Source organism: Lissotriton helveticus, chromosome 1_2 (genome assembly GCF_964261635.1).
Source record: "Lissotriton helveticus chromosome 1_2, aLisHel1.1, whole genome shotgun sequence".
NCBI classification, from domain to species: domain Eukaryota; kingdom Metazoa; phylum Chordata; class Amphibia; order Caudata; family Salamandridae; genus Lissotriton; species Lissotriton helveticus.
The window spans coordinates 79,881,350-80,169,707 of NC_136058.1; the positions used below are offsets into that span (position 1 = coordinate 79,881,350).

Genomic DNA, 288,358 nt, shown 5'->3' on the forward strand with positions numbered 1-288,358 from the left:
TATGAGCACAATATTTCAAAGGGTTAGAACATTTAGATAGTACTCAAAGTAAAAACGTAGAAAGAAAAAAACGTAGCTGATGAATAAGGCTCTTTTATTGACATTTTATTTTCTCCTTTAGTTGTGTAAAATTGAGAAACTGGCTACCACGATTAATGCAGCAGTGAAACATGGTGGCGCTGTTGTAATAACACTGAGCATATGAGCTTGAGCTTGAGGCTACATCAGTAGAAGAAGGACTTGCATGTTAGTCTGTCTCCATGGCGACCAAAAAGGACGCGGCTGGTCGCTCCGCAGCACATCTCCCCGCGGACAGCACTTGACAGTCACTCTGAGCAGCGAGGAAGTGTCGGCATCAGTCCCACGGGACCAATCCCTTGAGCCCCAGTGCCGGATGAATCACCTGCGCTGTTACAAGTATTTCACTCCACCTGGGAATACACAGCCTTCGTTGTAAGGATTTATGGGGTGTTTTGTTTCCTCATCCTCACCATGCTCGTCTATATCTTCTGTGTGTGTCTGAATTAAAGCAGGAAAGAGCGCGGGATGGGAAGGGCTTTGATATAGAAGTGGCGAAAGTGGATCAGCCGTGAGTGGTGGGTTGTTTTAGGATTGAGGTACATGGCGTATTGTGAAGAGTCCGTGTTAAGTTTTGACCTAGATAACTGGAAAGCCGCGGAATTAGTCGCAGCACCTATATGTAAGGTGTGCTGGGTGCTTTGGGACTGCTAGGGTGTGTTTTGCATTATTCGTATGTCCGAAATAGAATGGATCCTGTGAGACCTGAGAAGCGTTAAGTTGTCGCATCCTTGAACTGGAGATAAGGCAGAGATGGGTGAGGTGCAAAACTCAATGCAACCACTGTTCCTTTATAAACACAGCTGCTGCATTTCAACACTTTCCAACTATCAATGCATCCCATGCACCTTTATCAACAAGGGCTCTGCAGCTCAGCTCTTTCCAAGTATAAATGCGCCCATTCTACCATTATCAACAAGGGCAATTTACGTGCGTCGCCGTCTTCACTGACCTCCTTACTTCATTGCTTTTAGTGATGTGTGATTGTGCTTGTTCATTGAAGCTCTGTGGTATTATCATATGAATATTCAGCTTTCCGATATTTAACTTTATACTATGAAAAACTATCCTAATTCGTTTACTTTCCAGAATTCCTGTATAATTGTGTCTATTCCTCTTAAATAAAATGCACTGAAACGAAACGCAGTTGTATGAAATACTGAATCGCATTTGTTCATGTCATCTGAGTTTCGTTTAAAGCATTTGATTACATGATGCTAAGAGACGTATTAAAATGGCATGTGCTAAACAATAGATGCATTCACCCTTATAGCAGCTCTCGACCTCTGGCTCAGCTATTACTTTGATCTTTGGAAAGAGGTGATCTGTAGTGCCCTTGATACTGGTACAAGGGGCACATTTATATTTGGAAAGAGCTGAGCTGCAGTGCCCTTGTTGATAATGGTACAAGGGGTGCTCGTGTATTTGGAAAGAGCTGAGCTGCAGTACCCTTGTTATGATACCAGGGGTGCATGTATAATTGGAAAGAGCTGAGCAGAGCTGCAGTGCCCTTGTTATGATCCAAGGGGTGCATGTATACTTGGAAAGGGCTGAGCAGAGCTGCAGTGCCCTTGTTGATAATGGTACAAGGGGTGCACGTGTACTTGGAAAGAGCTAAGCAGAGCTGCAGTGCCCTTGTTATGATACACCAGGCTCATTTATATTTTGGCAGTGCTGAGATGCAGCACCCTTGTTGATAATGGCACAATGGAGGTGCATGCATACTTGGAAAGAGCTGAGCAGCAGTGCCCTGTTGATGGTAGAAGAGGTGCATGTGTACTTGGAAAGAGCTGAGCTGCAGTACACTTGTTGATAATGGTAGAAGGGGCACATTAATATTTGGAAGGAGTTGAGCTGCAAAACCGTCCTTGTTTGAGGTGCAGTGGGTGTACAAATCTATGTATGCATCTCTTATTTATGTAGCACAGACATTACCAAAAGGCAGCGGGCTGCTGATACTTGAGAAGAAGTGATCTGGAGCACCCTTGCCGATAAAGGTACAAATAAATGTTAGAATGAGAAGGTGTGAGCTGCAGCACTGTTAGAAATGGGGGTCTCTAGTTGGCATAGGTAGGTATCTTTGTCCAAATAGGGACCCTTTTTCCTAGTCAGGATAAGGGAGTTACACCCCTGCTCACCCCTTGGTAGCTTGGCACGAGCAGTCACGCGTATTCTAGAGGCAGTGTGTAAAGCATTTGCACATAACCAACAGTAATGCAGTGTAAGCACTACAAAAGGACACCAAACCAGTTAAGAAAAATATCCAATATTTTTATATACTCGAGACAAGACCAAAAACGATAAAAAAATTCACAACACAGTACTTAGAAATACTCTAAATGCAGCCCAGGTCTATTCAGCCCTTTCCTGAATGACCTAGACTATCCAGAGGCAATCCTGCTCCCCAGCCGGTGTCATCAAAACTCAGACAGTCAATCCACAAATCCAGCAGAGGCACACTGGATGGTTAGGCAAGAAAATAGCTACTTTCGAAAAGTGGTATTTTGAAACACAGAATGTCAAAATCACCGTCACTAATAGATGCATCTTTAGATTCTCAGTCCAGGCATACTCAATTGTATTTTCCTACCTCGTCCCCAAGGCCAGTTATGTTTATAAGATGTTAAAAACAAACTCCCCGTTCTATACTATGGGGAACAGGTAGCCTTGCAATAGTGAAAAACGAAATGGGCAGTGATTCACTATCAGGACATGCCACACACACCAGGACATGTCTTACCTTTCACATCCACTGCACCCTGCCCACAGTGGTACCTTGGGCCTACATTAGGGGTGCCTGACTGTAAGAAAAGGGAATGTTAGGGCCTGGCAAGTGGGTGCACTTGCAAAGTCGACATGGCAGTACCAGACTGCACACAGGCTCTGCAATGGCAGGCCAGAGTTACATTTATGGGCTGTTTGTGAGGGTGGCACAATCCAGTGCTGCAGCCCACTAACAACATTTGATTTATGGGCTCTGGCACACCCAGTGCACTTTACTAGGGACTGAAACATAAATCAAATAAGCCAATCATGGAAACACCAATCCATAACACATTTTACCCCAGGAGCACTTGCACTTTACCGCTGATCAGCAGTGCGAAAAGTGCGCAGAAACTAAGCCAGCAAAAACAGAGTCGAAACCACAAGGTCAGAAAGCAAAACCTCAGGGGAAACACGCCAAAAGATGCCAAGTCTAACAAGCACTCTTAGGATAATGTATGGGAGGTGTTTTTTAATTTGAATAGTGAAATGTGGCACCCTTAAGATACGTGTATAGGGTGTGCTTTGAAAGATGGGAGGGGCATTCTGAAGCAACTCAAGCCTAAGGGCATTGAAGTGATTGTTGAAGGACAGATGGAAGGATAAGATTTGGGATGAAACCTGTCAAAGTAGGATCCTAACAGTTCAGGTTTGGACTGATCTTTCTGGTTAGAACAAATATATAAACATATTTTCTGTTCAGGTCTGGATACATCTTTGTCCTTGTCAGAGAAAACTACAACTCTTTCGGATCTGATTTAATGAAAATATCAGTTACATGTCATTTCCATTAGATCTGGTTGCTTGCAGAAGGGATTTCAAACTTTCCAATGACCTGTGATCGAGAACATTTCAGTATAGGCTAGCTTAGGTTTGTAATCTGTTTATCAAAACAGACATGTACAACACGTTATTTGCTTTCCTTCAAACTAAAACAATAGGTAGTTCCAGTAGGGAATGTGATCTACATTAACCAAACAAAGGTTTATCCAACATAAACAAGTACACAATGTAGGTTCCCGTGGACAGAGATTCATACAGACCCAAACAGGCCAAAACAAATTAAAAGTTTTGGGGCAAAGGTATACAGTGGCAGCAGTGTACTAAATACATCTTGAATTGGTTATTTATGTTAATTGGTGTCTGTTTATTTCAGCTGGTTCTTCAATTTAGCAGTAAAATTGCCATTATTTTTTCACTCCTAGAGAAACCCATTTTAAGAATTAATGTGGATGGGTGACTACCCACTTTAAGGAATAATCATAACCCTTGTCAGGGGGAACCCTTAAAGTAATTAAATTAATTGGTAGCTATGGCACAGAACAGAAAGGAAAGTCAAAGGGAAATCCCTGGAAATACTACCTTTTTACTCACTCATGTATTGTAAATCACATGCATCCAATGAAGCCTGATTGTACATGCAAATATTTTAATCCCACACTAAAATATAAAGTTTACAATCTGTAAACGTTATATTTTAGTGTGGGATTTCAATATTTGCATGTACAATCAGGCTTCATTGGATGCATGTGATTTACAATACATGAGTGAGTAAAAAGGTAGTATTTCCAGGGATTTCCCTTTGACTTTGCTGTCCATTGTACCCTGTTTCCTGGAACAAGTGGGGTCGTCTCTCTTCACTTAACACAGAACAGAAAGGCACAACATTATGGCAATGTGTAAAGTATTTATGCAGTACCAAAATAGTAAGAAAGTCAAAATGCGAAAGAATGACGACCCCAAACCAAATAAACAAATTTAAAATGTAATTAACAAAATGGCATCAAAATGACCAGAGGTACTGGAGATATGAATTTTTAAAGTTTTAAGTTAGAATAGCACCAAGAAGCACAAAGTGCCAGTGATAGTCAATGGTCGTGGTAGGAAGGGACGTAGGCGTAACGTGAGGCTGGCTGTGAAGGAATGTGGGTTTATATACACCAACCAGGTTCATCCTCATCAACTATTTTACCTTCCTACTTAGTCCTTTAAGTCCTAATCCACCTCTAGAGTGCACTTCTAAAGCCCACAATGACCTCAGGGAAGGCACATAGAGACTCACAAGGTGTCAGGCAGAAATCTATAGAAGGGTGCAGTCCAGGTCCAGTTGCCACTGGTCAGCTGAGCTGGATAGCTTGTTGTATCCCTCTAGTTTGAACAGGAGGTCGACCTTATGATCCCTGGAGTTCACTTGTCCCGGGTACAAAAGGGGCAGGTCTAGTCCTTCAGAGTTCCTCTCAGTCCACAGACAGCAGGTCCAGTCCTCTTGTTCTTCCTCAGGTCCAGGAGCTTTTTGATCCTCCCCAGGTCCTAGAAGTGTTCTGAAGTGGGTGCCTGGAGTTGCCACATTTATGCCTGGAACTAGCTAGTGGGTGAGAATGACTCCTGGGCATGACTTAACCAATGAGGGAAAAGTACCAGGGCCAACCCTACTCACGTTGGGTATTTTCAGGATGGCAAGCGTCTTCAGCCACACTAAATCTGGGCTCTGAGGGCTTTGTGTGTGTTTGGGAAGTGCACTATGGTAATCGTAATGTCCTCCCTCATCTAACATAAAAACCAGTTTGAAGAAGCCACTGTAAGCCCAGTACCCAGAGACAGAAGTCTGGTATAACAAAAGGTGAGTTTCCCAGTAGCCATACAGTAGATACACAAGAATGTTCTTGCATCTCAATTCCCTTCCTTCAAACCCCCTGTGTCATATGTAAACCCAGCAGACCTGTCAATCAAGATTTGACACTGGTGTGTCTAAAAGGATGCCCACAGCACACACCCTGCATAATCTGTGAGGATCACATGAGTCATCACTGCCCACACAGGTTAGACTATTGTTTTACCTCAGAGACAAATCACGCCTTTTTTGCACCTATTCAAATGCTAATCTCTGGCTTGGAGAATTTGGAGAGCCAATGCAAATTAGCCTCCAGGAATTTCAAGCATGGAAAAGATAACTTTCTAAAAGTTATGTTTCCTTAATATTTATTAAAAATCTGAGTTCAGCATTGAATTGGATCTTTAATAACTATTAAAAATACTTGTTTATTTTTCTAGGTAGCCCCCTAGCTGAGAGACAATATTCAAATTGTAATCTGTACTCTGGTCTCTACATAGGACACCTAGGCCTGCCACCATGAAAAATTGCTTTTGAGTACTAGTCACTGTAAGGATATTTTATCATTAAATTTCTATATATCCTACTTTTAAACACCATGCGCCTTGCGGACTACAAGGCCTACTTAGGGGTGACTTATTAAAATTTAAAAGGAAGATTTTGACCTGTGAAAGTGGTTTATTTTGAAAGGGTGAATTGCAGTTGTAACATTGCTAAAGTCAAGCTACACTGGTAGGGCTGAAGTCATGTATACACTGCCATTGTTCTGGATGGCACAATAGGTGCTGCAGTCCACATGTTATATTTAACTTGCGGGCCATGAGTATACTGATAGTACCATGTACTTATATTCATGGTGTAGCAGGGTTTCTGTTCTCCCACAGAACTCTGCACAGAGGATTGGAACCTCAGCGAATTAGGGTGACCCAAAACTCACCTTAGTACCCAACAAACCCCTTACCGAGCTAGCTACAGTGTCTCATTGGTCATAACAAACTCCCAATGTTTAGACAAACCAGAACATGAGCTTATAATACCTCAGGTTACGTGGAACACATGAGCACTCTTTCGTTATACAATCATTTCAAACCAGAACGTGGAGTAAATGAGGACACGTGTACATTTGAAATATTTATTTACTAATGCCGTCTTCTCAGGCGCAGTATCTTAGATAATACAAGGAAACATATTATCAGAAGCAAAGTTATCAGCATAGTTACTAGTCCATAGAAAGCAAATGGTGACAGCATGTTAACATGCTGTAATCAATAAGAGTTAACAACACTTATTTCTCACCCTCCCTAACACACATATTATATTAATAGCTAAGAAGGTCTCTTTGGGTTGCAATTAGGGCGGGCCCATACCTCAGGATCCTAGAATGAAGAGATCACATCAGCATACACCAGCTCTCTCTGCATGCGAACAGCATCAAGTGTGTTTGTGTGCTTCGAGCAAAGCAATATAAAACCCGCCTAAAGGCTAAAGTTGGCAGAAGCTGCACTTATGTTATGTCTATAAAGGCGCGAAGATCAGACCTCATAACAATTCAGTATCGTGTTGTTCCTGAAGCTTCAGCACTCTCTGTACAGACATAGTTTATTAAGCAAAGCTGATATCAGAGTAATAACATATTATTCTCATGTAAACCACAACGAACTACTAGGTTGAAAGCTAAATCAACAATTAAGTGTCGTGTGCAGAAGCAGCAAAAGGAAAAATGGCGTTTAAACATGTAATGTGCCTATGCTAACTTAACGCATTATAAAGATATACAGTAGCTATATCACACCCCCCCATGATCCGAGGACGGATAAGATAAGATAAGATAAGGGCAACTTCATGAAAGCAGAGTTCAAGAACCATGAACAACCTTATAATTATAAAAAACTGCAGTAATCACATCAAAATATAAAAAATTCCACAGCACTCAAGGCAATAGGAATGGGAGGCGAAAAAAAATGCAAAAAAGTGGGGCATCATCATAAACCAATAAGGTTCTTCAAGGCAAGACCGAATATGCAAAATATGCAGCAACAGCCTCCAACAGGAAATCACCGTCTTCATCCGAAAACAGTTCAGCCAATACTGGAGCCTCTATTACCATCAGAGGACAACTCGGTGGGTTTTCAAGATAGCTCAGTGCCAAGAAATCTTGCGCTGCTGTAAGAATGTTCCAAGGACCCATTAGTCCATGCATCGCTGCTAAGGTCATAATCCTGTCGCCAGTACAAACCAACTTGTGAGTAACGATGGGACTCATCAGCTGATTAAAGTCGACTTCAGGAGAAACTGGTCCGCAGAGACACAAATCAATGGCCCAATCGAAGTCACAGCTTAGGCAGTGAAATACAGACTGGACTCAGGTGAAGTAGGAAAATCGAAACGATAATCCATATGCCGTGCTTAAAATCGCAAGTGGCAGCGTGCCATAATATTCAAGCATCCGGTTGCGAAACAGCGCCAGGAGGGGCTGGGCTGCTCCTTCCACATGTGGGGCATCCATATTTCAGGAAGCAAACAATCACTAGAACGGCTGCCGCTAGTGCCAGGATAACCGGGAATCCACCAAACAAACTCGAAAAAATGGAATGGAAGAAAGCAGGGATGACTCCAAAGATTTTTTCAAATGAAGTTACGAGACCACTGCTAACAGATTTTAAAAAATGTGCCAGGCCAGTTGTGGAGGACGCGTTAAAGATAGAATGCACCATCTCGCTGAAATGCAATGGTAAATCAGTATTTAAAAGGGCCTGAACCTCAGTCCGGGTGTTAGCTATGTGAAGAACGAAAGTCTCCCTAGCCGAACTCAAGGCCACTTCTTTCTGGGACAATAGAGCCCTTATTCTGCTCATGCCGCTGAATTCTGCTTTCAAGGTTGGGCTGCGTGGCCAAATGGAAACCTCCCTATTTTCATGTGTGGGTGGGTACAGGACATTTCTGCAGCAAACGACACGCTCAGTTACGGTTACCACATAAGCTACACCTTTAATCAACCCGCAACAATCTTCATTATTCAAAAGTAAATAGCTTCTGTTCCCCAGTAAGGTAAAAGTCGGGGTGATTGCTGGTACAGGAGTCCCTTTCAAAACACAGGCTAAGTTTGGTCGGTCCTGGTTGCAAGAACCGTGTAATTGTATGTGCCTACACATTAACGAATGGTCTGGTGTTTCTGTACACTCCTCCCCATTCAGATAAACCTCCTGTCCGTCTTTCAAACATCTATAAGTGAAAGGAAGGGACCAGACTTCATGGAGAAATGCACTACCTAAGGGTTCATATCGACCTATGGCAACATATCGCATACAATTTGTAAATTTATACAATGCAAACGGTAAAGTTATTAAACCGTGGATAAGCCACGTTGCAGCGTTGGCCTCTGCCACCGAAAAAGGCAAGGACTCCAATCTCTCAATATGTAACATAGAAAATGAAGCATCTCGCATAGAAAGCAAGCGCTGCTTGTCAGTCAAATTAAAGGGGGCAAAGAGAGAAGAAACATTCTTGTAGGTCCATGGCACCTTGCCAGCTTTCAACGTTTGAAGGATCCATGCAAATTGCATGATAGAACGTAATTGATTCTGACCATGGTACAATACAGACACTTCATCATGCACAATATCTACTACAGAAGACACAATATTATCTAAAGTGTAAATGTGGGAAGAAAGCATGTTAATACTATTATCTACCACAGCAAGCACCTTTTCTAGATTGGCTTGATCTATAGCTCTAAGGCGTGTCGCAGCCTCAATCTGTGATGTCTTCCAGATTTCATTGTAAACAGCATAAATCCATCTTTTTGATCTACCACTAGCCGGGCCCTTTATGAAGTCATTCAAATCTACATCATCATTCAGCTTTGCAAGATGTAATTTAACTGCAGACAATGTTGAATGTTTCAGCCAATTCTGACACAACTTGCCCACAGAGTAAGTCGTGACAGAATGCTCAGTATCAAAACGTGGATCCGGTCTAACCTGTGTAAAGCCATCAGATAAACCCAGAAAACGGTGCTGGCATGAATCTGCACTTCTGTGCCACACTAGCCAACCTTTTGAATCCATACTGGATATGTTAAAGGACGAATTCAGCAATAGGGATTGCAAGTCCCTAATCGAAAACTGAGTATAATTACTCCAGCCAGAATATTCTTCTAACTCTGGGATGGTTGGAGAGTTCAATTTTTTAGAAGTAGCCAATCCAAAGCACGTCGTTTGTGAAATAGAGGAATTCAAAAACAACATTTGATTGGGGATGAGACAAGCACGGTGCAAAGCCTCAGTGCCTTGTACCTGCCAAGTCTTAGAACCCCAACCAGAATTTAAGTCAATAGTTTCTTTCCATAATTCATAGCCGCCAATAGCCAGCTGATCAAGAAAGAACTTCGAATACAACAATTTGGTATCGGTAAGTCTAACCTTGGACATAGGCTTCTGTGTCATTTTGAAATAAAAGGACTCGGGATTAGACTGATTGAAATCAGTAAAATAAGTGTACTTTTTTTAAAAAGTACTCGAACTGCCTTGTTTAGGAGCTGGGCAATGCTCCCATTGTGTATAATTTACAGTATTCCTTCTGGATGCTGTTTTATGTAAGAAGTGATTGCCAAAATGTTGAAAGCAAAACAAATCACCATAATTAGCAGATTCTAAATACAAATCCTCAGCATCAAAGGCAGCATATTATTTCAAATCGGAAAACAAAGACTCTACGGCCTGAACATCCCAATCATCAGAACGTATGTTTTGTTTCACAACATCCCCCATGTTAACCCTAAGCACATTGGGGACATTAACAACCTCGGTAGGGCCATGAATTTGAAACCTAACGGCATCCCACACTATCCCATCAAGGACAGGCCAAGCAGTGATGTTAACAAATGTCAAGTCTCTTTTCAATCTGTGTGCAGAATGCAATGAGGAAAGGGGGGCCAAAGTTCCATTTAGATGTCGAATGCATGTTCTTTCTTCGACATAGTGTCCATTCATAAGACGGAAAAAATAAAACACAAACCCAATAGACATAAAAAGGTAAATTGAAAAAAGCACCAGCCAAATATATGTCCAAGGCGGAATTAAAAAATGTTTTTTAAACAAGCTGGCATAAACTGCAAAACGTGAGGGTTTCCTCGAGGCATTGGAAACAGTGTCAAATGAAAATCTGGATTCTGTGGCCAAACGGGCTTGCAGGTCAGGCATGGACAAGTCAGTGGGGTAAGTATAGTCTATTTCAGCAAGGTCTGTACCGGGCAAAGTACTTAATAAAGGACTGGAAATAGCAGGCAACTCGATTGCCACTTCAGTTTCATGATCAGAAGTAGTGGGCAAAACTGAATTTCTCACAATGGAAGGACAGGAAACAGCCGGTGTCATGCTAAGAAGAATCGGCCACTCTGTGTATCTTGACATTGTCAATGGAGATAAACCTGTTTTCCTTACGACCAGGAAGTGGTGGTAAAATGACTGTTCTTGTGCCCTTCACGCCAAGCACTGGAACCGGAGCTCGATAGGAAGGACCAAATTCTTTTTTGTTGTCGATCTTCTCTCGAACCAGTTCTCCAACTTGGGGTAGCCAGCCGACTACCGGGATCTGCAACGCAACATCCGACGTGGAGGGCAAATGTTCCTTCGCAAGACTGTCTCTGGTCTTTTGTAGATCCTGTAATACATTACAATGTTCATCTACGTCAAAGGTAGTGGCGCGAGCCACGCAATCTAGACCGTCAAGGTCAGGGACGAACATCTTGATGCCAAAGAGCATTTCGTATGGGGTCCGCCCACCCAGAGACCTTCTAGGGAGATTATTAAGAGCACGCTGCATGCCATAGAGGTGGGCTAGCCAGTTTCTGCCAGTGCCTATAACTCGAGCTGTCAAAGATTGCTTTAAATCACGGTTCATTCGCTCCACTACACTATTTCCCTCAGGTCTGTAGGGAGACAAAAACTTGACTTGGACCCCCATCGAATTCATGGCATCCTTATACGCCTTAGAGGCGAAAGCCGGACCCTGATCCGAATGGAAGGTACCACAGGCAAAAATCCCTACAAAGATGCGCAAATCTCTAATGACAGTCCGTGAATCAGCGCTGCGATGGGGCCAGACCCACACAAAGCGTGTGCATGAATCAACTGTAACTAAGATGTACTTATACGCAGTATCAGATGAAAAAGGACCGCAGTGATCTAAGTAAACACAACCTAGCGGTTTATTAGAAATGTACAACTGTGTCTGTGGCGGACGAGCAGCAGTCGAAGGTTTAATCTGCTGACAAATGTCACAAAGAAGGACATAATCACGCGTCTGTTTGTACAGTCCCCGCCACCAGAAACGTTGTTGTAATTGAGTTACAGTGGCTGAGACGCCCGCATGCGCAGACGCCACACCTTCATGAGCTGCTGTAATCAAGTCAGCCCTGCGATCCGAGTTGGGAATCAAACGTTCCCCAACATCAGGAATTTTCACAAAAGGAACCTTTTCGGGACTTAAGTGGTATGTGTACTTCGAAGGGAACCCCGCAGGATGTTTACCTCCCTTCTCAGTGGCAGCAACAGCCGCCAAGATGTCACTATCAATCTTACTTTTGGACCGTGTAACTGCTGCAACTAAGTATGTAGACACCGCTGATTTCGCCGCTTCATCAGCAAGCGAGTTACCGACAGCGTGGACTCCAACACGCTGGTGGCCAAGAGTATGAATTACAAAAACGAGCGGCAACGTAGCCTTAAGCTCTGCCACTCAAACCCAGATCATCTCATGTTTTATTGTGCTACCCTTGGAATCACGAAAGTCATTCTGAATCTAAAAGAACAAGTTTTCATTGTAAGACTGGACACAGTAGAAAGAATCACTTACAATAAGAGTAGTAACACTAGGATCTGCGTACTCCAACGTTAGTAAGAGAGCACGAAGCTCTGCCAATTGTGCGGTGCAATCTCCCAGTGGCAACGTGTGCACTTCCCTGGAGATGAACTCATCGTTCAACATAGCACCGACCACAATGGCGCATGCGGAAACGTAGGCATGTTTAGAGCCATGCGCAACCTGCGCCGAACCATCAGTGTAAATGATACAATGGAAGTCCTCCAATGGTCGCATAGCTAGAGGAGCAGGATGAACAAACTCATACTGCAAGTACCCTTGCGACCGCAACGAGTCGTCAAAAATAAACGTGACATCCGAGGACGTCAAGGACGCAGCCCACTGAATCCACCGAGGGTGCAAAGCTTTAGAATTTGGTACACTGGCTTTCGTGAGTGCCTCCAAATGAGGACAGGGTGTAACAACCAACATGCGTTTCCCCTGTGACGGAGCCCGTTCCTTAAGAATAGCCATCTGCACAGCTGTTAAAACCTTTTCCACAGTGGGAAACCGCATCTCAGCCGAAGTGTACAAGTGTGACTTGTAAGCAATAGGTACTGTGTCTCCTTCATTAAAAGTGAGGTACGTGAAACCCACTGTCCCCGGTATTATTCTTATCACCAGGTTGGTATAGTTATCACGAGTCAGTAAGAACTTAGAAGCGAGCAGATCAGCCTGCAAGGACTGCAAGATGGCTGAGTGCTCAGGCAGCCAGCATGATTTTGAAAAAGTTGGTTGTATCAAGCATACAAAGGCTTGATACGCTGGACATATTCCGGAATGTATGTCCTTCCGAAATTTAAAAAGCCCAGTAAAGACTGTAATTATTTCAGTGTAGTAGGAGCGCGCAACTGAGCGCATTTCTCCAAGAAGTGAGGTGCCAAACCTCTACCTTCATTGTTGAGCTCATAGCCCATAAACAACACTGTGTGCTCAGCGATGTGCGATTTTGCAAAGTTAAATTTGTAACCCATGTCTGCAAAGTTACAAATAATAGAATTTACATGACACAGATGCTCCCAAATTTCGTCGTCCGTGAGATATATGTCATCCACATACGAACAAGCATCCGGGTCGAGTGCCTCCAAAATAGAGACTATGCGTGCGGTAAATATACCAGGACTATTCTTATAGCCCATTGGGAGACGCCGGAATTGTTTTTGGACTCCAGCGCATGTAAAACTGGTCCATTGGGAGCTAAAGCTGTCCAATCTGTGGGCATAGAAACCGATGGATATGTCAAGCGTTGTCTTAAAACGCTTACGCACGAGACTATCCACCAGAGCAGAGCCGTGAGTATTCTGTACTGCACAGTTACGGCAATGCGAGTTCAAATGCCGGTAATCCAATACCAAACGATACGATCGTCAGGCTTGGTCACAGTAAAGAGAGGATTATTCATCGGTGACACACATGTCTCAATAACTCCCTGATATTCCAATTGTTCAAAGATTTCCGCAACGGAAGCCTTGGCTTCACGCCGAATGGGATATTGAGGTTGAGGCTGCGGCTGAGACCGCAACGGAATTTCGTGGCATGGGGATAACTTGTCCCAACCACATTGGTTACGGTACAGAGCCGGTGCGAGTGCCCGAGCCCACTCTTCTGCAAAATGCTGCGCATGCTCTTTCGAGACAGTGTTCGCGAAACTGGGGAGGATCACCTCCTCCCCTCGCGGCGCCGTGAGCACAAAAGGTGGGGGCCAGTCAGCCTCCGAATTCAAAATATCATACGTAGAAGACAGATTTTCCCAAAATACCCCTTTGACGGTACGCTGTATGTCACCTTCTATTAACAGGACAATTTCATAAAGTCTTTCAGGGGGAGCAAGTCTCGTATCGGCTGTTTCTATTACAACATAGACATCAGTCGCTGTCACCCTCAGTAGTGGACGCAGCGCCTCTCTCACTATGGTAATCTCCGCCGCGCTGTCCAGCAAGGTCAGAGCCCACATCAGATTCCGAAGCCGCGTTCTCACTATCTGTGTCATATCGATGCGCTGTTAAGGCCGCGACTTTCTTTTTCGCAAACTGCGGTCTCTTCGGCGTAGAATCTTCCTGCTTCGCTGCGCCGTCCGTCTGGCGGGACTGGCCACGTCCTTGTTGGCCACCACGTCCCCTACCGCCTCCTCCACCACCGGTCTTCGGGGCCGATGAGTCCTGAAAGGAATGAGGAGAGCGTTGTTCAGAAACCTGAAATCTATCAGGTGATTTAATCATCGCGCGATCGCGCAAATCATATACTCTCAGTTGGCGCAGGAACTTGTGGCGCAGGATATGAATCCTGAGTCTGCTGTTGTTGCTTCCCCTGTTTCTGTTTTTTAGGCCAATTCTGTTTATTGGACTTGGGTTGGACATCTGCCGTAGCAGACTGCCCCTGTGGTTGTTTTTTCTCCTTGACAGGAAAATATTTCAGACCTTTACTTGTGCGACCTATAGTTTTATATGCGGCCACAACAATCTTCGCTAACTGTCGGGGTTTGTCGGCATCGGGCAGAGCAGCCAAAGCATTCGACACCTGAAAGTTCACCGCATCTGCCTTTATATTGGAGAGGATGAGATCCCTAACAATCTCAAAAGAACCACACAGGCGCATACCCAATTCAACCGCTGCTTCCGGTCCGTGATCATCCTGAACACGCTTAACGATCGTAGGCAGTACGGACATAGACGGGGTGCCGAAACACCTCGTATAAACGGCCGCAAAAGTTTTCCCCCAAGTTTCACAGTCAACGAGTTCAGGAGTTAAATCCTTAGGCAAAGTAATCGTCAACATTCTATGTTTATCAGCAGGAGTAGAATTCGGAAACACAGCCTCCAGTTGGTCAAATTTCTCGGCAAGCCACAAAGGGAAATCATCTTTATCATCGGGTCGCTTACCAAAAACCGAATTGACCATAACAGGATTGAGTCTTAAACCGCCATGTTCCGTTTGAACGGCCGGAACCCCCGGGGGACCTCCCGGGAGATGACGACCTATGTAGTGCACTAATGCACGAATCACGGCAATCGAGACAATATGTAGTCTGCGAATATCCGCAAGGGAACAAGCGCCGTGATTCGGGTGCGGGGTGAATCCACCCAAAGCAGGCCAATTTGTTCCTGGAATGGACAAAGGACCCAACCTCGCAGCGGATAAAGAGTGGGGTAGGGCGCCATCAAACCAAACGCGATGCTGCCAATGATCAATAGGTATTTCCAGTGCCCTGTACGGTGTATATTCAGCCGGTACAGGTGAGGGTGTGTAGGTGTGGAACACGTTAGAATTAGCGTCCACTTCCGGAAACGATACCCACGAATAAAACAGTTCGAATGGGTACGCCGGATCTGCACACACCACCAAAATCACAGCCAAGCCATCTAACGGGACTTGGTAAGCCTGCAAATCGTTGCGCACCGCAATGCGACTATGCTGCGGGATGACCACAGCCTGCGCCATGATTGCACCGGAATAACAGAAAAAACAAAGGAAACTTTGTAGCACAACTGGGTAGTAATTCAAAAGAAACCGTTTTAGATAGAATCAAGCTTGAAAAAGACCTATTTAAAAAAATAGGTAGGTTTCACCGACAGCACCGTTTTCCGGAAACGACAGTGAAGGGGTTAAGGTTTGAACGATATACTACTCGAGTGTCATGATATAAGTCCACCAACGTATGGGCGCCATGTAGCAGGGTTTCTGTTCTCCCACAGAACTGTGCACAGAGGATTGGAACCTCAGCGAATTAGGGTGACCCAAAACTCACCTTAGTACCCAACAAACCCCTTACCGAGCTAGCTACAGTGTCTCATTGGTCATAAAAAACTCCCAATGTTTAGACAAACCAGAACATGAGCTTACAATACCTCAGGTTACGTTGAACACATGAGCACTCTTTCGTTATACAATCATTTCAAACCAGAACGTGGAGTAAATGAGGACACGTGTACATTTGAAATATTTATTTACTAATGCCGTCTTGTCAGGCGCAGTATCTTAGATAATACAAGGAAACATATTATCAGAAGCAAAGTTATCAGCATAGTTACTAGTCCATAGAAAGCAAATGGTGACAGCATGTTAACATGCTGTAATCAATAAGAGTTAACAACACTTATTTCTCACCCTCCCTAACACACATATTATATTAATAGCTAAGAAGGTCTCTTTGGGTTTGAATTAGGGCGGGCCCATACCTCAGGATCCTAGAATGAAGAGATCACATCAGCATACACCAGCTCTCTCTGCATGCGAACAGCATCAAGTGTGTTTGTGTGCTTCGAGCAAAGCAATATAAAACCCGCCTAAAGGCTAAAGTTGGCAGAAGCTGCACTTATGTTATATCTATAAAGGCGCGAAGATCAGACCTCATAACAATTCAGTATCGTGTTGTTCCTGAAGCTTCAGCACTCTCTGTACAGACATAGTTTATTAAGCAAAGCTGATATCAGAGTAATAACATATTATTCTCATGTAAACCACAACGAACTACTAGGTTGAAAGCTAAATCAACAATTAAGTGTCATGTGCAGAAGCAGCAAAAGGAAAAATGGCGTTTCAACATGTAATGTGCCTATGCTAACTTAACGCATTATAAAGATATACAGTAGCTATATGACAATGGTACCATATGTTCCATATACTTTAAACTTATAGGTAAGTTATATATGCCAATTAGGAGTATACCAATTTCATCATGTTGAAAGGAGGAGTATAGGCACCTTACCACTGGAAAGCAGGGGTGAAGTGCATAGAGTTCTAAAGGCAGCAAAGATTTTGGGTCCAGCAAAAGTAAAGAATTCTGGGATGACCACGCTGAAAAGGCAAATTTCCGACACCCATTTTCTTTGACTAGATTAATTTGAACCCACTTGCAACTGATCATATGAAATGTCTACTAAGGTATACAGCGTTTGCTTCTGGAGAACGAAAATGTGGTGTTGCTGTTTGAGTTGCAGCTCCTGCTGAGCCATTTTGAATAGTTGAGTTGCAACACAATTTGCAAAGATTTATATAGCTTGCTGTGAGAGGTAGGAAAGGAAGGAGTAAACTGGATCATTATTTTAATATAAATGTAGGGCGTACTGTGAGAGTTAGAAAGGGGTAAGCAGTACAAGTCAGCTAATGATAGTTGAGAAGGGGTAACATGCAGAACCTTTAGGGTATATGTACAGGCACTACTGTGGGACAAGGAGAATTAGAGCACCAAATGATAGGGATACAGAAGATGATTATAATTTATTATAGTACCTGACCGGCATAGAGGCAAAGCAGATGGGTAGCTATGTTATGTTAGTATCTGTATAATGCTCATCTCACCCAGGAGGGTATCTAGATGCTAGAAACATGAGGCTATGCCAGCTTTGACAGGAGCCTAGTGGAAAAGCTAGGCTCTGGCTCTTCAGATATGAGATACATGGGCGAGTAGTGGAAACTGATGCTGCTATTAAAGTATATGGGTTCCAGATTTTGTAGGGCGTTGTATGTGTGTGTGTGAGGAGCTTGACAAGTGCGCATTTGTAGATGAGGAGCTAGTAGAGGTCTTTGAGATGTATGGAGATATGTATTCCGGTTGGGATTTTAAGTGTGAATCTGGCTGCTGCGTTGTGGATGAACTGAAGCCTCTCTGTGAGCTTAACGGTGATACTGAGATAGAGTGAGGTGCTGGTTATAAAAGTGTAAAAATCACAGATTTCTAATTTCTTATATGCTGTGTCCCATGAGCCTGATGGTTTGGGATGTATTACTGTTTGCAGCTCTTTTAATGTTGTATAATACTGACAGACCTGGGGCGTGGTGCTTCCCATTTATAGTCTTGTGAATTAATCCCTCTGAATGCAGATTTCTCTACAGAAATGTATTAATTCAGTTTGCACATGTAGGACACAACTTTTGTTCGGAACGTGCACCTTGTTCAAAAGGTCCAATTCACATAAGTAAATAGAAGTAAAACACAGTCTAATTTCAAGATTCTTGCTATAAACGCAGGACCCAATTCATAAAGGTAAACTTAGACGTTTCGTCTAAAATTAGACCAAGCGTCTAAATTTACGACTATTTATGAGCACTTTCTTTATGTGTGCACTCGGGCGGATCGCCGCCCCGAGTCGGGCATAAAGATAGTACTCGTAAATGCCCCTTGTGAATTCCCAAAGTCGTAAATTAAGACATTTGGTCTAAAGTTAGACCAGATGACTAAGTTTAGCTTTGTGAATCTGGCCCCCAGCTTGCAGATTCCTTGCTATATGTATAACGTTGTAATACAAAATAAACTCACTTTCAATAGGGATGTGTGTTTTTTGGGAATGCAACATCTTGGCAGAGAATTGTGTGAGTTTTCAGGCAGCAGTGATCAATTTTTACAGTGTTAACTTTGATTTTTCCTGATAATCTTTTTGAAGAAGATGTGTATATGTCTGCCCATTCTCACACAACACTTCACAGTGTATACCCATTCCTTGTCACTGTTAATTTCTCTTTGCTTACCTCAGAATAGATTGACATTTCACCATTTCCGGGACACTCCACATATATATCTTTTTCTTCCGGGACACTCCATATATATTTTTTTCTTCCGGGACACTCCATATATATTTTTTGCGCTGGAAATAGGAACGGCGTTTCACCAGTGGATGAGGTTGGGGACCCAGATTCAGGATTACAACATTAGATTGGTGACTACTAGAACACACCACTTTAGCCAACTGCGCTTTGTTTAGAATTACCAACACTTCGCTATGCGTCTTTATGAGCAATGTGGGGTGGCGCCTTATCCCGCAATATTAATTATCGCCACCGGGCAGCTTTACAAGTTATCCCTTCAGTTTCTTTATACGGGCACACTTATCATTTAGCGACCTAGCTCCTGCGCGCAACTACAAGACGGACTATCCCTTCAAGTACATGCATGTGGGATGTCAATTTCAAAGACAGTGAGCCGGCAGTCATTAATAATTTTATTATGCAGACATTATATCCTGCGATCATCTGGCATAGAAAGTCTAGATTCTGTACATCAGCCTTGATATCATCGTTCTGCTCTAGTGTAAACAATATGCCAGAGTGCTAATGAAAAAGTATCTAGAGTATCCACAGTAGATTCAACCCACTCTACACCCAGAGCCCCACACACACCCAGAGCCCAACACACACCCAGAGCCCCACACACACCCAGCGCCCCACACACACCCAGAGCCACACACACACAGAGCCACACACACCCAGAGCCACACACACCCAGAGCCACACACACACACCCAGAGCGCCACACACACACCCACTCTCCCCGTGCCTAACAAAACAAGCCCCCGCCGCTTCGTGGCACTTTACACTCTCTCTCTTGTATCAACCGGTGGTGCACTTTGGCCATAGAGCCTACTGTTCAGTGGACCAAATTACTACCTTGTGTGGGCACAGGCCCAGTAACACATTGTCCACTGAGGCAAACACGTCTCTAACCCCAGCCAGGTTACGAACAAAGCAAACAAGATGATGGATGGAGCACTGAAACTTTTCAGACACTCACCCCCAGTCACAGAAGTGGGTTGAATCAATCATCGTTCTTTAGCTCACTTCGCCACCCCAGTTTAGACCCAGCCATATACAAATCAATCTTGACCCTGTTACGCATGGGAAGAGTTCAGTCCGAACTTCCAAGCCAAGTCTTACTAGAAACTAGAATCCTGGGACCTGGGTCAAGACAGATCTGCATATGGCTGGGTATGGGCTGGAGAACTGAGCTAAAGAATGAGGACTGATTTAACCCAGATCTGTGATATTGGGTGGGGGTTGAAAAGTTTCAGCACTCCCCACGTCATCTCCTTGTGTTTGCTCATAATTAGTTCCACCAGCTCAGCAAGAAGAAACTCTGCCAGGATTACTAAGGTTCTACATGAGGATAGGTCTCTGAAGCCCAGAACAAAAGGCTGATGAAAGTCCAGGTGAGCCGCACACATTCTCGCCAGAGAGTGCAAACACTAACCTCTGAGCACCTCGTGTAACCGCTTCACACAATCAGCCTAATGAAATATGGGGTTCACCTGAGAAAAATCAGCTGCGGGTCAACATTCTGTTCAGCTATCACAAAAGCAAATAGATATAGCTCCAGAATTCATTTGAAAACAAGCAATGCCCCCGGAGTCAAGACGCCCACACTCACCGGGTCTTCTGTGTCGGGGCTCTTCTCTGGTGCTGCGGCATGGAGCGGGGCTCTTCTTCACACAGGAGAGCCCTCGCTTGGTGCTGGCCTCTTGTCCAGTCCTCTCCTGGGACCGGAGCCGGGGAGGGCTGACGGCGAGATTGAAGACAGCTTCCTCCCACCTGGGGGAAGCAGAAACGGCGCAGGCTCACCTCTCTGCAGCACGGGGCTCTCCCTCACTCCTGGGAGCCCCGTGGAAGGCGCCGGCTGCAGGACTCTGCTACTACACCCCGGAGCTCTCCTCTCATCTTGGAGCCCGAGGAAGGGAGGTCAGTTCCGGGTGTCTTGTCGTCCCGCCCCCGGCCTGCCTGACTTCCGGAGTCGTGGCTGCGGCCAATAGCAGCGCGGCTCTGGGTTGGGGAGGCGGGACAGCGCCTCACAGGATCCCCAGGCTGGCGACGGTGATCTTAACGGCGGGAAAAAGACACGGCAGGGAACAAGATGCGGGAGTGGGGCGTAGCCCAGAAAGGCATGACGACAAAAGGGGCGGGACTTAAAAAAAGACCCAGAAACGCCCCCGAATCGCGTTGTGACAGGGAAAGAATGATTGACAAACAATCTCTTCCAATGGCTAGCCTCCATTTATGGAGCTAGCCAATGGAAGACAGAGGCGGGACAAAGCCCCATACTGTAGATCAACAGATTTCGCCTGCGCGAACGCTGCTGCGCAGCGGACGCAAGGCGAAACCTAAAAACTGACTTTATTGTTTTTCCAATGTCTAAATATGAATTGATATGTATGTATTCACTGTGATTCTGGACAACACATTACAACTGTTTTGTGTATACCCTTAATATATATTCCTGCTTTTTTATATATAAAAAAATTAAAGAAAAAATAATGTTGTATAAATACCAAACATAAGATAAAATTAACATTTATGTGTATCAATATGCATGTTTATTCGCGCACATGCTTTATGTTCTAGATTTTGTGGCCTGTGTTTAGTGTACCACTGCCCTGCCCAGGCCCGTTTCTTCCCTAATTATATTTTCCCTGTTATGGGCAAGTTTATCTTGTAAACAGGGTCCCCTATACTTCCAAAGTTTTAGTTTGACATTTTGTACATCTCTTACTCACGCCTAGCTCTGTTCTAACCTTTTGGGCCTGGTGACGAACCAGCTCTGGAACAGAATCTGAGCAAGGGCAATGAGCTGGTAGTTGATTCTTGGATATTGTGGGCACAACAAAACAGTTCTTTTTTTATGTCCTGGGCTGTGGAATGACCTTCTGGGTACCTCCGCCTTGCTCTTGCCCTTGCCCTACACTACTTCAGGAAGGATCACAAAACCCATCTCTTTTTTATTTTGCTTCTACTCAAGGTTTAACTACCCTCTCGTATGGCTACTGGGCACTCCAAGAAGTACACTTGCCCCATCCTATAAGAACATGCACAAACGACCTCCTTACTCCCACATTTGTAACATATTTACAGCTCTGGGAGATTGAAAAATGCAGTATGACGTGTAATATGAAAAAAGTATTTATTAATATAAATAAGCTCAATACATGTAAACCCAGATGCCTCATGTTACCAACTTCCCTAACTCTAATTCTGGATGCATTGTGCATGGTGAGTCGAAACATGAACTTACTATGAATGACAAATGCAATCTAAATATGTGTTCTACCATGAATTCTCTACATCTTTCAAAGTATTCTATTACATTTGCTAAGAAATCCAGATATGTAGCTGGTAGAATTCTGAGTGGAGTAGTTAGTGACTTCAGATATAATTGCTTAACATTCATTTAGTCAACTGTGGTTTTGGCCTCTAAATGTTTAATTCTTTTCATAAAGGATTGGTGTTGGAGGGTAGTTTTGACCACACAGAAACAAACACTGAATGTGTTATCTGAAATAACAAGACACACTTTTGAAAAGCAGGAAGTGAGTCAGGAGTGACACTATTTAATTAAACAACTAAACAATAATTGTCAAATACACATCACTAATCAAAAATTATACCATACAATCTAACGAGTAACAAGTGTTAAAGACACATCACTGATCAAGAGCAAAAACATGTAGTCTTAGCAAGTTTAAAATCAAGCAATTCAAAGAGAGGGTGAAAGGGGGAGAAATTGAATATCAAAGTACAATGAAGAAATATAACCTTATCAAACGCTAAATAAATTAATCAAACAGCTAACTGGCAGCACTTTACAGTGGAAAACATAGTGTGAGGTGATCAACGAGTAAGTACGTGAGTAGCCCTTTTATACACCTTTAATAAGGAATCGTTGACCGCAAAGTCTAACTTTAGCAGGTGTTTGACCGCAGAAAAGAGGTAAGGTGGCCAAGAAGAGAAAGCATCTTTCTGAGGATTAGGCACATGCTAAAAAGCAGAAGTCTGCGTTTGAAAGCCCATGGTGCTGGTGTAAGCTGGAGGCATAGTAGTGTTGAGGACACACACGGGGGCAGCATAGAGGCCCCACGAGTAAAAGAAAATTGAAAGTGATTGGTAAGAACCGTAAACATACGTGGGATTATGTAATAAATCTTTGGGTAGTGCAGAAGTGGAGATTAGTTGTTCATCACTTTTTGGAAATGATGATTCTGGTAGTGAGGATGACCATCAGGTGACAGAGAAAATGGAGAGATTTAAGGACACTGACATGGAGGTAATTAAGGATCCTGCTATGGATTCAATGTTTGACGCTTTTCTGGTCAGGCACCCTCTTTCTCAAGAGTGGTCGCATCTGAAGCATGTGGCAGATTACAGGCATTCATTGATAAGAAAATAAATCCCTAAAGTAGTAAGGTTCAGGAGATCGGATTGTCCTTGACAATCCTTGGAGGATCCAAAATATTGGCATTTACAGGGAAAGGGGGACGTGATCCCCGGAAGGATTTGGATAAGGGTTTACGTTTGTGCCAATATCTCCTTCTAGATGTTTCTGGGCCATTGACGAAGATTTATGATTTAGTAGAGGAGGCACATATGAACAAAGAAAATGTAGACCCAGACAAATGTGCGTCAGTGGGTCCAATGGGCAATTTGCCTGCTGGTCAATGCAAATACTGCTTTATATGTGGAGCGGAGAAAGAGCATTCTGCTAAACATTTACCAAAAGCTTGTGGATTTGGCCAAAAGTAAGGCTGGGCCAGCTGCGAAAGGTCTTCTCTTTGGAGACGACTTTATTAAGTCAATGTCAACATTTATGGGGACATATTCTTCAATACAAAAGTCCCAGCGAGATATTAATAGGGTCTTCAATGACCTTGTTTTTGGTTGGGCTGGAGATCAAGAGGGCGATTTCCCGGCTAAGGACAGGGAATTAAAATATCTTCTCTTTCCCGAGGATATGCCCCCTCACCAGGACAAGGCACATGGAAGTCCTCTGGCTTCTACCCTCAGAGACAGCGAGTTAGGGGTTGTGGAGGACTGAGTGATCGCCAGTTCAGAGGAACAGGTAAGATCAGGCCTTACTTCTGTCCCCGTAAAGTTGGGCTGCAGACTTGCCCAATTTTCCAACAATTGGTTTCAGGTAATAAGGGATCTTTGAATTTTGGAGATGGTGCAGGGTTATTGTATCAAATTCATAGAGGAGCTAGTTCAGAGTTGGGTGCCTGGTGTGGTACAATTCAGTATGGAACAAGCAAAACTTGTAGACAAAGACGTATTGAAGCTGAAAGAGAATGAAGCGATTGTGGAGGTGTGCCAAGAAAGAAGGGGGTTTGTAAGCAATATTTTCTTAGTAGAGGAAAAGGACAAAGGGATGAGACTTGTAATAAATTTGCGAAGTCTCAAGGAATGGGTGGTGTACCATCACTTCAAGATGGAATGGATGCACATGTTGGGAGATATCCTGCAAACAGGAGACTGGCTGACTCGATTAGATTTTAAGGATGCATTTCTGATGGTTCCAGTTTGGGGACCACATCAGAAGTATCTCATGTTCAGGTGGGGCGGAAAGACCTGGAAATTTGTATGTATTCTAGTTAGTCTTTTCTTGGCCACCTGCTGTTTTGCAAAGATATTAAGAACAGTATTGTCATTTCTGAGAGAAAGAGGGGTGAGACTAATATTCTTCCTAGACAACATTTTGATCATGGATTAGAGCATATTTCTTGTTTTAGAGTATACAGGGATGACAATCTGTTTCTTAGAGGCTTTGAGTTTTGTGATCAACAGACAGATATCTTGTTTAGAACCAAAGCAAGAGACTCAGTTTTTGGTTTTTCTAGTGAACACTGTAGAAGGGGTGTTAAAACTTCCAGAGGAAAAGTTAAAAAAAGATAAGGAAGGAATTGAAGAGGACGTTATTGCAAGGTCAGATTTCTTCGACAATGTTAGCTTGTGTAGTTAGTTTTGTATCTTCAATGATACAGGCTATTTTTCCTGGACCATTACATTATTGGGCGGCTTTACATAGGTTGAATGGTATGCATCTAAGAGGTGACGTGGTATTCACAGATGATTGTTCTAATGGAAGAGCCAAATGAGGAATTGAAATGGTGGTTGAAGAACATGGAAGCTTGGAATGGGAGAGCAATTTTTGGGGGCAGTCCAGATTTAGTAATAGAGTCAGATGCAATCTTAGATGGCTGAGGTGCACGGTGTGGTGCTGTTTCAAAAGGTGGTCATTGGATGGACGAGGAGAAGAAGATGCATATAAATTGTCTGAAGTTGCTGGCAGGATCATTTGAGATAAAATGTTTTGCACAGAATGAAGTTAAGTGTTCAGTGCTGTTACGCATGAGCAATGTGTCGGCCGTGCAATATGTGAACACATTTGGGGGAATGAGGTCAAAGAATTTAGTGGATTTGGCGAAGGTGTTTTGGGAGTACCGTCGGAAAAGGAGACTGTGTACAAGCAGAGCAATGTAGTGGCAGATTGGTTTTCACAGAACTACAGCGACTCAAGCGTTTGGATGTTGGATAGGACAGTGCTCTTGCAGTTCGGGGTCCATTTGGTGTGGACCTATTTGCCAACAGGCTGAATGCTCAGGTGACCAGGTTTTTTCAGTTGGCGTCCGGATTCAGAGTCAGCCGGGATAGACGCTTTTCGGCAGATTTGAATGGGTCTCAGTCCATATGCGTTCCCAACATTTTCTTTGATTGCTCGGGTAACCATGATGGTTTGCAGGTGGAAGGAGACAACAGTGGTGATTTCTCCACTTTGGAGGGCACAGGTGTGATATCCAGTTCTGTTGGGAATGTGAGTGGATTTTCCCATTCTGTTGCCGTGGTTACTGATACTCTTGAGGGGCCCAGTAGGATAGGTGCACGATTTAGTTATTTCAGACAGATGAGATTGGTGGCTTGCAACATTTCAGGAAAGTATGGGAAGTTCCAGGCCTTTCCTGAGCAACTTCGGATCACTTTAGAGAATCCTGGGTTCCAGGAAACAAGGACGATGTGTAGATTGGCTTGGCAAACATGGGTTTGCTGGTGCTTGGAGAGGGAGTTTGATCCAGTTTCAATGTCCACAGGGGAAGTGGTACATTATCTGTCAGAAAGATTTGAAGAAGGTTTGATTTATAGGGTAGTAAATGTGTATATATCAGCTACTGCGGCAGGTCATGAGCTGGTTAACAGACTATCGGCAGGACAGGATGTAGTGGTGCCTAGACTTATGCGTAGCATTAGAACTGTGAATCCCCTTGTGTGGTAGATAGAAATCGGTATGGCATGTTTCAAAGGTGTTGGCGTTTATGCTAAGATGTGAGGTAAATGACTTGTTGTCTATGAGAGATTTATTGTTGAAAGTGAATTTTTTGTGTGTTTGGTTTCATTGAGGAGGGTGTCAGATGTGACAGTTCTTGATGTAATCAGCAGAGTTTTTTCACATGAGGGTGTGTGTTTTTATGTAACAAAAATAATGAAGACTATTTCAATTTCAATTTTTATCCATAATTTGATGACAAAGGGGAATTGTATGTTGTGAGATGTACGAAGAAATATGTGAGGAGATCTGCAGAGGTAAGATCATGTGGGGTGAATCAGTTGCTTATTTCCTTTAAGAAACCATTTAAGGCAGTATCGTCACCAATGCCTGCAAGATGGGTGCAAGAAGTGATGTGTGGAGCAGATGTAGATGTGAGTATGTGTGGAGCTCACTCAGTGAGGGGGCAGCTGCGACTATGACGTACATAATGGGAGGATCTTTGTAAGATATTCTACGTTGTGCAGACTGATCGAACGATATGACTTTTCGAAGATTTTATTTTAAACCGCTAGAGAATATGGCAAGGTGTTTGTTGTAATGCTTTAAACTTGCATAATGTTAGCCTTCGAGTCCTGCCATAAAATGTAGATTTTCCACACCCTGGTGGGCAGAAAATCTGTATTTTATTAAAGACACAGGGGCTAATATTACCCCATTCCGTATACCTAATCGTGGTTAATTGTGGTTTTCCTAATGTATAGCTCGAGGACAAGTTTAATGGACTGCAGTCGCAAGCGCATTAAGGATTGATGTTCATGTTGTTGGAGATGGAGTAAGTTAAAATTCTGGGACTTTTTTAAAGACTGATGTAGAGTTAAATACAGTCAGTTCGTGGAAAAGGCTGTATGTTGGTGGTTCTGAGCTTTTATCAAAGTCAGAATTCTAAGATCTATATTCTTTAAAGGAGCTGCTGGAGGAGTGCTAATAAAGGATTAATGCATAATATTAGCCTCCATGTTTTAAATAAAATCAAGATTTTCTGTCCACCAGGCTGTGGAAATTCTACATTGTTGTGTGTTTCTTAGATTTAAAAAGGCATTACAAGAAAAGAGGATTTTGGTTCTTCAAGCCTCCATTTTGTGTTCCAAACAGTATTGTCTGTGTTGTCAGGTGAAATGCCAGAGGTGCTAAGATTGTTTAATGTTGTGAAAGATAACTGGCTACCTGTCCGTAAGATACGTTGCCTCTTTCCTGGTTCTCATGTGAAGGAAAAAGTGCCCATCTAAATACTACGAAGGAAGTGGTCTATCAATTTGTTAACCTCAAGTACTACTGATGTGGTACCTTATATGCAATAATATTTCTGAGGTCAAATTAGTTCTGGGCCAGGCAGTTGAGCAGACATTTATATTTAGGACATCTTCAACTCCAGTATATTTGGATAAGGTTGGTTTATTGAACCCTAATCTATCTTGGTCCTCTATGTAGATGGTGACATCACCGAGTGAAATTTTAAGCACTTTTTTGGCTTGTGTATTTGATAGAGGTAATCCAATATTGAGCTTGGTTTTAGCACAGTCACCATTGGCAATATATGTAATTCCAGTGTGTATCTTTGAAACCAAGTTTGTGGTTATATAGGAGATTCATGTTGACTAAAAGCTTTTTTTGCAGCAAATAAAACAACAATTGGTGAATTGTTATAAAAATGAACTCCTCTATCGAAGTATGAAAACGTTGTATTTGTTAGTAATGATTATAGGGGCTCTACGACAGGATCTGCGATGAGTTTGATAGTTGTACAGATAACATTGGTCCCAATGCAGTTGATGTTTTTTCAAACCGACTAGATTGTGATCTGGTTTTTATGATGTACTAATCAGTCATATCACAAAATGTGGATTTGCAGTTCACAAATCCTCTTGCCTAACAAATATTAACTAGGAAGGAGGTATTCTGTGACCCCATGCTCATGCCTGAAAATGGAGAAACGGAGGCTTGCAAGGGATTGCATACCTCCATCTGTGCTTTGGCATTCCCTGCATGAAAACATTTTATTTTTAAGCCCTATCTCCATAATACAACAAACACTCCTTTCAAAATATTTTCATCCAGGGAAGACATCTGGAGGAGCATGGAGTGGTCCATGAACCAATATCTGTTCCCCTTCTAACCCGCCCCCTGAGGTCATCCACAATGATTCCCAAAGGGGAAGCAGTTTCACAGCGATAACTTCCCATATCACCCTAACTCAAGGATCGGTAACAGGTCAATAGTATGTGACTGCAATTGTGGTTGTAAAACAGAAAGATCTCTATGCAACTCACAAAGAGGAGGAGGACACCTCATTCACATCCTTTCTCTGTGCGGTTTGAAAGGGATCACAAATGTTACTTTGTACGTTGGAAAGGTTTTTCTGACTCACAGAGCATCATGTTACGAATTGGCATTTAATAATTTAATTTTAATAAGCTTATAAATGTTTTGGGGGTATTTGATAATGCATGTGCATTCAGTGACTACAGTATGTACCTTTGGGAGGTTTATCTCATTGTATGATGCTTCATGGCACTTCGTAATAAATACATATGTATAGTTTTTGGAGTAAATTCTGGGATTCTTGTAGAAAATATCATCTTCTTAACTTATACTGCAAAGTTAGTATCAAATAAGTGTTTTGCCAAGTAGTTCAAAAACTGTGAATCCAAAGGCACCTGTTTTCCCAAAAAAAAAAAAAATGAAAACTATCTATTTTCTACAGCAACAGATATTTTAGTTAGATAGGTAAACAATAGAATTAAACTATATTTTTCTCTGAATAGAAAACACTGAAAATGACGCAGAGGTTGCTTTCGGAATTTGCAGTTTTTGACAAGTACTCGCAGTCAATATTGACTAAACATTCACAGGTTGGTAATATCTTAGATCAAAAAAAATCGAATGAATTTAATATATAAAAATGATATGTTTGGGTGCAGATTTATCTTTAAAGTCACAGTGAATGATTAATTATTTTTCTTCCTCTCCGAATCATCAACATATTTTAGGATCCCAAAATCTTCTTTGAATTAGTCATTGCAGAGGATTGAAGGTTGTAAAGGGTATGACACTGTCTTGGTAAAGGCTAGCGTTTCAGAAGGATGCATTTCATGAAACACCTGATTAAAGACAACAAGGACTACATGACCCATGAGCCCACATAACTCTCATGAGAATTGCTGAAGGTAGCAGCCCTCTTGAAAGCATATAAGCTCATCGTAGTCCATAGCATCCCTGCAAAGCAAGTGTGATACATAGTTATTACAGCCAGGATTTTTTGTTGCAATCCTGTTGTCTGTTCTTCTGTAAAGTTCATTAAAGATGTCTTTGAGCCCGAGAAGAATCTTGCCGGTAATAGACTTGCATTTGTTCTTTTCACTAGAAGACAACCTTAGGTACTACAAAGTCTATAGCACTTCTTTGTTTCACAAGAGTCATTCATTAGGATTACAAATGTATTGCACTTGTTAGTTTCACCAAGAGTTATTCATAGGGTTATGAACTCTGTTGCACTGCACAAGGGAATTACCCGTGTAGGTTATGAACTATTTGTGAACTTCGATGGAAGTGTTATAGCACAGAAGTATTGTGGTATGCTATGTTGACATCAAAAATACTAAATACATATATGACCATGATAGAACTGCACATGCACTACTAATGAATGCTTTTCATGTTACAGTTATCCACTTGTAACCCATTTTATTGTTTTTTGAGAAAATGTACAACATACATTGGACTTAGTACGTAAACCTTGACATCCCGGTTGCACATCCTTATCTGGAGGCAGATCCTTATCTAGAGCCTGTCACCCTCCCCACCCAACATACTGTTGTACAACACACTAGGCACGACCACAGCTTGTTGATCCAGACCTTCCCCATACATTGCACACCAGGGCCACCTGCCACCAGTTCCTTGTAAGTCCTCCAGATCCCTCTCCGCTTTCCATGGACCCCACATTTTGCCAAATATCCTTGGCCATCCTCATGCTTGGTAATTCATTTTCTCTGCTTGCATACACCAGTCCATATTACCGGCCAATTGCTCTGTATGGGGTAGTGTCCCAGTGCCCCACAGCTGTATAATATCCCTCCTAGCCACCATCAATGGTTTATCACAAAATATAGGGGGATATCATGGTGCATTACTGGCACTGTAAGATAAACCTGCTGCCTCGTAATTCGTTCCATATAGCCTTGTATGTCTTACCAGTGGGCCTGCAATATGGGGCATTCCCACCAAGTATGGACTAGCATGCTTATGTGATTGCGACCTCTGAAGCATTTATCTGTAGGGATCCTACCAACTATCCACTCTCAAGACCTATGTAATGGGTTATCTGACTTTTTCCATGATAACATTTTAGATATTTACTCGACGTTCACCTCGCCCCCCTACTACCATGCTTCCGATGACGTGATGACTAACTGTGAGGCCATGACCTCCTTCCGTCCTATCTCCCTTGATTCGTCACTTCAGAAATTACTATCCGGCTCTCCTAAGGATCCCTGCCCGGCCCAGTTCCTGAGCACTCTGGCTCCTCTCATTAATTCTCCGTTAAATAAGGTCTGGAACTCCTCTCTGTCCACTGGCATTTTCTCCACTAACTGGAAACAGACTCTTATAGTGCCTATCTTGAAAAAAACGGATGTAGACCCTGTGGTCTATAAAATATGATTGCTCCATCTCCCTCCTCCCAGCCCCAGCTAAAATCCTGGCAACATTTGTCCAGGAACAACTTTCACGCTATCTGGAATCTCATAATCGCCTCCACGATTCCCAGTCCGGGTTCAGATCCGGATATAGCACCAAGACCGCCCTACTAAAGGTTACAGAGACCATCTGGGAATTTGTGGATGCAGGCAAAGCAGCCATGTTGGTGCTTTTGGACTTGTCCGCGGCATTCAACACGGTCTCTCATTCCATCCTTCTTGAGAGACTTTCCAACCTTGGGATCCAGGGCATTCCACTGTCCTGGACTTGATCTTACCTTAGCTGTTGGACCCAACAAGTATTACTCCACCCTTTTATCTCTGACGAGAAACCACTGAGTTGCGGGGTCCCCCAGGGCTCAGCACTTAGCCCCCTCTTTTTTAACGTCTACCTCTCCCTGCTCACGATGCTGGTTGAATCTCATGGGGTGAGAGTAATCTCGTATGCCGATGACACCTAATTGGTGTTTTCATTTGAAGATCACTCTGAAGCTACATTCACTAAGTTCAGACAATGCCTGTGTAGTATCTCTTCCTGGATGTCACTTAACACCCTGAAGCTCAACTCGGATAAAGCTGAGGCTCTCTTTTTTAATCAAACCTGCCCTCCCCCCTCATTACTGTGGTGGCTTCCTGAATTGAATCCCCCTCCTAAACATGTGGACTCGGCAAGGAATCTCGGCTTTCGGTTGGACAGTGATTTGTCCTGTAAATCTCAAATTAGCCAGGTATCCTCTTAGTGTTTTGGTAAGCTTCATATGCTTCGCAAATTTCTGCATCTCTTCCCCTTAGAGTCACGCAAAACCATTGTACATGCCTTGATCACCTCCAATCTTGACAATGTTGATAGTGTCTACTTTGGAGCACCTGCCTTCCTGACCAGGCACCTGCAGATCGTCCAAAACACGGCGGCCAGGCTGATATGTAAAATCCCTTTTCGCCATTCAATCACCCCCCATCTTAAGAAGCTCCATTGGCTGCAAGTGACCAAGCGCATCCTGTTCAAAGCTCTCATACTGCCCGTACGAGCTTTTCAAGGACGGGGCCCTGCTTATCTTCGGGCTTGCCTTAACCACTCCCAACTCAGTCGAGACCTGAGATCCAATCACCGTTGCCTCCTGACAATCCCCCGCTTTAAAAGCTCTAGAACGGGTGGGAGAGCCTTTGGAGTGGTTAGTGCCAAAATGTGGAATGGCTTGCCTCTCTCTCTCTTCGTACAACTGAATCTGAAGTCATTTTGTGACGTGCCTTGAAGACATGACTTTTTTCCAGCCTCTATACCTCTGTTGGCCCTTCGGTTGCTGTCTACTTCAGCGCCGGGACACCCCCACTGGGGGTAGCTGTTGTGCTATATAAACTTTAAATAAATAAATAAATAAAAACTGTACAATCTAGTTTGCATGAAATATGCCCTGTAAAGTATTTTAAGCTGAATGAGCCTGAAACCCACTCGGATTGCCACCTCTCTTGTGTATCTGTAATGTTTATTACTTAATTGCAGATCAGCCAGTAAACTGCTTTGCTGGAGCAGCTGTGCGCGTAATAAATCTTCATAACATAACATAACATAACATAACAAACACGCCTCCGATATCTTTGACCTAATCCAACACAATGATCTAGACCTCCTAGTACCTCCCACTCATGACATAATGAAGCTAGACAGAACTCTGAAGTTGGGTGGTGGCCTAGCCTGTATTCATAGGAACACACTCGCCTTCCTCCTATGAATACCTCTGTCTCAGCATCTCAAGTAAGAACCTGCCGGTTTGCAGACTTCACACCATTTACCACCCCCTGGAAATAATTTCCCCTTCATTGAACAATTAATGGAAATCATCACTAGCAATGTTGACTCAGCAGTGCCCCAAATCTACCTTGGGAATTTCAACCTTCACTGGTCTAACCCCAATAACCCCGCTGTATCTTGCCTGAAATCATTCTTAAATGATCAAGATCTGACTCAGCACTGTGACCGACCAACTCACATTAAAGGAGAAACTCTAGATCTCATCATCTCTAAAGGGCAGATTATCACACTTGACTCCATTATCCGTATGACCGGTCTGACTGATACAGCATCCTCTTTTACATTAACAGGGAAGTGTTGTTAAGAAAAGCTCAGCCAATGAAATCAAAGATATGGAAAAGGGACCTCAGATCAATAAACTCTGACGAACTAGCTGCCCACTGTAAATCTGCCCTCTCCTCCCAAGCTAACCTGGTTGACGTGCAATCACTCACCGATGATTACAATTCGACCATCTCCAACATCATGGATAACATTGCTCCACTCCAACAAAAGAATGCTTCAACAAAAATGGTGAAAATAAAATATCAACCTACACTAATATCGAGGTGACAATATCGAAGGGACAGAATATCAATGTTAAGTACATCGTTGGACAGAATATCGACCCTATGGTAAGTAATATAGATTTTTTTTATATCCATGTAAGTAATATCGAAGTTAGTAATATCGACATCAAATATATCGATGTTACTAATATCGATGTTACTAATATCGATATTTATATTATTCTTATGTATTTTATTATGTATTTATTATAGATGTGTTATATGTGTTTTGTTAAGTGTTCTACTGGTTTAAAAATATATGTATACACTTTTTATATGTAAATAATGTTTTTTTAAGTTAATTTTGTGTTTTAGTACTGTAGCCGGTTGTGGGTTCATAGTGGAAAAGGGTGGGAAGTAATTTAATTATACTAAATTAACTATACATTTTTAGGAATTATAAATTAATTTTAATTAATTTTTGCATTGAAGTTCTGTAGAGGGTTGCGGGTTTATAGCGGAATAGGGTGGGAAGTAATTTAATTGTAATTAAGTAATAATTTATGTTCATTAATTGGTATTGACAACTATATTATTGTTAATTAATTATTAATTGGTAATTCATTTTTATTAATTGGTAATTCATTTTTTTAAATTGGTTAATTGATAATTATGTTAAGTGTATTATGTTATTATTGGAGTGTGTTGTGCGTTTACAGGGGAATAGCGTTGGAAGTAATTGAAATCTAATTAAGCAATTAATACATTTATTGTTGGGTATTGATAATTAATTTGTTGGATATTAATTATTAATTGTTAATTATTTTAAATTATAATTCCTTGGCTATGAAAATTAATTTATTGTTGTTTTATCATTAATTGGTAATTACATATTATTAAATATTATTTATTGATATTTTATATATATGAATCAGTAATTATTAGTTGTAAATAATGTTTCAAATTGTTATTTTTTGGTGTAACAAATGATCTAATTGTTCGATATTTGTTATTTGGAATTACTTTTTAATAATTAATATGTTTTTGCTATTACAATATTTGATTGTTCAATATTTATTATTTGGTAATTAATATGTATTAATTATTAGTTATTTGTATTTATTATTACTTTCTTGTTAATTAGTTATTCATTGGTAATTATGTTTTAAATAATTATTTATTGGTATTTTTAAATAGTTTAGAGTTATTTAATAATTAATTAATTAAATAATTTAAAATGTTATTTTATTTATAAGTATGTTATTTTTAACCTCTACGCTATCCAACACTTTCCCTACTATTGCACTCTCTGGAGTTGGAATAGTAATTTTTACCCCTACGCTATCCAACACTTTCCCTACTGTTGCACTCTCTGGAGTGGGAATAGTCATGTTTACCCCTATGCGATCAAACACTTTCCCTACTATTGAACTCTCTGGAGTTGGAATAGTACTTTTTACCCCTACACTATCCAACACTTTCCCTACTGTTGTACTCCCTGGAGTTGGAATAGTAATTTTGACCCCTACGCTATCCAACACTTACCCTACTGTTTCACTGTCTGGAGTTGGAATAGTAATTGTTACCCCTACGCTATCCAACACTTTCCCTACTGTTGTAGTTTTGGGATTTTTAATAGTAGTTTTAATCCCTCTGATATGTAATATTTTTTGTATTATTTTATCTAATGTGGTATGTCATTAATTTGAAAAATATATTAAAAAAATATTTAATTTCTATCTGTTATTGTTTTATGTGTATAGATGTATTAGTAAGTTATAATACTTTTTAATAATTGATAAGTTATTAAAATAATCATTAAAACTGATTATTAAGTAAGTATATATATTATATATTATATGTATATGGTTAATTCATTTTTTAGTAAATTATATATATATCACTCATTGATTTTAAACATTATAACATATTTTAACTATGTTTATTTTATTTATAAGTATTATTTAGTTTATTTTACATATTTGTTTAACTTAAAAAAACTACATTTTTATTAACGATATTTTTGACATCGATATTTTGTTTTCGATATTTTTGTACTTACCATGTTGTAGACAGGATGTCGATATTCTTGACATCAATATTCTTGTCCTATATATTTGTAGGTCGATGTTTTGACCTTAGATGGTTTGTCAGTGATCCAATAAAAATATCAAAACCATTGTTTAACGACAACTTAAAGACGGCATGCCGCAACCTTAGGGCAGCTGAACATTCCTGGTGATCCAACCCCTCCTCGGGCCAACTAAGATTCTTTAGTGAGGTCAGGAGCCTTTACAATAAACAAATCAAGAGTGCTAAGGCTGACTATTTTAGATATCAATTGGGTCAAGCTGCAAACTGACCCAAGAAACTTTTCGAATTGGTCAAAGAGCAATCATTCGTCGGTCCTAACCACGCAGATCATGGTGGCAACCCACCTTCATGCGACAAATGTGCCGCTTTCCTCACGGAGAGATCAAGACTCATCTCCACTAACCTCACCTCTAAGAAGGCTCTATTACCTTCCTCCTGTGCCGCCACACCCATTGACCCTATTGAAAAGCACAATTCGACCACCCTGAACACCAAGAACAATGCATCATGGTGCAAATGACATATGCAAGATTCTGCAGAATATCAATCCCTCTAATCACTTAAGTGACCCGTTGCCCCTGTCCATTTTCAAAGTAATTAAGAATGCACTCGTCCCCACCTGGACAAGGACCGTTAACGCTTCCCTGTCACAAGGCACAATTCCAGAGTGCCTAAAAGCAGCTCAGGCATCTCCTACACTAAAAAAAACGAACGCTGTCAAGTCTGATCTCAAGAATTTCCGACCCATTTCCAACATCCCCACCCTAGCTAAACTCCTGGAAAAATTTGTACAATCCCAACTTTGTGCTCACATAGACAGTTACCAACTCCTAGACCAACATCAATCCGGCTTTAGGAAGGGGCACAGCACCGAATCGGCTCTCCCTCACGTTATAGATGACATTTTAAAAATGCTTGATCAAAACGAATCCTGCTTCTGATCCTCCTGGACCTTTCCTCCGCTTTCGACACAGTTAATCATGACAACCTTCTATCCATTTTACAAACAGAATGGGTTTCTCGGATCAGGTGCTACGATAGTTCTCATCCTTCTTATATCACAGATCACAAAAAGCCAAGGCAAATCACTCTCCCTCTCAGCCCTCTCCTGTACTCAAGGGGGTCCCTCAAGGGTCCGCCCTATCTCCTAATCTCTTCAAACTTTTATTGTTACCTCTTGCAAACTCACTACCCTCCGTGAACATTCTTTTTCACAGTTTGTGGATGACACGCATCTCCATCTGAAACTATCAAACCCTGAAAACATCATCTCACTCAACACCACCCTAACATCTACTCAAAACTGGTTAACTGAGAACCACCTCCTGCTCAATACTTCCAAAACGAAAATTCCTGCTCATATCTCCTCCGAACCACATCCACAAACTAGACCAATGGCTGACTCACCTCACTGCTTTTAACTGCACTCCTCTTATCATAGACTCAGCCAAGTTAGTTGGAATCACCTTGGACATGAAAAATCATATCAGCAATGTATGTAAGGGAGCAAATCCCTTGATGAGATCACTCAGAAACATCAAACCTTTCCTTCCATAAAATGACTTCAAGCATGTGGTCCAAGCGCTTGTCTTGCCGAGGCTAGACTGCAGCAGTGCTAACCTCGGTGGCCTTCCCAAATACGCCCTGGCTCCACTAAGGGCATCCCTGAATGCTGCAGCGAGACTGGTTACAGATACCAAATGAAACAAGCATATATCCCCAGTACTAAAATCTCTCAAATGGCTGCCCTATGAAGCAAGAATTCAGTTGAAGATTGCTGTTCTGACGAACAAAGCCCTTCACTGCAATACTCCATTGTACCTGGCTCAAAAACACTTGAATTATCCTGTGGGGTAAGAGCATCAAGAAGTGCCTCTACTTTCCTCTTGAAACCACTCATTTTTAACAAAAAGAGAACTTGTCACAGAGCTTTTTCCAGCGCTGCCCTGAAGATATGGAACTCCCTTCCACCGGAAATACGCAGAATCTCCTCAATGACAGTGTTCAATGTGGTGGGGACATTAAGACCCTGTATTCCAGCAAGAGGGCGTCAGGCAACTTTACCAGGGTCTTCTACACCAAATTGTTCTCGTAGCTCTTCAAATGTTAGTATGCTCCTTGGGCCACACTGGTCCCCTGTCTTAGATATGCCTACCAAATCCCAGGGACAGAAGCCCGGTAGGTTTTTCAGATCCACTAACATATCAGAGTCTCTCAATGGTGTCTCTCTGGTAATCCTCCTTCTACAGCCAATTGCCTTTGTTGAATCCTTCAATATAAGGACCACTGCTGCAGTGGAGTTGTGTTGTCTCTGTGGGGCATCCCTCCCATAAAGTGCCCTTGGATGTCCCCTTTGTGGCACAGTTTGTCTGTCTGCCATAACAGAAGGATTTCAGCAAAAGCCCAAACATTAATCACTGTCAATTGCAGCACTCAATAGTACAGTTTGAGGTTGGGAAGTGCAATCCCCCCTCAAATTGGCCCCTCATTAGACTGGAGAGGACAATTCTCAGTGTACCTCCATCCCACAGCAGTACTCGGGTTGTCTCTGTCACTGCCCGGAAAAAGGAGTATGGTATTTTATATGTTGAGTTTTATAACACATAAAAAAAATGGGCAAGTATATAGTTTTATAGAGCACAGCCCTCCCTACAAGGACTGTGGCAACTTTCTCCAGCTTCCCACATCAGTTTTATATTGAGTGAGAAGTCTCCCCCGGTTCCTGTATCTAAAGTCTGTTGGGTCATGTTGTCAGCAATACCCAAGCACTGGAAGTCCAACCTAGACCATTATAGTGGCAATCCCAGTTCTCAAGAGGATCCCACCCCGTGGGTGAACAAGCCACTGACTTATGTCAGATTATTCTAGTCCCTGAGTACATGGTCAATGTATTTAGTATCTCCGTTATCCTTGGAATCAAATTTAAGGTGTCTGCAAATAAAAGAGTGTATCATCCACATAAAGTGAGATTGTATCCTCTCAGTCCTGATCCCACCTTAAGACCAGAAATAGGGCGTCTTTCCTCACCCATTCCACCAATAGCAGAGGAGAAAGCAGGCATCCCTATTGAGTGCTCCTCGCCAATTTGAATTCTCGATACAGTGCCCCATTTACACGTACTGCGTCTAGGAGCACCAGTATAAAACAACATGACCTATGAAAGGAATATTGGTCGAAAGCCCATTTTGTCAGGCAGCGCCCATAGGTTAGGCCCTGGGTACTTGCAGAACTTTTTCCCGGGGGCCAAAAGGTTTGGTCTTTGGTATGACTGAGGGCCGCACTGATGGTCGCAGGGGAAGTTCGGGGTGTAAAGTGGGTGTAGGGGAAGTGAAGAATGTACAACTAGTGGCTGAACTGATTTGCAAAATGAATCCCGGATTCCCCATTTGACCAAATTTTGTGATCCTGGGCAATTGTTTTATGTCAGTTCCCTCCTTTTTCTTCATTATTACACATAAGAGGACCTCGAAATACATGACTTCAGAATGCGTGCTGCACAAAATCTTCTCCTGAATTTGGATTTAATCCCTAATGGCATTGTTGTCAGGGTGGGTGTAGAGGTAGAGCATGACCATCTCTAAATTCATGTTAGAAAACTATCACTTTAAATAAGGTTAATGAAATACACTTTTTTGAATTCTGAAGAGCCTGTCATATTTTTTACAAGTTTGTTGTCTTTATAGCGGCAGGTGTTCCTAAAGTTAAGGGATGCAGTACACCCTAATTACATCCTTTTTTAACTGTAATTATCCTTTAAATAAATGCTTGCTGTTTATTTTACATTTTTAATGCCTACGATTCACATAATTACAATGTGTAATGGGCATCCCCTCTCTTTTGTAGTTGGCATGCAATTTATCAATTAATCACGACAACAATTGTGGTCACAATCTATTGTTACAGTGACCCGTAGGCTTACAACAGCAAAGCAGTTTTATACATCAGGCCTCTGGAGTTAACCAGGGTTGATTTTTCTTGTGTTGTGTTTCACGTTATTACTGTTTGAGTACTGTATAAATACTTTGGAAATTGCCTCTAAGTTAAGTCTGACTGTTTTTGTGCCGGTTGATTAAGCACACTTTTATTTAGTGACTTTTGTGGTTTACCCTGACAACGATTGTGTTTATTATTTGAGGTGGGTTGTCACTCCCTCCGCTAATAACCCAATTTCTTACACAGGGGTATAAAGGAGCAGCATTATGTTTTTCATACCCAATGTAGCTCCTTCAAATGAACACAAATTGAAGATCTGGGGTGGCTGAGCTTGATGTATCTCTACTTAACAATAGTAATGACATTATAAAGGGATCTCCAGAAAGTGACTGCATTGATGCTAGAATCGAAAAGTCTAAATGCTGCAAATCTCTACATCTGCAAGGAATGGGCCTGCTGTGTCAGTGTGTTTCTGTGAAGAAAACAGGGAAGCAGTGAAGAAGACAGAGTGGTGTTAACCAGCAGTTTAAGCAGTGTTGTCTTGCTTCCATTACACATTTGGAAAACAATTTGAATCCCTGGAGAACATGGTTTGAACTAATTGACATGGTTTGACTGGAGATGCCCTCTCAGCGACAATAAAGACATACATGATCTACTTGTTTTGCAAGAGGAGGTGCTGTGCATTCTGGGTTGAGTTGGTGAAGGTCATCAGGCTCCTCACCAAGATCCTGCATGGTAGAAATCCAGGGCCTAGATCACCGGTGAGCTAAGCAAAAAGAAATGATAGCTTAAGTGCCAATGAAAGAACATTATCTCCACTTCTCTGGGGTGAAGGCACAAGTTTTCCCAGGCTTGATAAAGGTGTCAATGGTGAGAGGGCAGGAAATTCAGGGCATCAACAAAAGAGTTCATAAGTGCGGCTTTGAAGTCTCGCTGCTTTTCTGAGAGATGGGGGTACACCTTGAAGGGAACCAATGTAATGTTTCGCACTCTGAGGACTATTTGTTGAGGTGAGACAATTGCAGTGGAGTTGTGGAGGCACAAAAGTAGCCCAGTTCACTTTTATTCCCCCTCTTTTGGGGATTGCCTCCCCTCTCCCCTCCAGCCTCCCAAGTTAAAGAGAGAGCTTAAAGTTTGATAGGATACATATTCTAAAGCAGATCTACAAATAATAACCTTGGCTTTCTTTGATTTCAACCAGGGGTTTGCTCCTTTAACCTCTCAGTCTTTTTAAGCTAATGAGTTTATTGACAACCATAGTTATATTCTGCTTTAGATTGTTCATTGAACAATACGCTGGTTTCACTTCATGTGGTTCCAGTATTGTTATGTATACCTGGGATTGCTAAGTTTCCTATATTAAATAAAATATTTCAATCTAGAATCTAAAGGGTCCAATAGGCTTGCACTATAATCACAGGTGAAGCGACAGCATGATACGCGCCAAATTATGGCTCCTGCTATTAAGTGACTTGAGAAAGAAATCTGAACTCCTTTTCGCCCAAAACCCTATTATGGCTAATATTTGGTGCTAATTGAGCTATTTGCAGTGGACACCCACATGTGTAAAGCAAGTTAAGCTCTTACATATGGGCAGAAGGTATTTCAGCCCCATTTGATTGACGCAGAAGCTGTACCACCATTTTTAGTGGCAGACAGCAGTCCCTTTCTGACAACCTATTTAAAAGCAGCAGTGTATGTACTCTTCTGCTTTTTGCTCTGTATAACTTTTACTCTCCACCCTTATTATGTGCTTTGAGATTGACAACAATCTCTTGTCTTGTTGCTTGATTATTCGATTGTAAGAGATTTGATCTTCCACAGTACATGTTGCACCGGCTAGTTTTAGAAAGGCAAAGGCCTACTCGACATGGAAGACTAACATTTTGGGCAAGTTATCAGTGTGTTTTTTGGATTTAATTTGAATGCTCTTTGACTTTTCTCGAATACAGATAATGTTAAGCTAGCTGTTATACTCGTAGCAAGCTCAATAACCTCACCCATGCTGCTGCCAGGACTGGGTTGGGACAGTCTAAAAATTGATACTGGACACTAGTGTTGTTTTATATATGTATTATATTTGTATTCTTTGTAATTTTACCCAGTATCTTTCGAGAAAATTATTTTGATGCTAGGAATGTACCAGTCAAGGAATGTGATCTTGGTAGCAATGACATTATGACTGGAGGAGGAACATATTTGGATGCAAGAAATTTTTCTGGCAGTGAGGGTGATCTTACTGACAATGAGAATTCGGATAGTTGTTTGTATAAGAAGGGGAAAGAAGGAGAAAGTCGCAATAGAAGGGTACGTGCAAGGCCCAAATGGATGTCTGATTTTTAGTGTGATGTGTACTAATTTTAGTGTTTTCTTTTTGTTTGTTTTAGAGGGGAAGATGTGTTGGGTTATTATGTATTATATTTTTGTTTTTTGCTAGTTTCCCTAGTATCTTTTTTTGCTTATATTTTTTTGTATTTTAAGGTCTCTTCCATTCCACCTGCTGATTCATCTGTGCTCAAGATACTTTCATTTAGACCATGGAGGGAGTTTCTGGTGTTGAAAGACTGAGACAGGACGTATGCTCTGAAGCTATACATTGGTGCTTCAACTTACAATAAATGTAACTTGGTTTACCTGGATCATTTGAATACTACTTTACAGAGAGTCTTGTGTCCGATGGACCCAACTTGGGAATTGCGGGCTGGTGGAAGCTGACGCACAATACCGTGGCTTTACCGATTCCCATAAGACATGCCTATGTATTTGCCTTTAGAGTGGTTGCATGTCAAATCAAATTACTTTAATGTAGTGCCTAATTTGAGCTGGTGGTTTCCGGTGCTTGTCACTGGCACTTAATTGTAAACACCGGGGCTTGTGACAGTCTGCCACAAGGTGGTGCTGGCTGGCTAATATAAAGATGACCACCACAACAGTCCATTATTAATTCAATATACATTAAAAATGACTACTACATACCGCACAAGCCACTCTTATAGCTTTGGGGGTCTAATTGTCACATTTGTAGGAGTGTGATGGTTAGTTACTATCACTGGCAGCATGACAGGGGCAATGTGTGATGCAAGCTGCAGTGGCCTCCTGACGAGAGACCTGGTGCCGCTTTAATGCCGTCTGAATGGCGTTTGACATCCTTGCCTTAGAGGGGCCATCCGATGAATGATGTCACACTGCACCTCAAAACCCAAGTAGACATCATCAAACAAAGGAACATCTGGAATGCCTGTTGTTGGTGATTGTTTGAAATGCTTATTTTCTCTACACTGAATTGGCCCTTTGATTTTAAACTGTGATAGAAAAGAACTTCTATAATTGTATACTCCAGTGACTTTGCCTTTTCTTGTCTCCTTCCAGGAAAGATACCTCAGCAGCATTCGAAAGAGAACTCATTTGAGCACACCGCTAACATTTGATTTCGAAGCAGACGATAATCTATCCACTGCTTCAAGAACACACATTTCAAATCCAAGACCGGCTTTTGAGATGACATATGATGAGCACAATATTTTGGACGAAGAATCAGGGTGACGACCTTTTGGAAGTTTTGTTAAACATTTTATAGCCATGTTACGAATGAAATACTCATGAAAATGTTCCATATATGTATGAAACATAACACAGATTAACCTTTATTCCAAGATATAAACGTATTTCAGGAAAAAGTCTTCTGTTTTCAGAATGAATGCCTGATTCTTCCAACATACTTTTCCCCATTGAAACAAAACAAAGTGCATACCACCTCAAATGTATCAAAATCATTTTGTACATCTTTTGAATCTTGACATTCTACTTTTTGTTTGTCTAGAGGGGATAAAAACGTCCTGTCAGACTGTAGTTTAGTTCCTTTATTGCCAATAGGCTCTGCGCATTGGAATAATATATCCTATAGATTAGACGTAGGACTGAGGTCAACTAGGTCTCTATCCAATATACTAAACTTAATTGTGTGTGTGCCAGCTAACTCAGAGGTCACTAGAAACTTTCTCGAATACACAAGAAGGGATTAATTTCTAACAACCGCATAAACATGACAACTTTGTTTCCCAAGAATAAGAATATATCTCTCAGAGTGGCGGAAACAATAGATAAGTATTTCACTCAGTCAATCGTGCATGCGTCGTTTCTGCAGAGTTGCAGAGAAATAGTGAGATGGGTGTTTTCAATAAAAAAGGGTTTATTGAACAGTCTTCTTTCTCACGCCAGAGAAGTAAACTGCTACAATCATTATGCAGACTGCAGAGTATAATCGTACAGCGTAAACAGTAATATGAAATAATACTATAAGAGCATTGTATGGTTTCTAAGCCATATAAAAATACATACATAAATAACACTGACTAAAATACTCAACTGGTGCTTCTAAAATATGCCTACCCCAATGTACCTAACCTAAGTCCAGTACGCCGGAAGAAGTAAGTATTGTGTAGCACAGGTTTAGATTTTGCAAAGAATCTACCAAAGGTTTCTCTAGGTTCTAATCAGCTCCAAACCTTGGTTAGAAGGAAGAAAGTCTGGTATCTCTGTCATGGGACTCGATTTACCAACACCCCGCAAGGGGAGCCGGAAACACTGGAGCTGGATTCTCAGCAGAAGAAGTGCAGCTTCTTGATCAGTGCATTAGCTGGAGAGTCGGCTTCCTTCTGCACTTGCTGTAGCAAGCTGTGTCGGGCAAGTAGGTCTTCGAACTGCTCCGAACCACCGTATCTTGCTAGAGCAAGTGTAGGTATATTTATACCTTGAAGGTGTTTAGGAATGCCATAGTTTGACGTATAGTCGTGAATATGAACGTCAGGAAAGAACCCCTAGGGAATAGTTTTTCTTTGTAAAGTAACTGAGTTCTTGGACAAATCAATATTCAAGCAAGGGGAAGTTCCCTAACTGCCTAAGCTGGTTTTCCAAGAAGTCGTTGTGACGTTTGGTACGGGTGGAAGTAGCATGGGTATTTGGGTAGCATGGGCTATGCCTAAATAAGGGCTTGATTTCTATGCCTAATTAAGGGCAATGTGAATTATACCTATATAAGGCCATGAATCGGGATCATTCACTGGGAGCTTAAAACGCCACACAACCTTATCTGGATGCTTTCAGAGTGCTGGTGCTATTTAGACTGAAGTTGCACGTTCAAAAAGAACATGCTGCACAACATGCCAGCAATCAGCTATGATTCCAAGCAGGCTAGCAAGGCCAGCAGCTTGAATGTGTCCCAGAGAGATGGTGGCCATCTTATATTATTGAACATGAGTCTCCTCGTGGTTCCCAGCCTACAATGTTGTTGCAGCCAGGACCTTACCACATGGACTCCAAGTAGCTAGGTCCTGGCTGGCATGACTCCATGCTCTTCAAAGGGTTGTTTTGAATGGTCGAATGGATTACAGAGTAGTATCTTGAGGTGCGTTGTTCATTAACACGTACTATCCTCTTGAACGTGAAAGTAAACTATTAACATGGGGCTATTTACTAGGTTGTCTTGTAACATAGCGGACTCTTGAAATTAATTATTTTATACATGTTTGCAACAGTCATGTGTACTGTTTTCAAAACTATGGAACACCATGTTATTAACGCTATTGCTTTCTGATAGATACATCTGCCGTGTGGATTCCTCACCTTGTGAATATCCCCTTGCGTCAGCAACATTCGGAAATTCTTTTTTCGTAGCCTCGCGCCGACGTGGACTACTGACGTCATAGAGACACGACCTCGCTCGCGACTCCGCTGACGTCACCGACGCCTATAATAGGCCCACGCCGGCGTGATGACATCAGTTCCCTTTTTTCCGCTTCGTCGACGCTAACGGTTATCGGGAATCTCTGTAGCGAACGGATACTTTGTTGTCTATATTGTTACCATTTTCTGCTTCTCTGTATCCTGTATCTTCGACAATGTCTTCAAAAAAGACCGGCTTCAAGCCATGCAGAGAATGTGGCAAAATGATGTCCATTACCGACCCACACAGCGACTGCATCTGGTGCTTGAGCTCGGACCATGATGTGGATGACTGCTCTTCGTGTAAGAAGATGAACCCGAAGGCCCTGAGGGAGAGAGAGGCGAAGCTCCTGGTAGCTAAGATGAAAGCTGGAAAGGAGAAATCGTCGAGGCGTTCTCGAAGGGCGAGGTCGAAGTCAAGATCGAGGTCGAGGTCTGGATCTCGGGGGAGGTCATCCTCGAAGTCGGCTTCGGATCATGTTTCAAAGAAGAGAAAACATAAGAAGAGGAGACATGAATCCCGACGTCGTACTGGTAAGGAGTCGAGATCGAGGTCGGGGTCACCGAAGAAGGTTCGTTCGAAGGTGGTGACCCTTGATGTTTCGGATCCAGAACCTGAAGGTGAGGCCTCTCCATCTGAGTCTCGGGCGCGTCTCCGGCTCCGACTGCGACTCCGGCTCCGAATCCGTCTCCGAATCCATCTCCGGCGCCGTCCCCGGCCCGAGATGAGGAAGAGCTTAGAGAGGATGGGGATTCCGCGCCTATAGATGAGCCGAATCCGAGCACTCCTCGAGACAGGCCTGAGGGTTTTCAACCGCCCTTTCCTGCCCCAGGCCAGGACCCATCTGCGTTTCTCAATGCAATGTATGGAGTCTTTTCAGAGCGTGGTACCCCTCTGGTGCACCTTCGGGTCCCATGGGTCCTCTAGCTTTTAGCTTAGGAGTTCCTCACTCCTATCCTTCGGCTCCATTTATGCCTTACATGCCGGCCCCGACGCCGCCGTGGCATTTTCCACCTCCACCGAAGCCATCAACGCCGATCCCGGCTTCGCCTGCTCCGAATCGGCCTCAAACACATCCCTCCGAGCCATCGAGTTCGATTCCGACGTCGATTCAGAATCCGTCGGAGCCGGTGGTGGATCCGGTGGCAAAGCGTGTCAAGATGAGATCCAGAAGAGAGGCTCAACGCCTTTTGGAAGAAAGGAGGTTCTTAGATTCACAATCTGACATTGAAGAAGGTGAATTGGATGAAGATGGTTTTGAGGAGTTGGCAGACGCAGGAAGCCTGGATTTCTCTCCAGAGTGGGAGTTACCCTCAGGCTCTAGTACACCTTCTAAGGATGTTCAACCCTACCATTTAATTATGAGGAAGGCTGCCGATCTCCTTAAATTAACTTTGCCTACTGCAGAATTCAAATCTAATATTTTGACTGAAGTATTGCATTCTCCAAGTTCAGTGGTGGAACCTCTTCTTCCTTTTAATGATGCTCTGACAGAGCCCATTTTAGAAGTATGGAAAAAACCTTTGTCGGCTCCTGCTGTCTCTAAAGGTGTAGCCAGAAGATACAGGGTTGCCCCTGAGCACCCTGCCTTTTTAACATCTCACCCTTCACCTGAGAGTTTGGTCATTCAGGCTGCATGTTCCAAAAAGAACGTTAGTGCTTTCCCTCAGGTTCCTTGTGAGAAGGAGGCAAAGAAGCAGGATCAGGTGGCAAAGAAGATCTTCTCCTCTTCCAGTATGGCATTAAAGTCATCAAATGCCACTTGTTTGATGGGGAGGTATTTACACGCACTTATGGATTCTTTGCGTGTTCTTGTTCCAAAAGTTCCTGAACTTTGAGGAAGTCATCTCTGACACTCAGGCGGCGGCTCGTCAGGTCATTCAGAGCGGCCTGGATACTGTAGACTCTGTGGCGCGCATTATGGGCACTGCTGTCGTTACTAGGAGGTCCGCCTGGTTGAAATCCTCTGACTTTTCGGCGGATGTTCAGGCAACATTGTTAGATCTTCCTTTCGATGGTTTTGGCCTCTTTGGGAAGAAGGCTGATGCGGCCCTTGAGAGGTTTAAGGATAGTAGAGCGACTGCCAAGTCTTTAGGTCTTCAAATGAGAGGTTCTTCGACTGGCAGAAGATTCAGGGGTTTTGGTCGCTCTTCCTTTCGGAATTTACGGCGAGGCCAGCAGCAACAGCAACAACAACAGCAGCAGCAAAACTCCTTATATAGGACATATAGGGGAAAGCAGAGAGCACGTCCTCGTGGACGTCAGGCCTCTTCCTCCTCCACTTCCTCCAACCCTCCTGCCCCTGAGAAGCAGCCCTAGATCCGACATTCAGGATCATGTGGGTCCGGTTGGGGGCCGGCTTACCCATTTTCTACAGGATTGGGAATCGGTTACATCAGATCTTTGGGTTCTCAATCTTGTAGAAAATGGATATGCCCTTCCCTTTCGGGAATTCCCTCCCAATTTCCCTCCTTGCCAAGGGTATTGCTCCGAGGAACATCTGTCACTTCTGCAGGAGGAAGTGTTGACTCTGATAAGAAAGGGTGCGATAGAGGTGGTCCCAGAGCAGGAAAGGGGTCAGGGATGCTACTCCCGGTATTTCCTGATTCCTAAGAAGGATGGCAGACTTCGTCCAATCCTGGATCTCAGGATCTTGAATCTCTATCTGAGGCAGGAGAAATTCAAGATGCTCACCCTTGCTCAGGTTCTTCAGGCGCTGCAAGAAGAAGACAGGATGGTGTCGCTCGACTTGCAGGATGCTTACTTTCATATCCCAATCCTGAAGTCGCACAGGAGGTATCTCCGTTTTACGGTGGGATCGCAGCACTACCAGTTTGCGGTCCTTCCGTTTGGTCTTACTACTGCGCCTCGAGTCTTCACCAAGGTGATGGCAGTGGTGGCGGCGCATCTCAGGAGATCAGGGATTCCAGTATTCCCTTATTTGGACGACTGGCTGATCAAGGCAGAGTCGTCAGAGAGAGTGCTCCATCATCTGCGAGAGACAACCCAGTTGTTGTACAGGTTGGGTTTTTCGATAAATGTGCCCAAGTCTCACCTGGTGCCCTCCCAGCGCAACCTGTTCATAGGTGCCGTTCTGGACACAACCGTATGTCGTGCATTCCCTCCCCCTCAAAGGATTCGCGACATACGGGATATGATTCCTTTATTTTACAATGGAACGGTCGTTCCAGTCCTGAAGGTCCTTCGCCTGCTCGGTCTGATGGCTTCATGCATTCTGTTGGTCAACCATGCACGCTGGCACATGAGGGCGCTCCAGTGGTGCCTCCGCAGGCAGTGGTATCAGCACAACGGAGATCTCAGGGAGTCAGTGAGGATCTCCAGAGAAGCTGCAGCGGATCTGTCTTGGTGGGGCGTGGAAGGCAATCTGTCCCAAGGAAAGCCTTTTCAACTTCCCCCATCGGTGGCCACAGTGATATCGGATGCATCCACTCTAGGGTGGGGTGCTCATCTAGGGGGTCTGGAGATCAAAGGCCTTTGGTCTCCAGAGGAAAGGTTGCTTCATATCAACCTTCTAGAATTGCGGGCGATACATTTGGCGCTCAAGGCCTTCCTCCCTTCCCTTCGCGGTCAGTCAGTTCAAGTCCTGACGGACAACACGACCGCGATGTGGTATGTCAACAAGCAGGGAGGTGTGGGGTCACAGTGTCTCTGCAGAGATGCTCTGCGTCTCTGGTCCTGGGTTCAGGACCATCAGATTTGTCTGATGGCGAATCATCTGGCCGGAGTGTTAAACATTCGTGCAGACAGTCTCAGTCGACAGTTCTCTGCCGACCACGAGTGGAGACTTCACCCGGAGGTGGTTCACGACATCTTTCAGATGTGGGGAACTCCTCGGGTGGACCAGTTCGCCACTTACGAGAATGCGCACTGCCTGTCATTCTGCAGTCTCCAGTATCCGATGCATGGAGCCTTGGGGGACGCGTTTCAGTTGAGTTGGGGAGGTCGACTCCTTTACGCGTTTCCTCCCATACCCTTGATTCCTCGGGTTCTGAGGAAGATTCGCCAGGACCGGGCCCAAGTCATATTGGTCGCCCCGGACTGGCCAAGAAGGGTGTGGTACACAGATCTTCTCCACCTCTCCTCTCACCCGCCGCTCCGTCTCTCTCTTAGGGCAGACCTCCTCTCTCAGATGGAGGGGCAGGTTCTACACCCCCACCTCCAGACATTGCACCTTCATGCCTGGAGATTGAACGGGGCAACCTGAATTCCTTTTCCCTTCCGCCTGACGTTGTGGATGTCATCTTGTCAGCCAGGCGTGACTCCACTAAGTCCATCTATTCTTATAGATGGTCGAAATTTGTCACGTGGTGTGGGGAATGGTCTGTTGATCCTTTGAAGGCCCATTTGTCTAATGTTCTCCAGTTTGCCCTTTCTCTGGCGCAGCAGGGTCTTGCGGTTGCTGCGGTGAAGGGTTACCTGTCGGCGCTGTCGGCATTTCTCTGCTTGCCTGACCAGCCTTCTCTTTTTAAGTCTCCTGTGGTCTTAAGGTTTTTGAAGGGTCTCACTAATAGGTTCCCTCCTTCACCTTTTATTGTGCCTCAGTGGGATTTGAATCTTGTATTGACCTTTTTGATGGGTGCTCCCTTTGAGCCTCTCCATAAATGTCCCATGAGGCTTCTTACCCTTAAGACTGTCTTCCTGGTTGCAATAACCTCGGCAAGGAGGGTTAGTGACCTTCAAGCTCTTAGTTCCAAGCCCCCATTCCTGTCCATTCATGCTGATCGAATGGTTCTTAGGACCAGGGCTGCTTTTCTGCCTAAGGTGGTAACTCCCTTTCACCTAGGACAGTCCATTACCCTTCCTACCTTCTATCCTCCCCCTCACCCTTCCAAGGAGGAAGAGAGACTGCACCGTCTGGACCCTAAGAGGGCGGTGTCCTTTTACTTGGACAGATCCAAGGACTTTCGCTTGGAAGACCAGCTCTTCGTTGGATTTGCTGGCTGCAAGAAAGGAAGAGCGGTCCATAAGAGAACTTTATCGAGATGGATCGTCCTCTGCATAAAGATCTGCTACTCTTTGGCCGGTAAGGAACCACCAGAGGGTATAAGGGCTCATTCTACAAGAGCTAAGTCTTCATCCTCTGCATTGACTAGAGGTGTACCTGTGGAGGACATTTGTAGGGCGGCAACTTGGTCTTCCCTCCACACTTTCGCGAAGCATTACTGCTTGGATACCGAAGTGAGGAGGGACGTCACTTTGCACGTTCTGTTCTCCAGGATTTCTTGGTTTAGAAGAGTGGACACCCTCCTCCGGGAGTGGGGACTGCTGTGGGACTCTATTCACAAGGTGAGGAATCCACACGGCAGATGTATCTATCAGAAGAACAAGTTACTTACCTTCGGTAACGCTTTTTCTGGTAGATACTATATCTGCCTGTGGATTCCTCACTGACCCACCCGCCTCCCCGTTGTCCACTCTTCTATGCCAGAGTTACTGTAATGTAATGTATATATATTTTGTTGTCAAGGAAATGTTCCATTTGCTTTCCTGCTTTTGCTTAACACTGTGTGTTTTGCCTTGATTATTGTGTACTATGTATACTTGTATATTTCTACTGTCATTGGTCCGTCCGTGTGCCTCGATGGCACGGAAAAAAGGGCGGAACTGATGTCATCACGCTGGCGTGGGCCTATTATAGGCGTCGGTGACGTCAGCGGAGTCGCGAGCGAGGTCGTGTCTCTATGACGTCAGTAGTCCACGTCGGCGCGAGGCTACGAAAAAAGAATTTCCGAATGTTGCTGACTCAAGGGGATATTCACAAGGTGAGGAATCCACAGGCAGATATAGTATCTACCAGAAAAAGCGTTACCGAAGGTAAGTAACTTGTTCTTTATTGCAATGCTACAGAAGTCAAGTAGAAACTATAACCCATTCATCAGCAACGAGTGTGTAGTTATGAAGCTCGGGGTTGTTTCTGAAATGCAGTGAGAAGTACTAATGACCATGTACATTTGAGATGCTTATTTTTTCTTCGTTTTCAGGAATTATCCATTATATATCAAAGAGTAGAGGTTTGCTTGCACAGAGATAGCAGTCAAGTGTATCCATTAGCAATTGCAGTTAGGTTTAGTTATCTGAATGAAAAGATACGTAGGACATATTTTGTCCTATAAGGTTTCACTACAGGCCTCAGGCTTCACTCATCGGTCAAGTGATCAGACAGCAGAGGTTGAGTGCTTTGTCGCTGTTTTCTCACTCCTCCTATTCCTCTTTCCCCATCTCCACCACTGCCCATCGTATTTCTGTATATGTGATCACTGGTAAGGGTGATGAGAGACAGAAAAGTCCATCACTACTGTTGGACCCTGCACACAAGGTTGGTACAACCTGACAACACACGAGCAAAGACAAATTAATAAATCCAAATTGTGTGTATGTGGTGTAACTCGCACTATCCTCTTATATGTACACTGAAATCATTCTCCCCATTAAATGCTTCATGCACGTGGTGTACAAATAATGGCGACACACAGCCAAATAAGGATATCACTCAAACTCCAGGCCCACGTAAAAGTGCACAACACACAACTCCTCACCTGTCTGCATCTGTACCTCATGCATTGCAAGCATTCCAACCACAAGCACCAACTATTGTAGGACAATTGATTCAGCAAACATAGAAAGACCAACAGTGCGATAGATAACCCTTCATAGTACCTAGAGCAAGACCTTGCTGGTCTAATGAAAGCACAAACAAAAGAACATTAGAAAGCTTTGGCCTCTAAGGGGTTGATACTTCGGGCACCACACCAGGCAACACATTTCTCCCAGTGTCCTACAGAGATGGACTGAGTGAAAGGTCTTCTGGCAACAAGGATGACATCAAATACCTCTGTCAGCAATCAAATATGCCCAAGTACAGCTGTTCAGTGTCCACACATGGAGCTATAAGCTGCAGAGGCCTGTGGGCAGGATCCTGTCTGTGGCTGAGAAAGGACCTGCAGTGGTATCCTGATCAGAGGACAAATGCTCAGACCCAGGACATCTGAGTATCACACTCTCCTGGCCCGGTCTGTCCTAATCTTCTTCTGAACCTGGCATAGGAGGGGGAGCGGTTGAAATACATACAGGAATCCCTTGTTCCATTCCAGCCAGAATGCGCCTCCTAACAAATGCCTTAGAGGAAATTCCAGTGTGCAAAATTGCTGACACAGCACTTTCCCAACAATGCCAAACGGATCTAGCTGGGGCATTCCCCATTGTTCAAAAACACCTCTACAACACATCATATTGGAGATGCCACCCGATATCTGAGAGACTCCCGCGCTGGGAACCAAGAAGATGTTCTGTTGCTGCAGCCACCTCCAGAGCTTGTTAGCACATGCTCCAAGACTCCACGCCACTCTGCTTGTTGCAGTACCACATAGGGGCAGAGTTGTCCAAGAGATCATGGACTAGTCTCCCTTTGTTGGATGGCAGGAAGACATTGAGTATAAGACAAATCGTTCAAAGCTCCAACAAGTTTATATAAAGCTTGCTCTCGTCCTGATAGCAGAGGCCTCTGATCTCTACCATTCCCAGATGGCTCCCCACACAGAAGCGACACATTCGTCACCACCATGAACTCTGGGTGTGGGAGGTAGAGTAGCTTGCCTCATCTCGGATTGGTGTCCACCAGCCACCACAGCAGATTTTCTACTCTCTCCTTCAGTTTCTGAATGTAATCAAGGAGGGAGCCCTGATGCTGTTCCTGCTGGGATCTGAGGGCCCACTGTAGGGTCCACAGGTGCCACCTACTGTTCAAGACAAGGAGGATACTCGGCCAGGAGAACAAGAAACCTCAGACCCATCCTCACCAAAATGATGGACCAGTCACAGAACATTGGGATCATATCATGAACGTCCCACACTTGCTGTAGCATAGGAAAGACCCTGGACTTTACATTGTCCAGCATTGCCTCAATGAAAACAAGCCTTTGTGTGGGGATCGGGGGGGGGGGACTTTGGCCCATTGATAGCGAAAACCAATGACATCAGGAGATTAGCCATCATTCAGAGGGGGTCTATGAATGGTTGTGATAAGCACGCCTTCAGTAACCAGACATTGAAGTACAGGAATATGTAAACTCTGACCTCCAAAACGGGCAGCTACCACTGCCATTAGTTTTGTAAACACCTGAAAAGGGACACAGTGAAGTGGAAGGGGAGCACAGCAAACTGAATCTGGTCTTGGACTTCCTTGAACCAAAGGTATTACCTGTAGAACTGCATAATGGGTTTACGGATATATATGTACTGTAAGTACAGGGACACCATCCAGTCTCTGGGGTCCAGCGCTATAATGATCTGAGCCAGTGTGAGCATTTGAAATTTGTCCTTCCACCGAAACTGTTTCAGGGGGCAGAGGTCCCGAATATGCCAGAGACGCCTGTTCATCTTTGGAACAAGGAAGTAGAATGAATAGAACCCATCCTTTTTCTTCGATTCTGGTTCTCTTTCAATTGCATTTGGAGAGTAAAAGATGCATCTCCTTCATCAGGGTTACAAAGTGTCCCTGTGAAATTCGCTCTGGTGTAGGAGGAGGAAGGTGAGATTGGGAAATGTAAAGAAGTGCATGGACCCGATGAACATCAGTGTGATGTGATGGATGTGAGGAAATGTTGGATCCTGCCTTCCCTGCCTGCCTAAATTGTTAAGTGCAAACAAGTGGTGTGGCGAAGCGTGGTAATCACTGTAGCTGGGGAGGAAGAATTAGAAGACTGCAGTCTTTGCTAGCCTGTTTGTTTCCTACCAGTAATGCAACCATGGCCTATAAAGGACTGGACTGGCTTCTGTACAACTAATTGACAGGGCTGGGGTTACCTGAATGAAACATCTCTGGCAAAACTCATTAACTTCCTGAACAGATCGAGAAATTGCTTCTCAGGGTTGAATAAGCCCAAGGATCTAGCAGCGCTGTGACTGTCTTTGAGTCGGTCATGCACCAATTCAGCCTTTTCAACGAGGAGCCTGGACCCATCATGGGTCAAAACCAATAATAAAACTTGCACGTCACCAGAAAATCAGGTTGACCTCATCGAGCCATGGCTTCTGAGCCTCTTTAGCCCGTAATTTTGCCAATGAAGTCAGTAGTGTTCAGATCGGCCCATAGTATGTATTTTATCATATACTGACTAACATGTACTGTCTGGGTCAGTAAAGCCCTGAGATCCTCCAGGACTGCTGTCAAGATCTCTCTGGCCATGTCCCATAATGCACATGTGTGCCTGCCTAATAAGCAAACCATGATGGCTTCACGGGCAAGGCTAGCTGATGAAAACTAAACTTAATTTTCTGAAAACATCAATTCTTTTCATTAAGACTTCCCAGTGGTGCTCCAATTTAGGAAAGAATTGAAGACTCATCTCCTTAAAGAACACTTCATCACAATATATTTCCTATCAACAACCCAGCTTCCTCTCTTCTTGCTTGTTGATTTCATGCTAGTCTTTGACTATGTACGCAGGTGTTTGGCTAAGTTCACCTTATAGAAATACTACATCAGTCTAGATCGGGCTGATATCAGGTCAGGGTCCAAGATTTGCAGTGGCACCAGTTCTACTACCACCAGAGTCAATGTCAACACCAGTGCAGCAGGAACTAGTGTGGGTCTTGGTTCAGTGCAGCAGGAACCAGTGTCATCCTTAGTGCAGGCATGGAAGTCCGTAATGGAGCAGCCTAGCATTGAATCCTGAGCTGGCAGGTGGTGTTGGGGGTGGACCTGCCAGAGATATCATTAATGAGTTCCCTGTGACTCAGTGGGGCCCTAAAGTCACGCCAGAGGGAGATGCAAGTACACTAAAAATAAAATCGGCAGCAAGCCCTCCATAAAGGCTTCTGTCTTCTGCGGAGCCGAGGATGTCCGTTAAACTCGGCTATGCCAGGACCAATTGCAGAGTCGACTTACTGGAAGACTTAAATCATGTAGTAGAACTTTTGCCGAAACAGCCTTATGAGTGAGACCAGGCTTGCAACAGGAGTGGGACCTATGCTTCTCTCATGACCCCTATTTGTATACGACCAAAAAGAGTTTTGCGTCATGTTCTCAGATGCTTGTGGTACACTTGTTGCATGTTTTGGACTCATGCCAAAAGTTCAGGCACCAGAGACAAACCTTACATGAGTAACCAACCGACACCTACTTCCTGCAGTCTCAGCACAACTTCAAGCCTGTCGTTTTCGGTGGGGCATAGTTCCCTGATGCACTGTACAAGAATTTTGAAATTGTCGGTAGATTGACAAAGTTGGGAGCGGAGAACCTGGATCTGCACCAGAAGGCACCGAACAAAGGAACTGACACCAGTAGGCAGGGATGGCACTTATATGCAGCTCCTCTCGGTCACGTCTGGGGTGGTGGAAAGTCACTGTGGTGCCACATGACACCACCATTGGTGCGCAGGAGCATTAATAAGGAAAATCTCCAGATCCAGTTTAGTGCGTGGGGATATTCTGAAGGTGAGGAATCTGCAGGTAGAATTTCCCATCAGAATTTCTATTAGCGCTCATTCTGTCTTGTACTGCAAAAAGTTAAGGACGCTGTAGCTGATAAAATGATTAATACGTGTGTGGCTAAAAGAATGGGTTATAGTTTTGGCAATTGTTCAAATAGTATATTGACATCATCGGTGCAGGGCTCTGCGAATCACCCAGAATTAGCTGAAAAATCTCTACCTATTAACTTTATTTATTGATTGGAAATCAAAATCAAACAAAACCAAGTGACAGAAAAAATCAGTCCTTGCACGCAACCATGGTTTGAAATTAAATGACACCAAATACCAGTATGTGTAAAGCGCACGCTACCTCCAAAGTGGTGTCCTGGTGCTGGGGCCCTCGGGAAGATTAAGCAAGGTATTGCCAAGAGTCACATGGTGCTGGGCTGACCTACCGCCGGAGCCGGGGATCAAACCGTGAACCCCGTAGTCCGGAGTCAAACACCCCGGCCGCTGCAAACACCCCGGCCGCTGGCCACACCTCTTCCACAGTGCATTGAGTAGCCATGAGTAATATACCAATACATGTTCCTAGCTGGTAATCGTCATTTGATAACGTTTGAGAATGTGAATGCTGTACTTTCCAAATATTTTAGTGAATGAAGCAGTAGTTTTTGCACCTTCTGCATTGCCCCTCAGACTAAGCCTGGCTGTTTTTGTTTCTTAAAGGTACAGCATGAGTGTAAGAGGGAAATCCTTAAAATTTCCATTGTCAGTATTTTGATTGGAAAATTCAACATAGTAATAGGCATACCTCTCCCCAGTTTCTGTTATACGAAATGAAATATAGGGATAAATTCATTGTGCAAGATTACCAGTGTGGCGTGTTGTCAAGAAGCAAACATAGCCCTATATTTGTTTTTGACTTGACGACATGATTTGCGTTGCAGTTGATTGTTTTTTGCTGGATCATTGCTCCCTGACAGTGCCAGTTATAATTTTTAGCATGTTATAAAATTCCTAAGATATTGCAGAAATGGTCTTTTGACTGAAACACGATGAATATATCTAACCCACTATATAAATAAATCATATGTTTCCTGTATCAAGTTTGGAATGCAATTGATCTTCATAATGTCACAAACCGTTCAAGAGTACATCAGAACATAACACCAGGTGCTCAAAGATATTGATGTGCTTTACAAATTAACCGAAAGTTCCATTTACCAACCCTCTCATTACCTGTATGTATTTTATTTTGACAAATAGTAAATCCCAAATCTTATGCTATTACCCTTAGGTCTCAGTGTGAATTACAGATTACACCTTCAGCAAGTGCTAGAGACCTTCTTTCTTACAAACCACCTATGCGGCCCTTCAGTGCACCTCAACTTCTGAAAAGAGAGGACAGTGATCAGAAAGGTGATGTCTTGTCAATATATGGTAGAATTATGTTTTCACTGCTGTCTCAAATGAAGAGGTTCTGAAAGGACTCTAATGAAATATTCTAATACAATTTCGGTATGGAAGACAAGTCTTACTCTGCCCAGCTATGATGCGATTTAGTTTCCCAAAGACCCATAGAATATTGCTGGCAAAACAGTGGACTTAGCAAAATGTTCTTTAAAAGTGACTACGGTGCTCTGTGTATTACAGACAGTTATCTCTGAATGAGCAGGTCACATGGCCTATATTTTTCCAAATGTATGCAGTATTTGTATTCACTTGATTGTTCTATCCTGATTCTTACAAGTAGATTCTCAGTTATATGTGTGAATGAAAAAATCACAGGGCAAGGACAGCAGAGACTGACAGCTCATACTAGCACAGGAATTTTACTGCTCAATTAGATAGAACTTCAGCATCAGGAAGCAGACTAGTTACATCAATCTTACATCCTCAAGCCTCAGACAGTAGCACTGTTAATATTATGGGAAGCTTTATCAATATAAATGACATAGTGTCTCCATACCAGTCATAAAATAGGAGACAAAACAGTAAGATCCGAATGTACTAAAACATTTTCCCATAGACATAGAATGAGTAAAACCCTTTGATCCATCTGGCCCTATTGGCCCTCTAGTAACAAGAAACGAAAATCCGCACTAAACATTCCCAACTCAGGGGAATTAGTCCTCAGACAAGAACTTGAAATATATTTCAGTAAGTAATAATTGTGTTTTCCTCATACAACCCCTATCAACAGACCCCAGCAAACCATAATGAGTGACTTTCTATCTGAGAACCATTGTGCAGAATGTTTAGACAATTAATCCAGTGTATGAGACTTACAGGCTTGAGGAGTATAATCATAAAACTTTAGTCTACCATTAGCATCTAACCAGATTCTATAGGGACCCCACTATTTTCGCTCAGTCGCTCATCTGACGATTTCAGTCCATCCAGAATATATCTTTGAGTGTATGCCACAAGGATGTGGTGTAATGGCCTGAGCTGCCGACTTTGGAGCAGGTGAGAAGAACCAGATTCAAGTCTCGGCATCGGCGTCAACATCCTATGTTTCTGAGCAAATCCCCATGTGCCTATGATTCAGCACCTTGAGACCCTCGCTGTGATTTGCCGTACTTTACTAATTTTGAAGCGGCTAGGGGAAAATAGTCATACATTTAATTTATCGATCTCAGGTCTCGCAAGCAGCATAAAATAATACAAGCATGCGCCTTATCTTGGGCAAGCTCATATTACAATACAATGCTGTAACAAGCACTGGCACAACTCATCGGTCGGACCTTGGCAGGCTGATGTGTTGGTTATTGTTTTTTATTGTGAGCATGTGCCACAAATGTAAAAAGAAGGAAAAAAGAAGATATGCAGCCACCAATACGTGTTAGCCGGTATTAAAAATGTTAACTTGAAAAGAAAATAACCATTGCATAAACTTTTAGTAGAACACTAAGGGTGCTTCCTAACAGGCAGGTGTAATTAGCGCAGATGGAAAAACTCTTTAGTTTTAATGCACATCACAGGAAAATATGACTCTTATTGGTGCAAAGAAAAGTTTCTGTTACCTTTGAATTATTTTAACCTGAAGACATAGGGCCCGATTAGGATGGCGGAGAGACCACCACTGACAGGCGGTCAGTGGTGTTCTCCCCGCCATCCTAAGCAGCTGAACTGCCTGCCACATTTTGATGGCGGGCGGAGGGGAACGGTCAGAGAGACCGACCCCCACAGATACGAAGGCCGCAAGTAGCCGGACGGACCTTCGGAGGGCACTCTGATTCCCACAATGGTGGCAGTGCCTACCAGGCACCGCCGTAGGGATTAGGATGGTCCATCCCCGCCAGCCTTTCCATGGCGGTTCACCCGCCATGGAAAGGCTGGTGGCATGGGCATTGCGGGCCTGTAGCCAGCCCCCTTCATCCCTGACCCATTCCTTTGGGTGTTGAGGGGCACCTCCATATCCCTGTACCAAGTGACAAGGCTCAGTGTTATTCGCTTGTGTAATTGAACGTGGAAGGTGATAAGGCTAATTTTCTCTAAGTAGAACTTGTGCATGTGATCTGAAGGCATCATACACATCTCTGCAGGGTGTTCACAACACTGGGATATTTTACCAGCGAAATGAAGAAAGAGATGGCACAGCCATTGTGAACAGGCCTGTCTTCCAAATCTAAGCCAGTCATAAACTTACTTTCCTGTTACAAAGTAAATGATTCTGCTATACTATTCACATAGAAATAAACATGAAAAAGTACATTCTGGATTGTTTGCCTTACTTTCTTTCTGTTTGTGTCAAATAGAAAATGTGGCTGTAGACATTAGAATGCAAAAAAAGCCAAAGTCTGCAGTGTGCAGGGCACAGTCCGCCAGAAGACCAAACTGGAAAACAAAGGTAAGAATCACACTCCAACTTTGGACTTTGTTGTTTTCTGCATATTTACCATATTTACCACACAGCTGAAATGCACCTGGCTCGAGAAAATGTTTTATTTTCCTAGGGTATGAAACTTGGTGCAGTGCTGTATTCATGCCTATATCCATAACAACCATAAACACACATCAGTATGATTAGGTGTCACACCTGTCAGTCTTAGGGTGATTTCACCCCAAGATTTTAACCTCCCCCCACACTCTTTGCTGATATTCGTTTTTGTTAGCCTTAGGACTCTGTGTACTTTACCACTACTAACCAGTGCTAAAGTGCTTGTGCTCTCTTACCCAAACATGGTAAAATTGGCTATTACCTGATTGGCATGTTTAATTTACTTATAAGTCCCTTGTAGAGTGGTATACCAAACCCTTAGGGGCTATAAATTAAATACTGCTAGTGGGCCTGCAGCACTTATTGTGCCACCCACTTAAGTAGCCCTTTAAAACATGTACTCGGCCTGTCATTGCAGCCTGAATGAAGTTTTGAACTGCCAATTTGACTTGGCAATGTAACCCATTTTCCAAGCATTAAACTCCCCTTTCAATACGTCAGTCACACCTAAGGTAGGCCCTATGAAGCCAATAGGGCAGAGTACATTTGTATATTTGTATGCGTTCTTTTAGGTTGTACGTGCCATGATAGTGAAAAACTCCCAGATTCATTTTTCACTAATGTGAGGCCTACTTCTCCCATAGGATCACATCAGACTGCCTTATTAAATTTAATAAGTTCTAACATTTGATTGGGAACAGGTTAACATTTCATGTTTGGTGTCCGAGAAACTGTAATTAAAAATCCTCATTAATGGTAAAGTCGGATTTTAAATTACAATTTTGAAAGTGCCCCTTTTAGAAAATTAAAAATCCTCATTAATCGTAAAGTCGGATTTTAAATTACAATTTTGAAAGTGTCCCTTTTAGAAAGTTTGTTAGGTAATTGGGCAACCCAATCTACGCTTGTGGGCTTGGGTAATAAGGTAAGAAAGATAGAGGTGCCTACAAGGGATTTGTTTGAATCAAAATAGTTTTAAAGAATTCTTTTTATAAATATCTGTGGAGTGATATTTAATAACACTCAAAACGATTTTTTGAAAATAAATATATTGAAGAGATTTTTTCTATTGGCAAATTAATTGCAACAACAGGGTGATCAAATGTAAAAAAAAAATATTTCAGATATACAGCAAAGTAATCAGTCATTGAAAAGCAATATACAAGGGTACAGAAAGAACAACAGAAAAACTAAATAAACATTGACAACCGAGAACATAAAGGTTGGTATCAATGTATATATCCATCTTCCGCCAGAAAAACAGCAAATCTGTCCCAAACATAGGATTCAGCACACAAATTTCAATTTAACAATCACTTCATAGGAGAATGGATTATTCGTTGATGTTTCGGTCTTTGTTGTATCAAATCATCAAGACCATCTTCTAGGCAAAGGTAACTGTTGGACTTGGCCCTTTTTGGCAGGTTCACCCCTGAACTTTTTTGCCTTGAGCTCTGATATGATGGTAGTGATTTTTGGCCTCTGCGCACTTTAGCCCTGTGGCCCAGTGTAAAGTGTGTGCGTTCTCTGAGTGCGTGTGGTGAGATTGGCCTGCGTTGAGTATGTGCGAACTCGTGAGAATAAATGCTGCGCAATGGTGTGCGCAGATTTATTGTGACTAGTGGAGAAGTGCCACTTTTAGAAGCTGGCATTTCTGTGTGCAGTGTGTCTGCCTGTCTGATGTGAATTGCCTGTCTGGCTTGTGATTGAAAGGTGCTGGATGATGTGGGTGGCTCCGGGAGCCAGGATGGGTCTGCCCTGTGCTGAATAGGGAGATCTGCATGTGAATGGGAGGGAGGAGTTGCACCTGAGACCTGAATAGGGCTGTGCCTTCCCTCCACAATGCTGGCTCCACCTCCTGTGGTGCGTCTGATGTCCCTGGCCTGTCCTGTGAATAGAAGAGAGGAGCTGAGCAAAACAAAGTGCTCAAAAGCTCCCCTGAACCAGTTGCATCTGGTTCCCCCATGCCCTACACTTTGAGACAAAGGAAAATGCTGTATAAAAGAAGGGGCTGTGACCCCCATGAAAATGTTCTGCTCTTGGATCCTGACAGAGGGGGGCTTCCTGCTGGTGTGGCCCAGGATGGTCCACCATGGGGGTTGCCTCCTGGCTGGAGGGCCCTGTGTGCTGGCCCCTGGGCCCTACATTGCCCTCTGATACCTCCAGGACTTCTTGGAACTTTTGATTTTCCTTTTACTTTGCCAAAGCTTGATGCTGCCTTTTTGCACCCTTGGAGCGCTGAGAATTGGCTCCAAAAGGAGCCCTGAAGCTTGGCAGCGCTGAGCTGCATATTGCCCTGAGGTAATCCCCAGCATAGGGAAATTGCTGGGATTAGTGGGTGCCCACCCCGCAATTTTGGCCTTCTGAGTTTGTTTTAATTGCGCGGGTGCCCACCCTGCGACTTTGCTGTTATTTGAGTATGCGGGTGCCCACCCCGCTATATATTTAAATTTTGGAGAGAGCCTACCCCTCATTTCACCACCGCGGCCCGATCACCGGATGTGGCAGCCCGGCGCCCGCCTGACAGTGGGTGGGGTGCCAGGCGGAAGTGAGGCGGAACAAGAATGGCGGTGTGCAGAGAGGACGTTAGCCCACCCGGCCTCCGCAAGTTGTGAGGAGTTGAGGAGTTGAGCCCCGGGTCCCAGGAGGGGGCCCGGGTGAAGAGGGAAGGCGGCAGAGGCCGCCGATGGCAGGGCGGGCTCCCAAGAGTGAAAGGGAAGACCCGCTCTGCGAGAGAAGTGCTGCCGGTCCCGCAGCACAGGAAGGAGAAGACCGGAGCCTTGCGAGCCCCGGGGATTGCAGCAGGTCACCGGACGGAGCCTCCCCAGCAAGAGAAGACTGCTGCCAACAAAGAGCCCAGGTGAGTGGGGCTCACAGTCAATGGTGCGAAGCAGAGGCACCCTGTCAGAGCGGCCCGTTTGTTCAGCGGGCCGCTCCAGTGTGGAAATATTTGTTTTAAAGGGCCCGGGGGGTCCTGAGGACCCCTGGGCCTGTGCTGCCAATATTGGGCATTATTCTCCAGCTGCCCCACTTTTGCAGGGGTCAGCTGCAACATTGGGGACATGATTATTCTCAGAGCCCGTGCGTAGGCCCAACCGGGTAAATATTGTGTTAAGAGCCCCAGCAAGGCCCAAAGGGCACAGTTGTGCCCGGGCCCACTTATTCTTTCCCCAGCTGCGCCACACCAGCGCGGACAGCTGCAACGTTTTGCGCAGTTTCCTAATACGGAGTCCCTGAGGGGGACAGAAGCGGCACAGTGGTGCCAGGCCTCATCTGTAACTTTCCCAGCTGCCCAGAAAGTAGTGGGCAGCTGCCCCGTTTAGGCGCACAGTTCTTTGGGGGCATGCCTGAGCTAGGAGTGAGTTGCACTCCTGTGCCCCTGACATTCCCAGCTGCCCAGCAAGCAGTAGGCAGCTGCAACGTTTAGGTTTGTGCAAAGTGTGTACCCTTGACTTTCGCTGCCTAGGCAGCAGCCCTGACTCTTTAGACATAGTGCATTTGAGCCCCTTTTGAGATGGCCAGTTGGCCAGGGGGACGGTTAGATGTATAGGGCACCAGGCCCTAATGTGATGTGTTGCTAGGAAATGTAATGTGTGTAGGATGTTTTATGCACCCTGTGTTATACCTCTAAACTGTGGTTTATGATTATGATGTTGTTCTGCATATCATGGTTTATGCTAGTGAGATTATGTTTCATTGTGTGATTTATGTCCCTAGTATGAGTTATGCTTAGGAGGTTAGGGTCTAATGTGTTTAGACTTGAGAGATGCTTGCATAATGTGTTTATACTGGTGAGGTTGGCGCAGAATGTAATTCGCGCCTGATGTGATACTGTGCATAATGTAGTTTATGTCACAGGCTGATGCTAAGTACAGTGATTACCAGTGTTTACTGGTTGGTCGTTTATGTTCTGTTTTACTTTTACTAAGTTTGCTTTGTGATGGTCCTGACAGTGGTCCAAGTGGCCCTGTCATGTGTAAATAATTCCCTTGTAGCTATGACCTAGTGCCAGGTGGCACCATGTATATTATGTGTTTACTATTCTAATATGTTTTGAGAATACAAAGGCTATTTTTGATATAACCTTGTGTGGAGTTCCTTTTGTAGTGTGCCTGGGATGTTGTTACTGTGTGCGTGCGCAAATGCTTTACACATGGCCTCTGGGATAAGCCTGACTGCTCGTGCCAAGCTACCAATGGGGTGAGCAGGGGTTATCTTTGGCATGTACCTCCCAAGCCCCGACTAGTGTGGTGGTCTCTGCCTGGCTTTGACGCAAGCCTTAGCCAACCAGAGATCCCATTTCTAACAGTAACACTTATGTAATTTCTTGACCCTAGTCAGAGAAATGTCTACGTTTCTCAGATGAGATATCTCCAATACTGTGAGACAGCAACAACGTTGGCTCAGTTAGTCTCTTTGAGAGAGCAGAGAAAATGGATTTCTAGTTTGTATACTACATGGCGTATGTCACACTGTCATGAAGAGAGCTCAGAATGAATTTGAATGCCGTAGAAAGTTGGCATTTTCCTCTCCTGTATGTTTGGTGCCTGCAGCCTGTCCTAGGTCATATGACTAGATGTAGTTGGCAGTTGAACATTGTTTATTCCTCTCAGACAGCCAAACAATAGAGGGATTAGGTTTGCCAGGATGGGTGATCAACTGGCAGGATGGGGCGGAGCTGGGTACAGCTCCACTTGCCACTGAATAGGATTTGCTCTGCTTTCAGAGAAATGACTTGTCACCCCTGCATTGTTCATGCTGCCAGCTTGGAGCTTTACAAAAACTTCAGTTGATGGACAGAATACAGAGATCTGGGCCTAAATCCACCCTTTTCTGCTCACCATGCCATTCCAGTTTGAACCCAGTCATATGCAAATCAGTCTTGACCCTGTGCCTCATGGGAACAGTCCAGGCCGAAATACTAAGCCAGGTCCTCTCTGGACTGGAAACAAGCATCCCAGGACTGGTTTCGGAGTTTCACCGCTCTTCAGCCAGAATAGCTTGATTCCAGTGGCATGGAGAGCATGAGACCCACATCTGGGCAAACCCGTCCCACTCGGAGTGACAAATGCAAAAATAACAGTTGATGGACAGAATGCAGAACAATGTCATACATTCACCCCAGTACAGAGATCTGGGCCTAAATCCATAGTTTTTTGCTCACCATGCCATTCCAGTTTGAACCCAGCCATACGCAAATCCATATACTTGGAGCATTAGCCTGAGAGTCACGAAACCTCAAGTAATATTAGGGGAATTCTCTAGAAACTTCTCCTACTTCAAATAAGGCACAAGTTATCAAAGTAGGACCCTCAGGCCCCCACTCGTCATTAATTAATCCTAATTAACATTGCACTTTTATTGTATGTCAAACTTCTTATAAGTAGCTGGGGAAAACAGATGGCACATTCAGTGTGCTAAAAGGACTGAACTACTTAGTTGGACAAATGCATAAACATGTGAATAAATATTGACCGAGCTGAGGATGAAATTGAGGGTTGGTGTTCAATTTCTAGGCAGCAGAGTCCAGCGGTTTTTGAGGGAAACAGTGGTGGCTGCTTGCCACGTAGCTTGTGAACAAGTGCAGGCTTGGGTCCAAGTAGGTGCTTTGTTTGTCTCCTTGCTTATTACATCAGATGTACTACTGTGGCTTTGGAGTCTCTGGGCTATGGAGTGCAAGCAGGTTATAGAATTGTTTGTATCTGGTATTACATTTTATGTTGGAATGTCTGTGATTCTCTATATCCATAAATCATTGTAGGCCAGATAGAGAAAGGGGGTGGTCTAGGTCATTTTGACCCTAGACCACCTTCTGGGACCTTCTGAGGAAGATTTTTGTCCTTTGAGCCAATTTTGGAGTCATTATCAGAGGTCGTTCCACAGGACAAAATACCCATTCTTGGGTAGATCTGAGGAAAGTAAAGTTTAGGGTGTTGGGCCACACTTAAAAGTCACAAAATAACATCTTGCAAGTTCTCTTCATTTCAATATAGTTCTCGGATTTTCAAGGCTTTGTTGGCATTTCTCAGCGGGTCCCAGGGGCGCAACACAGGCCCACGCAGCCTCCGCGTGCGGGGGGGCCTCTAGCTCCAAGGGGCCCCCTCGGCATTGCACTGTGGCCGGAGAGCTCCTGATTGAGCCCCGGAGGTGGGCCCTCTAAGTACCATGCAGGGAGGCCCCCTCACTTTTCGTTACGCCAATGGCGGGTCCAGCTTGTTCACACTGGGTTTTAAGAATACCCAAATTATTTTCCTCATCTCTGATAGTTGTTTCTCCAACGTGGCGTGCTATTTGCATACTATGTGATCTAAATGGTTTGTCACTGAGGTGATTATATTGAAGACTGATTCTAATAAGGTACTTCTTTCTACGTCATTTTCCAAGATTTTCGGTAGGAGAAACATGTTTTCAAGATGATATTTCAAATACTGTAGTGGTTTTGTTGTACGGTCCAACACTTAGTTTTCTGCACATAAGAGGATTTCTCGAACGATTGACCAGATTACATATCAGTCGGGGAAGCGATTTAGTTGCAAAATCTTCTCATACATCCCTCAGTAGTGTTGTTTCCTGGTTTTGACTTGTTTAGAGTGAAATAGATGTGTTCTATTTCAAATTTTTACTACCAAGGTACAGGAAGATTTTAAGTTGTTGAGATTTTCTTTTGCCCCTGTGTCCTAGCAGCACGACCTATCATGACTCCCATCTAAAAATCAAAGCACCACTTTAGAATCGCCATGAATCCCAGATGCAAAACCAGTGGTGCAAAGGGATGGCACCAATTGTGCAAGTGGCTGCAACAGATGTGGAAGTGGGTGGAAGCCTACTAGAAAACATTTTGGGCTCTGACACTTATTTTTACTTATTCTTCTATAAATTAAGCAGCGCTTACCAGGGAGATGATATATATGCATGCCAAAGAACACAAGTATTAGCAAAGCCAATAAGTTTGACGTTGACTGCAAGTCTTTTGCCTTTGTCAATACGTGTTAGTTATAGTTTTTGTAAAATGTATTGTTGGGTTAGCCAGCATCGCCGTGCCAATATACAAAGAATACCTCAAAGCAAAACTATTTTTAGATCTCAAATTGCACGTTGCCAGCCACAGTAGTCTCTCATACAGAATAAAACTACTTTGTGTAATACATGCTTCTTGCGAAAGAGCAGATTGAAATTCCTCATTTATCCCTCCATTATCCTATTCAATCCAACTCACATGTCTACTGCTTAAATTAACTCCTATTTCTCTATACTAATCCACCGAGAGGCGTAACACAGGCCCCCTAGCCCATGCGGTGCGGGGGAGGGGGCCCCTAGCTCCAAGGGGCCCCATCGGCCCTGTACTCTGGCCAGAAAGCTCCTGATTAAGCCCGGAGGGGGCCCCCCTAAGTACTGTGCAGGGAGGCCCCCTCACTTTCGTTACGCCAGTGAATCCACCACTAATCCTTTTGGGTTCCGAAGTAGCGTGCTACTCACAGAAAAGGGCTCTGACGCCTCATCGGGGTACTAAGCACTATATAAATACAATTGCAATCACACACAGTGTAGTAAGCTAAAGTGGACTCTGGCATTGCCCCATGATGTATGCTTTAGTGAGTGAATGAAAAATGTGAATGCCGCAAAAACGAAATGAAATAGAAGGCGGGTCGAAAGCCCTTGCAAGTAAGTATATTAGATGTAATTTCAGTAAAAGCCAAAGGTCTTGACTAACACCAGACCTAAAAAGACTGGCACTGTGAAACTGAATATTTTAACGTCTGCACCCAGGAGATTAGGTAAGTGATTCTTTAAGGAGACAGGGCAGCAGTGTAGGACAGAGACACAACTTATGTTTTAGGCTCTCTATAACAAAATGAGTCAAGTCTTACCTCCAGTGCTCAGATTGCACCCTTTGAGGGAGCAGTTATTGTAAATATCCAGAGGATATTTATTATCATTGATTAAAGTAATCATTTTATTACACCTATTATTGGCAGCCATTTCGAGCCCATAGACTCCTATAAATTCCTGCCTCTTTAAAACCAAACATATTCATAGAGTGATTTTTAACTCCGTGCCTGGACTCCGAACTCTGGGCCTAATTTATATTTTGGCGGGAGGGGTTTCCTCCATCAGGGTGATGGAGTAAATTATTCTGTCACCCTGACAGACTCCCCACCCATCAAATTTAGAAATGTTTGCTGGCCCGGCGGACATTTCTGTTATTGGTAGCAACCCCTGTCATGACATTTGCTGTCATTGCATTGTAAGTTTTGATGGATGGCTCCATCAACCTGATGGAGCTGTACAGTAAACGTATAACTTCTTTTTATTTTCAAAACGAAAATTCCAAAGCGGGATTTTTATTATGAAAATAAAAAAGAAATAAGGCCCCCTTCTCCATGGGAATTCCTGCACTGGTGAGGTGGGTACTGACCACTTTTCAATGCCCCTTACTGCCAGGTTTTTCCTGTCGGGGAGGGCCCTGTGTAAATTGCAGCCTAAACTCTGACAGGCTTTACTCCATCGGGCCATCGGGCCTTCAGAGAAGTTTGACCAGGGAAGAGACAAAGTATTCTCTGCTGTAGTCAAACTATGGTCCACTCAAATCCAAATTGGGTAGATGGGCGGGCCATTATGTTGGTGGGGTGGGAACTCTGTTGCATTTAAATCTGGCCTCCTGTCGGCCTTCACAGTATAATCCTTGCAGTTAGTGCTTGCTTTAGTTTTTGAAAAACACTGTTCAGAAACATGAAGACATGTACATGTAGTTCATATACCATAAACTTTAACCAGAGATGGAGAGTGCAAAGGATTGTATGTTAGACACTTCCTTTGAACCAACTGGAGAGTAATGGCCAAAAAGAAACAAGATGTAAAAGTGTGTTAATGCCTGCATACCTCATTAGTGCATGCTTGTATTTGCACACGTTCACACATTAAAGCCAGATCTATTGCCTTTGCTTCTTATTCCGTAAACATATCATGTTTTATTAGCAGGCTTGTAAGTCATTTCATCTCCAAGGAAAAAGAACAAACATGTTTAGAAACACTACGGTAATTCAATTAAAGGAGTTTTATTTGATGTTTTTAAAAAACTTGACAAACAGCAGAGCAAAGTCAACAAGTCTGGATTATCACTGTAAATGCAACTCAGGCCCACTGGCTTTGCTAATGCTTATTACAAATTGTTACTACCCCGTTGCCGTCTATTATTTTGAATTCCCCTTTCAACTTATTCTGCTCCTTTTTTGTTGCAAATGTTTTTGAATTTTTTCATTTTTTGGTCATTGTATTCTCCAAATGTGTTTATGTGTTGATCTGTACCCCTTCATTCTCCTTCGAAAGATGTACTTGTGAATTTAGAGATTTCTAAATGATCTAAATGGTTGCTTCCTGAGAGTACATGAAGGTTGAGCTCAGTATCCAGAAAAATAATAGAGCCCACAATAAGGAGCTTCAGAGGGAAACTACCAATCAGGTCGCCCTCCACTCACAATAAAAGAGCCCAATGTGAAAGGTTCAGTTAAACCCTATGGAGCGTCTACCTCTCCAACCTGAGTCGATTGTTCTTTGATTTCTATCAAGCTGTTTGTGATAATTTGACCCATCCATTGCACATTATCAACATCTCTTTATCGCCATCCCATTAGTGATTTTATTTACCATGTTGATTATTGTTTTTACTTTAATGCCTGCCAGTGATGTGGCACTGACGTGACATGGCCCAACTACCATCTTATGAAACTTTACAAAGCTAAAATACATTAATCTTTGGGCAAACCTACTTTAAATAGGTCAGTAATGCATGTCTTACTATATCCTCTTATCTAGGTTGATGATATTCCAACACTAGATGTGTTGTGTCAACAAGAAATCAAATTACCCACTGGATCATCCCTAGAATATACTGACTTTTCGCACTGGTGGTCAGGTACACCTGAAAGTAGAAGTGACGATGTCTGTTTGATAGGTAAGTCCTATTAGAATACATTCTCAATGTACCTCTTCCTTTTCGTAACAAATTCTATAAACATGAATCACACAGCTGCACTTCTCTGTCCTCTCATGTAACAGGTAGTAGAGCTGGAACTTTATTTGTTCAAGTTTAAAAAAAGAGTACCTCAATTATCAGCGGTATATATAGTTACATCATTATGTAGGAGTGACTTATTTCGCCCTCTGTAGTTAATGGTGAAGGTCAGACGCCTAACAAAGAGAATATGCCTCTAGTGAATTACAAAGTGTAGGTGCTCTCACCCACTACGGAAATCTTGCTTTTTCATTGCCTCATTTAGAGTTAGGGAGAACCGCAGGGCTTCTGATGGTGGAGCATCATCAAAAATTCTTTAGCAGTTTGTCCGTCCATCCACCACTGCACTGTCAGGTCACAATAGCAGTCACACCACCTTACTTAAGGGATGGTTAATGTCACAGATGTTTTCTGTCCTCACGGGCCAGCCTACTAATGCCCCCGGTTGAACGTTACTTTGAGTGACTGCATTTTTCGCTGTTTCACTAAGTGCACAGTCCCGGTGTTGCCTGATATGATAGTAGAGTGCATTTGAAGTGTTTCTTTTTTGCCTACCTTTTACTTCGTCCTTCAGGTTTGCCTTTCCTTTTTCCTTTCCTTCTTTTTTGCCTTTTTTTCTATCTTCTTTTCTTTCTTTTTTACCTTCTTTCCTTCTTGCTTTCTTTTCTTCTGTTCTTTCAATGTTTACCTACTTTCCCTCTTTTACCTTCTTTTTCCTTCTTTTTTTCCTTTAGGTTCCTTCATTCTTTTATTCCTTCTCTCTTTGTTTTCTTCTTTTTTACCAACTTTCCTTCTTTCTTTTTTGATATCTTTTCTTATTTTCGCCTTTCAATATATTTTCGTTCTTCTTTTCTTTATTATTTTGAACCTATCTTTCGAGTCTTCTTTACTTATTTCCTTTTTCACTCCTTCTTTCTTTCTTTTTTTACTTCTTCCTTTTACATTATTTGCTTCAGTTTGCTTTCTTTCCTTTTTACTTCTTTCTTTTTTGAATTCTTTCCATTTTCTTACCTTGTTGTTCTTTTTGCCTTCTTTCCATTGTTCTTTCTTTGCCTTCTTTCTTTCCATTTTGCCTTCTTTCTTCCGTTCTTGAATCAATTGTCCTTTCTTTCTTTTTTTCTTTCTTTCTTTGTTTTTCTTTCTTTCAATCTTTTTCTTTCTGGTCTCTTCCTCTCTTTCCTTTCTATCTTCTTTCTTTCACTGTCTTTCCTTTTTTTTCTTTCCTTCTTTTTTGCCTTTTCTTTCTTTCTTCCATTCTTTCTTCTCTTCTTTCTTACTTGCCTTATTTACTTTATCTTTTCTTCTTCCTTTTGTTGCCTTCTTTAATTTTTTGTTCCATCTTCCTTTTTTCCTTTTTTTCTTCCCTCCTTTCTTCCCTTTTTTGGTGTCCTGCTTTATCTTTTTGCTTCCCTCCTTTCTTTTCTTTTTGCCCTTCTTACTTCCTGTTTTGTAGGTCTTCCTTCCTTTTTTGCCTGCTTTTCTTCCTTTTTTGTCTGCCTTCCTTCCTTGTTTTTTCCTCCTTACTTACTTACTTCTCTTCTAGTTTCAAGGATAAGGTTAGACGCCAATGCCAGACAATGTCTTTATTAGGTCTATTAGCCAAGCCCTTTTGATTTTACTAAAAGTATGTTTACCATAGTTACATATGGGGGTTACAGACAGACTTCATCCATTAGTCTGTGATTGTGTCATTCACATTTTTCTTCCACCCACTCCAGCATGCATCAAGAGGGAATGTTAGCCATTGAATGACTTTCTTATGAGTTATGGCATGCTGCCCTTTCACAAAAAGCACATCCACACACACAAGATAGTTCCATTTAGTGCCAGGTGTTCCAAAGTAATGTGCACTTTTTATGAGACCAGAAAACATTTTTGCCTACAACCACTGTTTTTTTAGATTTAATAAGAGTCCGGCAGCTTCTTGAACAGTAATGTTTTGCGTAAACCATGACAAAACAAAACAAGAATTTACAAAAGGCTGAAACCGGTGCCACACCTATTGGCCTTGCCTATGCTTGTTTTAGTTTAAAGACCTAGCTTTCAAGAAGTACAAACAATAAAAAATACCTTTACAAATTACTTCAGGTAAGTTTAAAAAAGGTTATCACAAAAGCAACACTACAGTCTATTGAACTTATTTCTTGGCTATTCATGATGTTTTGCAAATTAGTGATGTCATCCATAGCATTATCAGTTTTCAATAAAAACTCATCTGTATAAATGTCCTCTAATTTACTTGAAGGGTGACATGTGAGGAATATTGCAACTAAAGTTATGTGAAGAATAATTCAACTAAAGTTTCAGCAGAGTGGTGGGCTAATCTACACAATAGTTCATGGTATCTAAGCACTTGCTATCCATGTTACTCAGAATAAAAGTAGTTGGCCCAAAGTAATTCCCATAAAACACTTGCCCTTAAGTCTTCATTGAAGTAATTCGTATTTCCTAAAGAATGGAATCCCATCATAAACAAAAAAAAGAACTTTATACCTTTTCTTCCATTAAGAGACTATGTATTCTTCATTTCAGTCATGTGAATAAATAAGCACTGGCAAAGTCAATAGCTTCTGCTATTTAGAACCAAGCTAAAGGCAGCTTTAGCTGTTTGTTAGCAGACCTTTTGTTTTAAACATTGCACTTCAAGTGGACATCATTGGATGGCTGTGGTGTCTATTTTAGATGACTGCTTTTGTTTTGATTGCTTTCCTTCTATTCTTGTGTTTGTTTCACCCAGGAGCATTTCGATCTTACAGTGTTTAGTTTCAGAGTTGTATCCTTCTACTGCTAACTTGAAGAGACTCTTTTATTTTGCATTAATCTCTCTATGGGATGGCATGTGTTTCCTCTTTCCCCCACTTGTTAAGTTGGATTCCTCATCCTCTGTGAGCTATCTTTTCCCTTCCCCACTCCTTGATGCTCCTTGCCCATTTCCCATCCCACGTTACCTTTCCAAATATTTTCTTGTTTGTTTTACATGAGCTCAGTTGCTAAAACTTGCTACCACACTACTCAATTCCTCTGTTGTGCTGGCACAAATCTAATTCTCCAATTTTAAAAATTGTAATTCAACATGCTAACATGTCCATCTGCACATTAGAATGGTAAATAAAAATGGCCACCATGCATAATGACACAAGAATTAATGCATCACCTTGCACACACATACATCATGACATAAAAATGCATCAAGATATATGTGTGTACATCTGTGCCATCTTAGGATGGTTTTCCTCAGTAGAAGACTCATTGCAAGATTGTCATTGTACCAGCATGCAAATGACTATGAAAAAAGGATTGACAAAGCCAATAGCTTGGTCTTTTAGAGTCAAAGCCTACTGGCTTTGCAAATGTTTATTTTTATTTTTAAAGCAATGGTTCACATTGTATTCTCTTCAAAACTTCAAAGTGGCAAATGCCTGATGTAGACTGCAGTATCTCTGTCCCTCCAGTTAGGCACAAGTTAGAATGGTACACTGTGCGTGCAGTTGATCCCATCACCAAAATCTTTTGAGAATACAAAAAGGGCAATGTAATCATCCTCAAAATGCAATGGCCTCAATGGATAGCGATCCAAGAAATGGAAAACTAGGAAAAAACATGAAAGTCAACAGGTAACAAGAGCTGGTCCAAAGGCCCCTTTCTCTTGCTATATGTATATGTATATATTTCTGATTTAATGATGACAAATGTTCTCACAACAGACAAATGAAGATGTCTATAGCAAGACCTAAAACCTTGTGACAGCCATATTAAGAGTCCCAAATATTCGAAGCCTAAAGACACATAAATTATTGTAAGCTTTAGAGTATGCCTGTGTTAGGCCTGTCATCCTCAGGGTGGTTTTCTCCAGGACTTTCTTTACCACCACGTTTTGCTGATTCTTTTTGTTGGCCTTAGAACTCTGAGCACTTTACTACTTCTAACCAGTGGTAACGTGCAAGTGCTTTTTCGCTAAACATGATGACATTGGTGCATACCTGATTGGCAAATTTGATATACTAATAAGCCCCTTGTAAAGTGGTATACCTTATACCAAGGTCTGTACTTGATGCTATTAGTGGGCTGCAGCACTAAGTATGCCACCCACAGAAGTAGCCTTTAAAACCTGACTCAGGCCTGCCACTGCAGTGCATGTGTGTGCAGTTTGCTGCCACTTCGACTTTGCCATTTAAAACTACTCGTCAGGCCTTAAACTCCACTTGTATTACATTTAAGTCACCCCTAGGTAGGACTTCTGGAACCCTAAGGGTGCTATTTAAGTAAAAGGTAGGGCATGTACCTTTATGTTTTGCATGTCCTGGTAGTGACAAACAGCTTATTTCATACTACAGTGAGGCCTAACCCTCTCATAGGCCAGCATTGGGAATTCCTTAATACACTTTTAAGCTGTAATTTCTGATCAGAGAGGAGTGACATTTTCATTATTTATGTCTTTGGGATGGTAATGATAAATCCTCCTTACTGGTGAAGTTGGATTTAACATTGCTGTTTTAGAAATGGCACTTTAGACAGTGAATGTTTCTCTGCACTTACTGCTCTATATGCCTGGCAGCCTGTCTCCAATACACGTCTGGGGTGGTTGACAGCTACACTGGTGCATTCCCACTAGACAACCAAAACACAGGAAGGTGAGGCTCATCTGCATTCTGAGCACTCATCTGCATTCTGATGGGTCTTCCTGTGCAGGGAGGAATGGGAGGAGCTGGCACTTACACTTCAATAGGTAGTGTATTGTCCATGCATACAGCTCTGGTTTACTCTCCACCGGTAGCCTGGCGTTCAGGACTGGGTTGAAAGGGATCCTTGTGCACTTCAGAGAGCTGTTTTGAAGTGACCCCCCTACATCTAAAGTACTTTTGGGCAGTGGCGGCTGGTGACATTTGAAAGTGGTGAGGCGTAAACGTTGGGCATGATTTTTATATAGCAAGCAATGTGGACAAGTTCTGTGAACAAATCTAGGGTCTAGGGGGAGTCCTTCTCCTGAGAAAGAAATGAAAAATAGATTGGCAAATGGTGCATTTTAAATAAAATGAATGTAGCAATAAGGCAAGTCTTATTAAGCAGTGGGAACATATAGTCTTGAAATATTAAACATATTATAAACTGACCAATATCTTCTTGCATTCATTTGTGCAACAGTTACTGTAATGTGTAAATTGTTCTGCATGATAACTTTAGGCCTTTAAAATGTATGCTTGCCCAGTGTCTTGCCTTGCATGCAGCATTAACTTTGGAAAAATATGCTCTAACCAGACTTCGAGCAGCACCCACATATGCTAGCTGTAACCAGTTATGTAGAAATATGTGCAGACAGGTCTTTCAGTGAGATGGAAAATTGGGTGCTCTCTATAAAAAAACATGCCAAATACATTTCTGTGATTCCCATAGTGTGCCATCAGGCCCGTATTTTGGTTTCTTTCTGAGATGTAATTTTTTCCAGATAAATGGCACAGCAACTGACATAAGCCTAAAGCCTGTCAGTACGATTAGCTTTGTCACTCGGTGTTAGCTGTTTAAGATAAATGAGTAACAACAATGACTTATTATAAATAATTAACACTGAAAATGTTTACATTCTGAAACAGTGAGTCTGAATAGCATTGAGGCCTGTGGAAGGAGTTTTGGCCTTCAATTATGTGTGCTTTATGTGAGATATGTATCCTCTTTTTCTCTGAATATCTTGCCCATCTGTGCAGGAGAGTAGGGTCTGCTTCCTATGGTCACCCCCACTTTTTGCTTTTGCGTTACTGGTTTTCGACTTAGATGTGAATGTGGGCCTACTAATCAGACCCACAGCCCAGATGCACTCTCTCTAAATTTACACCATGTACTCTAGGTACATACACAATTGGGAATTGGTTCACCTTGTCAGCCCCTGTAGAAGTGTACCCTAGGTACTCAGGGCATAGTTGTAACCAAGGCCTACCAGGGGCTGCAGCATGTATTATGCCACCCTGGCTGGCCACCCAAATAGACACAACTGGCTGATCACTCAGCTGGGGCAAGGTCGTGTAATCACCCCTTGCTTAGGTATAGTATTCCTATATCTACCCTTATATATAGACACACAGTAACCTATAAGTCACTCCTATGGTAGACCTTAACAATCCTGGAGGCAGAGTGCTTGGTTATGTGTGAGATGGTGCTCTAGCATGAGCTGAGCCTGTCTGCAGCTTTCGGAACCATGTCCTTATAGCTGTTCTATGATATTGCCATACTATATACTCTAAAGTGCATTATGAACCTCGCGGTTAAATGCTAACTTTGGTTTGGCTTTATCCAAATATGTCGTGTAAGGTGTCATACGCTTTGGAATACTACCCCCTCGCCAATTCTGGTGACGGGAGTAGCATTCCACCCTTCTAGAGGAAGAAGACATGTTGTTGCTGACTATCCCGGTTAAAGTTAACCAGAGCCCCAGCGTCACAAAATGGACACTGCTGCCACCAACACAAGTCTGACCTCCTGCTGCTGGGAGTCCTTCCAGTCACGGATAAGCATGGGCGTAAAATCCGCTCCACTCGCGGATTTTTCGGATTTTCGGCAAATTCGCAATCCGCGAACTCTCGCGAATTTGTCGAAAATCCGTGAATCCGCTCGCGGCGGATTTTTTGCTTGGTTGCGGCGCGCGGCGTGGTGCACGGCGTTCACTTTCCGTCATTTAGCGTTTGCCGAGTTGTTTTTCTTTGCAAGTGACGCGCCATTTTAGATCTTGCTGCGTGTTCCCGCGGGAGTTTGGCGCCCGCGAATACGTAATCGCGGCTTGCCACCTTGCACAGCACAACTCGCGAGAGTTCGCAATTGCGAACACGTAGTTGCGGCGGAAAGGAACAATCTCGCACTTGCGAAATAGAGATTTTGCAATTTCGCACAAGAAAATCACCAGCAAACAGGATAAACCTTCAGAAAATTATGATTTTTATCAGAATCACTCCTCAGGTTGACATTTGCATGGCCTTTTTTTTTGCAAGGAGTCCATTTTTGGGGGGGGGGAGGAAGGAAGTGCCCCACAGTCTCCAACTTCCTGTTCCTGTCCAGCAGGCTCCTCCCAGTGCTTTGTCCATCTCCTGGTCACTTTCATTTGTATCTGGAGCTGGAAGGATTACTTTTTGTGGGTGCTGCTGGATATTTGGATTTGAGGCCTTTTTGACTGTCTTTGGATCACTTTTGGATTAGAAATAAACTTTCACAAGTAAGTTTGTTTGGGGCATTACAGTTGCTGCAAGTAAAATTTTGGAACTTTTTCAGAACATTAAATAAATTATATTGTCGGTAGCCACAGTATCCAGTAGGACCAGGGTTGGTTAGGGGTGCATGATACAACTGTTTTGTTGAATTTAAACACCATTGAGGCCATGGATGGGCTGGGATTGTGCTGTTTTTTGTCCTTTTTTTGGGCCTGCTGGTGTGGCCCTTTGCCCAGGGGTGGTGAGTGTTGCATGGGCCTAGTCTTTCTGTGGGGTGTCTTCTTGAATTTAAGGCAACATGTGCTTGGGGTGTAAGGGGCCATTTTGAGGAGAGGCAGTGTCTGAGGCCTGCACTTATTTTGCCTACTTTTCATCCATTATGCCCAGGGGTAGTGAGTGTTGCATGGGCCTAGTGTTTCTGAGGGGTGTCTTCTTGAATTTAAACACCATTGAGGCCATGGATGGGCTGGGATTGTGCTGATTTTATTGTTTTTTGTCGTTTTTTTGGGCCTGCTGGTGGGGCCCTTTGCCCAGGGGTGGTGAGTGTTGCATGGGCCTAGTCTTTCTGTGGGGTGTCTTCTTGAATTTAAACATAATTGAGACCATGGATGGGCTGGGATTGTGCTGATTTTATTGTTTTTTGTAGTTTTTTTGGGCCTGCTGGTGGGGCCCTTTGCCCAGGGGTGGTGAGTGTTGCATGGGCCTAGTCTTTCTGTGGGGTGTCTTCTTGAATTTAAACATAATTGAGGCCATGGATGGGCTGGGATTGTGCTTTATTTATTGTTTTTTGTCGTTTTTGGGGGGCTGCTGGTGTGGCCTTTTGCCCAGGGGTGGTGGTGCATGGACTGAGTGTGCCTGTGGTGTGGTCTCACTCTCTTTAATGTAAACATCATGGATGGCATTGGATTGTGGTGATTTCTGGCTGTTTTTCTGTTTTTTGGGGGTGTACTGTTGATGTGGACTGGCCATGTGGGTGGTGGTGGTGGCCATCTTGAGTGCTGGCTGGTACAGGCAACATGTGCTTGGGGTGTAAGGGGCCATTTTGAGGAGAGGCAGTGTCTGAGGCCTGCACTTATTTTGCCTACTTTTCATCCATTATGCCCAGGGGTAGTGAGTGTTGCATGGGCCTAGTGTTTCTGAGGGGTGTCTTCTTGAATTTAAACACCATTGAGGCCATGGATGGGCTGGGATTGTGCTGATTTTATTGTTTTTTGTCGTTTTTTTGGGCCTGCTGGTGGGGCCCTTTGCCCAGGGGTGGTGAGTGTTGCATGGGCCTAGTCTTTCTGTGGGGTGTCTTCTTGAATTTAAACATAATTGAGGCCATGGATGGGCTGGGATTGTGCTTATTTTATTGTTTTTTGTCGTTTTTGGGGGGCTGCTGGTGTGGCCTTTTGCCCAGGGGTGGTGGTGCATGGACTGAGTGTGCCTGTGGTGTGGTCTCACTCTCTTTAATGTAAACATCATGGATGGCATTGGATTGTGGTGATTTCTGGCTGTTTTTCTGTTTTTTGGGGGTGTACTGTTGATGTGGACTGGCCATGTGGGTGGTGGTGGTGGCCATCTTGAGTGCTGGCTGGTACAGGCAACATGTGCTTGGGGTGTAAGGGGCCATTTTGAGGAGAGGCAGTGTCTGAGGCCTGCACTTATTTTGCCTACTTTTCATCCATTATGCCCAGGGGTAGTGAGTGTTGCATGGGCCTAGTGTTTCTGAGGGGTGTCTTCTTGAATTTAAACACCATTGAGGCCATGGATGGGCTGGGATTGTGCTGATTTTATTGTTTTTTGTCGTTTTTTTGGGCCTGCTGGTGGGGCCCTTTGCCCAGGGGTGGTGAGTGTTGCATGGGCCTAGTCTTTCTGTGGGGTGTCTTCTTGAATTTAAACATAATTGAGGCCATGGATGGGCTGGGATTGTGCTTATTTTATTGTTTTTTGTCGTTTTTGGGGGGCTGCTGGTGTGGCCTTTTGCCCAGGGGTGGTGGTGCATGGACTGAGTGTGCCTGTGGTGTGGTCTCACTCTCTTTAATGTAAACATCATGGATGGCATTGGATTGTGGTGATTTCTGGCTGTTTTTCTGTGTTTTGGGGGTGTACTGTTGATGTGGACTGGCCATGTGGGTGGTGGTGGTGGCCATCTTGAGTGCTGGCTGGTACAGGCAACATGTGCTTGGGGTGTAAGGGGCCATTTTGAGGAGAGGCAGTGTCTGAGGCCTGCACTTATTTTGCCTACTTTTCATCCATTATGCCCAGGGGTAGTGAGTGTTGCATGGGCCTAGTGTTTCTGAGGGGTGTCTTCTTGAAATTAAACACCATTGAGGCCATGGATGGGCTGGGATTGTGCTGATTTTATTGTTTTTGTCGTTTTTTTGGGCCTGCTGGTGGGGCCCTTTGCCCAGGGGTGGTGAGTGTTGCATGGGCCTAGTCTTTCTGTGGGGTGTCTTCTTGAATTTAAACATAATTGAGGCCATGGATGGGCTGGGATTGTGCTTATTTTATTGTTTTTTGTCGTTTATGGGGGGCTGCTGGTGTGGCCTTTTGCCCAGGGGTGGTGGTGCATGGACTGAGTGTGCCTGTGGTGTGGTCTCACTCTCTTTAATGTAAACATCATGGATGGCATTGGAATGTGGTGATTTCTGGCTGTTTTTCTGTTTTTTGGGGGTGTACTGTTGATGTGGACTGGCCATGTGGGTGGTGGTGGTGGCCATCTTGAGTGCTGGCTGGTACAGGCAACATGTGCTTGGGGTGTAAGGGGCCATTTTGAGGAGAGGCAGTGTCGGAGGCCTGCACTTATTTTGCCTACTTTTCATCCATTATGCCCAGGGGTAGTGAGTGTTGCATGGGCCTAGTGTTTCTGAGGGGTGTCTTCTTGAATTTAAACACCATTGAGGCCATGGATGGGCTGGGATTGTGCTGATTTTATTGTTTTTTGTCGTTTTTTTGGGCCTGCTGGTGGGGCCCTTTGCCCAGGGGTGGTGAGTGTTGCATGGGCCTAGTCTTTCTGTGGGGTGTCTTCTTGAATTTAAACATAATTGAGGCCATGGATGGGCTGGGATTGTGCTTATTTTATTGTTTTTTGTCGTTTTTGGGGGGCTGCTGGTGTGGCCTTTTGCCCAGGGGTGGTGGTGCATGGACTGAGTGTGCCTGTGGTGTGGTCTCACTCTCTTTAATGTAAACATCATGGATGGCATTGGATTGTGGTGATTTCTGGCTGTTTTTCTGTTTTTTGGGGGTGTACTGTTGATGTGGACTGGCCATGTGGGTGGTGGTGGTGGCCATCTTGAGTGCTGGCTGGTACAGGCAACATGTGCTTGGGGTGTAAGGGGCCATTTTGAGGAGAGGCAGTGTCTGAGGCCTGCACTTATTTTGCCTACTTTTCATCCATTATGCCCAGGGGTAGTGAGTGTTGCATACTTGCATGTCCCTAGTCTTTCTGTGGGGTGTCTTGAATGTAAACATCATGGATGGCATGGGATTGTGCTCATTTTTCTGTGTTTTTTCGATTTTTTGGGGTGTATAACTGAACTGATGTTCCTCTGTCTTCCATTGCTTTTAGGTGCACAAGAAGACTCAAGAGAACCACCAGTGCCAGGAAGAAGTCCTGCAGCGGTGTGTGTGTGCAGCATAACGTCACGCGACGTCACGTCTGGACACAGAACCCTCTGCAACTCGTGCAACTGCTGCCTGCTGACCTGCTCTGAAGAAGATGGCCCCAAAAAAAGTAACCCGTAGCTCCTCTAGCAAGAAAGGTGCCAGTAAGGAGCAGAAGAAGCAAGTTACCAAGGACACTGGTGTGCTGCCCGCCCCTTTTTTTGGGAGTAAAAAAAAAAGTATGCCTGCAGCAGCAGCAGCGGGATCTGCTGGGGACCAAGCTGGCAGCAGCACCCCCGCTCCATTGGGCTCAGTGCCACCACCACCACCACGCCAACTTACGTCCAAGCCCTTGAGTGCTGCAGAGGCAGCCAGTATAGTTGTTCAATCACCATCGACCAGTGATGTTGGCTCATCGCAAGAAAGCAGCAGCAATGTCCCTCAATCAACACAGGTTGTTGTAGCTCATCTGACGAGTGTTGAACAACCACAGCCGCAACAACAATCACATGTGCAAGTACAAGCCCAAGTACATGTGGAAGGAGAGGCAGCGCAAGGAGATGCGCAAGCAGAGGTGCATGGAGGGTCACAAGTGCCCACAATAGTTGTTCCTCCCGAAGTAGGGGCACATCAGGAAATCGACAATCAAGGCGAGGTATCATTTGAGGAAGCCACTCCTCCTGATGATCCTTCATTGTCTTCCACACCCCTAGCAAGGAAGAGATCAAGGGTGGTGTCTACATCTTCTTCAAGCACACCTCCTTCTGATGATACGGATCAAACTTGGGAACCAGCACCACAGCCGTCTGAGAGTGAGGCACACCATGATCCGACAAAGGTAGTTAAGCGTAAAAGGAAGCTTGTCCAAAGTCTCAGAGTTATGGAGTGTGATGAGTCTCAACAAGAAGTGGCGGATACTGCTGCTGATGAAGACTCTGCCAACGACGACCCAGTCATCATAAAGGTCACTGCAGCCCCAGCGGGCATGCAGCAAACAGACATTTTGACCCTAGCCCGAAGAGCTGCTGAGCGTGATGATGATGATGATGTTGTCGATGAGGAGGCAGTGGAAACACCACAATCATTGGAGTTAAGTAGTACACCAACTCGTCCCGCTTCCATATTTCTTTCTGGCAAGAAGAGACCTCCGTCAACCTCGACCTTAATTAGTGGCGGTGAAAGTGCAAAACGTACAAAAGTTGGGCAATCCAGATCCTCCACTTCATCTGGCATTAGCTTCATGACCACCACCACCAGTATCGCCGCCTCCTCCATGTCCCACAGACACTTCAAGTCCCCAGTTTGGGACTTCTTTACTGTTTGTCCAAAAAATCCAAAGTTTGCCATTTGTACCATTTGTAAGCAAGCAGTTAGTCGTGGTAAGCCAGGTACCAACTATGGTACCGGAGGCCAGAGAGGTCATCTTAGGAGACAGCACACTGTCAAATGGTTTGCGCACCTAGATGCGATCAAGAAAGGCCGAATTCAAGGAAACGTTGATGTTTCATCTGATGATGACGAGCAGGAAGAAGACGTGTCAAACACTTCCCTTACACCCAGTACCCCTGTCAGCAGCACACCCAATGTGAGGCACACTAAGAGTGTTGGAGCGAGTGAGACACCAACGCACAAAAGTTCACCAGCGAGCAAAATTGGGTCAACGAAGTCATTATCAGCCCGTAAATGCTTGGTCCAGGGCAACATTAGAACAATGCTTACTTCAGACGTGCCATATGAACGCAACCACCCACTGACGCGTCTGTATAACACTAAGCTGGCTAAAATGCTAGCTGTGGACCTTCTACCTTTTTCTTTTGTAGAAGCGGTAGGTTTTCTTGAATTAGTGGCAACGCTCTGCCCTAAATGGAAGGTTCCGAGCCGGTTCTATTTTGCCAGAGTTGTGGTTCCAGCACTACATGAAGATGTGCTGGAGGCGATTGGGGCAGCTTTGCAGAAGAGTGCTGTTCACACAATACATCTGACAACAGACATGTGGACCAGTGGCGCAGGCGCTGATTACATGTGCATCACTGCACACTGGGTCTCTTTTTCAGGTGTTAAAGCAAAGCTAAACGCAGGTGTTGACCCGGACAAAGTTTTCAAAGCTGCTCGGAAACATGCAACACTAGCCATGTTTGGCTTGGAGAAAAGTCACACAGCAGAAAACCTTTTGGAAGAGTTTAACAAAAAGGTCTTGAAAATGCTATCTCCCCTAAAACGCAAGATTGGTTATGTTTCCACGGATAATGGCGCCAATGTAGTTAAGGCCATGTTGAAGGGTGACCATTTTAGAGTGCCGTGTTTGGCGCACTGTATCAACCTGGTAGTTCAAAAATTCTTGAGTGATAAACAGAGTCCAGCGTTCGAGGTAATGGCCACCTGCCGCAAAATGTGCAACCATTTCAGCCATTCTTTTAAGGCCCGGAAGCATCTGCGGAGACTGCTACTTCAACGTGGAATGCCAGTGAAAGCACTCATCCAGGAGGTGGCAACACGTTGGAACTCAACCTTCTACATGCTTGAGCGTCTGTATGAGCAGTATACGGTACTCGATCACTATTTCTTCACAGAGGCTACATCTCAGAAGGAGGACATGCGGATGGGTGCGGCGCAATGGGACATAGTTAAAAGCCTGACAGACATGCTTCGTCCTTTTGAGTTCTTCACGCGTGCAGTCAGCCAGGAGGACTGTAATTTGGGAAAAGCTATCCCATTGTTGTGCATGCTGGAGCACCAACTGATGGCGGTGTCTTCTGAGTTTGAAAAAGATGAAAAAAAAAAAGACCATTTTATTTTGTCTGAGAAATTATTAGAGCGCCTACGTGGTGATGAACGTCTTAAAATGATCAACTCAGAACAGCATTACATTTGTGCTACTATTCTGGATCCACGCTACAAAAAGGCGCTGGAAGACGAAGCATTCTTTCCTTTTGCTGATGCAGATGTTCAAAAGTACAAACATTGGTTAGCCTGGTCAGCCAAGAGGTTTGAAAAAGAACGGCAGGTTATTGAAGGAGAAGCCAGTACATCAGCATCAGCATCAGCAGGCCATCCCCATTCACAAGAATCCACTTCTGCACCTGTGGCTGAAGTGACCTCTCAGCCGTTAAAGACACCGGCAACTGGATCATCTGCACCACACACAACAAAAACAGTGGCTGCTGTAGAGGATTGGCTAAGTTTGCTTGGGTATGGTTCTCGAAAAAAAGTCACAGGCACAGCAAAAAGTAAGCAAAGTGGAGGAACCGCTGATGACCTTGAGTCGATGGTGCAGGACTATCTGAATGACTCAACAGAGGTCTTTCTTAATGATGAGCCATTGCAGTATTGGCATGGCAAAAAACAATTGTGGCCACAGCTCTCCAACCTGGCTATAAACTATTTGTCTTGCCCACTCGCAAGTGTGTCTTCTGAACGTGTTTTCAGTGCTGCTGGTGGCATTGTAACTCCCAAACGGAGCCGCCTCTCGCCCAAAAATGTGGAGCGGCTGACAATGATCAAGATGAATCAGCACCTCATACCACCAGATTACAAAGTACGAGAAAGCACGCCGCATGAAGACGAGGAGGACGGCAACGTAGATGAGGGGATTTGTTCTCTGTTCGGTGGCACTGACCTCATCCAGCCTGAATTCGCAGAGTATGATGACGAAATCTTGTTCTTATTCCCTGACACCGAGCCCTGAAAATGAGACAATCAATCAAGAACTTTCTTTTTCGTCCTTATTCACTTTTATTCCTGTGTGCTTTGTGTCTCTCTTTCTTTGTTTTGCACAGTTAATTTAATTCAAACTTTAATCACCTAATCCCAAAAACAAGACCATCATCAGAACTGTCTTCACTTGTTTGCTTATTGATTTGAAGGTGCCGCAGTCTACATTCCTCAGGTTCACAAGTTCTGAAGAACATGCTCCTCTATCCTCCTCCTCCAAAATGCGATTTCCCTCAAAGCAGAGTGCTGGATTACGCCCAATGAAGAAAGACTCAGCACTTGTGGGGGTGTTGTACTTCTTTGAGGGTGAGTTGACGGATTTGGGCCCATTGCTGTGAAGCTCTAATAATGGACAAAAGTGTTTTGGACCAAATATGAGGTGGAAATTTCTTGCCGTTTTTGCTGACTTGCTTGCCTTTGAGGTGCTCTTTGGCGGGGTTCCGGGTGTTTGTGGATAATTTTTGGTGTCTGGGAGCACTGCTGCGACAGTCTAATCTTGATTGCATTTGCTTTTCAGGAAATCCGTGGTGGAAAACACCTAGCTGCACAGCGCCGCGTTTGGACCGAAGGCCGAGAGATATTGTAAGTATGAGATTGAGCTTTTTCGCTGTTTGGGGGTGTTGTCGGGTGGTTTTTTCCGGGTGGGTTGGCGGGTCTTGCCTGGGGCATTCCTGGGAAGGTCTAATACCGGATAGAAGTGTTTTGGACAAAATCCTGAAGGAAACACCAGTTTTGGCACTTTTTGTAAGTTAGGGTTCGTTAGGGTTAGCCCTAGCAGCAGGATTGCATGTGTTTCGGGGGGTTCTATTGCAACGCAGTTCTGGTGTTGTAGAGCACTGTTGGAGCGATGCTGGCTATGGATACTTTTGCTTGCTTGCAAGTGGTTTGAATACAATCCACGGTCTGTATTTGGGCCTACTGTTACTTTCAAAGTACGTTTTGTAACCATTTTTCTGCTAGGCATCGTTTTTGGAGATCTGATTGGGGTTCTTCTACATTTTTGCGACTGGCTTTAGTAAGGGTCTTGGTGGGAGCATTGCTGGGAAGCCGGTCAAATTTTGTTCTAAAACACAGTTTACAGTACACCTACCTTGAGGGGAAAGATCCGCTATAATATTTTGGCCATACTTATTTATCCTTAAAAAGGTGACTCAGACAGAGCACGCAATTTCAAAAATATTGTACTGTCTATTAGGGAAATCAAAGTGTCACATTTTGAACCACACAGCGTACATACCTTTTATTTATTTATCAGTGGTATTGTAATAGCACTTCCTGTTTTCCGTTCAATAATTACAGGCCGGGTTTCAGTCAACATCCGCCAGGCAGGCAGTGGACAGGGTGTCTTCTGTCAGTGGTCACCAACATTGATGGACGAAGCGTCAGCTGGAATGGAGGAGTGCCGCCAATAAGAGGAATTGTTTGCTGCATGCAACTTACTTACCAAATTCAAGGACAACTCCAACAACATACGCAATACAGATACAGTATCCATTGTTTTATTCTATGAGTGTGACTGCATGTGCTTAGCTTTACTTTGTAACCAAAGATTGTCTTTATCTTCAATTATTGTTTGTCCATGCTCTGCTTTTCTTTTCTTCTCTCAACAAAACCTACCCAAAAAGAAACCCCCATTCCCATCCATTTTACAAACCCTAACCCTCTTCCCCCGGGCTGTGTTGTTTTGCTTGATGTCTGACTAAAATGACATCAATAATTCCACACACTTGCTGGGGAGGATAAGGTCATAGCAACAGGCTGGTGAAGGAATACGAGGATATCTTCTAGACTTACTCAGCTTCAGTACTATATCTTCTAGTAGTAGTAGCCAATGTCAAATAAATTCAACGCAAGTACTAGTTATACTTGCAAGCAAATACTTTACCATTTGTTAGGCTACATTATGGCACTGTTCTGTCTGTCACCTGCTATATTCTCGATCGTACCGTAACCGTTGTAATGCTACAGTAAGGACAAACAAGGTTTCGTTTTCTTTTTTTCCATAGGCATGCAACTGCCACTGTGTCACACCACTAGTACCACCGCAATGAGGAAATGTCACCCGCCCAGGATTGACAACGTTAATCCCCATTTCACGTGGAGCCAGCCCTGGGCCTAGCCCTAATTTCTAACACAAATTACAGGTAAGATAAGCGTTTGGTGGGAGGTAGTATAATGGAGTATTATTTCGGAGTAGACAAGAGATTGACGGTTGCACTACTAAAGTCCTACGACTGTTCAGGAAAACAAAGTTACTGTTACACCCCCGCCCCCCACCCACCAGACTGAAAAGCAGTAAAAAACAGGTATGGTCAGATAAAGTTTAAAAATATATTTATGTAGCCCTAACAAAATAATCTCCCTCACCCACCCTAACCCCAACGATTGTCTTTGAAACGTCCCAAAACGATCCCAACTCCCAAATCCCACCCCCCAAAAGTCTATAAAAAAAGGGCAAGGGACACTCCACTACTGGAGGGTGCTGGTGCTGGTGCATTTTGCGGCATGGGCATCATATTCCTTGCGGAGGGTGGCAAGCTCGGAGCGGAGGCCCTTAACCAAGTTCTTATACTTCAGGACCTCCTGCTCCAGGTTGGACATTCGGACTCGTAGGCGGCGTTGGCGTTCCTTGCAGCTCCTGTGGGGGGCAGCTGGTATTTCTGTTGCTTGGCGGTGGCGGTTGTCTTTCTTAGCCCGGCTCGGTCCCGCTGGCTTAGTCACGGAGGAGGATGCAGTGGTCACAGTCGAGGATGTTGTTGTTGCCCCGCTCGACTGCGTGTCCTCCTCCTCCTCCAGGGCCACCAGCCGCCGATATTCGGCGACAGTGGCCTCCAGCCTCCGTTGCCGGGCCATTCTAGCCTGCTCCCTCCGTGTTGTTGATTTGGAAGGAGCAACTATATGAAGAAAGAAAGACATAGTCTGTAACCAATGCTCCTTAGCATTAATAACACAAAGTGATTGAGCCGAAAGTTGGGTCACAGTACAAGTAGCAAATTGAAAGCACAGTACATAACTATTGAGGACAGTATCTATGTAACCTCCCACTTCTGCATCCTTGCTCTAACATTAGTGGTAGTTTAATTAACAAATTCTACGACCACTATGGACTTCCATTACAGTCGACTATGACAGTACACCAGTCTTATTCTTCTTCTTCTCTCTTGTTTAGGGAAATTGGTACGTTATCTTATGCAAGCCGGCAGAATGACATGGACAGCACAGTGAACTTGCACCCGAGAAAAAAAGTTGCACACCATGATGAGTGAGACAGACTTGCGTTACTGTACCGGTCCAGTACATGCAGGTGGTGAATCTATTACTTTTCTATTACGGGTGGCACTGAGAATACTCTGTTACAAGGGCTACTGCTTAATTAATTTACCTTTCACCCTACAGTGCAAATGAGTACTAGAAAAGGAAAATGAAGAAGCTAACTAATTTGATTATCTATCACTTCACATGGGACGTATTTGATGACATATGGGATGACTTTAGGTGCTTTGCTTAATATTGAGTGAACAGTGATACACCCACACATGAATGACGTACTACAAGTAAACTAAAGTTATTAAGAGAGGTACGGAGTGTCCACCGTAATAACCAGATATATGCTGTGATTGCAGACGCAATACAAAGTACTGCTACTATTCATGGTAGTATTGGACACATTTACAATTTCTTTTCCTTGCCTTCCCTGCACTGGAACGGACGTGCGGGTGCGGTGGTACATGCTCTTCAAGGTAACACTTACTTCATCTGGCGACCATCTACTCTCTCTAGATACACATGTGCTATCTAAGAGTCAGAGAATACCATGCTCCAGGCATCCATTCAGTCAAAGTATACGCACACATACAGTTTCTGTTTCACCCACCCAGGCTGCTGTCCTTCCACCCATCCTTGCTTCATCATTGACCCAGCCATGCACCATACCATATTCTTTCCTTCCCAGCCACCTCGGGGGCCAAGCAAACACATATCGTTCTTCTTTGCCAGCCATCATACAAGTTCGCGTCCCACTTACTTACACCCTTCTTTCGCTTTTCGTTCATCCCATCCATCACGTTCGTCTAAGAACTTATTGGGATTCTTCTCACCAAAAACTTCACAGCTAAGTCGAAGTACATTTCGAGGAGGCTACTACCTGGTTGATTTGTAATACACCCGTGCAGAAAGCACACTATGCAGTCTTCAATCTCAATAAGTAAGGAATATATAGCTTACCTGTTTCCGCCACCACCGTTTGAACCCCCACAGGACCGTCCGCCGGCTCTTGCACCGCCTCCTCCCCAGAGTTCGCCGAGTCCACGCCCAACACAGCCACCTCCGCGCTGGCCCCGTCACCAGATGTTACACCTACAAAGTACATTTAAGAATGTTAGAATACACCACTCACTACTATATAATATTTGGTCTAGGAGAAATGTTAAAAAAACTGAATACAATGTAATAATTTGTGACTGTCTACTCCAAAGTAAAAATGTCCCATTTTCCAGGGAAGGCTGTTGTCTTGCTGCACTTTTATGCACAACTGATGAATGCTTGCTTTTGATTTTTAACACGCACCACTTTTTCTCCTAACAGACAGAAGCTTGACTCCTAAGAACACGACCAGGATCAAGTTCAAACCAGGTGAGAGCTCGGCTCGACCACAAGAAATGTGTCCAATTAATCGTCAGCACTAACCACTTTTCCGTTTTCAGTTAAATAGTTTTATGACAAAGTAGATTTTAATAAATGTGTTTACTTTTAATAAAGCTTTTAAACTTAAATAGACTCTGTGGTTTTTGTTCCTCCAGACTAGAGTGGATGAGCTAAAGGTTTTGGAATTTTTGCAAGCATGAGTGCCTCTGACACTTCTTGACTGTGCTGTGACTCCGTACTCTCTTGTCCTGCGTACGATAATCTAGAGATCATTGGGGATCAATAATCGGTGACTTCGGGAGCTGAATGACTCTGCCACACTATCTAGTCAGTAAGGAGACAGTGCATAGAGCTATTGCTGAATAGAATGGGAGTCCAATGGAATTGCCAAATGTCCAATCTTAGTTAGCTACACAGACAGACTAATAAGAATAGTCTAGTAATACCACAGGGAGTCATATTCGAGGCAGGATAAGAATTTATATCCAGTCTACAAGAAGATCAAAGACGATTTAGAAAAAATCGAATGAGGAACGCTAGGAAAAAATAGGTACTCTTTATTAAAATGTAAACTTACTGGGGCCAGCAAAGGAGCCCTCGCCTGCCCGATCCTGGCCTGCATCCTCAGCACCCTCCTCCTGTGTCCTCTTGCCCTTGGGGGGAGCTTATGTACAACATGAAAGAAAGAAAAACCAGAAAACATGGATGAGATTTTTCAACCAAATCAAACATTTCAAAAGAACAATAACAAAATATTTTGGAGAAATAGCAAATAGATAGACAACTATTCCACGGGATCTATCTCATGTGGTATACTACGTTATTCGTATTGCCTGATTTGCGGAACGTTGACTTAGAAAGTTCCTATGTAACTCAATAAACAGACTACTAAAGAGGTTTGCCTAGGCCTGGCACTGCAGGCAGCAGTCCGCAGCACGCGAAGTGACAGACAAAGTCCATCCTGCTTGCAGATCAGTGAATACTCAAACTATCAATCCACCCACCACCGCCACTATTTCTTCTTATAGCCATGTGTCTAAAGGAAGGACTGGACTTCAGTCTGTTGGGGCTGATTTAGAAGTCCCTTGCGGCTCATTTTCCTCCATTGTTGCGTGCCTTTTGTGACGCAGCGGCAGAACAAAAGACTCGCCATGGTGTTGGTGCGGCGTATATATTAAAAAAAAACACATATGGGCATATGGGCGATGCATCACGTTGTAAAGCCCTGCGCCATCAGGGGGCGTTCCGGCGCAAGGGAGGGCGTACCTGCGCAGGAACGAATCCTAAAAGTGGCTGAGGGAAATCTACAAGATGTCAATCAGTCACTTTTAGGACAATGATGCATGACTCAAACCCTGCGCGCTTGAAGCCGACGTACGGCTTGATGCAGCATTGGGGAGATAGGGTACCCCAGAGCATTGCTGGAGCTGCGCCATCGTTGGCACGCAACTCCAGCAATGCGCTGCCTTTACAGCACAGATGCGTAAGGCTTCTGTGACGTTTTGGGCCAATGGGTGGTGGTGGCATGGCACACAATTACTGCCGCATCCCTGCTACTTTGCAGGGATGCGCCGGTAATTGAAAATATGACCCTTAGTGTCTAGCATTACGCAGTTCTTATCTTTACACTACACTCATACATAATTTCTCAGGCCAATGAAATGCTTCTGAACACAACATACAAAACAAAGAAGCATAGTAGCAAGCAAGGCTACTGAGAAGGAGAGCAGTGCACCTGAAATGCATAGAAGATTTTGAAATATAATTTACCTCAATGTAATCGGCAGCATTATTGCTCTTGGTAAAGAACAAAGATTTGCAAATAACAGAGCCGGATAAAACAGAGTAGTAAATGAATAGCTACTACTACTCACCAAGCCCGGGGACCTCTACGCCGAGCGCGTCCAGCAAGTCCCGTTCCCGGTCCATGACATCGGTCCAGCGGTGGGTGGCCTGGTTATATGTGCGCCGGACCCCAGAGAGCTGAAACATGGCCCGGCACACCTTCTCCCACCGCTTGCGGCGCTCCCGGATGCCATAGCCAGTCGCGATCTTGCCGCCTCCCAGGATCGTCTTGGGGAGGCGGCGCTGGCCGTGGAAGATGAGTGCCGCCACTTCCTCCGCGCTGAAGATCTCCCGCGGGACCACTTGCTCCCCCCTCAAACGCCCGCACGGGAGCCGGGCACGGGGTGCGGGACCCTTCCCCTTCTCAGGGTGCTTCCCGGCTCCCTTTACCATGGTCTGGGCAGAAATACAGTTAAATGATAAACAAGAAATAGAATAGTGAAGAAGAAAAGAAAAGAGTTTAAAAAAGTAGTTTAAAAGTAACTAAAAGCAGCAGAAAACACAAAAATATAGAGCTAGAAAAATAGAGGGATAGATAATAAGTAAAATTAGATCAAATAAACTTCAAACAAGCAAAGGATGGCAGAGATTGAGAGAGGATAGAGAAAGCATGCCCAGAACCATAGCAATGAATGAGAAACAAGATGGCCGCGCCCGTTCACGACCGCGTGGGTAAGTTCGCGCGAGATTTTCCTCGCGAGCACGCGCGAAATTGTACTAGCGAGCAGCACACTTTGCGAGATTACACATAGCGGCCGGAAACGGAATTACGTCACGCAAACAAGATGGCCGCGCCCGTGTACGACCGATAGGGTAACTTGGCAAACGTATAGCTAGAAGCGCCTCGCGAACACGCGCAAGATCACGCGAACATACACGTCGTAAAAAAAACAATTTTGTATTCGCACGCATTCGCGGCTTCCGAAATCGATCTCGCACGGATTCGCGCCCCAAAAAACACGCGAAATTGCAGAAAAAACGATTTTAGCTAAACTGAAAGCAATGAGCAGGTGCAAAAGTTCAAACTTAACATTAGTAACATTCAAGGTAGTGCTTCCTGAGGGGCCCCTCCAGAGTTTGCAACTATTCTATGACCCTGCTATGACCCAAACAGCAGGCTCATAGAATAGCTACAAGTAGACCATAAAGGTCCTGTGAAAAAAAATTTCACTGCAACAAAAAGCAAATTACAGATAAGGAAGGAAGCAGGTGCCAGCCAGACTGGAACTTTCAAAATTACTGACACATTAATGACCCACAAATTAATTGATGGCAGTTGAAGAAGGGCAGGTGTGCTTGCTTTTTTCAACCACCATAATCTACAGTGATAAATAAACCTAATGGGTGGCAGTGAGGATGTACCAGAGGGTGGCATGGGTGTCCCAGAGGGTGGCAGTGGTGAAACAGAGGGTGCTGTGAACCTGTGATGATAAACCAGACGTAGAAACAACATAGTCGCGGCCGTTGCGAGCCGAAAAGTAAGTTCGCAATTGCGAACTTGTCCCAAAATCGGCGCGAACGCGCGCCAACACAAAAAACGGGAAAATCCGCAAATCCGCTAGAGTTCGCGTATCTTCGCGGATTGCGAATCCGTAAATCCGCAATTTCGCGTACGCGAGATCCGCTAGATCCGCCCATGCTTAGTCACGGAGGTTTGGACAATAGGTTTTCTGCCTGGAGAGGTGCGAGCACCACACCAGACAGGACTTTGTGTATTAGGACAGGGAGGGCTGAATAGATTGAGACACTGCCTGGGGCACACTAGGTGCTTCATGCATACCCCAGGTCAAACCGGTTGCTGGGGCACTCCAGCCCCAGCTCTGGCGCGAAACTGGACAAAGGAAAGGGGTTGTAACCACCCCCCTTCCTGGTTCCACCCATAGGAGGGACCTAGAAAGTAATCCAGCCCCTTTTAGTTGTATAAAGCTTCACCTGCACCGAAGATCAGCCCTCCACACTCCACGAGTTCTGCGTGGGGCCCTTCTGCTTGTGTTCTGCTTGACGCGTTGTCAGGTTGCTGGCCCGTTGGCTACTAGCCTCTGTGACGACAATCCTTTTGAATCACATCGCTGGTCTGGTTGCTCCAGACTGGCCGTTTCCTCCCTGCAAAGGTGAGGCACCTCAGACCTTGCTGGTCTGCACCAGAAGCCTTCTTTGAATCCTGCGTGGGTTGCCTTTGCCAAGGCTCGTTGACTCCAATCCGGAAGTCGACCCCTCCATCTGCGAGAACCTTCGTGGGACAGCTCCTCTCCAGCACCTGGTCGCCGTCGACACCTCCTGGTCCGCGTGGCTGAAGAGAGAAGCTTCAAGACAGCACCTGATTACTCCTCGACGTCGTCTGGTTCCTTCCAGGTTCCACCCGGTCACTGGCTAGTGACTCAGACTCTGTCCCCTCTGCTTTCAGGTCCTCTTCATCTTTGATCCACCCTTGGATCCACCCGGACATCTTCCTCCTGGTCGCCTGCAGCATCTTTCTTCAAAGGCTCCATAGGACTCAACGGCGAAACCCGACACATCCTTACACCTATGCACCCGCCGTCCGTGGGTGAGGTAACGCGAGTACTTCGGTGCTCCCAAGGGTATTGTCTATCCAAGTGTCTAGGTTTTTAGTTGTTTCCTCCTAGCTAAACCGGAAGTGTCCTAAATCCTTCTAAATCTAACTTCTAAGTTCCCATTGACTTTGCATTGACTCACACGTGTGTGTAAAGACACTGCACGCGCCGCCTGTGGGCCTCCTACTTCTAAACTAAGGTTCTGATAGTGTAGCCCCAGCGATTCCCTAGACCCTAGGCCTTTCCTTTTCTCGTGATGTGGCACTTATACCACTTTCTTAATATATGGTTTGCTTCGCCCCAAGGGCCTAACTGTAAATTATGCAACTTAACGTATTCTGACTAAGTATCTTGTTATGTGCTTTTACCTCTGATCTCATAAAGAGTTCAGAGGAGTGTGTTAGTAAATAAATACATATATATTTTATATATATATACTATGTGGTGTCCTTTCATTTGATATTCAAGGGGTTACATATGGTAAAACAGCTGGCTTACAAGCCCTCAAGAGTCTTTTAGCCTAAGACTGTTCTGTCCTCGCTACCACTAGGATAGCTGGTCTATAAGGTTGACTTACAACCATCACCATAAGGGTCGTTTGGACTGGTGCAAGGTGATCACTAGAATAGTGATCATCATATACCAGGCAAACTTCTCACATTGGTGTGCAGCGGTTGGGATTAGAGCTTGCTGTTGTTTTGCCACTTGTAATCTTGAGATATCATTTGAAAGATCACATAGGTACCTATAGGTACATATAAAAACAAGTCTTAGTATACTTAAGTTCTACTGAACTTAGCTGTTGTAGAGCCTGGGCCTAGCACACCCTGACTACAACTCCTAGAAAGGTTCTGTAGGAAAACAAATAGTGAAGGTAGGTGCAACACCCCACCTCACTAGAAACCATGTCTCAGACAGTGAACCCCAGTGGTTCTCTGCCTGCAGAGATAGATCCCTTGAGGACTGCTTCAAGATATGAAGCCTTAGCCTTCACAGAATTGAGACAACTATGTACTTCTAGAAGGCTAAACAGGGTCCAAACCCTACCATCAGATTCCTGATTGAGCTCTTAGAAGAGTATGATGCTCAACAGACACCTAACTCAGGTGCTTCAGGTAGTATAGATGAAGTCCTTCCCTCCACAGATGATACTGTGGAACCAGAAGAAGAAGAGGAGGTAGTGGAGGAAGATTCTGATCGTGAGGTAGACAGCCAGGTCCCAGTCAGAAGACTTAGCCAGGCTAACCTAAGCATACATGGGAGTCAGTATGGGCAGCCCCCACATAGACCCCCAAGTGGGCTTAACCAGAGGCAAAGGAGAGGAAGATCCCACTCTAGGGAATCTCTCTAATGTCAGGCTTCAAATGGCTCTCATGGCCCTGCTCAGAGAGGGATGACCTCCCCTCAGAGAAGGGAACATGAGGCAAAAATGAGAGAGGCTGCTCTGAGGATTGAGAGTGCACCAAGAAGGGCACAGCACCAACCACCATTGCCCCTAAGGCAACTGTTCCCCCTAGTCCTGCTGTTAGTGGTGGTCCCCAGCAAAAGGGTGTAGTAGGGTTGACCCTGGAAACTGAGGTGGACTCTGGCCTAGTCAGAGTACCAACTCAGGCTGTTCTTGTCTGTGATGGGGACATAGCAATGTCCTCTACTGTAAGTCCCAGTAATCTGAGCAAGTACAGGCAGATGCCTTTTATTAATGATAAGGTGGCTCAGGCCTACAGGGACACATGTGCCAGTGTCACCATGGTGACACCTAACTTTGTGGACCCTGAACAGATCATACTAGGTGAGAAGTACCTAGTGACCAACGCTAGCAATGCCACTACCTCCCATAGTATGGCAGTTGTTAACTTCTCCTGGGGAGGGGAAACTGGCCTCAAAAGAGTTGCTGTGAGTTCAGACCTTCCTGTACAGTGTCTGTTAGGTAATGATCTTGAAACCTCAGTCTGGTCTGAGGTGGAGTATAGGACCTATGCAGAAATGCTGGGAATATCAGCACATGTCCTTGCTGTGACCAGGTCACAGGCCAAAAAGTGCTTACCTGAACCAGTGCTGGATCTTGAAACAATAGACCAGACACTACCCAAGAGAAATAGCAAGAGGGTTAAGGCAGTGCCTTCCGCCCTGTCTCAGGTTGAGGATCAGCCCTCCCAGGAGGATGATTCTGAGATCCAAGAGGGAACTGTCCTAGAAGAGCTTGAGCCTGATCAGGTTGAGTTTCTTGGGACAGGGGGACCTTCAAGGCCAGATCTGAGGCAGGCACAATTATACTGTTCCTCTCTTGAACCCCTCAGACAGCAGGCTGCTGCTGAGGCTGCTGGGGATGCTCAAGGTACCCATAAAGTGTATTGGGATGATGGGCTCCTTTATTCAGAGGCTAGAGACCCCAAGCCTGGTGCTTCCAGGAGGTTGGTTATACCTCTGCAATTTAGGGGCTTCCTTCTTACCTTGGCCCATGATATTCCCTTAGCAGGACACCTGGGCCAGAACAAGACTTGGGACAGGCTTGTCCCTCACTTTCACTGGCCCCATATGTCAGAAGATACCAAGGAGTTTTGTCGCTCATGTGTTACCTGCCAAGCCAGTGGCAAATCAGGTGGCACAACAAAGGCCCCCCTCATACCACTACCTGTGGTGGGATACCCTTTGAGAGAGTGGGGATAGACATTGTTGGACCAATGGACCCCCAAACAGCACCCGGGCACAGATTTATACTGGTGGTAGTGGATCATGCCACCAGGTATCCAGAAGCTATTCCACTGAGGACCACAACAGCTCCTGTTGTGGCAAGGGCCCTACTTGGAGTTTTCTCCAGAGTGGGGTTTCCAAAGGAGGTTTTCTCTGACAGAGGTGCAAACTTCATGTCAGGATATCTAACTGCAATGTGGAAGGAGTGTGGTGTCAACTATACGTTCATTATCCAGAGTGCAATGGGTTTGTGGAGAGATTCAACAAGACCCTCAAAGGGATGATAAAAGGGTTACCAGAAAAGCTGCATTCTGTTTGCTTACAGAGAGGTCCCACAAAAGGGGGTTGGCTACAGCCCTTTTGAGATTTTGTTTGGGCATCCTGTAAGAGGACCTCTATGTCTTGTGAAGGAAGGATGGGAGTTACCTCCCAAAAAGCCTAAGCATGACATAGTGGACTATGTACTTGGTCTCCGCTCCAGGATGGCTGAGTACATGGAAAAGGCTTCTAAAAATCTTGAGGCTAGCCAAGAACTTCAGAAAGCTTGACATGACCAAAAGGCTGTGCTGACTGTGTACCAGCCAGGACAGAAAGTGTGGGTGTTGGAGCCAGTGGCCCCAGCAGCACTCCAGGACAAATGGTCTGGACCCCATACAATAGTTGAACAGAAGGGAGAAGTCACCTACTTGGTGGACCTTGGGACTCCCAGAAGCCCCCACAGGGTGCTTCATGTCAACAGACTCAAAGCATTTGTCGACAGGGAAAACATGGGCTTGCTCGTGGCTACAGATGAGGGGCAGGAGGAAGAGAGTGACCCTCTCCCAGACCTGCTTACTCAGAACCCTGATGATGGTTCAGTAGATGGTGTAGTCTTTGCTGACAGCCTCTCTGAACATCAGCAACAGGACTGCAGACAAGTTCTTCAGTCCTTCAGACATCTGTTTTCCCTGACCCCAAGTCAGACAAGCTGGTGCACCCATGAGGTGAACACTGGTGACAGTCTGCCTGTCAAGAGTAAAATCTACAGACAACCTGACCATGTCAGGGACTGCATTAGGACAGAGGTCCAAAAGATGTTGGAACTGGGAGTTATTGAGCCCTCAGAGAGCCCTTGGGCTAGTCCTGTGGTCCTGGTGCCAAAGCCTCACACCCAAGATGGTAAGAGAGAGATGAGGTTTTGTGTGGACTACAGAGGTCTCAATGCTGTTACTAGGACAGATGCCCATCCCATCCCCAGGGCAGATGAGCTCATTGATAGATTGGCTTCTGCCAAGTTCTTGAGCACATTTGGCCTGACAGCAGGCTACTGGCAAATCAGACTAGCTGAGGATGCAAAAGCCAAGACAGCATTTTCGACCCCAGGAGGACATTATCAATTTGTGGTAATGCCCTTTGGTTTTAAGAATGCACCTACCACTTTCCAAAGGCTGGTGAATCAAGTTCTCACAGGACTGGATTACTATTGTGCAGCTTATCTAGATGATATTGCTGTCTTTAGCTCCACCTGGGAGGATCACCTGGTCCACCTGAGGAATGTTTTGGAGGCCCCGCAGAAGGCAGGCCTCACTATCAAGGCCACTAAGTGCCAGATAGGGCAGAGCAAGGTTGTGTACCTGGGCCACCTGGTAGGTGGGGGTCAGCTTGAACCACTGGAGAGCAAGATCCAGACCATCAGAGACTGTACTCCTCCAATCACCCAGACACAGGTCAGAGCTTTCTTGGGCCTGTCTGGGTACTACAGGAAGTTTGTTAAAAACTATGGGTCCATTGTGACACCACTGAATGATTTAACTTCCAAAAAGATGCCAAAGAAAGTTCAGTGGACAGTTAGCTGTCAAAAGGCATTTGATGACCTGAAGCAGGCCATGTGTACTGCACCTATTCTGAAAAGTCCAGATTACTCCAAAGAATTCATAGTCCCAACAGATGCTTCTGAGTTGGGTGTGGGAGCTGTACTTTCACAACTGAATATAGATGGTCAAGACCAGCCCATTGCTTTCATAAGCAGAAGGCTGACCCCCAGAGAGAAACGTTGGTCAACGTTTGCTGTGGTTTGGGCCCTGAAGAAGCTGAGGCCATACTTGTTTGGCACTCACCTCAAGATTCAGACCGACCACAAACCCTACTAAGGCTAAATCAGATGAAGGGTGAAAACCCCAAACTTCTTAGGTGGTCCATTTCCCTACAGGGGATGGACTTTACAGTGGAACATAGACCTGGGACTGACCATGCAAATGCAGATGGACTCTCCAGATATTTCCACTTAGAACATGAAGACTCAACTGGTCAAGGTTAGTTTAATGTCCTTAAGTTTGGGGGGGTTGTGTAGGAGAGTAGGGTCTGCTTCCTATGGTCACCCCCACTTTTTGCTTTTGCTTTACTGGTTTTCGACTTAGATGTGGCTGTGGGCCTGATAATCAGACCCACAGCCCAGATGCACTCTCTCGAAATTTACACCATGTACTCTAGGTACATACACAATTGGGAATTGGTTCACCTTGTCAGCCCCTGTAGAAGTGTACCCTAGGTACTCAGGGCATAGGTATAACCAAGGCCTACCAGGGGCTGCAGCATGTATTATGCCACCCCTGGCTGGCCACTCAAATAGACACATCTGGCTGATCACTCAGCTGGGGAAAGGTTGTGTAATCACCCCTTGCTTAGGTATAGTATTCCTATATCTACCCTTATATATAGACACACAGTAACGTAGAAGTCACTCCTATGGCAGGTCTTAACAATCCTGGAGGCAGAGTGCTTGGTTATGTGTGAGATGGTGCTCTAGTATGAGCTGAGCCTGTCTGCAGTTTTCGGAACCATGTCCTTATAGCTGTTCTATGATATTGCCATACCATATACTCTTAAGTGCATTATGAACCTTGCGGTTAAATGCTAACTTTGGTTTGGCTTTATCCAAACATGTCGTGTAAGGTGGCATACGCTTTGGAATACTACCCCCTCGCCAATTCTGGCGACGGGGGTAGCATTCCACCCTTCTACAGGGAGAAGACATGTTGTTGCTGACTATCCCGGTTAAACTTAACCAGAGCCCCAGCGTCACAAAATGGACGCTGCTGCCACCGACTCAAGTCTGACCTCCTGCTGCTGGGAGTCCTTCCAGTCACGGAGGTTTGGACAATAGGTTTCCTGCCTGGAGAGGTGCGAGCACCACCCCAGACAGGACTTTATGTATTGGGACAGGGAGGGCTGAATAGATTGAGACACTGCCTGGGGCACACTAGGTGCTCCATGCATACCCCAGTTCAAACCGGTTGCTGGGGCACTCCAGCCCCAGCTCTGGCGCTAAACTGGACAAAGGAAAGGGGGTGTAACCACCCCCCTTCCTGGTCTCACCCATAGGAGGGACTTAGAAAGTAATCCAGCCCCTTTTAGTTGTATAAAGGTAGGAGCTGAGTCCTGAGACTTTAGATTAATCGTGAACCGAAACTTGACATGAAACTCTGGACCTTCGACATTCTGCTGAAGCTGAAGACTGAAGAATCTCCCTTGTGGCCAAGGGGTGACCACCCTGGGCAACAAGACACCATCCAGCAAATCAATGGCTTGCTTTGTCTTTGTTCCCGCCGGAACCCGAGCACAGAGCCTGACAAGACCCAGACTTCCAGACCTCTCTGACCCTCTCTTCACGACTGCAGCATAGCTGAGATCCGTGGAGGCGACGAGACACATGGGACCGGACATCTTGGAAAGCCTGCAACTTGCAAACTGTGCAGCTCCAGAGGTACTCTCGAAGCTGTGCATTGGGGACTGAGAAACCCAGAACCCGAGCTCCACCTGCACCGAAAATCAGCCCTCCACACTCCACGAGTTCTGCGTGGGGCCCTTCTGCTTGTGTTCTGCTCGATGCGTTGTCCGGTTGCTGGCCCGTTGGCTAGTAGCCTCTGTGACAACAATCCTTTTAAATCACATTGCTGGTCTGGTTGCTCCAGACTGGCCCTTGCCTCCCTGCAAAGGTGAGGCACCTCAGACCTTGCTGGTCTGCACCAGAAGACTTCTTTGAATCCTGCATGGGTTGCCTTTGCCAAGGCTCGTTGACTCCAATCTGGAAGTCGACCCCTCCATCTGCGAGAACCTTCGTGGGACAGCTCCTCTCCAGCACCTGGTCGTCGTCGACGCCTCCTGGTCTGCGTGGCTGAAGAGACAAGCTTCAAGACAGCACCTGATTACTCCTCGACGTCGTCTGGTTCCTTCCTGGTTCCACCCGGTCACTGGCTAGTGACTCAGACTCTGTCCCCTCTGCTTTCAGGTCCTCTTCATCTTTGATCCACCCTTGGATCCACCCGGACATCTTCCTCCTGGTCGCCTGCTGCATCTTTCTTCAAAGGCTCCATAGGACTCAACGGCGAAACCCGACACATCTTCACACCTATGCACCCGCCGTCCGTGGGTGAAGTAACACAAGTACTTCGTGCTCCCAAGGGTATTGACTATCCAAGTGTCTAGGTTTTTAGTTGTTTCCTCCTAGCTATACCGGAAGTGTCCTAAATCCTTCTAAATCTAACTTGTAAGTTCCCATTGACTTTGCATTGACTCACGCGTGTGTGTAAAGACACTGCACGCGCCACCTGTGGGCCTCCTACTTCTAAACTAAGGTTCAGATAGTGTAGCCCCAGCGATGCCCTAGGCCTTTCCTTTTCTCGTGACGTGGTACTTATACCACTTTCTTAATATATGGTTTGCTTCGCCCCTAGGACCTAACTGTAAATTGTGCAACTTAACGTATTCTGACTAAGTATCTTGTTATGTGCTTTTACCTCAGATCTCATAAAGAGTTCAGAGGAGTGTGTTAGTAAATAAATACATATATATTTTATATATATCCTGTGTGGTGTCCTTTCATTTGATATTCAAGGGGTTACATATGGTAAAACAGCTGGCTTTACACGCCCTCAAGAGTCTTTTAGCCTAAGACTGTTCTGTCCATGCTACCACTAGGATAGCTGGTCTATAAGGTTGACTTACAACCATCACCATAAGGGTCGTTTGGACTGGTGCAAGGTGATCACTAGAATAGTGATCATCATATACCAGGCCAACTTCTCACAATCTGTACATCTTCAACCCCCTCTTTCCTCTTCAGCATCCTCTTTTCACTTTTTCCTGTATGTCCTTCCTCACATCTCTGTCACTTCACTGTCACAACATGCACTGCACTCCCTGAAATTTAAGCACTTTAATTTCTCTTACTTTTGCCTTGCAAATATTTTGATATCAGTGTACCCCTTCACACACATATCCACCGAATTTCAATTGCAAAGGGAATACACAAACATTGCTCTGTGTGCTCTGTGTGATGCTCTGCAACCCACTGACAGTAACTTTGTGGGCTTTAGCGCCAGAGTGCTCAATCAGAGCCCCTCATAAACACGTGGCATGGTTCAAGCTTCAAAGTATGCACAGAAAGAAATACAGATAATCAACAACATTATAAAATACATAACTCAGAGGGAATGCAAGATTAAGTAAAGCATGTAAAATCAGAGAGGAACTAAATCGCTGAAATGCATTCCCTCGATGTTTTTAATATTCATTGTTTGCAAGTCAATCCATGTTTTTAGCATCAGTGTTAACTTAGGGGCATGTACACAGGGCCAGTTTTAATGCCATATATCAGAGAACTGGTCACGGTAAGCACATATCTCTCGCTTTAGGCCTGGCTCGGATATTTGGATCCATTTCGCAAGGGAACAAGATCAAACCCTGCTCCTTATTTGGATCCATTTCACAAGGGAGCAAATGCGGCAGCTCCACTTCTAAAGTAGCGAGCAATGTGCAGCGTGGGCCTGGGGTGTCACAGTGGGGGAGGTTAGAGTGATGAGGCATCTTGGCACAATATACATAACACAGCTTTAGCTTGCAATCACTTACCATTAACCAGAACAAGGCACTGGATCAGAAGTGCTTGCATCCACACTCACATATGATGAAAAGGTGGGATCAGCGTCTTTGAATGACGGACATCTGAAATCCTGCAGGGATGAAGTCTCCTACGCCAGAAGCTGTGATGCTTATTGCATCACTGGCCTAACGTGTGCATACAACCAGAGATCCCAATGGCAATGAAGGGCTTTAAAACAGAAAGCTCTGCACTGTGCGTCACATTAAGAAAGTTGATTTACTGCCTGCCTTCCATCTCCTGCTTCAGAGTGAGGCGGGGCAGGCAGCCAGCAGCCTGAAATAGACAACACAGACTTAAATACATCAATTTATTTAGAGATACAATCGTATCTCTAAATAAATCGATCTATTTTATATTTTTCAATGTAAATGTGTAGGAATTTTCAGAGGGGCGCAGCCCAACAACCCTAATGGACAAACCACCCCTGCTTTTGAGTAAAAGTACCAGAAATCAGCCAATTCTGGATCATATGTGCATAGTCTCCCCTGGTGGAATTGTGCTGGAAAGTGTTCTTTATGTCTGGGCTTTGAGACAGCGACTATTGTGTTTCCAAAAACCTTCCACAAGACATACATTGAAGTGTTTTTGTCACTGGGCTTCATCTATTGGTCTGGTTTATTGTTATTCTCGATTTGCTTCCGCCCACCACAGCATGTGGCAGTGAAGCAGCCCACTTTACCCACTGGCTCCCTTCACTTTGAGTGACTGCACATAGCCTGTGCATATTCTTCACTTCTGTCTCACAATAGTTCCTTAGTCTTCATTGAAAAAGCTGAATTAAATTGTACTTTTGGGATTATATTGTTTATAATACCTTTCAATACTGGCTATTTCGATCTATTTTCAATCTCCTTCTTACAGTTGCGGTTATAAAGTTACATTGTAACAATGTTGCTGCTGCGTTTTGGTAGCTTGTTTAAAGCAGTGAGTTATTCCTCGCTTTTTCAATAATTAAACATGACACAACTGAAAAGCTTTTTATTAAGAACAAAACACTAGTAAAATAGCCATAGCAGTGCATGTAAAGACTAGTAAAACAGCCATAGCAGTGGATGCAAAGCCTTGTAAAAAGCCATAGCAGTAGATGGAAAGACTAGTAAAATAGACATAGCAGTGCATGTAAAGACTAGTAAAACAGCCATAGCAGTGGATGCAAAGCCTTGTAAAAAGCCATAGCAGTAGATGGAAAGACTAGTAAAATAGCCATAGCAGTACATGTACAGACTAGTAAAAGAGCCATAGCAGTGGATGCAAAGACTAGTAAAACAGCCATAGCAGTGCATGGAAAGACTAGTAAAACAGCAATAGCAGTGGATGCAAAGACTAGTAAAAGAGCCATAGCAGTGCATGGAAAGACTAGTAAAGCAGCCATAGCTGTGGATGTGTAGCGTAGTAAAACAACCTTACCTGTACATGGAAAGACTAGTAAAACAGCCATAGCAGTGAATGGAAAGACTAGCAAAACAGACATAGCAGTGGATGCAGACTAGTAAAACAGCCACAGCAGTGCATGTAAAGACTAGTAAAACAGCCATAGCAGTGGATGCAAAGACTAATAAAACAGCCATACCGGTGGATGCTAAAACTTGTAAAACAGCCGTAGCAGTGCATGTAAAGACTAGCAAAACAGCCATAGCAGTGCATGTAAAGACTAGAAAAACAGCCATAGCAGTGGATGCAAAGACTAGTAAAACAGCCACAGCAATGGATGCGAAGACTAGTAAAACAGCCATAGCAGTGCATGGAAAGACTAGTAAAATAGCCATAGCAGTGGATGCAAAGACTAGTAAAACAGCCATAGCAGTGGATGCAAAGACTAGTAAAGCAGCCTTTGCAATACATGTGAAGACTAGCAAAACAGCCATAGCAGTGCATATAAAGACTAGTAAAACAGCCATAGCAGTGCATATAAAGACTAGTAAAACAGCCTAGCAGTGGATGCAAAGACTAGTAAAATAGCCATAGCAGTGCATGGAAACACCAGTAGAACAGACATAGCAGTGAATGCAAAGTCTCGTAGAACAGCCTTTGCAGTGCATGTGAAGACTAGTAAAACAGCCATAGCAGTGCATATAAAGACTAGTAAAACAGCAATAGCAGTGAAAGCAAAGACTAGTAATACAGCCTTAGCAGTGGATGCAAAGACTAGTAAAATAGCCATAGCAGTGCATGGAAACACCAGTAAAACAGACATAACAGTGAATACAAAGTCTCGTAAAACATCCTTAGCAGTGCATGTGAAGACTAGTAAAACAGCCATAGCAGTGCATGTAAAGATTAGAAAACAGCCATAGCTATGGATGCAAAGACTAGAAAAACAGTCATAGCAGTGCATGGAAAAACTAGTAAAAGAGCCATATCAGTTAATGATATTTTTATTTTAAAACCTGTATTGCAAGCATATGGCTGCCACTTTTAAGTAGTAGCAGAATTTATATTGGAATATGCTTGTGATAAAAACATAACAACAAATAATCATCCTACTAGCTTGCCAGGGCCACATCTATTAGCTTTGCAAATGCTTGTCTCTTAAACGTTCTAGAAGGATTGTATAACTGGTATTACTAGAAGAGCATGATGATTATGTAAGGGCGGGGTCTGTCTGCACTAACAATCAGTCAGTTAGTACCATAATGTTGCAAAAGGACGTGCCTATGGAGGGTGAGTTTTAGGTGGACTTAAATCAGATTTTTCTTCACTTACTGACACAACAAGGAAAATACAGCATAAACAGCTTAATACCGAACTGCTAGTAAGATGTGACGCACAAACGTGTTTGAATGGCTTGAATTTATCCTGAATTAACAGTATTCTATGTGGCTCACATTAAAATGGTACATTAATTATTGCTTATAGAAACTTAAGTCTGTCACAATTTCAGGAGATAAAAAAGATATGCACAAGATTTATGGAGAAGTTGGGAAGATGATAGCAAATCAACTACAGAAGGACAAAACAAGCCTTGGAAACAAAAATGGCATGTTAAAGTCACATGAGAACTCAACAAGGTAATTACATAATTGATGGCCAATGAAAATTGCTTTGCCCCATAGCATCTCCTTAATGCTTCTAGTTGCTATTATTCATAGAATTAAATACGAGATGCATTCAGCCAAATACTAATAGTAGTTATGATATGTTATGTGATTAGTATTTGGGTGACAAACTTTTAACATTTGTAAGGCACTATAGTTCTTCTGATGTTTGGGTTCCCTTCCTATACGGGTCTGGAATTTTCATTGGGCAGAATGTGATTGGCTGTAAAACTGGCATGTGCTATATTTAGTTTTGTTATGGTTTATGCTGATTAATGTAAACAACCTAATGTGTCCTATCATATTAGAGATCTTTATAGGGTGCTATGTGTAGGGATGTAGTTTAGTCCTTTTCTGTTTATTTTATTCTACTAGAGTAAACGTCATCCATTCCCCAAACTGACAGTACCATTTCCTGGAATGGCATCACTAGCCAGTAATATAGCTTTGATGCAGTGTTTTGCTTGTAAGAGTGTGGTTTGTGTAGAAACCTAACTTGATCTGAATGGTTATAACATGTATGTTGGCTAGGTGAGAGGGATGTGCAGTCAGGATGGCAAGTCTTGGCCAGTCACATGAACTTGGTGCAGTGTTGTGTGGATGAGGGTGGCAGAAGGTGTTTCTAATCTGTTTTGTTGGGTGGTATTACAAGGGTACCATAAATAGCACTGAATAATATGCTTCTCTTCCAGGGGATACTCATCAATAGTCATAAGCACTGAATAATCCCCGCCCACGTGCGGGATCCCGGAGCATATAGAAATATACATATATATGTGTATGTTGGGGCCACAAGTGCCTAGCACTTCCGCGACTTACATATATGCATGTATATAAATACATAAATACATAAATATGCAGCGTAACATATTTCCAATAGGGCAAAGTGCCAAAATTACATAGGTTTTTCTTGTACAAAAATAATCTCCTACATACACCTTGTTAATAGAGAACATACACTGTAAAAGTGTCATACAAGAAACCTTTATTTTCAGAACGGGAAAATAGGTAATAGCAGGTAGTTGGCCCATAGGCTGCATAGATTAATAACATCACAGTACAGTAAAAAACTGTCACCTTGCGTTTAAGGCTTCCAAGAACCTGGACACCGTGCCTTTCAGACCTCCAGGAGCCCCTCTGCTCCCATCATGCACCACAGGTGACAGTTAGGTCAGTTCTTTTTTCCGACTCCCTCTGTGAGGATCCTGGAGTTGAGCTTGACAGTTTTTGATTATCTTTAGTCAGAAATTGTTTTTTTCTCTTACTTTTGGACATTTTTGACTGCTGGTTGTTTTTTCTTAATCTTTCTGACAACTTACCATATTTTTTTCTGTCAGAATGCCAGCATTATTTCACAAATGTCCGTCATGTGGTAAAAAGATGGCAAAATCTGACCCACACTCTGTGTGCATCGTGTGTTTGCCATCTTCACACAAGCCTGATACTTGCAATTATTGTCAGCAATTTTCTAAAAGGACTCTTCGGGACAGAGAGAGAATTAGGCTCCATGCCTAGCTGGAGAGAGGGAATAGTCATCACAAAAATGGCCTTGGAAGTGTCCAAGAGCTCTTCTCTCATCATGAACACCGAAAAAGGTGAAGATCTACCTCTCCAGAGTCCAGAAAGAGACAGATTCCTGACTGCTCGCAGTCGGTGTCGAGATTGCCGTCAAAGAAGCATGCAAGACACTCTTCAGCGTCGAGGGACAGATCGCCGTCGAGACGACAACACTCTCCGTAGCACAAAAGTAAGTCGACGTCGAGACATACTCCGGGCTCGAAGTATGGTGGTCCTGAGAGACCTGACAAGCACCCATCGATGTCCAAACATCCGCAGATGGCAAGGAACACTCTGCTGCCTTCTCGGAGGTCGGCTTCGAGGGGTTCGTCTGCGAAGACTCTGCAAGAGCATACTGACTGACGACGTTGAGATCTCCGTCGCAGTCGAGGCGCTCACCGTCGAAAAAGTCGACGCCGAAGAAGCGCCAGAGACGATCAATGTCGAAATCTCCTGTCCGCCCATGTGGGCGGTTGACGTCGAGGACAACGCTGAGATCTTCGCGGGGACGAAAGTCTTCCAGTATCTCCCCGCCAAGGAGATCGATGTGAAAGACGGCACAGTCGGTGCCGTTGTCGAGACATCGGTCGATGTCGAGAGACAGAAACACTGTAGTCGTCTCGGAGGAGGTGACAGAGAGGGCGAGGTCGACGTCAAGGTCAAGACGTTCAATGTCGAGAAGACCTTCATCATGCCCGGGCATTAACATTGTCTGATTTCGCCAGAGGGCTCTCCGGTTGCAGCTAAGAAGTCACATCCTTTCAATCTTTCACCAAGATGGCTGGAAGATATCGGACATACGACAACAGGGAGTGCTGGTCATGGAAGTCCTGATTCAGATTACTCTTGCACCTACTCACGGTCGAGAGTTTCCAGGGGTCCTCCTCCAACGACATCATTGAAGGTCTCTCCGAAAACAACCCCAAGAAGGTCAAGGTCCCCATTCTCCTGCCACACGAGGTCACAGGAGCGGTCTCGCCCGTATCATGCTTCCTCTCCCAAGAGGAGATGAAGATTACCAACATGGCCCACACCCACCAGATCTTCGATCTAGGACTATTCACCAACTCTGTCTGCAGCACCTCCATTGAGAGTGTCCCCAATTGACGATATTGGAACCTTCACTGATGTTCTCTGCAGAGGGGCCAAAAAGCTCAACATCAGTATGTCGGCCCGACAGTCTCCACATCCGTTATCTTAGAGACTTTACATCATCAATCGTCAACCAGATCTCTACTGCCTCTAGTCCTAGGCCTCTTAGAGCCTGCCTTGCAGACTTTCTTAACTCCTTCCACAGTGGGCGCAGTACCATCCCATATTGCCAAGAAATATAAAGCCCCAGATCAGGACCCACTTTTCCTACGTTCTGATCCCCCACCAGACTCGGTCATTGTGGTGGTGGCCAGGAAGGCACACTCTACGACATCTTCCTCGTCAGTCCCTCCAGAGAAAGACAGCAAAAATATGGACTTACTGGGCAAGAGGATGTGTAATACCTCTGCCTCTGTTATGAAGGTGGCCAGCGCCTCAGCTCTCCTAGCGAGGTACGATAGGTCTCTCTGGGACTCCCTTGCCAGATTCACGGACAAACTCTCGAAAAAAAACCAGCAGGACTTTCAGGAGATACTGCAAGAAGGGGCTTGGTGGCAAACCAGGTGATAAGTGCAGCTGCAGACACATCTGATCTGGCCGCACACAGCTATTTGCACGGCATCTGTTCCAGACGCTCAGCCTGTCTGCGTCTCACAGGCCTGAGACCAGATGTCCAACGGAGGATTGTCAAACTTCCATTTAATGGGTCTTTGCTGTTTGGGTCTCACACGGATGATGAGATGGCCAAAATACTGAATTGGACACTGTGAATGCCGTTGGCCTAGAGAAATGGAAAGAATGCCGCAAACGGTTCCGCCCCTACGACAGGCGCTCCTTCCAACAGAGGTTTCAAACCCCTCAGTGGTCATCCCAGAATCAGCAGCAGCAGAGGTCGCAATTCCATCAAAGACAACCTGGTAGAGTTAGAGGAAAAAACAGGCAGCAGGCTTCAACTGCTAAGCAACTAGCTAAACAATGAGCAGAGGCTTCCTCTGTGCCCGTTAGCCACTCCGGTAGGAAGACGTGTCACTTTTCATCTGGAAGAGTGGAGCTCAATAACAAATGACAAATAGGTGCTGAATATTGTTCAAAATGGATACTTGCTGTGGTTCAAATCCCCACCTCCATCAGTTCCTCCTCAAAGAGGATCCAACCAACATCACTTACAGTTGCAGAAAGAGGTGGACAGTCTTCTACTAAAAAATGTCAAAGAGTATGTTCCAAAGCAACAGCAAGGACAAGGAATTTACTCTTGTTACTACCTGGTTGATCTGGGGACCTTGAACAAATTCATTCTCAAGGAAAAATTTCGGATGTTGGCTCTGCACCAGATCTTCCCTCATCTACACCAGGGAGACTGGATGTGTTAAATAGACTTGCAGGACGCCTACATCCATATCCTGGTGTCCAAAAGGCATCGAAAGTTTCTCCGCTTTCAAGTAACAAATCAGCATTTTCAATTACGAGTTCTACCATTCGGGCTCAAATCAGCCCCCGAACGTTCTCAAAGTGCATGGTGGTAGAATTTCAACGCAAACGCAAAATTATCATTTACCCCTATCAGGACAATTGGCTCCTGGAGAGTGCCACACCTTCTCTGCTCCTGGGTCACCTCAACTACTGTCTCCAGCTGTTGAACATGCTGGGGCTGCAAGTCAACTTCAAGAAGTCGGTCTTCAATCCGACCCAGAGAAACCATTACCTGGGCTCTTCACTGGATATCACAAAGGCAAGCATGTGTCCTTCAGAAGAGAGGTTATCATCAATCAGAGACAAATGTCGCGATCTCCTCAGCGCCCGTCATCCAACAGTCAGACAGGTGTTGTCGCTGTTGGGCTCCATGGCCTCTAGCGTATTCATAATCCCCAATGCCAGATTGAACATGCGTCCTCTGCAGCAGTGTCTCGAGAACCAGTGGATGCAAGTCTCAGGTCGCTGGGAAGACCGTGTGACTCTACCTCAATCGGCCAAAGACTCCATTAGATGGTGGATGAAGCGGTCACACCTACTAAAGGGAGTCCCATTCCACCTAGACATTCCCACTCAGACTATAGTCACCGATGACTCCCTGCAAGGTTGGGGAGCGCTCATGGGTCCTCTTCAAGTACAAGGTCTCCTGTCAGAAACAGAACGAGGGTATCACATCAACTTTCTAGATTTAAGAGCCGTTCACCTGGCTCTCAAGTCACTGTACCCTTTTCTCCAGTCCAGCTCCCTCCTGGTTCAGACAGACAACACCACAACACCGTATTATCTGAACAAGCAGGGGGCACCAGGTCGAGAACTCTCACTTTGGAGTCACAGACCATCTGGAAGTGGGGAGTGCCAGACATCGACCTCTTCGCAGACGCGGCCAACACCAAATACCCCGTCTTCATGTCCAGGTTTCCCCAACCAGAGTCACAAGGGCATGCCCTTTTGATGAACTGGTCTCAGACATTACTGTACGCCTTTCCACAGCTTCCGCTGATCCCTGCAGTGATCAACAGATTTTACAGGACCAACACCAGAATGATCCAGATAGCTCCTGAGTGGCCGCATCAGTGGTGGTACCCAGACTTTCTACAATTATCCGAGGTGCCACACCAGAGGTTCCCTTGCCTTCCAGACCTGTTGTCCAAGAACGAGGGGAGAGTATTTTATCCCAATTGACAGCATGGCTCCTGAGGTCCTTCAGTACGGACACTTAGACTTACCAGCGGTAAAGGAGGCTATGCTTTTAAATGGAAGCGGTTCGACTTGTGGTGCATGGACAATGCTCATGATCCGGTGCAGGGTCAAGAGCAGGTACTGTTGCTATACCTATTACATTTGGCCAAGTCTGGTCTGCAGTTCTCTTCGATTAAAGTGCATCCAGTAGCTATCAATGTATACAGGAAGTCCCCTACACAGGTTTCTTTTTCCAAATGCCAGTGGTTAACGATTTCCTTGAAGGGATAAAAAAGGTTTACCCCTCAGTGAGATCTCCATCTCCTCTTTGGGAGCTCAACATAGTCCTTACAAAACGTATGGGTGCTCCTTTTGAGCCGATTCACAAGGCTTCTCTGCAACATTTATCATGGAAAACTGCCTTTTTAGTCACCAACACTTCTGCCCGCAGGGTTAGTGAGATCCAGGTCTTGTGTTGTATAGAGCCTTATACTGTTTTTCATGCAAACAGGGTGGTTTTGAGAACCCATCTGAGTTTTCTACTTAAGATGGTCTTGGATTTTCACATCAGTCAGACTATCACTCTTCCCACTTTTTTCCCCAAACCCACTACTCCTCCGGAGAGGTCACTCCATTCTTTAGACCTCAAGATGGTACTCAAATTTTATCTAGACAAAACCAAGTCCTTGAGAAAGATGGACCGGTTGTTTGTTAACTATGGTGCCATAAATACTGGTTCGGCAGCTTCTAAAAGATCCATCTTAGATGGATAGTTTCTTGCATTTCTTTGTCCTACCAAATAGCTAACAGGGTTCTTCAGGGCAAACCCAAAGCACATTCTACCAGGGGGAAAGCCTCTACCACGGCCCTCCTTAGAAATGTTCCTATGACAAAAATTTGTAAAGCAGCGACTTGGCGCTCTGTTCATACTTTCACCCGCCATTACTGCTTGGATTCTGATACACAGGCGGATGCCCAAGTTGGGCAAGACTCACTGAGAAATGTATTTGCTTGATGTCATGTTAAGATGTGCTGTTACCTGTTTTTAAATACTGTTTGCTCTTCCGGGAGGTAGTGGGTATGGGCTTGCTACTCGATTCAGTGCTTATGACTATTGATGAGTATCCCCTGGAAGAGAAGGATTAGTTAACTACCTGTAATCCTAGTTCTCTTCCAGGGGTATACTCAAAGTCATAAGCAACGCTCCCGTCTCCCCGACGAGCAGTAAAGGTACATGAATGTACTGTTGCATCTTATACTCAGGTTGCTACAAGTTAGTACATCGTAAAAAAGAACTGACCTAACTGTCACCTGTGGTGCATGATGGGAGCAGAGGGGCTTCTGGAGGTCTTAAAGGCACAGTGTCCAGGTTCTTGGAAGCCTTAAAGGCAAGGTGCCAGTTTTCTATTGTACTGTGATGTTATTAATCTCTGCAGCCTATTGGCCAACTGCCTGCTACTACCTGTTTTCTCTTTCTGAAAATAAAGTTTTCTTGTATAAAACTATTACAGTGTATGTTCTCTATTACAAGGTGTATGTAGGAGATTATTTTTGTACAAGGAAAACCTATGTAATTTTGGCATTTTGCCCTATTGGAACTATGTTAGGCTGCATATTTATGTATTTATATACATGTATATATGTATGTCGCGGAAGTGCCAGGCACTTGTGGCCCCCAACATACACATATATATGTATATTTCCATATGTCTTGGGATCCCGCACGTGGGCGGGGATTATTCAGTGCCTATGACTTCGATGAGTATACCCCTGGAAGAGAACTAGGATTACAGGTAAGTAACTAATACATTTTGAAAACTAAATGCTATCAGGTGTTTGATGTAGACTATACAGCATGTTGAAGTGTGTTTGATGTAAGTGATAAGATCTGTCTAGTTGTGTACTGATTTAGTAGTTGTGTGGTAAATCTTGGAGCTGGGTGATGTTGCTAGCCTCTTTAAGGTAGAAGCCCCACAACACACTGTGCAGCTGTAGCATGACATCCTTGGCACTTTCGCATTTTCTATGTCTTTGGGAACAGTTTGAGGGTCCATAAATCCTGAGGACCCCCTGAAACTGCAGGTTGATGCTCCACAGTGTCTAATAGTTGAGACCCTTCATCGATATCCCAAACCCTCAGTCTCAAGTAGATAATCTGCCTCATCCCCCTTTGTGCAAGTCCTGATCTTATAAAGAGTTCTGAGAGGCCTACATGTGCCTGTCAGCCTCCCTCTGTTAATTGAGACCCAGGGGCTTGGGGTAGATGTTCCCCCGCCACAATCTTGTGAGAAAAGGGCCCTTATTACAGGTTTACCTCCAATTATGCCTACATTTATGCTGGTATATGAACTCTGAACACTGGGGCGCTGCCATAGAGCGCCCGTCTGTGTACTCAAACGTCTAAAAAATGTGTTCAATTGGCTACTCCCTAATTGACATGTTTAACTTATTAAGTAAGTCCCTAGTGTATGATACTCAGTGTACCCAGGGCATGTAGGCTGAATTTCACTAGTGGACCGCAGCGAATATTTTGCCAGCACACAGTGACAAGTGAAAACATTACCCTAGGCCTGCCACTGTAGCCTAGCTATGCAGTGTTTAAAGTGCAAATTCGACCTGGAAAAATACACCTTTTAGCAGGCCTAAATCTTCCATTTTAATACCACTAAGTCACTCCTGAGGTAGATTGTAAGTGTTCATAGGGCAGGGTGCACAGTACTTAACAAGACAGATATTTGATTAACATGTCCGGGCAGTGAAAAATCTCCAAAGTGATTTTAACTCTGGCAAGGCTGGTTCTCCCATAGAAAAGCACTGTGTTATATTATAGCACTATATTATGAATAACTTTAGTTTGGGCATTGCTAAAACCATGGTTCGACCACTCAAATTATTAGTAGTTTAAAACCCAAACTGATGATAAAGTTAGGTTTAAAATTACTATGTTAAGAATGCTACTTTTAGAAAACTGACATTTTCTGCCTAAAGTCTCTATTAGCTCTTTCTTAGATAATCCCCAGCTGTCACCTGGCATCCTGTGGAGAGGTGTGAATTGCTCTCAGGAAAGGGAACAAGAGTGCCTTGGCCGGTGGGAGGTGTGACCACCTCCTGATGTAATGGTCTGTGGTATGAGGTTACCAACTACACAAGCTTCAAAGGGACAGCTTCTTTCACAGGCAGATGTGAAGCACACCTATGCCTGCCCTTACCATTGTGTAAGTAAGTAGCCAGAGTGGTATTGAGCCCAATAGAGGGAAAACCTTTTGCAGGACTGCTTTTCTGGTAGATTTCTCCAGTGCTTAACACCTTCGACGCTGAAGTACACCTCTTGTACACTCATGACGAGCTGAGCTCGTCATGAACCGCGTTTTTTAAAATTTTCCAGCGCACAGCGGGAAAATGCACCGCATCGATGGTGTTAATTTGTGCCGATGTTTGCCAGTGCTTGGCACCTGAACTTATTTCTTGGCAATGTCATAGTTGAAAGTCCACTACATGGAGGTACGTTTTTTCTATTTTTACGCAAAGCAGCAGGGTGTTTACAATCTAAATGTACATTAAAATCAAAGTGATAATTTAGAGCTCTTGGGAGCACAAATTGTCTCATTGGTTAGAGAGGGATGGTTCATAAACAACAGTAGTACTGGCATTTGGCAGCTCTAGCAAGGGCAGTGAGTGGTTCATGCTGTAGTTGCCTCCCGTAAACACCTTGACTCTGACCCAGCGAGGAAGGGTTCCGACATTTTGGATTTGACCAGAGAGATGCACTGTGGGATTGTTCAGTGCCAAATCTTGAGGAAGTGATGTCAAAGTGGGTAGAACTGCCCATAAGAACATTTTCCACATTGGGCAAGAAGTCTCCCCTACCCAAATGCTAATGCCAAGGATAAAGTTACTATCCCTGCAGAACCACTTCACAACGCTGTGGAAGATAGGAAAAGGGCTGCACCTGCTGAATCAAAGGACTGGAATTCAGAAGAAAGACTGGTACTGCTGTTTTACTTATGGAGAGAGACTGCATGGGCTGGACCTGCTCCCACTTGAATCCAAGACAGAAGAGTGGGCTCTAAGGGCTAGCTTGCCAACCTCCTGTTAAGCTACAAGATCACAAAAACGCCTTCTTGAAGAGCCCAGCTGACCAGTTCCAACTGGACATGTTGTGGAACATGCTAGTGGCTTACCCTGGAGTGAGTTATTTCTCCCAAGTGATTTCCCTAAAATCCTGGGGGCCTTGGAGAAGTGTCATAAGTAATTCTCTTGACTAACCCCGAAAGCTGGGACATAGAAATGTTTTCAAGGATTTTTGCCTGGAGTAACAACAGAAGATCGGGACCAACCTACCAAGTCAATGCGATGAAGATGCGTTACTGTTGGGTCAAACATTTGGGTTGCTCCCACTTGCAGCTTTTCCACAACAGCAAAACCATTTCAGCAGGACGTTGTGTAGAGGCTGTGTGGCTTCAAGGAGCCCTTTTCGGCTACTGCTTGCAGCCTTGCACTGGTGGAGGAATCCAGGCTCCAAAAAAGTGACTAAGTCCAAAGGTTAAAAAAGTATCTGGTGATGCGGGACCCTCCTTGGTCCTGACTTTTGAATTCCTCCCACTCCGAGCTGTCTTGCCAAAAGTCAACGGCTTCCTCAGGATTTCATCTGATGGCTATCCGACCTCAAGGAACCCATCTCAGCCACAGACTGCTACCTGACCCGGCTGAGTATCTTTAACTTCCATTTCAGACCAAGGCAGAAGGTAAACCTCCCGGCCCGGATGAACTTCTTTTCTGTATCGGACCACGCTTCAACGTGGTCAGCCTTAACTTTTGACTTTGACCTAGTCTTGCATGACCAGATACCTGTGGTTGCCAATTTGCCCTTTATGGTAATAGAACACTCTAAAACTCCTAAAAATCATTTCTCTGGCTCCTCTGGCGGATTACAGTTGTTTTGGTGTCTATTTGCTCAGTAAAATGTATATTTGTTTTATAAATTGAAGTGGGTTTTGCTTGTGTTTTGGTGCTGATAAATGCTTTAAACTTTTTTTTCTTTGAATTAGGCGTGACTGCTCTGTCCACAACTACTCAGGACTGAGCCATGCTTTAAATAAAAGTAACCTAACTGGACCTGATACAAAATAGTGACACTATTACTTGGTGAATCTTATAACCACCCCATCTTGTTCATTTATTCGAGTGAACATACTATTTGCATACATTAGGTGGAGCCATCACTGGCCCAATCCTTCCGAAACAAACTAATATGAACAATAAGAAACACTTTCAATTCACTTGTCTTCATTGGTAACTGATCCCAGTGCCTCTGTAGAAAGGCAAAGGCTCCTGCATTGCATTCTGAGGAGAAGACCTTTCCAGGCAGGTCTATGACCAGCCTAATTGGCTAGATATTTGAACTATATAGGTTCACTGGTCACTGTTCAACAGTGAGCACCTGTCCAGCTGCCTGATTATGTGAATGTAAGCTGGAGCTATTCAGCTGTTCACTCATCATTTTTTGAACTTGGATGTGTGATGACCCTGAAGCTTTGTTGTGCAAACCAAGCATTGAGCTTGAGGCTGCCAACTACCGCCTGTTTTTTATCAGGACTTTTGGGTCTCTAGAAGTTCCCCTGCCCTGCCACTACCAGCCAGCTCAAAAGAACTGACCAGGTGGTTTGAAGCCTAGTCAGTCCCTTACCAGGACCAAAACCCAATAGCTAGCCAGCAAGACGGATCATTGTGGTCTATCAAGGGGAGGTTTCTCCATTAGGGCTCAGGGGCTGCGCCCCTCTGAAATTCCTACACATTTACATAAAACATATTAAATAGATCGATTTGTTTAGAGATACAATCGTATCAACGAATAAACTGATGTATTTAAGTCTGGGCTGTCTGTTTCAGGCGGCCTGTCCCGCCTTACTCTGGAGCAGGAGATGGAAGCCAGGCAGTAAATCAACTTTCTGAACTGTGATGCACCACACAGGGGTTTCTGTTTTAAAGCCCTTCAATGAGATCTAGGGTTGTATGCACTCTGAGGCCAGTGACGCAATAAGCGTCACGGTTTCTGGTGGCGGAGACTTCATGCCTGCGCGATTACAAACATCCGTCATTCGAAGGCATAGATTCCACCCTTTCGTCATACGTGGGAGTGTATGTAGGGACGTCTGATTTGGTGCCTTGTTCTCGGTAATGATAAGTGTTTGCATGCTAATGTTGTGTTATGTATATTGCGTTGAGACCCGTATGTGAACTAAAATACCCAGGCATGCACAAAAAGTACTAGCTTATTTCGGTGCAAGACATGATGTCTACAAAACCATTATACAAATATTTTTAAATTAAAAATTGATTTTAATATCTCAGGATCTATACACAAAATGTACTATGATAAAACTGTATATTCAATGTTGGAGGTTAGAACAACCTTAATACATGATTAACACTTAAAAAGGGATTTTTGAACTTTAAACAATATAAAAAATATGAAAAAGGGATGGTTTCCTGTCGATGCGTTTCGACACGTGGGGCTGTGTCTTCTTCAGGACTGTACCATCAAAGTTCTGTAGATGACAGTTGTAGACATATTGTTACTGTTTATCATGTTAGTAGAAAACAGTACATATCTTGATTCACCTATTCATTGCTTGATTAGTTGCGCTAGTACATAATTCATTAGTTTAGATAGACCGCAATTCCTTATTTTTTGTGCTCAAAACTAGACAAATATCATATATATACATATAAAAAAACATTGAGGATATCCTAGTACTAAATGTTTAAAGGCATTGTGTTGACTTCTAAACCATTGGTCATTTTTCCCACCCCCATTGTTTTTTCCCCTTCCCTGACAGAGTTTCATAAAAACAGATTTTGTTCATGCATTTCTAATCAGAGGGGAAACCTTTTGAAACAGATTGTTATTTCTAAAGAAATACAAGAAAAATACATGAATAACAAAAATCATCACACTTCTTATGCTATTAGTTGTTTTTAAGTGGGATTTCTTTTCTAAGGAAGAGGTCGTTAGATTCAAGTGTTGAGTTCTTTTATGTAAGACTGTTATATATGTCTCTGTTTTAGATCGTTTGGCAGAGATTTCGTATGTCCGTACTTACAAGAAATATAGCAGGCTAATCGACAGCAAGATGCGATGGAGCGGATAGGTGGTCAAAGTCAGGGGCCAAATGAGAACTTCCGGAAGATGACCAGACTTGTGCGGTGTCTACATTATCAGAGCAAAAGGAAAGAATAAGGGAGGGTCACGGGGGGTATTACAATCTGCTACCTGTGAATCTATCGAAAGGGTTCACGTCTTACCGGTAACAGCGTTCTCTCTCGTGTAGACTGGATGTAGCGTCCTCGTTTGTTTGATGAAGATAGCGGCCGGATGTTTCCTAGTCTCTTTTTATATTAGCGCTCTAGCTATTGGTTAAAGATGGTGCGGGTTTCTTAAAGGGATACCATTTTCTCACCACCGTTGTTGTTGGCAGTGTGAATTTACACTGCCAACAACAACGGTGGTGAGAAAATAAGAAAAAAGAAGGAGGTGTTTTGGATTTTTTCACTCAAAACATTCACCCATGGGTTGAATAATGACCTCCCTTGGCCTAACGCAATTCTGTAATATACGCATACACACTAGGCATTGCACCACCCCAATTAGCTAGTTGTCGCATTTGTTCGTCCACCCCTTCAACTGGAGTATTCAACTTTTCCTCTAAACAAATGGATTGTAAATATAAATCACCAAATAATGCCGTTGCAGGTTTGTGATACTACAGCCCCGAATGTAACTTGTCATACTCCCTTACCAATGGAAGCTCTCAGATCAGCACGGTATGTAAACTAACGTTTAACTCCTCCTAAGGTGTTTCTCACATCGTAAATCCCTTTAGAAATGTGCACGTGATCCAGGCAGTAATAGGCGCCCAAATGGTATCCCTTTAAGAAACCCGCACCATCTTTAACCAATAGCTAGAGCGCTAATATAAAAAGAGACTAGGAAACATCCGGCCGCTATCTTCATCAAACAAACGAGGACGCTACATCCAGTCTACACGAGAGAGAACGCTATTACCGGTAAGACGTGAACCCCTTCGATAGAATCACAGGTAGCAGATTGTAATACCCCCCGTGACCCTCCCTTATTCTTTCCTTTTGCTCTGATAATGTAGACACCGCACAAGTCTGGTCATCTTCCGGAAGTTCTCATTTGGCCCCTGACTTTGACCACCTATCCGCTCCATCGCATCTTGCTGTCGATTAGCCTGCTATATTTCTTGTAAGTACGGACATACGAAATCTCTGCCAAACGATCTAAAACAGAGACATATATATCTCTAATAGCCCGGTCTTCATTTTTTTAGGCAGCATTTATCCCTCACCAACAGGCGGGTCTACTCAAACTACAAGTCCCACAACACCTATGGACCGTAAACGCACGGCTAACAGCTTTCATTTGATATGCAACCTTGCGCATGAAGCACGGCACAATCAGCGCTCCTTAAGAACGTTACAAAAAGGTAATAATTATAGCCATGAATTATGCTCTTTTAGATTTAGATTATCACTAGCCTAATACACGTGGGGTGACTTGCTTTGCTTATATTCTTAGGAATGAACAAACCCTCATTTCGTGTACAGCGTACCTCAATATCCGAAAAAAAAAATTATGATTGTGGCCCCATGCCCCGCCACATTTTAACAGGTGAGAACGTAGCAGATGAGACAGGCAAATCATAAAAAGAGAATACTTACCAAGGTAATTAATCTGTTACAAATAAGACAACACTGTTTAACCGCCCAACAAAAATTGAAATAAAGTCAGGTCATCCTACCCCGGTAGACAACCTCTACCTAATTTCATAACAGTAACTCCCATAGATACCAGAAACCCATAACAGTCTTACATAAAAGAACTCAACACTTGAATCTAACGACCTCTTCCTTAGAAAAGAAATCCCACTTAAAAACAACTAATAGCATAAGAAGTGTGATGATTTTTGTTATTCATGTATTTTTCTTGTATTTCTTTAGAAATAACAATCTGTTTCAAAAGGTTTCCCCTCTGATTAGAAAGGCATGAACAAAATCTGTTTTTATGAAACTCTGTCTAGGGAAGGGGGGAGGGGAAAAAATAATGGAGGTAGGAAAACATGAGTCTAACGACCTTTTCCTTGGAAATGAAATTCCACTTAAAAACAACTAATAACATAAGGAGAAATGTGATGATCTTTGTTATTCATGTATTATTCATGTACCTCTTTAGAAATAACAATCTGTTTCAAAAGGTTTCCCCTCTGATTAGAAATGCATGAACAAAATCTGTTTTTATGAAACTCTGTCAGGGAAGGGGAAAAAACAATGGGGGTGGGAAAAATGACCAATGGTTTAGAAGTCAACACAATGCCTTTAAACATTTAGTACTAGGATATCCTCAATGATTTTCTATATGTATATATATGATATTTGTCTAGTTTTGAGCACAAAAAATAAGGAATTGCGGTCTATCTAAACTAATGAATTATGTACTAGCGCAACTAATCAAGCAATGAATAGGTGAATCAAGATATGTACTGTTTTCTACTAACATGATAAACAGTAACAATATGTCTACAACTGTCATCTACAGAACTTTGATGGTACAGTCCTGAAGAAGACACAGCCCCACGTGTCGAAACGCGTCGACAGGAAACCATCCCTTTTTCATATTTTTTATATTGTTTAAAGTTCAAAATCCCTTTTTAAGTGTTAATCATGTATTAAGGTTGTTCTAACCTCCAACATTGAATATACAGTTTTATCATAGTACATTTTGTGTATAGATCCTGAGATATTAAAATCAATTTTTAATTTAAAAATATTTGTATAATGGTTTTGTAGACATCATGTCTTGCACCGAAATAAGCTAGTACTTTTTGTGACTGCCTGGGTATTTTAGTTCACATACACTTCTCACCCTGACCCAGGATCGCTATTAGCACCAGGGGGTCCCTGTTACCTCACACATATTGCGTTGAGACCACTCATCACGCTAACCTCCCCCACTGTGACACCCCATGCCCTCGCTGCAGATCGCTTGCTCCTTTAGAAGTAGCGCTGCAGAATTTGTTCTCCGGCAAAATGGATACAAAGAAGGAACAGGGTTCTTGTTCCCTTGAGAAGTTGATCCAAATATCTGAGTCAAGCCCAAAGTGAGAGATATGTGCTTTATGTGGAACATGTGCTGACAGTGGACAGTTCTGTGATGTATGATATTAAAACTGGCCCTGACTTCATGCCCTAAAGTTAACCTTGATGCCAAAAACATGGATTGACATGCAAACAATGAATGTTTAAAATATTGAGGGAATGCATTTTAGCGATTTAGTGCCTCTCTTTTTTCACATGCTTTGCTTAATCTTGCATTCCCCAAGAGTTAGCTATTTTATAATGTTGTTGTTTATCTGTATTTTTTTCTGTGCATGGCTTGAGCCTTGTCAGGTGTTTATGAGGAGCTTTGATAGAGCGCGTAGGCGCTAAGGCTGAAGCCAAACAAAGTGCCTATCGGTGGGTTGGCCTCTCCGCAGGTGTTATTTCTTAATGCCTTAACCGCAGCGGTTTTTCTGCCGCGGTGCGGGTGTTCTATTGAGTGGGCGGGGCTCCGTCGGCCAACGCGACGGGAGCATGGAACGGGTTATTAACCATTTCTGCCTCAGTAATTATGGGAAGGTCATCATACAGCAGATTAATTACAGAAGTTCGATTCTGATATAAATTTGCAGGAAATCGTGAATATGTTTTTCATGCATTTGTATTCATAGCTTCATAACTGTGTGAGGTTAAATATATCGGGATCGATTTGGATGGTAATAGGAAAATCTGCAAGGAAAGTTTCAAATTCAACTTTCCTCTGTTTGCAAAAGACCATGTTTTCTTTGTTCAGGCTGTTTTATTTCTTTTCAGTGGATAAAGGCAGCGTTCTGCAGTTTAGATTTTAAGTTGCTGGTCATAACAATGAAGGACGTCTATTGTTAAGATCCATGTTCAACCAACCTTCAAGCCATATTGAAATGCCTAGGTGAACCATTACTCTTCCACATAAATACACCAAATCAGCTTGAAAAGAAATGTCCTCGCAAAACCTGTACAGAAGTCGCATTTTTGTTGTTTCAGGAATTTCCAGCATGTCCTCGTGGTGCAAATTGTTGCAAACCACCACGAAACGCTGAAATGTACATGAAATATAGTGCTTCATGGCTTGCCTTTTGCCAACTTTTTTCTGTCTCCCTTAACACAGAAGCGAAAATTCCACAAACCGCACCTGTTTCGTTGCAAAAATTCTGTGAAACACAAATATCCACACCATGCCCTAAAGATGCCCAATAACTATCAGATTGTGCTTAGTAAGTCACTGTAAATGGTGTGCACGCCTTTCATCAGAGTGTGTCCTTCATAATGTTTCTGTTATTCTCATTCAGCCTGTAGCTGAGACAGGGAACGTAATGAAACTCTTTGGGCTTCTACGAGGCCTGGCCATTCACACACATGCACACCTGTGGCACAGGGCACGCCAAAATGGCATCTAAAATGTTGTGTACTCCTTTCAGGAAGGCTATTGTACTCAAGGATGGCATTGATGATCATGAGGTGAAAGGGAGCTTGAAGAGAAATGTGGAACCTACTGAAAGTGATTCAGACGACAAGAAAAACAAAAAAGAGATTGTTCCTTTAACCATTGAGGATGAAATGAAGAAACCAAATGTCAGAATTTTCAGTATTCGTCCTCAGGGGGCAAAAACAACTGAAGCGGTAAGCAACACGTTCGCACTCTATTTTTACTTATACTTTCCCTTATACTAGTATTCTTTTCAGCTCACTGTTTGAATGCTTTTAGCCTTTATAATTTCATTATTTTGCATCCTGTCACTTTTTTGTGTTAAGGTACTATTGGTAACGATCTTTGGATACATAAAGGAGTAATCAAGTGTCAGGTATTTATCCAAAGGGTAACTTTGGTAAAAAGAGATGAAATCTTCAAAACATCTAAAGGGTTTTCAGAACATACATGTAATCTAAAAAACAAGAAGAGTCAAGGTGGATCAGCACAGGTAAGTGCACACACCCCCTCATTCTACCCTTCCCACATACATCCCAGTGCCATTAACGCTGAAAATAAAGTGCTAGATATTATAGAGCTACGATGTACAGGGATGCGCAGAGGGCAGTGTGCGGGCAATCCCTAACCCAGGACGTCACAAAGACAACCCAAAGAGGAAGGATCATTGGCATAATCTCTTTAGCCATGCTTTGAGAAATCGACCAGCATTCCTTGCTCTTGACTTCACATCATCTAGGGCCTGATGTACAAAGCCCTTCTGCAGTCACAAATCCTCGAATTCACAAACTCACATGGTTTGCAACTGCAGAAGAGTTTTCCCATTCATAAAAAGCTTTTGTGGCCCTCTCTGAATTTCAAATAAGAGGTAGGAGCATCGGCATCCGCAGAATGTTTTTCGGGGATTGGGGGGCATCATTTTAAAAAATTCAAGATTTTGTCAGCAGGGCATAGTAAAAAATATCAAGAATGCGCTGCCAGTATTATACTGGCTAAAGCCACACAGATGTCCATCAATTGTTCTTTTTGCATTTGTCACCCCAAGTGGGACGGGTATGCCCAGACGTGGGTCCTGTGCTCTCCATGCCACTGGAATCAAGCTATCCTGGCTGATGTCGGGTGAAACCCCAAAACCGGTCTTCGGATGCTTGTTTCCAGTCCAGGGAGGACCTGGCCTGGCAGTTTGAGCTGGAAATTCCCTTTAGGCCCAGGGTCAGGACTGATATGCATATGGCTATTGCATATGGTTATTAAAGCATTAAAGTCGGCAGGGATGTGAGGCAAAACAAGTGAACAGAGGCTGAGGATGAAAAGACATGTGCACCTATGGAGTGCTGATGCACAAATAAAAAAAACATTTCTTTGATGTCATCAATGTTAAACCTGGCAAATCAGCTATGGCAATGAAAACCACAAGAATAGGGAGGAACGGCATCAAAATAGGAGCAGAGATCTGAGAAAATAAAGCCATGCAATCATGATCAAAGGACTGACTCAAAGCTCATTATATATATTAGTTTATAAGCAAAAGGTTTTAAACTTACAACACTTGATGGCAGTAATGCTTGCAATAAGTCTAACCACTGGCAATCCCTTGGGTAGCATTACAACCCATCGTTCGGATTCCTGCCTTACCACGTCAGATTGGACCCAGCCATGTGTATATCCGCCTTGACCCTGCTCCAACCCAAACAGTCCATCCTGAACTGCCAAGCTAGGTCCTCACAGAACCGGAACACAAGCAACCCAGGACTGGTTTTGCTCTGGTTTGGGCTCTTCAGTCAGGTGCAGCTTTGTTCCAGTGACACGGTGAGCACAGGACCCACTTCTGGGCAAAACCTTGGGCACTTATGGCGTGACATCAAAAACATGAAAGGTGATGGGAAGAATGCTTGAAATAAGTCTAACCACTGACTATCGCTCAGGTTGCATTTCAGCCTTTCATTCTTTTGTCCACCATGCCACATCAGTTTTAATAGGTTTTTGACTACAAACAGCTGAAGCTATCAGTAGGCAAGACCCAAAAGGATGATCTGAAGTGAGATTGGGCCTGGTCAGGAAGTGGATGTACCAATGTGTCATCCCTCTTAGTGTTAAATTCTTTGGGAAGTCTCCAACACCAACCTTGTGACTAGGGCCCCAACATCAGTTCCATGTATGTTGCCAGGAACACTGGTGCTAGCACCAAAAGCCTTGGTGTCAGCTTGTGATATTCCTCACTCAATATCTCTATGAAGGCGGCAAAACTGGGAGCTGATCAACCTGAGCAGACTACAATAAGTGGAGTTCGACTCTGCTGGACAAGCATTATTAGTGTATGGGAAATTACACACTACAAAGAAGTATTTTTCAATCCTTGTAGAAATGTGTTTCAAGCGTTTTCAATTGTGACACTGTCTCGACTTTATCACATTTTCCAGTAAACACTTACTTGCAAACACAGTATTCAAAGACCCCCTAAAGTGTCTCCAAAAAAAGGTCCCAGCATCAGTCTAGTAGTGGAAAAAAGCAGATGCATTCTTCTGAAACTGCTGAGAAAGTACTGCTGACTATGAATGTCAATGTGCTGCTTCAATTTGTATAAAAGCAATGCACTGCATTGGGCTGTCTGAGGAGGAGGAGGAGGCGAGCATGTTTAATATAAACTCATTATTACAGTGTAAACAACCCAACAAGTAGCTTGCAGTATCTGCATTAGATTAGTGTCTGTTTTCGTTTCCTCATAAGGAATTTGAAAAATACTGTTCTTTATTTTTCTGTTCTAGGCCTTTTTGCACTGTTACTAACTTCACAGACAGATAGGGAATACTAAAGAGAGTAGGTACCACCTGCTGTTTAGGGTGAAGAACTAAACCACATTAGTGGCTCCTTGCAATGATCTTCTCTAGCATGGGGTTGTGATAAAAAATGTAGATTTTGTACACAGTTTAGCTCACTTAGTTCAAAGAGGGTTAATATTTAACTGTATACTGGTGACACACCACAAAGCAAATAGCTTTTTGTCAAGACTGCTCACTTTCTTATGGTTGGTTCACTGATCACATGTTTGAAATACAAGCAATAGAGGTTTGGAGGGAAATACCTTATGCCACTCCTGGTATGGTCTGTAAATGCTGCTTTAATTTGAAGCAGGTTTAGCTCACACCTCGTACCGCCTTCAGCTGAGCCAAACAATCTATCATGCCTAATGTTAGACCTGTCACCCGTAAGGTGGTCATCCTCCAAATATTTTGCCTTTTTCTCTTGTTTTTGCTAAATTTGTTATAGTTATCCATAGGACTCTAGCGCTGGTTAGAAGTGGTAAAGTGAACGAAGTGCTGTGCTCTCTCCATTTAACATGGTCAAATTGGCTTACACCCAATTGACATACTTAATCTAATTATAAGTCTCTTGTGGTACTATAAGTACCCAGGGTCTGTAAATTAAATGCTTCTAGTGGACCCGCACCACTCATTGTGGCATCCACTTCAGTACACATGTCTCAGGCCTGCCATTGCATCCTGTGTGTGCAGTTTTAAACTGCAATTTCAACCTAGCCAGATAAATCTCTTGGCAGGCCTAAACCTCCTTTTTTACTACAAATAGTGCACCCCTAGGTAGGCCTGATATGGCCCATAGGGTAGGGTACAATATATTAAAAAAGTTGAACATGTACTTTTAAGTTTTATGTTTCCTAAATTCATTTTTCACTACCTACCTCTCCTATAGAATAACATTCGTTTCCAAAAATACATGTAATAAGTGGTCATCTTCATTGGGGAGCAGATAGGAATGTTGAGCTTAGTGTCTAAAGGATTGTAATTTAAACTGGTATTAAAATGTTCATTCTTTCAGCCTTCACAGCTCCTGCTTCCAGCATTATCATACATCTATACCCCCATGACCAACCTGTCACCAAAGCTCTTTTACTTACCTGGGTGGGTGGTAGGCTGTGCAATAGGATAATTGTACATGATGACTTCAGCAATAGCTTTCACATCAAAATTGTGTGCAACCTCATTTTCCCTCTTGGTTGAAAAATCAATCAATCAATCAATCAAACAAATTTTTGTAGCGCGCTACTCACCCGCTAGGGTCTCAAGGCGCTGGGAGGGGAGGGGTCCGCTACTGCTCGAATAGCCAGGTCTTGAGTTGTTTTCTGAAGGAGAGATGGTCCTTGGTCAGCCGTAGGTTTGTGGGGAGGGAGTTCCATGTCTTGGCCGCCAGGTAGGAGAAGGATCTCCCTCCGGCGGTGGCTCTGCGAATTCGTGGGACGGTGGCGAGGGCGAGGCTGGAGGAACGGAGCTGGTGGGTGGGTGTGTAGAGTGTGAGGCGGTTGTTGAGGTATTTGGAGCCCAAGTCGTGAAGAACCTTGTGTGCGTGGGTGAGGAGTCTGAACGTGATTCTCTTGCTGACGGGGAGCCAGTGCAGGTCTCTCAGGTGGGCAGAGATGTTGTAGTGTAGTTCCTATTATCCCAATAGGCTCTGCGCATTGGAATAATACCTTCAATAGTATAGGCCTAGACCAGACGTTAACTAGGTCTACTACTGTCGATATTAGACTTAAAGTTTTGGGTTTGCCAGCTAGCTCAGAGTTCACTAGAAACTTTCTCGAATAGGCAAGGAGGAGTTGAACCTCCCTGGATAGACAAGAAGGGATTTAGTTTCTGACAACCATAGAACATGACAACTTTGCTCTCCCCTAATCAAGAGTGTATCTCGAGAGTCGTGTGAACAAAAGGCAATTTATTTTACTCAGTCAGTACGTGCATTCTTAGTCTCATCAGTTTGTAGAGAAAAGGAAGAGACGGGCGTGTTCAATAAAAGATGTTATTTATTGATCAGTCTCTTTTCTCATACAAGAGAAATGGATCGATATTATTGCAATACTTATGGTTAAGTAAAGTGCATACATTAAAAGCAGAAGTATAAAATAATACTGTAAAAACATTGATATGGTTTCTAAGCCATATGAAGGTTTAAAATGAATAAAGTATATTACATACACATATACATTTGGTTAATCGTACTCAACTGGTGTTTCTGCTACGCCTACCCCGTGTACCTGACCTAAGCCTAATACGTGGGCGGGAATAGAAAGTTACAGTTTAAGTTAAGTTTGTTTTGCCAAGTGACTGACTAAAGAATTCTCTGCGAGGGGTTATTCAGTTCTGTACCTGGAATCTAGGATGGATGAGGGATGGTATCTCTCGTCTCTGGTCTCGATATTCCAGGCTGCCTGCGAGGGCTACCCGGAAGCGCCGGAGCTGGATTTCTCGGCAGGAGAAATAGGCAGCTGCTCGTTCTCAGCGCGTCAGGAAGGCGGGGCTGCGCCAGCGGGGTCTGCTCTGCTCTGGGCTTCGGCAAGTCTGGCTGCTCCGTTCTCGTCACCACCGCGTGTGTTTGCATAGGGCAATATCGGTAATATTTATACCTTTAAGGTGCCGAGATTGACGTAAGGATGGACATAGATACGTCAATAAGGATGTCATACGACCAGGTCGTTAGCACATTCTTTTGCTGAAGTTCTCGGTGAAATCAAAACAATGGCCGCAGGGTTTTTCCCAGGTTGTCATAGGTATGATTTGTTATGAGAACTCCGTATGCCTTATCAGGGGCTGGAGGAATATCGCTTGTCTAATTAGATGGCAAGCGTTATGACCTAATCAGATAACACGTTCCTGTGCCGTAGTGTGGCTTTATCAGATAACGGTTCCTGCATCATGGGGGTTTTCTGCCTCATGAGATGGCTGCTAGTTAACTTGTTAGTTTGCTAACCAGAATAGGGTCAGGAATAGGGGGATCGATACAGAATCTATAGGAATACATCACACCCACTCCACGCTAACTATGGACATATTTACTAATCTATGCATAGTAAAACATACTATAGAGTAATGTGTATACCTTACCACCCCAAAATACATAAATGCATTTTGAAATTATCAAATACACGGAAAAAATGCAGTCATATGTATAGTATGCACTCAAGCTGTAGGAAAATGCTAAAGTAATCACGCATTTGTATACATTATTGCTATTTTGTATATGAAAATTTACACATGAAATGGCTCTTAATACAGAAAAAAAAATTCGAGACCATTTCATCACAGAATAAAATATTTATGAACATACCAGCGGGCAGATAATGTCTATAAACTATCTAAAATTAGAAATGTTAGTTCTCTAAGAATAGTTCTTACTTTAAGCAGAAGATAGTGTCCCGAAAAATATGCAAAAATATTTTGGGGCTGCTGAAAAATATGCTGTCCGTGAACTGGAGGGAAAATTGTTCATGTGACTGTATTATTAAAGTTGAAGGCCAAATTCAGGGAACGCCGTGTACGAGCTTGCTCAAAAGTCTCTATTTCTGCTCCGGTGAGAACATCATATCATTTAGACTCTCGAAAAAGTTGTCAACAGCTTCCTGGGAGAGTTCCACTAACTCGGAAATAGGTGTAACCATGCATTTGTGCGCATGATTGTCTCCATTGACATTCTGATTTGGATTGCTGACAGAAGGTCGTACCTGATCGATGCTGCTTTCCTCTTGAACCTCACTACCCCTTAATCGTAGTGGTGAAGCTTCCACGAATGCCGTCATCAGGATTGGTAGCCGTTGAGGGCAGCACAAAGCATGAGCCTTTGTTGGACTCAACAATGTTTCTGCATCCATTGGCGCATCCGATTGTAGCGTCAGACAGGTGTCTAACACGCATTCTTCTCCGCATAGCAGGCACCTTAATACAGGTAAAACACATCGTTGCCACATTGGTCGAAAGGATAGAAACCAAGTCATGTTCAGGTCTCTAAGCCGGGATAGTCCCAGGATTTTTGATATCCGGTCCCGGTATCCAATGGCTAGGATTGTTTCTTCCCTTGTCGCAGGTGTTTTGTCTGTGACATGGTTTGCCATAACGAAATATAAGGACTAGGAATAGGATTCCTGCAATTAGTCCCAAAATGAGGGGAAGTCCGCCAAAAATCGAATGGACGAAATCTGGAAAAATACCCAGTATGGCTTTGAATGGTGTTAATGCCATCGAAAATACTGTCTTAAATACCTTTGAGACTCCACTGGTATCAGAAATATTTAAGATTTCATTCAGGATTTCTGCGAAATGTATGGGGGAATTAGTTGATAACAATGAATGTATCTCTGCAGTCGTCCTTGCGACTTGGAGATCATACGTTTCTTTTGATGACGTGAGCTTTGTCGGCGTCTGAAGAAGCACTGTTTTCATTCTGCTTAAAGTATCTATTCGAATAGAAGTAATTTTCAAGTTGGGCCATGCCCTTGCCTCCCTGTCTGGAAAGGAGCTGGGGAACAATGAGTGTCCACAGCACTTGACCTTCGCAGTCGTAGTTACGAGATAAGGAGTCCCGGGCATAAGACTACAGCATCTGCGGTCTACAATTAGAATGTAACTCCCATTATAGAGTCTTTGAAAGAATGGTTCAATCTCTGTTGCAGGTGCGCCTTGCTGGTGACATGAAAGGTTATTTGAGTTCCCTTCACAGGCTCCATGCAAACTAATTCCGTTACACAGAAGTGTACCGCTTAGTGACATTGCACAATTATTGCCACTAAGAAACACTTTCTGTCCTTTATTACTGACACATGCATGTGAATAGGGCAAGTTCCATGTTGTTTTAATGTACCCCTTTCCCAGCTTTTCGTACATGCCAGCCTATATATATTTTTGGCGGTATTGAAACCTGAAGGTTGATATTGGAATATTAATTATCCCATGTATTATCCATTCACTGACAGGTCGTTCTGACATTGTCACTGGTAATCTCTCAAGTTTCTCAAAGCTCAGGATTGTATAATCAGCACCCTTCTGGGCCATACTGATTTGTCTATCAGTAAGGTTAAAGATATTGAAAAGTGACCTTGTGTTGATTAAACGCCAAGGCACATAGCCTGAACGCAGATTTTGTAACGTCCAGCCAAGCTGTACAATAGAAAGCAATTTGGACTGACCGTGTTGTAATAACAGTAAGTCTTGCGATAATATGTCGATTGCTGAAGACACAATGCTGTCCAAAGAAAAAATTCTGGAGGACAGAGTCATTAACCCATTGTCCACTACAGAAAGTGATTTTTCCAAATTAATACGGTCAATTTCCCGTATCCTTTCTGCTGTCTCAATTTGAGTAACCTTCCAGGCCTCGTTGTATGCTGCATATACAGAGGCTGCTATGAAACGTTTTTGACGCTGTTTGCGCGGTCCCATCATGAAATCACGCAAGTCAGCACCATCAGTAAGTAAAGTTAGGTGTTGCTTAATTTCTGCCAGTGTGGAAGTTTGTAGCCATTGAAGGCATAATTTGCCCACACTGTAGGTGGTTATTATTCCTGGGTGATGTCTTTGGGAATATCTAGGGTCTGGCCTGGTCATTTTGAACCCCTGTGTTTTGTTCAGGAATCTGTCTTGACAGTTATTAGTATCTGTGGGCCAGATCAACCACTTTTTCCAATCTGGATGTGTTCTGTTTTGGTTTAATACATAATTTACGTCTATCTCTTCATCTGTAGAGCTATTGCTGTTCATTGTTGGTTTTGGAATAGACGGTTTATTTAAGTCTTTGATTTTGGTTAAGCCAAGACAGGTAGTTTGTTGAACAGTGTCATTTAAAAATATAATTTGTTCTGGGATCATGCAGGCTCTAAACAAAGATTCTATACCCTGTACTTGCCATTCTTTTGTGCCCCAAACACTTTTCAATTCAACATATTTGTCCCAATAATCAAAACCAAAAGTATTCATTTGTTCAAAGAATGAGTCTGAATAGATCAATTTTGTGTTTGTTATCATGGTCTTCGTTCCTGTCTTATTTGACAATTTGAAATAAAATGTTTCAGCATTACTTATGTTAAAACCTGAAAAATATGAATATTTGGCGTAAACGGTTCGTGAGCTTCCTTTTGGAGGGGTTGCACAATGTTCCCATTGATTATAATTTAAAACATTTCTAGGTTGTGCAGATCTATGTAGAAAATGGTTACCATAGTGGTTATAACAGTACATACTATCATAATTTGTAGAACCCTGCAAATAATCATGTTTGGTAAATTTAGCAGACATCACTAAGTCAGACATCATATTGTTTATACTTTCGAAGTCCCAATCATCAGCAAATGAGCTTGTTTTTACAAAGTCACTCAATGAGATCTTAATTTGGTGTGGATATTTCAGGATTTCAACCGGACCATAGATTTCGTAGTCAGTGTTGTCCCATGCTACCCCACCCGGTATAGGATTGGCTGTGAAGTTGACTGAAGAAAGTTCTCTTTTCTCGACGTGTGAAGATGTGTGTGGTTTGAGGATCAAGTTGATTTTCTGACTTGCTGTGTCCATTTTAGCATATTTTCCCTCAATGAAGCGTCCCAAAGTAAGTATCATGATGAGCCAAAGTATGAGGATAAATGCACCAAAACCCACCCAAAATTCGATCCATGGAGAAATTAGATATGTTTCTTTCAGTTGTTTCAAAAGTACTTTAACTTTATCTTTAAAGGTTTTTGTTGATGGCTGTGTTTTTGATTCAGTGAAGCCTTCAGAGGAATCATCGAAGTTTATGAAGTAGCCGGATGCAGTTCTGTCAATTGTTCCAATAGCTTCAGGATTACTGTTTCTTGCATAGTCGTTTGTTACTTCATTATAGGTTGGTGTGTCTCTGCTAAATGTTTTTATTTGGGTTTTCAGAGGTCTAAGTTCCATTGCATTGTTGCATAGTCCTTGTTGTTCTTCTGTAGGCGTTTCGAATGTGATTAGCCTCTTTGTTAGTACCTCTGTACTGGTAGCAAACCTTGGTGTTCTGCTACTTATGGGGAGTCCACTCGGCCTACTATTTGTTATCGGCCACATGATTGTGGTTTTACCAGGTCGATGGATACAACTCGGTTCTCCTTTTTACCAGCAAGCGGCGGTAGTACAACTGATCTTGTCCCGTTGACAGACAAGACAGGAACTGCTTTTCTGTAAGAAGGCCCAAATTCCTTCTTTACCGCGATCTTTTCTCTGACTAGATCCCCGATTTTTGGAATCCAGACAGGTCTTGCTGGGACAGGTGGTGGTTCTTCAGTGGTTGTTGGCTGCTGTTTCAACTTTATGTTGCTCAGGTCTTTTCTTGTTTCGTTTAAGTCCTGTAAAATAGCCAAACGATCTTTGATATCAAAGCTTTTTTCCTTTACCACTGAAGTCTGACTGTCAAGGTCAGAGATTAACATCCTAGTTCCAAATAATAATTCGTACGGACTGAATCCCTTCAGAGAATTTCTTGGCAGGTTATTTAGACTACGTTGGACACTTATTAGATGTTTGACCCACCCAGCTCCCGAACCTAATACCTTTGCCGTTATAGATTGCTTTATGTCACGTTTTTTTCTTTCAACAATTCCGTTCCCCTCAGGGTGAAATGGACAAGAGTACCGCAATGTCACGCCCATGCTGACCATGGCCTCCTTATAAGCTCTAGAGCTAAAAGCAGGACCATGGTCCGAATGCAGCATGCCAATTGCGTATGTGCCGATAAAGACTCGCAAATCTTTTATAACAGTTCTGGCGTCAGCCGTTCGCTGGGGCCACATCCATATGAATCTCGTACATGAGTCCACTGCAACCAAGATATATTTATAGTTACCATCCCTTTGTAAGGGACCACAGTGGTCTAGGTAAACACAGGCTAATGGTTTATCCGAGATTAGAAGGGGCGTCTGCGCTGGGCGTCTCACTGTTGATACTTTCATTCTTTGACATATTTCACATTCTAAAACATAGTTCCTTGTTTGTCTTCTCATTTGTGGCCACCAGTATCTCTGTTTTAATAATGATACTGTGGCTGAGACGCCAGCATGTATAGAAGCAAGCCCTTCGTGTGCCGGTATTATCAGTCCTAACCTATGTTCCATGTTTGGAATTGCCCTATCCCCCACTCCAGGGATTCGAGCAAAAGGAACATTGTTTGCATCAGTTATGTATGAGTATTTTACTGGAAAACCTTTCGGGAGTGTTTCTATCGAATCCTTTTCTGTAGCGTTGACAGCCTGTAATATTTCGCTGTCTATTTTTGTTTTTGACCGTGTGATGGCAGCTACGGAAGCCGTTTGCACAGCTGCCTTCGCGGCCTCATCAGCCAATGAATTCCCTGCAACGTGAACGCCATCACGTTGATGACTCAGTGTGTGTATCACGTGAGTCTTTGGTAGTTCTTTTTGTAAAAGAACTACTTGTTCCCAGAGCATTTTATGCTTGATTGTGCCACCTTTTGCATCCTTGAAACCATTCTGAAGCCAGATCTGCAAGTATTCATTGTAAGACTGAACGCAATAATACGAATCGCACACTATGAGTGTGGGGAATTCTCGATCGGTATTTTCAAGCGCCATCTTGAACGCCAATAGTTCAGCTCGCTGAGCTGTACAATCTCCTAAAGATTGTGTTTTAGTGATTGCTGGTTTAAATTTCCCTTCGTGCCAGCGACCTTTAACGATCGCGCACGCAGCACTGTAAGCTTGTTTACCCCCTACTGCGGGTTGTGCTGATCCGTCTGTATATATTATACAGCCGTAATGTTCTAGAGGCAGAATTTCGGTCGGCGGAGGACATTCAAACTCATATTGGAGAAATTCTTGTGTCTTTAAGTTATGATCAAATTCGTATGCCACGTCTGTTGCAGTTAGAATTTTTTCCGTTGGGCTGAATTTCATTTCAGCCTTAGTGTACAAGTGTGATTTGAATGCAATTGGTACCTTTTCTCCCTCATTAGAGGTCAGGTATGTGAATCCGCATCTTCCTGGGATGACTCGAATCACAAGATTGCGTGTGTTATCACGTGTTTCTAATTTTGTTTTAATTAGCATGTCTGTTTGTAAGGATCTCAGAATTTCTGTGTGTATTTGAGTCCAATTGGTTCTTTTAAAATACGGTTTTATTAGATCATAAAGGGGTTTGACCCTTTCTGCGTAATTTGCAATGTATGTTCTTCCGAAATTTAGGAAGCCTAGAATTGACTGTAGGTTTTTTAGTGTTCTAGGTGCTTGGAGTACGGCACATTTCTCTAGGAAATTGTCAGCCAGGCTTTTGCCTTCACTTGATAATTCATATCCTAAGAACAGGACCGTCAGATGGGCAATTCTGGATTTTTTAAAGTTGAATTTGTAACCCTCTGCTGCGAACCCAAGTATTATGGTGTTCACTCTCTTCAAGTGAGTCTCCAAGTCATCATCTGTTAAGTATATGTCGTCGACATACGATAATGCTTCGTCGTCATGTTTGTAGTAATTCTGTTACTCTCGCTGAGAATACTCCTGGGCTGTTCTTGTACCCCTGGGCTAACCGACAGAATTGTTTTTGAGTGCCATTTATTGAGAATGCAGACAAATATCTGCTCTCTGGTGCTATGTTTTGACAAAAGAATCCATTAGAGATGTCTAATGTTGTTTTGTATTTTTTGCGCACTATGTTATTCATTAGTGCAGCACTATGCGAGTTTTGCACTGCAAAAGTTTTGCAACATGAGTTAAGGTGTCGGTAATCCAAAACTAGACGATATGAATTGTCTGGTTTGGAGACCGGAAACAAAGGGTTGTTCATTTGTGAGGTGCAAGTTTCAATCACCCCCTGGTATTCTAGCTGATCTAGGATTTCTTTTACCTGTTTTTTAGCTTCTTGCTTAATTGGGTACTGCCTCTGTGCAGTAGGTTGTGATTTTAACTGGATTTTGTGAGGAGGAGAGTCCTCATCCCATCCTACGTGATTTTTATATAAAGCAGGAGCTAGGGCTACTGCCCACTTTCTGGCAAGTGTGTATTTTTTATGAATTGGGATATGATTTGAGAAGGCAGGCATAATTATTTCTTCGCCATGAGGGCACTCCCTGACAAATTCTGGTGGCCAGTCCTTTTCAGCTAGAAGGATGTCATAGCCCTTGGAGAGATTATACCAAAATAGTCCCCTTATTTTTCTAGTCTTATCCCCTTCTATACGTAATGTTATTTCATATATTTTGTGAGGTTTGCTAACTCTGGTGTCTGCAGTTTCCACTTGAAGATATTCATTCGTGTCCACTGTCTCCAGATGATTCATAAGGACTTTGCGAGATATGCTCACTTCTGCTGCGCTGTCTAGCATTGTCTGAGCCCATTCTCCATTTTTCAGTTGTGTCCTCAGTATTCTCGGCATTGTTAACTACCTTGATACTGGCTACCTTCTTTTTTGGAAATTGTAATTTCTTTTTTAGCTGAGCAGGTTCCTTGTCTTTGGACTTGGCGTGCTCTTCTCTTTGTTCTGATCGTCCTCTTCTTTCCGATTTCTGCGAGGAAGTCTGAAAAGATTGAGAGGGACGTGTATCAATGTCTTGATATCTATCAGGTTTCTTTATATTATCCCTATTTCTAAGGTTATATCTTTTCCCAGAGGGGTCACTCTGGGGTGACCTGTGTCTTTGGTTCGGAGATTTTTCTCTTCGCCTAGGAGACCTTCCTCTGGACTGGAATTTCTTTTCTTTAGGATTGGATTGTTTGTTTCCATCCCAGCTCTTTTTTTGTGATGTTGAGTTATTATTAAAAAATATTTTTTCAGGACTTTCAATCAGTTGTGGTTTTACTGGTATTCCACCTAAACTATCTCTACCTAGTTCCTCATAGGATTTTTCTATGATTCTGGCAATTTCAGCTGGTTGGTCTGCTATATCTGTCTCTTTTAACCTCTGGCGGATCGCCACGTTCGCTGCTTCTCCTTTTATGTTGGCTAACAATATAGCCGAGACCTGCTTGAAGTCTTTTAGTAATTTCATACCAAGAGTTAAAGCGGGTTCTGGACCATATTCATCTTGAATTTGTTTTAGCACATCTGGTATTACCGAAATGGATGGAACACCGTGCGTTTTTGAGTAGATGGAAGCAAAGACTGTACCCCAAGTGTCACAGTCCTCAATGTGTGGTGCGATTCCCATTGGAAGACAGATAGTCAGAATCCTGTGTTTTTCTAATGGGATGGTGTCTGGAAACACAGCCTCGATTTGGGTGATTTTTTGTGCTAACCAGAATAGTATTTGTTCCCGTTTAGCTGGTACTTTACCTAGGCATGATTGAATGTTCTGTGGTGTAATTTTATTTGTGTTCCCCTGGTGAGGGGTCAGCTGTGGAATTTTAATTGCTGGCTGAATTGTTGAAGTCCGCATCACATATTGGACTAATTGTCTATGTATTTTTATTAATTGTTTTAGCTGTGTTAACAGCTCTGCTGCAGACATCCCATTGATGTCTGGATGTGGTGTGTATCCGGCTAGGACCGGCCACGTTGCTCCTGGTCTACCTAAAGGACCGAGCCTGGTGATTGTGATTATTATGTTTTAGGGCGCCATTAAATAAGAGCAAATGCTTTTGAAATTTAAGTGGTACTTCCACCTCCTCGAAAGGAGTGTACTCTCCAGGAGGTTCCTCTACTTTGTAATAGTGGAAGTACTTTGTTACAGCATTTGCTGCTGGAAAATGTATCCATGAATAGTATACCTCTGTCTGCCGATATTCGTGTGCCTCAATTACGAATATGACTGTACCACCTCTAGGTGTCAGTCCATTTTCTATAAGTTTTAAAGTTATAGATTTCCTTTTAATGACCGGGATGAGTATTATATCCGGGTCTGCGTCTTGCAGTGCAGTATCAGCTGCTGCTATTTCAGTTGCTAATCTAACTGCCTCTCTTTCTCCTTCACTGTCTGACATTGTACCGACAGAAGGTTATTTTGTTTGTTTGCAGATCAGGTTTCTTATGGAAACAAAGATTAGATGCACAATATTTTGGAACGGTTTATCCTTCAACGTTGACTAAACCAAGTACCATACATAGGAGTTTCCTCCTGCGAGGTTTGGCGGATATTACCTTTCACCCACTCCAGACGTCTTTGGAGTATTATGGGAAAAAAGGGGTCTGAGTGAGAAAGCACGACTGAGTTACTCTAAATGTCTTACGTTAGTTTTATCGCCCTTCCAAACGCGTTGGGCGCCATGTAGTGTAGTTCCTATTATCCCAATAGGCTCTGCGCATTGGAATAATACCTTCAATAGTATAGGCCTAGACCAGACGTTAACTAGGTCTACTACTGTCGATATTAGACTTAAAGTTTTGGGTTTGCCAGCTAGCTCAGAGTTCACTAGAAACATTCTCGAATAGGCAAGGAGGAGTTGAACCTCCCTGGATAGACAAGAAGGGATTTAGTTTCTGACAACCATAGAACATGACAACTTTGCTCTCCCCTAATCAAGAGTGTATCTCGAGAGTCGTGTGAACAAAAGGCAATTTATTTTACTCAGTCAGTACGTGCATTCTTAGTCTCATCAGTTTGTAGAGAAAAGGAAGAGACGGGCGTGTTCAATAAAAGATGTTATTTATTGATCAGTCTCTTTTCTCATACAAGAGAAATGGATCGATATTATTGCAATACTTATGGTTAAGTAAAGTGCATACATTAAAAGCAGAAGTATAAAATAATACTGTAAAAACATTGATATGGTTTCTAAGCCATATGAAGGTTTAAAATGAATAAAATATATTACATACACATATACATTTGGTTAATCGTACTCAACTGGTGTTTCTAGCTACGCCTACCCCGTGTACCTGACCTAAGCCTAATACGTGGGCGGGAATAGAAAGTTACAGTTTAAGTTAAGTTTGTTTTGCCAAGTGACTGACTAAAGAATTCTCTGCGAGGGGTTATTCAGTTCTGTACCTGGAATCTAGGATGGATGAGGGATGGTATCTCTTGTCTCTGGTCTCGATATTCCAGGCTGCCTGCGAGGGCTACCCGGAAGCGCCGGAGCTGGATTTCTCGGCAGGAGAAATAGGCAGCTGCTCGTTCTCAGCGCGTCAGGAAGGCGGGGCTGCGCCAGCGGGGTCTGCTCTGCTCTGGGCTTCGGCAAGTCTGGCTGCTCCGTTCTCGTCACCACCGCGTGTGTTTGCATAGGGCAATATCGGTAATATTTATACCTTTAAGGTGCCGAGATTGACGTAAGGATGGACATAGATACGTCAATAAGGATGTCATACAACCAGGTCGTTAGCACATTCTTTTGCTGAAGTTCTCGGTGAAATCAAAACAATGGCCGCAGGGTTTTTCCCAGGTTGTCATAGGTTTGATTTGTTATGAGAACTCCGTATGCCTTATCAGGGGCTGGAGGAATATCGCTTGTCTAATTAGATGGCAAGCGTTATGACCTAATCAGATAACACGTTCCTGTGCCGTAGTGTGGCTTTATCAGATAACGGTTCCTGCATCATGGGCGTTTTCTGCCTCATGAGATGGCTGCTAGTTAACTTGTTAGTTTGCTAACCAGAATAGGGTCAGGAATAGGGGGATCGATACAGAATCTATAGGAATACATCACAATGTGGCTGTGGCGGGGGATGTCCAGGATGAGTCGTGCCGAGGCGTTCTGTATGCGTTGGAGTCTTTTTTGTAGTTTGGCTGTGGTTCCAGCGTAGAGGGTGTTCCCGTAGTCCAGACGGCTGGTGATGAGGGCCTGGGTGACCGTCTTTCTGGTTTCGGTGGGGATCCACCGGAAGATCTTTTGGAGCATGCGCAGGGTGTTGAAGCAGGATGACGAGACGGCGTTGACTTGTTTGGTCATCGTGAGGGAGGAGTCCAGGATGAAGCCCAGGTTGCGTGCATGGTCCATGGGCTTGGGGGCGGTGCCCAGTGCAGGGGGCCACTAGGAATCGTCCCAGGCGGAGGGGGATGATCCCAGGATGAGAACTTCCGTCTTGTCTGAGTTCAGTTTCAGGCGGCTGATCTTTATCCACTCCGCGACGTCTTTCATTCCTTCCTGGAGGCTGGCTCTGGCGGGGTTGTTGGTGAGGGAGAGGATCAGCTGGGTGTCGCCAGCGTAGGAAATTATGTTTAGTTTGTGTCGGCGTACGATGGCTGCGAAGGGGCTCATGTAGACGTTGAAGAGGGTGGGGCTGAGCGAGGATCCTTGAGGTACGCCGCAGATGACTTCGGAGGCCGCGGATCGGAAGGGGGGGAGGCGGACTCTCTGGGTTCTTCCGGAGAGGAACGAGATGATCCACTCCAGGGTCTTCCCTTGGATTCCGGTGTTGCTGAGGCGCTGTACAAGTGTGCGCTGGCATACGGTGTCGAAAGCTGCTGAGAGATCCAGGAGGATGAGGGCAGCTGTTTCCCCGTTGTCGAACAGGGTCCTGATGTCGTCGGTAGCGGCGATGAGGGCGGTCTTGGTGCTGTGGTTTGCTCGGAAACCGGACTGTGAGGGGTCGAGGGATCCGTTTGTCCCGAGGAAGGCGGAGAGTTGTTTGTTGACGGTTTTCTCGGTGACTTTGGCAGGAAAAGGGAGGAGTGAGATGGGGCGGAAGTTCTTGAGGTCCGTGGGGTCCGCGGTGGGTTTCTTTAGGAGGGCGCTGAGCTCGGCATGTTTCAAGCTCTCCGGGAAGTTGGCGGTTGCGAAGGAGATGTTAATGATGTCCCGGAGTTGGGGTGCGATGATGGAGTCGGCCTTGTTGAAGATGTGGTGCGGGGAGGGGTCTGTTGTGGAGCCGGAGTGGATGATGTTCATCATGTGGGTGGTGTCTTCGGTGATCTTGCGGTGGAAGAACGTGGCGAGTGAGTCGCAGAGGTCTTGCGAGGGTTTGATGTCGTTGTTGCAGGCGTTGGGGTTGGAGAACTCTTTGACGATGCTGAAGAGTTCCTTACTGTTGTGGGCGTTGTTGTCTAGTCGTTCTCTGAATGTTGCCCTCTTGCCCTCTTGGTGGTTCGGATCAGCTGATGGTGTTTGCGGATGGCGTTCTTGAGGGCTGCCATGTTTTCTGTGGACTGGTCGTGGCGCCAGGCTTTCTCCAGGGTACGGCAGGATTGCTTGGAGTTTTTGAGGTCGTTGGTGAACCAGGAGGCTTTCTTGCCGTCGGGTCTGCTGGGAGGAGTCTTCAGCTGTGCAAGGTCATTGGCGCAGTTGGTGAGCCACTGTGTGAGGTTGCGGGCTGCTTCGTTGGGGTCCGTTGTATTGGTGGGAGGGTTCTGGCTGAGGGAGGTGGTGAGCTGGTCTGCGGTTATCTTGCTCCAGCTTCTTCAGGGAACCTGTTGAGGGTGGTGGTGAGTCGTGGTTCTCCTGAAGTTGAAATGGACGCAGCTGTGGTCTGTCCAGTGAAGTCCGGTGGAGTGGCTGAAGGAGACGTGCTTGCTGGAGGAGAAGACGGGGTCAAGCGTGTGGCCGGCTTAGTGGGTGGGGGTGTTCACCAGTTGCTTGAGTCTGAGGTTGGCGAGGTTGTCCAGCAGGGCGGTGGTGTTGCTGTCATTGTTGTTCTCCAGGTGGAAGTTGAGGTCCCCTAGGAGGATGTAGTCTGAGGAGATTAGGGCGTGCTGGCTGATGAAGTCTGCGATGGCTTCGCTGAATTGTGTGCGTGGTCCCGGGGGTCTGTAGATGAGAGTGCCTCTGAGGGTGGTCTTGGGGTCGTTGTGTATCTGGAAGTGAAGGTGCTCGGCGGCGGTGAGGGTGTCGTCGGAGTTGGTCGTGATTCGCATGGTGTTTCTTTGGACGATGGCGATGCCTCCTCCGGTTTGGTTGACGCGGTCTCTCCGGGTGATCTTGTAGCCATCCGGGATGGCTATGGCGATGTCGGGGGCTGAGGAAGCGTTCATCCAGGTTTCTGTGAGGAAGGCGACGTCTGGTGATGTTGTGTGGAGGAGGTTCCAGAGTTCAACGGCGTGTCTGTGGACGGAGCGGGTGTTGAGCAGAATGCACTTGAGGTGATTGTTGCTGGTGCCTGGCTTGGTGGGTGCGGTGCAGGTTCGGAGGCAGGTAAATTTGCAGGCTTGGCAGGTGAAGGGTCTATGGGTGCGTTTCGGGATGGCTCGGTAGCAGGCGGGGTTCTGGCCGGCGTTGAGTGCGTGGAGGGTGGCGGCGTCGTAAGTCCGTCGTGTGGGCTGGCATTGTCTGGGGCCAGGGGCCCTGGCTCTGGGCGCGGTCCAGGTGCGGACGGGCGCAGACAGGCTTGCCTTTGGCGCGCAGACGGCGCCCCCGCTGCGCGAGCTCGCTGCCCGTACGCGCGGTCCTCGCCATAAGTGGCGAAGTGGGAGGGAGGGGCAGCTGGGAGGCGGGAGCGGGGCGGCGAATCGGAGGGGGGAGAGGGTACAGAGGAAAAAGGGGCGGGGCCACAGGGGAGCAGCGGCGGGGAGCTGGGGTCACAGAGCGGGAAAAAAGAAGACGGTCGCGAAAGGGTGGCGAGGGGGCACAAAATACAATGCAGTGACACAATTACAGGGCACAGAAAAAACAATGCAGTGACACAATTACAGGGCACAGAAGAACACAAAAAACAGTAGAAGTATTAAAAACTGAAAACTTAGCAAGGGTAGCGGCGAACTCGGGCAGCATCGATTATCAGTTGGGCGCACTCACGGGGGGACCGCGCGGTGCGTGGGGCGCCCGGCCCTGCGAGCAGGGTCAGAGGTCACCCTCTATCCTATCTGCCCAGGGCCCATCTTCAGAGGGAACAAATAAACGCTACATCTGGTCCAGAGTGGTAAAGGCAGCTTTAATTGGGGGCAGATTGGGCTCAAATGAGTTACATCCTTCATCTAGGCGAGGCAATATATCATGCTCTAAACAACACACTAGCAGTTACAACTATCCCTTCCCCATTCTCTAAACACCTTCCCACACCTACATCTCCCAACCACTTTTTCTTTTTTTTAACATTAAACTTTTAACCAACAATAATTCCTAGAGTGCCCATGTAGTCTCACTCCTAGCCCTTTTCACTTCACTTTGATGCCTAGACTGCCCATCCCAAGATAATGTCCACCTCTTCACTCTCCTTGCATCCTCTCACTTCTCCTACTTTCACCGATGTTCCTTACACTGCTTATACAAATTTTCATTCTTTGAACCACCAGAAAACCCCCTCCCACGAGGTGCTCTTTCTGTCCCCACCTTTCCATTGCAAGGCCTACACCTCCTATTTCCAGTACCCCATCATCTTCATCAGGTACAGCCTGTTTCCTAGTAGCAAAAATTTTAATTACACCTCGTTATGTATAAATTGTACCTACAGAATCCTGAAATGTCCCTGTTCCTGAAATTTCCCTGTTTACTTTGTTATCCTATTAATTGCGGCTGGCTTCCTAGCTCCCCTCAACACTCCTCTGGGCAGCAATTGCATCCAAAACAGGGTGGTCCCATCCAATCTTTCCTTTATTGTACTGGGATCACTCTTTATAATTTTCATAAGTTTCAGCCCAATATCTTTTCCCATGGTGCAACTCTACCACATCCAGCTACAGCCAGTTCACCCTCAGCTCCCACAGCATGGAAATTAGTTGCCCCCATCTTATGTCCATCAGTCCATATCACTGTACCACCACTTGATCAAAATCTACCCAAACTGTCGTCTAAAGCATTGCCACCACATGCGTTCTCCAGCCCATTGCACAATGGAATTATCACAAATCGACACCTCCAACCATTCCATTCCATTGCATGTGCAGGATAAAGTACACTAGTTCAGATTTATCGCTCAATCCAGCCCTCCCACATCCATGCGATACTCATGAAGTCACTATTCTAACTACATATGTTCCTCGGCCTTTCTTCAAGGAGCCCCAGTTTGAAACCCTCAGCAGCGGCTCCTATTATGACTGATTGGGTATCAAAAGCCCATCAACTCCCATCCTCCCTTCTTCAGGCATTTCAACAACACCCCAACACCTGTCTGCCAGTCAACCCTGAACCATCTTCATGCTTAAATAACTGCCCCTGTATGATGTTCTTCAACCTCAGAAAAACCTGCATTCTTCTTATTGGGCATATCACCTTCTCTCTATATGCTCCAATCCATAACAGGATTCTCTTTCTTTTTCAATCTATCTTACTGCTCCTCACCCAAATACCCATTCTGTCTTTTGTCACCATTCTATCCTCCCTTTGCACCTCTCATAAACGTTTGCTTCAATGACTTCTGATACACTGGTGGCCCCAAAGAGCAACACTGTAAAAATCACTGCAAGCAATACATTTTCCCATGTAGATGCACACCCAGATCTTGCCTTGTCCATTATTCTCCCCAAAGATTCCACTGTGATAGATTTACACACGTCCTTTCTCCTGCACTTTTCCCTGGCCTAACCCCCCAGGATTTGCTTCCCCATGTCAGTCCCTCAAAACTGATATCCCAAGAATTTTCTCCATATAAAGCAGTCCCTACCAGTTTGCCTGAAATGGTAGATTGTGCTAACTTCTTCTCAATCTAACTCATTAAAAAATTATTCAGGTTACTCCTCATGTTTTGCAGGCTTCACACATTTATCTCCCTCCTCCTTGCCCCTGAGTTGACAAACTCTGCCAAAGCAAGCCATTGAGTTTTTCTTGTCGACATCGGGAGCTCTTCAGTTGGCTGATTAACTGCATGTCTTATAGTATTGGTGTCCCATTCAAGTCTGCTCTGAGGGCCAAATTATGGAATCTCAACTACAGTGAAAAAGTTAACACATCATCTACACGGTTGTCCAGTCCAGGTATATGCCTTGCCCTAAACATCAACTTCCAACATAAACAAACCTTCCGACGCTTGAAAGGTGCGAAACATACTGGGCCCGTGTTATTAGTTTGTTACATGAGTCACTGCCTCATGACCATCCTCATGACCATCACAAATTACACTTTCTTGTCCAGCAGCTCTTTTCCTCAGAGTCTCATTGAGGGTAAAAGCTAAGAAGGCAGTATTTTACCATTTGAACCTCCATACCTCAGACCATGTTTCTTAAGACCATTGTCCAATAAACCCCAGAACCTACTCCTCCTCCTGATGCGTCCAAGAGGTTTTTTACAATCCAGGTCATTGGGTCATCTGGGTGACACACAGTCACATCATTCTAACGTTAAAAAAACAGCCATATTTGCTTGTCACATTTTACCTTGGCCACCACTCCTGTGGTCTGATTCTGAAGCCTCTTCTCATACCAAATGCCAGATCTCTATAAAATGCACTCTTTGGGATGACCAGCTTGCAGGCAAAATTCAGGTACCATAAAATATGCTAGAGTTTCCTCTTTGTTTTTGTCTACTACATCATGTAGCAAGTCCTTAAGGGTCACCAGTTGAGTCTAGTTCTGTTTTTTTTTTGTTTTTTTTAAAGTTTTCAAAAATCTTTATTATGTTCATCAAGGTGTACACTGCTATTCAGCCAACAACCCGGAGGCAGGCAGCACGGTTAAATAGCGGAACACCGCTAGTGCATGTTAGTTTCGTACACTCATGCAGATTTCTAACATTTATATGTAACATAAGAACCAACATAACAATTGTAGGCGATTATCATAGAACAGCGGTCAGTTACCGGAACAAGTGTCCATGTGTCGATCTCCCAAGTTCGGTTTCATATTTTGGCTTTACACACACGCCACTCCAACCACACACCCATCTCAGACGAACCACCTCTTCACTGCTTTCGCCGAGACACTACATCCGCCCATCCAAGCACCCTCCTTCGTGGGACAGTTATTTCTACACCGCGCATCGGCCACCTGACGTAACCCATTTCAAACTCCGCTTCGTCACAGTTTAGCTACCACTCGTATCCTCAGTCACTCTCATCTTCTACCGCCGAGTCTAGTTCAATGCCCAGAAACGTCAGGCATCACTAAGGCCTCTTGCCATATCCTGTACAGGAGGCATGCCAAATTATCTGGCAACTGACTCCAAAGTACTCAAAAGTCTGCAAAGCCCAGTCTCTCCAGTCAATAAGTGCAGCACCTGCTCCGATCTCTACACCTGCCTCACTACCATGTTCAGGAAAGTGCAGAATGTTACAAACAGTGCATTGGGGTAAACTATACGAAGATGTAATGCATATTTTATGTCATCCTTACCAATGTCTACCACTCTTTCACACTTCCTTACCACCTCAAATGTCATATCAATTTTAGAGTATCTAACCGAGCTATCACCGTGTCAATAAAGTCATCCACTGAACCCGCTTACGACATGATAGATTGTAGCTTAGCCAATATTTGCCCTCCACCTTCTTCAACACCACTCCCAGTTGGAAAATGATCATGTCCTTCAATGGCGGTTCCTTAACGGGGCATGCTCTCAATCTCCTTCTTCAATTTGTCTTGAAATACATTCATTTTCTGAGTTGTGGGCCCTTGCATACAGGTCCCATAATAATCCCATAAACGTTGGCCACATCCGGGTAATATTACAGCGACTTTATTGCCGTCACCTTGACTGGTATAGTTGCCCTAACCCATGATCGCCTCCCCTCCCTTCCCCACTGCCTCAGCCCCACTGTTTGGCCCTTGCCCACCAAAACATTGTAAGATGGGGTGTTTACCGCGTTTTAAACATTTGTGTTGGGATCTGCAGGGGTACCTATGAATTTCCCTTTTTGTTTGAAATTCCTACATGCCCTGATTGTACCTGACAAAGCTTCTCCCCCCCCAATTCTCTCCCAATGTGGGACAGGCTTGAATGGCCATGTATGGCAAGGGTAAACTGCTCTACCTGTAGACTGTCGGCAGTCAATACCTTGGTGCCATGAACTGCAGCACAGTTCACTATTCAAGTCTCCCCATGCTTTTGCCGGTGTCACACTTCTCCTTGATCTGAATTCCTCATCACTGCATTGCCATGCTAAGCTTACACAGCTTAAACTAGCTATTTTTATCATGTTTATTGTTAGAAATGTGGGTCTCTAGTTGGCAATGGTATGCACCTATGTCCAGTTACGGACCCTTCTTCCTCGTCAGGCTAAAGGTGATATACTTCTAAAATAACCACTGCTCACCCGCTTGGTAGCTTGTCATGAGCAGACAGGCTTATCTCAGAGGCAGTGTTTAAAGCTTTTGTGTACACATACAGTAATACAGTGGAAACACTAGAAATGGACACCTTACCAGTTTAAAAAATAAGTAATCTTTATCTAAACCAAACAAGACAAAACAACAAAAGTCCAACATACAATAATCCAAATGTGACTTTTAGAAGGTAAAAACTGTTCTGTCAATAGCAAACTATAGATGCTACACTTTCAAGACAAAGTACCTTAAATGCGTCAAAATCATAAACAAAAACAGGCGCATGGAAGGTGATGTGTCTGTTCCTTACATCCAGGGAAGGTGATATGACGGTTCCTTACTCCAGGGGAGGTGATGTGGTTCCAGCATTGATGTAGACTTGGTGCATCGTTGCGATGCGTGGGGATTTGGGATGCGTCTGTTCTTGATGCGGTGGCAACAATGCTGCATCGATCTCTCCAGCCGCGGTCCCACGATGCGTTGGTTCTTGCAGTCACACAGCAGGGCCTGTGTCGTTGTGGTGATCTCGGACTTCAGAGATTGGTGCACGAGACTCAGCATGCAGTGATTTCTCTAGCCATGGCTAGGCGCTGCATCGGTTTCTTCGGCGACACGATGGTGATGCGTGGGAATTCTTCCAGCATGGCAGCAATGCGTCGGATAGAGGTGCGGATGCATCATGCTTCTTTAGTTACTTCTCTTTTCCCGGCTCCCAGCAGCAGAAACAACCTCCAGAGGCCCAACACACCTCTTGGCAAGTCAGAACTCCCAGCAAGAGAGTCCAGGGGAGCTGGTGGTGAAGTCTTTGTTATCCCTGAGACTTCATAACAGGAGGCAATCTCTCTAATTCAAGGAGATACTCTTCAAGCAGAATACACAGGACACAGCAAAGTGGTTGACCTCTCCTTGCCAGAAAACAGCCACTGCAGGCCAACCCCAGACTGCACACAGCACTTCTCCTTCAGCATTCCCAGCTCTTCTCCTTGGCAGAGGTTCCTCTTGAGTCTAGAAGTATCCTAGAGTTCTGGGGTCTGGGCCCGATAGATATACTCCCTTTCTCTTTGTTCGCTTGTGACAGTCGTGCTCAGTCAAAACAATTTCTGTCCTTTCCGGTCCAGCTTCCTGGCAGGAGGTGGAGAAAGCATTGTGTAAGGCAGACCAGGCCCATTTAGGTGAAAGTAAGGTTCCTCCCCTACTCTAAATGCAGCCCAGATCTATTCAGCCCGGCCCTGACTCATCCAGAAAAGGCCGAACACACCTCAACCACCCTAGTGGCTGTCTAGAGTGAATGCACATCCCCGGCCCCTGTCACTCCAGCGTCAGACAGTCAATACACAAACCAGCAGAGGCACAAAGGATGGCTAAGCAAAAAAATACCTACTTTCTAAAAGTGGTATTTTCAAACACACAATATAAAAATCATCTTTACTAAAAGATGCATTTTTATATTCTGAGTTCAGGCATTCTAAACTCCATCTTTCTATCGTGTCCCAATGGGAAGTTATACTTATAAGATGTTATAAATAAACTCCCATTCTATCCTATGGGACAGATAGACTTTCAATAGTGAAAAACGAAATACACTATATTTCACCATCACGATATGTCACATACATCAGTACATGTCCCACCTTTCACATACACAGCCACCTGCCCACAGGGGTACCTTGGGCCTACCTTAGGGGTGACTCATGTAATAAAAGGGAAGGGTAGGGCCTGGCAAGTGGGTGCACTTGCCTGCTTGACATGGCAGTAGAGGCTGCACGCAGACATTGCAGTGGCAGGTCCGAGACCCCTTTGAAAGGCTGCTTATGTGGGTGGAGCAATCAGTGTTGCAGGCCCACTAATAGCAGTTGACTTACAGGTCCTGGGCACACACAGTGCACTGTACTAGGGACTCAAGTAGTAAGTCAAAAAATTCAATCATGGAATAGCAATCCATATTCACAATTTACAGAGGGAGCACTTGCCCTTCGGCACTGATCAGCAGTGGCAACGTGCCCAAACCATCTAAATCAGCACAAACGAAATCCAGCACACAGCAAAAATACAGGAGACAGGAGCAAAAAGACAGGGGAAAACCACGCCAAGGATGCTAGGTCTAACATTTATGTACTTTCTGGTGATTTCTCGCAAATAATGCTGACATAGATCATGCATTGGGTGGCACATTAGGGTGCCCATTCAGCTCTGTGTGTTCTGCCTTTGAACCCTTATTATGCCTGGTCTCCCTGCATACCAACTTAAAAATGACAATGTATTAATTCACCCATTTTTCCCCCGGTGCTTAAGAGCAGATGACCCTCCCTCATTTATGATAATTTCAATGTCCTGTCTATTTCTGACGCTGCTCTCTCCATCCTTGTTTTTATCACCCTTGTTTGCTCTGTCCCTCTCTTCCCCTACTACTGGCGCCCCCGTGTGCAGGGCCCCATCGCATTTTCTGCTCTCATAATTCCTGCACCTGAACTCACCTTAGTAGCATCCCCATTTGCTAGTGTATTGCAAGTCCTTCTATTTCAGAGCCTATGGGCGCGTTGTGTCCCTTCCATTCCAGAAATCTGGCCCAAGACCCCCACTTTGTTCTCTGAAATCTGCTGCACTTCTCTCACTCCATTGCACCTTCCATACATCTAGCTCCCTGTGACCCTTTGGGGCACAAAACCTCACCCTAAAGGTCCTCATACTCACACTTCAGGTCTCCACTACTCTAATTCCACTTCACAGACCTCCTGGTCCGCTTATCTGTGTCAAATTGTGTCCTCTATCTACTCCACAGACAACTGCTGCTAATCCCACAGTACTCCTTATGTGCTTTTCCAGGTTGTCTCTAGATGCCCTCTACCTTCCTTGTAACTTCATCTCCTCTTCTGAGCCTGACAGCGCCAGTAAGCTCCTTGTGTACCTTCTGTTAGCTGTACCCACACCCACAACCTTTCTGTTGACCACCTTATAACTGTCTCTTCTGGGCTGTGTACCTCCCCCTCATCAGACCCTTGGCTGTAGGGGCTATCATCTTCAATACCACGTAGACCATCTTGCTCTTGCATTACACACCAGCTCAACCGATCTTACCCTGAATACCGATACCTATGACCTCCGGCTTTCTGCCTTGGTTCAACTTGTGCACAGCTAGTACTACAGAACTGAGAGCAGCCATTGCTCTACTGCTCCACCAACTTCTTTCTGGACTCCATTACTGTTCTCCCTGCCATGCATTTCCTTGTTTCTTCTTGTCACTCTTCTTGAGACAGGTTAGTCTCTATCCTCCTCCGTCCTCTGTATTTCTACCCAGACTGCCGCCACTTCATGGCCAGCATCAGGAGCGCACAGCCAGCTGAGTCCGCCCCTCCAAATTAAGATTCTGAACTGGAAACACATTCCTCATACCTTCAAGGTTCCGGTATGCCTCTAATCTCCTGTGACTTTAGCCAGGGCTGCAGCCAGGCTAGGGAATTCATCCATGGCCTTACAGTCCAAATGCCGCCCTGAATACCATGTGCAGATCCTAATGTAACAGCACTGCTCTAGTTCCCCCTGACCTTTACTGCTCACTGCTATAGACAGACGCTCCGAGGAGGCTGCTCGTTAGGCGAATCTGCCTTTAAGAGTTTCTTCACAAATTGTGGCATGGAATTTATTGCAGCAACCCAGATGCCCATGAAGCTTGCTTACTAAGCGCTTCAAGTTTTTTTCTAGGAACTCTGGAGGAGAACTACTGCTTTTTAACCACCACGAATTTGTGGTGTTTTTTCACGTAGTCAAGGGCAGGGTACACCTTAGCATGTGTACACCACCCAGGCTACCATCACTGGTCCTGACGAAAACGGTTAAAACATGTAGACCAAATTTTAATTCATAACACAACTCTTGACACCAATAGCCTACCTAATCAGGCAAAGGTGTCCCATTTATAATTTGTATCTGTTGTCCAATCACTCCAGAGTAATATTCTATTAGTGAGTAGTTTATTGGACAATTTTTAATATTCACTTACAATCGTCCACTTTCACATATAAAAAAATCAAAACCGGCTCCACTGTAGTCAGGTGTCGCAGCTCACCCGGATGGCATTCGGCTGTCCGGGTCCCCGATGATGAAGCATGTCACCAACTAGGTTGGTGAGTGAGGGGTCTTCTAACAAAGGACAAAATCGGTCCTCTATTTTGGCACCGTGTGCACCTCGATATTTTCTAAACATAGGCACTGAGAAGCTTCCTGGGGGTACTCCTCCATTTGTTGTTTAAAAATGTATAGACAGGATTGTCACAGGTTTCTTACACCGTGAAAATTGCATTGTCAGAATAAAGTGACCATACTTCACTTCACAAATTAACAAATCAAAATACAAAATATAACACAGCCTCATCTAGCACCATACAATTTCCATACCCTAACTGAATATTAAAATCAACCTTTTTGACCTAATGTCATTAGGTATGTGTTGAAAATGGCCCTTTTTGCTGGGTTACCATAAATGTTTTGCCTTCTTCCTCCTCTCTTTTTAGGTTCATTTTGCTGGCTTTAGGACTCTGTGAACTTTTTCACTGCTGACCAGTGCTAAAGTGCATGTGCTCTGTATCTAAACTGTAGTGGCATTTGGTTTCTCCAGCACTGGCAAATTTGATTTACTGATAAGTCCCTAGTACAGTGTACTATGTGTGCCACAGGCCTGTAAATTAAATGCTACTACTGGGCCTGCAGCCCTGATTGTGCCACCCACATGAGTAGCCCTTTAAAAGAGGTCTCCGGCCTGCCACTGCAGCCTGGGTGAGCAATTTATACTGCCATTTTGACCTGGCAAGTTCACCTTCCCTTTTATTACATATAGGTTACCACTAAGGTAGGCCCTAGGTAGACCTATGTGCAGGGTGCAGTGTATCTAAAAGGTAGGAAATGTACTGTTGAATTTTATATGTCCTGGTAATGAAAAACGGATAAATTCATTTTTCACTACAGTGAAGACTGTCTCGACCATAGGTTAGCATTGGAGCTGCATTGTAACACTTTACAAGTGTAACTTACAATAGGAAAAAGATAGGAAAAGTAAAATTGGTGTCTCTGGAAATACAATTCAAAATCACATATTTTAGTGAAGTTGGTTCTTAAACTGTTGGTCTGAAAATGCCACTTTTAGAAAGTTGGCTTTTTCTTTCTTTAACCGATGTGTGCATCTGCCTCTCTCTGGAATACACGTCTGGGTTGGGTGATAGCTGGACTTTGTGCATTCCCTCTAGACAGTCACACACGTAGGGAGCTGAAGTGTATCCTGCATATTCTGATGGCTCATCACCAGGCTAATGGGTCTTCCTGAGCTAGGGTGAGAGTGAGGAGCTGACAGTTGCACCTGAGTAGGCCTGTGCCTGTCCCCATATGAAGAGTTGCATACCCCCCATAGTGTGTCTGGAGCCTTGGCAAGACAGGGCACATGTTGTGTACTACAAAGACCTTTCTATGAAGTCTCCCTACTTCAAAGGCTAAAATTGGTATAAATTGGTATAAATGCTGGACCTCTGACACCATATACTCAAAACACTTCTGGAACTGACGACATTCTACCAGGAAGAAGAGCTGTTGTCCTGCCAGAAGGGACTACCACTTTGTTGCTTGTTTTGCTGTGTTGGCTTGCTGCTTCTTGTCTGGGATTGAGCGGACTGGACTCCCATCTACATCCTGCATCTCAAAATGTTCTCCAAGGGCTTGTTGGGATTGCCTCCTGTTTCTGAAGTCTCAGGGATAACAAAGACTTCACCTACATCAAGCTACCAGCACCTGGTCTCTTCTGCTGTGAGTACTGCTCGGCCAAGTGGTGCCAAATCCAATACTGGGCACATTTCTCTGTGATATCGACGCATCGCTGCTGCTGCACCGGAGTGTAGACACCGCTCACTGACTGAGCGACGCAACAACCTTGGCTTACAATGCAGCCCGATTTTGATCCTGCAGCGCCTCCGAATCACTGCTGCTGGGTGAATCTTGGACACCACATCGCCGACGACGGCAACTCACCATCCACAACTCGAAAGCATTCTTGGCTGTGCTTAGCCTACAGCCCAGTGGTTCGACATCGATAGCCTCGACCCGACACACAGCGCTGCTTACATTGGCATAACAACGACATTGCCAAACTTCGGAAACAACTAATCGCCCTCGACAGCGACACATTCCTTCCTTTGTTCCACACACCATCCCCGAACTTTGATGCATCCACAGAACTGTCAGCGAGTCTGCGTGACTCCTGTATCTGGCCCGCGTTCCATCTTGGTTTGATTGAACTTTTTGGTTTTGCCCCGGTCAACCGCGACCAGATAGCCCCAGTTAGAGCTATTGATTTCTAAGCACTGCATTTTCATTTAATCTTGCAAAATTCATAACTTGACTTGTGTAAATTGGATTTTTCTCGTTTTGGTCTTGTTTTACTCACATATATATGCACTGCTTTTCTAAACTAGTATGGAATACTTTGGTAGGGTTTTTACTGTGTTATTGTGTGTGTGTGTGTGTGTGTGTGTGTGTGTGTGTGCACACAAATTTACACATTGCCTCTTTAATTTAGCCTGACTGCTTTGTGCCAAGCTACCAGAGGGTGAGCACAGGTAAACGTCAGTTTGCACACCTCTGCCAACCAGAAACCTCATTTTAACAGTATGTAATTCAAATTTAGTTACATCCAAGACAATAACAACCTCACATAATGATTAGGCCCACAGTAGCACCGGCAGAAAGTGCCTTGAATCAGGGTCGGACTGTCCATAGCGGACACCGGGCAATCCCCCGGTGCGCCGCATGGGTGGGGCCGTTTTTTGTTACAGGGCCGTTTTTGCAGCATAGCTGCAAAATCGGCCCTGTACCAAAATCGGCCAAAAACCGGCCCCGGCAAAGAGCTCGGCGGCACCTCCACCCCCCTGAGTGGGGAGGGGGGGCCGGCCGAGCACTTTGCCAGGGCCGGTTGTGGTTCCCAGTCCAGGTAGCAAAAGGCTTCCTCCCGAGTTCTTCGAGAACAACATGTTTATGCAGAGCACTTCATAGAGCACATTTTGTTATAGATGATGAAAAGAGAAATGAAAACACACATCATGGCTGTGTTAGAATTCAAGATGGAATTTAGGCATATTTCGGGCCTACTTCAGTAAAGCACAAAGAAAAACTGTTTTATATTACACTGAAAATGTTTATAGCACAATGCACATGTTTTTAATAAATCAGTATCATTACTCTCTCTGAAGTTTGGTACTCTGATAACGAAGACAGCTGTGGAGATGGTGAGGCAGGAAGCAAGTATCTCCTTCTTGTTTCTTCATTCATCCAATCTCTGTGCCTGATAAAACTGAAACAAGGGCATAAGTGGTGAGAAGAGATGGGCTATAAAGGAAAATGGTGGATAGCACATTATGAACAGTAGGGAGGGAAAGCGGAAAGAGGAGCAGATGAGAGGGAAGAAAGGTGGAAAAAGGGAAATGGAAAGAAAATAGTCCTTAATAGACTCTAAAGTAAAGTCTCAAGTGTATGTTGCATTACATACTGGGCAATGAGGATACAGTACTGGCTGCTGTGCTTTACACACATGGCCAAAGCACTGTAGCCAAGTGTGTAGCTACACTCTACTAGCAGCGCAGTCAGGCAAATTAAAGGTATGGTCCTGATCTACAGAAAACGTCTGGCCATGCATCCCACACTAGGGAGTCCTAAGAAAGAAATGCAGCAGGTGGGAGTGAAACAAAGTGAATGGTTTATGAGTGCTGATGAGTGACAAGGAGCTGTGCTGGATGGGAACATTTCTCCAGTTGTATGAACCAGTCCATCCTAGAACAGTCAAAGCCACTTTCTATAAATAGTGGAAGTGAGTGAGCCGAGGATTCCCAGATCCAAGGAGGTGACAAACGCATGGAAGAAGTCTATATTCAATAAAAGGGCAACAGAGCTAATCATCAGGTCAATACTAGAACGAGAAAGGCAGATCCATTACTTAGCCTATAAGTAAGTCAGAAAGCCAGCATGAGATTTCCATGTGAGGAATAAGTGCCCTTAAAGGCCCGGCCGTTGTTCACAAAAGCTGTGCAATACATTACAATTAAAACTCAAATCAACTAAAATAATAAAAATGCATTATACACATACAGTGCCAAAGGAATGAGGAATGGATGCATTCCTCAGGATTTTCTGGAGATGTACAAGCGTCTCTCATGCGTCATGGCCCCTTGATGGCTCCTGTCTTTTTGGTGAAAAAGCTGAATTTGCCCTGGAGCATTTTAAGGACAGTAGAGCCGTGATGCACTCCATTGGTCTCTTGACCACTGCCAAGCATTTCCCAAATCTTTTTAGAAAATTCTGGGGCTACACAAGGGGGCTGGTGTATAGACAGTAACAGTCACCCCAAGAAGTTGCAGCAGTCACACCAGTCCTTTGAAGGCTAGGATCATGGGTCTGGCATGCAACAAGTAGGCCAAAAAGGACACCATTCCTCCCATTGTCCTTCCCCTGTGGCAACAAGCACTAAGCTCCTTTAGTTTGCTTATAATGGCACACATCCAACCCAATGGGGCAGGAGTCAGTTTTCCCTCCAAGGGTGGCAATCCATCGCATCCAACAGATGGGTCATACAAATCATTCAGGATGGCCATGTCCTATCTGTTCGTTTAACTCTGCCAAATTTCCCCCCACATCCAGCTGACTGAGAAGCATTTCTCCATTCTGTTACGGAAGTCCCGAGTATTGCTGTCCAAAGCTGCTATTGAGTGAGTTGCAGACTCAGAAAGAGTAGAGAGTTGTTACTCTATTTCCTTGTGCCGAGAAATGGCACAGGACTCTGTCTATACAGGACCTTTAAACTCTGAATGACTTCTTGAGGAAGGACTAATTCAAAATGCTCACGCTGGCCCATATTCTATCTGCTCTGGACTAGTGCGACTAGATGGTGTCCTAGGACTTTCAAGGTGCATATTTTTATATATCTGTCCTGCAGATCCAGAGACATTACCTACAGTTCAAGATTGGCCAGGAGTATTTCCAGTTTGCAATTACCTCTTTTGGTCTCATATACACCCCTTGGGTGTTCACAAAAGTGCTGATGGTGATCACAGCACACCTTCAGAGGTTGGGGGTACCAATTTTTCCCTACCTCAACAACCGGCTGCTGAAGGTGGGCTCACCACTGTCAGCCATATACTACCTCCAGAAATGTATTTTGAAAACTCTGGCAAGCATCTTGTGACTACTTTTCTTGTTGGGCAATCTATCAGCGTGCCTGCGTTCTTTGCCCTACAAACCCTCAAATGAGGAGGAGAGGCTTCATCATCTAGACCCCTGAAGAGCTTCAAGCTTTATATTCATCGTACCAAAGAACACCTTGTCGATGATCAGCTCTTGGTAGGTTTAACACAGGCAAAGAAAGGGTAGACTGTGCAGAAGAGGTCCCTGTCAAGGTGGACAATTATCAGCATTAAGCAGCCATTGGAAGGTAGGGGAGAGCTCATTCCACTAGGACTAGGGTTGCTACCACTTTGTGGGGACGCAGAGGGCCTGCTCTTGACCAGGCTGCGAGGTGGGCGTCAGTGCATACATTCACAAAACACTACAGCCTTGACAGCCAGGTCCAGTGGGAAGAACATATTGCCAATTTGGTTTTGTAAGAGTTTTCAGGCTATGTCCACTCCACAGACACTCCGCTTGGGAGGTACTGCTTTGGTATCTATTCTGTGGGGGTTAGAAGTATACATCAGAAGATACAAGTTGCTTACCTTCGCTAATACTCTTTGTGGTGGATACTCTAACTGCAAATTAGATTTTAGGCTGCCTCCTCAATTTTTAAACCCCTGCACAGGGAAGAATATTCTCTGAAGAGAAGCTGTAGAAGAAGGTAGATAGATCAGCTTTCCTATGAACACCTGTCAAGAGTGTGGGAGACCAATTCAGTACTTTGAACCTTGGACTCTGTCTCTAGAGCTAGTGACACTAGCCTCTTGGCACACTCTCAGGCTAGCACAGGATGGACTTTCTCTGGGAGTTTCAAGGAAGAGGGTCTCCTGGACACACATTGACTTGTCTTAGTTGTGGATGCGTTTTGAGTGGGTACCACAAGCTCCTGCTGGAAACACAGGTACCCTATACGTGGCTGAAGGGATTAGGCAATACTTAGGTACTTGGGGAGAGCTGGTTGGGAGAATAGTCAGCCATGAGAACCTTGAATGCTACTGCAAGAAGACCCCAGCTCAAGAGACTAGGAAGAACTGGACTGGAGGACAGATCCAGGCTGTTACAGCCCGCTTCTCCTAATAAGATAGAAGCTGCAATGCCAAGGATTAAAAAGCACAAGAAACAGCACCAAAAACCTCGACCTGAGGCCTCGCAAGAACATTTATGTTAGGATTGTGTCACCGGGAACCGTACAAAGAAACCCTTGTGTTTGTTGGTCTATTGGCTGAACGTAACAGTAGAATCAACAATTGCTTGTGTGCAGCCCTGGATGGAAGACTGATGTAGAGGTCCTGAGAATTGGAGCTATCATGACATAGGCAAATCAAAAACAGGATTTTGAAGTCACCCTCAGGGAGCCCGTGCGCAGTTACGGCCACCCAATCGATCTAAAACATGAGTTCTCATGAAGTTAATTTACTCATTTAATAGAGGAGGGTAGGGGGAACTGTAAAGTCTTCTCAACTTTAGGAGCACCTGGGCTGTCCTGTGTGGCCCTGCAAGGAAGGGGGAATCCCTTGGCCCAGCGAATGCTACTGTGATTTCTACCCCCACTGTGAACAGGTGGCTTTGTGTTCCTTCCTATATAAATTGGTTACGTTCCTTCTTGAAGTTTGTTCACACAATATTTATTTTAAACTCGTTTACCCTGCTGCTGTCTCTTGTCACACCTGTAGCCTCAGCCACTGATCTATCATTTCCCATTGTATCAAATATTGTTTGCATGCATTTCTACTCTTATTTAACGTCACTAGATCCTTCAAACTGTGGTATCAGTGCATGCTCACAACATACCTTTTACTTAGCAGCTTGCTGGCCTACCAGCTCAACACTGAGACCTGTACAAGTCCACGGAGGCCTTCAAGGTCTGGACTGGTGGTAGCCAGCTTAGATTGAGAGCTGCAGGTCTTAGTTCGTTGTCACACTTTTAATGATCCTCAACTCTTATCTCCGCTCCTCTGCTTTGAATGTTAAATACCCTAACCTCGTTATCAAAAGCCCCGATATTTATCTTTTATTTATTTAGTTGTTTGTTTGTTTATTTTTCATTTAGTTATTTATTTGTGTATGTTGGTGTTTTGGAAGGCAGCGATTGTCATCTTGCTTCTAAGTGCTAAACAGAATTAGGGACAGCTTTTGTCACCAGTAGAACCAATTCCTCGTGTTATCCCTACATCCTAACAGCAAAACTCAAAATCTGGAGGTAAAAGTGCCTGGGGGAAAAATAATACATTGTTTAACAGTGTTTCTCTGGGCTGTTTTCCTCTTGGTAATTCTGACCTGCTCGGCATGACCTTGTCAGTCGAGCTAAGGCTCTCCACAAAGAGGGACCTTACAGCTATCTGGCCACCCACAACCTACTCAACCAGCATCTCCCCTCCAGGTGAACCCCCTCCCTCTCATTCTCTGCAGCTGCTGGCCTGTAGTTTTTTCCTTAACCCTATATTCTGGCAATAACACCTTTTTAACCCCTTCCATGCTCATGATGAGCTCAGCTCGTCATGAGGCACACTGGAGCTGTGCTAATGACGAGCTGACCTTGTCATGAACAAGGGGAAATCAGGGAATGCAGCACAGGAGGAAAATATCTCTAGCAGCCAAGGTGTTAATATGTTTGTGATGGTTAATCTCTGAATAGATTCATCACTAACAAAATCAGTAAGAAACTATCTTTTTATTTTTTTTTATTTTTCAAAAAGCAGAGTCTCAAACAGAGTTACAAAAGAAAGAGAATTCAAGACCCCCCCACCCTCCTCCCATCTCTCATATGATTTAGAGACCAATAATGCAGGTACACATTGACATACACAGTGATCAAAAATTAGAAAGCAATATATTAACAAAGGAATATGGCAAAGAAGATATTATAGGTATCTAGTGACCCTGTTAAGTCCCTGGGTCCCCTTGCCCTTGTTGGTCGATCCATTTAGAAAAAGCTCCCCAGATTTCAATCCCCATCCTCCTTTTCCTTCGTCCTTTATTGGCGTATATAGATTTTTCTAAATGATATGTAGCAACTAATCTTGCCAGCCATTGTGCATAGGAGGGAGACTCAAAATCCAGCCAGCCGGAAGAGACACATATCCTCCACACCGCCATTGCAACAAAAATCAACCCTTCCTCCTTTACTCTTAAAGAGTCAGATTCTGTTCCTAAAAGAATGGTCGTCGGATTTAGGAGTATTGATTGGTTAGTTATTTTGCAGAGTAAATTCTGTATTCTGAGTAGGTTGGACATGTTGCAAATATGTGTATAGAGTCTGCCCCTACCTCAGAGCAGTGTGGGCATAATGTTCCTCTCCCAGATCCCCATTTAATGATTTTGCTAGGTGTCATATACAAAAAGAATAAAGTTTTAAAATGTTGTGCTTGAAGTTTAGCAGATATTAAGATATGTTGTGATAGCCAAAGGGAATTATAGAATATACTTTTGGGGGAATCAAGTTTAATATGCCATTTGGAGGCAAGGGTTTCTAAATCATCTGGGGTTTCCTTATTTATTATTTGATAGATAGTCCCAATACGAGCGGAGGTTACATTCCGGAGGGTGTTCATAAGCTCAATCTCGGCAAATCCGTTGGCTCCTCACACCTTTCTAGATAGGTAGTCGTGAATAGCCGTATATTTAAATAATTCTTGACTTTTTAGTTTAAATCTAGTCTGTAAATTTGAAAAGGATTCGATCCCCCTGGTTGTTATAATGTCCCCTAGTTTTGTTACCCCTGCTCTGTGCCATTCAGATAAATAAGAAGAACTAAATATAGCAGGTAAGTTGTTGTTATTAGGTATAGGGGAGTAAAAGTTGTATCTACCAAGTCCCAAAATTCTCCGGACATGGCGAAAAACTTTGTATGAGTTCATTAGCGTCTTATATTTAACGCGATTGTAGTATCCGTAAGCTGTTTCTCGAAGTAGGCAGCCCCAATATTGTTTCCCTACCAGAGACCGAAAGGGTGAGGGTAAAGACGGTTCATTTCCATTGGTGGAATCTCTTAGCAGGACTGAACTATATTGCAGGACTGCCGCCCAGTAATGTAGGGTAATGTTAGGAAAAGCCCACCCCCCTCTATCTTTCAATAATGTGAGATGTTTTAATGCACGTCTGGGCTGAGCGTATGCCCAAATAAATTGGGTAAAAATTTGTTGAAATTTAAGTAGGTCTTTTTTACTAAACTCTAGGGGAATGCAATGAAAAAAATAAAGTAGTTTGGGAAAATAAGTCATTTTAATGACATTGCACCTACCGACCAACGTTAGATGTAAGTTGTCGATTTGTTTTAATGCTTTCTTCGTCTGGACAGCAAGGGGAGCCAAATTGACTGCGACTATTTCCTCCAGTCTAGGTGAAACTAGCACACCCAAGTATTTAGCCTCTGATACAACCCTGGTGTCAGCCCAGATGATTCTACTATTTATTAGTATTTGTGTTTTGTTTTTATTTAGTGCGTATCCGGATAATCTCCCAAATTTGTGGGCTTCATCCTCTAGTGCCAGTGTGGAATTGACAGGGTCTGGATAGTAATAGCAAGGTCGTCCGCGTAAGCCAAGATTTTACAGCTGTTTTGAAAGTGTGTTACTGGAGAAATGTTGTGATTTTTCTCTATTTGTTTGATAAGGGGATCTAGGTAAAGGGCGAACAGTAACGGAGAGCAGGGGCATCCCTGCCTGGTGCCTCGTGATATTTTAAAGGGTTCCGTCAGTTGTCCATTTATGGTGACACTTGCAGTTGGATTATGATAAAGTGCCAGCGTCGCCTGCGTAAATCTACCACCGAACCCCATACTGTCCATTGCTTTCCAAAGAAATCGCCACGAGACCCCGTCAAAAGCCTTCTCGGCATCGAGTAATATGAGTGACATCGGGTGTCCGGCTACTTGGGCAGCATCGAACAGAGTAATAACTCTCCTGACATGTTCGGTAGTCCCTTTCTTAGGTATAAAACCATGTTGCCATTTTGAGACAAGGGGTTCCACTACTTGGGAAATTCTGGAGGGCAATACCTTAGAGAATATTTTGGAATCGCAGTTAATAAGAGTTATTGGTCTATAAAAACTCATTTCTAGTGGGGATTTATCCTTTTTTGGAAAGATAGAAATCCTAGCACTGGTCCAAGAAGCTGGAGGGGGGATGCCATTGAAGATGGATGTGATTACCTCTGTAAATATGACCTTGATTTGACTAGCAAAGATTTTTTAAAAATTCAACAGGGATGCCATCAGGGCCAGAAGCCTTCCCGTTTGGGAGGCTATCGAGGGCATCCAGGATTTCTTCCCATGTAGGAGTAATATTTAACAGTTCGCTATCTCTTAGGCTCAACTTGCTTAGTTCTATCTCATTGAGATATTCAGAGATCTCTCTGTCTAGAGCATCGACCGTGCAGCAGATTTCTTCCTTGTATAGACTAGCATAAAACTCCTGAAACTCATGCCGAATACGGCTAGGATCCGTAACCTCTGTTCCTGAAGCAAGTCTGATTTTGTGGATTTCACTAGAGGTAGTTTGTTGTCTCGTCCTGACAGCTAAATGATGTCCAATGCTGTCACTACACTCAAACGTCTTCTCCCTTGCTGCTGCCCACTTAGCTGCGATTTTTCCCATAAACACCGCCCCTATTTCTGCCCTAGCCATAATTGCTTCTTGTTGAATTGGCTGACAATCTAGCCCTGCGTGAATTGTTTGGGTTAGCTTTATTTCAGTTTTTCTTAATTTTTCTTGGAGATCTTTGATCTGGGTTTTTTCCGCTCTATTTTTTTGTACAGAGAACCTAAGGGTCTCGCCTCTGATCCCTGCCTTTAGGGTATCCCAGACTGTCATTTGGGAAGCGGAGCCAATGTTTATCTCCAAGAACACCTGAATCCATCCTTGCATATGATTTATAAAGCTAGGGTCGTATAGTAAAGCTTTTTCAAAACTCCATCTGGAAGCCTCTCTGGATTGCCCAAACTCCCTTATGGTTAGGATAATAGGATTATGGTCGGACATAAAACGGGGTGCAATGTCTATAATGTGTTGGGGGTCAACGATGCAGAAACAAAAATGTAGTCTAATCTAACCAATACTTGGTGCGGGGCGGAATAATAAGTGTACCCAGAGAGTGACGGATTTTTGCTCGCCAAGCCATCTATCAGACCGTGAGTTTGAATGAGGTTAGTTAAAGCTTGAAAAACTTGGGGTTTCCTTCCTTTGTATCTCCAGGATGTATTGGCATCCCAGTTGCTAGGTAGATGTATATTAAAGTCTCCGCATAGAACTATCGGGGTGGGCCAGTATACTAATTCACTAGAGACTTGGTTAATGACCCCGGGGTCATCAACATTGCTACCATATAGTGAGCAGAGAGTGAAAGAGAAGTTATTAGGGAGTTGAATCTGAGTGATGAACCACCTTCCTAGTGAGTCTGATTTGGTTCGTGGAGTGCTAATAGCAAATTTTCTATCAGTTAGGATTCCTACACCCTTTGTCTTAGCTCCTTGGGTAGTAGCACCCGCTACTTTAAACCCTAACGTGTTTAATAAATGTGTTTCTGACTGTTCTACGTGGGTTTCCTGTAGGCATATGATGTTTCCCCTAAGTGTTCGTAGACCCATCGCCACTTTTTGCCTCTTTGACGCCACAAACATTAACAGAGATGATTCGTAATGGTTCTATCCTAGCCATCTAAAGGGTATAGCAGTGCCCATCTACATTCCATGAAAAGAAAGAAGACAAAACTAGTCAACAAGTTTTGATGTATATGTGTATGATTAGTGCCTGTATGTGTCTTTTGTGACCCTACCCACCTTTCCCACCCTTCCCCCCAAAGTCCCCCCTCCACCCACCCACCCCCCCTTTGTATGAGCAATCAGGCAAAGCCTGAATGATGGCGATCAGTCATAAGCCACGGCCGCCAACCACGCCCGGCGCCTAAGAAGAATAAGTGTGCTTAATAAATAAGAATCAGGTGATCTACTATCTAGATTACAATCATTCCCAGTTCCTTTCATTCCTTTTTCCCTACTTTCCCCTCACCAACCATATCGTGTTCTAAGAAATACTAGAGGATGAATGGGAAAGACAAGAGAGAGAATAATCAATTATCTTTCAGTAATTTTCTCTTTTTTCCCCCATCCCTCTGTAAGATAGAAAGTAACATCATTTTTTTTTCAATTTGCTCCTCTGTGTCCCCTCTTCAGTCTGATCTCTTCCAGGTACTCTTTGGCTTTAATCTCAGATGTAAAGACCTTGGTGGTGCCGTGTAAAATGACCTTTAACGTAGCCGGATTCATGAGGTACACCTCTGCACCTAGTTGTTGTAAGGGAGAGATCAGCTGCCGCAAATGCCATCTGCGCTCAACAGTCTGATGGCAGAAATCCGGTTTGGAAAAAAAGGTAATTCCATGAGCCCCTTTTTTTGAGTTGGGGCGGGCCTTGTCGTAAACCAGTTGTCTCAGAAGGAAATTGCCAAAGTATACAAGGAAGACCCGGGGCTGACCTTCAGTCAAATTACCATTTTTGTATTGTTTTAAAAAAAAAAAAAGGGAAACCTGTGAGCTTGCTGTACTTCGCGGTCCCTATCCCATTCAGTCTTTTCTGGAAAAGAGTCTTGCAGAAGTTTGACAATGAACTGTCTAGGGTCTCCCCCCTCCTTTCCTTCTGGAATCCCCAGCAAGCGCAAGTTTTTCCGGCGTTGTCGGTTCTCATTTTCTTCAATTTTCACCATTAAATCCATGAGGCAAGCAGAAATAGAGTCAGTGGCCTGTTTAGTTGCCACTGCTTCAGTTTCCAAATGTTCAGTCCTGGCCTCGACCATGCCCACTCTCTCGCTGATGTCTGTACAGGTCTTGTTCAGTCGTCTGAGATCACCCTGTAATTTTTTCGCTGCATTTTTTGCAGCCCTATTTTCACCTTTCACCTCCTCCTGAAAGTCTTTGATCGAGGTGAGAATGGCAGCAAGCGAGGGCTCCGATGTCTCGCTAGTTTTAGCTTGCAACCTTCTTGGGCTGCGTCCTTGTGGTATTGGCTGTGACATGGTTGGTTCCTCTTCTTCTAGATGGTATGACATCTGCAAGTCCGAATAATCCCATTTAAGCTGGCTCCTCCGTTTGGTCTTATTTCTTGATTTTTTAGGGCGAACAACTGTACCAGTGTTATCACGAGAGACCTCACTTTCCTCTTCACTGGTGCTGTTAGTATTGCCTTCATCTTCCTCAGTCTCCTCTTCCCCTGATGAGCTTGGAGTACTGTCTGATACAGAGTAAAAGGCCTCTTGACCAACTTCTGGAGTCCAGGGGGCAGTAGAGCCAGGAGGGACTTCCAAATTTCAGATGGCAGCTTCCGTCTTTGTGGGATAATCCCTAGTATTCGGGTTCTCAACGTGAGTACATAAGGTATTGCCAGTGTTCCCTTCATCAGGTTCTAGTTGTTCACCCTCGTTAGGGAGTGGGGTAAAAAGAGGATTAGGGGGCATAGAGGGGTCGAGTGTGTAATCATGTTCTTCGATTAAAGTAAGCAATGGTAGAGAAGGTTCGGCTGGGTGTTCCAGATTGCAGGTCAAAGTGGGGGTAGCTTCTGGTCTAGAAGGGGCATTACTGGCTTCCAAACTAGCAGCGGGTACTCGATTGATATCGCCATTATCGCAGTTCTGTTGAAAAGAGTCTTCAGCTCTATTAAGACATTGCGAGTTCTTGTTTTTAGCATTGGTAGCCTGATTCTTGGCAGCTAGAAATATTTTGGCTGGGGGAGGGTGTACTAAAGTAGCATTATTATCTTTATTGTCTTTAAGGTCTTTGCTGGAGAGCCCTGCCCCTGCCCCTGTCTGACCAGTGTTTTTTTTTACCCCAGTAGCCCCACTGACCTGTCTGTCCTTGATCTTGCCGGCATCATCCCCCGCCAAGGAATCCTTTCCTTTGGTGGGTGTCTTTACCTTTAAACTCTTTTTGCCACGATTGCTCATTTTTTTCCTTCTGATCCCTTCGCCTGAACCTTGTCTCTCAAAAGCGCTTTGCTGCACCCAAGGTTCAAAGAATGTTAAGTAAGCTGCCCACACCAACGCTAGACAGTTAAGGCTCCAAAAAAGCACTTCTTGTATTACCAGACGGTACCTCCTCGTCCGATTCACTGAGTGCTCACCTGGTGTCCGTGCCTGGGCTCTGCGGCAAGAACAAACAGAGACTTCAATCCGGAGAAATGAGGATGTTTTAAGATTAGCCGCGGGAAAGGCAAACAGAACCGCGAGGCAAATCTCTCTCCGTCTTTCCAGTGTCCCGAACACGGCTCCGTTCGCGCTCCGATGTAGATTCCGCTGTCTCGACACTCGGCGTGCGCGATGCTCCTGGGATCCCAGCATCACCGATTCACAGGGCAGGTAGCCGATCACCTGCAGCTCCGGCAGCTAGCGTGGCGTGGCGGCGGCCACGTACACAGGCTTACGCTGACACCATCTTGCTCCCAGTAAGAAACTTTCTATCTGTTGTTGTTTATTCATTGAGTTTAACTGACCTTTACTGTACCTTCCTCATCTCAAAGCAGTTGTAGAAAAATGTGTTTAATAAACTCTTTTGCATAGTCTATAGACTAGAAATGTGCATGATTTTAATTTTAGCAGTGCATGCACAGATGTAAAGAACACATGTATTTGTAGAAACATAGCTTCATTATATGTTTTGTATAGTATATCACTTGATCATCATAAAACATTGAATGTTCTGTTCTTTCTATTTTCCACAGAAACCCAGTGAAACACGCCCCATTGTTTACAATAACCAGGGCCATCGGTTTGTTACTTATAAAAGCCTGAGCACCGAGGCAATATCAAATGTTGATAGAAGCAATTTTCGCGAAAAATTCAGAAATCAAAGTGCAAAATCTGCAATTCATGTAATGTTAAGTCCAGTTGTGCAAAGCAATCTCAAATATGCAACCAGATTAATTGACAATAAGCAGAAACGATTATGTGCCTCAGCAATCGTAAAAAAAGAAACGAGAAGACTTTGGTCAGCAAAACTCAAAATCAACGTGCATATATTAGCAGCTGACGGCACAAGTGAAGTTATACGTGTCACAAAGGATAGCAGTGAATCCGCACCCAAGAGTTCGGATACTTCTTTTGAAAATGCCCTACCTATCAATAAAGTCTCATCAAAAGCCATCAGGATGTTAAGGCCAAAGCAGGAGTGTTCTGGTGTCAGTCCTGTTATTAATGGAGTAAATCCTGATGCTGAACTCTGCCCTATCATTGTGTCGAGTAGAATGAGGACGCCTATGAATTCCAGTCCCCATTTTCCTGCGGGTAGGCCAACCGCATCCTCACATTTTCACAAAATCTCTGATGCTGACCAAGCGGTTAAGTGGAATTATATTTCTATAGCCAAACAAATAAAAACTCCTGGCAGTGACACATATCTCTTCCCGAAAAAAGAATGTCCTCGTAATAATGGCGTGAGCTTTGCAAATGCGCAGTTAGATCTCAAAGAGAGAACTAAAACTTTTCAACACAGTCTAGACCATGTTAAACTGAAAGGGGTTCCTGCCGCGTCAGGGCCCTTAAGCCTCAACACCCAGCAGCAGACGACATTTGGATCGACTCCCAGTGCAGACAATACAGAAGAAATGAACTCAGTGGAGAAAATAACAGGAAACTCACAGATGGGAAATGCACAAGTTACAGAAGTTGAAAAAGAACAAGCATGGCTAGACCCTTTACAAATATGTGGCTTTGACAAATCATCAAGCGACCGCCCCTTGGACACTGACCCAGGGACAGAGCCACACAAGAGTGACACAGACGAAGTGCCAGAGCATCATGTCGATCAAGTACAAGAAGAAATGCCCTTGTTAGCTCCTGAATCCACGCCAAGGCCCAGCAGTGCTTTCCCAGTCATAAACATCCCAACAGCACAAAACGAAGAATTTGAAGAGTTTGAAACAGCAAGAACAAAGTGAAATTAGAAAAGGTGTCGTCATAAGGTGGACCAAATTCTAAGTTGTGCCCAGTAAACAACTTAGAATTCACAGCGTGGTGTAACTGTGGTCTAGAAAAAGCAGTTTATGAAGCTGCCAACTTCAGTGATCTGGGAACAAGCAACTACATTGATGTTATGGATCAACACTATGCTATGGATCAATACCACCCAGTCAAGTGCCTAATGCGAGCCTCCCACAATCCATTGTTGATGTTGCATGTTACAAGTACCTTGGCGGGAGATCCCTGTTGTCAAAAGGCACCCCACTCCCTTTACCTCATTTTCAGGAAGCACTGAAAGACCTGGTCACCTTCCACTCTGGGCAAGCATACTGGAAAGACTCTACATTTCTTCTGCTTGTAACACCACTGGTCCACAGTCCACCGCCGCAAATCATTTCCTCGCAGAGCACCTAGAAGTTGCCAAGAGGCTGTGTCAGCACTTTTCTAAACAATTAGTAAAATATTATAAAGGATATATCAAAGTGCCAAACAGTTGACACTGTGAACAAATGGTATGAAGGGGTTGTAGTGTTATGATTTGTAAAAATCGGTCTACATAATAAATATTCTACTTATTTAGATTTGATCTCATTGCTCATTCCAAGAAGTTTGGTTTTTCAGGTGAGAAGCAGTTGTCAATAGTTTCAAGCTTCAACTATTCCATGTGGGATGGAAGGCACATCCGAGGTAAAGGGCCGGTTAGCCCATTCTACAGAGTCATCACCTTGCCAGCATTTCCAGCGCATCTCTTGCACACTTGCCCATCTTGTCCCTTATTTAGGTCTGGGCGCACTAACCGTTGGGCGTAAGGCGAAAGTGCAAGAAGGGGTACTGATCTCCTTCTTGCCAAGCTCATGAGCCTCTCACATTTGGAACCACAGACCTGAACGGGACAGGCAATGGTTATCTTGAAAATTATCTTTATTCATTTTTATATAGAAACACCATTGCCCTAATTAGGAGTCAGGCAGAGGTGAATCACTTCATGGAATTAGACTTTGCTTTATTCTGAGAACTTAGGTATTTCAACACTCAGTTTTTCGGTGTATGGGAGAACCCGACTCGATTTTTCCCTCCGCTAAACCGGCTAATAAAACTGTGTAAAACCTTTGCTGCAGCTATCACCACTGTGGATGTGTTCAATGCTCAAACACCAATTGATGGACCATGTCTTAACTGGGGTGGCTTGGTGAGCAAAATAACGATGGATTAAACCCAGATCTGTGACTGGGGGTGAATGTTTTGCCATTGTGCAACATTCCGTCCATCATCTTGTGTGTTTTGCTGTTCACCCTATGTGGGAAGGGTATGCCCAGACGTGGGTCCCGTGCTCACTTAGCCACTGGAGTCAAGCTATCCTGGCTGAAGAAGGCTGATAGCCAGAAACTGGTCCTAGGATGCTTGATTCCAGTCGAGGGAAGACATGGCTTGGCAGTTCGGGCTGGACTGTTCCCATGAGGCACAGGGTCAAGACTGATTTGCATATGGCCATGTCTGAACTGGGGTGGGGTGGCTTGGTGAGCAAAATAACGACGGATGAAACCCAGATCTGTGACTGGGGGTGAATGTTTTGCGATTATGCAACATTCCGTCCATCAGCTTGTGTGTTTTGTGTTCAATGCTCCCCGTTGACAGGAAATAGTTTCATCAACTAACCTCCCCACCTCCACCCTCACCACACCCACAAGTCACTGCACCTCCTTAGAGCAATGGTAACTCCTTGCGGTAACCCCACACTGTAAAACTCCATGGAACAGCAAATTCTGTGTGGCTGAAAAATCGGTCACATACGGTAATTCCCCATTCCAAGAGCTTTTACTCATAAGCAACAAAAATGAGGTAGTAGTGGAGACAAGACGTCGGACTTTGTATATACAATCCAATTGTTTAGGGCAAACAGTATTGAAAAGGTATAAGTAGATTATCCCTATTCAAGTAAAGGTGCTATTCAGGGTAATACCACACCCTTCTACCTAAGGTGTGAGTGCACAATGGGCAAAGTCCTTGCATTACAATATCTTTTAAATAGTATCTCCGGCACTCAAACACATTTGTTTATATTTAGTCATATATATTTAAAGATACCAAACACAATTGTACACTTTTCACAGGTTCACAAATTCCAGATTTTTTTTTCATATTTCAACAGTTTTAATGATTCCACTGAAAAAAATCTAATCAATTACAATTTTCACAATGTGGTGATAAAAATTCTTTCCAAATTCAATTAGTGTAGAAATGTTAATTGATGCACAACAGCTGACACGTGTTTCGTAACGAAGGTGACTTTTTCAAGGCTTCAAGTTTTACAACCTCAAAATTGTGCCAAATATTTTATAAGACATGTAATACTCAGACCAAGCAATCGTTTAGAGAGCCTCCCGATGGCAGTCGTAACTGATATTCACAACAGAGGGATGGGAGAGAAGTGGTCTCCAAGCTCTGATACTTTTTAGTTTGTTTACGTGATGCAGATGTTGGTGAAAAAGTAAATATATATAGGCAGACTCTCAGGTTGTAATTGATTTATCAAACACGTTTCCAAGTGTAACGTTCTCCAATAAGTAGCAAGTCGAGGAGTTTGTCATTCGTGGACCATGCTAAGTCCCTGTATTATCCTTGTTGTGGCCACGAGTATTAGTCGGCCGACTCAAAATTATCAGAGTTTGGAGACCATATCTCTGCCATCTCTCTGTTTCCTGCCCTTCTCTAGCTTTTTGTGTAAGAAAAGTCCTCATCTCTATTGGCATTGATACCTTTTACTGCAGGAGTGCCAGGGCTTCTAAAGCCTTCTGCACTGGCTTGAGATTGGAGGACATCCTCCGGCCTGCAGATTGGTCTCATGCAGCTACCTTTATGACATAATACTTAAGTCAGTGGACAACTTAGCTAACCCCATTTCCTAGGGGCTTTGACTTTGTGTTTTATTACAGCCTTTGTGTCTTATCATAAAATTGTGATTTTGTGCCTGTAATGGATTTTGTTCTTCCATTTTTTATTTTACAGTATTCTATTCTTTCAGGTCCTTCTGATTTTCTAGAAAGGATCAGTCAGTTTTCAGAGTTTTTCAGCTGTCCCACTGTGCTCTTCCAGAACCTATTTGTCACCCTTTGAAGTTTAAGCACCCTTTGCTGTGTGCCCTATGTAGTTTTTAAGTGATTTAAGCAGTGAGAAAAAGTGGCTGCATTCATCGTGATATAGGAAGAATAGGAGAGGGTATTACTGAGATGACTAAATAGGTTTCTGTAATCACCACTGGGTATGGGTTCCCACGCAGTAAGGCCAAACCCTGCCTTAACTATTATTATCACACAAAATGCCAATACTGCCAAATAACTTCAATGTACTATTTTGTTTCCTGCATCTGAATTTAAACTGAATGCAACGGAGACTTTTATCATAGAGTTAATCCATAAAGATTTGCATTTTATTTGCAAATATTCCTCTTTTACATATTTTTCAAACGTATTTTTCTTTACAAAAACATTTTTTGAAGCACATTACAAACAAAACATGAACATTGAATGTGAGACACTTTCCTTTCATACTTCATTCATACTGGGGGACATGATCCATCATACTCAACAAACACTCAGCCAATTATCAGTCTAAAAGATCATACAATTTTTACAATTTATATACACTTTGTTTTATGAAGCCATAGATTCTCATTCATAATTTGACTTTCTATTTTCAGAGAGAATACATTCAAAATATCTTGTGGCTTCCACGTGTGAAACGTGATCTGTAAGGGTCTACGCGTTTCGAATTCCTGAATTCTGGAATTCTCTTCAGGACCGTAGGCTCTCTAAGTTGCAGCTAGTTGTGCCTCAGTGTATTCATCATAATCCGCGGAGCGGGACCACTGTTGCAAATGTGTCTTGTTTTTTCAGATTCGGTTGTTTGGTTTGCGCTCGCCGTCAAAAATCAATTACTGTGTGGCGATCGGCGGGCGGTTCACAGCACATCTTAATCTAACGGTGTGTTCCACTGGACGGGACCTCAGTGGAACACACCGTTAGATTTTTGACGGCGAGCGCAAACCACCTAAACCGGCAGCGCCGCCACGCCCGCTCATAGCGCGCCTCTTACACTACAAAGACAGAGACTCTGTGTTGAGAGTGGCGAGGGAAAAGGTGCCCCTGAGATATGAAGACAAAACTATTTCAATATACCCAGACTTCACCCCGGTGGTGCAGAGAGCCAGGTCAACATTCCTGGGGGTGAAGCGCAAACTACGGGACAGGAACTTGAAATATGCCTTGCTGTTCCCAGCCCGACTGAAAATCCTGCACGAAAACAAGTCGAACTTCTTTGATACACCGGACGATGCCGCGGAATGGATGGAAATAACGCTCTCGCCGCCTAACACACAAGACCCGTTCGGGGAGGGCCAGAATAGCGGACCATCGCGCCAGGATGGACGTCACCGCACCGACGCACATAAGAAACATGCGCAGGGGTCGACAGCAAGTGGAGGAACTACACCGACCCGACCCGGGACAACGGCGGAGATAGGCCAGCTGACGGAGGCCACACTGGCGGCACATGATGCGACGGGCAACTCAGTTGTGGGAAGTCGCTCAGGCACGCACACGGAGGTATCGGGGTTGGCGGATAGCCTACAGCTTTTTCACAAGGTCACGGCTCAAGAGGCGAATGAATTCTGACTATGCCGGTAGAAGACTCCAGTTGGTAAAGTATGTCATATGCACGGGGATCGACCAGGGGTGAGGGGTACACTAGATAAGGGCAAGCTGAGGTACCATCTACAAGGCTCTGGGCAAGTGTAAGTGGCCCCCACTCCCCACTGTGTAGAAATGTTCCGTTTTGACTTCTGCCCAGGTTGGGCAATCCTGTTTGGACCCCGAAGGTTTTTGAATGGGGACCTTGAAGTTGAGGGGTTACACGTTACTTTGGCACCTGGGTCACTACTTACCACGAACTCAAACTTAATGGTACAGAGCCTAATACCTATGCCTGACGCGGACCGCAATGGGAACTATAAACATCTATAAAATATGCACCTGGAACGTCCGGGGTATGGGGTCTGTGCACAAGAGGCATAGACTACTAGCGCAACTCAACCGGAGAAAGGTTATGATAGCGTGCCTACAAGAGACTTATCTGAACAATGCCGAAACTGTGAAATTGCTTAAAAAATGGAAGGGGCAGCTATTCGCTACTTCTTATTCTGTATTTTCGAGAGGGGCGGCTGTGTGGCTCAGGAACTCAGTTCCCTTTAAGCTGGTGGACAAGAGACTGGATGCTGAGGGCAGATATGTATTCATCCGTGGGATGCTGGATGGCATACCTGTGGTGATTGGCAGCGTATATGCGCCGAAATCAGGACAATCGGACTTTTTGACCACCATTAACGGGGCATTGGCGGATTGGGCTGAGTACCATTGGATAATTGGCGGGGACTTTAATGCTGTGCTAGATGTTTCCATGGACAGGTCGCACCTGCCCCTACATGCCACCGAGAGTAGGAAACAGGCTGACGCGCTTGCGCAGTGGGCGAGGGGATGGCAACTGGCTGATGCATGGCATTGTAAACATTTGCTGAATAGGGAGTACACCTTCTACTCACCACCACATAAGCTACATACTAGACCGCGTCTTCTGTTCTAACACTTTGCTGGGGGCGGTAACTGCAGCGGAACACATGGGCAAGACCTTCTCTGACCACAGCCCGGTGGAGGTCACAGTACAGTGGGGCAGGATCCCAACGCCTATACCAACATGGCGCCTCTCACCAGACTTGCTGGAGGACTCGGTCTTCCGGGCATCAATTACTGATGCAATCACAAGTTACTTTGAAATAAACACTGGTTCCGCTAGCTCCAGACTACTGGAATGGGACGCCTTTAAGGTGTCCATCAGGGGGGGAGGCGATGAGCACACGAGTGGGCATGCGACACACCGTCATGGAGAGGCTTCGGGAGGTGGAGGGGCGCTTGGCTATGCTAGAAACTGAAGCTGCGGGCACGAATGTCCCTTTCACACCATTACAAGAGACGCATATACAGCACGCCGAGTTACTAGAAGACCTGAGAGGGCTGGATTACAGAGTACACATGCAGACAACACGCGCAGGCGGAAAGGTCTTGACCCTTATTAGCCCGAATGGTGCGTGATGACCCTGTGTCTCTGCCTGTCATCGAGGTCACCGACCAGGACGGGCTGCCGGCCACAACCGAAATGGACATTAACGCCGCGTTTAGGAACTACTATGAGACTCTGTATGGCCCACATGACCCACTGTCTAGTGCGGCGTTTGGGGTATTTATGGAGGGAATTGACTTGCCACGGCTTGACGACCGGCACAGTAAGGAACTGTCACGCCCAATCACGATTGCTGAGGTGCGCCAGGCCATACGCGCACTCCCGAGGAACAAAACCCCGGGAACGGATGGCCTCCCGGCTGAATTATACGGGGCTTTTGTTGATCTATTAGCCCCGCGCCTACAAGTAGTGTACCAGGAGGCATTAAGGTTAGGGGGACTACCACAGTCGTCGCTCCAAGCCCTGATAGTATCACTATTTAAACCCGGTAGGGACGGCCTGGACCTGGCTAACTACAGACCCCTGTCGTTATTAAACACGGATTATAAGATACTTAGTAAAATACTCGCGACGAGGCTAGCACAATATATCCCATGACTGATACACTCCGACCAATGCGGCTTTGTGCCTGGCAGGAGCATGGCTATGAACCTGAGAAGGCTCAGCCAACTTATGCTCCGTGACCCAGCCCCAGTGAGGACGGAGGGATGTGTTTCCCTGGATCTGAAGCAAGCATTTGTTTCCCTCAAATGGGACTACATGTTTGCGGCGTTCGCAAAATTCGGGATACCGCCCGAGTACATTGCCTGGGTTTGGTTGTTGTACACCCGCCCAACGGCCAGAGTTCGCACAAACAGATGCATATCAGAGCAACTGGTCATAGCGAAAGGGACAAGGCAGGGATGCCCGTTGTCCCCACTATTGTTTATATTGGCGCTGGAGTCATTGCTTTGTAAACTCCGCCGATTGGCGACTCACAGGGGCATGTGTAGAAACGGGATGACCCATGTGGTGTCGGCCTACGCCGATGATATAATCCTATATTTCCGTAATCTGTAAGGGGATTTACACCCTGTCCCTGAAATCTTCGAAAACTTCCGAGCAGTATCGGGGCTTACCATCAGCGCACGCAAGTCCTACGGGTTCTGCTTCTCTGATGCGGGGGCGCTCACCCAGCTGCCCTTTGCACCGCAAACTTTCCAGATGGCAGAGACAACATTTCGCTATCTGGGAATACAGGTATACAGAGATGAGAGGGATATGCTGGATGGAAACCTGGGCAGGGCATTGTCAGCGCTGAAATTACAGATACGGTTTTGGACCACCCTGCCGCTATCAGTGGCGGGCAGGGTTGCCATCTCTAAGATGGTGGTACTGCCCCGCCTTCTATATTACTTTACAAGCCTGCTGCTCATGGTCCCTGCCTCCACGTTTAAGACATTGAATACCTTACTAACGGAACTGGTGTGGGGGACGGGGAGGCGGCGCATCAGTCTGGCGAAGTTACAGCTTCCCACTGCGGCGGGCGGCATGGGGGTCCCGGACCTACAAGCGTATAACTACGCCTGTCAGTTGCAATGGCTGGCCTACTGGCTAGCAGGACGCAATTTGCACGAAATAGACATGTCAGAGGCAGACTGGAATCGAGGGAGGATTCACACCCTATTGCTACCAAGGGCGGAGGTTCCGAGAACAACACCCCCCTTGCTCAGACTCGCAGTTAGCTATTGGAGGAAGGCGGTGAAGTACACGTCTACCACGTCCTCTTTCGCCCCCACGGTACCGCTACTGGGACTTCCTGTTGGGTCGAACCCGCTCTCGAACCAAGTGCTATCTGCATGGCACGATATGTGGGTGTCCCAGGTCAGGGATCTGTTCGCGGATGGCCAGGTCCTATCATTTGAGGACTTTCGGACTGTGCATCGCACCCCAGGTGGGCTGTTTCTGCTATATGCTGGAGTACGCCGGTATGTGACACAGACATGGGCACCGAACGGGGAAGAACCACCCACAAATCCATTACTAACAATGCAGTACCTTATGGGAGAGGGCAGCCATCTAACGAAATGGATAACGGCTAGTATACGAGAGGGAAGGGCACTCTCACTACAGCCGTTACAGGACAAATGGGAAAATGACCTGGGGAGAACAGTCAGGGATAAGGAGTGGGAGCGTATTCTTAAGTTTCCAAAGAAAGTGTCCAGAAATCCGAAATTTAAATTCATACAGCTTATGATACTGCATAGGGCATACCTGACGCCCCATCGATTGCACGCAATGTTCCCCAACACGACTGACAAGTGCCCCCGATGTGGCGCGGACGATGCGCGATTAATACATATGCTATGGGACTGCCCGAAATTGGGATACTATTGGAGGACGGTTCATGATACCCTAGGCCGCATAGCTCCTTCCAAACCGTGTGCTGCCTTGGAGTACACCATACTGGGGCTGTGCCCTGCGGAACGTAAGAAGAGCGTACACACTCGCTTCACAGACCTAGCTCTACTACTTGCTAAACGCACCATAACAATGAAATGGAAGTCGCCTAGACCACCAGACCCAGAGACATGGAGGGCGGAGGTGATGCGCTGGGGGAAGGCCGAGGGCGCAACATTGCAACGCGAACAGCTTAGGGGGCTACGAACGTCACTGATATCATTAGATTGGAACACTCTGATGGGGTCCTTTGAGATGGAGGATGGTAATGAGTCTGTTGTTCCAACTGTTCTGACCACTCCCACATAGGTGTAGTGTGATGTACTAGAAATGTATATGTTCACCAATGTTTATGATCACCCATATTATGGAGGATGTAGGGACTCCCGGGCGTAAGGTGCAGTAACCATACAAGTTTAGAACTGTGCATAGTCATCTGCGAGGTCATGTCAGGACACCGAATGTGGAATGATAGCGTTGGAATAGGCCGAGTTCCGCAAATGATTAGTGTGACCGAGTGTAAGTGCCAAGGGTGGGAGGGAGAGGGAGGGGGGTGTTCTGTTGGAGATGGATAGTTCTGTTTGGGGCAAAAATGAAAAAGACGACTACTGCAAGGATATGTAAGTCATGTAAGAATGGAGGAATATGCCAATAATTATTATGTTACTCTACTATGTTTGCTCTTACTTATTCTGCCAATAAAGAGATTTAAAAAAAAAAAAAGGACTGGACTATCGAGAAGATTTCTCTTGAGGAATGTTTTGCTTTGTCAATTTTTTCCTTTTAGTATGTTGTGTGTGGCTCATGGATCAACTAATGGTAATTTCGGTACGCTGATCTGTAGATGTGTCCTGCTGCAGCATTGTATGTAGAGCGCCAGGTTTGATCTAGTTTTGACACTGACGTTTTACATTTGACATAGATTGCAGTCAAAAAACAAGGTGCAGTCGGGAGGTTACGGTGCAAGTAATGTTTCTTGGTCGGAGTAACCAGATCAAGTACAAATGTGATCCATATGTTAGATAGACCTGCATCCCTTATGCTACTCAGGTTGAAACTAAGGGGCATATTATCAAGACAGGAGATAAAATTATCGCCGCTTTATCGGCAGAAAACTGCAGATAAAGCGGCGATAATGGACTTGATAATATGCTCTATGGAATTCCAATCGAAGCCCATGTTAGTTGTGAAGCCCATTATCGCCGCTTTATCAGCAGTTTTCTGCCGATAAACGGCGATAATTTTATCTCCTGTCTTGATAATATGCCCCTAAGTTATTTGTCAGAGAGCACTTCTGTGATGTCAAATGAGTGGAGTGGCTAATGCTGACTATTACTTTGAGCCACAGCCTGACCCCCTGCAGACCCTCCTCAATGGTGTGGCAGCTCAGCAGACCACTGTGAGAAAGGGGGAGAGAAGTCATGCTTTGATGCTGCTTTAAATTATAAGGGAATAAAATGCGGAAACTAACATTGGTGGAGCTTTGTGTCATGTTGTGAGGACACTAGGACCCTGCAGCACAGAGCCCTTCCAAGTGCACAGCCAGGATACTGGACACCAGGTCCTACGCCACTGACTTTGCATATCAAATGCTGAATCTGTTAAAACTGCTAGTAAAATGTATCAGGGGCATAGCTTGGTCAGTAAGACTGGAGGGAGGGAGGGGAGCAGATTTCTCAACAATGACGCTCGCATAAAATGTTAAAATACATTATACGACAAGCAGGGTGCCAGAGAGGGCCTTAAGGGGCAGTGAAAAGCGAGAGGAATGCAGATTGGTAGGAGTGCTAAGAAAGAAAACACAATAATTTGTAAAAGAACCAACTTTTTTTGAGGTTTTCAAAACAAAGAGGGAGTGGGTCTGTGTGCGTTTTTGTTTATGTTTATGCAGATATCCCTGTTGAAAAGTCAACAGATACCTCACCATATGTGACTGAAAGCACCTTTACCCAATTATTCATCAGCAAATTAATTTATTAAGGGGTGTAACACCTCAAACACCCCCTGTAGAAAATTGCCTCTTTTGACAAAGTTAGCCCCCACTTTTTTCCTGATGCCTGATGTAATTTTGAAATGTAAGTGTACTGTGTCCCTGCTAACCACGTTCCCAGTGCCAGATATCTTTCCTAAAACTGTACCATGATTGGCACCACTTCAGCCACTTCTGTGAGTCCCTAGTAAATGGTACAGCTGGTGCCAAGGGCAGTGGGACTGAAAAGGGTTCACTGGAGTTGAAGCACAAAGTGTGCCTCACCAAGACCATGCAAACTGCCATTGCAGGCGGCGTGTCTAATACAGAGAAAACCGAAGAGTCAACATGGCACACAGTACTGGGTGCCATACCCACATACACTGCATGAGGTATATGTAAGTTACCCCTACTGCAGGCCTTATAGCCCTAAGGCAGGGTGCACTATGTCACATGTGTGGACATATCTGCATGAGCAGATATGCCCTACAATATCTAAGCCGCTGTTGTATATTTTAAGTGCACAGGGAAGCCATAGAGAATGCATGGGTTGGCTACTTATCATTATGGGTTTCCTAGGTCTGTGATGGCTTCACTGTACCCTAAAATGTTTGGTACTAAACCTCTCGTCTGAATACATCCTCCCTGATGGCAGTGTTGGATTTATTAATAAGTGTACATAGAGGACCGTTTAGAGTATGGGTACTCACAAACTTTTCCCCTTAACCTTGTTTAAACGCAATCATTAGTATGAATAAAGCGTTGCAATGTTTATCAAAGAACACTATTAGCAATATATTATCACTAAAGCATTTAACATGAGCATAATATGTCTCTCTGTCTTTCTTTAACACTTTTAGGCCACATAGCATGCAGTCATTGAACCAACCACTAGAGATTGGTACACTCCCAGGCTGCAGTACAAAAGTGCCAGCCTTAGAAGTGCTTAGAAAATGATAGTGAGTTTCCCCCAGCTATGCCTTCTGTGACCTGAGAGACATAGGGTTTTATTTATAAAGTTACAGGAGGGCGGCTGTGTTGCCTCATGCATTCCCCACCTCAGTATTTAAGCGCGCTGGTGGTACTCTGTATCCCAAGGCACCACAGAGCAAGGAAAACATATGTAAATAGCCCCTCCCGGGACATTATAGGGCACTCCAACAGGGCGGAAAATTAATACTTTTATAGTGGTCCCTGGAGCTTCTTTGTTCCCTCACAGCCGGGTGTTGCACATATTTATCTAAATGTTTTGTTTTTTTCTTTTTGTTGGGGGTGCCCTGTTTAACCCAGGCACCTCGACTTTCAATCTTGTGGTGGAAGCATGGGGAGTCCACTACTGTGCTTGCCAGACTGCTACCCACCCGGCTGGCTCCATTTACGGGGAAGGTGGGAGTTGTCAAATGGATTCTCTTTGCCCACTCCATGCGAGCAGGGTGCTGCCCTGCTGCTACCAGACAGGGGCACAGGGCACCTTCTCCCTGCATTGGGGAACCTGGGATGTTGTCCCCGGGCCCCTTCCTTCTGTTGTGGGGGGTTACAGTGCTGCCCCTCCCTTACTCTGCATTGGGGGCCCAGGCTGTTGGCCCCAGGCCCATTAGTTGTATATGCTGGCCTGGGTGATGGCGTCCCCAGGCCCTGTTGAGCTCTGGGTTGGGAGGTCCCCCACACACACCCTCCCTGGCTCATTAATATGTATTAAATGTGCACTGTCTCTTTTCACATCTCCTTTGACCAAACGTCAAAGGGAGCCCCCACCTGTTTTAGCTCCAGATGTGTGGGCTTCCTCCTTTGTTCAGTAAGCCTAGGATCTCCCAGCCTTGGTTCAGGGTGACAGATAACTAACAGATGCAGTTTCTATTCCCCAACCCTTCCTCCTCAGGAGCTGATTGAAGCTCTGTTAATGACTTCTATTGTATGGGGAAGCCTTTGTTCCCTCTGCTGAAGAGCAGCAAAATTAACTCAAAACAAAAGATCTGGAATCTGATCCTGAGGTGAGCCAAAGAAATATGACAATTACATATGACCCATATGGTATACCTTTAGGTTCTTAGGACTTGCATATTCAAACTTGGTGCACATGTCTCACCCTTGCTTGATACCTTAGTGGACTTAGTAGGCCTCAAGGAACAAATCTGCACTCTAGGTCTTATTTCCCAATATGTTTAAACTACAGTGTCAATGCAGAAAAAACAGTAAACCCTACTAACTTTACCTATGAGTGCCCACTAATATTATAAGGCCTACCTCAGGTTAAAATGTAACCTTGAAGAGTCCCCTCTTGTACCAGGCTACCTGTGCGCAATTACCAATCTGTGCACAATGGTATTCATGTGTAAACCAGCCAAGTGAACAGTAGCCTGCTGCGTTACGGCGACCTTATCTTAAAAGGCAGTCACTGGCAGTAAACATTTACAGTCCATTTACCATGTGATTACTGTGGGAGAAACAAGAGCCCATTTGTAACATTTAAGTTGGCACCCTGAGCACAAGCATACAACAGTGACAAGTGTCCAGGTACAGTGACCATCATGGCAACCTGCCATTTAGCAGCATCGGGAAACCCATGAGCAGCACCTATTATAATTGGCCTGTCCTGGAATATTTGAGACTGTGAGCGTGGAAATCTCATAACAATTTCATAACCAGCTCCACTTTAAAGCGTACTAAGTGAAATTCTAATTTTCATGCATATTACTTCTTTAGGTCGACAAATCTTTGCCACTGTGTTAGAATGGAACACAACCTGAATACATTGCTAAAATAATCAACTCCCGTCACTTAATGTTGAGTCAATATTGAGACGTTTGATGAAGCTTTATTTCTCATTAAGAGTATAAGTTTGCAGGGCCGAACTGGCCGTAGCAGGCACCAGGCATTTCCCAGGTGGCCGCCAGAGTGGGTGCTGGTTTTTAATCCCTGGGGGCCCGATTTTGTTACTGGTGGTCGGTTTTGCAGCATAGTTGCAATATCAGCCCTGCAGCAGTGAGGAGTGGTGCTTCATGTTATGTTAACATTAAAGTACATGTCTATATTTTTATGAGGTGAAATTTACGTAAATATTTTCAACTTTCACAAGACCTAGTCATCATATACCATGGCATATGATGGCAGCACTGTGGTAAATAAGAACATTATTTCTAAAGTAAAGACATTTTTGTATTGTGTTGCAGACGGTACTACTTAATATCGACTCCCAGAATATTGTGGTACAAGATTATCAAGCTTTTAGAGAAATATAGATTTTCTATTGCTAACTCCACAACCACTTTCCTTGAAGCTATAGGTGCCATGTTGGTACATATGTGTGGAGCTAAGGATAGAAAAGCTATCCTTACTTGCTTGGTTTTTTTTTTTAAATGTTATCCTCATGATTGTGTCCTACCGATATTCTGGGATCTATAATTCAGGGTGCACTTTGGGTTGCCCTTCTTTCCCCTCTCAGGAGGCATAGCTCTAACAGTGAGCTCGGTGGTGCTGGCATCTACGGGGGACGGGCAAATGGCTGGGTGCGGGCATTCAACTGCAATAAAAAAACTAAAACATTAGCCAAATTCAGATGACACGGCATTCCTCCTACCTCCGGACCTCTTCCTTCTGAGACTGCAGTGCGGGTCCCAGCAAACTCCCTTGACTATTCATGCTGCTGCTCAAATGCTGTTAACCAGCATTAGAGCAGCGTCCTGATTGGAGGGAGTGGCCTCTCTCGGCGCTCCCAAGTGCACTGGAGGCCTGCACTTGCTCTCAACACGGCTGTCTTAAGGCCGCTAGGCTGAGAGGTTTAATGTGTGCATGTCAGGCTGGCCGTCACAAGACGGACAGCCAGATAAACATGCGCCCTTTAAACAATGCACTGGCAGCCTTCTGTCCACCACTCCTTCCTGCTGCCACTCAGCAGGCCTGCCCCGTCCTGATGCTCGATACAGCATTGGATGATGAAAAATAAGATGGTAATAAATTGTCATTTTATTTTTCATCTCTAGGGCTTTGGGGAGCATTTAAATAGAGCAATGCTTCTCTGCTCGAATGGAGGAGCTGCTCCTGAGTGAGTTGGTTCAGCTGTAAATTCTACAGGAGTGGGCTCACATTTTGGACATTCCCATTGTCACACAGGGTCAAAACTCGTTATGAATCTATAATACCTATAATATACCAATTGAAAGATAAATACAGTACACCCTTATATTTATCACAATAGTCCAAAATTATGTATAAGACAATTAAATGGCTTGATATGTGACACGCCAATGTTCATACCCTGGTTATTTGACAATGGTAAATTATCCAATTTCTTAAGTTCTATTAAAAAAGCAGAGTCCACATCACTAGATTTTCTTCAAAGACTTAATTCTTTTTATTTATTTTTGGATAGTATAGGGGTAAAAATTACTATTCTATCTAATTCCGGGGGTGCAACAGTAGGGTAAGTATTGGATAGTGTAGGGGTAAAAATTACTATTCTAACTCCAGGGGGTGCAACAGTAGGGTAAGTGTTGGATAGTGTAAGGGTACTATGCGTTGTAATAGTATAGGGGTAAAAATTACTATTCTATCTAATTCCGGGGGTGCAACAGTAGGGTAAGTATTGGATAGTGTAGGGGTAAAAATTACTATTCTAACTCCAGGGGGTGCAACAGTAGGGTAAGTGTTGGATAGTGTAAGGGTACTATGCGTTGTAATGGTATGCGTTGTAATGACTGCACTGTAATGACATGCGTTGTAATGGTATGCGTTGTAGTGTCATGCGAGGTAATGGTTGCGTTGTAATGGCATGCAATGTAAGGGATGTTGCGATGTAATGATTGCATTGTAATGGTATTGCAATGTAAAAGTTGCGTTGTAAAGGTTGTTTCCCCCTCCGCCCTGTACAGTGTATCCAGGAAATCCTTCATGCAAGTATCATGCTGATAGGATAATCAGACATACTGGATTCCTTACTCTAAAACTTCATTTACAAGCCCCTGCTGCAAGGCTAAACAGATCTAAATACAACAAGAACCCTTCAGAAGGTGGATAGATACACAGTCAATTAGGTAATATCTAATCTCTGGTGTAGCACCCTACCTACTCAAGCAAGCCCCTCTGGCACACCCACTCTTGTGGGAGGCAATATTGCCACTCTTGTCCATCAATGGCAGGTACTCTTTTTTTGCTCTCGCTGATGATGTAAATTCAGGGGGCCCCACACTTGCTCTGGGACTGAAGGTAAATAAATGGAGATGCAGCAACATTCACATGCAAACAGGGGTAATATAAGTTCCCCCTATGTCCCATCTGTGTAGACCTAATTCTGCTTAGAATTCCTGTTAGAAAGATATGCAGGATGCAGCAATGGCAGTGGACAAACATCGAAGGGAAATTGCTACTCCCTACTACAACTCAGCTAAGATGTCACGAGGTGCCCTGAACTCATCGACTTAGGCTGTTAGCCCTTAGTGGTAACTCGATGCATGTCGCCCACTTACTTACTGCAATAGAATTCACTTTTTAGGACTATCAAATTCCTCCATCTTTTTCTGCTTTTAGGGAACCTTGAGTGGATGGGCTGGTAACACAGACAGCATTTAGATAACCTACCTGCTAGTGACTCGACAAGGTCTAGTTTGGGACACCTAGTCCTTGAGTCCCAAAAGTGTCCAGTCCTTTCTCAAGGAAATGGCAAACTTCCTATTTGGGATCCTCTTGATGGGTGATGGCTGTCTCTTGCCACCCATGCTTTTTATTATGATCTTTTTTTTTAAAGATTTCAAAGGAGACTGCCCAACAATTAGACATGATAGAGATCAAGAGAAATAGGAATAACCACTCTAGGAATAACAACTCATGCACAAAGTACAGTTAGATTGATAAAGTTGAGGCACACAATCATCCATACATTCCTGTCTCAGATCCCAAGTAGTGTAGCAGCCCCCTGTATCTGCACCCCTCTTTACATGCCTCCTGTTTTTTTTAGCTGATTTAAGCTTCAGCGGCTAAGCCCCTTCTGATTCTGCTCTGCCTGATTTTAAGAGTGAGCTCTGGAAGGTCCTCATGACCAGGTCCCTATCATGCACATTCTTTTAGATCAGTCACCTCCCTCATCATGATTTAATATGCATGGGTATAGTTATAGGTTATACGGCGACTTAAGAACAATCTCACATACATCAGTTCAGGATAGTATTGAGTTGCGGTGCTGTAAGGTGAGGAGAACCACCAACCTCCCCCAAAGTTGTGGTCAAAGCCAACATAGAAATTCACAAAATCCTCAGCACACGTCTGTAGAGTAATATTAAATACCAATGCAAGTATACACAAATTATGAACACAATTTCAGAAATCTTCTCTTTCTTTTATTCTTTTCTCTCTGATCAGCAAACACGAGTTTCATCTCACAAACTGGGAAACCGTACTGCGACTTTCTCAAGGCTTCAGTGTCATTGGTAACAACTTTCCATGTGGTGATAATTCCAGCCCACACACTTTAGACTGCGAGTGAGTCTAGTATCCTTGCTTCAAAGTGAGCAATTCTGTAATTTTCAGTAAAAGCACCCCGCTCCGCGCCGTAGTACAGCCCCAACTAGATCAGTCTGTCTGGTCCTCGAGTACGAGAGCACCTCCCTCATCATGGGCTACAGGATTATTTGCCAGCCGGTTTAACATCTCCGCCAACTCCATAAGACCATCTCTGCTTTTTCACCTATTTGGAATGACTTTAATCGAAGTTCTTCTGCGAGGGCCCACTCCGACATAGCCTCGCGTCATTTTGACAGTCTGAGTTCCTTATGCGACAGCCAGTGTCTTGCTATGAGGTGTTTTGCCATGAAGAGGCCGGGGTTTCTAAACCTGTGGGACATTTTCCCCTCTTTGTGCTTGGCCAACACACTCAGTAGTCAATGTTGTATTGTTTTTGTAGGGGCACTTTCATGACCTGTTTGAGCCTGGTGACCACCTTTTCCAGTATTCCACGCATTACACGTCCAGACCACGTGCAGGAAAGTAGCCTCCCACTCACCACATTTAGGGTAAGATGAGGACCTGTCGGGGTATATCCTGTGTAATCTGCTCGGGGCCAGATACATGTGGTGTAAATAATTGAAGTGTGTCAATTTCTAACTGGTATTTTTGCTCACCTCTAAAACCTGTACACCTACTCTAAACCACTCCTCATCCATCAAGGAGGTGTGCAGTTCCCTGTCCCAGGCATACCGCGATCTCAGAGGCATGAGTGGTCTATCCTCTTTTTGGGCCCGATGTAGGTCACCAAATACCGTTACCGACCGGTATTTGGTGATTGAGGATAGTTCGCAGCCCGGTGGCAGAGGGCTCGCGCGCATTTGCTGAAGCGCTGTCTTTTGATTTTTAACCTAAAACCCTGATCTTTTGCTGACTACTAGCAAATCAATTTTTATGCTGACTACTAGCAATTCAATTCTATGCTCTCCCTCATTTGTCCTGCTGACGGCAAGTAAGGACATTGTTTTTTTATCTCCCCCCAGTGGCCCGCTGACCACGAGTCGCCACACCTACCTTCCTAGTCCGCCTGAAGCCAGTCATTCTCGACTGCGGGCGCCATCTTGGGCTGGGTTGTTGGCTTCTCCCACCTTAGCCACACCCCCCTAGTCACACGGCTACTTAGGACCTCCCTTCCCTCCTCGCCAGCGATAGTTCGCAGCCCGGTGGCAGAGGGCTCGCGCGCATTTGCTGAAGCGCTGTCTTTTGATTTTTAACCTAAAACCCTGATCTTTTGCTGACTACTAGCAAATCAATTTTTATGCTGACTACTAGCAATTCAATTCTATGCTCTCCCTCATTTTTCCTGCTGATGGCAAGTAAGGACATTGTTTTTTTATCTCCCCCCAGTGGCCCGCTGACCACGAGTCGCCACACCTACCTTCCTAGTCCGCCTGAAGCCAGTCATTCTCGACTGCGGGCGCCATCTTGGGCTGGGATGTCGGCTTCTCCCACCTTAGCCACACCCCCCTAGTCACACGGCTACTTAGGACCTCCCTTCCCTCCTCGCCAGCGATAGTTCGCAGCCCGGTGGCAGAGGGCTCGCGCGCATTTGCTGAAGCGCTGTCTTTTGATTTTTAACCTAAAACCCTGATCTTTTGCTGACTACTAGCAAATCAATTTTTATGCTGACTACTAGCAATTCAATTCTATGCTCTTCCTCATTTGTCCTGCTGACGGCAAGTAAGGACATTGTTTTTTTATCTCCCCCCAGTGGCCCGCTGACCACGAGTCGCCACACCTACCTTCCTAGTCCGCCTGAAGCCAGTCATTCTCGACTGCGGGCGCCATCTTGGGCTGGGTTGTTGGCTTCTCCCACCTTAGCCACACCCCCCTAGTCACACGGCTACTTAGGACCTCCCTTCCCTCCTCGCCAGCGATAGTTCGCAGCCCGGTGGCAGAGGGCTCGCGCGCATTTGCTGAAGCGCTGTCTTTTGATTTTTAACCTAAAACCCTGATCTTTTGCTGACTACTAGCAAATCAATTTTTATGCTGACTACTAGCAATTCAATTCTATGCTCTCCCTCATTTTTCCTGCTGATGGCAAGTAAGGACATTGTTTTTTTATCTCCCCCCAGTGGCCCGCTGACCACGAGTCGCCACACCTACCTTCCTAGTCCGCCTGAAGCCAGTCATTCTCGACTGCGGGCGCCATCTTGGGCTGGGTTGTCGGCTTCTCCCACCTTAGCCACACCCCCCTAGTCACACGGCTACTTAGGACCTCCCTTCCCTCCTCGCCAGCGATAGTTCGCAGCCCGGTGGCAGAGGGCTCGCGCGCATTTGCTGAAGCGCTGTCTTTTGATTTTTAACCTAAAACCCTGATCTTTTGCTGACTACTAGCAAATCAATTTTTATGCTGACTACTAGCAATTCAATTCTATGCTCTCCCTCATTTGTCCTGCTGACGGCAAGTAAGGACATTGTTTTTTTATCTCCCCCCAGTGGCCCGCTGACCATGAGTCGCCACACCTACCTTCCTAGTCCGCCTGAAGCCAGTCATTCTCGACTGCGGGTGCCATCTTGGGCTGGGTTTTCGGCTTCTCCCACCTTAGCCACACCCCCCTAGTCACACGGCTACTTAAACGACCACTATGCGGCAGCGCAGCGGACGAGTGCAGCGGGCGCGACGTAGGCGCGCCGGAGTCGCGCCAGAGTTAAGCCCGTCTGCGCCCGTCCGCGACCGGACGGGACCTGGGGCCCCTCCCTCTGCTTCGGGCCCTATTACCTCCAGACTTACTTACTCTCGCTCTGCACTGTATGGTTTACGCCCCTCGCCTAATAGGAACTGCCCACGCTTGCGTGGTCATGATGCCCCTCTATCCTGCCCTGTATGCGCTTTGGCTCTAACATCTCTCCCGGTGGAGTTCTGTGCTTCCCCATCCCCTCGCGCGACTGTAACTCCTTCCCCAGTAAAATCTCACCAGCCCAATCCCTTTCCTGTTATTAATTTTATCAGTTTAAATTGCCGCTCATTGCCAAAACACAAGAGGGACATATTTGATCTCCTCACTTCATCTAGTCCGGCGGCCTTGTTTCTAACTGAAACTTGGCTTAAGGATTGCTCTGGTCCGAATATTGCCACCGCCCTCCCTGATGAATACACTTTTGTGGGGCGAAATAGACCTCTCAGGGATGGAGGCGGCATTGCCATTATTTTTAAAAGAATCTACTCCTGTAAGTGGGATGATCTTGATATCCCTAACTGTGAAGCTGGCAGTTTTAAACTGTCACTGTCTCCTAATTTTACATTGTCTGGTGCTCTTTTGTATCGCCCGCCTGGCGCGCCTGGCGCATGGGCAGCGGCCCTTCCGGAACTCATTGCCCCCCTCTTGCTAGAATCTAACAATTTCCTGTTGTTAGGGGATATGAATATACACCTTAACGACACTCTATGCCCTATTAACACTCACTTTATACAGGATCTTGCCGCCCTCGACCTAAGTCTTTTGAATTCCGGCCCTACTCACAAAGGCGGTAACCTACTAGACCCAATTTTTACTAACCTAAACACTGTTACTTGCCTTCCGTCTAAACCTATTACTTGGTCAGATCATTTTATCGTAGAGTTCCACATTAAGTCAATGGATGCGCCCTGCCCCTCGGGTAGCCCACCCTCTCTCAGAACCTCTAGAAAGTGGCAAAGACTTAACCTGGAACAACTTAACAATTCCTTAGAAAAAACCTTACCTTGTCTTGCTAATATCTCTACGGCTGACGTGAGTAATATTAGCATTTGGCTTACCTCTGCGCTTGATTCTTGCCTTCCGAAGCGTAAATGCATCCAAAAGTTTCGGCATCCACCTGCCCCTTGGTTCAATGAAGAACTTAAAATGGAAAAATCCCGCTGCAAAAGACTGAAGCGTATCTGGAGATCCAACTATCATTCGACAGACAAAGAAAATTATAAAATAGCACTGCATAATTATCACACTTTATGTAATACTGCCAGGGCTAATCATGTTAACAACACAATACTGAAAGCTCAGAACCGACCCAAAGCTCTCTTTAAGGCAGTTCAGGAACTATCCGGCATGTCCTGTGCCCCCAAAGCTCCTTGTCTGGATAGCATTCAATGTAATTCCTTGGCAGACTTCTTTACAGCGAAAATTGATAGCATCTATGCGGGTTTTACAGCTGTACCACCTGCTTCTCCTATGTCACCCATTCAGCAATATGATCATCCATTTACATTGGATGATCCGGAACGTTCCTCTCTCCCGTTATTAGACAAGTGGGAATGTATTTCAATGCCAGTTTTTCAGAAACTGTTGGCAGAGATCAAATCAGGCTCTCCTTTGGATCCTATGCCCCCCCAGATTCTCTGTACTTTAGCCACCGCCCCTCTGGACTGTATCTTAGCTCTCTTAAATGCCTCTCTTATGGAGGCAATTGTTCCTAACATCTGGAAACATGCAATGGTGGTTCCACTTTTGAAGAAAGCTAACGTGGATGTTTGCAATCCTGCCAACTTTCGGCCCATTTCCTTGCTTCCCTGCCTCTCGAAGGTGTTGGAGAAGCATGTAAATCGTCACCTTACCAGCCATGTTGAATCAGCGAACGCTCTCCACCCTTCCCAATCAGGTTTTCGGGCGGGCTTCTCTACGGAGTCCACCCTTCTGGGAGTCTCAGAGACAGTAAGACGCCAGGTAGATAGAGGGGAGACAGTGGCACTCATCCTTTTGGATTTGAGTGCCGCTTTTGACACTGTCTCACATAACATCCTCCTCTCTGCCCTAAGGTCCGTGGGTATCTGCGGCTCCGCCCTTGCCTGGATTTCCAACTTTCTTTCTAATCGTACTTTTCAGGTTTTTTCCCCCTCCTCTGTGTCCACTGTCCACAATTCTCCATATGGGGTTCCCCAAGGTTCTATTCTTAGTCCGTTATTTTTCAACCTTTACGTTAGACCTCTTGCTTTTCTTGCTGAGCAGGCTGGACTTTCTATCTTTTCGTATGCTGATGATACTCAAATTATTTTTTCCCTCTCTTCTGATCAGCACTCCCCCTCCTCTTCTCTTCGCTCTGGACTCACGGATATCGCCAATTGGATGCTGACGAACAAACTAAAGCTAAATGGCGATAAAACAGAGCTTCTTCTGTTTGGGCCGGACTCTGCTCTATGGGGCCCGCAACATTGGCCTCAGCAAATGGGACCACTGCCGACCCCGGCAAATACAGCACGAAATCTCGGGGTCCTCTTTGATAGTCAGCTATCTATGAAACATCATGTGGTCAAAGTCTCAGCCACCTGTATTACCATCATCAGGTGGTTGAGGAAAATCACATGGATGCTTCCCCCAGACACCCAGAAGTCAGTGGTCCAGGCCTTAGTTACATCTCGCCTGGACTACGGCAACGTACTTCTTCTGGGTGCCTGCAAATAGGTCACCCGGAAGCTCCAAGTGGTCCAGAACATGGCTGTCCGTCTCCTTTGTAATTTGCCTAGATCGTCCTCTGCTTCTTCCTCCCTGCGTAACCTGCATTGGCTGCGCATAGAGTCCAGATCTAAATTCAAAGCACTATGCTTCATGCATCGTATCAAAGCTGGAAAATCCCCTCACTATTTATCCACCTTAGTCCAACAATATTGTCCCTCGCGCACTCTTAGATCGTCCACCCACTGCAGATTCTCTGTACCCCGTTTCAAGCGTGCCAGAATTGGAGGGCGCTCCTTTTCTTACCTGGCACCCACGCTTTGGAACTCGCTCCCCATCCCTTTGCGGTCTGAAACATGTTACCTTAAATTCCGCAAAGGATTGAAAACCTGATTGTTTTCCCGATAATCTGTTCCCTATATTTCTGTCTGTCTTTCAGCATTTTTTCTTGGTCCGAAGCGCCGGGAAACCTACGGGTAGCTGTGCGCTCTATAAAATCAGATATAATAATAATAATAATTGAGATGTATGGGCCAATATTTTGCACTATAGGTAAATTTACCGAATCGGTAAATTTAGCGATTCTGTAAAATACCGAATCAGTAATTTTACCGAATCGGTAAATTCCAGATGTAGGTCGCACTGTTTACAGTGCTACAGGCCTTCATAATTCGGTATTTTACCACCCAATCCAATTGGGTGGTGAAATACCGAATCCAGGTGTGCATGCACATGTGTGCATGCACACCTATGCCATGTGACAGACAGACATGCCCTTAGGGCATGTCTGTTTGCCACATGGCACACATGCCTGTATTTGGGGTGCTAGAGGGTGTCAAAGTGACACCCCCTGCACCCTTGCTGCAATCGGTATTTACCGAATCGGTAAATACCGATTCGGTAATGCCCATTGATTCCTATGGGCTTCAATGCCCATAGGAATCAATGGGCATTACCAAATCGGTATTTACAGAATCGGTAAATACCGAATCTCAACGATTCGGTATTTACCGATTCTGAAATAGCTACATCCCCCCCCCTCCATTTTACCACTTCTTAAATACCGAATCGGTATGATTCGGTATTTAAGAAGTGGTAAAATTAAATTACCTACATCGGGCCCTTAGTGCCTTATAAATGCATGAAACAAGTCCCTTTCCCCGGTCACCATCCAGGACCAGCTCTCATGTAGTGGATGGCGATGGCACAGCTGGAAAGCTAGTGCACATCTGACTAGCATATGTGCCTTCTTAGCAAATTGTAAAAGCTGCCCAGCAGGGTCTCCAAAGGACTCTTCTATCGCACCCCTTGGAGTCTATTCTCCCACTTTACATTCTCGTCACACCAACTAGCTGAATTCTGTAGTTGAGAGGTGATATAGTATAGTTCCAAGTCCAGGAGGCCTAGCCCTCCCATCTTCCTGTCTAGCAGTATTTCCAGTTGGACTCTGCTCTGTTTTCCCACCCACACCAATAAGAAAAGGAAGCTGTATATGTCCTGAAAGACCAAGCTCGACACTGGGTTGGTGATATTTGCCTCCCAGGCTTGCTATCACAGAGGACCAGTTTGCAGCGTGCAGTAGGTCATGTTACCAGTTCACTATCTCAAGAACAATTGAACTGTTCTTCAAAGTGGCAGTCCACAAAAGGTAATGTTCCTACAAAGAGAAGCATCCTTTGTAATCATCCTAATATCCTATCTGCATACATCATCCTCCTTCCTGTACGGTTAAAAGTCCCTAGCACTCTATCCATGTGACAACCTGCTCCTAAATGTATCATTCTGCTAGACCTGGTATGTTTTGTATTGCAGACCATACCACAAATCTCTAGACAATATCTCTATATGATTATGGCCTTCACATATGATATGTCAAGATAAACTTATAAATGGTAGTGTAAATTTACTTTTCTTAACTCCTCTTGTACTTACCTTGCCAATATGTGGCCAGCTGATACTGCAGATTAGATATAAGTGCAAATCGATATTAAAACTCAGGGGCATATTTACAAGCCCCTATCATCACTGTGCTGTACGCTGTACTTAGCATGAAAGGGGAGGGCATTTGGTGTGGCGGTGGGCTTTCCACTGGAACACCCATTGATTTTGACGCTGCCCCTTATTTACAAGGGTGGTGTAAACAGGGGGCTGCTCCAAAATTATGACCAGGGAAAACCTGGTCTTAAATAGACGAAACGAGGAAAAATGCCTTATTTCTCCTCGTTTTTGCTGTTTCCTTGTGTGCTGCGTTGTGCAGCGCACATAGAAACAGCAAGTTTCCTTTGAGTGTTTATGTGCAGGAAGGTGTCCCTTCCTGCACATAACCAATCTTTTAAAAAAAGGAAATTTTGTAACTTAACCGCATCAACGCTGAGCAGATTTACCGCTCTGCGCTGACTTTTGCGGATTCGCATGTTACGTGACGAGCTGGGCTCGTCATGAGCGTGCGAGGAGGCTACCTCATGACGAGCCCAGCTCGTCATGAGCGTGGAAGGGGTTAAAGGTTGTTTATGTGCAGGAAGGGAAACCTTCCTGCGCATAAACAATCTTCCCCTCAACGCAGACACCCTTGCACCAAGGTGCAAGGGTGCCTGCGTTGGCGCTAGGCTGCTAAATTTAGCACCAGTGCAGGGGGAAATGCAGGGCTGCATCATACTGTTGTAAATATGGTGCAGCCCTGTGTTTCAGAAGTGGCGGAGTGTGACGTTAAGCCAAGGAGGCTAACGCCACACTCTGCCACTTCATTATAAATATACCCCTCAATATCTGCTCTTCTGATGTCTGTTTGAGCCTGTGCATTGCACCCAATTTTATTGTGCCCAGTGATCCTGAGCCCTCTGTGACCTTGTGGGCCATGTGCTGCACCCTTAATAATGCCAATAAGCCCCCAAGACTGAGGCATTTCTTACTCTACAAACTGCACCCCCACTTTTAATGCTGAAGAACTCTTTACCCGTTACTCTGAGCAGTGAGGGCCTAAGGCGAGACCTTAATGCCAAGCCCTTCCACTTCTCATTCTTCAAACTAGGCCCAAATTATGGCTTCCGCCTCACTCTGTGACCAGCTACCAAATACGTGTGTGACCACTGCCAAGTGGTAGATTTTACGTCATTCTCAAGGGCAAACAAAGAAAGTAGAGCGGGTCAATGTCAGATTTGGGTGCAAGCGAATGTTGGGACGGAACTGTCCCTTGCATGGTGATAGATGCGCAACCCTGCTACCAGTGCCCCAACTACACTGATGCCAGGATCTCTAATGCTGATTGTTCTTGTTATAGGCAAATACAGATCATGTATGTGTGCCATGACATAGGCCTGTCTCATGGATTACGGTCTTGTTGAACTGGGAGTGGCACCCACAGCACTACCCGCATATTGGTGAAAGGCTACTGCCTTTACAGTAGAAATGAACAGGTCTTTTTTACCTGGTTCACTGGGGTGAGGCCCACAGGCTCACTCACGCACTTAAATGCCCACTGCTATTTGCTTAACTCACCCTGGGCCTACACTGGTTTAGGGTGTAGTGCTGTGCAGCACATGTGTGATATACATGTGCTGGTTGTATTTGTGCCTGTGAATAGTGCTATACAGGAATAATGTAGTACCTTGCAGTGTGTTTATGTTATATGCATGTGCTGAGTCTAGGTGTGCCTGTGAGTGGTAGAATGCATAAGAGATGTAGTGCTGTGCAAAGCGTGTTTGTTATATGCATGCATTGGGTGTATTTGTGCCTGTGAGTGGTACAAAACATGAAGAATGTAAGATACGATATTTATTGATGTTCGATTAATTTAAATTCATTACATCACAACACATAAATTCCTTGAACCCGGTGGTCTCCTTGCTTGATCTCCCGTACTGATTTGTTTGCTTCTCCACTCCCCCTATCATCTGTTCATCATTCCCTCGAGTTAAAAATCACTATTAAAAAACAATTTCTGATCTGGTCAATTACTTTACAAATTGAACTCATCCAATTTGGGCCCTTTGTATTCTTGTCATTGTACCATTTTGGCCCATCGTCATATTTGACACAGTTCTGCTAATAGCCAGAAGGACCAAAAGTGTTCCATGCACAAGGTGATTCATATGGAGTGTCTATGCATCTGTATGACACAGTCTGCATAGTTTCATCTGATTTTGGGTCCACCATCGTGCCCCATCCACATTGGGCTCCATTCCTCTACTTTCCAAAGAGGTCCAAAGAGCTCTGTGCAAAAAATGCTTCATAGAAAAAGTCTATAAGTAAGGGTTTGACCCATATTGTGCACTGTCCCACTGGTTTCCAAACAGCTTAAAGGTGCTTCATGAAACTAATTTTGACATATGACATAGCTTCCCTATTTGACAATAACCCAATTTGGGGGAACCACTTGGTATCCCACTGGTTCCCCATTCCATTGTCAGCATCCGGAGTTGACATCGTGCCGTGACAAACCCATGTAGCACACTATCCAACTAATTGGCAGGAAAGTCCAAAATGTTCCATGCGAAAATGCTTCATGCAAAAGGTCTGTCCCTCCACCTTTAGTATTTGTACATAAGATTCAACACAGCTTTTACGCGCAACTGAAGGTTTCCACTACTGCTTTCTCCTGAACCAAAGTGCATTCTGTCAAAGTGCCTTGACACTCCTGAGGGGTAATGTCTATCGGAAACATAAAGGCAGGCTGAGTGACATCATGAAGGATACAGTGGTGTGCAGTGTATGTATGCTGTATGCATGGACTGGTTGAATGTGAGCCTATTAATGGTACAATACACAGAAGAATCTGAGTTCAATTTTGGGAGACCCACGTCTTCATGGTGAAACATGAGGCGAGGCGTTAGAGGAATCCCCCAGACAGAGTTTTGTAATGCTGCATTCTTGTAAGCTGGATGGGGTACACTGGAGGAAGAGAGAGTAAGGCTCTCCAGTACACTACAAAGGGTGCTCTTTGATTCAGAGAGAGGTCACAAAGAAGGGGCCTTTTAGATCTCAGAAAGGTGGGGCTGATAGGAGAATCATAAAGAGTAGGGGGGAAGCTCTGTGGTAACTTTTTATCACTGTGGCTGACATTCATGTGTGAACTTCTAGTCACTCTCATAGCCTTTGTTGTGGGGCTATCAGATTTAAAATCGTGACTGAAGTGATAGACTGATTTCAAGAGAAAGAGAGAGCAGGAGAGTGGGCTCTTCAAAAGGAAGCAGACTACCAACATAATACTTCTTTTATCACTAAAGCAAGTATTTGACTGGGCAATCATTTATTGCTGCTGCTGCGTGTACTTTCAGCTGTGAGTCTGTATTTCCCCCGTGTTTGCGCCCCTCCTTAGAAGCCTTTATCTGCTCGATTTGTGCTACCATTTACAATCAGGTGCAGGAGGATTACTTGGACCTGTTGCTCAGGATCTGTCATAGATCAAGCCACAGGACATCAGGAGGAAAAAGCCTCAACCCCCACGGTTGGGCCCAGTAACCCTTGCTTTCCCCATAGCTCTCTGAATAGGGCTCTGATAGTGAGCATTATGAGTTGGTCAACTTATCATATAAATTGACTCGTAGTGGCTGCAAGTCACACTATTCAAGAGAGAAAGATATAGCCACTAGAAACCAGGTAACATGGCAAACGTCAGCCCAAATATGTGGAAGTAACCAAACTCAAAAAGTGCAAAGGGTGGTCACCATTTCAACAAAGGTAGAATAGAGTGACAAGTGAATAAAAAGACACCAGAGGTTTTCCTTGCTGCACCTGAGCAAGTTTGCTTATCAAAGTATGGCTTGTGTACTGTAGAGCCCTTGTGTGATTACAGGCATGGCAACTGGGATATTGGTGATTGAGGTCCATCCTCAACCCTTGTATGCAGGTGGACCTCTATCACCAATATTTGTTGCTGAGATGAGATTTTCAAATTTCCACCCGGACATATTATTTTTCCCACTCTCGCTAACATCTAGGAAGGACGGTTCTCACCCACATCTTCACTTTCCTCTCAGCTCACAATAATGTATCTCTGTGATATTTATCCTTCTATACTGTTCCACTGCAGAACATACAACTCACAACTCTAACTTGGCTAGGCATCACAGATATGGCACTTAAATGCTTCACATTTTTATTTAGATTGTTCCAAATATGTCATATGGTGGTGCATCAACTCCTCTCCTACTTTGCTGGCGTTTAGAGAGTGCCTCTTACTAGGACATCCACGTCTCTTCTGTCTCTAAAAATCACTCTTGGAAATATTTTCTACCTGTGGTTTTTCTTACAAATTATTTATTGATTTATTGGAGAGAGGAGTTGGACTAACAGCTAGGGCGGTCGACCTCAAATCACGCGGAACATCCTGTGATTCTGGGAAAATTACTTAATCTCCCCGTGCCTAGCAAAAATAAATGTGTCCCCATGTAACACAACTGGTGCTATGTAAAGCGCTCTGATACCACATCAAGTTTGCGCTATATAAAACTTTGTAAAAAAAATGTGATGCCCCTCACACGTTCTTCTTCTGACCCACATTTACCTTTCTTCCTCTGGTTCTGGAGCATTTCACCCTGGATGACCCCGAGATCCCAGGCGCTAAACTAATCTACGCACAAGATTACGTACTTTCCCTCATGCACAATGCCTCACACCATCCATTCTTCCCTTCACAATTCTAAATATCGTTCTTTCTCAGTCTCCTCCTGCCAAAAACCTCTGAATTCAATTTGATGTCCACGTATGGCTGTACAGTTTCTTCACCAAGGTGGCTTCTGGCCGAGCTCTCATTCCCCTTTACAAAACTTTGGATCAGCATTAAGACCATGTGGACTACGACAACAGCCTCTTCCTCTGCCTCCACTACTTAACTCATTGCTCCTCTCCTGGTCTAGCATTTGACACCAGGTCAACTAACTCTGCCTAAAACAAGGAACTGCAAAAGTACTTGACTTTGGTCTACAAATCTGAAGGCTGTACCCCTACCCCTCACCTTGTTCAAACCATTTGCCTACACACATCCAGTTACCCTGCTATCAATATCAGTATAATCTAATCCTGGATGCGTGCAAAACTTTTCAGCTGTCGACTCAAGGTATATTTATATACAATTCAACTAATTAGGAACTTACATAGTCTGTGATTATTCAGAAAATCTGACATGGATCTGGCTCTTCTGGACTTCAGACCTCCCACAAGATTTTGGTTTCTTCACACTGTCTCTCAGTGGAAAGCCAATATCACATGGATAAAAAAAGTGAGATGGTAAAGCTTGTGTTTGGAGGCTTTGTTTGCTGCCTTCCTGGGACATAGGCATCAGCCTTTGTTTTTTTTTGTGGGGTCGGTAGGCTTGCCTGCTCATGGCGATAAGCCCTGCCCCATCCTCTTGGTTCTGCCCTTCTAAGTTTCCTCCAGGGCTGCTCACACTAGTTTCCAAGCCCCTCCCTCTCTCCTGACCCTGTCACTCAAAGTCTCTGCCCCCTCCTCTCACACAGTGAAAACAAGCATTTGCAATGCAATAGGTTTTGCATATGTGAAGGTTTAAGCTATTGGCATTGTAAATGACAATGCCTTTCATTTATCTTTTTTTCTAATTAACACATAAATAAAAGGCATTGTCATTTACAACGCAAATAGCTCAAACTCTTGTAAATGCAAGACCTATTCAAAGAAGCAGTCGCCATTGTCTCGGTTGCTTGGAAAGTGAAAGTATGCATGGCGCGCTGAATGTTGCAGGAAAGCATGTCGTACCTGCAGTAGGAGAAACTCATTAAAGAAAGTAGTGCTTACAGACTAAAAAAGACATACCGTGTAACAACCGAAGTAAAAGGACCAGTCCTCATGGGAGTTTACAAATGAAGACAAGGTGGTACTAAAGAGGGACTAACAGGCCTATTAACAAATCAGAAGCAAGCAATTACGAAAGACAATGACACAAGCTAATGACAAATATGGGTGGTGAGTCGGGAGGCTTCTATTCCATACTCATATATAGCATGCCGCAGAGCAACGCATGCACTGCCCAGGCGCGACCTAAAAAGGTTGGCAGGCCTGGAACCTGCTCTAGTTATCACTCTTTGCCCAGGTTCCTATTTGCCACATTAAGATGTCCCCCTTTACTGGAAACCGCAATTCTATGCTTTCCATCTTAACTCCTAAGGAGACAATAAAGCATTCATGTACCAATGGATCACTAGCAGTGTTGGAAAGGAGGAGGATCAAGCCAGATCCCAAATCCAGCAGATATTATTAAGCCAGATCGGTTATCCATCTGGTCCCAGTGCAATATGCTGAATTTGTCCCAACACCTGGACAAAATTCAGCATTGCTCGCACATAGCCTGCTTTCTATTCGGAAGAACAATGTGAGGGCGACAGAGGGGTTTCATATTTTACATTCCAGATGGGCCCAAAACAAAGTCCAACTTTAAATAGTGGCAAGCCCTCCTTTTGTTCAAGTATAATCTTGGCTGGGAGCTATCTGGAGCCTCACAGCTAGTCGCCAATGCAAAAGAAGGAAAGAAAGACATACAGTTTGTTATCTCTTCACAAGTTCTTAAGAGAAACTACAAATTGGAGGCTAGTTTTAAAGTTTTTAATCCCGGTTGTTAGAAATTGGGTTGTTGGTTGGCTTGAGTATGAGAGCCCTGTTCAAGCAGCAACAACAATCCGAGTCAGGTTAAGAGGCAGTCAAACCCTAAATTAACCTGTGCTCAACCTCTAGTAGCCTGGCACAGAGCAGGCAGGCTTAACTTTAGCGGCTGTTTTAGTTATTTGCGCATCACTTCAGATCACATCAAATCAATGAAAACACCACACAAATAACTCTGATTTAAATAAATAAAACAAAAAAAAAGACTAAAATACTATTAGTAGAACTTGAGATATTAATTTTTAACACCTTCGCTGCGGCGGCAATTCCGCCGCAGCGCTAGGGGGGAACGGGGCCGAGCGGCGCTCCCATGCTGGTGACGGAACCGCTCCATCACGAGCCTCGGGTGCGCTGTGCTTGTGACGGAGCGGTTCCGTCACGGCCCCGCCCGCTCAATAGAACGCGCCGAGCGGGCCGTGACGGAACCGCTCCGTCACCAGCACGGCGTGACCAAGGCTGGTGACGGAGCGGTTCCGTCACCAGCATGGAAGAGGATACATTTTATAGTGAAAAATAGCATCACAAAGCACCAAGCACTCTAGAGATAGCTGGCCACGCCGAACCAGGAACATGTCCCAAGTTCAGGCAGCCCACAATGAAGTGTGGGCCACCTACAGGGACCCAGTTAGGCCTGCAGAACAAAGTACCTTAAATTCAGGTTGCGAAGCATAGCGTGGATCCGCGTCGATGATGCATCACGCAGCAGAAGCGAAATGTGGCGAGGCTGTGGTGCAAGGTCCTGATGCATCGACATTGAAGAGCCTGTCAAAGAGCTTGCAATTCGATGTCCAGTGGCGAGAAGTAGCCGAGGTGATGCGTAGATTTCGATGAGTGGTGAAGTTTTGATGCAGAGTTTCTGCGTCTTCAAGGTTGCCATCGATGAGGCATGTGAGGATATGCGCCAGGAAAATCATCATGCAATGGCGTTTCTAAAGGCAATGGGTAGGTCTCCAGGTGAGGGAGGCAGAGGCTATGCATGTCTTTTGCAATGGGTCCAATCCACGCAACGCCGAGGAGATGCTCCACCGTAAAGTCCATTTCCTGTAGGGAGATGAACCACCGCAACAGTTTAGGATTCTCACCCCTCATCTGCATGACCCATTTGAGTGACCTGTGGTCTTTCTGAACTAAGAAGTGAGTCAAAACTAAGTATGGTATCAACTTCTTCAGTGCCTAGACCACAGCAAAACGTTCTGTTTCAATTGCACTCCACCTCAGCTCCCTTTGAAGTAACCTCTTAGTTATGAAGGCTACCAGTTAGTGAAGGTCCTCGTCATTCAACTGTGCTAAACCTAACCCTATGCCATGCTCTTGGCTGCATTATGAATTCCTTGGAGAAATGAGGAGCCTGCAGTACAGGAGCTGTATATATGCCTTCTTGAGGGTATCAAAGGCTGTCTGACAGGCCGCTGTCCAGATCACCAATCTGGGCTGCTGCTTCGAAGTCAGCTCTGTTAAGGAGCAACAATGGCGCATTATCCCTTAACAAACATCCTAAAATATCCCTCATCTCAGTTTGAGTTTTAGGTGGTCACCAGGCCATGAAAGTCTCAATCTTGGCCTGGAGGGACTGCACCTTGACAAGTGAAGAAAACATTTAGGAAATGCAAAATAACATGAAGTGGACCTACCAATACACGAGACAAATATGTAATCAACCAAGTAAATTTCAAAAATATATATGTATTATTTATGTCACAATGTTTTTATTGGGTATAGGAATCTTTTTTTTTCAGTAAGAGAAATTAGAAACAAAGAGAATTCTAAAAAATACATAGTACAATGTAGTTGATAAGACCGAGTAGCTATCGAACAAAATGCTAGTCCATTGCTGCTCTTTTATTCAGGCATTAACTTTATACTGCGACTGTTTATGCACTATTGATTCAAATGCTACAAGAATAAACAGTAAAGAGCATGAATGACATATTGTTTTCAAATTGAACATGGACTCTATATTGAAATAATTACAACTAAGTATGCAGATACATTGCCGTAATTAAAACTGTCATGCCTGACGAAATTCGTGTCAACGCGCGTTACGGCATTATGCCTTCACTGGGTAGCCATGTAGTGGAACAGACCTAAAGGATATTATAGATGAAGCATACTTAGTAAATTACATATAAGGGGTCTTACTACTAATCTCTGCTCACCCAAGAGTAAGAACATAGTTATAAAACAATCTCTTATTGGACAATTGCAGGTGGAGAGAAAAAAAGAGAGAAAAGAATTGTCCAAGATTAGATACAAATAGTAAATCTCTTGGATAACCTGTCACCAAAATTAGTACTTATATAGGAAATCCTAGTGATGAAGCATGGCAAGTGCAGAATGAAGCAACAGGGGTGCAGAAAGAGGCAAGAGAAGTACAGAAACAGGCAAGAGAAGTGCTCAAAGAGGCAAGAGAGTTGCTGAAAGAAGCAGCAGAGGTGTAGAAAGAAGCTAGAAAAGTGCAAAAAGAAGCAAGTGAGATGCAAAACAGGCATGGAAGGTACAGAAAGAGGGAAGATGAGTGCAGAAAGAAACAACAGGGGTGCAGAAAGAAGCACATGAGGTACAGAATGAGGCAACATACATGCTGAAAGAGGGAAGAGAGGTGCAGAAAAAGGCGAGAAAAGTGCAGAAAAAGACAAAAGAGGTACATAAAGAGACAACAGGGGTGCAGAAAGAAGCACGACAGGTGCATAAAGAAGCATGGAAAGTGCAGAATGAAGCAACAGGGGTGCAGAAAGAGGCAAGAGAAGTGTAGAAAGAAGCAAGAGAGGTGCAGAAAGAGCCAACAGAGGTGCAAAAAGAGGCAAGAGAAGTGCAGAAACAGGTGAGAGAAGTGCACAAAGAGGGACTGCACCTTGACCCCACCTACCAGGTGTCCCAGATACATCATGGAACCCTGCCCTATCTGGCACTTAATAGTCAGGCTTGCCTTCTGCAGGGCTTAGAGCACCTCCTGGGAGTAGTGCAGGTGTTCCTCCCAGGTGGAGAAGTAGACACCGATGTCACCCAGATAGGTGGCACAGAAGGCCTCCTTTCAAGCCAAGACCCTATTACCCAACCTCTGGAAGGTGGTGGGGGCATTCTTCAAGACAAAGGGCATCACCTTAGATTGGAAGTGGCCCTTTGGGGTTGGGAATGCTGACCTTTCTTTTCCCCCTCAGTCAGAGCCATCTGCCAGTACCATGTTGTTAATGTTATGTTAATGTTAATGTTAATGTTAGGGGGGTGTTTTGTATAGCGCTCAGCTACTCCGAGGAGTCTCCCGGTGCTTTTTTTTTACCTACAGCGGACAGGGGGCAGGAAGGTGCAGGGCGGGTCTACTGAACAAATAGCCAGGATTTCAGGTCTTTCCTGAAAGCCAGCAAGTTGGTATTCCTACGAAGGGTGACCGGCAGGGTGTTCCACAGCTGAGGTGCAAGATGCTGAAAAGACCGGCCACCAATCCGAGCTCTTCTTATAACTGGGACCGAGGCGAGAGCCAGCGACTCTGACCTCAAAGATCTGGCAGGCTGATAGAGAGCCAGCCGCTTTTGGATGTATTTGGCCCCGGTCGCATATAGAGCCTTGTGGGTCAAAGTGAGAGCCTTAAAGACTATCCGTTTCCGAATGGGCAGCCAGTGGAGAGTCTGCAAAAGGTCAGAAGCCCTGGCTCGCCAATGACGACCATAGATGGCCCGCGCAGCCGAATTCTGAACGACTTACAGACGTTGAAGAAGGTACTCAGGCAGACCGAAGTACAGGATGTTGGCATAATCAAGGCGCGACCCAATGAGGGCCTGCACAGTGATTTTCCTATGGGCCACCGAAAGCAAAGGGAGGAATTTGCGGAGCATCTTAAGGAGGACAAAACACATTCCTACTAAACCAAGAACCTGGGGTTTCATCGACAAAACATTATCGATTTTTACTCCGAGGTTCTTGGCCATCGTGGAGGCAGACGCTGGAGGAGACATATTCACAGGCCACCAGGCCTGCCAACTGGGGTCAGCCCGACAGCCAAAAAAGAGCACCTCAGATTTGTCTGGGTTACACTTGAGGCTGTTTTGCTGGAACCATTTAAAAACAGCCCCAAGGCAGCCTCTGATGCTCTCCCCGTCAAAATCAGACCCCTTCCCACAGGTGAAGAGGAGCTGGGTGTCGTCGGCATACGACACGATCTGGGCACCAACTGACTCTGCCAGTGCCGCGAAAGGGGTCATGAAGATGTTGAAAAGAGTAGGGCTCAGAATGGACCCCTGAGGGACTCCGACCTCCAGTGGCGGCACCACAGCAGAACAAGGGGGGGCCCAGACCGTTTGACACCGGCCCGCTAGGAAGGATCTGAACCAGCTAAGCACCGTCCCCCGCAGACCAATCTCTGACCGATGTTGTCAAATCAAAAGTACTGAGGAACTTGGCTGCACTTAGCCTGTCGATGAGCTCATCAGTTCTCACTATGGGGTGTCAGTCAGTTTTCGGGACGGAAATTAGACCTTCGTAGTCCACACAGAACTTAAGTTTGGGAGTGGCGCCCGTGGGACAGCCTTTGGGACCAGAATTGCAGGGCTGGACCAGGGACTGCTGGGGGGCTTAATCACCCCTAACACCAGCATCTTGGAGACTGCCTCCTTGATTCTGGCCCCCACCTTATATGATAGCCTGTACATTTTGTACTTCACAGGTTGACTGTCTCCAGTATATGTCATGGATGCACAGGTGTGTGATCCCATGGGTGAGAGAGAACAGAGAGGCAAACTGCCCCAATAATTGGTAACAGTCACTCTGCTGCTGTAGGGTCAGGGTAGGGGAGAAGTTGACACCTTCCACTGACCCATTGTGTTCCTGAGAAAATAGGACAGATAGAGGCTCGCTCTCCTCTTCCTCTCCCTCATCTGTCACCAGGAGTGTGCTCACTTCGGATCTCTCCGAGTGGGGTTTGATGTGATTCACTTGGAGCACCCTTATGGTGTTCCTAGCCCTTATGCTCCTTCACCTCATATAGGTCTGTCAAGGGATCCTAGAGAGCTCTGGGGTCTGCAGACTCCATGACCCATACATTCTGGCCAGGTTGTAACTCCACCAGAGTGGACTTCTTGTCGTACCAGAGCTTCATAAACTCTTAGCTGGCCTGAAGGTTGCTTTTTGCCTTTTTCCAAAAGCGGTGCATCTGGGTGCCGAGGGCCAGCATGTAGCTGACCACATCCTCAGGGGGTTGATGGGAGCTTGCTCTCACCCCCCTCACAAGGCTTAGAGGTTCCCTTACAGGGTGGCCATAGAGGAGTCAAAAAGGGCTAAACCATACTCTTTTTTATGGCACCTACTTGTAGGCACAAAGAAGACATGTAAGGAGGACATCCCACTTACGCCTCATGGGCTCAGGCACTCCCATTATCATGCTTTTCAAGGGCTTGCTGAATCTCTCCATAAGACCAGTGGTTTGAGGAATGGTGAGGTGTGGCAAACTTGTAGGTTACCCCACATTCATCCCATATGGACTTCATGTACTCTGATATAAAGTTAAAGCCTCAGTCTACACTACCTCCTTGGGGAACTCCACATGGGTAAAGATCCCCCTAAGAGCTCTGGTCACTACAGATGCAGTCACTGACCACAGAGGGAAGGTCTCTGAGTAGCAGGTGGCATGGTCCATCAAGACTTGGGTTTCAAGAGTCCAATTATGTTGATGCCAACCCTTCCAATGGGAGTGGCAGCAACAGATAACAGGATAAGCGGAGCTTTGTTCTTTTTGACTGCCTTCCCACTGGCCTGGCAGGTGGGACAGGACCTACAGAATACATTTGAGGCCACTTTCATCCAGGGCCCATAAAAGTGAGTAACAAGCATTGCAAAAGTCTTGTCTTTCCCTAGATAGCCTGCCTGGGGTAGATCATGAGTCAAACTAAGTAGGAATGTCCTGTATCACAGGGGGCCACCAGCACATGGGCTGCCCTATAACCAGGAGCCTTCTACTCACTATATAGGTGGTCATTCTCCCAATAGATCAGGTGAACCCCAGAGGTGTCGCCTGCTGCCTGGGCTTCAGCTTGCCACTTCTAGCCCTCTAGAGTGGGACACTTTTTCTGCATCTTGCTGAATTTCTCTCTTGTGGGCCCAACCTCAACTCCATGCCCTGTGCCCCTCTATTTCTTGGCAGCTGTCTGGGCCATAGTTCCAGGCTCCAAACGCCCTTGACTCCCTTCGTGGGCAGCCATGGAACGTGCGGTCACTCAGGCAATCCCAGCATCTCCAAATGTGACCTGAGTTCTACCTCTCTCCAGGTAGTGTGCTCCAGGTTGTTGCCTAATAGACAATCTAAAGCCATGCCAGGACTCACAGCTACTTTTTAGAGATTCTGATACACCCCTCAATCAAAAAGAACTAGAGCCACCGGTAGATCACTCTCACGATAGTCAGCGATTTTGACTTGGTGGAATGTGTTAGGGAGGACCTGCTCTGAGGACACCAGCTGATTCTTCACAGTAGTCATACTGGCTCCTGTGTCTCTCAGAGCCTCCACCCATAACCCACTGCCTGTACTCTGAAGTATTGGCAGGCATATGGACTTTTGGCACCATCTTCTTATCCCCACAGGTAAACTAAGGTCACCTCTGTCTCATTTGGAGTCGACCTTGGAGTGGCCATAATTGTAGAATTTAGTGCATTGGTGTACACACCTCCCTGTCTGCATATCAAAAACCCCATTTTCCTAGATTCACACTGGGACTGGTTAGCACTATTCCCTTGAGAATTATATTAGGGTCCTTTAGAGTTTCTCCCTCTTTCTTCTGGTTGGAAGCCTGAAAACTTTCGTGGGAGTCCCCCCAGATACTTTCTAAGATACTGGTGCTAGCCCAGAGGTCCGCCTTCTCAGCAAGCTTCCTGAGGTCATTCAGCCTACTGTCAACTAGGTGCTGGTGCAACTCTGCAAAACAAAACTGAGCATGTGCTCTCTCATAATCAGATTGAACAGCCCATTGTAATAATTCACTTTGCTGCCCGCACCCAACCATTCAGTGCCTTGCTGGAGTAATCCACAAAACCAACCCAGGACAGGATGGAAGCCTCTGGCTGTCCCTCAACCTTTGGCTGTACTTTTCAAGGGTCAGCCCAAACTTTGCAATAAAAATAGCTTTCATTGTTGTGTACCTGATTTAGTCCCCAAACTCTAGCTTTAGAAATGTGTCCCTTCCCACAGTCAGTACAAGAAACAATGGTCACAGTGGTGTACAATTAAAATATAGAACCGAACATCACCATGTAATCAAATCCTACAAATGGTTACATTCAGAGCATACTGATTTATTCAGTGAAACAGCATGAGTAGTCTGTACATTTCTATATACAATGCAGGTGCTCCAGGTGGATGTGAAAAGAAGGTGCTCAAAAAGGAAGGTATGTACTTGTGAGGGTAGGAAAGGTCATGAACAAGTGATTCACATCAGAGGACTGATAGAAACCTATCCAGCTGCATGAAGGCAAAATTTACATATGGACATAGTAACATTATGACATAGATTATTAAGCGCTCTTGTCTGTACTCGTCCACTCAGAAAAAAACATTGACGTTTCGACCCCCTAACTCTTGTAGGTAGATTAATCCTTACATTGGGGGTCTTCATCAGGACAGAAGGGAGAAAGGGAGACACCTCCAATGAATTAATAGTATGTGATTATTCTGGTGATGAAATTATGGAAAAATTGGATCATTCGTTAGAAGGACAAAAATGTTACCATTCGCAAAGGTCTTGCAAATTCAGGCGGTCAATTTCGAATTGATCGGGCCCGTAGGCTTCAACGTCAAAGAGGGCTGGAAGTGAACTGTAAATGAAGGAAACATGTATTAGAACCATTATATTGCCTAGGGGCGTGGATCTCACAGGGACAGATGGGGGAAAGTATTACTTTCCACTCACCCAAAGAATAAGTTAATGTGGCAAACAAAGTTAGCATGTCCCAAGTCTCAGCATTATGGAAATAGTGGAGCTTCATGGGTTGTACCGGTCGACGCCCGATACATCTGTGAGATCGTTAGGAATCATGTGCATTGTTAACTAGAAATTAACTGGTGTTCACATGGAATCCAGGTATCCATAATATGTATTGTATTAGTCTGTAATGGCATAATATGAGAGACGGTTCCCTTCACCTATTAGCCACTGAAAGTTACCAAAAAAGGCAAGATGGCGGCTGACTAGAGCGGCCGTTCACTCCTCTCTGACCGATAACAAACACGGAGAATATGACAGCAAAGCAACCGAAATATATACACCGCACGTAAGAAAGCAACTGCTCTCAGAGGCGAAGAGAGCAAATCCGGGAGAAACTGTGTTGCGCTGGCTGATACAAAGTAACTAGCGTACAGGGGATGGACCCAGGCTAACTGGTGCATCTAACTCTGAAGACCTCCCCCGGACCCGCCCTGCATGGAATGCTGTTTTGCCGAGCAGAGTTGGCGAGAGCACTCTGGGCTTACCTGGCGGTTTCGGTGTCCCCTGGTGCAGAAAGGGATTACCGCCTGCAGCACTCCCGGCCCCGTCAGGAGCACCTGACGATAATGGCCCCGAAAATCCCCGTTGCTGCGGGGGTGAAAACAAAGACGCGTCTGGGCTTGGGCGTTTGGCTGTCTCCTAAAATCAACATCACAGCAAACGCAGCCGCTAATGCAGCCGTGGTCCCCCAAAACAGACCAGGACCAAAGAAGCGGGCAACAAATCTTCAAGCTAAACCGGAGGAAAGGAAAAACCTGCATGGAATACCGCCGAGTGCTGAGCCCACTGTCCTGGAGATGCTGCGAGCAACCCCTCAGCTCAAGACACTGAATGAAGGTATAGTACAAGGTGGGCTGGAAGGATCAGGTGAGCAGCACCAGGGGGGGAGTATGGACAAAGGAAAGGAGGCTGGGGGAAAGGATGTGCTAAACTTGCCAGCTGCAGATATAACCTTGACCCCAAATGACAGCATAGCCACTGATAATGCAATAACTGTATCGCCGCAGTCAATACAAAATATTCAATCTCTTGCTCTTGCTGAACCCCCCCCCCCCCTGCTTGCAGCCAGAGATAAGAGCCCTTAGCAATGGGGAAACAGCAGCTACTATAAAGCCTGCAGAAGCTTTTGAAACTTCGGCTAAACAAAGGTCCAGCAATCTAACCGAAGCTCAAGGGGGTTCAGTGGCAGTAATGGTGACGGAAAATTACGCCGCATCTCCTAACCATAGCGAACAAGATTTTTACTCATTTTCGGACGGTATCTGGTCAGTATCTGGTTCTCCTTCTGAGTCTCAGGAAGACTCTAGTGATGAGAGGTCGGGCTCGGGCACCAGGAAGAAAGGTATGACTACTGCAATGCGCAAAACAATAAAAAGAACAACTCAACCTATCCTGCAGAAGAAAGACTTAAGGTGGGATTATCTGGGAGCTGGGCAACTCAGTACAAGTAACACAAATGCACCATCAGCGGTGAATCAATCCTCTGCTACACCCCCAACTTTGGACACTGTCATCAAATGTATACTCTCTCATCGAGAAGAGACACGACAGGATAGCAAATGAGCACAGACAATAATGCGCAAAATCCAAGGGGCAGTTAGAAAAGTTGCTAAATCATGTGTGGTAATTAACGAACGATTTACAGCTCTTGAGGCTCGGACTGAAACCCTGGAGACCGATGTTACTACCACACGCACAGCTACTGTGGCACATGAGGCACAGCTCATCAATATACAGTGGAAAATCGAGGATTTTGAAAATAGATCACGTTGCAATAACCTATGCGTTCATGGGGTCCCGGAGGGAAAAGAAGGAGGAGACACACTGAGATATATGGTTGATGTCTTGTCTAAAGCATTCCCAGAGCTTGAGGAGTGGAATTGGGAACTGGAAATTCAAAGGGTGCATCGCTTTCCTTTTAATCTCAAGTCACCTCCAAAGCCCAACACTAAACCCCGAGCGATACTTATATACATTGGCAATTATCTACTTCGCCAGACAGTTTATGACAAAGCAAAACCTACAACGAAGTGCAGTGGTGGGGATTATACTTTTTTGTGCAACCGGACTATTTTCACTTTACTGTCGAAAGACGCTGGCGCCTCCGAAAAATGATTAAACCAGTACAGGATCGTGGGGGGCAGGCATTCCTCCTACATCCCGTCCGGCTGAAAGTAATTAAGGGGGAACATGTCCGTTTTTTAACCTCAGAAATCAAAATACAAGAATATCTGGAGAAATGGACCTAAACTTATGGACTGAGTGAATGTCTAGGACTAAAGGCAAGATTAACCTAGGGTTTATGGGTATATCTTTTCAATGTGTTTTCTTTCCCTCTCAGATCTATATAGCATCAGTCTCTGAACCTTATTTACTTCTTTGCTGTCTTTTGGCTTAGTCTCTTTTATCTTTTTTGGTCAGAGAGGAGTGACCATCGAAGCAGACTACTAGTAGTCTTAATGCCTTTTTGTAAGGTAAGGGTGGGGGGTGGGAATCGAGGGTGTGGTAAGGGGCAGGAAAGGGGCACTGATGTAGGGTGGGGCTTGGCGGGTGATAGAATTGGGGGTAGGAGGGGGCAGGGAGAAAATGGAGAGGCTATGTGCAAAAATGAATATAAAATAGTCTGTATTAGAAAGCAACGGCGATTAAAGCAGAGAGAGTTGAGTAGATTAAATGGCTAAAATCACTATTTGTTCATTGAACGTAGACATAAACGCAGTAATGTTGCAGAGATGTTAAGAAACTTTAATCCTGACATTATATGCCAACAGGAAACACACATCTCATGGGGGAGCTGGGACATATTGGCTATAAGAGGTTATAATCTTGTGATATGTTCTACCTAAACCTCAACCATTAGAGGAACAGCGATTCATATTAAAAGCCAGTTTGGGTCGGCCATACAGGCATTTGCAGGACAAATCAGGAAGATGGGCAATGGCCCAGCTCCCTATGGTAATCACTATAGGCACAATATATGGGTCAAATGAGGATGATGCTCAAATCTTTAACAATCTAGAAATTGAGGCAGCATCATGGACTGGCCCGTTTATATTCTGTGGGGATATATTCATTATGAAAAGGGGTTCGACAGCACCCAAATATATCAAGGGAGAAAACCCTGAGTTCATCATGCTCTTACTGCGCTACAAATTAGCTACGATTTACGTGATGTCTGGGGAACAAAACACTCATTGGATTCTGGATACACGTATTACTCAAACCCCCATAAAAAAATGTATAGGCTTGATTATTTTTTTGTGTATGCCCCTCTTATCTCGAGCGTAGAAGTAAAAAAACTCCCGAAAATACTTTCAGACCATAACCCCTTACTTATGGGTCTGATACTTCCAAATTTACAACATCCGAACATGAAATGGACATTCGATAGATCACTATTGCATAATGAAAGCTATATAACGCATATTAAAAAATAGGCTATCGATTATTATGAGGTGAATCAATATAGCTCCTCACGCAATAGCTTCAAAGCTGGGCTCCGGGGGGAGACAATTAGCTTTGTAGGGAATGCCAGGAAACAAGAAAAGCAGGAAGTCAACACGTTGATATCTAAATTGGGAGAGCTGGAAAAAGCATATACAGGGGCAGTTAGGTGAAAACAAGAGAGTGTAGAAATTACAACACGTCATAATATAGCAATTACGAAGGCTGAAATAAACAATCATTATATTAAGAAGGGAGCGGCTATCTATCAAGCATATAAGTCAGAAGGATATGAGTATGGTGAATCTATTGGTAAAGTCCTGGCTCTGCGGACCAAACAAAAAGCCGCAAAAAATAACATAACAGAAATTAAGGGCAGTGATGGGGCCTCTTATACAGCTAGAAAAGATATCATAATAGTCTTTGAGAAATTCTATCAAGACCTATATAAGCAAGGGAATACAGAGGCTATGCTAGATAGTGATACTACACGCATTTTAGGTAAGGTAGTCAACGTAGGCTCAGCGCAGAAATGCAGGAAGAGCTGGATAAAGAAATAACTGAAGCAGAGGTACTCGGTGCTCTACAAGCAATGGCCACAGGGAAGGCGGCAGGTCCAGATAGGATTCCCCTTGAGCTATATAAAGTGATCCAAAAAGAAATAGCTCCTATGTTATTAGATCTGTTCTTGGGGGTACAATATAACTGGGTCCCTCCAGAGTCCTGGCAAAAGGCGGATATAGCTGTATTTCTAAAAAAGGGAAAATCTGCCAATATAGGCCTATATCTCTCATGAACACAGATACAAAACTATATTCAAAAATTCTAGCTACCCGCCTAGGGAGGATCATAGCTCATCTTGTCTCTCCTTGGCAAAACAGTTTTATACCGAAAAAAGGCACTACAGCTCATTTTAGACATGCGATAGCCTTATTATACATCACCGAGGCAGCTAGGGAGAAGATGGCTATGATCCTCCTAGACGGGGAGAAAGCTTTTGACCGTGTTACATGGCAGTACCTATAGACAACTATGGTACAAAGGAGCTTTGGTCCTGGTATCTTAACAGCTATACAAGCCATGTATTATCAGCCATATGCTAAATTGAATATTATGGGGGAAAAATCTGTTTCCATAACGATTGCGAGGGGGACGAGACAGGGGTGTCCCTGCTCACCAATACTCTTTGCTATATACATTGATATCTTCATAGAGCAAATTCTTCAAGATCAGACTATCATCCCAGTCAAAAGTTAACGGCTATGAGACAAAAATATTGGCATACGCTGATGATCTGGTGATAATAACAACAGAACCAGACAAGGCAATTGTTCGAATTCAGAAACTAGCAGAGGAGTATGGCCGAAAATCAGGCTACCTCTTAAACACAGGCAAAACCAAGATTTTATGTAACATCAATGCTGGGTGTAATGATCCTCGAAAATTAGCTGAAGTAACCTATTTAGGTATTACGATCACCAGAGATATAGATACCATCTGGAAAATAAATATGCAACCAATATGTGATCAGATTAGCATAGACCTTCAATGGCTGAACAGACTCCACCTATCACTTATAGGACGATGCAACATCTTAAAGATGGTTATGTTCCTGAAAATTTTATACCTGTTCAGGTCAATACCAGTTGCTATTGAAGAACAATTCTTAAAGAGAATAGATAGCATCTTCAGTTGTTTTGCTTGGAAATATTCTAAAGTCCGCCGATCCTTTAAGATTTTAACATTGCCGCAGGAACAAGGAGGATGGTCTGCTCCAAATATTAGATATTATTATTATGCATGTTTTCTGCAGCAAATGTCATATGTAATTATGCCAGGCAGTAGTGGTAGACAATATAACTCAAACGACGATCTACCCTCAATCTATGCGCTAGCTGTAGGAAATAACGCTCAAGGGGTGCTTCTTCGACAAATTGAGCCTAGCTTTTACAAAAAAACTAAGTTTAAGATAATGCTAACAATTTGGAAAATTTGGAAAAAGATGCAGACCCTAACTAATATACCTACATATAATAATTTTACTCCGCTATGGTGATCCTCCTATTCTTCACCATTATTGTATGATAGAATAGCTAGGCAATGGGAGGAAAAAGGAGTATTGACGGTGGGTGCCCTATACTCAGCTGAACGAAGATTGCCATTCTTGGAGCTTCAACAAAAATATGGTTTATCCGATAATTCACTTTTTAAACATAACCAGATTGCAAGCTATCTGAATAAATTAAAAAAACAAGGGATTATTGCTCCATAAGATATCCTTAATTGAAATTACCTCTAATTCTCAGACTAGAATTAAGAATGTATATAAAGTATTAATGGACATACTTCCAGACGATTTGGACGCGGTAGAAGCTAAATGGGATATGAAGACTAGGGATCAGGATACTGATATATGCACTCCTTGAATTTATCTAGGGAGGTTTTTCTGGCGGCAAACTTGAAAGCCCAACATTATTATAAGTTATACGATCTCTACTATACCCCTGAAAAATTAAATCGCTGGGGTAAAAGGGAGGATAATAAGTGTCCTAGATGTAACCAAGGACCTGCGGATACGATACATATGTTCTATAGCTGCGATCAATTAAACACAGTAATAAAACAAATGGAATATTTCTTGACGGCAGCTGTAGAGTGTCCTATTAAAATATCTATTTCCCTAATGTTATTAGGATGTGATGACAGTTTACAAAGTGGTTATCATGCGAGCAAATTTGTCTTTATTGCAATAGCGGTAATGAGACTTCTTATCTCCACCCATTGGAAAGACGCAGATCCCCCACGGTTTCAAGCATGGATCGGCCGTTTACTGGCTATATATCATCTGGAAAAAGAACTTTTTAAATGTTAAGGCCGGGGTGCTCGAAAACGTGGCATGGTAATTTGGGCTCCTTTTAAAAGATGGATTGCCATCCAAACCAGTATATAAAGGAGTATAGGGTATATAAAGACATTCTGAAGATTAGACCGATAATAATGGTCTGTTAGTTCTCTCTCTCTCTTATGTTTTCTTTTTCTTCTTTTTTATTTTTCTATGCAAGGACTATCTATCTTTGTTTGTTTATGTGACTCGATGTATATATTACATTATATGTAAATTCAAACTGTTGCATAGGCTAGATATTACAGGATATATATGTATGAAATATTGATTAAATTGTTTTTGCCAACCCTCTTCAATAAAAAAAAAAAAGACATAATATGAGAGACTAATAAGGTTCAAAGTACTGGGGCTAATGGGTATGGTAGGCAAAGTCAAAAGTAAACACAGTGACATACCTTGTTACATCATCATGGTGATAGACTCAATCCGACCTGTAGGGCAAATGTGGAAAAATTCCTATTAACCATATGTGTGCTACTGTACTTAATTGAGCTCAATGTGCTTATCAAAGCCTACGAAAAACAGGGGCATCACCGCTTACCTGGCTGTGCTTTCCGAGCGTCTTCAGACACTGACAAGCGCGCTCGGCAGAATCTGATATTTAAGACGTGCGAGAGTGGCATGCATGCCAAGCATGTCCCGTGGACAGTTGCTGGATGCTGGCATGTTCCAAATAAACAGCCTGCTGATACCGATTACCGAGGAGGATGAGCCTGAGTGGGTCAGTCATCCTGTGACGCGGTGTTCACTTGCTGGTGTAAAAACTCCAGCTCTATCTGAGGGGCTGGCGTAGAAGTTTTGATCAGATTCTGGAATGAATTGTGTTCATGTGAAATGCATCACTTACCCTAAGGTCAGCGAATAGTTTCAGATCATAACGTCAAAACTTAGAGAGGGAACTCTGATCTGACATAGGAGATGGTGGGAAAACGACCCTGTTGGTTGCTAACAAATATGTGCTCTTTGACAATAAAGAATCGCTGCCAAAGAAAACCCTTCAAGATTGGGAGCACACCCTTAAACATAATGTAAAACTAAAAACGACATAATACATTTACAGTGCATGTTAAAGCAGACATTTTGTATAAGTAATGCTCAGTGGTAAATTGGGTGCGTTTACAAAGTGTAGCGTGCTAACTCACATATACATTAATGAAGAGTTGGTACACAAAGTAATAATGCAGCATTCATGTATGAATAGCACCCTACCATTATGGAAGTACACGATTAACCCAATGAGTAAACAATGCATTCGTATTACATTATTTTAGGAAAAAACATTTGTGACTGACCGACCACGATGGAGCCCTAGGCAGATACACTAAGCGGTAGGCCCAGATCAAAATTTTACCATCACACTTAGTAACTTTTCTAGAGGATTTTCTCTCTGTGGTGAGCAAGGCACTTCGTCGGGCCAGATTCTCAGCGGATTCACCAACTTGGTTCAGAGGAAGCTTCCGGAAAACTCCTGGAAGTCTTTAGCTCTAGAGCTTTCAATGGGACGAACCTGAAATCCAGACAGGGTCACGGTTGAATGTAGTTGGCTTTACTCTAAACATTGGGTCGGTCCTTCAAAGGAGCTTTTTCCAAAAGTTGTTCCAAACTTCTTCCTGAAGTTCTTCTAGAGGGTTCAAAGTGTCCAAACAGAAATCTTGGGGTCTAGAAGCTCTGAGATGGTCCTTGGAAATTTGAGTCTACAGTTTCGACAATGCACCTGGAGAAATCCCTAAAAGTCCACTGGATGCACTCCAGACTGGGGATGCCTTGAGGGAGATGGTGCTAGGAATCTCTGATAATCTGTTGCTTTCAAGGAGGCCACTCCTCAATCCTTTTTGAAGCCAGGCAAAGTCCTCAAGACTGTAGTACTAAATGTGCAACAGGCGCAGTCCTTCAGGAGCAACCCTGTGTGGTGAAGACCAGGGTTCCAGAAGAGCAGTCCTTCTTCTTGTGGCTTCAGACAGCAAATCTGAGTGCTATGCAGCTCTCACATATGTATTCAATGATCTGGTGCAACAAGCAGGGTGCCACCCAAAAGCATGGCAGTTTCCGCCAAAGTGTGATTTATTCTTGTCACACAAAGCACTGCCCTTTAACCCCTCTCATGTTGATGACGAGCTCAGCTCGTCATCAGCCACGGTGCTCGTGTGCTGATGACGAGCTGAGCTCGCCATGGCCATTAGAACGCTCACACGCGGGGATAATTCCCCCGCTGTGCTGAGCGTTCTAAGGAAACGGGTGTGGCCATGACGAGCTCAGCTCGTCATCAGCACACGAGCACCATGGCTGATGACGAGCTGAGCTCGTCATCAGCAACGGGGCGCTGTGCGCGCCCCCCACCTCCCAGCGCAGCGGGGGAATAACCCCCGCAGCCAAAGAGTTAAATTTCAAGACAGAGATTTTTCTCTCCTTTGGAGTACCACATGGCCACACCAACCTACTGGTGTGGGCCAGTTCCCTAAAAAAAACTCCCCCTCCAGTTCTGCAAATTCCAATCCCTGGCCATCTGGCTAGGGGTACAGGAAAAGGGGGTAGACCTGGCTGGCATTCCTTACTGTCCTCCTCTCTTTGAAGTCCAGTTTGATGTACCCAGACCAGGTTCCGGCCTGTTCTCTGCAGCTGCAGAGCTCCCCTATCAGATAACCTCTGCTCTATGCAGGCTATTTAACACCTCATCAAAGCAGCTTGGCTAAGTCTGTTAGGGCTGACCAATCAGGAAAGGCTGCTACAAGGCTGGATGTTGGCTCCCAGAAGAGAAAGTCCTATAACTTATTTTCGGTACTAGTTATGATATATTCATCAGTGGCAAATTGTTGGATTTATCATTGCCAATCTTTTAAGTCCTTGAATGACATTTTAGCTCAATACTTGCAATGTGTATACTTAAATAGCATATTCCAACGTTAGCCTATGGAGCTAATAATCTACAAAGGGGTGGTGAAATTGACACTTTTTCCCTCACCAGGGCATATAAAACACTTAGGGAGACCTTGGAGGTGACCTATATGTACAAAATAGGTATTTTCCCACTTTGGAAGTACCTTTATTTCCAAAGTCAAATGTGCATATAATTTACTTTTAACCGCATGCGCGCTAGCGGTTTTCCCGCTGCACGCTGCAATTTTAAAAAACCCACGTTACGTGACGAGCTCAGCTCGTCATCAGCGTAGGGCAGGTTACGCCCATGACGAGCTGAGCTCGTCATCAGCCCCGAAGGGGTTAAAGACAGTCTGCAAAGCTGAGCTGCCTTTAAAATTACAACAGGCAACACAATAGTACTCACTTCGGTGCAGTGCCTTTTTATATACTAGGGAGTGATAGATAGTTTGAATCCCTCTTTCCTTATTATATACTTGGGACTTACAGGGGTCTGTCATTGCCCAATTGTAATTATACCTAATTACCATATATTTTTTCATCACAGCACTGGCCCAGGGCCTGGTTAGCAGAGCCCAGGGCCCAGTCAGAATCAGTTACCACCAGTATCAGTCAACAAATGCGGGTGAACAGGGCAAAACAGATGGCTTTCTCACAATGAACCAGTAAAATGTTCTTCTCTTCCAAGGTTCTTTCTGCCTTATTCTTCTTTGTGTTTATTTTGGCCACTTGCAGCTTGAATTCCCTCTCTTCCCTCCCTTCTGGGGCAGGACATGGGAGGAGACGCTACAGGGAGTTCATTTCTAGGGGTTAAACCCTCTCCTTCTGTTGCAAGTGCTTCCTCTACCACTTCTTCCTCTTCTGTGGTCTGACCAGGTATGGTGTGAGCTTCTGCCCTGGCCCTTAGCACCTTTTGCAATTTCACCTTTCTATTGGCGCTCTTGGCAGGAAGTTCAAACTCCTTGAAAAATTCCTTGTGCTGGGCTACACTGTAAAGCTCCATGTGAGCCTCTGTAAATCCCATGCTTGCAGATGTGCTTTCAGATCCAACAGACAGAGACATGATTTTGCAAAATCGGAAAGGCAAATCAGGGAGAATTTAAAATTCAAATTGGTCTTAGATATCGAACGGTAGTGTACACTAAATCACTGTATGGCACTACACAAACACAAGTCCTCATCCCACAGCTGCCACCAATGTTAGAAATTGGGCTGGGTTGTTGGTTGACTTGAGTGTAGGCCCTTGTCAAGCACCAATCACAATCCTAGTCATGGTAAGAGGCAAGCAAACTCTAAATTAACCTGTGCTCACCCTTTGGTAGCTTTGCACAGAGCAGTCAGGCTAACTTTAGATGCTGTATGTACATTATTTGTGCAACACTTCACACAGTAAATCAGTGAAAACCCACACAAAAATATTCCACACCCAGTTAGAAAAATAACTTTGATTTTAATAAATAAAACAAGAGCCAAACAGACAGAAATCCAATTAATAGAACCAAGGACATTGATTTTTAAAGTTTATAGTGGAATAATTGCGCAGAAAAGCTCAAAGTGCTAATGAGGGATATCTGGTCGCTCCCGACTGGGACAAAGTCACAAGTTCAGGCTGAGCGCAATGGAGCACAGGCCGGCTACAGGAACCCAGCTAGGTCCCCTGGTGAGAGCAGCGCTAGGATTGGTTTGGGAGTTTGGAGCCAGTCTGCCTGCATACCTTGAGAAGAGAAGACCATCGAGGAGAAAGTTGCGTCACAGTTACAGGTAAATGTTTTTAAGTTTTGGTTTTGCTTTAAGGTTGCACCTGCCCTACCACCCTCTTACATGCCAGCCGCCACTGACAATAAGGTTTATACCCATGCCTTGCAGTTTGCATGCAGGTCTTTGATGCCACTTCATAGCTCACTGTGCTATATTAGAATGGTTGCAATTTGTGAACTGCAAGTAGTAAAATCATCTGTGTCTAAACCAGTAACCTGCTTACTTGTCTACATAAAATAAAAATCTGTCATCTGCATGTTACAATGTGTGCTTTGCAGGAGACATATTTACTCTCGTTACCTTATGAATCAAACGGTGGTTAGACAAAACACATATCTCTCTAGGAAGTGCATTAACCACCAGTATTATCTTACCATTATTATTATTCACTGAGACTTAGTGGGCACACACATCTCGCTCTCTCCAGCAGGTGCATTAAACCCATAAGATATTTTAAAATGCAGCCTGAGCAACCAAGTAATCCAGAACAGATTTACTATTATGTTTCTCCTTGTTGCCCATTTCTTTGTGGCAGGGTTTCTAAAAAATAAATGTATAAATTGACTGTCAGACTGCTTTTCATGACTCCACGCCCTTTTTTGTAGCCACACCTTGTCCAACAATTTGTGAAGTAAAGTTTTTCCAATTCCAGCACTGATCGCTTGTCACTTTGTTTGTTTTTGTCATATATTGTTCAACAGCTTCCATCACCACATTTCCCGCATTGTGGTTACCGTTTCTATGATCGGTAGTATTGTTGTTATGTACCGTACTCTTTGACCTATGTAAATCGTTTCTGTTTGACGTATTCAACCAAACAAAAGCTAGTCAAACAACAAACCAACGCGAAAAGGTACAATCAACACAGCACCACACGCAGTTCAGTGCATAGCATTAATGTAGCACATTAATACCACTAGCGTGACCTCCAAGCGCTGACAAATAAAGCATCCTCAGATTTCACACTTCATCGCCAGTTAGTTCACTGGCACACGCCAGGTTTGTAATTTAAATAAGCTTGTCCCTTTAATTTCGTCTACCATGATATTTTCGCGTGCCTTGTAGTGCCACCTTGTGGGAGCAAAAGCGAATGAAGTATTTTAAAATATACGAAAACATTTTGCACTAAGAACCTGTCTGAAAAATTGCACATTTTTCAAAAACAGTGTTTTTCGAAGAAAAATAAGAAAAGCGAGTGCATAACCAAACTGCTGAAAAAGACCTACCAGATCTATTCCAGCACAGATGTATACGCGAGTATTCCATTCCAAGCAATAAACAGTTCTAAAAAGGAGAAAATGAAAGAAAAATGCTCTGCCCAGAGTGACTGCAAGAAGGCTTGACTGCATGATTTAAGGACATGCTATAGGCGTCTGAGGTGCATCGTTGGACTGAAACTGAACTCATCAGATTACAACTGAGCCTCACATGCTATCACCAGCTGATACCGTTCTTGATATGTGTCCTAGCCATGTGACTTGTGGGCGAGCAGAGAGAGGCATGCAATAGCTATCAGAAGACCTGACCCTGGCATTTTCTGATCACGTGTCATGGTGTAATAAAGGGTTAGACATAATGCAAGAGTTGTATACAATGAAATGGTAGTACGTTATTATAACAAAAAGGGCATGAAAATCCGTGCTAAATATAGATGGTTTTTTTCCACTGGTGTGAAGGGGCTTTATTGAGCCACAACCGAGCACCGCAGTTCAAACTGACCAGTAGAACTCCATCCTCAACAAGGATGCAAACCAGTGAGTCAGGCCCTGTAATTCCAGCAGGTCTTAAAACATCCTACTGGAAGACAAAACTTTACAACACATCTCTTTTTCTTTCCTTAACAGAGGACAACAGTTAGTCAAAGTATCACGACCAACGCTTGAAAAAAAAATAAGGGCAAGATTTTTAAGCAAATACTAAAGAGACAAATAGGATGCTTGTTTGCATGAGTCTGAGTATGGGCAATTTTAATGCAATTGCTGAGAGTTGCGGTTCCAATCCTGATGCAGCCCTGAAACAGCCACGCCTGTGGTACTGAATAACTCCTGGCAAGTTACGGTTATGTTTTCTGGTTCGATTACACTTCGCTGCTGCCTTTGAACATGATACTCTCGCTACGCTCCTACGATGTTAGGTGTATCTAGGGAGCAGCTGTGCATGGTGGTTGGGCTGCAGGCAACCGCCATTTACATAGCCGTGTCACACAAAGTTGTATCTGAGTGTGCTGCATTTAGAGCCATCAAGAAAGCAAAGTACTGCACCATGCAGTGATTAATTTCCAGAAAAGTAAACGACAAGGCCCAACTTATTTCTCAAGAAGACATTGGGGCTAACATCATCCACTGTCCCTCCTATTTCTACCAAATGCCATCTCAAGCTCTTACTACCAAGCGTCACACTGATACAAGTGTGATATTGTGCACTGTTCCAAACCACCTTGAGTTGTAAGAATGGATTAGATGCGATAGTGTTTTTTGTGTGTTTTTTTAAGTATATGAAATTGTGAAAAAGTATGCTGGTCTTAAAAAAAGTCCGACAGCGCCCCCATGTGGTGGATTGTAAAGTAACGGCCCGGTGTTTGTAAATAAGTGCTGCTGCCAAGCATCAACAAACACCTGCAGAAATGAAGCACTCCCACCAAGAATGGATGCCATGGCATCATACTAAACCCAGCAATACAGGAGTTGATGTTTTTCTGGGAACACTCACGACTTCCAGTACAAATCTGAATGATTGAACTGGCCACTATGGACGTAGAACCGCCATCCTCTTTACTGTTAAAACCGTAGCAAGCCCTAACTTGAGCCAGGTAAACATAAATCGAACATAATAACCAGTGGTTATGCCTGAAAACTACCAATGAAATCTGATGGGCCAAGTAAACCATTTTTTCCTGGAGACTGACTTTTAAGTTGTGACCCAAATTCATATCTTGTCCACTGAAAACGTGATTGCTTTCAAGAATATGAGCTTTCATCAGTCCTCTATGATACCACTTAATACATTGTTCCATTGGTTTATGCTGTCATCACGTCATTACGGTCTCTAGAGGCTCCATTGGGTATCACTGGAAGCATTGCTTCAGTTTAGCACAACCCACCAGCTAGTACAGACACAGATCTGGCTTCAATTGCATATATCACTGAGGAATGACGTCTTTGAAGGAAAAGGGGGACCTGGTAATTTGTTACAGATGTCAATTTGTTATAGCCTGGGGTAGCAGCTGCTTTCTCTGGATTGCCCTCTGCTGCCTCTGCTTGTGCCCTTCCTAACCCTGGTCTCAGAAGTCATGAAAACATCCACAGGAACAGAATGTTACAAGCCCCGTTTATTTTCTATTGTTTCCATGCCTTGCCCCTTTCCCAGCCCATAGGAAAGAACTAGAGGCTGTAGGAGGAAGGCTGAGAGTAGGAAAGTGGTCAGCCCTGGAACAGCACGTGTGATCAAAGGGTGTGTGTTATTCCCTTGTCTACCCCTGCCATTTTAATGAATCCACATACATGGAGTGAATGCATTCTTCACTCTAGACACTGCTCACGAAATCAAAAAAAGTGTACCCACGTGTTTTTCCCAAGTATGGTCAACTCGACCTGGATTGGGCGTTTGTTTGTGTCATATCGATGCTTTTCAGCATGCTTTGCAAACCGGGTGGTGTCTAAGAAGAGATCAGAAAAAGGTCAAAAAGTTAAAAAAAAACAGTAGGAGATCAGGCTAAAGCTTAGAAGTAAGAAAAGGAAGGCAGATGAGGAGAAGTAGGCACGTCTTGAAACTGACAGGTAGCAGAGACCACAAGATGTTTCCAGAGCATACCGTGAAAGAACCTTAAACTCACAACCTCGACAAGCATACAAAGGCAAACATTCCACCAGGACCAGCATGAAACATACCTCGGAGTGAAGAACGGGTCTGACCACACTCAGGGTGCCTGCAACACATTTTTTCTGAGTCATTAAGAGCTATTTGTCGCAGGCTTCCTGCTGATTATCTTGCTGATTAAAGTCACAATGTTCTCAGCACACACACACACACACACACCCTGATTCTCTTTCCAAAGATCATAGCAGTGCACTCGCCGAACCGTATGCTTACTGAGGCCTGTCATCCAAACTGAGCATCATTGCAAACAAGCATTGACAAAGACAAACGGACTTAGCTGCCACCTGACAGACATATCTGCTGGACCAACACTGGAGGCTGCGCATTCTCCCATTGGGTGGCCAAGACCTGGAACAACCTCCCCCTGCACCTCAGAGCCTCGCTCTAGCAGTTCAGGAAGGACCTCAAAAATTAGACGGTCAACCAATAGGAGAACTAGCAACATCATCTTATAGCACTTCGTGACCCTCACGGGTGAAGCCGCCATGCTCTACATATCCTCATTAATTGATTGATATAGTGCATGTATACATGCAGGCAGATATCAAAAACAATGGGATTCTATCAATGTGAAGTGATCGAATTATTTTATATAATTTTATATTATTTTTAACTTTGCAGTGAAGGGGAGAGGAAACGGCTCTGTTCGCGGGTGGCAGAAGGAGAGCACTATGTGCTTTTAAAACACCCCTTACACACTAAGAATCCCTTAGTGTCATGTTTCATCATAGGGGTCTTCCCGTCCCTCTACAGGGCGAGGCGTGCTACGACCTACGAGCTACGCGGGAGCACTGATAGTAGTGACGATAGGCTATGTGTGGTGTATGATAGTGACAAGTGATATAAGTATAGGGACATAAATACGTGAAAAAAGTTGAAAAAGTTAAAAATCCCCTGGCTAATGGAAAAAATTAATTTAATGACTTCCCTAGCTGGGAACAGTAAAAAGGTTTTTTTTTAGAGGTAGAACAGAATGCGTTGACTACCTAGTAGAGGGACGGGAAGACCCCTATGATGAAGCATGACACTAAGGGATTCTTAGTGTGTGAGGGGTATTTTAAAAGCACATAGTGCTCTCCTTCTGCCACCCGCGAACAGAGCCGTTTCCTCTCCCCTTCACTGCAAAGTTAAAAATAATATAAAATAATATACAATAATTCAATCACTTCACATTCAGGGGCGAGGCAAGATGGCCGCCGACAGGCCGTAGGAGGCAGCAGCACCCAGTCACTCTCCCGAGGAGGAAAAGTCGGACCTGATTAAAAGGATACCGATTTCGGAATACGCTACAAGATTGCAGTATGCAGTTGAGCAAAGAAAATTAAATTAATCAAGCTGTAGTCCAAGCTCTAAAAAAACACGAGCGAAAATTACTTGTGTTTTTATGATGCTCAAGGATTTACTCATCTGGGTCGAAATCATCGAGTGGCCCACTTTACAATTTGCCACTTACTACAAGAGAGAGCCATATAACTTTTGGCAGACGGTTGGAGCAGCAGTCGAAGAAGTGCTACATCGATTTCAAAATAGCTGGCGTATTGGGAGGCAACTAATGGCTCCAAAGGTACTGAAGGCAGGCAAGGATATGGTTGGAAGCGAGGAGGATGACCTGCGAGCAAGTGATGCTGAGATATCATCAAGCATAAGGGGGAAGGCGCGACATAGAGCCCATCAGCGGAGGGAAGCTGCTAAGGCTCGAGAAGAAGAGAAACTAGCTGCCGCGGAAAGGAGAAAACAAGCCAAAGAGGCGGATAAGAGGAAAAAGAAAGAACCGACTAGAAAAGGACTTACGAAGTGTACTGATGCTGGCTCTGAGCCATCGAGAGAAACTACCCTGCGGCAGCCGACTCTGTTCGAGTCGTTCCCGGCGCGGAGAGCTGAGAGCGCTGGAGAAGCTCTGGTGAGCATGAGTGCTGCAGGACTGAATGGCTGTAGCGGGTCAACGGGTGTTACAGAGCAGCAGTCTGGATTGCAGGATGTAACTGAGGCTGAACGCTCAGAGGCTGCGAGGAGTTTGGAGGATGACGTCAATGAGCCAAGGAGCGAGGAGCAATTCGGGGAAGCAGCCGCGATATCTCAGACGGCTGAAGGAAGCAACGCGGTGGGAATCAACAGCGATCCGATGGTTGGCAAGGAGCCAGCACTGGATCTACTGGACGGAGCCGAGAGAGAAGAACAAACCAAAAGTAAGACCACGGAGCCTATGGAGGCAGTAACGGACCCGAGACAGACGGCTGCACTAATGAACACAAGCACAATACCTGGCGATATAAGAGGAGAAGTGGGTGAAATAGAGCCGCATGTAACTGTAATTGCAGAGGAAATCCCTACAGCGGCCGTGATATTTACATCAACAGCAGCAATGTCTGACATTCAATCTCAAGTATTGCCGAAGATAAATATAATGCCTGGTGATATTGATGACACAATGGGTGAAAACGAGCTGTGTGAAAATACAAGTGCCCAAGCGGGTAAGGAGCAAGGGGTGGGGAACACTTCTATATCTGAACTGACACAGATAACTCTTGATAATAGGTCAATAGACATTTCTACCATAAGCAACGCAGTTAAAAAAGTTTGTGATGTCTTGGTGGATAATACGGGCAAAGCTAAAAACGACATAGTCCCAGAGGGGGACCTAGATGACTCTCAAGCAGGAATTGCGGACGGGGATAAGGGGAATAGAAACAGTAGGATTGAGCATATACTTGCAACCACTGGCTCACCCAGTGATGATTGTTTTTTCACTGGGAATGATGACGATAGGGATGATAATGAGGAAGAGGCCGAGGAATCAGAATCAAGTCATAACCTTTCTGCGGATCTTGGCGGCACGTCAACAACCACGGAAAGTGGATCTGAGATATCACAGACAGATATCTCAGGGTTAGACACTGAGTCAGAATCGGAACATAACACTGTCTTAAAGCGAAACCTAGTGAGTAAGTCAAGTAGAATCAAGGGAAGGATTCATAGAAGAGCAAAGAAACGTGGGAGTGTGCTACAAGTAGGAGTGGCTAAAAAACTGGACTGGGATCATGTAGCCACCTCGCACCTGTATCAGGAGGGGGCAGTGGGCGGCGTTGATGAATCACAAGCACAGGCCCAGAGGCCGGAGAAAGAATACGCAGCGAGCTTTGATCTCTTGTTTTCAACCCTAAAGCAGATACAGGGGGAGGCTCGACGGGAGAGCCAAAGAGCCAAGCAAGCAAATAAAAAAATACAAGGGTCTTTACGCAAGGTTGACAAAATGTATGCGGAAATGACTGGTAGACTGGAGGAGGTGGAAGAGAGGACTGGCAAAGTAGAGGATGATGTCGTAAAACTACAGGAGCACAGAGACGAGCAAGAGAAAATTTAATCAGATGTGTTGTGGAAGCTCGAAGATTTCGAGAATAGACAGAGACGCAATAACATTAGACTGCTCGGGGTCGAGGAAGGGAAGGAGGGGGCAGATGTACGCGCTTTTACTGTGGAATTGCTGAAAGGAGCCTTCCCAGAAATGGATAGATGGGATTGGGATAAGGAAGTACAGCGCGCACACAAGTTCCCCTTGACGCAAAAAAAAAATATTGCAAGTACCAGATCAAGGGCCATTCTAGTATATGTGGGCAATTTTTTATTGAGAGAGGAGGTGATTGGTAAGGCAAAGCCAACAGCTAAGCGCTCTTATAAGGACGTGACATTTTTTGCCCGCCCAGATTTTTGCCACACTACTGTAGAGAGAAGGTGGCGAATGAGGCAACTAATTACACCCTTTCAGAATGCAGGATGCGAGGTATATTTGATGTTTCCATGTCGACTCAAGGTTGGCTTTAACGGCCAATTTAGGGTCTTCTTTTCGGAAATAGTGGCTCAGGAATATCTGACTTACTTAAAAGAGGGGAAGGCACAAAGAGATGGGAAAGCACAAAATGAGAGGGCTGCAGCTATCAAGCAAACTGCTCATGTGACGCAAAAAAAAAAAAGTAAAATGGAGAACTTATAATAAGTGATCGAGGGAGGGAGCAGTATGGATAAATAGTTCCGACAAATAGGTTTAACTAACGGATATTAAGGTTATGGGAGAGTGGCAGGGGAGAGGCTTCCTGGGGAGATTGGCTGTCAGACACAGGTCATCTCTGACCTGTTTGCCAGTAGGGGTGGGGGGGAGGGTAGGGGTCACGGGGGGGGGGGTGGGCACACAGGGCACGGTATGGCAGCGAATAAAAGAATCATGTACAGAAGTAGAGGTAGAGATGGAGGAAAAGGTGGATAAGAGAAAAGACTTAGGGATGAAAGAAAGGAAAAATTTATTTGGTGAGGGGGACAAATGTGAGGAAATGGGATATACGATAAAAGGAAACAAATTGTATAATATGTATAATGTGAATTTGTACGGTAACAAAAAAATGAATTATCTATGGGGACTAGATATGTAACGTGGAACGTGTGCGGGCTAAATGATACTCAGAAAAGGTTAAAAATTTCAATGTTATTAAGACAGATGAATGTGGATTTTATTTTTTTACAAGAGACACACGTCATGACTTCACAAGAATTCTATTTAAAACAATTGGGCTATCAGGTATTAGTAAGTTCACAGCAGGGTGTCAAAAAGAGGGGAGTAGCTATACTATCTAGAAATAAAAACTTGCTCTTAAGAAAAAAAGCACTAGATCAATGGGGGAGGTGGGCAATGGTTGAATGTATGATAGATGGGGAATGGACTACGTTGGTATCTGTATATGGATCAACTGAGGATGACCCGGAGATTCTTCAATTTTTAGATGTGGAGCTAGCTACTTGGGCACCTAGAATTATTATGGCAGGGGATTTGAATATTAATGGTGCTGATGGTTTAGGCTTAGGCTCGTTTGGTAAATACTCTGGTAGAAAGAAGCGCGTTTGCCAAGCCTTGCAGGGATTAGTGGTAAATAATACTTTATCTGATGTTTGGGGGAAAAAAAATGTTGGAAATAAGGGTTATACATATTATTCGGCCCCACATAAAATTTGTGTAAGATTGGATTATTTTTTCATATCAAATGCACTTATATCACAATCAACAATAGAAAGACTCCCACAGATCCTAAGTGATCACAATCCCCTAATCCTTACACTACCAAAACCGGCAAATACTCGAGAGCAAAGACAGTGGACTTTCGAAAGAGGGCTACTGCAGGAAGAAAAATACGTGGATTACATGAAAGTATGGATCAAAGAGTTCTTTGAGATTAACAGAGATAGTTCTACTGTAGGGGTAGTATGGGATGCTTTTAAAGCGGGGGTCCGGGGAGAAACCTTGAGCTTTAATTCTTATAAGAGAAAACAGGAGCAGTTGAGAGATATGGAACTCGCAAAGGCAGTGCTTAAGGCTGAAGAGAAACTAGAGGAATGTATAATAGGTGGTATCCCAGTAGATAATGCAATCTTGGAACTTGTAAAAGCGAAAGGGGACGCAGAGGGAGAAATTGCTAGAAAGGCTGCAAAATTATATACTGCAAAAAGAGAAAAATGTCACGAATGTAGTGAAACAGTGGGTAGAACTTTAGCTGTTCGAACAAGGCAGCTAGAGGCTTTAGGAACTGTAAGGGAGATTAGGGACACTTCTGGTAGGATCCATACAGAGCCAGGGGAAATAAGGGAAGTGTTTAGAAACTTTTACGAGAAGTGATATGAGGAATCAACAAGGGGAGATATTACTAAAATTAGAGATTATTTACAGGAAATCCCGGTGACTAGATTCTCGGATGAAGATGCAGACACTTTAGAGGAAGTTTTTGAGGGGGAAGAAATTAAAAACGCTATTTTTAATCTCCCCTCCGGAAAAGCTGCAGGCCCAGACCAGATTCCAATAGAGTTTTATAAAGTATTCTGGGATACATTAGAAGCTGACATGATCAGGACACTGCAACAGGCACAAATTGGAGATTCAATACCTAGGTCATGGGGGGGCGCTGAAATAGTGATAATTTTAAAAAAAGGGAAGCCTCCGGAAGAACCGGGGTCATATAGGCCCATTACTTTGATGAACACGGATACTAAAAATGTTTCCAAAATACTAGCAACAAGATACGCTAAAATAATAGATAGAGTAGTAAGTAATAACCAACATGGTTTTATACCTGGAAGGGGCACCACGCACCATATACGTAAGGTAATAACCTTATTTGATGCCACAGCAGTCTCAGGGGACCCAATGGCGATTATGTTACTAGATGCGGAAAAGGCATTTGATCGGGTCTCCTGGGACTATCTGTGGCATATTCTTGAAAGCAATCCAGGGGTTATACGTAGATCCTGTGGCCTCTGTGCGTGTGAATGCGGGGATTACAGCACAATTCCAGATTAGGAGAGGTACGAGACAAGGCTGCCCCTGCTCCCCATTGCTTTTCGCAATGTATATGGACCCGCTAATTCGGAGAATAGAGACCTGTGATATAATTAAAGCACTGCCTACTCGAACTGGTTATTGTAAAATATTGGCGTATGCTGACGACGTCGCAATAATCACACCAACACCAACGGAGGCTATTGCCCAAGTGGAAATAGAAGCTTTAAAGTTTGGTGAAATATCGGGTTATAAACTCAACACTAGCAAGACCCAGATAATTAAAAACCATAACACCATGTGTACAGATACCCGGGTTGTCCAGGCAGGCACATATTTGGGAGTGTCTATCTCAGCTGATTTAGACCATTTAGTGGAAAAGAATTTAACACCCCTAATCAATAAAGTACGGAGAGATCTAGACAGACTAGATAATTTACATTTATCAATAGTGGGACGAACAAATGTAGTAAAGATGCTGGTCTTACCTAAGTTCCTTTATTTTTTTAGAGCAATACCTTTACTATTTGAGGCTAAATTGTTTAAGAAGATAGAAGACATGATTAACAGATTTATTTGGGCAAAGGGGAAAACCAGGAGAGCACTTAGATTTATGACACTTCCACGGGAGAGGGGGGGTGGGCACTGTCAGACTTAAAATTTTACTATTGGGCAGCAGCCCTGCAAAATATGAGTGGTTTAGCGGGGGGCGGGGAATCCGATGGAGGGAACGAGTTGGGATCATTAGCAATTTATGGTTTACTGTTGGGTTTAGAAGCAGAAAATGTTTTTTTTAAATATACTGAAACCAGCTATTACAAAAGGACTTAGAACGCTCCTAGCGGCTTACACTGTTTGGAAAGCCTTTACTAAAAGATTCGGGCTGGGGCGATATAATTTTTACACTAGATTGAGAGGAAATCCAAACCTACCTGTGGAAGTAGTCTCTGATACCATATTTATAGAGTGGGAAAGAAAAGGAATTAGCAGGATAGGTGACCTAATGGGACAGCAGGGGATTTGCCAGTTTTCCGAACTACAAGCTAAGTACGCAATAGATAAAAGACAATTTTTTAAGTACTTACAAATAAGGAGTTTTTTGCATAACAAAAAAGGTGGTGCGTCAGGATATGCAATCATGGAAGTGATCGAAGCTGGCGAGGAATGCACTATAAAGAGATTTTATGCTGAGTTATTAAACTCAAAAGAGGATGATATCGAAAAATGGGCAAATAAATGGAAAGATAGCTTGGAAGTCAGGGAGGAAAGTTTTTACATATCTTTGGAAATGGGGTGTACACTGCTATGCTCAGCACCTCTCCAGGCGCAACATTACAAAACACTATACCACCTGTACCATACGCCTGCAAAGATAGCCCAATGGGGGGGCACAGCAGGAACTAACTGTTTTAGATGTGGAAATTCAGAGGCGGATCTAATACACGTATTTGCAACATGTCCTCACTTGCAGCCACTTATAAAGAACATACAGGGGTTCTTGAACCAGGAATTAGGAATAAATATTTTTCTTACTCCCCCATCTGTACGACATCAGGATAGATGGGAATCCTGTTTATTCTTAGCTATGGCAGTCATGAGGCTCTGTATTGCTTCTGCATGGCTGGATCCTCTACCACCGATTTTGAAAAAGGGGGGTGGTGATGGACAGAGTTTCTGAAGGATGCAGAATACTCTCACCAAGTCAAGAGATCATGGTTTTAATCCATCACCGTTTTTTAGCTCACTGCACCATCCCAGCTCAGAACCCGGCTATATGCAAATTAGTCTGTTCCTGTCCCAGTGCATGATGGGAACAGGGCAAACCAAACTACCAAGCCAATTCTTATACTGGGAAGGAAACAAGCTCCCGGGGGCCGGTTTCTGGCATCACAGCCTTCTTCGGCCCGGTTTGCTTGAATCCTGATGGTGCAATGAGCAAGGGACTCACGTCTGAGTATACCCTCCCACACATAGTGTGGATAAAACCGATTTTGAAAAAGGGGGGGTGGTGATGGACAGAGTTTCTGAAGGATGCAGAATACTCTCACCAAGTCAAGAGATCATGGTTTTAATCCATCACCGTTTTTTAGCTCACTGCACCATCCCAGCTCAGAACCCGGCTATATGCAAATTAGTCTGTTCCTGTCCCAGTGCATGATGGGAACAGGGCAAACCAAACTACCAAGCCAATTCTTATACTGGGAAGGAAACAAGCTCCCGGGGTTATACGTAGATCCTGTGGCCTCTGTGCGTGTGAATGCGGGGATTACAGCACAATTCCAGATTAGGAGAGGTACGAGACAAGGCTGCCCCTGCTCCCCATTGCTTTTCGCAATGTATATGGACCCGCTAATTCGGAGAATAGAGACCTGTGATATAATTAAAGCACTGCCTACTCGAACTGGTTATTGTAAAATATTGGCGTATGCTGACGACGTCGCAATAATCACACCAACACCAACGGAGGCTATTGCCCAAGTGGAAATAGAAGCTTTAAAGTTTGGTGAAATATCGGGTTATAAACTCAACACTAGCAAGACCCAGATAATTAAAAACCATAACACCATGTGTACAGATACCCGGGTTGTCCAGGCAGGCACATATTTGGGAGTGTCTATCTCAGCTGATTTAGACCATTTAGTGGAAAAGAATTTAACACCCCTAATCAATAAAGTACGGAGAGATCTAGACAGACTAGATAATTTACATTTATCAATAGTGGGACGAACAAATGTAGTAAAGATGCTGGTCTTACCTAAGTTCCTTTATTTTTTTAGAGCAATACCTTTACTATTTGAGGCTAAATTGTTTAAGAAGATAGAAGACATGATTAACAGATTTATTTGGGCAAAGGGGAAAACCAGGAGAGCACTTAGATTTATGACACTTCCACGGGAGAGGGGGGGGTGGGCACTGTCAGACTTAAAATTTTACTATTGGGCAGCAGCCCTGCAAAATATGAGTGGTTTAGCGGGGGGCGGGGAATCCGATGGAGGGAACGAGTTGGGATCATTAGCAATTTATGGTTTACTGTTGGGTTTAGAAGCAGAAAATGTTTTTTTAAAATATACTGAAACCAGCTATTACAAAAGGACTTAGAACGCTCCTAGCGGCTTACACTGTTTGGAAAGCCTTTACTAAAAGATTCGGGCTGGGGCGATATAATTTTTACACTAGATTGAGAGGAAATCCAAACCTACCTGTGGAAGTAGTCTCTGATACCATATTTATAGAGTGGGAAAGAAAAGGAATTAGCAGGATAGGTGACCTAATGGGACAGCAGGGGATTTGCCAGTTTTCCGAACTACAAGCTAAGTACGCAATAGATAAAAGACAATTTTTTAAGTACTTACAAATAAGGAGTTTTTTGCATAACAAAAAAGGTGGTGCGTCAGGATATGCAATCATGGAAGTGATCGAAGCTGGCGAGGAATGCACTATAAAGAGATTTTATGCTGAGTTATTAAACTCAAAAGAGGATGATATCGAAAAATGGGCAAATAAATGGAAAGATAGCTTGGAAGTCAGGGAGGAAAGTTTTTACATATCTTTGGAAATGGGGTGTACACTGCTATGCTCAGCACCTCTCCAGGCGCAACATTACAAAACACTATACCACCTGTACCATACGCCTGCAAAGATAGCCCAATGGGGGGGCACAGCAGGAACTAACTGTTTTAGATGTGGAAATTCAGAGGCGGATCTAATACACGTATTTGCAACATGTCCTCACTTGCAGCCACTTATAAAGAACATACAGGGGTTCTTGAACCAGGAATTAGGAATAAATATTTTTCTTACTCCCCTAATAATTCTCTTGGGGATAAAGGAGGAGGAGGTACGACATCAGGATAGATGGGAATCCTGTTTATTCTTAGCTATGGCAGTCATGAGGCTCTGTATTGCTTCTGCATGGCTGGATCCTCTACCACCATCATTTCACCAATGGCTTGCTAAACTACTATCAATATATAACTTGGAAATTGAGATATATGCAAGAAAAGGGAAAAAGGGAAGGAAAACTGGCAAATATATTTGGGACCCCATTACTCGCTGGAAAGAAGGGAGCATGGTTTGAAATGCTTGAATGTTGCTTGAATAATATATATCTCGCTAAGATGTTTATTACTGTTTAAGATACATTCAGGTACGCTGAATCTGGTCCAATCGGGGGGGAAAAGATTGTAATCTTGTCTGGACTTTATTTATCAGTGTACTTGCTTGTTTACTTATCTTATTTTGATTGTAATCTCTCTCTTCTCTTTCTTTGCATTTTTCTTTATATTTTATATTAACTATCATTTCCTTACTTTACCCCTCACCTCTATTGATATATGATATGTTATGTTCTATGTAAATATTGCCGTGTCCTGTATGTATGTAAAAAAGAGGGGGGGAAAAACTTTCAATAAAAATATAAAAAAAAAAAAAAACAGAATTCAGCATTTCCCTAAAAATAGAAGCGTTAAAGTCCAGTTGTGTTAGTGAGAAAACGTCCAATCTAAATTCACTCCAGCAAAGTAGATGACAGGTTAACGCTTTCTGTTACTCAGTCTACCATGTAAGAAGAAATCACAATGATGGGCTAAACATCACAAGAGCATACCTTATATCCTATTGAATCCACCCATACTGATTTAATTTAGTATGCAAAGTGAGTCTTCATTCATAGAGCTGTCCTTTGGGTGCTTCACTGCAGTCTGAAAAAAATCAGGGTGAAAATCTCAGGTGCGTAGCTCCAGGGGGGTGTTTGGGGTGTAGCACCCCCCTAATAAATGAATTATCGTGTATTTAATTGAGTCAAGGAGCCTTCAGTCGGGCTGGCAGTGTCTACATCTCCAAGACGAAGTGAAGAGTTTGCAACACTACAAACAGCACATACATGTCCTTGTAGCTCAAGTGAAGCATGTACAAAGTTACAAACAGTACATGTATGTCATAACACAAAATATTCCAAACAACTTGCTATTTCAATTGTTCCCAGACTTTAACCTTCTTAGGTATCGTCTACAGACATCATTGAACCAATACAGTACAATATACATGCACATGCACACAGAACAGGGATTGAATTTTTGGTCAGCCACCTTAAGCCTTTGACTTTTGGTATTTTTTTCCGAATGTGCCATTGGATTGGTGAGCTGTTCTTAAAACTGTGGCATTTCATGTAAGATTACCAGGGGATTTAGGTACTCCCTGTGGTAACCTCTCCACTGCTGCATATATAAATCTGCCCCCCTCTCACTCCACAGTCCTGCAGTTTGTGTTCAGCTGCAGTGCACGATGTGGCTCACTCGACTGTTACTGGGCACCACCACTGGTCGTGTTTTTGAGTTTACCAATGCATGTTGCATTTTGTAACAAGATTTGGTAAATCTAATAGCCTTGTACGCCTATCTGGAATGAAGAAAAAACATTCCAAGACGTGTAAAGCATGCACAATGGCCATCAGGTGATGTTTATTATTATGCTTTTTTTTACGATTACAAAATGGCTGCCATGAATATGCACACTTTTAGTGTGGCCATTTTATAATGGATTTCAAAAAAAGAAAATCTATTGCAAGATGACCCATGTGCCTAGTGTGCGTGCTTGGCAGTCATAGGTCAGCACCCGCTATCAAAGGCAATACCTTCAAGCTTTACCAGTGCTTGTTAAATGTGCCGCCATGAGCTTCCAGTACTCAACCAGCCACTGATGTGAAATATATATTTCTCAAACGAAAAAGGTTACAACAAGATTTTCAAATATCAAAAGGATTCTATGTCTTCTTTTAAAAAGTGGATATATTTTTGGTATTTTGTGTTTTTCAGTCTATTTTGTAATGTAATGTAAAACATACTTATAAAGCGCACTATCATCCCACGGGTATCCTGGCGCTGAGATTACCTTAAATTCCAATGAACACTTTAGCTACCAAACCAGACAGAATTATTCAGAGCGATGGCTGGGATCCATTATACCCTGGGGAAGAGCCAAGTTTGGGCTTTTTTCTGAAGTGAAGAGGATCCTCTGTTTGTCTGAGATCTCCCGGGAGTTCATTACACAGCTGCACAGCTACAGAGCTAAATGTTATGCCTCCAATCCTAGTTTTTCTAATTCTAGGTATGCTCACTAACTTGGGTGTTGATGACTGAAGGCTTCTGGTCGGGGTATACCAGGTAAATTTACTATGCAGTGGTCTAGATCCAATACCATGTAGTCCCTTGAAGACAATGCAGAGCGATTTAAACTGTATTCTTTGTATAACTTTGCATAACCGGCAGCCAGTGAAGGTCTTTCTTTCTAACTATATTCACAGTGACACAGAAACCTTTTATTTGTGATATGTCAATTAATGGTATGCATCTGGCATGGCATATAACACTGGGTAAAAAGAGCAGAGTGCTTCAGGTATTACAAAATGACCTGTGAAAAGCAACCACAAATCATAAATCAATGAGAAGATACACACTTTGCCTTCAAAGAAATCCTCAAACATCAGGTATTGGAAATGGCCCTTTTAGCAGGGTTATCCCCAAACTTTTTTCTTGTTCCTCCTTCGTGTTTTTCCTGACCTGTGGTTGTTAGCTCTAGGATTCTGGGTGTTAAAGATTGCAGGGATCTGTTAGCATAAGCTGAAAGCCATTTCGTACTTGGCAGCCATCTTAGTTAGCCATGTGCTTGCCATGTGCTTTCTCCCTCTTCCAGAGCCTTGCACATGCTCAGAGGAGCCTAGCTAGTAGAATGCACCTGCCCTTATGTTATAACTGTCAGGCTATTCTTACTGATGTGCTCAGTTTGGTCTCTCCTCCTACTTTGTTAGGCAAGCAAATCTTGTATACCCATATTAGTCATTTTGCATGATGGTACATGCCAGGACCTCCCATTGGTTTTATGCTGACTATGTAAACCTAAGCATATATAAGGCCCCTGTTTTCTGTACCCCTTAGAATGCCTCCTACAGTTTCCTGAGGGTACTGTGTGATGTAGTCTCCCTCATCTGAGGTCAATAAATATGTTTTCTTTATATTACAGCTTCTGTGCCAATATCTTCTTTGTTGGTTTAAAAGGACCAGGTGTATCAGTGAGACCCCTGAGAAGGTTTCTATTTTCTTCAAATGGCGCACAACGTGGAGCTCATCAGAGAAGCGGCTATCCAAGGGAGTGGTCTTGATAGGAGACAGGAATCTACTGAGGAGGGCAGGACAGGACTCTACTAAGGAGGTACCCTGTGCACTGAGATTCTCTGTCTCTGCAGCTCAGTATATTTCTGGTCTTCCTGGTTTGATCCTCCAAATGTTTATCGCTCCTGACTGAGAACCTTTTTGGCGTGAGTATTCTAAAAATGACCGTTAGGTCATTCAGAACTTGGACAGTGAGAGTTTGGAGATTTGGGCCTTGGAGATTTGTGCTTTGGAGAATTGTGAGATGTGTGCTTCGGAAACGTCGTCGGCATGTGATTTATTTTGGTTCAGGCCAAAGATTATGGGATATGTAAACATATGAATTGCAATTTGTGTAGGCAGGTAATGAGGAGACTTTTCTATACTTTTTATAAAATTTGAATGGCACCCGTAACTTAAGTGCTACTTTGCGTATAATATTGCATATGCTGCAATATTTTTGGCATGCCTGTTTCAAGTGCACATCGAAGAATGTGTGGCTTTTTGGAGGTACCATAATGGGATGTGAACAGAATCAGCCGGCTCCCCTAAAGGGGATACCTAAATAGGTCTAGGTATAAAAAACGTACTTCTTCCTTGGTGACTACGTACCCCATGGAATTAAAATACGTACATAAAAAGGATCCTATTCTGCGCACTTTTATAAGTGGTGAGATACAGAGCGATTTTTGGTGTTCTGCCAGCCAAAACTATTGAATTTGGTGTATTTTAGCTTCTTCAAAATATAACAGTTTTTGAGCTGTTTTTGTGCAGTCTTTTGGGCTACTATTGAGAATCTCTTCTTGTAAATATGACTTACAACTAGTATTTACAAATGGTTTGGTTTAAGTACAGTCTGTGGGCTGTCTTTTGTTTTTGTCCTAAGTGTTGATTTGTGGGTTAAATGTGTGTTTAAATGTCTATGAGGTTTGTGGTTTGACACCGGTGGTACTTGTGTGAGTAAATAGCGATTGCGCTTTTTGTGTAAGAATGGCTAGCCTTAAGCTCGCTGTATTGTGTGTTCTGAATGTATGACCCCCTTCTGTAAATGTCTGGAATGAGCTCAATGTGTTTTTTTTCTGTTATGTAAAATGGCATTTAGTTATTTACATATTAAATAAAAATCCAGGAATGAATTATATAACATATTCTAAATAGCTGCATGTTACTATTAAATTGACCGAGTAAGACATTATACATGTGTGCAAATTACCACAATGCTAAAGATAAAATTAGAATTCACATTTAATTGGAATAAAATAGGCCTCAAAAACGAAATTGTGTGTTTTGCAATAAATAAACGAAAGTACAAAATGTTACAGCATTTACCTTAAGATACATTGTATTAGATATTAAAAGGCATTCACATAATGTGAGTGAATTTGGTTGTTGCTGAACTAAATACACATTATAGATCAATAGATTTGACTGCATTGAAATGCCTCAGATTTTAAATAAATTGTCACTGTGCTTACATTTCAACACTAGAAAAAAAGAAGCTTTCCAACAGCCGTGTTTTAACTGTCTCACTGAGAAGCAGCTGTCTGACACAACCAATGGAGATTACACTTTTGTCAGGGCATTGCAACTACAGAAAAAGATGTTGCTCTCCTAAAAAAGGTATGAGAATTTGACGCCTGTTGGTCAAACAACAGCTGCATAAATAGCACATGGATGTTTTTGACTGCAGGCCACAGAGAGAAAGGAATGCTCAGTCAACTAGGATTTTAAGTCAGTGTCAACCTGGTAAAGAGGCTTGTATGCTTTTAAAAAGTTACAAAAAACTGTTTCTTTATTTTGGATAACAGGGAAAAATTGCAAGTAGGGATTTCCTTTCTTGATGCCTTTTTACATAAGCACATCCGTGGTTTTGATGTTAAATAATAACTGTCCTTTAAAAAGTGGTGCAGATTTTTCATGTTTCAAGTTAGGCTTCTGTGCTTAGGGTTATCAATGAATGTGTTTAAATATGATAGACAAGGAATGAAACTTGCTTTTCACATGTGGGACCATCAAAATGATTGGTTTTATTAAACAACATTTTTTTTTAATTATATGAAAACAAATATTATTAAAAAGAAGTGCACTCAATTCTTTTTTTAATCTTTATAAAGCCTAATAATCATACTGTGAACTCCTAGCATCAAAGTTGAATTTAAGCAGTGCTGTACTGCAAAAGGAGGAAACTTAAATGTGAAATGTCACTTTACCCAGGCGTACAAAACTCATTTTATAAGGGTATACCTTATAATGGTATACCTTATACATTTCTGATTTCCAATTTCTGGGCTATCTAAAGAACACTCTGGGGATTCCTATTATGCAAAAACATTGTAGGATATTCATTTTTAACTGCCCCAAACACCAAAGTCGAAATTGGGCAAAATTCACTATTCAAATGCAGTTCTGCAACTCAGAGCACCTTTCAAACTGCTCTTAGGCTTCATTAAATGCACTCTTGTAAGTATAGCATGAATAGCTGACCTCTATACTGCTAGAAAAGTATACAGCACACTGCTTACAATTACAAATAAATATAAAAACCAGCAGAAGTTATTCTCTTACCTCTACATTACTGGAGAACGGGAATAACAGGACTACCTTTAAGCTGTGATCTTCATAGTCACTTTGAATTGGAAAAGCTACATGGAAACCCTTGCACACAAAAGAAGACAGCTGGTGAAGGGTTAAAGGTCGAGTTCTACATTTAGAAGCCTAGCAGGGCTCAGAGCAAGGTTTGGCTTTCACATTTTGACCTCTGCCAATTTCTGAAAGACAAGATGGCAGCACAGGGAGGGAAGAAGTTTTGCTTACTTTTTTTGGCATAAGCAAGTTCTTATGCACTCATATGAACATAAGGCAATATAGTTGTATATGTGAGCTCTGATTAACAGATAGCTATGCCATGTATACAGCACTAATGTTTTTAGTTTGAAGATTACTGTGCGAGGGCTGAGGTAATGGGATTTAGTTTGAATTCACGTGCCCTCATGTTATCACTAGTATACTTGCTAAAGGGATTGGTGGTTGCTTATTCATGTTTTTTAGCTAGCTCAATGTGCTCTTTACCTCCTCTGAGTTTGTTTATTTCCAGTTGCTACAAATAGGGGTTGATAGTGTTGACAGAAGTGAAACCTGTTTCAGGGTTTCCTACTGTCAAAATGGGGGAAGGAGGCTAGCTCCTCTACAAATGAAGTGTAGGCAAATGTATGTTTTCTCTCTCTTTTTCTCACTTTTTTTTAGCCTGTCTAAGCAGTCTGTGAAATAGCCATGAGACATTTAACTGGCTATTCAGTAATACTGTTTTAAACATTGTTAGCATTAATAAAATGAATAGATGTTCAAGATTGCAGGGATCTGTTAGCATGAGCTGAAAGCCATTTTGTACATGGCGGCCATCTTAGTTAGCCATGTGCCTGCCATGTGCTTTCTCCCTCTTCCAGAGCCTTGCACATTCTCAGAGGGGCCCAGCTAGTAGAATGCACCTGCCCTTATGTTATAACTGTCAGGCTATTCTTACTGATGTGCTCAGTTTGGTCTCTCCTCCTACTTTTTTGAGCAAACAAATCTTGTATACCCATATTAGTCATTTTGCATGATGGTACATGCCAGGACCTCCCCTTGGTTTTATGCTGACTATGTAAACCTTAGCAAATATAAGGCCCCTGTTTTCTGTACCAAATAAATCACAGAGTGAGGGGCCCCCCGAGGTAGGATGTGAGGCAGATCTGCGGGGGAAAGAACAATGAATTACATAAAGAAAAAAGTAGATCTGCCCCGTATTTGATCAGGTATAGGCTCAGTTAGAGTCCAAATTTTTAAAAAATCACCCATTTTAGCGCTCACCGATTAATCAAGGCCATATGCAATTTAGACAGAGGCACTTTTATAGAAAATTTATCATTTTTATTTTTATTTGCTTCATATATTTTTATGTATACCACAATTGTACAAAATCATTTTTTTGAGAAATTTCACGATTATAAAGTAAAAACATATATATATATACAACCCATCAACCTTCCAACATTCAAGCTTCAACAAATTCATACATCGCAACCAATCATACTCATACAGGTCTCATTCATGCATTCTGCTCAGATAAGATTTGAGATAAATTGCTCTGAGAACATCCTGAATATTCCTCGATTAATCGGTGAGCGCTAAAATGGGTGATTTTTGAAAATTTTGGACTCTAACTGAGCCTATACCTGATCAAATACGGGGCAGATCTACTTTTTTCTTTATGTAATTCCCTGTTTTCTGTACCCCTTAGAATGCCTCCTGCAGTTTCCTGAGGGTACTGTGTGACGTAATCTCCCTCATATGAGGTCAATAAATATGTTTTCTTTATATTACAGCTTCTGTGGCAATCTCTTCTTTTTTGGTTAAAAATGACCAGGTGTGTCAGTGAAACCCCTGAGAAGGTTTCTATTTTCTTCATGGGCACTTTCCCACTGCAGATCAGTGTTAAAGTGCATATGCTCTCTGTGTAAATTGTTATGGTGATTGGTTATTCATGATTGGCATATTTGCTTTACCAGTAGGTCCCTAGTAAAGTGCACTAAGTATGCCAGGGCTGGTAATTCAAATGCTACTACTGGGCTTGCAGCACTGATTGTGCCACCCACAACAGTAGCCCTGAAAAGAGGTCTTAGGCCTGCCATTGCAGTGCCTGTAGCAGTTTAACTGCCAAGTCGACCTGGCCAGTGTACCCACTTGCCAGTCCTCACCCTTCCCTTTTCTTACACCTAGGACACTCTTATAGTAGGCCCAAGGTACCCCCTTGGGCAGGGTGCAGTGTATGTAAAAGGTAGGACATGTACTAGTGTGGGTAACATGTCCTAATAGTGAAATACTGCCAATTTCGTTTTTCACTATTGAAACGCTATCTTGATAATAGGCCAAAATGGGGAATGCTGTATAACATGTTTACCTGCATACATTCTCATAGGAGTGAGATAGAAAACTGGAATCAGGTATCCCTGAACTCAGACGTTAATAAAACATCTTTTAGGAAGGATGTTTTTTAAATTCTGTGTTTGAAAATAGTACTTTTAGAAAGTTGCTTTTTTCTTGTTCAATCTTTCTGTGGGCCTCTGCCTGTTTGTTGATTGACTGTCTGGTTTGTGAGTGACAGGGGCTGGAGTGGCTCTAGGAGGCTGGGTGAGTCAGCACAAGGCTGAATAGACCTATCTGCATTTGGAGTGGTGGGCGGAGTAGCACCTGGGCCTGAATAGGGCTGTGCCTGCCTTCCACAATGCTGGCTCCACACCCGGCGTTGTGTCAGATGGCCCTGACCCACATTCGCAAAGGAAGAAGATGTGCCCTGGCAGAGTGCTCCCAAAACTGGTTTGGACTGGGTCCAGGACCCCTCACAAATGAAGAACAAATACTTTTGGGGTATAATTATCAGAGCTGAAACCCCTGAACTTTAGACAAGAAAACTTTGTGATCAAGAAGGAATCCATGCCAAAGAGAACAGCTGAAGAAGACTGAGGAGGAGTGTGGACCTTGCTGTGTGTCTGGGGCTGACCTGCAGTTTCTGTTTCTGCTAAGGAAGAGGACTAAGGGACTTTCTGCTTTGTGCTGTGTCCCCCTACTTGAAGAGGAACTGTGCTGAGTGCTTTGTACCTCTGAAGGGAAACTGTCTCCAAGGGCCTGAGATGAGCTGGCCTCCTGCTATAAGAAACTCAGGGATACAAAAGTTTCTCTGAAGCTCGCACTTCCTGGACCGTGCTCCGCTTTCTATCCTGCCTCTGGGTGTTACTGTGTGCCCCAGGACGTCGCTGGTGCCCACCGTGAAGCCCGCCCTACCTGAATGCCTATCTGCTCTCAAAATCACTGACAGCGCTGTGTGTTTCACCGCCGCCAGCCTGTGACCGAGAGAAGCGCTGTGTGCCTGCTTTTCACCGCCGCGGCTCGAGTCGTCTGCCCGAGGCCGGGTTCGCTGAAGAAAGGAGCTGTGTCAGAGTTGGAGCAGAGACGGACAGTTTCCTAGCAACCAGGGCTCCCAGGCGCTGATCAGTTGTTGCCGACCGCGAGCACCCGAGCGAAGGAGAGGAACCGCAACCCCCAGGTAAGACTCCGATTGAAGTCCGGAGTCTCAGCAGGTGTCACTACCCTGGGGGCGGGTTGCAGAGAGAATTGGGATGTCCGACGGCCACATTAGGAACAGAACGGGATCGGCTGTCACGGGGGCTTGAGCTACGCCTTCCTCCTCTGTTTGAAGGATTTGGGGGGCATATTGGTGATAAATCACTCCTCACGGAGCCCGCAGGCAATCAAGGAAGTTCATTGTTAAAAAGAGGGATTGCACAGATGACAACGGAACTGTGCTGGTGCTGTTACGAACAGGACTAGGGATTTTGCAGTTTTATTACAAAGAGAGATAGAGCCCCTGCGCACGTTTTTCTTTTTAACCCTGAAATCAAGTTGTTGATCCCCTGAGATTGGCCTGAGAAAGGTACAGAGTCTACAAGCTGACTTTTTTTAAAGAAGAGATTACTGTGTAAGTGGATGGTTATCATTAGTGGTCTTGCCTAAATTTATATAAAGAGTTCTATTTTTTATAAATACCTGTGTGGTGTCCATTTGTGGTGTTTCACTGTGTTACTGTGGGTGTTGGTGCAAATATTTTACACATTGCCTTGGGGATAAGCCTGTCTGCTAGTGCCAAGCTACCAAGGGGGTGAGCAGGGGTTATCAACAGTGTGTTTACCCCATACTCTGACTAGAAGCAAGGTTCCCTATTTGGTCAAAGTACCTACCTCTGCCAACTAGAGACCCCCATTTCTAACATCAGGTAAAGACACAGTCAAGGATTACTGACTTGGCAAAATTAAAAGTAATGAGCTCTCCAGTATTTGATGCCGTGGCCACTTCATACGTCTCTCATGACCCCCCATATTTGAGACCGCAGGTACATCTTCGTAGCGGGATTGGAAAGACATGATTAAAACATATCATGGCTGCATGGTTGATGTGCCTACTGACCAAAGAGCTGAATCCAAAATTGCACTCCCTATCCATGATAGTTCAGTGTAGACTCTGTTGATATAAAAAAGAAACATTTAACCACCTTCTGCCCCGTGCTCCTGAATGCTCGTCACACTTTGCTCGAACCTTTCTTTCTCAAATACGGGACTCGAACTTGTAAAGATGCCACGAATTTGGTTTTCAACATAACGGAGCCAAGCGACTTGGCCAAATTTGGCAAGTATACCAGCCTGCTACAAACATTACTTGAAAACACTGACAAGCTGGAGTAATGCCTAAATCACTAGCGCGAAGATCCATTGGTTTGTATAACCTCAAACAATTGGCCCTTAATGCCCTTCTGGTTCTATGTATACTAAGCACTACTTTACAAATGTTATCTATGTTTTACATACTTGAGTAACCATCGAAAACCGGGTATTATCTGTGTCTTATTTTTCTCTAATTTTATATTCGGCATTCAAGATAATAGCACTAAACACACAGTTTACCCAGCTATAACTTTTTTGTACATTAATGATCGACTTGCACCTTGTTTTTGCCATGAACTTGGAATCTCTCCTTCTATTGTCAGTTGCTGAGCAGTTTTAATGGTGGCCAAGCAAGTTGTATATTTTTAATCTAGTTTTTAGGTATTTGTACAATTACAAGTGCTTTATGTTGATGATTTTGTACATACATTGCTAAGATTTTAATTAATTTTGCAATAAAGAATTATGACTGACAATGAGAAGATATGTCAATATTATGACAACTATAAAACTAATGAAAGGGAACTTTCTAAATGAAAATGAGTTTTGTACGAAATGTAAATTGTTATGTTTTGTCATAGTAGCACTTTGCACCTCTAGGGTAAAATGGTCAGTGGTGGTGTGGAGTGAGATGTGTGGAATGTGGGGCGCAATGTTTTAAATTTTGAATCTACATTCAAAGAATGCTGCTTTGACCATGTGATAGAGTAATGACCTTGAATGGGGATTGATGTTACCTCTCTGTGATGGTCTTTTACTACAGTTGATTAATTTGCACTGTTAAAATCATGTTTATCCTTAAATCAACAGCCATTCGCACATGGAAAGTAGAAAACCTGCATGCAAAGGTTCAAACATTACACATATTAAATATGTGAATGAATGGCTGCAATTTTAATGATACTCATAATATTTTTTGTAATTTAGTTACCTTTTTGTTATTGAATTGCATGACTATTCAAACACATAAAAAGTTTAGGTGTGGAGTCAGGTATTAAGATATAAATACTTTCTGTAAAAATGTTTTTCTCCTGTACTCAGAGAAGGCAGGCAAAGAGGTTGTGGTACCTAGATGCTCACAACTAATCCGAAAGGTTGATGTGTGTTTGCAGTGGGAATTGGAAAGTGGGTAAACCTTGGGTTGGGGAAAAAGTCATGGGACTGGCTGGGCATACACTTGTCACAGGTTTGTTGGCTGTGGTGCCTGAGACAGAGATTCTGGATTTTAAGTGACTGGCTCTAACCATCCCAACCGGAGTCCCTCTGTAAAATGCTTTGATATAAATCATTTTTGACATTCATTGTTTTTCATGATTGTTTATTAACTATGATCCCAGGAACCACTGTTCTGTCTTTCTTGTCTACCCCCAGGTCCTGTGTGAACTATAGGCTTTCCTTGTGTTGACATATATAGATGTGCTAGCCAAGTGCTCCCTGACAAGTAATACAGAGTGGATTGGATGTGGGCAGAGGCCCCAGCTGCTGACTCGAGACCTGGAGATCCGGTTAGAGTATCAGTGGCCAAAGTCCTGTGATTCTGGGCAAATCACTTACAGCCTGATTCATCAATCTCCTGTTTTGCGAGCCCCTAATAGCGATTCATAACGAATCGCTATTAAGGACTTGCAAAACGGGATTCATGTAGGAATTGCATAAAGAAATGTGATTCCTACACATTCCTTATTGGCGATTAGCTAATTGCTAATCGCAAATAAGGAATAACTCCCCATTCATTCCTATGGGCCAAAAGGCCCTCAGGAATGAATGGGGAGTATTCCTTATTTGCGATTAGCAATTAGCTAATCGCAAATAAGATAGCGATTTAAAGGTTGCCAGTGGTGTCCAAAGGACACCCTGTAGCACCCCTTAAATGCAAATTGAAACAGGTGTTGCGCACACACATGTCCAAAGAACATGTGTGTGTGCAACATGCAACTTAGAAAAATGCTTTTAAAAGCATTTTTCTAAGTTTTCGCTATTTACCACGAGGTTTGACCTCACGGTAAATAGCGGGCCGAAATTGCGAATTCGCAATTTTTAAATGGATGATGAATTGCATTTAAGGAATCTCAAATAGAGATTCCTTAAATGTAATTCCTCGCAAAATAGCGAAATCGCTATTACCGATTTTTGTATTTGGGATGATGAATCCCAAATGCAAAAATAGCGCTCGCAAAGGGCCAGATTCTCAGAATCTGGCCCTTTGCGAGCCGATTTCGGCTTGATGAATCAGGCTGTAAATCTCTCCGGGTGATAAGTTGCTAAATAAATCTGTCGCAAAACTAAAAAGCTAAATTTTATGATTAAATAGTAACACCAAAGCAGATGTCAAAAGAATTTTGTCAATGGGAATCTGATAAGAGAAGCAGACGAGGAACAAGCACTGGTAAATGAAGGAATTAGCTAGTCTCCCATTTTTTTCTATGCCTTTACTGAGTGGTCTAGCTAACGCCAGGATACCATGTTGGTCACAGTGAGCTCTACAAATATAAAAAAAAGAAAGAAAAGGAATATATTCTACAGCCAATAAAAAATGGAGGAAAAGAAAGTGACATGCACAGGAACCAATGAAAAGCCAGGAAAGTGGGAGTGGGATGTAAGCCCCTTTTAAATTTATATTGAAAACTATAGATTTCACAAGCACAGCCCAAGTGCTGTGCAGGTGAAACCTAACAAGCACAGCGCTAGCGCTGTGCAGGTAAACCCCCAAAACACCACGGAGAAAGGTAAAGAGACTCCTTTTACGCTCTGCCAGAGAACTAAATTGTGTAGAAATGCAGACCAAATTTTAAGGCAAGGAAAGGTAAATTGAGTGCGATTTTGAAGCACTATGGCTATTTTGATATTTTAACACACATTGCATCAAAAAGAATCTCGCCTCTATAGAAAGCACAAACAATCATTAGAAAAGAAAATATCCACATTCAGCTGTTTCTATTTCAAATGTTATTTAACAACCAGCAATGACTGGTTCCTGCATGGAGTCACAGAAACAATATTTTATTACCCCCAGTAGGGGTAATGTCTACCATCCAGTAGAATTGTTGGTGTAAAACATATATAATACTTCACTCGGCGTACAAGGCTGAATGCATCCATATCACCAAACTTCAGATTACAGAACTAACAGAATCCTAGGAAGCAACGCCCTGCTCAAGATGGACACACACAGACAGACATCACCTCAAACAATGCTCCTCTGGAAACGTGTCAAAGATAAAGGGTGCTTTTCCGCACACTTTAGGCAAGTCTGAGCCATCTACACCCCCACGAGGGACCTGAAGCAGCCATTTGGTAGAGTCCTTGTATATTCTGCTTCCATGGAATGACTTCGGACAATAACATGTCCCAAGGCCGAACTCGTCTCTTACCTATACTGCTACATTCTTTAATCCCGCTGCTGATGCAGATTACCTGGCTTCCACCTGCACTTTGTACCATATTGTAAAGAGCTCTGCTATCCCGTGCTCAGGGCCTTGAAGTGCTATATCAAGAACTATAATAAGTAAAGTGCTCTACTGTCCCGTACTGAGTGCCTTGATGTGCTAAATCAAGGACTATAATAAATAAAACATTGAACTTGCCAGAAAACTGTCCTCCATAAATACATTTTATTGAAATCAAGGGCCCATGAAGTACGATATTTTGTTCTTCAACTTTTGGGCTACACTGTGTACCATAATATTTAGAGATGGTGCCTTATGTAATGTAATGTAACTTGAACTTATATAGAGCAAAAACTGTCACCCTTCGGGTATCCTGGCGCTGAGCCTGTTGTCAGTGTTATCCCTCTTAATTTGCACAGCCTTGCTCGTTTTAATGCTACTGTTCAGTGGTGCATATATTCAGTGCTCACAATGATTGGACTTTGGAAACATCCTGAACATTCCATATTTAATATCCAAGCGTTGAACTTAGAGGAAGTTAACATTTTTAGGACAACAGGCATTTAAAAGAGTTGGTTGGGATTCTTCTACAACTTTAGTTTCTTCTTGGAATAAATATGCTTGTAGAACATGTAATGTACATAAGAATTTCCATGAAATAGTAAAACAAAATGGACACAGAATTCTTCCTACTGTGTTTGAATTGTACATATTCATGCAAGGATTCGATTCCCAACTGCAGAAACAATTTCTTACCCAGATCCATCAACTGAGAATATGAACACAATGTTGGCAGCATGTCCACTAGGCCTGTCTGAAAATGCTGTTGCATCAATGTAATCTCTCGGAATTCCAGAATTTTACATCAAGCAAAATGTACATTTTCGGCATTCTGCATTACATGAGAATTCACATTTTCTCACCAAAGAAGTCTCCTGTTGAGATCTTGTGTGACAGTATTGCATCAGGGAGGGATACCCACACAGGGGAATAGTGCTCAAAGAAGACCCCGGCAAAATCTATAACACAAAAATTGTTCTAGACTTCACACAGCCCTAGTGCTGACCTTTTGAATGCAGGAATATAACAACCAACAGGAAAAAAGAGAACAGTTAATTTTTCAAAATGTAAAGAGCTGTGTTGCACTCCAAGTTTAGAATTTCAAGTCACTTTAGCTCATTTTGGAGCTAGTACATGTTTTATTGAAATCTACGTATTATTCAGGAGTTGGTGGGGATTTGAGAGGTGGATTAAACCCATATTTATGCAGACAAAAGGGGGAATTACATAATTACAGTGGCCATTGATATAGGATAGGGAGAGACATCAAAGAAACGGGATAGAGAGTAAGCAGAATTATAGAAGGGAGAAAGAGTTTAGCTAGAGACAAACATCAGACAATTGGGAGGCAGAATGGAAAGTGAGAGACCATTGATAAAATGGAGGGGCAGTACGAGTAGGCAAGCAGAGATGAGAAAGTTAAAGAGAAACATAGTGACAGGTGAGGGAAGACAGCAGAGATAAGGGGGACGCAGCAAAGATGTCTGAAGTTGCAACAACAGGATTAAAGGAATCAGTAACAAAAAGCGGCAGGGGGTGTGGAGCACAAAAGCAGAGCTGGGAGCAGGAGGCCGCAGAATATAAGATGTATAAGGAGAAACAGGCAGTGCTTAATTTGAGCAGGAGCTTTCAGGTGCTCAGCAATTGCACTTCTTTCACAGGGCCGGGGCTCCAATTTCTGACCCTGCAGGTGTTGGTCTCAATATCAATTGTTCAAATTCAAAATAAAAAGAATAACATACATTGCATGGTTTCTGGCTGGTAAATATTCATAGACAGGCTAGCATACTCCTGTCCAGGCAGGCATGATTGTGTATCACCAAGTTAGTGATGATGTCATCTCGCCGATCACAAATCCAAGAAGTCATCGACAAACTATGTCTTGCATTCTATTCCCAGAGTCTGCTGCACCATGCCACTGCCTGAGCCTAAGCCTCCCATTGGATAATTGTAGCTGGGGGCTGGCTCTAAGACGGAGTTGAGGCAAGGAAGCTGCGAGAGCGCATTTGGAACTTGGGAGTCAGGGCTCTTGTGCAAGAATACACGAAAGTAAGTGTGGACTTTCCACTTGCTGTGTAGCCAGAGTATTACGAGGAAGGGGTCCCATAAGGATGAGGAACACAAATTATAACATAATACAAAACGCAATCACATAGACATTGAATCAAACCACCATGTTTTAATCACAATGGGGATGAATAGCAAATAGCGACAATAATCACGTTTTAAAAATGGACAGGTGGAGCAATGCCCCAGAGGGAGGGGGGGTGCGTGATGATGTGAGGATATTGTGATAAGGAAGGGTTAGGGTAACAGAATAATCAAAACTTCAAGCCACAATAGTTTTGATAGTTACACATAATGTACATGAAAAACCAAAAGAACTTGGATTTCAAATCAAGATACATCATACTCCACACAGTACAATATATGAACAGTTGGGCCGTGGAGTTGACATTTTAAATGGTTGTCGACGTTTCGACCCTCTCAAAATTGCAGGTCCTATTAAATCCTTGCGGTGGGGTCTTCTTCAGGACAAGGGAGTTGGGGCAGACCACCTTACTGAGACTGATTTGGAATCTGGCAAAGCTGAGCGGACATCCTGTACGATGTTCCCCGTCAGTGTGAGGACAATGTTCGGAGTCTGATTAGATTGTCGAAGCAGATCGGGGGCCGAATGAATCTGGCTGCGAACTCGCGCGGATTCCCAGCCAGATTCATTCGGCCCCCGATCTGCTTCGACGATCTAATCAGACTCCGAACATTGTCCTCACACTGACGGGGAACATCGTACAGGATGTCCGCTCAGCTTTGCCAGATTCCAAATCAGTCTCAGTAAGGTGGTCTGCCCCAACTCCCTTGTCCTGAAGAAGACCCCACCGCAAGGATTTAATAGGACCTGCAATTTTGAGAGGGTCGAAACGTCGACAACCATTTAAAATGTCAACTCCACGGCCCAACTGTTCATATATTGTACTGTGTGGAGTATGATGTATCTTGATTTGAAATCCAAGTTCTTTTGGTTTTTCATGTACATTATGTGTAACTATCAAAACTATTGTGGCTTGAAGTTTTGATTATTCTGTTACCCTAACCCTTCCTTATCACAATATCCTCACATCATCACGCACCCCCCCTCCCTTTGGGGCATTGCTCCACCTGTCCATTTTTAAAACGTGATTATTGTCGCTATTTGCTATTCATCCCCATTGTGATTAAAACATGGTGGTTTGATTCAATGTCTATGTGATTGCGTTTTGTATTATGTTATAATTTGTGTTCCTCATCCTTATGGGACCCCTTCCTCGTAATACTTAGACAACCCAGGTCCCAGGGACTCTATTTGGGTAAAACCCCCCCTAATATACTCTACCCCGTGTAGCCAGAGTAGCATATCCTGCAGCCCTGCATTGCTGCTATCCTCAACGTGCTCGATGCGGCCCAACACAACTTTTGTGCGCCATGGTGTCACCTGTAGAATCTGTGCGCTGCACCCCAGCATGGTAATTGCTGAGCATGCGTGAGTCCAGTATGCACCACAGCCATACTTAGCGGCATTGGAAGCATTACGGCTGAGGACAATGCCTGTGCTGTAGCAGGCAGGGTCACAGCAATCTGAGCAGTAGATGCCAATGCAGTCGCCACTCCTGGACCTACTAATTACAGGCAGCACTATTAGTGACATCACCTGCTGTGCTCGAGAAGCTACCTGTTCTGCAAATAACCCAGTTATACTGCACTGATTAATATATGCAAAAGAAGAATTTTCATTTGGTGTACATTTTGTTTTTGCACTCGGTGTAGGTAAGAAAGTAAAACACATGTCATCTTCCTCTTATTTAGGAAAGCCAACAGGAAAACACAGAGTTCAAAAAAGCAGGGACATGTACAGGCTGACGACAGGGGTCCCAGGCAGCAGCAGTGTTATAGATGAGCGAGAGAGCAGGAGTAAAGAGGAGAAAGAAACAACAGGAGAGGAGAGGAGAGAGATAAGACGGAGCTAAGTAGAAGAAAAGGAAAGAAAATCAGATACAAAGAGAAAGCAGCCATGATGTGAAGAAGAGAGCATTAAGAAGATAGAAAATAGAATGAAAGGATGTAGAGGACAGAACAGAGGAAATAAAGCAGACAAATGATAAAACGGAGACACAGCTAATCACTGCTAGAAGAGTGATCGTAAAGAGCCAATATCGAGGGGAGAGAGAGCAGAGCATGGATAAAAAAGAAGAGGAAAAAAGGCAGGGATAGAATGAATAGAGGGTGAATCAGAAATGTAAGGAATAAGGTAACACACCAGGTGTGACAATGATTATAGAAAACAATTAGAGAGGAGAGAAGATAGACTCTTTGAGCAAATTCGTAGGGGACAGACAACAGATCAAGGTTAGAAGATAGAGACTGAGGCAGTGAGAGTGTTGAAAGTGGAGCTCCCCGGAGGAAGAAGTGAGCTGTGGCCGCCTTGGCAAAATTTTCAGCACCTGCACTTCTTTTTTTACAAATTAAGCACTGGAAACAGGGGTCAGGGAGCCTAGATATAAAAGAGCGAGAGAGGCAGCATAGTCAAGAGAGAGACAAAAGAGGCGGGATGAGAGTAGATATAGGGGACTAGTGCCGTGGTTCCCAAACTGTGCGCCGCGGCACCCCGGTGCACCGTAATGAGGAGCCAGGGGCGCCGCGACAACAATGAAAGCCCGGGCTTCGGGGCATTTCCGTGAGACGGCCTCTTTCATATAGCTGAGCCTAAAGGGTCGTTAATACAACAATGCCTTTGATGGGCCGCCAAGTGTTTCATCTCCTGCAGGCGGATTTCCAGATAACACTCCTACAGATGCTGGGGGGAGGGCGGGAGTTGTGTCCCCTAGTGTGCTCGTGATTGGTCGAGGCTAACGCCTGCCTTTGCACTAGAGCTCGAACTTTGATGCCTGCCTGTCACCGAGAGACGCTAATAAAGGCCCCATGCTCCTTAGAGGAAGCTCTTGCTCCCATCACTTCTCAGGCAGTGCTGAATCGCCCTCTGTCCACAGGCTACGTACAGAGAGGCCATGGGTGAGAAACACATGTCACGCTAAAGGAGTTGTGTTTAACTGCAGAGATTAGGGTTCCCCAGCTGGCTGCATTGTGTGATCCTGGGTAAGTGACTTGATTTAGTTCCAACAACTAGACACTCAAATAAGAAGTGGGAAGCATATTTGTGCATGGGGAATACCTGATTCCAGCGCTCACTTTCCACACTCCCAGTGTTCTTCGGCGATGGCCCGACACTGACTGGGCAACCTCTTTCAATTAAATACATTCTTTTTAGAGGGCGCAATTGGTCACCGTTTCACGTGTGATTATCACTTAATCACTTTCTCCAGGGGCACCGTTGTGTGTCTGAAATACTAAACTACTGGGGTGGATGGCAGCCGGATTGCAAAGGAACTCTAGAACTCCTGCTGCTCCTATATTAGAAATGTAAAGCCTTGCACTTATTGGGAAGGTAACTTGAGACTATGACATTTATATAAAGCAAAGCAAAAAAACTGTCTGTCTTATTTAAATATGCAGTGCTATCAGGAGTATATCCTTCACACACTTCAATTAAATGTGGCGTCCGCCTTTGACATGTGTGGCAGGAGAAAGAACCGCCCTCCATGAGATTCAAATACTTCACCCGGCCCAGCATTACCTTTGAACTTCTCCTTTCCAGTTTTTGACCCATATGGACACACGCCAATACATAGATATTGTCGGTCTGTTAGCAACAGTGAGATACGGCTAGACTTAGCCATCGGGAAGCTCTCAGTGCTTTGTGGGAGTGCAGCAGAGTACATTTAACTGCTGGACTCTTGAGAGACTATCAATCATAGGTGTGCAAATCAGTGTATAGGACATGTTACATAAGACAAAGGATAACAAGGTGTGAATTCACATGTCATCCATATTGGTTGGCAGTATAGTTGAAGAGTACTTAAATGTAACACAATGGATTGGGGCTCTCTTTAATGACAAGAACAGATTTGTACACAAGTGAACCCTTTTCGCAACATTAGAATAATTAAAGTCTGGGCGAATCCGTGGCGGAGGTGGTCATTGGGAGGGGGGTGCCCAAAAACATTATCGCACTGGGCGCCACCAGTGCTAAAGCCGGCCCTGCTGCTGTGCAACAGACTAACAGAATGGACAACCCAGGAATCCAGCACCGTTTTATCAGCCTTCCAAAGCTGCATTTATTCCTCCTGGCACAGTAAGCAGCCTTTCTAAATTATTTTCCAACCATCCATAACACTTGTGTCTTTAAAGAAAAGTGCATCAATGCCTCAGTTTTTCAGCCCCAAAGATGTCCCATTCATATGACTGGTTGCAGCTGGAGTTAAAATAGTTGATACTTTCTACAGCACCACACATAGGGAGCAGCTCAATATCCGCAAGCCACAGTGTTATTTCTTTAAAATAGGTTACTCAAGTAAGGAGAGTGTCTTACAGTTTTTACAAGAAGAGATAATAATTCCTGCTCACTCTACTCCTGTGAGACATACAATGACTCAATTATAAGCCAATCCCGCGCCATTATGAATAATAATAATGCTGGTGATACAGGTGTAAGATGGAGGTTGGGCAGAAGATCGAAATGGCATTTGTTGCATGGAAGCATATTTGGCTATTAATCTTGTATCGTTTCACACTTAACGAGTTTTTATTAAACAACTGTAATCTTCTTATTTTGTAACAAATATGATTATAATACCTTCATTGCATCCCAATTAATTTAAGGAAGACAACAGGAAGTCTCCCGAGGTCGGCTTGTATCCCACCCCCCACCCGCCCACCGGTAAAAAAAAATGGTGGGGAGCCACGACCAACTGCCAATTACGTCAAGGGAGCCACGGTTCAAACAAGTTTGGGAACCACTGGACTAGAGTACAAGGGCAGCAGGGACTGGGGGCTGGGCACAACCGAGGCTGACTGCAGGTCTCACAGTGAGGGGGGTGTGCTACTACAACAGAGTTTGGAGGACGCGGTGTGACAAAGATTGGGGGGCTGGGACAACAGAAACTAAGTTCCACAGGAAGAGCAGAGACAGGGGGTCTGAGGCAAAGATTTTGGGGCCGAGACAGCAGTGACTGGGGTTTCTGGGGACAGCAGTGCCTGGGGGCCAGGGACAGCAGTGCCCGGGGGCCAGGGACAGCAGTGGTCGAGGGACTGCAGTGCCCGGGGGCCAGGGACAGCAGTGCCCAGGGGCCAGGGACAGTAGTGGTTGGGTGGAGGGGCCAGGGACAGCAGTGCCCACGGGCCAGGGACATCAGTGTCCGGGGGGCAGCGATAGCAGTGCCCGAGGCCAGGACAGCAGTGGTCAGAGTTGAGGGGCCAGGGACATCAGTGCCTGGGGGTCAGGGACAGCAGTGACAGGTGGCCAGCGAAAGCAATGACCATGTAGTCGGGGGGAGCAGTGACCAGGGGGCTGGAGCAGGGTTGAACTGGCGGTAGCGGGTATCAGACGTTTCCCTGGTGGTCCATTAGGGTGGGGGCCGATTTTGGGCCCGTGTGGGCCGTTTTTGCAGCATAGCTGCAAAATCGTCCCCTGTAACAAAATCGGCCGAAACCGGCCCTGGCAAACAGCTTAGCCGCTCCTAGTGGGGCCGGCCAAGCTCTTTGCCAGGGCCAGTTTTGGTTCTGAGTCCTGCCCTGGGCTGGAGACAGAAGTAATCAGGGAGTCGAGGACAGTAGTGACTGGGGAGCAAAGTAACAATAATGACCCGGGGGGCTGGGGTCTAAAGATATAGGGGTCAAGGACTGCAGAGATTGTGAGAGGGAAGTGCTGAAGCGGGAGAGAGTGACTTCTGAGCTAGGGTCCAGAGCAAAACCTAGCCGACAGGAATGGTCGTCAGGGCAGTAAACAGACATGTGCAAAAGTTGGTGGATACACATAGGAAGATAAGACATGAAAATATGAGGAGAAAAGCTGAGGTCGAGGAGGTGAAGCAATCGCTGGAGAAAGGTGGAGGGGTGATCTGTGTATGTGTGGAAAGTGAGTAAATCAGCTGGAAAGGATAAAGTGTTGGGGATGGATGGACACAAGAAGTGTGCATTCTGTTCTGTCTACAGGAGCACATAGTTCCCTTATCTACATGTGAGAGTGTACTTCTCAGAGGTCAGGGCAAGGACACAAGAGTAAACAGTAAGACACTATGAGAAGCTGGCCTGGTATATGATGTCCACTAATTAAAGTGGGCAGCTTGCATCGGTCCAGACAACCCTTATGGTGATTCAATAGGTCTTAGACAACCTTAGAAAGCTATCCAAGTGGTAGCTGTGGAGAGCAGCCTTCAGGCTTAGTCTTGAAGGAATGTAAAGCAGTTTGCTTTACCAGAATGCAATCTTATAATATAGATTAAATAAAAAGAGAAGCACACAGTAGTTATAAAAATATGTATTTATGATATAACACTATCTAGTATGTTACAGTATCTCCTATACGGAGACACTGTACACAAAGCACACAATACTTCAGTGAAGAAATAACAGTGAATAGCACTAATACACAGTGGGACCCAGGGGTGACCAAACCATACACTAAGAAAGTGGTATAAGAACCACGACTCAAGTCAAGAGAGTGTCAAGAGGACATAGAATTGCTGGGACCCCAAGGAATCACCCAAGGTGAGTAGATAGGGACCCCAAAGAGTGCGTGGGCAGTCTGAGAACACAACACCGTGGTTCGTACAAGTCTATGTGAAAGTCGCAGTTGGAATTTTAAAGTTTAAGGGCCCTTCCGAGTGGCCTACAAAAGAAACCCAGTGGAAGAGAGAAGGTTGGAGAGCCACCCCACCCGTGGATACCAAAGTACCTGAGTTACCTATCCCAGGGAAGCCGGGTGCATAGGTCTGAAGTAGTGTCGGAAACACCACTAGAACGCAATGGAGGACTTCGAGAAAGTGCCGCTGGTGGAAGGGTAGAAATTGTCAGTTGGAATCCAAATGGGGATTCTTGTCAAAGAGTACCTGAAAGCAGAGGGGACAGAGTATGGGTCTTTTGAGAGTGACCAGGGGCTCGGAAGCCGAATGCCCACAGATGTCGGGTGCTTCTGGATAGTTGATGGGGGCCTTGACTCTGCAGCTACTGGGACCAGACGATGTTGAAGATGACCAGGAGCCGGATACAAGCTGCCCACAAAGGATGTCAAGTGCAGAGGGGGTTGGTGTCCGGCGGGAGCACCAACAAGCCTTGGCAATGGCAACGATCGCAGAAGGTCAAGAAAGTTTACACAGGGAAGTCAGGGCATGCCCCAAGCAATCAAAGGAGCCCAAGGAAAGCAAAGTTGACCCTCAAATGGACCCACAGACCAGAGGCACAGGAGTCGCAAGAGGACCTCGAGCACCTTCACAAAACAGCAGGCGACGGAGCACTCGGTGTGAGGTGGTTGAAGATTTTTGTAGGAGAAGTTGCCAGAGGTTGGGGCTATTTGGAGCCCAATGCACTTGTTGCAGAATTGCCAACAAACACTTGCATTTTCAATAGTATGCAGTGCACAGAGGTTCGGGTATTGCAGCCTCCACGAGGGATTCTGGCCTCAATCTGAGTGAGACGGCAGGTCAGGCCTCGAAGGACATAGGAACCCACCTCCTATGTTGCTGGACCCTTCGGAGTCCGTAGGAGCTTGGGATCAGCAGACCGGTCAGCAGTGTTGTGGTGCCTGCAAATGCAGTGGAGTGACTCCTTCACTCCAAGGGAGATTATCTTCAGGTGTCTTGGATGCTCCACAGGTCCTGCACAGATCCTGTATGGTGCACAGGCAAAGACGATGCAGTAGACTGAGAGGGAGACGAAGTCAGGCCCAAACGTAGTCTTACGAAGTCCAGAGTGCACAGACGGTCGAAGTGCAGTGGTTTCAGTTCTGAATCTTGTCCATGACAAATCTAGGGTCCTACAGCCAGGTAAGCCCTTGCGTACCCATGGGAGAGGGTTGGAAAGATTCAGGGGAACCTCCCAGGGGAGGGTCTGGAAAGGGGGATGTTACTTTCATGTCCTTTGTCCAGTTTCGCCCCATAGCAGGAGCCACCGGCTCTCAGGACTGGTTTGAACTGGACTACGCATAGGGACACCAAATGTGCCCCTCATGCAAACTTTCAGTCGCTGCCAAGCGCACCTACCCATCCCTAATACACTAAATCCTGTCAGGGAGGTGGTCACACCTCTCTGTGACAGGATGCCTATTGTTCTGCCTTCCCCTGCTCGAGCTTGGCTCAGCAGCAGGAGGACACAAATGTGTCTCTGGTCGGCAGCAACCATTTTGTGCTGTTTGGGACCAGAAGGCTGGTACCGGGAACACCAGGAGCCCCATGAAGGACGCTTCTGAGGGGTGGAATCATACCTCCAACACTGGCTACCGGTGTGGGCGTATGATTCCAACAGGTTTGACACCAAACACGATAGGGTTTGTTGCAGCCGTCTTAGAGTTGGTCATCATGCAGTCGCATAATGCCCCTCTATATTAGTATACGGCTGCTGCACTGACAACCCTGGAGAATGGACTCCGTAGGCTTCAGGGGTGTCCTGCTCATGCAGGCAGAGGCACCCTCACACTTAGTACCAAGCACCCTGCCTTCAGGATTGTAAAGGCCTGATATAGGGGTGACAGATTTTAAGTGCAGTGACTCTTAGATAGTAAATCTGTATCTTAAGTAAGTGGTGCATGCACCAATTTACACAGGCTGCAATTGCAAGTTTGTAGTTCCATTTCGCATGACCTCTTATGGGTGGCATAATACATGCTTCAGCCCATGGGAGGCCTCTGTGGTACCTATGCCCTGGGTACATGGGTACCATACATTAGGGACTGACAAGGGTACTCCAGTATCCAATCTGGAGTGTACCGAAGTACATAACACAACAGTTTAGGGAGAAAGCAGATAGACTAGGGTCCTGATTAGCAGGATCTCAGTCAGACTAGTCAAAAACAGCATCACATCAAGCAAAAAGTGGGGGTAACCATAAGAGCCAGATCGTACTTTCCTACAGACACATTTGTTTTTGATTGTATTATAGCATTTCTATAGCACTGAATACCACTGTGTGGTATGACTTCAACTTAAAGGCACTAGTATTTGTCTAAGGACTCTAGGTCAGCTCAACAGGTGTATATTGATAACCTGCAAACTACAAGCTATACCCGTAAAAGCCTACAAGACAAATTAAACAAGAACTAAAGAGCTACGTTAGTTGTGACTTAAGGTTGTGAACCAAAGTAAGATTTTAAGTTATTCATTTTAGATATGGATGCAAGTCAAAATAATTTTCTTTGATGTATTTTAATGTTTCAGTATTTTTCCAATATAGTTAATTTGATATAATAATTCATAGATTAGGACCAGCCCACGTGTGTGATGCTGAGGCTGGAGCTTTTTCAAGGCCAAAAAACCCCCCGAAAATAATGCTTAGTCATGGAACAAAATTTCTGTGTGACGGTGTGAAAAAATGGACAGAAATAGAAGTTTGTTGTACATTTATCTCAAGGCTTTATGTGTGCCAACCTCAGACTACCAACTACCGAGGCACAGGGAAGGAGTGCCATTTTTACAAGAAGGGTCAATGCAGAGCCAACATCATAACCAAGGAAGGAAGCAAGGGTGCAATTCCCAAGACGAAAGAGACAATGCCGGGGTGTTGAAGGGGACATTGCGAGAATGTCAATCTTTGACTATGGATCAATATCAGAGACAGAATGCAGATGAAAAGCCAGCTTCCGACATAATATGCCTCTAAGTACTAACAAGTACTTAACCATAGCACTTCCAGCATCTAACTGAGAAAAACAAGATAGGGATAGTGGGAGGCTTGAATTAATGTCAGCCACTGGTCGGTTCTCAGCCTGGACTGATTGTCTGCTTGCACAGTTCCAGTGGCAGCGGCAGCTCCTTTGTGGGAGCGTATGGGCATTGCCCCCCTGTGTTTGATTCTCCCAGCCCCCGAGTTTCATGTACATAAATAAATTACAACCGGAGGATATTTGTTTTCCGGTTGCCGTGCATTTTCTTTTGGGGGGTGGGTGGGGCACGGCTCTTGGCCCTGGTTTGCTTGGCGATGGGTGGGTGAGGCTAAGAGATTCAGTACAGGAAGGCTGTGCTAGACCCACACTCGCACTTCAAAGTCTGCATGTCAGGTTGGCCAACTGCCTTTCTGCAGCCAACCCGACATGCTCACTGGAGGCTGATCAGTATCTGTGCATAGTGAGGGGAGAGCTGTGGGCAGCCTCAGTTCCCTGCACTCAGAATGAGCACTGGGTTCATGTGCCCGATCCAATCGTGGCGCTGCTCACAGCAAGGGAGCAGCATCTGGATTGGCCAGGACTTGCAGAGCTGATCATTTTTACACGCTGTTTTACCACAGGGTCTGGTGGTGGTTGCTTGTGTCCCAATTGGCAGTGTAGGTGTTTGGACACCTATAGCTGGTTCAGCAGGTCACTTCAGCTTGTAAGGCCCAGCAGGAGACCTGTGGCCCTGATCTACACGAGCCGCTCAGAGCACAAGGAAGGAAGAGCAAGTTTAGTCGGAGAGATGAGAGTGGACATCAATGTTCTTCAACCTCGTTTCAGATGAAATGGTACAGGCACCTTAAACTTGTAGCTAGAGAGGGAGATGTGAAGCAGACTGTAGGAGAGTAGGGTCTGCTATCCTATGGTCACCCCAATTTTTGCTTTTTGCTTCACTGGTTTTCGACTTAATGTGGCTGTGGGCCTGCTAATCAGACCCACAGACTGCTGCAGACAGGTGTTGCAGGCCCATAGACATATGTTTTCTCTTACACCCAGTCAAACTAACTGGTGCACCCATGTGGTGGACACTGGTGACATTCTGCCTGTAAAGAACAAGATCTACAGGCAACCTGACCATGTCAGGGATTTTATAAAGGCTGAGGTGCAGAAAATGTTAGAACTTGGAGTGATTGAGCCATCAGAGAGCCCCTGGCCAGCCCAGTAGTCCTTGTGCCAAAACCTCATACCAAAGATGGAAAGAGAGAAATTAGATTTTGTGTGGACTATAGAGGTCTCAATGCTGTCACTAGGACAGATGCTCATCCCATTCCAAGGGCATATGAGCTCATTGATAAGTTGGCTTCTGCCAAATATCTGAGCATATTTGACTTGACAGCTGGCTATTGGCAAATCAGGTTAGCTGAGAAGTCTAAATCCAAAACAGCATTCTCTACCCCCAGTGGACATAATCAGTTTATGGTGATGCCCTTTGGTTTGAAGAATGCACCTGCCACCTTCCAAAGGTTGGTCAATCAAGTCCTTTCTGGGTTGGATGACTTTTGTGCAGCATATCTAGATAATATTGCTGTCTTTAGCTCTACTGGGAGGATCACCTGATCCACCTGAAGAAGGTTCTGGAGGCCCTGCAAAAGGCAGGCCTGACTATCAAGGCTACCAAGTGCCAGATAGGGCAGAGCAAGGTTGTGTACTTGGGCCACCTAGTAGGTGGAGGCCAAGTTCAACCATTGGAGAGCAAGATTCAGGCCATACAGGACTGGGCTCCTCCAACTACCCAGACACAGGTCAGAGCCTTCTTGGGCCTGACTGGGTATTACCGGAAATTTGTAAAGAACTATGGGTCCATTGTGACACCATTGAATGATCTGACATCCAAGAAGATGCCCAAAAAGGTTCAGTGGACAGTTAGCTGTCAAATGGCATTTGATGACCTGAAGAAGACCATGTGCTCTGCACCAATCCTTAAGAGTCCTGACTACTCCAAACAGTTCATTGTTCAAACAGATGCTTCTGAGTTGGGGGTAGGAGCTGTGCTTTCACAACTTAATGTAGATGGTCAAGACCAGCCCATTGTTTTCATTAGCAGAAGGCTGACCCCCAGGGAGAAACATTGGTCAGCCATTGAGAGGGAGGCCTTTGCTGTGGTTTGGGCCCTGAAGAAGCTGAGGCCATACTTGTTTGGTACTCACTTCCTAATTCAGACAGACCATAAGCCCCTCTTGTGGCTCAATCAGATGAAGGGTGAAAACCCCAAACTACTCAGGTGGTCCATTACCCTAAAGGGGATGGACTTTACAGTGGAGCACCGCCCAGGGACTGACCATGGTAATGCAGATGGTCTCTCCAGGTACTTCCACTTAGAACATGAAGACTTATCTGGTCAAGGTTAAGTTTAATGTCCCTGTGGAACGTCGCATGGTGAATGAGTCTAGCCCCGAACTGCATGCTACCTTCAGAGAAACGCTGTCAAGATTTGAGGAGGAGGCTGCTAGGGAGTCTAAGTTCCGTGGCAAACACTGGCAGGCCCGAAAATATTGTGAGGGAGATAGGCCTGGGAGGGTATTGGCTGCACTCACTCAATCACCACGTGACCGCAATATCATATTTGGACTTACAGATACGCAAGGCGCCACTATCAGAAATTCAGATGAAATTCTCAATTCATTCACAGCACACTATCTCTCACTGTACACTTCCACCGCAGAACCTGCAACGTCTTATGCTGATTACCTGAAGGATGTAGCATTGTGTTGGCTTAGCGATGGGGATAGAGCTTTCTTGGCGGCGCCTTTCGAGCTAGATGAGGTCCGCGACGCCATCATGTCTCTTCAGAATGGTAAGGCCCCAGGCCTCGATGGCATTCCTGCCGAATTTTATAAGGCATACATTGATATTATGGCTCCTGTCCTACGCGAGGTCTACTCGGAATCCCTTGACGAAGGCGTTCTACCCTGCTCTATGCGCGAGGTTGTCATCACCTCTCTCCTGAAGCCCGACAAGGACCCCAGCTCCTGTAATTCTTACCGCCCTCTTTCCCTCTTAAACTGCGATGTAAAGATACTCGCTAAAGTTCTGGCTACTCGGCTATCGCTGTTGATGACTAGAATTGTGCTGCCTGATCAATCTGGTTTCGTGGCTGGCCGCTCTACGTCGCACAACCTTCGCACCTTGTTCTCTCTCCTGCGCACCGTACATCCTGAAACACCTGTCGCAGCGGTATTTCTCGATGAGACTAAAGCCTTTGACTCAGTCGAATGGCCCTATTTATTTTCTGTATTGGCCAGCATGGGGTTTCCACCCCTTTTTATATCCTGAGTTCGCCTGCTTTATACTCGACCTACGGCGAGAGTGTTGATAAATGGTCATCTATCACACCCTATAGACATTACCAGAGGCACGCGCCAGGGCTGTCCACTCTCTCCTTTACTGTTTGCCATAGCTGTTGAGCCTCTGGCTTGCCGCTTGCGTCAGCTTCATCGGGAGGGGGCGGTTCAATGCTTACAGCGGCAAATAGATGTGCCCCGATATGCAGAGGATATTACCCTATATGTCAAACACCCTGAGATGTACCTTAATCCCCTACTTAGGGAGTTCATTATGTTTGGCGGAATGTCAGGTGTGCACATCAACTGGTCCAAGTCCCAAATTTTCCCTTTAACGGAAACGGTGGGTGACTTTCCCCTTGACTATCCATTGGAGTGGTGCCGGACGGACCTCCGCTACCTGGGGATACGTGTTTCCCGAGATAGGGAGGAGACATTGCGAGCCAATTATGGAGTGGCTATCACGAAACTGACTGCTTCCGTGGATCGCTGGCTCACCCTGCCGCTTTCCATGGCCGGCAGGGCGTCCCTTATTAAAATGGTTATCCTTCCCCAATTCCTCTATTTTTTTCTCAACATTCCCTATTTCCCCGGCGCTTTTTTTTTTAAGACACTGAAGATGGAGCTCCGCAGGCTTTTTTGGGGAGGCAAGAACCCACGGCTTAAATGGTCTACGCTTACTTTGCCCTACGACAAAGGAGGTTTCGATGTCCCAAACTTCGAGGAGTATTACCAATGCGCACAGGCACATTTTGCCTACCACTGGATGGCTCCTACGCCTTACATGCCACATATTGCGATCGAGGACTGGATAGTACATCCCCTCCCGCTCTCAGGATTACTTCACTGCCCGGAATCATCCATCACTACTCCGAACACTTCCGTTTCGTGCACGATGGATGCATGGCGTCGTATGGCCAAGAGCTTGTTGTGCCAGCTACCTTATTCACCGAAGCTGCCACTTACCTATCATCCGGATCTCACCCTATTGCGGGAGCAAGGATTCCGCACCCTATGCGCCAAACTACATGTCTCCTGCTGGGGTGACTTATTTGTTGATGGTCAGTTTAAAACAGCGGACCTTTTCTTCGCGACGTACAATCGCACCCCTCTAGAGCTTTTTTATTATATCCGACTACGTGCGGGGATGCGGGACATACTACCCAAATTCCCTGACGAACCCGAAGTTTTGCCTCCGCTCCACTTCCTGTTATGCTCGTGGGATGAGACTCACTTGGTGTCTGGCCTTTACCGTCAGCTCAGGGGTGCTGCGCCGATACCGGACTCCAGTGCTCGGGCGCGATGGGCCGTTGAGCTGGCTACTGACATCACTGACGAGCAATGGCTGTACTGCTGTGCGCTCACCTCCCGCTTATCTGCCAGTAGCAGATTCAAAATTATACATTACAAATTCCTACAACGGGTGTACTATACACCGGTGCGCAAACACAGATTTGGTTTGGCGGAAGATGACCGTTGTGTACGCTGCTGTGCCGCCTATGCGGATATTCTGCATTTGGCATGGGAATGCCCACAGGTGGCCCTTTACTGGCAACAAGTGACGGATGCCCTTACAATCATGACGAGAACTACTGTGCCCATGGACCCTTTGGTGACGCTTCTCGGATATACTCAGCAGATCCCTAACTCTAGCCGGAAATTTGTCGATACCGCGCTCCTTTTGGCCAAAAGACGTGTGGCCTGTCAGTGGGGCCGAGGTAGGGCGCCCAAATTTAAGGACTGGCTGGCGGACTTGACCTACTGTCAAGACCAGCATAATACATTTGCCGATTTATTACCTACATCCTGTAAGCCTAGGGACATATGGGGTCCCCTGGTGTGCTACCTGCTCCAGCGACCGGTTGGGGTGGATACACCTGAGGAGGGCCTTGCTGCTCTTTGATGCCACATCGTACAGCCCTGGTGCGGGTCATCACTCTTGCTACTGCATCCACATATCATCGTGGTCAGCATGGGACGTGCTTTGCTTCCTGCAGATGGGTTGGACTGGTCTGCTTTCCGCGCCCCTGCCCCGTGCCCGACATTGAGGGCCCCCCTCCTGGTGGCAAGTGTCCCCTCCCCCTCCCCCCCCCCCTGAGTTGGACCATTATCCCCTACACCGCACTTTGCACATCCCCACATTCTTTTTCCATCCTATCGCATTACATTCAAACCACTGCACCTGTTGTTACCTTCGGACTTGCTAGTAGATTGTTCGGAGTATGGAGTTACGGCTGCTGAACCCTACATTGCGCTACCTATCTGGGCTGCCTTACTGCCTTGATATCTTTTCTTTTTCAAGGGAGAATGAAATGCCTCTAAGTTTCTTCAATGTTGGGAAGTTCTGAACACTGTTCTGTCACTGAACGTTAACGTAGATAACACTGTTCTGCTGCTGCTCATCCTTCAGGTGCCCCGCAACATCAGCTATGTTACTGCCATCGCTCATGCATGTGCTATGCCGCCGGGCCTCCGGGATGCCGGCTACGAGGCTGTGTTCTAATTACCATACTACGCTGCCGGCCTCCGGGTTGTGGGCATGAAAAGCTCTGTACTCTACCCTGTATTATGCAATAAAGCAGTGTTGAACTCAAAAAAAAAAAAAGTTTAATGTCCCTGCGTTTGGGGGGGGGGGGGGTTGTGTAGGAGAGTAGGGTCTGCTATCCTATGGTCACCCCAATTTTTGCTTTTTGCTTCACTGGTTTTCGACTTAGTGTGGCTGTGGGCTTGCTAATCAGACCCACAGCCTGCTGTTCTCTCTCTAAATTCGCAGACTTGTACTATAGGTACATAACCCATTTGGTACTAGACACCTTGTCAGCCCCTGTACCATGCACTATAGGTGCTCAGGGCATAGGTGCATCCAAGGCCTACCAGGGGCTGCAGCATATCTTTTGCCACCCCTGGCTGGTACTTAAATCGACACAACTGGCTGTTCACACAGCTGGGGCAAGGTGGTGTACTCACCCCTTGCTTAGATATAGTATACCTATGTCTAAACCTATATCTGGACACATATGCACCTATAAGTCACTCCTATGGCAGGCCTTTACAATCCTGGAGGCAGAGTGCTTTGTTTTATGTGAGATGGTGCTCTAGCATGAGCTGAGCCTGTCTGCAGTGTTCGGAACCATTTCCTTACTGCTGTTCCAGTGATACTGCCATACCATATACTCTTAAGTGCATTATAATCCTCGCGGTTAATGCTAACTTTGGTTTGGCTTTATCAAAACATGTCGTGTTTGGTGTCATACACTTTGGAATACTACCCCATCGCCATTTCTGGCGACGGGGGTAGCATTCCACCCTTCTAGAGGGAGAAGACATGTTACTTTACTTAAAACGCGGTTAATCCTAACCAGAGCCCCAGCATCACAAAATGGATGCTGCTGCCACAGACACATGTCTTACCTCCTGCTGCCGACCGAAACTTGGCAGGGGAGGCCTGGGCAAAGGGTTTCCTGTCACAGGGCGGTGTCACACCACCCCAGACAGGAGATAGTGGATTGTAGCAGGGAGGGTTGAAAGAAACTAGACACTGCCTGGGGCGCACAAGGTGTCCCCAGGCAAAAGCCAGTCAAACCGGTTCTGGGGCACTCTAGCCCCAGTCCTGGCGCAAAACTGGACAAAGGAAAAGGGGTGTAACCACCCCCTTCCTGGGCCCCACCCATAGGAGGGACCTAGCAGGTAATCCAGCCCCTTGATTTGGAATAAAGGTAGGAGCTGTGCAGATGCACATCAGATTATCCTGACTGAAACTTATGAAATGAAACTCTGGACCCTTCCACATCCCACTCGAGATGGAAGACTGAAGAATCTCCCTTGTGGTCAAGGAGTGACCACCCTGTGCAAACAGGCACCATCCAGCTCCTCGACATTTGCTTTGTTGCAGTTCCCGCCGGAACTCAAGCGACAGAGATCAACAAGACTCAGCGTGCCTGCCTTCCAACAGCCCGATCCACAGTCCCTGCCAAGCTGAGACCCATGGAGGCGACCTGAAGCGTGGGGCCGGCCATCTTAGAAAAACTACAAAGCGCTGGCCGTGCAGCATCCAAGGCTCCCTCGAAGCTGTGCATTGGAGTTTGAGAAGCTCCAGTCCCAAGCAGCTTTTGCACTGAAGCTCACCCCTTGAGTGCTGCGTGGAGCCGTTTTGCATTTTCCTGCTTGACGCGTTGGTCCGGTCGCTTGCCCATTGGCTAGTGGCCCCAGTACCGACAAACCTTTGCATTTGCTCTGCTAGTCATGTTGCTCCAGACTGGCCCTCGCTCCCCTGAAAAGGAGCACCCGCTCAGACCTTGCTGGTCCAAGTAAGAAGCGATCTTCGAATCCTGCGTGGGTTGCCTTTGCCAAGGCCTGTTGACTCCGATCCGGAAGCCGACACCGCTGACAGCGAGAACCTTCGTGGGACAGCTCGTGATTCACTCCAGAACATCCTTGGTGCCCTAGAGACCACGTGGCAGCGGAGACAAGCTTCACGACAACCACCTGATTGCGCCCGACATCGCCTGGTTCCTTCCTGGTTCCTTCCTGGTCACTGGCTAGTGATCCAGACTCTGTCCTCTCTGCTTTCAGGTACTCTACATCTTCGATCCACCCTTGGATCACACCGGACACTTCTCTTCTGGACGCCTGCAGCATCTTCATCTCCAGGCACCCTAGATCTTCGTGACGAAAACCCGACACATCTTTGCACCTGTGCACCCGCTTCCTGTGGGTGAGGTAACTCTTGAACGCCGGTGCTCCTGTAGTGGTTTACACCTCTAGTGTCTAAGTCTAAAGTTTTGTCCTTCTAGTCCAGTCGGAAGACTCTTAAAACTGTAACTCGATAACTTTTACGCACCATTGACTTTGCATTGGTGCATGCGTGTGCTTTAAGCGCTGCACCCGAATCCCACGGGCTACTCCCGTCCTAACTGCTGTTAGTCCAGTGTAGTCCCAGCGATTCCCAAGGCCCTAGGCCTTACCACTGATCGATTAGTGATACTTATACCACTTTTTTGATATATGGTTTGAGTGGCCACCGGCCTCATCCATAACTGTGCAACTTTCATATGTTATATTGTGCTTTTGTTTAAACGCTTGTGCTTCTTTACTCATAAAGAGTATTGGGGATTATTCTGAGAATAAATACATATATTTTTATAATATATAACTTGTGTGGTGTCCTTTCATTTGATATTACAGGATTGCATATGGTAAAACAGCTGGCTTCACATGTCCTCTTGAGTTAAGCCTTTAGGCTGCTTAGTCCATGCTACCTCTAGGATAGCTTGTCTTTAAGATTGACTTACAACCACCACCATAAGGGATTGTTTGGACTGATATAAGGTGCCCCCAGGATTGGAGACATCATACATCAGGCCAACTTCTCACATTGGTGAGCAGTGGTACGGATTTGAGCTTGCTGTTGTTTTACCTTTGCAATCTTTTATCAAATTGAAAGATCACATTAAGTACCATAGGTACATATAAACAAAGCTTAGCATATTTAAGTTCTACTGAACTTAGTAGTTGTAGGTAGAAGGGCTTAGCACACCCTGACTACAACTCACTAGCAAGGTACAGTAGGAAAACACTTAGTGTAGGTAAGTGCATCATTTACACCTCACTAGAGTCATGTCTGGCACAGGTGAAGCTCCAAGCTCTCTACCTGTGGTGGTTGACCCTCCACAGGCAACCTCCAGCTATGAAAAATTCAGCCATAGACACTTGAATGCCTTGTGCACTGCAAGGAAGCTGAGAAAGGGCCGCAACCCTACCATTCCCATCCTGATAGCCATCCTGGAGAAGGATGATCTTGAGAAAGCTAGAGTAGCTCCCTCAGGGTCAGGAGAAGGAGTGAACCCCCCAGAGACTGAAAACACCTCCCCAGAAGTAGAAAATGAGGAGGCAGACCCTGAATCAGAAGGTGAAGAGTCAGATCAGGATCAGAGGGGAAAACCAGGTACCAATTGGAAGGCTTAGCCAAGCCAACTTGGTCCTAAATGGGAATGGAGAAGGGCAACACTTCTCCAGACCCAATAGCAGAATTCTCCCAGGCAATAGGAGAGAGAGAACTCCTTCCAGGGATTCTCACATTTCTAGTGCCTCAAGAGAATCTCAGAGGGGAATGACTTCCCCCCAGAGGAAAGAGCATAAGGCCAGGATGAGAGCTGTTAGACTCCAAATAGAGAGGGAGGAAGTAGCCCTGGCCCAAGCTAAACTTGCCTTTGCAAGAGAACAAAGGTTGAGTGGGGAGACTGCCACTGGTGGCAGCATTATCCCTAAGGATAAAGACAGGTCCTATGAACATAGAAACCTGAGTAAGATTGTGCCCCCCTATAGAGATGGGATGATATCCACAAGTGGATAACTGCTCTGGAGAGGGCCTGCATGGTACAGCAGGTCCCTCAAGATCAGTGGGCAGCAATTTTGTGGCTCTCCTTTTCTGAGAAAGGGAGAGATAAGCTCCTCACTGTTAGACCTGAGGATGCTAAAAACTACTCTGTCTTGAAGAGTGCTCTTATTGAAGGGTTTGGCCTAACCACTGAGCAATACAGGTTGTTGCTCAGAGACACCCAAAAAGCACAGACTCAAGACTGGACTGATTTTGTTGATTGTGCCACTAAGGCTCTGGAGGGTTGGTTGCAGGGAAGTAAAGTCTCAGACTATACAGGATTGTACAATCTTATAATGAGAGAACAGATCCTTAATAACTGTCAGAACCAGCAATTGCATCAACACCTTATTGACTCAGATCTGACCTCTCCCCAAGAATTGGGTAAGAAGGCAGACAAATGGGTCAGAACAAGGGTTAAGCATAAACCCCAGAACCAAGGAGGTGATCAGAAGAAAGCAGACCAGAAGGGTGGAGATAAGAAAGAAAAAGACCAGAAGTCTTCAGACCCCCAAAATAATACTAAAAAGGAGGGTGGTTCCCAAAATGGAAACAAGAAGAAGGTTGATGGCCCAAAGAAACCTTGGTGCAATACTTGTAAGTCCACTTCTCACTGGGGAAGTGAATGCACTAAGAGAAATCCAGTACCTACCACTGCAGTCCCTAAGACACCTGCACCCCCTAGTACAGTTAGCAGTGGTAGTGCACAAACCAAGGCTATAGTGGGGTTAACCCTGGGTACTGAGATGGAGTCTGGCTTAGTCAGAATCCCTACTCAGGCAATTCTGATCTACGATGGGGACATAGCTATGTCCTCTACTATAAGTCCTAATACTTTGGGCAAGTACAGGCAGACGCCTTTAATCAATGAGAAACTGGCTCAGGCCTACAGGGACACTTGTGCCAGTGTCACTATGGTGACACCTAACTTTGTGGACCCTGAACAGATGATACTAGGTGAGAACTACCTAGTGACCAATGCTAGCAATGCCACTACTACACATAGTGTGGCTGTTGTTAAATTCTCCTGGGGAGGGGTAACTGGCCTCAAGAAGGTTGTTGTTAGTGCAGACCTCCCAGTTGACTGTCTTTTGGGCAATGATCTTGAGGAATCCTTATGGTCAGAAGTGGAGTACAGGACTCATGCAGAAATGCTAGGGATTTCAGCCCATGTCCTTGCTGTAACCAGCTCCCAGGCTAAGAAGAGCCTACCTGAACCTGTGGTGGATCTTAAAACAATAGACCAACCACAACCCAATAGAAAGAGCAAGAGGGTCAAGGCAGTGCCTTCCCACTTGCCCCAGGTTGAGAATCAGACCTCACAGGAGGGTGATTCTGAGATCCAAGAGGAGACTGTCCCAGAAGAGCTTGAACCTGATCAGGTTGAGTTTCTTGGGGGCAGGGGGACCCTCAAGGGCAGATCTGGGGCAGGCTCAATTAACTTGCCCTTCTCTTGAACCCCTCAGACAGCAAGCTGCTGCTGAGGCTGCTGGGAATGCTCAAGGTACCCATAGGGTGTATTGGATGATGGGCTCCTTTATTCAGAGGCTAGAGACCCCAAGCCTGGTGCAACCAGGAGGTTGGTTACACCTCTGCAATTTAGGAGCTTCTTTCTAACCTTGGCCCATGATATTCCCCTTGCAGGACACTTAGGCCAGAACAAGACTCGGGACAGGCTTGTACCTCACTTTCACTAGCCTCACATGTCAGAAGATACCAAGGAGTTTTGTCGCTCCTGTGACACCTGCCAAGCCAGTGGCAAATCAGGTGGCACCACAAAGGCCCCCCTTATACCTCTACCTGTGGTGGGGGTGCCCTTTGAGAGAGTTGGGATTGACATTGTTGGACCAATGGATCCCCAAACAGCATCTGGGCACAGATTTATCCTGGTGGTAGTGGATCATGCCACCGGGTACCCAGAGGCAATTCCCCTGAGGATCACAACAGCTCCTGTTGTGGGAAGGGCCCTACTTGGAGTTTTCTCCAGAGTGGGCTTTCCAAAGGAGATACTTTCAGACAGAGGTACCAACTTTATGTCTGGATACTTAAAGGCAATGTGGAAGGAGTGTGGAGTGAACTATAAGTTCACCACACCCTATCACCCACAGTGCAATGGGCTTGTTGAAAGATTCAACAAGACTCTAAAGGGAATGATAAAAGGATTACCTGAAAAGCTCAGGCGTAGATGGGATATCCTTTTACCCTGCTTACTCTTTGCTTACAGAGAGGTCCCACAGAAGGGGGTTGGCTACAGCCCTTTTGAACTTTTGTTTGGCCACCCTGTGAGGGGTCCATTGTGTCTTGTGAAGGAAGGATAGGAGTTACCTCTCAAACAGCCTAAACTTGATATTGTGGACTATGTACTTGGTCTCCGCTCCAGGATGGCTGAGTACATGGAGAAAGCATCCAAAAACCTGGAGGCCAGCCAAGAATTACAGAAAGCTTGGCATGACCAAAAGGCTGTCCTGACTGAGTACCAGGCTGGACAGAAGGTGTGGGTGTTGGAGCCAGTGGCCCCAGCAGCCCTCCAAGACAAATGGTCTGGACCCCACACCATAATTGAGAAAAAGGGAGAGGTCAACCTACTTGGTGGACCTTGGCACCCCTAGGAGCCCCCACAGGGTGCTCCATGTGAACAGATTGAAACCATATGTGGACAGGGAAGACATGGGTTTACTCATGGCTACAGATGGGGAACAGGAGGAAGAGAGTCAGCCTCTCCAATAACCCTGATGATGGTTCAGTGGATGGAGTAGCCTTGGCAGGCAGCCTCACTGACCAGCAACAGATGGACTGCAGACAGGTGTTGCAGGCCCATAGACATATGTTTTCTCTTACACCCAGTCAAACTAACTGGTGCACCCATGTGGTGGACACTGGTGACAGTCTGCCTGTGAAGAACAAGATCTACAGGCAACCTGACCATGTCAGGGATTGTATAAAGGCTGAGGTGCAGAAAATGTTAGAACTTGGAGTGATTGAGCCATCAGAGAGCCCCTGGCCAGCCCAGTAGTCCTTGTGCCAAAACCTCATACCAAAGATGGAAAGAGAGAAATGAGATTTTGTGTGGACTATAGATGTCTCAATGCTGTCACTAGGATAGATGCTCATCCCATTCCAAGGGCAGATGAGCTCATTGATAAGTTGGCTTCTGCCAAATATCTGAGCATATTTGACTTGACAGCTGGCTAATGGCAAATCAGGTTAGCTGAGAAGTCTAAAGCCAAAACAGCATTCTCTACCCCCAGTGGACATTATCAGTTTGTGGTGATGCCCTTTGGTTTGAAGAATGCACCTGCCACCTTCCAAAGGTTGGTCAATCAAGTCCTTTCAGGGTTGGATGACTTTTGTGCAGCATATCTAGATAATATTGCTGTCTTTAGCTCTACCTGGGAGGATCACCTGATCCACCTGAAGAAGGTTCTGGAGGCCTTGCAAAAGGCAGGCCTGACTATCAAGGCTACCAAGTTCCAGATAGGGCAGAGCAAGGTTGTGTACTTGGGCCACCTAGTAGGCGGAGGCCAAGTTCAACCATTGGAGAGCAAGATCCAGGCCATACAGGACTGGGCTCCTCCAACTACCCAGACACAGGTCAGAGCCTTCTTGGGCCTGACTGGGTATTACCGGAAATTTGTAAAGAACTATGGGTCCATTGTGACACCATTGAATGATCTGACATCCAAGAAGATGCCCAAAAAGGTTCAGTGGACAGTTAGCTGTCAAAGGGCATTTGATGACCTGAAGAAGACCATGTGCTCTGCACCAATCCTCAAGAGTCCTGACTACTCCAAACAGTTCATTGTTCAAACAGATGCTTCTGAGTTGGGGGTGGGAGCTGTGCTTTCACAACTTAATGTAGATGGTCAAGACCAGCCCATTGCTTTCATTAGCAGAAGGCTGACCCCCAGGGAGAAACATTGGTCAGCCAATGAGAGGGGGGCCTTTGCTGTGGTTTGGGTTCTGAAGAAGCTGAGGCCATACTTGTTTGGTACTCACTTCCTAATTCAGACAGACCATAAGCCCCTCTTGTGGCTCAATCAGATGAAGGGTGAAACCCCCAAACTACTCAGGTGGTCCATTACCCTAAAGGGGATGGACTTTACAGTGGAGCACCACCCAGGGACTGACCATGGTAATGCAGATGGTCTCTCCAGGTACTTCCACTTAGAACATGAAGACTTATCTGGTCAAGGTTAAGTTTAATGTCCCTGCGTTTGGGGGGGGGGGGGGGGGGTAAAAGAGTAGGTCTGCTATCCTATGGTCCATGCACTATAGGTGATCAGGGCATAGGTGCATCCAAGGCCTACCAGTGGCTGCAGCATATCTTTTGCCACCCCTGGCTGGTACTTAAATCGACACAACTGGCTGTTCACACAGCTGGGGCAAGGTGGTGTACTCACCCCTTTGTTAGATATAGTATACCTATGTCTAAACCTATATCTGGGCACATATGCACCTATAAGTCACTCCTATGGCAGGCCTTTACAATCCTGGAGGCAGAGTGCTTGGTTTTATGTGAGATGGTGCTCTAGCATGAGCTGAGCCTGTCTGCAGTGTTCGGAACCATTTCCTTACTGCTGTTCCAGTGATACTGCCATACCATATATTCTTAAGTGCATTATAATCCTCGCGGTTAATGCTAACTTTGGTTTGACTTTATCAAAACATGTCGTGTTTGGTGTCATACACTTTGGAATACTACCCCATCGCCAGTTCTGGCGACGGTGGTAGCCTTCCACCCTTCTAGAGGGAGAAGACATGTTACTTTACCTAAAACGCGGTTAATCCTAACCAGAGCCCCAGCATCACTAAATGGATGCTGCTGCCACAGACACATGTCTGACCTCCTGCTGCTGACCGAAACTTGGCAGGGGAGGCCTGGACAAAGGGTTTCCTGTCACAGGGAGGTGTCACACCACCCCAGACAGGAGATAGTGGATTGTAGCAGGGAGGGTTGAAAGAAACTAGACACTGCCTGGGGCGCACAAGGTGTCCCCAGGCAAAAGCCAGTCAAACCGTTTCTGGGGCACTCCAGCCCCAGTCCTGGCGCGAAACTCGACAAAGGAAAAGGGGTGTAACCACCCCTTTCCTGGGTCCCGCCCATAGGAGGGACCTAGCAGGTAATCCAGCTCCTTGATTTGGAATAAAGGTAGGAGCTGTGCAGATGCACATCGGATTATCCTGACTGAAACTTATGAAACGAAACTCTGGACCCTTCGACATCCCACTCGAGGTGGAAGACTGAAGAATCTCCCTTGTGGTCAAGGAGTGACCACCCTGTGCAAACAGGCACCATCCAGCACCTCGACATTTGCTTTGTTGCAGTTGCCGCCGGAACTCGAGCAACAGAGATCGACAAGACCCAGCGTGCCTGCCTTCCAACAGCCCGATCCACAGTCCCTGCCAAGCTGAGACCCGTGGAGGCGACCTGAATCGTGGGGCCGGCCATCTTGGAAAAACTACGAAGCGCTGACTGTGCAGCATCCAAGGCTCCCTCGAAGCTGTGCATTGGAGTTTGAGAAGCTCCAGCCCGAGCAGCTTTTGCACCGAAGCTCACCCCTCCACACAACTCGAGTGCTGCGTGGGGCCCTTTTGCATTTTCCTGCTTGAAGCGTTGGTCCGGTCGCTTGCCCGTTGGCTAGTGACCCCAGTACCGACGAACCTTTAAATTTGCTCTGCTAGTCTGGTTGCTCCAGACTGGCCCTCGCTCCCCTGAAAAGGAGCACCCGCTCAGACCTTGCTGGTCTGAGTAAGAAGCGATCTTCGAATCCTGCGTGGGTTGCCTTTGCCAAGGCCTGTTGACTCCGATCCGGAAGCCGACACCACTGACAGCGAGAGCCTTTGTGGGACAGCTCGTGATTCACTCCAGGACATCCTCGATGCCCCAGAGACCACGTGGTAGCAGAGACAAGCTTCACAACAACCACCTGATTGCGCCCGACATCGCCTGGTTCCTTCCTGGTTCCTTCCTGGTCACTGGCTAGTGACCCAGACTCTGTCCTCTCTGCTTTCAGGTACTCTACATCTTCGATCCACCCTTGGATCACACCGGACACTTCTCTTCTGGACGCCTGCAGCATCTTCATCTCCAGGCACCCTAGATCTTCGTGACGAAACCCGACACATCTTTGCACCTGTGCACCTGCTTCCTGTGGGTGAGGTAACTCTTGAACGCCGGTGCTCCTGTAGTGGTTTACACCTCTAGTGTCTAAGTCTAAGGTTTTGTCCTTCTAGTCCAGTCGGAAGACTCTTAAAACTGTAACTCGATAACTTTTACGCACCATTGACTTTGCATTGGTGCATGCGTGTGCTTTAAGCGCTGCACCCGAATCCCGCGGGCTACTCCCGTCCTAACTGCTGTTAGTCCAGTGTAGTCCCAGCGATTCCCAAGGCCCTAGGCCTTACCACTGATTGATTAGTGATACTTATACCACTGTTTTGATACATGGTTTGAGTGGCCACCGGCCTCATCCATAACTGTGCAACTTTCATATGTTATATTGTGCTTTTGTTTAAACGCTTGTGCTTCTTTACTCATAAAGAGTATTGGGGATTATTCTGAGAATAAATACATATATTTTAATAATATATAACTTGTGTGGTGTCCTTTCATTTGATATTACAGGATTGCATATGGTAAAACAGCTGGCTTCACATGTCCTCTTGAGTTAAGCCTTTAGGCTGCTTAGTCCATGCTACCTCTAGGATAGCTTGTCTTTAAGATTGACTTACAACCACCACCATAAGGGATTGTTTGGACTGATATAAGGTGCCCCCAGGATTGGAGACATCATACATCAGGCCAACTTCTCACACTGACGAAGAAAAATGTTGGCCCCTAGTCAGACCATAGGAGATCATGCCCCTTTACCGGGTGACGTAATACTGCACATGTTAAAAATATAACGTAAAATGAGGTATTTCCTAGGGCTGCATTATCTCACCATTGCCAGTTTCACAGGCCAAAACGTGAAATAATGTGAGAATAAGTCACATTATTACGCATTCCAAACTGCAAAACTCGACATACTATGTCTTTCCCACCTACACAAATTTGAATTGGGCATGAGGCCTGACGTAGTTCAGCTGCTCGTGCAGCCACATTTCATAGTGACAGGTGGAGCCTTGAAGGGGGGGGGGCAGGTCACTGGGTGTGTACAGCTCCACACTCAACAATCTAACTCAGCCACAACACATCGACTAAATACATTGTACCTTTGCAACGGGCTGCTTCGGGTGAATGAAAGACGTACTGTTGTTGCAGGTGATTACAGTACATCAAAATAAGTCAGTTGACTCAGTTTGTTTAATCTACACTGCTCACTTGACAAACTGCGCATATTACCTATTCTCAATGTAAGAATCCGTAACAAACTGTGGGCAACTTTGACCAAAACCAGCGTTCCCCTAGAGGACAAAAAACGTAAGTTATAACTAAGGATTCTATTTTTACAGAACTTGTTTTTAATGCGGCCCATCTAGCAAAATCTCTAGGAGTCGGACTCTGCTTAAAACAAACAAGGCTCCTGGTAAGCGAGCGCAGGCTATAATACCCGACATAAAGGTCTCAAACAATTTGCGGTAAAGTGCTGCATAGACAGCTGTTTCTTAACAAGCATTGGAAATGCAATAGGTCTCTCATTAGAAAAGTTGGAGTTATTGGTCTTGTAAATGACATATTTTATTTATTTGTTGGTTTTTAAAATTGCTAAATTGATGGCTTTGTCATTTACAATGCCAATAGTTATAACTTTCGCGAATGTGACACCTATAGCATTTGGAATGCAACATGTTTTGTATTTACGTCACTTAAATGGCAGCTCTGGTCGTTAGGCCACATCTCTAGAGAGCAGGAGAGTGCAGCAGGGGAGAGAAGCACAGCAATGCAATAGGTCTCGCATTAGGAAAGTTTGAGCTATTGGTATTGTAAAGGACACATTTTTTATTTATGTGCTTGTTTTGAAAATAGCGAAATTAATAGCTTTGTTATTTACAATGCCAATAGTTTTATCTTTCGCAAATGTGACACCTATTGTAACACAATATGTGTTGTGAGGGTGAGTGAGGGTGAGGGTGAGGGGTTGAGGGTGAGTGAGGGTGAGGGGTTGAGGGTGAGTGAGGGTGAGGGTGAGTGAGGGTGAGGGGTTGAGGGTGAGGGGTTGAGGGTGAGGGTGAGTGAGGGTGAGGGTGAGGGGTTGAGGGTGAGTGAGGGTGAGGGGTTGAGGGTGAGTGAGGGTGGGGGTGAGTGAGGGTGAGGGGTTGAGGGTGAGTGAGGGTGAGGGTGAGTGAGGGTGAGGGTGAGGGTGAGTGAGAGTGAGGGGTTGAGGGTGAGTGAGGGTGAGGGTGAGTGAGGGTGAGGGTGAGCGAGGGTGAGGGGTTGAGGGTGAGTGAGGGTGAGTGAGAGTGAGGGTGAGTGAGGGGTTGAGGGTGAGGGGTTGAGGGTGAGTGAGGGTGAGGGTGAGGGGTTGAGGGTGAGTGAGGGTGAGGGGTTGAGGGTGAGTGAGGGTGAGGGGTTGAGGGTGAGTGAGGGTGAGGGTGAGTGAGGGTGAGGGTGAGTGAGGGTGAGGGTGAGTGAGCGTGAGGGTGAGTGAGGGTGAGGGTGGGTGAGGGTGAGGGTGAGTGAGGGTGAGTGAGGGGTTGAGGGTGAGTGAGGGTGAGGGTGAGTGAGGGTGAGGGTGAGTGAGGGTGAGGGGTTGAGGGTGAGTGAGGGTGAGTGAGGGTGAGGGTGAGTGAGGGTTAGGGTGAGTGAGGGTGAGGGTGAGTGAGGGTGAGGGTGAGGGGTTGAGGGTGAGAGGTTGAGGGTGAGTGAGGGTGAGGGTGAGTGAGAGTGAGGGTGAGGGTGAGGGGTTGAGGGGGAGTGAGGGTGAGGGTGAGTGAGGGTGAGGGGTTGAGTGAGGGTGAGGGTGAGTGAGGGTGAGGGTGAGGGTGAGGGGTTGAGGGTGAGTGAGGGTGAGTGAGAGTGAGGGTGAGTGAGGGGTTGAGGGTGAGGGGTTGAGGGTGAGTGAGGGTGAGGGTGAGTGAGGGTGAGGGGTTGAGGGTGAGTGAGGGTGAGGGTGAGTGAGGGTGAGTGAGGGGTTGAGGGTGAGGGGTTGAGGGTGAGTGAGGGTGAGGGGTTGAGGTTGAGGGTGAGTGAGGTTGAGGGTGAGGGGTTGAGGGTGAGTGAGGGTGAGGGGTTGAGGGTGAGTGAGGGTGAGGGTGAGTGAGGGTGAGGGGTTGAGGGTGAGTGAGGGTGAGGGTGAGTGAGGGTGAGGGGTTGAGGGTGAGGTAGGGTGAGGGTGAGTGAGGGTGAGGGGTTGAGGGTGAGTGAGGGTGAGGGTGAGTGAGGGTGAGGGTGAGTGAGGGTGAGGGGTTGAGGGTGAGTGAGGGTGAGTGAGAGTGAGGGTGAGTGAGGGGTTGAGGGTGAGGGGTTGAGGGTGAGTGAGGGTGAGGGTGAGGGGTTGAGGGTGAGTGAGGGTGAGGGGTTGAGGGTGAGTGAGGGTGAGTGAGATTGAGGGTGAGGGTGAGGGGTTGAGGGTGAGTGAGGGTGAGGGTGGGTGAGGGTGAGTGAGGGTGAGGGTGAGTGAGGGTGAGTGAGGGTGAGTGAGGGTGAGTGAGGGTGGGTGAGGGTGAGTGAGGGTGAGTGAGGGGGTGAGCGTGAGTGAGGGTGAGGGTGAGTGAGGGTGAGGGTGAGTGAGGGTGAGGGGTTGAGGGTGAGTGAGGGTGAGTGAGGGTGAGGGTGAGTGAGGGTGAGGGTGAGTGAGGGTGAGGGTGAGGATGAGTGAGGGTGAGGGGTTGAGGGTGAGGGGGTGAGGGTGAGTGAGGGTGAGGGTGAGTGAGGGTGAGGGTGAGGGGTTGAGGGTGAGGGGTTGAGGGTGAGTGAGGGTGAGGGGTTGAGGGTGAGTGAGGGTGAGGGTGAGTGAGGGTGAGGGGTTGAGGGTGAGTGAGGGTGAGGGTGAGTGAGGGTGAGGGGTTGAGGGTGAGTGAGGGTGAGTGAGAGTGAGGGTGAGTGAGGGGTTGAGGGTGAGGGGTTGAGGGTGAGTGAGGGTGAGGGGTTGATGGGTGAGTGAGGGTGAGGGGTTGAGGGCGAGTGAGGGTGAGGCTGGGTGAGGGTGAGTGAGGGTGAGGGGTTGAGGGTGAGTGAGGGTGAGTGAGGGTGAGGGTGAGTGAGGGTGAGGGAGGGTGAGGGAGGGTGAGGGAGGGTGAGGGAGGGTGAGGGTGAGGGAGGGTGAGGGGTTGAGGGTGAGTGAGGGTGAGGGGTTGAGGGTGAGTGAGGGTGAGGGGTAAGTGAGGGTGAGTGAGGGTGAGGGTGAGGGGTTGAGGGTGAGTGAGGGTGAGTGAGAGTGAGGGTGAGTCAGGGGTTGAGGGTCAGGGGTTGAGGGTGAGTGAGGGTGAGGGTGAGGGGTTGAGGGTGAGTGAGGGTGAGGGGTTGAGGGTGAGTGAGGGTGAGGGTGAGTGAGGGTGAGTGAGGAGGGTGAGTGAGGGTGAGTGAGGGTGAGGGTGAGTGAGGGTGAGTGAGGGTGAGGGTGAGTGAGGGTGAGGGTAAGTGAGGGTGAGGGTGAGTGAGGGTGAGGGTGAGTGAGGGTGAGTGAGGGTGAGTGAGGGTGAGGGTGAGTGAGGGTGAGGGTGAGTGAGGGTGAGGGTGAGTGAGGGTGAGGGGTTGAGGGTGAGTGAGGGTGAGGGTGAGTGAGGGTGAGGGGTTGAGGGTGAGTGAGGGTGAGGGGTTGAGGGTGAGTGAGGGTGAGGGGTTGAGGGTGAGGGGTTGAGGGTGAGGGGTTGAGGGTGAGTGAGGGTGAGGGTGAGTGAGGGTGAGGGGTTGAGGGTGAGTGAGGGTGAGGGGTTGAGGGTGAGTGAGGGTGAGGGTGGTTGAGGGTGAGTGTGAGCGAGGGTGAGGGGTTGAGGGTGAGTGAGGGTGAGGGTGAGTGAGGGTGAGGGGCTGAGGGTTGAGTGAGAGTAGGGGGAGGGGTTGAGGGTGAGGGGTTGAGGGTGAGTGAGGGTGAGGGTGAGGGGTTGAGGGTGAGTGAGGGTGAGGGGTTGAGGGTGAGTGAGGGTAAGGGTGGGTGAGGGTGAGTGGGGGTGAGGGGTTGAGGGTGAGTGAGGGTGAGTGAGGGTGAGGGGTTGAGGGTGAGTGAGGGTGAGGGTGAGGGTGGGTGAGGGTGAGGGTGAGTGAGGGTGAGGGTGAGTGAGGGTGAGGGTGAGTGAGGGTGAGTGAGGGTGAGGGTGAGTGAGGGTGAGTGAGGGTGAGGGTGAGTGAGGGTGAGTGAGGGTGAGTGAGGGTGAGTGAGGGTGAGGGGTTGAGGGTGAGTGAGGGTGAGGGGTTGAGGGTGAGTGAGGGTGAGGGGTTGAGGGTGACGTGAGGGTGAGGGGTTGAGGGTGAGTGAGGGTGAGGGTGGGTGAGGGTGAGGGGTTGAGGGTGAGTGAGGGTGAGGGTGAGTGAGGGTGAGGGGTTGAGGGTGAGTGAGGGTGAGTGAGGGTGAGGGTGAGTGAGGGTGAGGGTGAGGGGTTGAGGGTGAGTGAGGGTGAGGGGTTGAGGGTGAGTGAGGGTGAGGGGTTGAGGGTGAGTGAGGGTGAGTGAGGGTGAGGGGGTGAGGATGAGTGAGGGTGAGGGTGAGTGAGGGTGAGTGAGGGTGAGGGTGAGTGAGGGTGAGGGTGAGTGAGGGTGAGTGAGGGTGAGTGAGGGTGAGTGAGGGTGAGTGAGGGTGAGGGTGAGGGTGAGTGAGGGTGAGGAGTTGAGGGAGGGTGAGGGTGAGGGGTTGAGGGTGAGTGAGGGTGAGGGTGAGGGTGAGTGAGGGTGAGGGTGAGGGGTTGAGGGTGAGTGAGGGTGAGTGAGGGTGAGGGTGAGGGGTTGAGGGTGAGTGAGGGTGAGTGAGAGTGAGGGTGAGTGAGGGGTTGAGGGTGAGGGGTTGAGGGTGAGTGAGGGTGAGGGGTTGAGGGTGAGTGAGGGTGAGGGGTTGAGGGTGAGTGAGGGTGAGGGTGAGTGAGGGTGAGGGTGAGTGAGGGTGAGGGTGAGTGAGGGTGAGGGTGAGTGAGGGTGAGGGTGAGTGAGGGTGAGTGAGGGTGAGGGTGAGTGAGGGTGAGGGTGAGTGAGGGTGAGGATGAGTGAGGGTGAGGGTGAGGGTGAGTGAGGGTGAGGGGTTGAGGGTGAGTGAGGGTGAGTGAGGGTCAGGGGTTGAGGGTGAGTGAGGGTGAGGGGTTGAGGGTGAGTGAGGGTGAGGGTGAGGGTGAGTGAGATTGAGGGGTTGAGGGTGAGGGGTTGAGGGTGAGTGAGGGTGAGTGAGGGTGAGGGTGAGGGGTTGAGGGTGAGTGAGGGTGAGGGGTTGAGGGTGAGTGAGGTAACCTGGCATGGTAACCTGAAAAAAATGTGGGTGTGAGCCATGTGAAGGGGTCTGCGGTGAGTGTGAGACCCGAAAAGGCAGAAGTCGGGAAGGAGAGGCTGCGGGTAAGGGTGTGCACGAAAGTGAATGTGCACAAATGGGGCCATGCGGTGGGCGACCAAAGCAGAAGCGGCTGGCAGAATAAGCGGGCCAAGGCCGAGAGTCCACTGGGTGCACGCGTCCTACCCGGAAATGACTGGGGGATAGGTGGGGAATGGCATGGTAACCTGAAAAAAAGGTGGGTGTGAGCCATGTGAAGGGGTCTGCGGTGAGCGCGAGACCCGAAAAGGCAGAAGTGGGGAAGGAGAGGCTGCGGGTAAGGGTATGCACGAAAGTAAAATGTGCACAAATAGGGCCATGCGGTGGGCGAACAAAGCAGAAGCGTCTGGCAGGATGGTGGTGCCGGAATAGGCTGTGCACATGTCAGGCCATGCTTCGAGTTACTTATAGAGATGCGGCTGACAGGATAGTAGGGTTGAGAGCAAAAGCGCCGAAGGGGCGCCTGTGTATATGCTGCTAATAATTAAAAAATGCATATGAGAACTGTATTATCGCAAATGATGGAAAAGATATCTCACCTGAAAGAAAAACAAGAAAGGAAACAAGATGGAGGGCATTGCTGTGGGGAGGGGGGGGGGAGGAGAAATGCACACGGCGGGCAGGGGAGGGGGCGGAGCGGGGAGAGCGGCATGAGGGTGTGAAGCAGCCGGGGCCTTTGAAGTGAAGCTAAGCTTCACTTCAAAGGTGTGGGAGGAGTGCGGCTGAGGGAACAGACGGCGATTTGGTGATGTGCACGCGCATTTTAGGTCAATGCGCTTGCGCATTGACCTAAAAGCCACGGGCACAGCACCAAATCGCCACAGTTAGGTAAACTTTGTTTAAAGCCCTATAGTCTCGCTTCTCTCAATGCGCATGCGCATTGATAGGTCACGAGACCTAAAAAGCACACAATTTGATATATTTCAAGAGAAGGGCCATATATATTTTTTGCTGTGCCATAGTGATTTGCTAGTCGACTGTGATAATGTGTTGATGACATGTAGTGAATTTTAGTACAGAACATATGGTCACCATTTTGTTCAGATTTCGTGGGGGTGGAGACTGGGTGTTTTTAAACCGCAGTAGACACTGGTATTTGAAGTAATCTAAGGCAGCATTCTTCAGTGGGGATAAGGTACTGAAAGGGCTGTTGTGTTGCACCCACTGGCGAGATGTGAAATGTCGCGCCTCGCCCTTTCCATTGTCGCTTTTGTACCCCCAGGTGTGGCCATTGGCTACTCGCGCATAATGTATGGTGCTGATACAAAAACGGCGAGTAGGACCCTGTGAACTCCCCCTAGCGTTTCCACCCTAGCCCTTCTGCAATCTGACAAGTCTACGCACGCACTCACTTTTTGTGACAAAATACAGTTGTATCATCATGAAAACAGACCACACACTTTTTTTGTGGGAAAACTGTTGCAAGTGTATTCATATTCTGTTATGCAGTACACAGATAGGGTTAACTTACGGTTGATCATACGAGTGCAGCGCCGTTTAGGGCTAACCGCCGACACCCCTCCTGAAACAATCTCCAGCCACCGGCAATTACATTGCTGTCTTATTGTTCATCCAGTGCTGTATATTTCACATTGGGACTGCGGCCCAAAGATTTTAATGGTTGCTGCACCCGTGCACCCCGGAGCGAGGTAAGGCCAAACCCCAGCTGTCAGGATACCAACTGTCCCTTGTGGGAGGAAGGGGTCGCTGTCGCATTCTTCTCATGCCACCCTATGGCCTGCGGATCTCATATTTAGTGACCCCATCTCAATTTGATGGGGCATTCATTGCTGTTTGCATTAGGATCACCCTTTAAAATCGTGTGCAACGATGTACAGCGGTTGGCTGCACTTCTTAGTTCTCATGTTCTAGCTGGGTGGGTGGGTGGCAAATGTAGCTGCTGCTGGCCACCAAAAGAGGAATATCCATTTGTGGCACCCACCTAAATACCCCACTAACCTCCCATAAGTGACATCAAAGCTGGGGCCGCAGAGAGGTGAGATCTCGCACTCACAGTGGCCTAATTCAAGGCCAGGTGACTGTAGAAAAAATGCAACCCTGCGCAGTGAGGAAACACTAAGGAGCTGTCCCCTCTAGTGTCCCCCAGCTGGTGACGTGGAAATCCACCTTTTGGCAGTCGGATTCGCTGGGCACCGGGCACTTACCCCGAACTTTTATGCCTCACCACTTTAAAATGTCACCAGCCGCCCCTGCTGTAGTGGCACAGTGGTACAAAAGGGGGTGGTGATGGACGGAGCATCTGAACCAATCAAACACTCACACCCAGTCAACAGATCTGGGTTTAATCCATCACCGTTCTTTAGCCCACTCTGCCACCCCAGTTCAGACATGACCATATGCAAATCAGTCTGACCCTGTGCCTCATGGGAACAGTCCAGCCCGAACTGCCAAGCCATGCCTTCCCTGGACCGGAAACAAGCTTCCGAGGACCGGTTTCTGGCATTTCAGCCGTCTTCAGCCCGGCTTGCTTGAATCCAGTGGCAAAGTGAGCAAGGGACTCACGTCTGAGCATACCCTGCCAACTTACGGCGAACAAAGTGGTACAAAAGGGGGTGGTGATGGACGGAGCATCTGAACCAATCAAACACTCACACCCAGTCAACAGATCTGGGTTTAATCCATTACCGTTCTTTAGCCCACTGTACCACCCCAGTTCAGACATGGCCATATGCAAATCAGTCTGACCCTGTGCCTCATGGAACAGTCCAGCCCGAACTGTCAAGCCATGCCTTCCCTGGACCGGAAACAAGCTTCCGAGGACCAGTTTCTGGCATTTCAGCCGTCTTCAGCCCGGCTTGCTTGAATCCAGTGGCAAAGTGAGCAAGGGACTCAAGTCTGAGCATACCCTGCCAACTTACGGCGAACAAAGTGGTACAAAAGGGGGTGGTGATGGACGGAGCATATATAACTAGAAAAAGTATTGGACGAAAGAGGAAAAAACTTTATTTCAAAATAGTCCCACCAAAGCGGATTTTAACAGTAGTGCGGCTATGGGAAACTGATAAGAGAAGCAGACGAGGAACAATCATTGGTAAATGCAGGAAAATATGTTACAGGCAATAGAAATTGAGGAAAATTAAGTGGCACGCACAGGAACCAATGGAAAGTCAGGAAAATGAGGAGGGGGGATATAAGCCCCTTCTAAGATATTAGATTAAATCATTAGATTTCACAAACACAGCACAAGCACTGTGTAAGCGAAATCTAAAAAGGAAGAGTTTGTTGTCTGGTGAGGTGGCACGGTCAGCAGGCTTTGCAAGAAAGACAAGCATTATGATAACCACGCATCACCATCAATGCTCATACATGATGTACGAAATGACCATCTTTTGCGTGATGTCCTCCTAGATTTTTGCCCTATCTGTTTTCCTGGCTTTATAACTCTGTGCACTTTACCCCTGCTTACCAGCAGTACAGTGCCTGTTCCCCACCTTTTAAACACAATTGCACTGGCCTCTTGCTAATTGATAGGTTTAACTTGCCTTTCAGTCCCAAGTATATGGTTCAAATGGATGCCCAGGGCATGGAAGTTAAATGTCACTAGTGGAGTACAGCAGCTGTTGTGTCATCCATACATGGCTTCAGGCCTACCCTGTGTAGCCTGACTGCCGCTGAGGTAACCCTGCAGTGCGACCTATCAAAATAACCTTTTAGGAAGGTGAAAATTGATACTTTAAAAATTAGTAAGTCACCCATATGTAGGCCTTTTAGTCCACAAGGTAGAGTGCATGGTATTTAACAGTGGAGCATGTAGAAAATTAATATTACCAAGCCCTTACATGTGCAAGGTGTCTCATATAGATAACCAGAGTGCAATACTTGTACCACTTACTCAGGATTGGGGCCAGCTAGAAAATCAATTAAATAACCATTTTTATAGTGATTAAATATCCAATCCAATAGTGACAGTGGATTTTCGTTTGATAATCATTTTATTGATTTCATACCAAGGAAAATGGGAAGATACAACAAAATGACACACTAGTATCTTGTTACAGAGAATGACTCAGCGTTTGGTCAAAGCAACGACTTTCAAATAATACAATATTGTTATATAAAGTGGCATCCACATCACAGTAGTCATTTTAATCTTAGGCAAATTGGCCCCTTACATAATAGACTGGTCTTTCTTGTGCACACCAAACCACACCTCAGCACCATAGCAAAAGGGTGGGAGGACTAGAAGACATGCATCGAGCAGCAATGTCTCTTTTGGCGAACAGAAGGGCTGTACATAGAAATGATCGCTCAGCCCTCATGAGTCCAGAGCCCTCAATGATACCAAGTAATATCGGCAAAGGGGAAAGAGTAACCTCCCGTATTAGGGCTTCCATTAGGTCCTTGATCCCTGCCACCTCTAATTTGTATTCAGGGAGCAGGACCACACCATGTGATAAAAATCAACAGGGTCCACTTCATGCATTCAGGCCGGGGAGAGGTAGACATAATAAAGATAGGATGTTTGGTGATAAACATTTGCAGGGTCCCCTCCATGCATTCGGGCGGGGAGAGGAAGATATAATAAAGTTAGTATGTTTGGATCAGCCACGGTCTAGTAGAGATTGTGAGCACCTTGGGAGCTATCATTGCGTCCCACCAGTCCTCATCCTTGATAGGGCCCCTCCAGGTCCCCCATCGGGTTCTGAGATGGTCCAGCATGCCGGGTCATTGATGATCAAGGTACAGTAAATCTGGGAAATTCCACCATGGCCCAGGTTACCCATAGGTGCTTCTGCTCGACCTCTGTGTAGGAGCGGTATCTCTGCTGTACCTCCCAGGTGTAGTTGGGGAAGAGGAGAAGATTGGCATCTCCATATGAGAGTTCCGGTTGTGAATAAGCTTCTATCAGTATAGCATCTCTATCCCATTAATTAAGGACTAAAGCAATCATTGTTCTGGGTAAGGCAATTGGAGGGAGTCTGGGGGTCAGTGCTTGGTGGACCATTTCTATTCCAAACCAGGAGGACAAATATTTGGCAGCCATTCAGGATCTGATCCAGAATTCTAAGAAGTCCACCACCCTTTGAGATTCAGTGCCTTTCGGGATTCCAATTTCATGTACATTATTGCGCCAGAAGCGATTTTCGGCATTTTCAGCGCAGCTGTGAAGCTCTGTCCTGTGGATAAGCCGGCTAGGGACCTGGTTTTTAAGAGATGCATCTTCATCTTCTACTGTGTAAATTTAGAACTCAGCTTCTGTAATTCGCACTGTGTAGAATTTCGAAGATCTTGGCGAAGCAGTGCCAGATCCATTCTTAGTTCTCTGTAGTAGTCTCCACTGCAGCTTGTGAAGTCTGAGTGGCCTGGAGGATTGTGGCGAGACTGCTGGATGAAGAAGTGGATATATCTCCCCCTGTAGGTCCAGGTTGCCCACTGGTCTGGGTCCAGTAAGGTATCGGTTCATGCGAGTTTGCAATGTCTCGGAACTGGTGGGCTTGTCCTTACCCATGGTGTCGGGACAGCAAGGTTGTTTAGTTCCCACGACAAGGAGAAATCGGCACACTTGCCATGAAACTGCAACAGCTCGAGCAGTCAATCTTGTGTATGTAGTAGTGATTGTCCGCATCAGCAGGAAGGAGGCATAGGTAGAAAAATGGTTAGGGGTGAGGCATTGTTGCAAGCAACATGAAGGGAACGTCGGGAATCCTCACAGCCAGGCAGATTAAATTAGAGGATGTCATTGGGGGGCTCTCAGGCCTGGCAACTTGTAATATTGTAAATGAATGCTCAAGGCAGGGGACCAAGCACCATGGTATGCAAGTCCAGCCAGCCTGTAGGACAAGAGCCAGGTCAGGGATCAGGCTAGGGAATAACATCAAAGTAACCACCCCATCGCCAGGTCAAAATAGGACTTACTGTAGAGGCAAGTGGTGGGCACAGTAGAGTAGAGCGCCTCAGCAGAGCATCAAATCTAGTCCTCACCTCACAGAGTACCGGGCCTCCGAAAGGTAAAATTACAGCTCTTGAACGAAGAGCCAGTCTCTCTGATTTACCCAGGCAGCCTCCTTTCTGAGTCTGAGGGCGGGAGAACGGTGCCTGAGGTACCCAGTAAGAAGGGTAAGGCCCAGTTGTAGGACCTCCCAGGGCCCCAAAGCTGCCAGAGGGCCCGTCGCAGTTAGAGACTCAGCCAACCGTAGCAGTATGCAGAACCACATCTCCTCAAGTAGTCTGCGCCATGCAACCAGCACTGGGAGAGAGAAACCAGAGCATATGGGTTCATTAAGAGAGCTGGGAGCCTTGCCAGAGCCACTGCAACCCAGCGGTGGCCAGGGCACAAAGTAGAGTCACCGGAAGGGTGGGGAGAGACAAAGGAGGCAAACCATGACCCCCACAACAGCGTGTCCATCCCTACGTGGCCGGGCCAGGCATCAGTGAGTCACCGCCAGTCCCACGGTGCAGCAGCTCCCCATCACCAATAAAGAGCCCCATATATTGGAGCAAAATGGTGCCTCCTCTGTGAGGTCTTATATACCCAGCCAACAACCTCTCACCAATGCAGGTCTTGCGGGGAAAAAGCTGGATGATCACCAATAGTTTAAAGTCTTAGTGGCACTATGGGCAGCACTACAGCGTGGGGGAAGGATCAGGCAGACAGGTCCCTTGAAGCACCAGGCTGCTCACTCAGACCTGGCTGTCCCAGACCAGTGGCAGCTGGGTCGGCGATTCACCTTTCCGTAGGCCCCCACTCTATATAGCTGATATAAGTGGGGATCGGATTCCTCGTGGTGTGTATCCCAGATGGGGCTGAGGGCACCGGCGGGACAGAGCCAGCTGCCGGCAGCAGCCCCTCAACAGCAGCCAGCATGGCATGCCAGGCTCTCGTTCCACTAGCGGGCGTCCGGGTCACTTTTGGAGTCCAATTTACAGGAATGCACCCACCCCTTCATACAGAGCACAGGGACTGCACAGGAGCCTCCAATGGCAGTTAAGTGTCTGCATATTAGGCAGATTAGAGGGGTTCAGTGCAGAGCTGTGCTAGAAAGCAGCTACCATGATGGCCTTCCAAGTCATGTCTCCATGATGGTGGATTTAAAAAAAATATTAATAAGAAGTAACTTTTAGAAAGTTATTCTTTAACTGCTTGAACTGTAGAAGGCTAATTAACCTAAGACTCTGATAGCTAACTGCCTGCTCTCAAGCGTTGAATTGGTGTAACTGAGGTGGGAAATGCCGCCCAGGAGCAAAGAATAGGCTGACCTGAACAGGCAGAGATCACTCCTATGAGCTCAACAAAGTATGCAGGGTGGGGCTGTGAGCCTCCTTTTGCCACTACAGTGTCACATCTTTGTCATGTTGGTGTCATTTTAGTTATTACAGTTTACTCTGTTTTGCGGATTTGTTTTGGGATTTACTTTTTTATTTTGACTTTATTACTGTTTTGGTACTGCATAAGTACTTTGCACATAGTCCTAAGTTAAGCCTTTCTGCTCTGTGCTTCAGCTACCAGGGGTTGAGCTCATCTTAATTTAGTGACTTTGAGGGTTCACCATTACAAGAGTTGTGATTATTCCTAGAAGTGGCAGTCACCCATCTCAATAAATAATTGAATTTCTTACACATAGAACATTCATTAGTAAATAGAAGTACAGACCTACAGTGCAAAGCAAATACCCTCATCCTTTAATAAAAGGGCAGTAGTTTATTTGTAGAAGGCACTTCTCATTAAACAATAAATGTAGAGTATACTCAAATAGATACATTTATTAGTATGCTTAATTAGCAGGCATAGATCATCAGCCAATGGTGAAAGGTTGAAGGTGTAAGACATCCCCCTTCCAAATGTAGGAGGCATATCACCCTGTATTTTTACTGTTGTGTCTCTGGTGTAAGCAAGGACCAGACTGTTATCTGTGACTCCTGACTGGAAAGACTTTCACTGTGTCACTCCAGGGTGCTATGAGTGTGGTGAGTCTGTCATTCTGAGATGCCTGCACTAGCTCTTTTTGATTGATGACCCTCAGCCACTCTTCTGTACCTGTTCTGGGCCTGCAGTACCAATGCAGTTCTAATGCCCAGGTGTCTCCTGTATAGTGTGTGTGTTTGACCTGACAGTCTTAAGATGATCTTTCCCCAAACGTTGTACTTTTTTGCCTCACCTTTTTCAGAACTCTTTTTGTTGGCTTTGGGACAATGAGCACTTTACCACTGCCATCCAGTGCTAAAGTACTTGTGCTTCTCCCCTAAACATAATTTGATTGATCCACAATTGTCATATTTAGATAATATATAAGTCCCTAGTAGAGTGCACCTCATGTGTCCAGGGCCTGTAAATTAAATTCTACTAGTGGGCCTGCAGCACTGATTGTGCCACCCACACATGTAGCAATTTAAACATCTCTCAGGCCTGCCACTGCAGATCCTGTGTGTGCAGTTCACATTGCCATGTTAGCTTGGCATTTAACATATTTTGCCAAGCCTTAAACTACCCTTTTATTATATATAAGGCACCCCTAAGGTAAGCCTTTTGTAGTCCATAGGGTGATATGCTGTGAAATTAATAGGTAGGACATGCACTGTTAAGTTTTGCCTGTCCTAGTAGTGAAAAACATCCAAATGTGTTATTTACTACTGTGAGGCGTACTCCATTCATAGGTTAACAACGTAAATTCCTTAATACACTTATGTGCTGTAATTCCGGTTGAGAAGGAGTGGCTCTGTCATGTTTTATATCATATCACAGTATCGCCTCTGCTGCAGTGAGAGACGATCGATACATCCCCTCGACTGCGTGGAGAAACCCAGTGCATCAGCTTCCGAACCAACACATCTCGGACCTAGCTCTTCGTCTTCAGAACTGGGACATCACCATTGTTGCGTGGAGAAAATTAACAAATCACCTCAACTGCGAGATCAACACAGACACATCGCCCAGCTTCACCCTACCTTTCGCTGCTGCAAACAAGATCATGGTACTTTTGTTCAGCATGCCTTGCGTGGCTCCTGTACCTGACCCGCGCTCTATCGTTGTTGGCCTGAACTCTGGACTTTGCCAGTGTCCAGTGCGAGCATATAACCCCCATAGGTGCTTATTGCTTCCAAATGCTATTATTACTTTTATTATTTAAAAATACATATCTTGACTTCTACTTATAGTATTTTTGTTGTTGTGGTCTTCTTTTATTTATAAAATTATAATCTATTTTTCAAAACTGGTGTGGAGACTTTTTGCGGTGTTTTCACAGTGTTTCAGTTTGATGTGTTGCACAAATACTTTATACATTGTCTAAGCCTGCATCCTCTGTGCCAAGCTGCCAGAGTGTGAGTACAAGTTAATTTATTATGTGTATCTGACGTACCCTGACTAGGATTCTTGTTCGTGCTTGGATTGGGTTCATACCTCTGCCAACCAGAAACTCAATTTCTAACATTGGTGATCAGCGGTGAGGACAGGACTTGTGCCATACAGTGAGGAATTGGTGTACAGTAGTACTCCATATCTAGACCAATTCAAACCAATTTTCTCTTATTTACATTTTCGATTTTTCCTGTCTTTCCTATTCTTATTTTTTTTCTCTGTTGTGTCTGTGACCTCACCTGACAGGATGGAGTTTGAGCGGTCCTGACAGCTACACTGTGGCCCACCTCAAGGGATTCTGTCTTGAGAAGAGGTTGCTTTCAAAGGGGAGTGCTAAGAAAACAGAGCTTCAAACAGCTTTGATAGCATGAACAGAAGCCCACCAGAACAACACAGATAGTGATGAAGAAGGATCTGAGGAAGAGTTAGAACAAGACCATGAGGGTCTTGACATGCGACCTGTTGGAAAGGGAGGTAACATCCTCCCAGAACTGGAAGTTCATCCACGTGCAGGGAGCAGTGTGTCATCCAGGAACTCTTTCCCAGAGGAGCTGGAGGGCAGGAGGACGGAGAGGAAACTAAAACTAGAGCTTGCAAAAATCGAGAACGAGCAAAAGCTAACCAAGTGGGAAAAGGAGTAAGCTCTAGAGAATAAAATGTTGGCCACAGAGGAGAGGAGGGTGGCCCTTGAGTTAGGCCTTAGAGAGCTGGGCATTAGGGCCATTAAAATGGAGTCCAGCAGTAGTAGTGGCAGCATACCTGCAGTGCCTGCTCAAGAAAAGTAAGGAGAGTTCAAATTTCAAAGGATTTGGTGCCTGGTTTTGTTGTTGGGGTGACATTGACAGATGGTTCTCTGCCTGTGAGGTGGCTCTAAGGGTACAGAAGGTTCCTGGGGAGTTCTATTAGATAGCCTGTGGAGATATATGTCTGTGGTGGGGAGAGACACACCCCTGACACTAAAGGTAGAAGATCAAACACAGTACACCCTCATGAAGGCCATACTTGTTAGTACATTTGGGCTGACCCCTGAGAGGTATCGACAGAGGTTCAGGGCTAGTCAACATTCTCTTCACAAACATGGGGGGGCTTCCTTGATTACGCCAGCAAGTCACTGAAGGGCTGTATGAGGGGCAGCAAGGTTGATTAATATTCTGAGCTGTAGAACTTGATTTTGAAGGAGTACATGCTAGATGTTTGTTTTTCAGAGCTGTACCAACACCTGGTTGATAGCAAGGTGACTGACGCCAGGAAACTTGCTGAGGAGGCGAACATCTGGGTCACCACCAGAGTGTCAAAGAAGGCATCTGGGGGGACTTCCAAAAGGGTTGTTGGGGGCGGGGGGTAATAAGGAGTTCTCTCAAGGCCCCAAGTAGTTAACAGGGTAAAGGGTCTCATTCTCATCTGGCCACGAGAAAAAGAGTCAGCCAAAGAACCCCAACTGCTATAAGAGCTTCGAGTATGGGCAGTATAAGGGGGATCCCAAGTGCCCGAAAAGAGTGCAGCTTCCCTCTGGAGGTAAGACACCAGGGGTGGCAAGTATAGTGCTTGGGAAGAAATGTGTCCAAGGAAGTGGCAGGGGGACTCAGTGAGGTTACCCTAGTGTCCCTGGGTGACAGTGAGATGGTTCCTAAAATTAATGTGCCTTCCAATATTGCAAAGTATAGGCAGAGGGTTACCATCATTGAGCAAGGTGTTGAGACTCTGAGGGACACAGGGGCCAGCATGACTGTTGTTAGGAGCCAGCTGCTGGCCCCAGAGCATATTATACCCAATGCATTCCACCAGGTTGTGGTGTCTGACAACCAGGAGTGTCACTATCCAGTGGCCCTTTTTCCATTTGAATGGGGGGGGGGGGGGAGGTCTCAGGTCTTCTGAAAGTTGCTGTGAGCCCTGCCATGCCTATGGACCATTTTTTAGGATATGATTTTAAGCACACTACCTGGCAGGAAGTGGAGCTTCTGGAAATGTCAGGGCTGCTTGAGGGGATATGAGCTACCAACA

At 44.9% G+C, this 288,358-nt stretch overlaps 1 protein-coding gene across 2 annotated transcripts; it reads left to right on the forward strand.

The window, feature by feature from the left end:
* Positions 1 to 273: 273 nt before the first annotated feature.
* On the forward strand, positions 274 to 165,860 carry C1_2H1orf141 (chromosome 1_2 C1orf141 homolog). 2 transcript variants are annotated; one of them, XM_078673427.1, is made up of 9 exons: positions 274 to 453; positions 28,928 to 29,014; positions 42,557 to 42,726; positions 56,643 to 56,764; positions 59,107 to 59,198; positions 69,102 to 69,240; positions 104,320 to 104,446; positions 121,348 to 121,549; positions 164,045 to 165,860. In XM_078673427.1, exons 2-9 carry the CDS (start codon positions 28,940 to 28,942, stop codon positions 165,257 to 165,259), a joined length of 2,142 nt encoding a protein of 713 aa, XP_078529553.1. In that variant the 5' UTR covers positions 274 to 453; positions 28,928 to 28,939; the 3' UTR covers positions 165,260 to 165,860. The 2 variants fall into 2 exon arrangements, with proteins under 2 accessions (XP_078529553.1, XP_078529554.1); XM_078673428.1 differs by lacking the exon at positions 28,928 to 29,014.
* The last annotated feature ends 122,498 nt before the right edge of the window (positions 165,861 to 288,358 follow it).

What these genes read in the sequence shown, in the direction of transcription:
- C1_2H1orf141 (XM_078673427.1), top strand. Translation starts at nt 28,940, where the DNA reads ATGACGCAGAGGTTGCTTTCGGAATTTGCAGTTTTTGACAAGTACTCG. An exon ending in TATTGACTAAACATTCACAG is followed by an intron (nt 29,015 to 42,556) that starts GTTGGTAATATC and finishes GTCTCCTTCCAG; the next exon opens with GAAAGATACCTCAGCAGCAT. An exon ending in ATTTTGGACGAAGAATCAGG is followed by an intron (nt 42,727 to 56,642) that starts GTGACGACCTTT and finishes TATTACCCTTAG; the next exon opens with GTCTCAGTGTGAATTACAGA.